We start from the raw sequence: 288,358 nt of genomic DNA on the forward strand, positions 1-288,358 counted from the left end.
CAGCTTGTTTGCACACAAATGAAAAGCCATTAGGAAGCCCAAGTGCCCACACTGTGGATTTTGTTGCAAGTACCAATGTTCCAGGATGGTTCCCATTACTTACCCAGAATTTCAAAATTGAGCAACGAATGTAAGTTACTGAGAAGATTTAAGAAAAAAAAATAAGAAGAACAATGCCAGAGAGGAAAACAGAAAGAAAGACAATATTTTTCAAATATTTTCCCAACTGTCATTTTAATAATGGTCTAACAACAGAGTATGCTAATTTCCCTCCACAGATACCTGTGAATGCAAATGCAAAATAAATAGTAATTAATGTCTTGGTGTGAAAATCAAGCAATTGGTATTAATTTTGCATCAGACCTGAGATTATGCACATTTAAAATCATGATCTGTTTTCAACAGCAACAGTGACAATCATAAAGACAAAATGGTGAGGGGAGGCTCTGGGGTTAATAGAATCCACATAGCCACCCTGGTGTGACCTCTCCCTCCAAAATACACATGAACATTTTCAGAGCTAAGAATCACAATCAACCGAGTCTCAAGTTCTGAGTCTCAACAATAAAATTTCACGAACTACATCCATGGGAGGGAACCGATAAAATCAAGCCATTACTGATGGCACATCTTAACTTTTGAAGCAAAGTGTCAAGGCCGATAGGCACAGTCAAACCCCAATTCACAAGCAGTGACCCCAGATCTATACCGATTAAAAAAATAATAATAATAAACCAGACACCTTGTAGTGCGCTCCAGGAACTTTCCAAAGTCATTTTTGCAGGAAGAGTCTTTCATTTCCGGTGAGAAATTATCATATGACTTCACAGTGGAGGGAAGAGAAAGGGGTCCAAGGTGGGGTATGAGGCAGGCAATGGTATAAAAAAGAGGCCCAGAAGTCACGCTTCGTAGAGGTTGTGAATTTTCAGATATTATTTCTAGAAAAGGAGACAAACTATCTCAGAATGTCCAGAAATGAATTATCTGTTTCATAATCTGCAGAGAACCAGAGGGGGAAAGAAATCTCAGGACAACCCAGCAAAGCACCCTGCAGTCAATGCATTCAGGAAAACAGAAATCCATCAGATCTATGCCATCCTATATGGTAGGCATTGGCTCTCGGTGGCTATTTTAATATCAATTAATTTCACTTAAATAAAATGAAAGACTCAGTTCATAAGCTCATAGACACACTCTCAGTGCTCAGTAGCCATGTGGAGCTAAGTGGCTAGCAAATTAGACAACATAGGTAAGGAATATTTCCATCATTGTAGAAAATTCTGTAGGACAGCTTTGATCTCGAGCCTATGAATGTAAACTCCAAGTGCTGGATGTCTTTCACTTACTTGTCCTTCCCTACTTTCTGCTGTGCCCCAAGGAGGTGAACCTGTATTGGGTGCAGTAAAAGAATTCTTTGTCCTCTGGCTTCTGGTTGACTTCAGCCATCAAGGGGCCTCAGCACAGTACCTTAGGACAAGAGGTAAGGTCAGGGGATTTGTTATTCTGGTTTCCTCTCTACTGGTCACTTAGATGCATGTCTCTATTGAAAGCCACAGGTGAAAGAAAGAAAGAAGAAAGAAAAAAAGAAAAGAAAGAAGAAAGAAAGAAAGAAAGAAAGAAAGAAAGAAAGAAAGAAAGAAAGAGAAAGAAAGAAAGAAAGAAAGAAAGAAAGAAAGAAAGAAAGAAAGAAAGAAAGAAAGAAAAGAAGGCCACAGTCTTGTCAGGTAATCTCCCATAGGGCTCTCCTCTCTGGGCTCCGGTCCCCACCCCCTCCTTCCCTGACACCTTCAGGCCTAAAGCAGGGAAAGGTTCCTCAAAGGTACAAAATTTGGATTATTGCTTCCTCTGCTTTTGCATCCCTGAACTCTTCCCACACCTTTGGAAATAGTCCCTTAATAAATATTTTATCAATAGCCAAAATTAATAGATTATCCATCCTAGCTCTGCTCTACCTTAAATCTGAGAGAATGACTTTATTAACACCTACAGAGGCAATGGGATTTTTAGTCTTCTAGGGTCAAACAATGGATTTAGAAATATCTCTCTTCATTTAACAATGATTAAACAGAGGAGAATAGGATAGGGGTTGGCAAACTTTCTTCTTTAAAAGGCCAGATAGCAATATTTTAGATTTTACAGGACATACATTCTCTGTAATAATTACACAGTACTGTGAAACAAAGCAGTCATAGACAATATATTAATGAGTGACTGTGGGTATGTTCCAATAAAACTTTACTTACAAAAACAGGGAATGGGCTAGTTTGGGCCTGTAGATCATAGGCCTGCAGACCATGGACCATGGTTTGTTTGTCATATTGCTCTGGTGTGTTTCCCTAAAGATACAGAGAAAAGACATGCCTCTAAACTTGTTTACTAAAAAAAATATAGAAGATTTTAGAAAGTATATGTATTTTTTCCCAATAAATTGTAAAAAGGCATGGCTTCTAGAGGGGGGAAAGGAGATGAAAAATGAGACAAAATACAAAAGGAAGACACAGGCTAAGATGAAGCAAAGTCTGGCCAAGATCCGAAAGCAGGCAAAGAAACTATAAATGCACTCTTAGAATCACAGTTTACATTAGAAGTAATGAAGAGCAGAATTTATACTGCAGAAAACTGAGTTTCAGAGAAATAGTAACTTTGCAATATATCTTTTAGAATCTAGAGTTGAAAATAATGAACAAACAGATGGCATATGTGAAAACAGAAAAGTGATCCAATTTGCAACAAGAAAAAAGACACGTTCCTTAAAAAGTCTTCAAAAAAGTAATGACACTGAAACACCAATCAAATCTATAGTAGAACATTCTTGAACTGAAAGAAATGATCTAAGAATGCAAAACAAAATGATATGTGCTGCACTGAGCATAATTGATAAAAAAGAAACACACAACTTGACATCAAGAAAAAAAAAATTATAAGTATCCTCGGCAAAAAAAAAAAAAAAAAAAAAAAAAAAAAAAAACAAAGCAAAATAAGACAACACACGTTGTTTCAAATGAGTTTTTTTTTTTTTTTTTTTTTTTAAAGAGCAACGTCAGGTTGGGCTGGCCTCAGAACTTGCCTTGATTAAAAAGTCAAATTAAAGTGGCTCACAATGTGGAATGGTCAGGTGTATTTACAATGCAACCACATGTTAGAATATTATGCAACTATCAAAAGCAATGTAGAGAAAGTGGTTTTCTTTTTTTTTCTTTTTTTCATTTTTGTAAACTTATTTTTTATTGGTGTTCAATTTGCCAACATATAGAATAACACCCAGTGCTCATCCAGTCAAGTGCCCCCCACAGTGCCCGTCACCCAGTCCCCCCCACCCCCCCGCCCATCTCCCCTTCCAAAGTTGGTCAATTCGTGGATGGAACTGGAGGGTATTATGCTGAGTGAAATAAGTCAATTGGAGAAGGACAAACATTATATGGTTTCATTCATTTGAGCAAGTGTTATTAATGAGATTGGAAAATGTTAGAAATAAAGTCAGACACTAGGGGCGCCTGGGTGGCTCAGTTGGTTAAGCATCTGCCTTTGGCTCGGGTCATAATCTTGGGGTCCTGGATCGAGCCCCACATCGGGCTCCCTGATGAGCCCTGGAAGAACTACCTGGGAGACTGGAGGAACCAACAGAATTTGACAGAAACCCCAGGGCTGGCCAACTCCAATAACTGATGTCTTAGCAATTTGTGGAGATGTGAATTTAACACTGTAACCTCCTTGGACCTCCCTGATAATTCTGTATTCTAAACTCACTTTTGCTCTAAGTAAGCAGAAGCTTAGGAAGAGCACTGCTGTGCCCTGTTCCAGGAAAACAAATCAGGAGTCAACTCCAGAGATCTTACCTAGCTCTGAAATGCCCACCTCTTCCGAAGGAACATTTTATAAAGTCAAATTTCCATGCTGGGCTTGCTGATGGCCTTAAGGCTTTGGGGAGTGTTACAAACATTGACAAGGCAGTCACAAAGAAGGAGGAGGGAGTGTTTGTTCTGGACTTTCAAGTTCCTCATGACATGGAGAGCCTTTGTTCTTCTGTTCATGCATTAATTTATCCTAAACATGTGATACAGCAACAGACACGACATTAGACTCACAGGTTGGAAAGAGGTAGAGGCCGTCTGGCAAGGGTCAGGGGAGCAGTCAAAGAGGAAATGGAGACACATGACCCGGTGTGCAGTTTAGAAAGCCTACTCTGGGAAATAAGCAAGTGGTAAGTGGTTTCTTACACTGAGAAACCATGTATTTAAATAAAAACAAAACACATCCAAAGCAAATGTTATACACATATGTAAACATATAAACACATGCACTGATTGATTATGTATCATATTTATGGTGTGTGGCTGCCTGTGGGGAAGAAAATAGAATTAAATGGAGGACTTCACATTTATCTTTAAAAACGTCTTTCTAGGGGGACCCAGTGGCTCAGTCGGTTAAGCATCTGCATTTGGCTCAAGTCATGATCTCAGGGTCCTGGGATTGAGTCCTGCATCAGGCTCCCTGCTCAGCAAGGAGTCTGCTTCTCCCTCTCCCTCTGCCCCTCCCCACAGCTTGTTTTTTCTCTCTCTCTTTCTCTCGTGCATGCCAGCACGCTCTCTCTCAAATAAATAAATAAAATCTTTAAATAATATCCTTCTGAAAAGAAAAGACTCAAAATAAATATAACACGCAAACAGCACATATTGAGCAATGACATTAATGTGAAATTCAAAAGAAGGGAAACTACAGGGGAGTTGGAGGCGGAGGATGAGCAAAATGGGCTAAGGGAAGTGGGAGATACAGACTTCCAGCTAGGGAATGAACAAGTCACGGGAACAAAAGGCACAACATAAGGGATATAGTCAGGTGATACTGTAAATGCCATGTAGATGTACAGAACAAAGCATAATGTATAAACGTGTTGAATCACTGGGTTGCACACCTGAAACTAATGTAACGTTGTGTGTCAACGATATTAAAAAAAAAAGAAGAAGAAGAATCAGTACAAAAAAAGAAAGACAAACCAACCCATACTGTAGCCTGTGGATAGAAATTCCCTTTTGTGGGGGTGGGAGGAATGGAATGATCAGCAGGAGGCAAATGGACAGGCTGGTAATGTTCTGTTTCTTTTATAGTGCTGGTTACTTGACTGTTCACCTTGTGAAAATTCAACAGCCATACAACTATGGCTTACATGCTTCCATATGTATGCTGTGTTTTAATAAAGGATACATGGATGTTCATGATGGAGATATGTGATAGATGTTAGATGATAGGTAGATGACAGAAGATACATAGATACATAGATAGATGACAGATAAAATATGGCAGAAAGTTAGCATTTGTTGATTTGCAATGGCAAATATATGGGCATCAGCTATGCACTTATTTGTATTATCATTATTATTGTTGTTGTTGTTATTATTATTATTTTAGAGAGAAAGCTCATGTGAGCAGGAAGGGGCAGAGGAAGAGGCAGAGAGAGAGTCTTAAGCAGGTTCCACACTCAGAGGGGAGCCCAACATGGGGCTCAGTCTCACGACCCTGGGATCATGCCATGAGCCAAAATCAACAATTGGATGCCTAACAGACTGAGCCACCCAGGCACCCCTGTATTATTTTCCACATTTTTTCTTAATATGTAAATAATGAAACCTAGAAAAGACTGCTGTAGCTGCAGTATATAGTGGAATAGAGACTGCAGAGTCAGACCTACAAGCCAGGAAGTCACTGCCAGAGCCAAGTCGGAGGAGAGAAGAGAAGAGCAGGTGGGGAGAGCGGGACAGTGAAGAACCAACAGAGCTTGGTGACCACATTCTGTCTTGCTTTGCACTCTGCATGATCAACACCGCTCCTGTCTCAGCTATCCTTGAACAGGAAACAGCCCCTTGTCATCTGCAGGGTGAGGGAAGTTTGGCCCTGAAGTCCCCTTCCCCTCCCTTTAGCCCACTGTTCCCCGATCCAGACACCCCCACCCATGTCATTCCTCTAGAACCATTTTATGGGTTTAAACATTAAACAGGAGATTCCCTGGGAGGGGTGATCCATTATTAAGTGAGACTTAATCAGCATGATTAGTTCATCTGATTAACAAGGTTCACCACCCCTTAGCCCCTCTCCCCTCTCTGAGAGGAGGTCATGCAGGGCTCTGGCAGCAGGTGGCAAAGGCTCAGGGCTTGGCGCTTCGGGCAGGGGGAGGGAAACTGCAGGAAGTGACTCAGAGTCATAGGGGCACTGAGCGCAGAACAGCATTTATTCATGAAACTATGAATGAGCAAAGGAAGGGAAAAGCCAGCCTTTACCAGCAACCCTGCAAACCTCCACCTGGCAGGGTCCTATGGGGCCATGCACATCCCACAGAAATGCCCGTGAGCTGGGGACACCCTAAGCCCATAGGCAGAGGGTTTCTGCTTCCCCTCCTCAGCATGGGCATGAGCCCTGCTCTTCTTACCAGCTTCGTTGCCTCCATCCTGTAGGAAGTAAAATGTGTGATCTGATTGGTGGATGGGAAGAGTCCAATCCTGCACCATATTTCATGGAGCAGGATCACTATTGTCAATCATGGGGGCTCTGAGCATCTCTTCCTCTTGCATTCTCAATAAGAAGGAGCCCACTTCTCTGCAACCTGCCTCTAGAAGACCAAATTGGTCTGTGATCTCTTCACGTTTCCTTCTCAGCTTGTGTCTGGTTGAATAAACTCAACCAGCCCACCCCAGAGCCCTGGGCAAAAGCAAACCCCCTTTAGCCTAATGCTCCCTGTGACAGATTGTACTATCATTCCCAATCAGATCTGTACCCTTTGTATGTGGGGTACTTCCCACTGAAGACACAGTATATTTCCCCACCCACAGAATATATCTGAGGTTGGGCTTGTCCATAGGATTGGCTTTGGCCAATAGAATATGGATGAAAGTGGCAGAGTGCCAGATCTAAGCCTTAGTGTCAGGCAGCAGCTCAGGTTTCCACTCATGTGCCATTGCCATGAGGTGAGCATGCCCCAGTTGGCCCACTGGACCACAGAAAAGGAGAGACATGTGAAGTAGAGCTGGACCCATCCTGTAGCTTAGAATCAAGTTCATCTGATTAACAAGGGCCAACTGACCTGCAGATAGATACATGAGAATAGCTGATTGTTGCTTTAAGATATAGTGTTCAGCAATTTGTCACACAGCAAGAGCTGATAGATCCCATCATCCTTTGTTCTCCAGTTCAGTGGAGAAAACAACTACTCTGGATTATCATCTAATATTTTGCCCAATTTTTCTCTAATTCTTTGTGTTGCGACTCTATCAGCCAGACCCATGAAGGGGAAATTTCAGTAAGCCGTAGAATTAAAGCACTAAGTCTAGAGTAATCACATGTCCCAGTGAGCCTGGACAGTCCTGATTTATACCTGTTATCCCACCAAAAATGCATCCTGATTGGGATGATTGAATCATGCATGATTAAGTTATATGGTCTCCCTCCGTAAACCCAAGAAGACCCATCATGCACTATGGCCTCTCTACAGTAACCCCAGGCACCCGTTTTTGGTCAGGAGATACTACAGAAATTGTTTCTAAAGCCATGCTCTGGGAGGCAGGGAGCCTGGACTGGGATTCTTACGGCACCAGGTGAGGCAAAAAATAATTCTTCTCCTAAATGCAGTCTCTCTATGTAAGGTCTTATAAAAGTGCTATGGGGTATTTTCTAAGAAATAAACTCCTTAATATGACTTCATGGTAGGAGTTCTATTTCCTTTATCCTCTGGAGTCCTGGGAAAGAAAAATATGCCCCCTGGCAGTGTTCCATAAAACTAATGATGTGGGGGATATGTGAATAATTGCCTGAATCACGGGGCTACGTATCTGCAGGAAATCTCTTGGCAATATAAGGAAGGGGCTCAGGACAGGTAATTGGAGTCAAGTGAAATAAGCTCCTGCTGCATCAGCTAGACACTCTCGTGGGTCAAGAGAACTGTGGCAGCCATCCCCATAACTTGAGAAAGTTGGACCTCCAGATAGTCTCTGTTCACAGCATCGGGGATCTACAAAGAGGGGTAGATGAAGAAATGAGTAAGGCAGGGCCAAGACTTTGCAGAGGCAGAAGCGCATGATGAAACAAGGCAGAGAGGGCAGTTTCCTGGCTGGCAGATCAGAAACTGAGAGCAGGACCCAAGCACTCATTCTCAGTGATGGAGAGTCTGGACGTGGCATCTGAAAGGGGTGTAAGGCGTCTTAGCACAGCGACTGACACCTTCCCCAACTAAGGAGCATCATGTTTGCTTCCTCTAGGTCAAGAATCTGTCCCCAGTCGTGGGCACTCTAGAGGCCTCAGGTGCCCATAGATAGGAGAAAGTACCCGAGAAGGAAGTACTTGAAAAGGTAGAGCAACAAATCCTCACCTCGTTGCAGCATATGATTCAGTAGTAACTGATTTCCTCAATCGCGGTACCTGGTGGCCATCTATGGAAAATGACACAAGATAATGTGCGTCATCAATTAGGAAAAAAAAAAAATCTGGCAAGGCTTAATAAATGTTTGACATGCACATAATTAAATTAATATGTTCTACAAATGTTTATTGAGCACGATTTCTGTGCCAGGCACTGCCTTGAAACGCTAGAAGTGTGGCAGAGGTCAAGGAGACGTGGCCTCTGCTCTCCTGGAACCTTAAGTCTCAACCCTAGCCACACGAGAATCTCACCTGGAGAGCTTTAAGAAAGTGCCAGTGCTGAGCCTCGTCCGAGACGAATTACATCAGACACTTCAACTCCGGTTCCAAACCACTTAACTGGTAGGTGGGTAGATAGATAGATGAGTGAATGAATTCTCAGTGCAGGGTTATTCCTTTTGCAGTGCTGATACTGTGTTTCAGAATATCACAGTCCCAAAATTACTAGCATGGAAGGAAATAAAGCCCTTTGATAATACCAGGTGAGGACATCAATGATCCTTAAAGCAAGGAGAAGTTTGGTCTCTGGAAAAGATGATTGGCCCAACTCCTTTCTTGTCCACTCCACCCCAGCGGCCAGGAGAGGACTCATATTCATATCATCAGAGACCATCCAAGAGGATAGTTTAAGTAATTCTTCCAGAGTCGTATGAAGGTGTGGATAAAATACCTTGAAATTTGATCAGGTAGGCACCCAGTTGAATGACCCAGGACACCATTCCACGCCCTTTATTCTCAGACATTTGGTGCAGATGTACATGTGTGTCAGCACAACTTTGTAAATCATGTTTCTTCCTCCTTCTCATCCATCTGCCTTCAAAGCAGACTGAGGAATAGTCTCACTGAGGCCACGAAACTTTCCATTTCCCAAGTCACACATATAGACCCTATGTTAATGTTCTCTCCTGAACTATTTCAAACCATCCAGCCAGTTGGTCAAGCCAGAAATCTCAGAGTCACCAATACTACTGCTTCTCCTTCACCCCCCAGTTGCAGTCAGCTCCTCCTTCTAAATCTCTCAGGAATCCCTCCAGTTCTTCCAGCCCACGGCCTGCCCCACTCTTACCCAAGACCTTATACAGGTCCCCTGACCAATGCGGGAGCCTCCTAGTCGCCTCTCTGATGAAGTCTCCCCTTTACATCCACCCTACACATAGCAACCAGAATGATCTTGCCAAAGCAAAAATTTGCTCCCCTAGAAAGCCATCAATGGCTTCATGCTATCTTTAGAGGGAAATCCAAATTCCTTGGGAGGCTCTATACAACCTGGCCTCTGCTTACTCCCTGGATCCACCTCTCACCTGATTCCCTGACTCTTACTCTGGGTATGGCATCCTCGGTTCCTCCTGGCTCCTTGCTTTCCCTCACTTCCTATTAATGACCATCTCTTCTTTCAGTCCTATCTTCACCCACCTACTATTCCTTTGCTCCACAGGTCTGGGTGAGGCATTTTACTCTGTTCTCCAAGACAGTTTCTCCAAGTCCCCCTAAATGATTGCTTTAAAGCAGTATCGTCTGAGCTCAACCAATTTCCTGTCTTCTCCTTGCCTAAGAGATCAGAAAAGACAGAGCCAGGTCAATCTTGTTTGGGATAGTATTTCCAGCCCCTAGTTTCAATTCCTGCCACAAAGCAGGTGCTTGATAAAGACTTTTGGAATGTTGAATACATACATGTACGAGCCGAAGCCATCTATTCATTCAACATATATTAACTGAGGGCCTGCTGTGTGCCTGGCACAGTTCTCCATGTATGGGATACATCAGTAAACAACAGGTAAACTCTGCCCTGGTGGAGTTTACTTTCCAGAAAAAGGGACATTATATATTCAGCAAACATTGGCTGAGCACAGAATCATAGTACACACACATACACACACACACACACACACACACATAAGTGGGGTAGCCTAGCTGGACAGATATGTGGCAGGTCAGTGCTCAAATATCTCACGTGTTTTTAGTTTCTACCTCAATGATAAACTCTCGTTATTTTGATATTACAGTCTTGGGATCTGCAAGTCTCTTTTTTTCTCCTTAACATTTCACAGAGCTTCAAACCACTTAATACAAGGAGTAACCTGTGGTTTGTGCTTAGTCAAGGCTTTTGGGACACACAAATGAATAAGGATATCTTAGAACTCATTCAACAGCAAATATTGCAAACAGGTGAGATGAGTCTTGTGAGAAGCCATTCAAAGCAAAAAGAGAGAGTAACAATTTTTAGAATGGTCAGAGAAGGGAAGAAAGGTCTGCAAAATTCAGAAAAGCAGGAGCATGGACTGATCTATATGATCCAGTGCAAAAGTAAAAAGCAAAAGCACACAGAAATTGAACAAGTGACAGCCTGTCTCATGTTTTAATATAAGGTTTTTAACCTTGTTGCCTAATTATTATGTCTCAATAGAGGGGGCAAAAGCAAGTGTTTTTCTGCTCTCTATTTGCCTTAAAGCTTGGAGTGTAATAAACTAAGTTTTCTTCTTAATTGGTAGACACTTCTTATTCCTTTTCTTTAAAATAAGTCAGGCAGTCAGATCCCTGGTCAGGTTTTTGCAGCAAGTGTCAGGCCATTTCCAAAGTGAAAAGTCTACGAAAAGTATAACCGCTTCAGACTTTATCCAGACTGCTGGATAAGACTCACTGCCTCTTTTGCAAAACTCCTGGGCTGTGGGTCTGGTCTGCCAAGGCGGGGCTCCCAACATCTTGGAAATGCTGTGCCCGGCCACTACCCACTGCCCTGGCCATGCTCCTGCCCCCACTGAGCTTCGGGAAGTGGCTGCTGCCCTTCCCAGCGAGTCTGGCCAGAGGCAGACGCCGCTGGCAACCTTAACCCCACGTGGGCAGGCCCTCATCAGAGCCTCCCTCCAACCCTAACATTAACTGGCAAGTTTTTGGGAAGGGGAGGTAGACAGAAAAGTGGGGGGCCGTGTTTGCTATACAGAGTTTAAAGGAAACAGGATTCTGAGAAATGGCTCCTGGGACCTGAAAAACTGTAATTGCTGAATATGTTCAGGCATGTAAAACAGAGCCTCTTTCCCCGATCTACAGGGCAGGCCCCTGGGGGGCGGGTGCTGGTGTACACAGGGTCCGGCACTCACTGAAGGATGTGGCGTGGACGGGGGCGAGGGGCGGGTCCCTCTGGGAGGGAGGAGGGCAGAGCATGGGAAAGTCTAAAATCCACCAGTATTCAAGGATGTGACTGAGGCTGGGTCCAGGCTCTGCATGCAAATCTAATGTACATTTCCTGTGCATCCTCATTGTGCCTGTGTGGACGAGACAGTATGCCTCAATTTACCCTATGAAAAAAGTGTGTGATGTGGGCATCTTTATTCCCATTTTATAAATAAGGACGCCAAGGCTCAGAGACTAATTAACCTTCTCAAGGCCACACAGGCAAGTGGCAGGGCTCAGATACACAAGCAGCCTGTTCCAAGTCTCGTGTTATCTTTACTATGCCAAACACCGCTAGCAATGAAGACACCATGAGTAACATCGAAGAGCATAGGCTCTGGAACTAGATGGCCTGGGCATCCAATCCTGCCCTCTTACTAGCTGTGTGGCCTTTGGCAAGTTACTTACTCTCTTCATGCCACAGTTTTCTCATCTGTAAAACAGGGACAATAATTGTATCTTTCTCATTGGGTAATTAGGGCAAGTTAAGGTGCTAGTATTTGTCAAGTACTTAGAAGGCTACATGGTATGTAACAAAGACTGTTTACATGTCTCATATTTATTTTTAAAAAGATAAATGGAGAGAGGGATTGTTTATTTATTATTTATTTATTTATTTATTTATTTATCTGAGTAATCTCTACCCCCAGTGTGGGGCTTGAACTCATGACCCCAAGACCAAGAGTCACTCACTCTACAGATGGAGGCAACCAGGTGCCCCAAGAAAGGAATCCTTTTATTCTCACTACCGTGGAGCTCTTTTTCCAATATCTGAACTCAGAACATGCCTTACCTACTCCTAACATCATGGTGTCTGCAAAGTGCTTTTACTGCGATGACTTCATCTTCTTGTCACAACGGCTGTCCAGAAAGGAAAAGAAGATCATGCCCATGTTATGAAAGACTCTGAAACCCAATCATGTGAGGGCTTTCCAAGGTCGTTTAACAGATGATTAAAGGGAGCAAGGATTCCAGCCCAGTCTTTCCGACCTTGAATCCTATAGTGTGCACACACACCAAATAAAAGCATGAATTCCATGAATGTGTGGATAAAAGCTTGGCATGCATCCACCCGGGACCTCTGGGGGGACTCCTGCAACCATTTCACCCCAACTCCCTGATTGCACATGCTCTGGTAAAATGGCTCAACCCCCCCACACGAAGTCAGTGACCTCTGGTTTCAGCTGCTCCTCTGGACTGAATTGATGGAAGTGTCTCGACACATTCTTGGTCACTTTGTACCGAAGACAATATTGCATTCCCTTTTGTACCGAAGACAATACTGCATTCCGTTTTTGCACACAAAACAAACGGAAGCTTCAACAGTATGAGTGATTTATTCAAAAGTCACATGAGTTCAGTAAGTAGGGAACTGCATCAAGAGAAAGAGCTTCCAGTTAATTTTACGAATATTGTATGTATTGCCCAATATGAATGTTCAACCCCATGGTTCCCTGTTTTTTTGTGCAATCAATGACCCAAATTCTAAGGAAGTTGGAGTAGGGCAAGGGGGGGAGATGGGGAAAAATAATAGAAAATACATGTACTTGGTTTCCTTTGAAGAAGAAGGGAGGAAGCTGGAAGAAGAAGGAGGTTTTGGGGGGCTGGGGAAGTCAAGAGTGCCTAGATCCTTGGGAGGAACCAAAGCCAGAATTTTCAGGGACACGAAAAAGTGGCTGGTAGCAATGCTCGTGAAGACCCAACAGCAACCACCAATCTTGAAGGAATCAGTCCTGGCGTCTTAATGCTGATTATTGGTCCAAAGTAAAATGCCAGTGGCCATGCCTGTACCATTCCTCTGATGGGGAACTGAGGACCAAGGAGATGTCTGAGTTCCAGAGCCCATCCAAGACCTTTAGGTCCCAAGCCAATGGCTATTACACTCATTCAGGGTCCTCCTCCAAGGGGGTGCCTCACCTGCCTGTCTTCCAAATCAGGTCAGGACCCCGATCTGCCACTCGAGGGACTAACGGTAAAAATGCCCACATCTCAAATACGTGGATGCTACAATTTTCTGATTGTAAAATCAATACAGGCTTATTTGAAAAGAACTCGGATCTGCTGGCATATGCATATATCCTGCAATGAATCAAAAAAATTTATTGTCGGTGGTTTCATTTAGGAGGCTTGTGGATGAGAAGGAAGACATTCTTGTTTTTGTACCCTTCCGTGCAGTTTTAAATTGAGAACTAGGTTTATGTGTCACTCTCTGTGCATGTGTGTGTGTGTGTGTGTGTGTGTGTGTGTGTGTGTGTGTACAAAAGATATCAGGGATCTGGGACATTAGTGTTTTTGTTGTCATTGGCTTTTCTATATTGGGGAGGGGGGAGAAGCAAGTTAATAATGATCTATTTTGAATAATTTGAAAACTAACAAAACATTCACACCTACAGCAATCACACCATCCAGATAAGAACATTTATCATTTTAGCGTATGTCCTTCATGCTTTAATAATGAGGACTATTCTACACCTAAATTCTAAATTCTGGGCCTTGTTTCTTCTTATTTTCATTTTATGCCATGAATACGTTTACATATTTAAATATTCTTCAAAAGCATTCTTTCAGTAGTTATAGAAGAGCCTTTGTATAAAATAATTTTTCAAAATCCATAAAAGCTCACATTCACGGAGCACTTCCGAGGGGCTTCTGGCTCACACAGCTTCCACTGGGGGGCTTAGGAGGGTCAGCACACGAAGCATTCAACACCATGACAAAATGTGCTGCCAAAGGAGATCTTGCCAGAGACTCTGTCCTTCCAGACACAGCATGATTTCTTCAGTCACCTTTCTTTTGTAGGATATTGTTCCCAATTTATCACTATTAGATGATCCTATGATGACTATCTCTGCTCATAAATCTTTCTATCTCTGAATATTTCCTTAAGTGAAAATTCTTAACAAAAGTACCATTTGATCCATAAGAATAAAATTTTTAAAGGCTCTTGATACATTTCCCTAAATGATCCACTGATGCCTCTGCAACAGGGTTTAGGAGGGCAAAGTTGAGATCTCATTTTCACTGACTTATAACTTATTTTATTATACTTAAGATGACTTTTCCAATTTGTTAGCCATTTACGCTTCTTATCAGTCAACATATTGTTGCATAAAACCCACCTGCCAGACACAACAATAAATTTCATGTCACTTTAGCATTGGTGTGGAGAGGTCTTTAAAAATCAATGATATTCTCATCTGCAAAACTGAATTGTTATTTTCTAGAATGTAGGTGCACTTCAGGGTTGTGTTGGTGAAGGTCCCAGAAAGACATAGATGGTACACTCAGTGTGGGTCATGGAGGCACGTGTATGAAAGGGGCATGCACAGCGGTGAGGGCAGGGTTTGGCAGCCCTGGAAATGCTGGTGCAACATCCCGGAGCTAGCATCACCATGGAGCCATTACCTGCCCAGCCTACAGGGCAAGGAGCCGTTGCAGGGACCTGGGGAGAATCACAAGGAAGGAGCCATGCAGGAGGGAAGCAGCCCATCCTCAGAGGCCCTGCAGGGAGCAAGCCTGGGAATAAATGATCCCTCTGATTGCCTGGCTAGGCCTCCCACTGGCAATGGGGAACAGTAGCAGAGGGGCAGGAAACCCCGCAAGCTGAGGCCTGGCCTCCTGGAACACCACAGAGGGTGGGAAGGATGGAGCAGGTGTGGAAAATGTGCGCTCTCTTCAGTTTCTGATCTTTCTGTTGCTACTCTGAACCCACCAGAATTAAAGCTCCACAGAGGTGCTTAGTTGGCCTCACTTACCACTCATCCCAAGACCAGGAACAACATTTGGCATATAATAGATGTTTAATAAATGCCTGATGCGTACAGAAGGCATGTATGCATATATGCATGAACGAATGAGTGAATAAACTCCAAATCATCCCTGTTCCTTCTTGAAGCTTCTTTTTTTAAGTTTTTTTTTTAAAGATTTTATTTATTTATTCATGAGAGACAGAGAGAGAGAGGCAGAGACACAGGCAGAGAGAGAAGCAGGCTCCATGCAGGGAGCCCAATGTGGGACTTGATCCCAGGACCCCAGGATCAGGACCTGAGCCAAAGGCAGGTGTCCCCTTCTTGAAGCTTCTATCAGAGAAAGCTCCTTGTAGAAAGCTGCAGATGTCCATAGAGAAGGAAGAGAAAACCCATTACTTGTCCCCTAATGACTGTCTGGTGATATGAGCTTGATGGGCCACTTCCCCACCATCCACCCCCCAGCAATCCTGGGTCTCAGGACAAGAGGAGTTCAGAGCTCTTTCTCCACCTCCTCCTCCACCTCTTCTCCCCTAGGCAGGTCCATCCTGGGGATACATTTTGGCTACTGTCTCCAAGTAGGACATTCGCAGTGACTGGGGAGGGCCTAGTGGTTGCTTCTACCCACTGTTTTGTCTGATAGGGAACCGGCTCCCTTAGAACCACTAGGGGAACTTGTGAACCACACAGATTCCTGGATCTCACTCCCCGAGATTCAGATTCAAGAGGTCAGAATAGGGCCTGACAGTCAGCATTGCTTGCAAAAGACATGAAGGTCATTCAGACAATCAGCTCTGCTTCCAGAGTGACCAACTACCCCAATTTGGGATCCCTGGGTGGCGCAGCGCTTTGGCGCCTGCCTTTGGCCCAGGGCGCGATCCTGGAGACCCGGGATCGAATCCCACATCGGGCTCCCGGTGCATGGAGCCTGCTTCTCCCTCTGCCTATATCTCTGCCTCTCTCTCTCTCTGTGACTATCATAAATAAATAAAAAAAAAAAAATTAAAAAAAAAAAAAAACTACCCCAATTTACATGAGACTTCCAGTGCTAAAACCAGGAAAGTTCCAGGGAAACCGAGCTGAGTGGGTCACCCTACCTGCCCCTGCAGTGGGCCAGCGGACAGCACCTGTGTCGTCTCTTCCTGACGGCTGGAGGCCTGGCCTTACCATGGTAAAGCAGTGGGGTCTGAGAGCCAGCTTCACCTTAGGGGGAAAGGAGGCCCCCTCCAGATGGCACGGGACAGGATCACCTATCCCCACCGACAGAGACCCAAGGCAGCTAGAGTAGAACTCCAGCCTGCACCCCGAGACCGTCTGCCCCAGCATGTGGGAAAGGCCTTGCTGCTGCAAAAGAAGTCTCCGGGGCCCTTGGCAGAGATGACAGAGGTCAGCGAGTTCCCCACCAGCAAGTCACCAGACTTCACTTTTGTCTGCCGGGTGACTTAGGGGTCTGTCCCTGTCTCCTTGACGGATCACAGGCAGTATTGTGTAACTGCTTACATTTACTGGGTCCCAATCTCAGTTGAGACACCGAGCCAGCCATTTCATTGTCATGACATTTCAACAAGGCAGGGACTATGTTTGTCCCCATTTTCCAGAGGAGGAAGCTGAGACACAGAGAGGTCACAACTGGCTCAAGTTCATCCAGCTGTTGGGGGGGTAAGGAGGAGGCTGGAATTCATAAACACAAGTCCTTGGCGTGTAACCATGATTGTGGCCCGTCTAGGGGAAATCACACAGTCCTGGGTCCCCGATCTGATCTGGCCTCAGACTCCTCCTCTATTAAACGAAATTCATTTTTTAAAGCTACTGATGGTGCTAATGCTCTCTAAGCTGTTGCAAAGGTTACTGGCCCCTCCTGCCTTGCCCCAGCCACCTACTACCTCCCACCCCCACCCCTTGATCATGCAACTATAGTTTGTTCAGACTCTGCTCACACATGTGACTGCATCCACATGTGACTTTTACTCGCTGCAGTTAGGACAGGTACCTTAAGATCTACCCTCCTGACAGAGTTCTAAGTCTGACACAGGATTGTTGTCTACAGGTACAGTGTTGTAGGGCACATCTCTAGCATGTACTCATCTTACGGAAATGAAATTCTTTACCCATTGATTAGCAGCCCTCTCTGTTCCAGTCACTGGCAACCACCACTCTCTATCCTTTGCAACTCTAAATCTGACGATTCTGGATGCCTTGTACAAGCAGAATCATGCAGTATTTTACTTTATCTGATTCTGAATCCCAGGTGATTTTATAATAAGAGTTCAGATAAAAAAAGAAAGTTTTTTCAGAGACCTGCCCAAAACAAAAGAAAGGAACAAGTAGATAGAGGATGAAGAGAGTAGAAGTATTTCAAGAACTTCTTTTTTGATGAAAGTTCTAACAATTAGGTACAGATTTGATGTGTGCATCTTAGTAGCCAAGGCAAAGCGATGAGATGCCACAGTTTTATTGTCTGCAGAAAGCAGCACCCTATCAGCCAACCCTGGCATCCCACTGAATGCCTTGGGTGAGCAGGAGGGTGTGACTCCTGCTTGGCCTCGGCACATCCGCTCCAAAGAAACGACCCAGCATTTCACTCCTGCTCTGCGTGATCACTCGGACCACCGTCTCTTCTTTCACTGTCTGTAATCTATCAACCACTCCTAAGAAGGAGGAAAGTGCCTGGCTTCATAGTTTTTGATTCTATAGCAGATGCACTAAATGGGATGGGATAAATGCCCATTTCCCGAGTGGGCTGGACACCCTCTGAGTTCACAGGGAGACTTCTTGGCAAGAGTTAGTTTACAAATGCAGCGTGCCCACTCCAGATTGCAAGAACTCTGAGGAAAATATGCCTTGGGAACACCAGAGAATTGAGAGATAGGGAACACCAGAACCAGGGCATCCTCCCGAAGGCAGGGGCCATCTCCACTTGGAAACAGTAAATTCACTCAAAGTAGAAGGCTCCATGAGAGTGCGCACGAATGCTGTGAAGTATAGACAACAGGAGGCAGCTGCTGCCCAGAAGCTGGGGAGGGGTCAGAGCTAGAAGCTTCTCTGATATGCTGAGAATCGCCTCTAGGAGGTGCCCCAGCACAGTGGGAGGACCTTTGGAGTCCACCGAACTTGGATTCAAATCCACCCTTCCTACCCATTCAAGGCCCTTTGCCTTTCCACAAATGATCTTACGTCTTTCCGCACAGCTTTTCTCCCATCTGCAGAACGAGGTTATTACCATCTTCCCTGTGCGGTACCGGAGTTGAGAATGCAGGTCTGCACTTTACACCAGTGAGAATGGCTAAAATTAATGAGACAGGAAACAACAAATGTTGGCGAGGATATGGAAAAAGGGGAACCTTCTTGCACTGCTGGTGGGAATGCAACACTCTGGAAAACTGTGTGGAGGTTCCTCAAGAAGTTAAAAACAGAGCTACCCTACGACCCAGCAATTGCACTACTAGGTATTTACCCCAAAGACACAGATGAATGTTTCAATGTGTCACACAATGAAATGACAGGACACCTGCACCCCAATGTTCATAGCAACAATGTCCACAATAGCCCAACTGTGGAAGGTGCCACGATGTCCTTCAACAGATGAATGGATAAAGAAGGTGTGGTCTATATATACAATGGGATATTACTCAGGCATCAGAAAGGACAAATACCTACTATTTGCTTCGACGTGGATGGAACTGGGGGTAGTATGCTGAGTGAAATAAGTCAGTCAGAGAAAGACAATTATCATATGGTTTCACTCAGATGTGGAATATAAGAAATAGTGAAAGGGACCATAGGGGAAGGAAGAGAAACTGAGTGGGGAAAAATCAGAGAGGAAGACAAACTATGAGAGACTCCTAACTCTGGGAAACAAACTGAGGGTCACTGGAGGGGAGAGGGTGGAGGGATGGGGTAACTGGGTGACGGGCACTTAGGAGGGCATATGATGGGATGAGCACTGGGTGTTATACTATATGTTGACAAATTGAATTAAAATAAGATAAAATTAAATTAAATTAAATATACTATATGTTGACAAATTGAATTAAAATAAAATAAAATAATAAAATAAAATTAAAATTAAAATTAAAATTAAATAAAATAATAAAATAAAATAAAATAAAATAAAATAATGCAGATCTGGGACCAGGCTGCCTGAGCTGAACTTTGGACTCACTGATGGGATGCTCTTGGGCACGTTCCTTTATGTTCTTGTCTTAATTTTCTCATCTATAAAATGGGGATAAGAATAAAATCTACATTCTATGACTTTGGGATGGACTATATGCAGTAAAACATGGAAAGCCAGTAAGACACTGGCTGGTATACACTAAGTGCATAATACATGTTACTCTTTGTGTGCATAATACATGTTACTTGTGTTTTGGACTCATCGAATGTGTGAATACACACCACGGTACCTATACCCCTTTCTTGTCTTGTCTGAGTCTAAGTCAGACCCTGGGAGGTAGGGTCCCTGCCCTAAATCCCAAAGGGGTCCCTGGAGCAGCGTCATGAGGGACGCCCAGGCCAAGATTTTTCCTTGGACGCGGCAGTGAGAAGAGAGTGCACTGGGAAGGGATTGGCAGCGCCTGCCCCCCAGGGAGTCATAGGAACAGAAATAGGAAGCCCCAGGCTGGTATTTACAGTAAGTCCTCAGCCCCTGACCACATTGTCTTGTCTGTGGTGCATTTATTTTGGGGACAAGCACTGAAGTCATTGCTGCCCGAAAGTGCTCCAGGCAGGCCCGCCTCATCTCCGCTTTCCCAGGAGACCCTGGGGCGAGGGAACCAGACCCACAGGCAGGCTCGGAGGTGCCCCACGTCTGGCAGGCCAACCGCAGGCCAGGCTCGGCCCCGGCTTCGAGAGGTGCTTGCAGCAGGAAGGTCAGAGGAGGAGGTGGTGGGAGGTAGCAACCCCATCCCACCCACTCCTGCCCTTAGTCTCACTTTCTTTTTCCTCCAAGGGCTGCCTCAGCCTGCCTTCCTGGCTATTAGGACTCTTCTCCATTTCTCATAACTCAGCAGGCAAAGCGGAAGTGGATTCTTCAAAGCCTCTCCCTGGCCTTGATGAGCAAATCCACTGTCTGAGACCTGGGCCTGGGCCTAGGCAGGACTCGGGTAGCTGCTCCCAGGGATGAAGGACAGACTGGATTCCAGATACTTTTGATTAGCAGGGGCCACAGAGCCTCTCCGGAGGGCAGCTGAAGGCTCTGCTTGAGACTGGGTTTCCTCTCTAGGAGGCGGCCCTGGCCAGAGCCTTCCCTTTCTGCCCTGGCCCTGGGAGGTGGGAATGGAGATGTGCCTGTCCTACCCCTCACCCTGCAGGCCAACGAATCTCGGGTTCTGGTGCCAGCTCTGCTCTGTTCCCACAATGTGCCTTAGCTCCCTGACTGCATAATGGAGAGGTTGAATAGGATACCAGCTTGTACCTCTCTTTATCTTTGAAGGAAACCTTTCACCAAACCTCGCTTTGTACCACGGGGCTTATCTGAAGGGAAGTAAAAACCTGTAGCTACATCTCCTTGCCTCCATCCTTACTCTCCTAACAAAATCCACACTGAGGAATCCCTTACGCAGGCCCTCCATAGTTGTGCAGGTTACACGCCATACAATCTCAGGAGATGCCATGCACGTTGTAGTCCACAGGGATGGCTCCTCCTGGAGATGTTCAGGGCATAACCAAGCATGGTGGTCCCATCTGCAGGTCATCACAAAGCACAATTTTAAAACCACTGGACTAAGAGCATCTCCTTGCAAGCTTGGAAATCTGCTACTCCTCTATCACGTTAGCATTAAGCTGCCACTTGGCTAATTCTTACTAAGGTATAAGTTCTCAATGGTTTTAAATCCACTGATATTCCTTAGGTGGGGTCCCTGTACACTCACTGAACACAAAACCTTTTCAATACCTACATTTAAAGGGCATTGCTGCAGAATTCTGTGCATCATCTAAGGTGGGAAAAAGATGCTGATGGTCCAGAAGTCTTTGTATCTGACAATTTATTCCAGAACACAAATGTCTTGCCTTATCTATGACTGTGACTTTCTTAGGGCCAGGAATTATGCCTTTGGGGCATTTTTACTTCCCCAGAAGACAATGTCATTTTTACTAAACCAGGGAGAGGAAGAAACAGATTTATCCACCACCTATTTTTGGTCAGAAATAGGGCTAGTGAGTTTGATCCATATCATCTCATTTATTTCCACTACTACCCCTCTAGTTTTTTATCATTATCTTTTCAGAACTAGGAATGTGAGGCTAAGAGTAATCAAGTGCATTGCTCAAAATCACAAAATGATTAGGAAGCAAACCCATGATTCAATCCCATGTCTGATAAGCCCAAAGCCTTGCTCCCCCTCATGTGGAATGTCACCTGTGTGCTGGGCATCAGAATCCCCTGGAGGATGTGTTGAAATGTGTGTTCAACTCAAAATCTAAATTTCTGGAGGGGAATGAAACCCAGTCTTTTTTTTTTTTTTTTTTTTTTTTTAATCCACCCAGAAGATTCTAATGGTTAGCCTGATTTGGAGACTGTTTTGGAAGGTTAATTGGCCTTTGGTAGTAGCAATGATTTCACATAGCCTGCCTTTCATGCCTTTGTTCATACAATCTCCTCTGCCTTGGAGGACAGCTTCTGTCTTCAATCTGCAAAGGCCCAATCCTAATCCAACCTTCTCCAGGAGCCCTTCCTGGACTGCTTATCCAGCATGTGGTCTCTCCTTTGTTTCCTACAATCATCTTCTTGTGTGTCCCTAATGTCCTACCCTCAGCACACCCTGTACAGGAGATCTGCATGCTTCTTCCTCTCCTAGACTTGAAATGCTTCCTGAACAAATCTTGAGTTTTGCATATTTGTCTTCATTCACCCCTGTCCCCACAAAGGATACTAGATGCCTGGACAGAGCCTTAGATATGAATCAAAAAGCTTTTACTGAATTGAGTTGGGTTGGATCCAGTGATCAAGACACTTTATTAAAAAACAGTTTATATGTGGCCAGACTGCAGACCTCCCAAAACCTGTGGCTCTTTAGGGATTTTGGCCTTTTATGTCCCAAATCCCTTGGCCAGAAATTCTCTCTCCTATCTGTTGAATTTCTTTTGCTACTTCAACCATCATCTCTTTTGCAAAATCATGCCCACCCAGGGCAACATTTCTTACACCTGCCTCTGTGAAACTCAGGTAGGACAGGACCTACTACAAGTATTATATATTTTCTAATAGCCACTGGGCTACACAGTTCCTGAGAGTAGAATCAAGTTTTCTTCATTTTGTATCCCTAAGGCCTTAGCATTTGAACAGGTACATATTAGAGGTTCATATGAAGACTGAATGAATGAAGTGAGCCAATGAAGGGACCAGTCTGGGTAATACTGCTTGCTCAACAGATGATCCAACTCCCTAGACTGGGTCTGCACAGACTTTCCTGGGAGTCATTTGGGAGTTCTGGATGGGAACAAATGTCCCTAAAGCCAGCTGCCTGCTTCACAGCCTCCTAGATATGGAGTCACCTTTGGCCTGCTGCCGAACACCTGGTCCCAAACCAGGCTTCCAGTAGACAGTCATCTATCCTCCCATCTTCCCTTCCATTTTCCCCTTCTCGCTCTATGTCCTCCCCCATACAAGGTCCCCCTTAGGGGGCATGTTCTTGACTACTGGAACCATGTCTTGAAGCAGATCCAGAATGCAAGAACAACCCTCACAAAGCCACTCAAACAACAGAACAGGGGCCTGGCATGACCATCCCCGTCCTGACTCCCCACCCAAGTTCCAGAGACATCAGACAGTCATACACACTCGGGTCCCCAGGGTTCCATCAGCATGTCCAGATCCAAGTCACAAGGGTCAACCATTGTCCCTATTTGTGCCCATAATCAGTAACAAATGCAGGAACAAATCTTAACTTGCTTTTCTAGTACTTTTTAAAAGACCTTTAACCACAGAATTTTTATTAGCTCTTTTTTTTTTTTTTCATTTAATAGATGAGAAAATCCCTGCAAATTGAAGCCAGATGCACTTGCATGGCTATCAAAAGCCATGATATATTTATCATGTTCATTTTTATTTATTCAGTCTCCTGAAAGCCCTGATCATGGGGTTCCAGTGTTTCCTTGTTATTTTGAAAGCCAGGAGGCTAGTGGGTAGTGTGAGCAGATTCCCTATCAGGCCCCTAATTAGTCCTATAAGGTCTGGAAGCTTCTTTGTTGGGGGAAGTGGGAAAAGCATGTAGAATGAAGATACCACCTCCATTTCCATGTACTCAATGGAACACGCCATCCTGCACATATAATCAAGCCCTGATATGTATTGTAATTGTGAAACTGGCATGGTTTCATATCTCATTAAAGTAAATAGTGTGATTAGAACAGTATGATGGACACTGTATAACTTCCTCCTCCCGTGTATAAACCGGGCCAGGTTTTTATGGTATCTCAGAGCTTCTCCATGAGCAGGCCATCCCAGCAAGGCCGTGGGCTCCTAGAGTCAGCCACAGATCTCATTCACTGGCATTCATGCAAGTTGGCACCACACCCACCAGCTTGGTGTTTAGGCCCAGAGAGATGGATCTCTTCAGCTCTATCCCAGGCTGAGTGAAAAGAAAAATCAATATTCCTAAGTGGAAAAAGACCCAATAAGTTGCTGAAAAAGTTACTTCCATTTATATCTTTGCTACTAAGTAGGCACTCATCCGGGCAGTCAAATGGCAAAGTCGTCAGCTCAGAGGAGATAGCCAGGCCAGAGCCCACAGCAGCTCTTGGGCCACCTTGCAGCCCCAGAAACTCAATTAAACTCCCCAGGCCTCGCTTCTCTCTTCATAAGTATTTATTTATTTGATTTTCTTAAGTTTACTCTTTGTGGTTAAAAAAAATAAGTCACCACAGGACACACACAGAAGAGAGTAACAATTAATTAAAATACATAAAACAGAGCTGAGATAGCCAATAGCCTTGAACTTGGAAGCAGCCAGGTAAGTCTTTTGAAAGACCTATCCCCTGCAGGAGGGTGCTGAGAACACGGCTGTGAAGAACTCACTCAATGGGAATAGAAGCTTTCGTGTCCAGAGATGTCAGAAAGTGTTAACAGCATGTGCCTGCTGACCACGCACTCGGTGCCAGCTCTATTTCAAAAGTGTGAAAGGTTCTTCCCAGCCTCGGAGTCAATGTCGATGCTGCTGAGAATCTGGAGGGAGATCAAGCTGAGGATCTACACAGCCATGCAGGGCACTACAGTCCCATCGTGAGGGATTCCCCCCTGCTCAGAGCCAAGGCAGGACTCCTGCCTGCGTGTAAAAGGGGCGGAGAGGCTCAAATGGGGTTTCTCCTGAGAATTGACATTGTCTAGGATGGAAGAAGTACAGTGATGAACTCTGTTCTTGGAGGAGTTGCAGAAAAACAAAAAAGAAAAAATAAGACAAAAACAAACTCACACACACACACACACACACACACAAATGTACACCTACTATGTGCCAGAAGCCATTCCAGTTACTCGGACAGCTGTCCCTGGAGAACCAGAACACCCGGATTGGGAGAGACCACGCCCAAATGAGCAGCTCAATCTAACACTAATTCCCACAAAGGCTTTCTACGTGGAAATATTCTTTTTTTTTTTTTTTTTGGAAATATTCTTGCAAGACAGCTTCTACAGAGCCTACTGTATATATCCCATTGCTCTCTGTTTCTACCACTTGACAACCTATCTTGGATATCATTCCATATCATTTGATGAACCGCGTCTGCATTCTGTTCAGTGACTACCATTATTGGCACCCAGAAATGTATCATTTCTTAAATGTAAAAATCTCCCAGATGTGTACGTTGAGGTTCTTTTCATCGAGCTGTTGTTACAAACACGGATTCAATAAATAACTCTGGTCCACATGCCATATAAAAGTGTATCTATAGGTCACATTTCTAGAAGTCGAATTGGTGATCAAAGAGAATGCGCCTACTGAATTCTGATGGATACGCTGCCTTCCTAGGGGCTGTGCCTTCACCAAGCACTCTCAGAGAGTGGAATTATCACCTGGTGTCCCTAAAAGCTGACCCCTAGCTATGGTTCCTTGGCTGTGATGGCCTCTTCTTGTAGAAACCTGTCCCGGCTACCAATTCATGGAGTCATAGAGCTCAACCCCAGATGAAACATAGGCCTCTATTCCTGGCAGCCTTGAACTCATGCTGGATACTTGAACCCAAGATGGCAAAGCCTAAAGAGGGAAACTCTCTGGTCACAGATCTGCCTTCCACATCCCCAGGTCTTTTTTCAGGATCTGCCTCCTCCTTGGGTGATTCTCACCCATGACATTCCTTTCTTTCCCTTCATAAGAATGCAATCCCAGACTCAAACCTAGGTTTGTCTAGACCCTCTAGACAAACACAGCAGAATACACCACCCCAGCATCCGTTCCAGATTTACCCACACGGTGCTTCGTTCTTGGCATTTTTCTCTCTCTAGTCATGGCTGCCTTCTAAAGAAAATGTGTCGTTTTTAATAAAATGTCCCTGTCCTGCTGAGGACATCAATGAGTTTGGATATATAAATATTGACCAAAAGGAGAGTCGGAGCTAGGGATGGCCGAACATTTTTGCACAATACGAGAGGAATCTGGAGGTGCCAAGAGCGACCCATGAAAGAGGATATGAACAGAAAGAAGGAGAAGGGGAAGGAATGAAAAAGCCATCAAGATTCCAGGAGGCTGAGGTGGTGTTGGCTGGGGAATGGGCCTGCTAGCCTTCTCCAGAACTCTTGGGACCCAAGGATATTTTGAAAAAGCATGTTATCTCACGTTCACTCGAAAGCAGCTTGTGATGCTGTAATGTACCCCTACTGCCAGCCATTCCTAAAGGCTTGGAAGGTGACTGGGTTATCAGCTCCTGATCAGCAAGCCCTTTCCCTCATCTCTCCAGCTATGAGCACAGCCCCTGCTCTATCTTCACCCTCAGACCCCATTTCATTTCTCATCAATAGTGTATCTCATCAACTGGCATCGTGTATTTGTGTATTCCTTCACTGTTCATCTCCCCACCAGAATACAAGCCCTGTAATAACCAGGACGTCATCTGCTTCCTTTGCCTCTTTGTCCCTATGGCCTAGAACCCTGCCTAGCTTATACCAGGTATTCAATAAACATTTGTGGAATGGATTGTGTAAATAAAGAATAACCACAATACAGGGAAAAGAAAACACTAAACCATTTGGATGTTGTTTAAAACTCAGCAGACTGAAAATTTAAGTGTCCCAGTGTAGCTGAGAAAACACTCATTTTATAAGGAACAGAGTGAAATTAAAGCCTGAAGGTTTAACTTAAGGGGGGAAAAAAAAAACCTGTGGTCCTGTTATCCTCATGTTTCACAGACTAATAGTATTCACAGACTTAGGTATGTAGAAGGACTTTATGAATTTCACATCTTTCGGCCTCATATGACTTCCTGCCATGAACAGGGAGGGTGTGGGTCCTGTCCAGATAGCCATGAGCATCCATGAGTAATTGTGACCAAGATCCCATTACCAAGCCAAGCCTTGCACTAGAAATTAGGCATACACCACTGAGGTCAGCACTTGGCTCCTCTGTCCTCTGTTCTCTGCCAGCCCAGACAACTTACTCCCCACCAGCGATAATACAAACTGTGCTCTCACTTTTTCTCCAACTACAGAAATGGAGAATATGCTATGGTTCATGGGAGGAAAGAATCTGAGAGTTCCCTGCGTGTCTACCATCAAACAATTATTTATCCACTCACCCTGACCCTTTTACCATTCTCCCTTGTGTATTCAGAACAAACATCTCAGGAAAATAAGACGCCATTCGCCAGATATTGGGGTCATTCACTCCACCCACCCAGAAGGCCAAGAGGCCAAAGGCAGCTTCTACAAGTCAGCTATGGCCAGAGTCATGCTCAGGCAACCAAAGGGGAGAGAATTCAGGGAGGCAGGGTCTCTGGCTCAAATGTTCCAGGGCCACATAAAGAGCAGCAAGGAGCTGGGCAACTATACCATGACACAAGACAGTGTAGAGGAGCTTTCTAAACTATTCAGAGTATCTGTCTACATGGCCTCAACTTACTTGAGAATTATTCTCTCCTAGCCTTCACTGAGACCATGGAGATAAATTGTGTTGGTGGAAAAATTATAGACCCAAATCCCAGTATATAAGTGCTCTTCTTAGAAGGCCAGAAATAAAATCATGTTTGCAATCCTCAATAGTAAGCACCAGGATAACATGCTGGCATTGTTCTTCAGAGTGAATTTGACACATGTCTGTTCAAATAATTAACAATCTCATTTTGATGGTCCCTTTCGGCAGAAATAAACAGGTTGTTATGACAATTTGTGAGTCGACCTACAAGCTATCTTCTGGAAAAATCAAAACTGTGCAAAGAACTTCATCATATTTTAACACCGAAATGAGAGTGGTGCACTTTTCTTTTCCTCTTCTTTCTTTTCACCTAAAATCTCCTGTTCTGTTGCACTCCATGATAGCAATCATAGGACAAGAAAGAAAGGAAAAGACAAACGGGCAGGCAGCTGTCAGAGAGGCAAGTTACAATTTACCGAGGGAAGAAAATGACACTTGACTTTCTGTATGACGTATTGGAAATAAATCAATCAACCATTGATTTAGTTATTTGTCTGAACATCCAACATCTGCTAGTATGGCACAGTATGTATCTTTCCCCATTTTCCTAGTACATTTTTTATAAATACAGTAAAAAGTAATCAAATAGCCAGTTTAAAAAAAAAAACAGTTGATACATAACACCTTTGACTACTTCTCCTCATTTTTGTATTAAACTCTTTATTATTTTCAGCTTTTTGATTGTATATTCTATAACCAGTAAAATCTTCTGAACCCATGACCCTGAGATCAAGATCTGAGCTGAGATCAAGAGTTGGCCGCCCCATCAACTGAGTTACCCATAAACCCCACCAGTAAAATCTTAAATAAAACTTAAATAAACAACTCAATTAACTTATACTTATGTATAAACCACTCGGGTAGAGTATTCTAACAATTCTCAGCAAGTCTTTTTTTAATACACACTTTATTTATTTAAGTAAACTCTATGCCCAGCATGGGGTTTGAACTCAGGACCCCAAGATCAAGAATCACATGCTCTACCACCGGAGCCAGCCAGGCACCCCTTGGCAAGTTTTCTCTGGCCCTTCCCAAGCTTTATCTACCTCTTAGCCTAGAGTCCAGCACTATATGTTTCCTCTCAGCTTTGTTTCATTTTCCTCATTCTTAAAATTCATGTTAACTGGAGTCATGCATTATGTTCCATTTTGTGTCTGTCTTCCTTAGCTCAATATGACATTTTGGAGATCCCTCCATGTCACTGCATCTACCGTTGGTTTATTATTTTGCACTGCGGTGCAGTCATCTATTACATGAACACGCCACAATGTCTTTATCCATTTTCCTACTGATGAGCATTTGGGTTGTTTCCAGTTCCCGACTATGATGGAACAGCTGCCGTGAATGTTCTCACACAAGTCTTTCCATGGACATAGGTACTCATTTCTCTTGAGAATGTCATCACTGGGTCATAGGGGAGGTAGATATTTAACTTTGTTAGAAACTGCCAGAGAGTTTCCCAGGGTGGTTACACCATGATCCTAGATGCTTCGAAAATGGCCAGATTTGTAACTGAATACAACTGACACCCACACGTCCCAGTCCCTTCCCTCCTCTGATGAACAGTTAGCTCTTGAGGATGCAGACACTGAAGGGGGTACCATAAGGGATCACAGGGTTTGGAGTTGGAAAGACCTCAAAACTCACTACCCTCCCTTAGGAGTTTACAGACCTCATATAAGGTACTATTTTTAATTACGTCATCCCAATATCTCTTTGTAAAATAGCTACAAGATATCTACTTACCCTATAGGTTCTTTATGAGGATGGAGTGAGGTGATAGGATGAAACCATCCAGCGCAGGTGTAGACACATGGTAGACACTGGATAAAAGCTAATTCCCCTCTCACTCTCCTCGCATTATTTGACAAGCACTTCCCCCCCTCTCCTTGTAGGTTTTGGGGTCCTTGGAAATTTTCCTCTGTCTCTGTCTGTCTCTCTCCTAAGTCCCAAGGGATGAGGAAGGGGGAGACCTAGAAAGAGCCTGCAGGATAGAAGGCCGGGGGACCGGATGCAGATCAGGATCCATTTTCCCGCAGCAGAAGGGAAAAGCTCTATTTACAGTAGGGACCCAGATGGAACTGATTTGTTCAGAGCCATCTTATTCCTGAGTGTGATATTTGTCCACATCATAAAACCACAGGCTACAATGTGTCTGACATTATACCAAGTGATATAACCCCTCCTAATGATATTATAATAAATCCCAAATGAGGCAGCCATCACTGGGCAGCCTTTTCAAAGTGTTCCTGAAATAGTTTTTACAGAACAAGGGATCTGTGTGCCAAATGCAGACGCTCACATGAGGCCAGAGGAGTCAGCTCAGGCATACACATGAACACAACTCTGCCTTAGTTCTTGGCCGGGAACTTTTTTTTCTTTGTATATTAATCCATTGGCTTTTATGAAAATCAAAATGTTTCTCATTTTTTTTTTATTTTTTCATATGAAGGATGAAATTGAACATTTCTAAGTGCAATAAAATGTCCCCCAGGGTGTTTTTTTCTTTATTATTATCCTTTAAATCAGCAGTTTCTGTGCCTCTTCATTAGGAAAAGCCAATGACCTTTCATCTTGGCTTCACCTCCCTTGGTGCTCAGAGAAAGCTGACCACATTTCCTGCCATCCTGGTGGTGGAAGCTTGTTTTGCTCTGTTTTTCTGCTAACAGGCATAGGTATGTTTCTGAGATACCATGTGATCTGCTTCCACAGCCTGGGGAGCTTGCTGACTCAGGAGCCATTGAATTAGTTCTAGGACAAATGTGCAGCCTGCTCTCAGCCTGCTCTGCCCTTAATGGCAAGAACCACAGGAAATCATGTGTCTCCACGAATGGGGTTGGAGGCACCATCCTGCTGGATTGTGGTCTTGGAATCAGTAGGACCTGGATCAAGAAGAAGTATCTGTTCTGCCTCACTGTCATGACCACCAACACCTCACCAGCACCATCAGCAGCATCACCACTTCCAGGACCAAACATTCGACACACCGTGTCTCTCTCATCCTCATCACTGCCCCACCCACCGGGCCCACAATCACTAGCCTTCAGCCGTCTCCACCGCAGTGGATCCTCTATTGTTTGGGTCTTCCCATCACACCTTTCTCCTCTCCATCTCCATCTATGTGGATCTGTCATTGGTCCAAATTGTGGCCCAAGACTCAAGCATATTTGTTTCACAGCTGTTCTTTTTATCCTGTCAGTGGGATCACAAGGATGGACTTGGTAAAGCCTAAAACTGCTAGAGAACATTTACCACCACTGGGTAAAGAGAGCTTACTGTGAAATGCACACCAGAGCCGCAGATCAGAAGAAAGGGGAGGGAGGGTGCACCTGGGTGGCTCAGTGGTTGAGCATCTGCCTTCAGCTCAGGTCATGATCCTGCGGTCCTGGGATCAAGTTCTACATCAAGCTCCCCGCAAGGAGCCTGCTTCTCCCTCTGCCTATGTCTCTGCCTCTCTATCTCTCTGTGTTTCTCTAATGAATAAATAATCTTGAAGAAGAAAAAGAAGGATGAGGAGGAAGGGGAGGAGGAGGAAGAGGAAAGAGAAAAGGCTCCTGATCGAATTAGATGCCTATATTTTTAATTACTTATGTCAAAATGTTGCCTGTTTCACTTAAACAGGTTAGAATGGGGTTTATTTCACTTGAAAGTGAAAGAATTCTGGCCAAAACAACCATCTTGTCATCTAGTATTTTTATTCATCCCCACCCCAAATACACATAAGATTGGGGTTCCATATTGGAGTTTGGGCTGCTAAGCCAGAGCCTGGGGTTGAAATTCTAAGGGCTGATTATCATCTCCTATTCAAGTTCCCCCAAAGATGGTGGGATAGGATGAAGCCAGATTCCATGAGGAAAAGCAAGCACTTCACACCAAGGAGATGAAACACAAGATTCAAGTCTAGAAGAAGTAGGATAAGACCAGGTTTGCCACAAAGGCAAACAATCTAAGACAACTGCTTCCAACACTGGAAGAGTGCAGTGAGTTGCACTTAGGGGCCAATATTTTTAGTGGCAGTCATAGGGGTCTGACTTAAAAAATACAAGTCAAGACGGAAGGCACCACCCTCACCAGCATCATAATCCACTAAGTATCCAAAGCACCATGTGGCCATCAGGCATTTGGTACTTTCCTTGGGCTTTTAGTTCCAGGAGATACAAAGGAGGCCACTGTTTTTGCAGAAGTATATACTCCAACAATATATACAGAAAGACAAATTCAAAAAAGAAATGTTTATAAGCAATAGCAGGTTATTTTTCCTAAAAAGAATGACTAAGGTAGGAGATACGCGTGAGTCGGACTACAACAGAAACACCAAGGAGGATGTGTGTTCTCCTCGGGGGATCTGAGACACAGAAAAGGTGACATTCTGCTACAATGGGCATCACTTCTACTATCACCAGAATGGGGCTGCCTCCGGAGCAAGGGCAGGAAAGATGACAATTCCTTTCCCACAACTGCTAATGCTTTGCTAATAACATATTTTCTCTTTCTGATTTTCAAAGTAAATCATGTCGATCATTTATGTATGAAACACTTTTGGTTACAAGTAGCAGAAGCCAATGGAAGCCTGCTTAAGCCTAAAGGGGGCTGCAATAGAAAGCCATATGGGGTCATCCAGAACCCAAAGGACAGGCACCAGCCAAGCCTTAGAACAAAGCTGCAACCAGGAAGTCCCAGGCACGACCCCTCCTGCTTCTCTCAGAGTCCTTGCTCTAGTGTCTGCCCATCCCATGCATTCACTTTGAAATATTATTCTAAAATTACAGTTGCATCCTAAAGATGGCTGATTCTATTAAAAGAGGGGCACGGGCAGCCCTGGTGGCTCAGGTTTAGCGCTGCCTTCAACCCAGGGTGTGATCCTGGAGTCTTGGGATCGAGTCCCACGTCAGGCTCCCTGCATGGAGCCTGCTTCTCCCTCTGCTTGGGTCTCTGCTTCTCTCTCTCTCTCTCTCTCTCTCTCTCAGATAAATAAATAAATAAATAAATAAATAAATAAATAAATAAATAAAATATTTTTAAAAAATAAAAGAGGGGCACTGAATAGCTGAATTCTGTTTTCTTCTGGGTGTCCCTAAAGGGAAGCCAGACAGACCAGTGGGTACAAGCCTGGGCTCTGCAGCCTGATAACTGCATAGCTTTAAATCAAGCTTCCCATGTGCACAAATAAAAAGAAATCATGCCCTCTCGAAACAACACCTGCCATGAGGACAATACTCCATGAATGTTAACTATGATGATGATAAAAGGAGTCGATGACCAGTTCTTTTGGCTGAAGATACCCTGATGGGTTGCAGAAGAAGATAAGAGCTAACTTCGAAATTAGGAACCAGGGATTGCACAATCACTCAGAGAGTGAGAAGAATCCCAAGTTTCCAGTGGGGGGAAAAAACTGGAAGAAGAGGAAGAGAGAAAAAGTAAAGTAACATAACATGGTTAAGATAATAGGGCTTAACACACAATAATGTGGAGAACAGGAATGCCTGAAACCAGGGTTCTACACCCAGGGCTCTAGGTCCCAAGTGGTCCACAGACAGAATTCAGGGATCTTTGAACTGAGATGAGGAAAAAGTAACATCTTGATTTTTTTTACCAATCTCTAGTTGACAACTAGCATTTTTTAAAATTATGGACATAAGCAACCCATAACCATAGTATTAGCAGTTTTTGTAGCTTTTTAATCAATAAAAATTACAGATATTTTCAAACTATAGTTATATATATATCTCAAAATATCTTCTACACTTTGCTGTTTTTACATCACACTCAATTCTAGCTAACTAGAATTTCTTTTTTTAAGATTTTATTAATTTATTCATGAGAGAGAGAGAGAGAGGCAGAGACACAGGCAGAAGGAGAAGCAGGCCCCCCACAGGGAGCCCGATGTGGGACTTGATCCCAGAACCCTGGGATCAGGCCCTGAGCCAAAGACAGATGCTCAACCGCTGAGCAACCCAGGCGTCCCACTAGAATTTCTTGCATATTATTTAATGCATTACTAATAAAGAAGCACATGCATCACCACATCACAGATTTGTTTTTTCTTAAATATATGACAAGTTTATTTCAATATCATTCATTTCCTTTGTAATCCTCTATATTTTATTTTTTAAAGATTTTATTTATTTATTTGAGAGAGAGAGAGTAGGAGTAAGAAGGAAAGAGAGAGAGAATCTGAAGCAGACTCTGCACTGAACACAGAGCCCAATGTGGGGCTGGATCCCACAACTGGGAGATCATGACCTGAACTGAAACCAAGAGTCAGACACTTAACTGACTGAGCCTCCCAGGAGCCCCTCCTCTATATTTTATCATATGCATTTAAAAACAATATACTTGGAAGTTCTCATATGACTGCCCATAGGCTCTATGGAACAAACAAAAAAGTCTTTTAAGTACCTCTGTTCTGATATGGGACTTATTTGACTTTTATATTGTATAGGATAACCCATCTCCATGATATGACAGGAAACAGAGATCTTTAGTAAAAGCCTGGTTCGTGCAGCATATTCATATCCCAGGATGTTTGGGAAAGAGCTGGAAGTCAAAATAAAGGAGAAGAGAGTATGGCTCACCTATCAGTCACGATGCCAGGGCAGAGACATAAGAAGAACCAAAAAGACAGGAAAGAGCAACAGAATTACAAAGATCTTGAGATACTAGCAGAGGTTCTAATGAGAATTAAAGTCCTCAAGAAATCCCAGAACTAATGGGGAAGACAGAGACTTTCCACAGGACATGAGATAGTTACAGTTAACTCTCTCTAGTTCAAAAATGGCATGGTACCCCATCTGGTACCTGTGGATCCGGTAATCATTATAATATAAAGGACACCAGAAACAGAATAACCTTCAAGAAATAACCACCATTACTATGCTCATGTATAGTATTTTATGTATATACATGTATAGAGAGAGTTGACTGTATTCACATATGAGGGGGATCCCTAGGTGGCTCAGTGATTTAGTGCCTGCCTTTGGCCTGGGGCGTGATCCTGGAGTCCTGGGATCTAGTCCCACGTCAGGCTCCTTGCGTGGAGCCTGCTTCTCCCTCTGCCTGTGTCTCTGTCTCGCTCTTTCTGTGTGTCTCTCATGCATAAATGAATAAAATCTTTAAAAAATAAAAAGATACACATATGAATATAGTATATGCCATACAGAGTAATACTATATATATAGGAACACGTACATATGTATATGAATACAATCAATTTTCAAAATTAGAATTACAATGAATACATAGGAATCCTGCTTTTTAAGCTTCTCTTCATATCCTCAAACATGCCTTTAATCACTACCTAATGTTCTATCATATAGAGATGATGTCATCAATTCCTTTCATAGTTGACATTTAGATTAGATCTAGATTTTCACTCACAAATAATGCTATACATAAAAATCTTTGCACATAAATTTTGTGTATGTGGAACTCTGATTTTTTCCTTAGGATAAATTCCAACGTATAGGAAAACTAGGTCAAATTCTATTAACATTTTACCACTCATGGCTTGCCTGGGGAGGACATGAAGCTCCACACATTTTCCCCAGACCTCACTCTCTGTATTTATTCATCTGGCTGTTAATTCATATCCTTTATCATATCCTTTAGTAAACTGGTACATTTAAGTAAAATAATAATTTTAAAATATTTTACTATCCATGTAAAACATTATCAAATCATTTTTTATTATTCTTTCAATAAGCACATTAGCAATGTGTAAGAAAGTCCATCTTGGGGGTCCCTGGGTGGCTCAGTCAGTTAAGCATCTGACTTCAGCTCAGGTCATGATCCCAGAGTCCAGGGATAGAGTCCCATGTCTGGCACTCTGCTGGACAGGGAGTCTATTTTTCCCTCTGCCCCTCCCCCACTCATGTGAGCTCTCTTTATCTCTCACTCTCAAATAAATGAATAAAATCTTTTTTAAAAAAATCATCTTGCCATATCCTTATTAGTAAAGGGTGTTATTCTTTTTTCTTTTTATGATTTGTTTTTTTAATTTTTAACTATAATATATGTTTATAGCAGATTATTTACAAAGTTGTCTACAGCAATTCCTCCCATTTCTGCATGCACCCCACTTGCCAACGTGAATTTGCAGCTTCTATCAAAAAGAAGGATATGACAAGGAACAGAGATAAGCTGTGCCATCTGAGGCGGTCCAGATCAACCAATCCCCAGCAGACCCACCGGCTGACGACAGCAGAATGTCTGACGCTGGGCAAGACCAGCAGAAGAAACGCCCATCTGAGTGAGCCCAGGCCAAATTGTTGAACTTTGGAATTGTGAGCAAATAGAATAGTTGTTATTTTAGCCACTAAGTTTTGAGATGATTTGTTACACAGCAATATATAATTGATACAATGTTCGATTTCAACATTACACTTTAAGGGAAGAATAACAAAATGGATCCTTATTCCACCTCCTAACAGACAGGAGACCATTGCTAACAGTTTGATTTATTTTGTTTCTACTTCTTTTTATTTCAGTTTACATGTAGTGTATCAATATCATAATTATAAACAAATCTTGCTTTTAAAGACTGTTACAAAACTTTCAAAGCACACCAGCAAAGCCAAAGAGTTGGAATATAAAAAGCATAGTTACTTACAACTAGTGATGAAGAGATTATTTAATGCTAGAAAATATGTTACAAATATACATATTGGGTCAATTAAAATGCAATCATCTTGATAAATATGAAGAAGTAATTGATTCCCATTCCTTTAAAAAACATATAGAATATAATGAATAGGATTAACCAAGTATAATATAGCATGATGGAAATATCTATCTCAATTTTATAGTTAATGACAATATATAAGCAGCATTGCTATCAAAAATAAAAGAAAAACAAGAATATTTCCTATATTATCACCACTAGGAATCACTCTAGAAATTCTAGTCAGTGGAATAAGGAAGAAAAAAAATGTATGGGAACCTGGGTGGCTCAGTCAAGCGTCTGCCTTCAGCTTAGGTCATGATCCCAGGATTAAGCCCTGCATCGGGCTCCCTGCTCATTGGGGAGTCTACCTCTCCCTCTTCATCTGCCTCTCCCCTCGATGTACTCTCTCACTCTCTCAAAAAAATAAATAAAATCATTTTTTAAAAAAAGAAAGGAAGAAATTGATGTGAAACTATTTAAAAAGAAAAAACAAAAATATGAATATCTGCTCATTATATGACTGCCTACATCAAACTCAAAGATAATCAACTAAAAACATTAATTTAAAAACTAAAAAAATTTAAAATGGGCTTTAATGAAATAAATATATATTTTTCAATATTGCAATAATAACATATTAGAAAATCAAACGAAAATCTACCAGTTCTATAATTGTAAAAATATAGATCTCCCTTAACTATCTTAAAACATAAAATGTCTGGTAACAACTCATCAGTAAATGTGAAGGATAAGTTAACAACCTACAACATTGTCCTCCAGACGTGAAAGAAAATAATATGATAGAAAAACACCATTTTACTACATGGTAATGTCAATTATCTTTCCATTATTTTAGTCACATTAATTACCTTCCTTTATGTCTATTATACATGGGGTGACAACTCCAATCCAAGACTGCAATGGTGGTAGGACCCCACTGGGTCTAAGGGCAGAGCATCAAGCCAAAGAAGATTATTCTCAAGGAACAACTGAGTGGCTCAGTGGTTGAGCATCTGTCTTTGGCTCAGGTCGTGATCCTGGGGTCCTGGGATCGAGTCCCACATCAGGTTCCCCCCAGAGAGCCTTCTCCCTCTGCCTGAGTCTTTGCCTCTCTCTGGTGTCTCTCATGAATAAATAAATAAAATCAAAGAAAGAAAGAAAGAAAGAAAGAAAGAAAGAAAGAAAGAAAGAAAGAAAGGGGGAAGGGAGGGAGATTATTCTCAAGCCTTAAGTTTCCATGTTGCTTTCCCCATTAGGTTTTGAACTGACATGGGACCTGTTAACACTTTCTTCTTTCCTATTTCTCCCTTTGGTAATGGGAATACCTACTCTATGTCTAGGGCACTCCTGTATTTTGGAAGCACAGAACTTGTCTGGCTTCACACATTCACATCTAGAGAGCAATTTGCCTCAAGATGAATCATATCTGGAGTGTAACTCATCTCCGATTAAATGATATTTAGATGAGACTTTGGATTTTTAGACCTTAGAGTTGATGTTGAAATGAATTAAGACTTTGGGGGTTATTGGGATGTATTTTGCACATAAAAACATGATTTTTGAAGGGCCAGGAGTGGAATGCTGTAGACTGAATGTCTGTGTGCCCCAAAATTTCTGTGTTGAAACCTAATCCCCTATGGCATTCTACAGTGAGGCCTTGGAGAGGTGATTAGGTGATTAAGTGAAAGGGATTATTACCCCTTATTGTAAAAGAGACCCCAGACCACCATCTCTGAGCCAGGAGGTGGGCCTTGCCAGACACTTCCCCATCTCTAGAACTGTGGGAAGTAAGTGTCTGTTGTTTATAAGCCACTGAGTCTACAGTATTTTGTATAGCAGCCCGAACAGACTAAACACAGACATACTTCCCTTCCCCTATTGTGGGGATAATGATCCAACTTCTCTTCCGTGTTCAGGACCAGTCACCCTGCCAGCACAGTAATTCCTTCTTCATTGGTTCCCCGGCATGAGGACTCCTAAGAGGCCAGGAGGCAGTCACAAATTCCAATCTAATTGACCCATCACTGTGCCCCTTGCTTCTCCCTTGGGTTCTAAATCTTCTAGACCACGAGAGCTTAGATCATGGGAGCACGATGCAAAACTTTTGCTATTGGATCACTAGGGTAATAGTAAGAGGAGCTTATGCCCCAGCGTGTGAACCCTGGCTATGGAGAAAACCAGCACCTGATATTAGTCACTGATTTAGTGGAGTTTCTGCATCCAGAACCACAAATTGCTGCCAGCCTTCTAGTGCCCTAAAAAGTCTTCAAATGGCTTATTCCAGAATTCTATCAGACTGACTGACTACTTGAGGATGATGGGGAACTCTGCAAAGCCAGAGAATGTAATGTACATGAGCCCATCACTGATCTTCATCTGTGGTGCAATGAGTTTCTTGGGAAGAGGATGCTGTGGAGAAATACTGTCATGGTGAGTAAGCCTTCTGTGAATCCATGGCAGTTTTGGCAAAAGGATAACAGGCAGGGAGGGCAAATCTGTATCCAGAGTCCCATTGATACCCATATCTCTTTTCTAATGAGAACAAAGCACTGTCCTTTTTATGATAGAAATAATTCAGCGCACTGACTCTGCAACCAGGCTGGTCCCCTGGGGAACAGTGCCATATTAGGGGCTCAGAGTGGTTGTTCCTAGTAGCAGGTAGAGTGCTGAGCAGTCATTTTAACCAGATTAGACTTGGTGAATGAGTCCCAGTTGCTGAGCCCATGTGAAACCTCCATCCCTGCCACTGTGGCCATTTGGCTGATGACATACAGGCCTCAGGTAACAGAGGAGGTTCCAAGAGACTCCTAGGTCACATCTCATTATGCTAAGTGGGCACAAGAGCAAAGCAGTTGGTAGGGAATGGAGCTAAGAGAAATCAGGGAGACCCAGGATTTTAGAGAACAGGCTGGAGTGCCCAGAGCCAATGGTTGGGCATTGGGTGAGTCAGAAGAGTCAGGAGAATATTAGCCTCTTTCTCACAGTGTATTCTGGAAGTATCTTGGAAGAGCACAGAACTTATAAGTGATTGGCCATATGCATCAGACACCCCCATCAGCGGGCATTCCCCAGAGGCGAGAACTTGTCCTGTTCCACTTCCTGGTGGCATGATTTGGGAGACCCACAGAGGGAAGGGAATGCATCAGAGCTGATGAGCTCTCCAGGGGCCCACGCCCATCTCTGCCTGCAGCTTCATGGACTATTGATGGTTTCTTCATAATGGACCTCCCAACGGACCAAATCGAAGTGAAGATGCAAGCTCTACACCTCCCTCCCTTCCACCTTAGCCAAGCTTTTAACTCTAAAAGCCTCCGAAAAAAAAGGCCTTTCCTTTGTGTTACATTTTACCCCTCTGCTTCTGACATGGTACCTAATTAGCATGACTTGATGGCAAAAAAACAGGGTGGCACTGAGTGTCAGACCCTCCACTGTCTCTCTCCCATCACTGCCCCCAGCCTTCACTTGCCTTTTTCCTGTCTTCTCTCCATTCCGAGAGATCTCCTAGCAAGGCCTTCTGTGCTGCAGTCTTGGGACTCCGAGCACACATCACATGGGCCCCCTGGAAGCTCACCACCCTCCAACCTCTGATTTCAGGTGGGTGGCAGTCAGTGCTTGGGCACCACTGTGAGTGAAAAACAAGCCCTCCTGAAGGTCAGAAAACTGGACTCACGATTCAGGTTCTGCCCCTTACCAGCAGTGAGACTGTACCTGTACATCCCAGCCTCCCAATCTGTGAAAAGACTGTACCTGTACATCCCAGCCTCCCAATCTGTGAAATGAAGATGAGAACAGCCACTAGAAGACCTTTGTAGGGGGTAAACTTTAAATAATTTGTAGAAGTAGTGAAATTATTTTTAAGGAGGGGCAGATGGCAGTGCACCGAAGTTATAGCAAAGCCAGCAGAGGTGATGGGCTGCACTGGTCGTGGTGAGTGGCTGGCAGCTGGCCTCAGCTGGCCTCTCCAGAGGATCAACCCCAAAGTTCTTAGAGCTTTTAGTTCTACCAACACTCTGAGTAAAACGATGTTTGTCCTTGAGATCGCTCTTTCCCTCTTCAAAGTTACTATTTCCAAAGTATTTTCATTTTTAAAAAGGGGGAAATGTGGTTTATACCCTGAGACCTAAGTTATTCACAAAAAAAGCCTTCATTCTCAAAGGGTGACTAGAACCACCTGCCTCAGAGTGAGCGGCAATATTGTTTAAATGCAGATTCTAGGCCTTGGCATCGACCATTACTTAATTTCTCCGAGCCTCAGCTTCCAGGTCTAAAAAACAGGCTTAATAGCAGCCCTCACTTCAAACCTCGGTTAAAGAGTCTAGATGGAATGAATACATGAACAAATGCAAAGAGGAATGGCTTGGGAGGGGAGGGATAGAATTTGCAGCTGGACAAGATGACCCTAAATGTCCTCCTCAAATCAGGTCTTTGTTGCCCCAGATCCCCAAGGATGTCTAGGGCCTCTGACAGCCCACAGAGTGGTCCCCATCTAGGTCCACGATGCATCTTAGCCAAGTGTACAGGAAGTGGACCCATTGGCCGGGCACTCAGCCAAGGCTGGAGCTGTTAGGAAATGAGAATGCGCGTATTTATTGAGGAAAATAAAAATGTGCATGTGATGCTGCGGAGAGGGGATTTATGAGATTTTATGGAAGTGTCACCAAAAGGCCCACTCAGTCACCGCCAATGTCAGGTCTGCAAACACCTGCGAGCTCAGGCAATAAAGCTCCCTAATAGAGCGGGTGGGTGGGACACGTGGGTTGCGGGGAGTGTGAACCACGGGGGCAGGTGTTTGCACCACGGGGGCAGGTGTTTGCACCTGTGTGGCATGTGTAAGTGTGTGGATGGGGGAAAGTCAATGTGCACACACTAGTGGGTGTGCAGGAAAGCATGCATGAGTGTGAGCCTTGTAAGAGCATGTGGCATGGGTCACCGCAGGGGGACGACTGGGACAGGTGTGCAGAAGCGCACACATTACTCATGTTCTCTTCAAAGGATAGCAGAGTCCTGGCTGTGCCCACAAGAGAGTAAGTCATCACCTACCACTGAGATGAAAGGCCTGAAAGATGTCAAGAAAAGCAGATTCTCAGAGGAAAACATCTCCGGGTTGAGCACTTAAGAATGAGCAGAGTCAAAAAAAAAAAAAAAAAAGAATGAGCAGAGTCTGGCTAGTGGGAGGAAGAAGAGTGATGGCTCATCTCCTCCGGTGGACCCAAACCCCAGAGACGCTGTGGCCTATTTGTTCCAGGTCTCTGAAGCTTCTGAGTTCTGTAAACCAGCCCCATGCCTTGCTGCTCTCCTGCAAGCACTCCCCCATGCTCTCCATTGTCTTCCCAGCCCTCCTGGCAAGCCTAGCAGAGCCTAGACAGGTTCACCCCTTTCTAAGTATCACTTGCTGTGGAAGAAGGTTCAAGGTAGTACAGAGAGGGTGTGATGCTGAAGAGGAGAAGACGAAGGGGAAGGAGAAGGAGGAAGAGGAAAAGGAGAAGAAGAAAGACTTTCAGGACTAGTCCCTCATCCATCTTCATAAAAATGGCCTTAAGATCCCACAGCAAGCATGGCCTTGCAGACCATGCAAGAACAAGGGACTCCCACTTCCTCTCTCTCTCCCTCTCACTCCTCCACAGCAGTGAGGGAATCATAAGTGTCGCAAGATCCCTTTGGTTGCCTGTGGCACGCCATCATCACATGTGTCTTCTGGGCACGTGAGGAAGGTCACTTCCCTGCAAGACAGGGAGGAGCTGCGGGCAAGTGTGGTTTGTGAAAGAAAACCAAGCCCTTGAGTTTCCTGGCCCCGGTGAGCCAGAGTGATTGGCCCAGCTTGGAACCTGAGGTCAGGGGCCAGGAGTCTATGAACACCAACCCTGGGCCACATCTTCAGACGGGCACTTCCATACACCCTACCTCGTAATGCCCATCCAGACTCAGACAGGGGGAATTAGCATAACCTTGACCTGAGCTACAACTTTGAGGATTCAAGAGAGTGATAGTTGCTCAAAGATATAAAGATAGTAAATGGCAGGACTATCTTCCATTCAGAACCAGAGACTCCTTCTTGTTCCCTCAGCATCAACAGCGTCCCTCTCTCGGGGCCATTAAAACATTGCACCTGCCGCATCCTTTCACTTGTGTTCCCTGCTTCCTCCACCGAGGGCAAGTTTCTGCAGCCTAGGGACCAGCTCTGCCCTCCTCATCCCCAGGGAGCAGCACAGAAGCACACGGGGTGCTCATCGAAGGGAGGAGAGAGAAAGAAGGAAAGGTGAGAATGTTCAGTCTAACCAGCATCACCACTTCTGACTTCAGGAGGTGGTCATGACTCTCGGAGGGCCAGGAGGAAAATGTAAGGGCTAACATTTCTGCAACCTGAGCCTCTTAGATTCTCTCCCTCTCTCTCTCTCTCTCTCACACACACACACACACACACACACAGTCTGCCCCCACTTCTGCCCCAGAGCATCTCCCAGTGGGCAAGTAATCTAATGGCAAAGAGATCAGTTTCTGAACTCCCCCCTTAGCCAGAGCAAGCCCCTACCCTGGTAAAATGTCTATGTCACCCTCCCCTGCGGCCTTGGCTAGTGGTTCTGGGAGCTGGACAGGGAAGAGGTCTGTTCATCTTCTTGCCTATCCCCAGAGACCGGCCCCCAGTGCATGACACAGCAGACTCTCAAATGAGGACTCTGTGGCCAAACATTGTGCCATTGAGCTGGCTTGCTCAGTGTCTGTGAAGGGGGTGAGCAGGAACCAGGGCTGGATCTGGCTCCACTCCAGAAGGTCCAGGCTGTAGTCATTAGAATGACCAGAAGAAAATCCAATAGACAGATTGCTATTGACCTCTGATCCTCCCCCAAATCTTTGCCAGCCATCGCTCTGATTTTCAAAACTGGAAACTACCAGTGGAAGATCTTCACTATGAGCAAACATGATAGAAAGTTATAAATTCTGTGAACTACGATACGCTAGACCCGTGCTTCTGAGCGTTCGTGGGCAGGTGAACCACCTGGGGATCTTGTTAACATGCAGGTTCTGATTCAGTAGGTCTGAGGTGAGGCCTGGGATGCTGTGTTTCTTTTTTTTTTTTAAGATGTTTTTATTTATTTGAGAGACAAAGAGAGAGCATGAGCAGGGGAAAGGGCAGAGGGAGAGAGAGAGAGAAAGAATCTCAAGCAGACTCCCCATGGAGCTGGAGGCGGGGCTCGATCTCACAACCCTGAGGTCATGATCTGAGCTGAAATCAAGAGTCAGACGCTTAACTGATTGAGCCAACCAGGCGCCCCTGAGATGCTGCATTTCTACATAACTCCCAGGTGATGCTTCTGGTCCATGGTTCATACCTAGAACAGCGAGGGATCCAAGCTCAAGATGGCTGGTGTTGGATAAATCTAATATTCCTCTCCTCCCTTGCCTCGACAAGGAACCCCAATGTCTGCGAGGGAAGGCCGAAGCTCCCTGTGTTGCAAGACCCTTTCCCAGCCAGGACCCCACTGCACCCCACCTGCCCCAACTCTGTTCCGGACACACCAAACAGCCAGCCCTCTTTCACCTGCCTGTCTTTATACCTGCTGCCCTAAAATGTTCTTTCCTTCTTTGAAGCCTTAAGAACTCCCTCCTACTCATCCTTCCTCCATCCCCAGCACCTGTTTTGCTTTTGCTACTTGCTGCCTGTTTAGACTCAAGCAAGTTACTTCAGGTACTTCAAGCACATTCCTTAACTATAAAATGGGATAGTAATAATGTCCACCTAACAGGGGGCTTTTCTAAATACTAAATAAGATGATGGACATAAAATTCCTAGTATGTCTTGAGACATACCAAGTAATCAAAAAATAAATAAATCACCCAACTTGACTATTATCTCCTCCGCAAAATCTTCCTGAGTGTTTTCACAGAGCTATTTGCTGGTGCTCCCACGATATTTGGTTTCCATTTCTCTGATGGCCCTTATCATCTGGCGTGGCAATGGCTTATTGCCTGGACTATTTTACCTAAGTAGTCATAAGTGGCTGGAGGTCAGGAGTGTGTTTTACCCACCTCTGCTTTTCCAGAATCTAGTACGGAGCTCAGCAAAAGGAGCCAGCATGGCCACAGCCAGTAGCATTCAGGGGGGCTCCGCATCTGAGGGTGCCATATCCAACAAGAGCGGTGTGGTTAACCAGAAGATTCGGGGAAGCAGAAGCTCTGTTTAAATGAGTTTTCCAGATAACTGAAGATTTACATCCAGGAAAAAATTACTCTTCATTTTTAAACAACTTACCAACATTTTCCTAAATGTGTTCCCATACTGAAACAGAACATGGGTCCTAACATCACCTTCCCAAGATGACTTGAGGACACCAACAAGACATTAATCATTGCCCCCCAAGGATAGGGTGACTGCATAGCTGGTAGGTTGAGACAGTTCTGATTTGCACTCACTGCCTGGTAGTGTTATTTAGACCATCCTTCCAGTCTGCTGGTGAGTCCCAGTTTGGGAAAGAAATGACCAGGTGACCCTAACCAGACATAGTCTATGCTGGATCAGAATGATGGCCTGAGGGACCCCTGAGATGAATATGAATATTTGCAGTGAGTTTTTAAATATGACCCCAAAATTCTTTGACACTGGTCTCATTAAGAGATGGGGTCTCCTCCCCCTTCTTTGAATGGAGGCTGGTCTATGACACCCGACCAAAAGCACACAATGGAAGTAGTGTCCAGGGCTTTAAGAATCCTGGAGAATTCCATCTCCTGGTCTTAGGATGCTTCCTCTCGGGACACAGTTACCATGCTGTGAGGAAGCCCAACACATGCCTGCAAAATGCTCCTACAGAGAGACCAGGAGCCAGAACCAACTGGCCAGCCACGTACAAGTCATCTTGGAGGCAAATCCTCAGCCTTGCTTGACCCGCCGCTGCTGACACTGCATGGAGAACAGCCATCCCTTCTCTGCCCTGCTCAGTTGCAGATTTGGGAGCAAAGTAAGTGATTGTTGTTATTTTCAACCACCTGTTGAGGGGAATCTTTATGCAACAATAGATAATCAGAGCATTTGTCCAAAAAAAAGAAATGCCATTGGAGCGTTCAGTGTTTGGAGTCCTGGAATCTATCAGGAATCAGCCCAGCCTCTGCTTTCTCCTTCAAGATCAAACCAACGCTGTCACTTCCAGGAGAACATGTGAGGACGATCACAGGTTCTGAACATAGAATCTCCAGGTCTCTTCCGGTCTCTGCGAAACCTCAAGGAAATCAACTGTCTTGTGTGAGCCTCAGTTTCTTCATCTGTAAAACGGTGATGTAAAAAGACCTGGGCCATCATGTCAAATAATGAATATAAAGCAGAGATTGGCAAACTCCACTCGTGAGGGGCCAGATGATGAATATTTTAGGCTTCGGGGACGATACGGGCAGTCACAACTACTCAATTCTGCTATGACAGCAAGAAAGCAGACACAGGCGTACATAAACAGATTGGCATGGCTGTGTTCCAATAAAGCCTCTTTTGCAGAAACAAGATCTGGCCTGCGGGTCACAGACTTCAGACCCCTGCAATAAAGGATTGGGAAAGTTCCTGGCATCCGTGCTAGCCACCATTAGCATAAGTATTATTCTTGTTGATATAAATGCAACTTTCTTTAGGCAGAAGACTTGGTTGGGGATTTCACCAGCCCTGTAACCACAAGGTTCACCAAAAAGTGTTCACGCTGAGATAATGAGCCAACCTAGCAACAAGATGAGTCACCCCAAGTCAGTGACATGGAGGAGTTTCAGAAGTTGCTCTGCCATCATCCTTCTGAGCAGTTTTGACCAAAGCCAAACTTACCTCCTGAGTCAAGGTAGTTCATCTGTATAATGAGCGTATGCATCGCAGACCTTCCCTCAGGGAAACTGAGGTTTCAAATCCAGAGCTAAGATGTATCCTCATGTGTCCACCACATCCTTCAGCTGAGAGCCCCTGGGCAGGGATTTTGGAGGAGTCCAGCTTCAGGGCAATAAAAGGAAGTGAGTAAGGGAGGAGGAGAAGGAGGGCCCAGGAGGGGCAAGAACAGGGAAGAGGCTGGAGGAAGCATGCCCCCATGACTGCCATCTCTCTCGGGCACCCATTCACTCACTCTTCACGTCTGTGTAGTACTTGCCAATAGGAGCCAGGTCCTGGGCTGAGAGTGGGGTCACTACAAGTGATCAAGACTCTCCAGTCCCTGCCTTATGGAGGGGCCCACCTCCAGCGAGGGGAAGAGGTCATTACGTAAGTCACAGCAGTAATGGTGTTATGTGTTATGAAAGGGGAAGTGGAGGGTGGGGACCACCATTTGGGGGCGGAGGACCTGGCCCACTGGGGGGTCAGGGGAGGTCTCCCCAAGGAAATGACACTGAAGCCACGACCAGGGGACTGAGTGGGGCTGAGTCACCATCCTCTGCTTTCCTCCTCTTTTTGAGTTTGCCTCTACGCTTAGATAAACCCACCTCCTGACAGCCATCCATGCACAAGATCACTCCTCCTCCCTTTTCCTGTGCCAAGTCCTCCCTTGCCTACACTGCCTTTTAAAACATTTCTTTTCCTCACCTAAACCTTTACTGAATCTTCAGTGCTTTCAGGATAAAGACCAAAAGCCTTAATAACATGACTTACTAGGCCTTGTGTGATATGGCTTCTAAAACCTCTCTGGCCTGGCTTCATGGTCTCCCATTGGTAACTCTGCTCTGGCCACCCTGGATTATTTTCTAGGCCTTCCTACCACAGGCCCTTTGCACATGCTCTTTCCTCTACTTAGAATTACTTTTCCCTTGTCTCTTTACTTAGTTAACCCTGACTTGTCCTTCAGCTCTCAGATCACTTATTTCCTCAGGAAAGCCTTGCCTGACCTCCCCCAACTCATTAAAAATCTCTCTTTTAAAGATTTCAAAGTCCCTCTAGTAGCACTTACCACAGATGCAACTTCCATGATCAGTGCGAAGATTTATCCCCGATCAATGTGAAGATTTAACCAATGCCTGCCTGTCTCTTCAAAGACACCATGAGCCCCAGAGACTTATCTGTATTATTTGCAGCTTCACTTCAGCACCAGGACCTGGCACATAGAGGGAGCCTGGCTAAAATATCTATTCCAACGATTAAAATGTTGGATGCAAAGCTCTGGCTCTGGTGCCACAGCATGTCTAAATTCAAATGCTTGAGAGTGGGGGAAGGGGGGGGAAACCCAATCCACAGAGCGCATATGTGTTTTCTAGTTAGAATTCCTAACAGCAGGTGTGGCACGGTGAAGGAAGAAGAATCTACCGTGGACTTAGGAGAGTGACGTTAGACTCCTATCTCTACATGCTCTTTGGGTCTAAGTTCCCCCATCTGTGAAAAGAGTGAAAGAACAGCTCCCCCTCCCCCCGCCCCCAACCTCCTCCTGGACTTGCTGCACACAGTGAGAGCCCTGCAAGGATGCACATCAAGGGTTTGTGATGGCCCAACATCCACTAGGGAATCAAGAGACAGGCATGAGTGTCCCTGGTTCCACTGCTCTGTGCAGGCACAGCTGGGGCAGGAAACATGAGGCCTGGGAGGACCACCAGGAAGATGAGAATCTGAAGCTGCCCGAGCCACCACGAGCCCTGCCGTATTGATCACCAGTCTTGCAGAGGGAACATTTGCCTTTCTTCCCCTTCCAAATAATTAAAGTATAATATTTTATGGCCTGATAAAATTTACTGGGACCCTTGGCACGTAATTATAGTGCTTCTTTAAAGGAGACCCCATAAAAGATGCATGATTAGAAAGTTAAGGATCTGGATAGAATTACAACGATGTGACAAATAATTTACAAGTGATAAACTGTCCGAGGGGAAAAAAATTCCAATAACCCCTGATGAAGACTAACAATTAAAATAATAAATTCCCCAAGAGCAAGGGTAAACCTTTCTTCTTGGTCAAAGGCTTATACTCCAAGAGCCCAGCAAGACGATTATCAAAGTCAAACCCCAGGGCCCCCAGGCCATCTGTCCTTTCTGAGCATATGTATTTATTTTTGTACTTAGGGACTTACTTATTTAATATTTTAGTCATTCACTCATCTACTAGTTTATCTTTTTTTTTTTATTTTTAGTCATTCTTTCATGCCATCACCAATTCTGTTCATCACCCTTTCTTTCACTCTATCAGCCCACACTTCTATTCATGTATTCATTCTTCTACCCATTCATCTGTGTCCATCTACTCATTTATCCACTTATTAGCTATTTATTAACTCATTTATCTACTTATTCATTCATTTTCACTTTCCCTCCATCTACCCATACATCAGACCACGCCATCCACATGCATTGTTCACTTGAGCTACAAAGGCTTTTCACTGTGTTCCAAGGCAACACTGTCCAACAGAGCTATAATGTGAGCCACATAAGTGATTTAAGATTTTCTCAGAGCCACATTAAAAAATGAAAAAGAAACAAATGAAGTTGACTTAAATAATAATTACATTGTGTAATCATCATTTTTATTATAGAATAGCATGCCTTTTAATATACTTCATATAGCTATTTTAATATAAAATGTAAACACTATTTAATGATGTTTTCACTCATTTAATTTAACTCGGTATAGCCAACACATGATCCTCTCAACGTGTAATCGATATAAAAATATTAACCAGTTCTTCGACATTCTTTTTTTCATCCTAAGGTTTCAGAACCCAGCGTGTACTTTGCACATGCAGCTCAGCTCCATCAGACTAGCCACATTTCAAGGGCTCCAACATGTGGTCCGTGGCTACCATCTGGACATCTGCTTCTAGGTCTTTGAAGATGAATCATGGAGCTTTGCCTTTGGAGAGCTCACGCTTAGGTGAGGACGGCATAAAGACTTGTTGACCGTGAGACACAGTGCATGTCCCATGCATTATCTCCCTTAATCTTCACATTAACACTCTAAGATACTCCCATGTCTACTTGGGGAAGCTAAGACTCAGAGAGAAGTGGTAAACAGTTCTGGAATCAAGTAACCAAGCTCCCCAACACCCAAATGAGCAGAAAGAGCAAGGACTGAGCAGGTATGGAAACTTGAAAGTGGGTTGCCCAGCTCTGTCCACAGCCTGTGAGGGCCTAGAATCAGGCACTGAGCTGCCCAGGAGGTAGGGAAAAAGCCACACCGCAGAAAGATCTTTCCAGGCAAAGCAGACATGCAGAACGAAAGGACGAGAATTAACACTCAGGTATGTCCAAGATTGTCCCTGAGTTCTTTCAATATCTCATGGCAGGGACCCAGGGTGTAAAAAAAACATATTTGGGAGAATAAAAAACGTTCACACAGGTCATAGCTAGCCTTTTGCACTGCAAGTCATAGTCTTCGATCCACTCATCATGGAGACCGAGGATTCTGTGGCCAGTTATGTGCACAGTGCCCAAGCCTGGAGAGTGTGATGGTAAAGCTGATGCCAATGATGACAGAGTGACAGAGTTGATGGCCATAAGAGGAACAAGAGCTCACGCTACTGAGGCTTTTCACAATGTTTCAGGTACTTTGCCAGCACTGGTTTCACTGACCCCTTTATGTCAGAGATGAGGAAACTGAGGCATTTTCCCAGAGCCTGCAAAGTGTCATCTGCTGTGTATTCCTCGCCGAGACACCCTCATGAGCATTCAGCTGGACACTGGCCCTGCCAAACAGGACACGGGCTGTGGGATGGCCACTGGGGATGTGGAGTACCCTCAAACGCTGTTTCCACAAAGTTCATGGTCCAGTGGGGAAGAGGAATCTGTAGCAAATAAAGGCCTTTCAGCGTTCCCGGTGCTGTGCTAGACATCCAAACACAGCAAAGTGGAGACAAAGAGGGTGAGTGTCACTCCCCTCTGGGGGTGGGGAGGCGGGCAGGAAGGCTCCACGGAAGGGGTGATGCTCAGGGGTGATGCTCAGGCATCGAGAAGCTTCCTCTGGCGCCCCCACCGAGAAATAATCTCTCTCCCTTCCCCAGATTAGCCCCTTTGTCGGGTCCTCAGAGCACAGGCTGCGCCCCAGGGACAGTTTCCGCTGCCCTCCCCCTCCCTCCCCAGCACAGCCCGCTCATTCTGTAATTCCCCTGCAGGCACCAGGGAAGCTTTACACTTACTCAACGTCATAATGGATCAATGGAAAAATACAATCGCTTGGATTTCTGAGAATGTATATATTTGTTTAAAAACCCCTGTCTTTCTCGGGTGCAGACAAAACACTGCCAGCTTAACACCTCCCGGAGATGCACTGTGGGAAGATTTCAAGGCTTTAGCTGTCAGTAGCAATATCAATCAGGCGGGGCTTCCCAGTGGCCTCTGCTCTGGCACAGGAGACACATGGCACAGGAGCCGAAGGGGGGAGAGAGGGAGCCAAAGTCAAGTGGACATAGAGCGACAGAGGTGGAGAGGACAATTGGGGGAGGCCCTGCAAGACTCAGAGGGGTGGAGGACACAGAGGCAGGGAGACCCAGGCCAGAAGCAGACTAAGTAAGTCAGGAGCCAAAATTAGATGAATGAAGGTCAAATAATCAATGAGATGGGAAGGAGAGACAGACGGGAAGGAAAGGCTAGTGACGGAGCTGGGGGGTGGGGGGAGTCTAGAGCACGCACCCAGCACCCACTTTGTGCCTTTGCTCAGGAAGGTCTCCAGTGGCCACCTCAGGCCACGAAGGTCTGTTCTACTCACTGCTACCTGCTGTTCTCCCCCAGAAAAGAACACCCAGGGGATTTCTTCTATAGAATTTCTCCGCTTTTTCCTATTCACTTGTTTATCATTTACTCCCTGAACCACCACTGTCTTACCATCTCCTCGGAGCCCAGAATAAGGTCTGACAGAGAACAGGTGTCCTTAATAACTGAAGAAGAGATCATGAATAAATGAATGAATGAACCCATGCATGTATGGCAATGACGGAGAATCAGCCTCCAAAACCCCTCTCTGGCTCCTCACGTCAACCGGCTTGAAAGAGCGTGATTCTGTGGCGGGGTCGGGGGCCAACCGGGGGTGCATGCCTGTACTCAGCAGCTGGGCAGAGGCCTGGGTCGCCAGAGATGGAGACAGGTGGAAGCAGGTACAGGGACCTGCATCTGAGGCTGCCGCACATCAGCCGGACCAAAGAGGATCCTGGGAAGGAGGTGGCTGGGGAGCATAGCAGCTTCCCCCCTGCTTTAAGGGTCCCTCTGGAGTTCCCTCCAGACAGAAATGGTTTCATCCATGACTTTGTTTGTTTGTCTAGAGTTGGAAATGGTCCTGTGGGCAAAAGTGCATGACTCCCACTTGTGATTCTCAGGGAGTGAAAGTCCCTAATTTAATGGGACTCCCATCAGCCCCATTAGGACTAACGCAGCCTCCCTCCCCTGCAGGGCTCTTTGCCTCTATGGAAAGTGCTCTCAGGAACCATTTTGCAAGACCAGCCCCTCCTGACCAGTGCCCGAGAGCACTCCAAGGGGGAACCATTCAGTCCACATTGGAGTGCTTTGGCTTCCTGGAAGTCCCTGGTGAAGGCCAGTCAGCTTTTGGGAGCCAGACAAGAGACCATTATGTGTATTTGCATCTTGAGGCCAGCATGGAAGCTGTTTTGGGGGTTGCTGGGGTGACCTGGCTGCAGGAGAGGCAAGAGGAGGCTAGATACAGCTTGGTGGAAAATAATCTGGGTATGAAATCCCAGGGTGAGGCGACTTCTCCAGGCCACTTATAGTGTGACCCAGAAATAGTGACTCAATCAAACAACAGCATGAAAGCAACCCACAACCCCCCATTCAACAACTCTTTCTTTCTGCCTTTGACCTGCCTGCCCTTGCTCACATTTACACAAACTTCACACACTTGCATTCACAGAATAAATTCCAGGTCGCATTCTGCTTTCCTGGTAATTGTGTAATAAACATCTTGCATGTTCCAATGAAACCACTGACATTGTTGACAATTACATTGATGACCACGACTTGACTTACCAGTCCCCTACAAATGATCCTTTGAGGGTTATCCAGGTTTTTGCTGCTATAGACACTGATGTAATAAATATCTCTGCTTATGTCTATTCCTTTCTTCAGGATTATTTTCTCAGGATAAATATCAGGGTGTGACAATGTATTATCACATCGTCCCCAAATTTGTAAGAATTCAGAGGGTCACAAGTAGTGTTTGTGTATGTGGTTTTCAACCCACCCTCATCAGACTTGGGAATTAAATAAATTTTTTCTTTAGGTGATTGATGCAAATTATTGTAATTCCCTCAGACAGAATTAAGAAAGAATATTTTTTTAAAAAATCTTTATTCTTACAAAAAAAAAAAAAAAAAAAAAAAAAAAAAAAAATCTTTATTCTTTATATTATTCCATATGTGAATTTTGGTTTGTAGATTTATTCAGCTCATCTTCTCTCACTCCTTTTCTGCATCTGTAAATTTGGGTGTGAATCACCACCCTCTGAAAAATAAGGAATGATATATTCAGGGAATGACGTTATAAATCATGGGCAGCACTCAGAGCTTGGAATAGGGTCCTCACAATGGCATAGGGGCTGCTGCACAGAAGGACAGCTATATTTTCTCCCAGCCAGTCATCTGCTGACCTCTGACTGGACTAGACTGGGTGGTTACTGATATGAATGCACTCTGTGCCTCGGGCACTGTGCTCAGCACTTTACAGAAATATCTCACTTAATCCCTACGGTGACACTGGGAAGTAAACTTTAGAATCTCCATTTTACAGACGGAACTGAGAAAAGTCAAGTTATTGGCCCAACTTCACCCAGACCAGACCCAACATCACCCAGACCAATCAGGATTCAAGCCCAGATCTATGGGTTGATCATGATGTAACCACTGCACTAGTCTCTGGATGGAAAATATGACCAAAATATTTTTAAAATAGTTAATGAATGTGCTACCTTCTGTATGAGTTATGGTTCTCCAGAGAAACAGAACCAATAGAGATATGCATGTAAGAGGAAATTTATTATAGGAAATGGCTCATGTGATTATGGAGGCTGAAAAATCCCACAACCTGCCATGTACAAGCTGGAGAACCAGCAAAATGGGTGGTGTAACTCAGTTGGAGTCTGAAGGCCTGAGAAGTCCCACTTGGAGTTGGAAAGGCCAAGAACTGGGAGCTCCAATGTCTGGGAGCATTAGATGGACGTCCCAGCTCAAGTGAAGATGAGTTCATCCTCGCTCTGCCTTTTTGTTCTGGTCAGGCCCTCAACAGATTGAATGATGCCTATCCCCACCATCTTCTCTACTCTGTCTACTGATTCAAATGCTCATCTTTCCCAGAGACATCCTCATAGACATATCCAAAAAATGTTTCATTGGTATCCCTGGCATCCCTTAGCCCTGTCAAGATGACACATAAAATTCACCATTACATTATATCTACCCTGAAAGAGCTCATGGCCCTCTGAAAAGGTAAGTAAGGAGAGTCACAAAAGCACATCTAATAAAGACCCATGTGGTTGGAGAGCTGTGGGGGCACAAGAGAACCCCTTGCTATGGAGCTGAGGAAGGCTTCCTGGTAGGGTATTGAGCATGAATAAGAACTTGCCTGGTGGGCAAGGGTCAGACTGCAGAGGAAAAGGAGAGCCAAGAGCTGGACCTCACAGGAAATCTGTGTTTGCAGGTGGAAAGAGCGCTTATGGGTAACTACAGACGGTGCGTTTTTGGAATCAGACAGACTCAGTTTTGAATTCTGCTAGCTGTGTGCTTAGACAGTCATTTCACTCTCTGAGTCTCAGTGTGCCCTTCCTGAGAACAAAGATCATTGTTTCACCACCGTGTTGGAGGGACTGAGCAACACATGAAAGTAACGTGCTCGGTCCAGCATTAGGCCGAGAAGGGCTCAGAAATGGTACGTCAAGTTCTTGTTACCATCTCTGAGGATCTCCCACTTTTGTCTGACTTTCCCTTCCACCAGCAAACCTGAGAGTGTGATGCACAAGGAGTGGCTTCCAAGGCCACAGACCTGTGGACACACACCTTTCTGGAAGGGACGAGAGGGCAGTGAAAGCCAGCTGGTCTTTGACTTCAGCCGCACCTGGTTTCAAATCCTGCTTCTGTCACTTACCAGCTTGGACCTGAGACCTTGGGCAAGCCCCTTACCTCCACTGAGGCCCAGTCTCCCCTTCTGTGTACAAGGGCCAGCAAGCCCTGTCCTGTAAGCTCTCACGTCACATGAGCATAGTGCCCTGCACGTAAATGTGCTATCCGTGTTGAGTGGAAGCCTCCGAAACCTGCCTCCCTGTGATCACCACGCAGGCACTCAGTGCGGTGGTCTGCGGCCCACGTCGGTGGTTGTGTCCATCTACACAGGAGAGCAGCAGCCCCAACGAGGACTTCCCCAAGGGCCCCGGGGCCTGCCACCCTCCAGGGCACCCAGCCTCCCATGGCCTAAAGGCAGAAGCCTCTGCCCCCCGAGCCCATCTCCTCCACATCCTGCCCTAGCTCTTGCGGGAAGGAGCATGACTCATTGAGGGAAGAGTGCTGGCATCATCTCCCCCCACCGCATGGGGCCAGCCAGCAGCTTGTGGTTAAAGGGCCTGCCTGGGTTGCAAAACAAGCCAGTTTGCTGTGTTCGGGCGTCACGTGACTCAGCGGGCTCTGGGGATGGCCTTTTCTTCCCTCGCTCACTGACTCACCGCAGGCTGGCTCGCTGTCACATGGGTTTCTGGGCCTCAGGTCCCCCGAGTGCTCCTAGCTGCTGAGCTCACTTAGAGAAGACCAAATTAGAAGAACTACTTCATTTTTCCTTGTGTTATTGCACCACGAATGCACAAACGTACCTTCTGAAAAATGTAAAGACAATCAAGCATAGAACCCTATAGAGACCAGAAACTGCCCCTCTGCCGCAGCAGATCTGGCCAATATCTTCCCGAGTATCTCTAAGAGCCCTAGCTCATCTTTTTAAATTAATTTTAAGTTACATAGAAATCTATAAATTCAACCTTCTTTTTTTAAATAGTAGACTAGTACTGAGAAGGCAAGAGTTCCCCTTGACAGAGGTCACCTCCAAAACTGACCCGGTCCAGAGGCAACCATTATCACCAGGGAAGTATTTCTCGGAAATCTCTGTTCTTTATATGGTATTATATGTGACATAGAAGTCATAGGAAAGACTAGGGGTGGAAGCCGGGAGGTGCCTTTCTTTTTTTTAAGATTTTATTTATTTTTGGGGCAGAGAGACAGCACGATCAGGGGGAAGGACAGAGGGAGAAGCAGACACTCTGCTGAGCAGGGAGCTTGAGGCAGGACTCGATCCCAGGACCCTGGGATTATGATCTGAGTTGAAGACAGATGCTTAACTGACTGAGCCACCCAAGTGCCCCTGGGGTGCATGTCTATGCTGATTTTTGCAAGGTATGTACCTTTCTACAGTTTGCTTTTTTCATCTGTCACAATGCTTCAGAGATTTGCCATTTGAGCACACAAAGGGTCCACTGATTTCATTTAATGGTTACTGAGTATTTGCCCCACTTATGCACGTGCTATAATTTTTAAGTTGCCAACTGGTGGACTTTTAATTTGGCTCCAGTTTTTTGTGCTGTTCATAAACAATGTTAGCATGACCACCCGCCCACACTCTTCTTTTGCCCTCTTGCAGGTAGTTCTTGAAAGCTGATGCCAGGGGGTAGAATCAGTGCATCCCAGCACACATGCTGCCTTAGTAGATATCACTGCATGGTGATACAGCCTATCCTACCTGTTTTCCAGGTATTCACAGATACCTGTCCATGTGCACATGGCAACTCACTCTGGAACGGTTCATGTTAAATGCTACAAGAGAAAGATTGAGAGAAGAAGAGAAGAATCTCTTCACCCCCAGGACTCAGTGTCCTGTTGAGAGGCAGCATCCGGTAGCATGAGGAAGGCCCACAGAACATCTGCAAGATGGAAATGATCAATCACTGCATCTAAATTCCCATGGAAAGGGGGAAACCAAAGACTGGCCAGAGAAGTTGACTTACCAATTGGCTCCCAGTGCCTTCTTGCCAAGCTTACTCTTCACAGTTAAGAGGAAGCATATCTGGGGCATCTGGGTGGCTCAGTGGTTGAGTGTCTGCCTTCGGCTCAGGTCCTGGGATCTAGTCCTACATGGGGCTCCTCACAGGGAGCCTGCTTCTCCCTCTGCCTATGTCTCTGCCTCTCTCTGTGTGTCTCTCATGAATTAGATAAATAAAATTAAAAAAAAAAAAAAGAGGAAGCATATTCTTCTACATGGAAGCCAGGGGAATCTTTTCCAAATTCAGATATAATCATGCCCCCTCTACTGGAAATATTTCACTGGCTTCCTATGCTCCAACTTTAAGACACCATCCAGCCCTTTGCTCTTTGATCTCCAGAGAGCACCAGGATCTCTCCTTCCTGCTACAGGGCCTTTGCACGTGTCTCTGGCCTTTGACTCTCTGGAATATTTCTTGCTCCTCCCCTTCCACTCTCACACTCACTTTGCTAACTCCTACTCATGTCTGAGATCTGAGCTAAAGCATTCCTTCCTCGGGGAAGCTACTTTGGCCCCCTTGACCATGCCAGAGCCCTCTCAGAATATCTCTTAGTATCTCATACTTCTCCTTCAGAGCACTGCTCACAGACGCAATTTATGATTTTTGTGTAATACTTAAAAAATACCTGACTCACCTACTGACTCTCCAAGGTCAGGGGCTGGCTTTCTTTTTGCTGGATCTCTGGCATTTAGGCTGCAGTAAATGTTCAGTATTATCTGGATGGATGAAGGAGTCACTTTATTCCTCTCCCCTTACCACACGGACTTTCGAGCATATTCTTTAGTCTCTCCCCTGAGTCTTTCCCTTGCAACACCAAGGTTCCCAATAGGAGGTTGCCTCAGATGGTCAGGTTCCTCAGACCATCCTTCTGGTCACAGGAGGCAGAGGCTGGTCTGAAAATTACCTGGGCTTCAGATTTGCCACACCTGATTTCAAACCCCATTTCAACAACTTGGACATGTCACTTTTATTCCCTGGACTCAGTTTCCTCATCTGCAAAATGGGGCAGCCACCCTGCCTTGCAGGATTGTATGGGGACTGAGGACAGGGCCTGGGCCAGGACCTGGAACATTGCAGTAGCTCAGCTTTGGAGGGGAGCCCCCGGAATTCCCCTTCCTCATAATCACCTCACTGTGGTCTGGAGAGGGTTTCACACTTATGTTAACTCAACAGTGACCTTCCCCACGCTTTCAGATCCTTGCCCTGAATCCAACAAGGGGAGCTCCATCATCTGATGGACCAAACACCATCCATCAGCACCAGCTGCAGCACTGAGGGCAGACATGGGATTAGGAATGGTCCCAGGGAACCCCTGCCACCACCATCGCCCATGACTCTCTGAGACCTGGTATATTCGGCTAATGGGGAGCAAGCTGGCTACCTTAGACCCACACAGGCTTTCTCCCTTCGGAGTAACAACCCTGCTTTTCTTTGACAGCACCTGCACGGCTCCCTATACGGCCAAGAGATCTTTCTGGATCCCAGGAATAATTGGTCATGAAAGGAGAATAAGGGGGCATTGGCTGAGCTGCAGCCTCAGGGGTCAGTCAGAGAGGCCAGGAGGGCATCCTGCAGCCCTCGAAGGGTGGGCATCTGAAGACTCAGAACTGGGACTATGGCCAGGAACTCCAGAACATTCCAGAATGTTCCAGAATGGCCCAGAACATCCACTGCCCCTTTTGTTTCTTTCTCACCTCTGGCTGTGGCCCTTGGCCTTAAATCAGCCTCATCCCCAGGTTTCATCACTCATCCAGTGTACCTTAGCGCCAGGTCCCAGCCAGATGCTAGAGGTGCCCTGGTGAGTATGACAGAGGTAGCTCCTCTGGCAGATGAGCCCGAGGCTGCCGCGGCCCTGCTGCCCACCTTGGCCCCTCACCTCAGACAGTGAAGGCTCTGAGAAGGAACACGGTTACAGAAAAGCCTGATGAGCCAGGTCTGCTCTGAACACTTTCCACCTGAGAGTTGCTTTTTCCCAGAACGCCATCCCATGATTTCAAAGGAATCTGGCAAGGCCACCTCCTGCGCGGGCCCCGGCCAAGTCCCCCCCTTCTTTTGGGCCACACTCGCCCTCAGCCCGAGCTGATTCCCGACAGCACGCCCCGTGCATGGGCCCTGCAGCCGCAGTTTCCGTCGCTGGGGTTCCTGGCACCTAGAGGATGCAGCTTGGCAGCGCTCCAGGAAACCGTGCCCTGTGCCACCTTTTTCCACCCAGGGTTGGGCTGCGCAGACGCCTCCTGCTGTCCTGTCCCTGGGACTCGGGAGCTGGGAGAAGCGGTGGGAGAAGCCAGAGCCGCAGGAGGCTGGGACTCTGGTTTGAACAGCAGGGAGGGAGGCCTGGCCTGACCGGAAGGCCCACACCATTCTGCCAGAACTCCAGGTTTTGGCAGGACCCGAATCCTGCTCGCCAAGGGAACTTGCAGAGTGCCAGACCCCCATGTGGAGAAAGACAAACATCAGCCTCGTGTTTCTGATTCACGTATGCTCAGCTCATCAAACTGCTATGTGGGGAAAGCTGCTTACATTTCAACACATCGAAGGACCTCCTTTGGAAATGTGATTTAGCTTTGTCCAGAGATCCCTTGGCCAGGGTGGAAGGATCCAGACCCTGCCTCTCCCACCGCAGGCCTCTCCCACTTCACAAAGAATTATAGCCATGAGATGCACTTAGAGAAACAAACCTCACCTTTCAAACCTCAGGTGGCTGGGTGGCTCAGTCAGTCAAGCATCCGAGTCTTGGTTTTGGCCCGGGTCATGAGTTCCGGGTCATGGGATCAAACCCCACACATATGGCTCTGCTCTGGGCGGGGAGTCTGCTTGATATTCCCTCTGCCCCACCCCTGCCTACAGCACATGTGCATACATGCTCTCTCCTGCTCTCAAAAAAAGAAAAAAAAAAAGAAAGAAAGAAAGAAAGAAAGAAAGAAAGAAAGAAAGAAGGAAGGAAGGAAGGAAGGAAGGAAGGAAGGAAGAAAGAAAGAAAGAAAGAAAGAAAGAAAGAAAGAAAGAAAGAAAGAAAGAAAGAAAGAAAGAAAGAAAGAAAGACCTGGGTTTCCTCATCCACAAACTGGGAGGGGTACTGACCCAGCAGAATTGCCGAGAAGATTAAATACCAAATGCATTATTTCTGTCCCAGGATTTAATAAGTACTAAATAAAAAGGTATATGTTATTAATCCTAGTATTAGGGTTATTATCAGTATCTGCAACATCACCATTCTGTGATTCAGCAGACCCCTGGTATCTTGGACACAGTGCAGAGACTCCCAGGGTTCATCCTTACAGCAGTGACCCCAACAAATCCCCCTTCTCAGAATCCACACCAGTGCAGTCCCTTCCTCCACACTGACTCTGGGATTGGACACAAGACTTGGTCTGGCAATGCCAGGAGGGTCAGGATGACCCAGGCCTTGGAGACAGGCTCAGGCATCCAAGACTTCCAGGCCGGGCCCAAGACCAAAGCAGATGGAGCCCCGTGACGAGCCCAGGTGAGCCCAGCAGAAGGGCCTCCAGCCAGATGAGCTGAGCTGCTGCTCTGAGCCACCGAGTCCTGGGTGGTGTTCTACACAGCAGGAAAGAACGGATAGAATGGGCCCACTTTCCTGTCCACTCGTCTCCTCTTTCACTAGGCACTCTTTCTCGCTTCTTGTTCAACTAGTCTTGGATGGAAGAAATGGAGAGCCCGGAGCCTGGGGCGGGGGGGTTGTGCTTGGCATCTTCATTCCCATCAGCAGCCGCCCGAGGCTGCTCAGACTCCCCCGGAGGCGGGGGAGCGCACCCCTCGCAGCCACCCCTCATCCCATCTTACAGCACAGCAGCCTGCCATTCAGAACCGGAATACAAGGAAGGTCAACGTGATTCCAGACATTCCATTCATCCAGGCTAATGGGAAGGAAGACCAGTGAGAAGAAGTGAATTGCATTTTTTTTTCCAGTGGTCTGTAGTTTTATTGCTCCAGAACTCACACCGTAACTCAAACTAAATACTCGAGTGCTACCAATAACTAGTCCCCCGGGCAGCTCTGATGAGTGGAGTCGCTTGGTTGGCAATTGACATACTAATTGCGCGCATGCAAATAAGGTCCTCCTAACAACCCGCAGCTATCTGTGCAGAGTTGATTCTCTTAAATGCTTCCACATTAACCCAGCAAATATTTACCTGGTGGCCAGGAGCGATGATCCAGGAAAGGAGATCCCACCCCCACCCGTCTCTGCCTCCAGCCCAGGTCTTCCTTCTGGACTCCAGACCTGTGTTAACCACGTGTTTATGGGAATGTGTCCGAATGTATTGAACCGACGCTGAGACAGAGGTGCACGTGCCAATCACAGGTCTGAACGTTGTTCATTTCGTTCCCTCGGGCACCCCGAGATAGGTACTGTTCGTATCCCCACTTTGCAGATGGAAAAACTGAAGGTCAAGGGGGTAAAACGACTCCCCCAAGTTTGTGCTGTGCGGTTCCGGAGTTCCACACCATGGTCTCAAAGATTCCAGCCCCTCTGCCCCGCCCCTCCTCACCTCCCTGTGTTTCTTCCATGGTCTGTGTCCACCCATAGGTTCATCCAAGCCATGCTCAAGCCTTCTCAAAGAGCTCCTGAAGCCTTCTGACACCTAGGCCCTCCTCTGCACCCACTCTGCCACTCCCCCGGTCCTGGGCGACCCCAAGACCCCCTGGCTGGTCTCACTCCCTCCACGCTGTGACAACCGAAGGGTCACCCTGGCTAAGCCTGAGCACAGCAGCTTGTAATTCACAAGGAGGAAGGGGTAGCATTTTCAAAAAAAACACCCATAAAAGTGGCTGGGTAAGAAACTGGAAAAATGGAGAGACACAAAGGAACCTGAGGGAGGAGAACCGGACCCAGAAGTCAGGGGGACACCCACAGAGATCACGTTGCCTGTGAAGGCAAAGCACAAGAAAAAGTCGAAGTTAACCATACTCTCCTTCTTTGCTCCTCCTTGGCAATAATTTCCTCTGAGATTGATCTTACTCTTTAGAAAAGGATCATTTGATGAAAAAAGAAATGGATAAGACCTTGAAGAACCTGTGCCCTCTGGGCTAGAGGACCTCCCAGCTGGATTCTTACATACATGCTGTCCTTTACAAACAACTCCTAAGTCTGTCGAAACTTCTCGAGGTTCCCCAAATGCCCTCTAGCTCTCTCCCACCACAGGGCCTTTGCACATGCAGGTTCCAGAACCTGGAATACTTTTCTTTCTCTAGCAAATTCCTACTCATATTTCAGGTTTCAACTTACACATCAGTTCCTTCTGAAAAAAAAAATCTTGCCTCGGCCCCAGGTCCCAGTTAAGTACATTTAAAATATCTCCTCCTGGTTTACTTCCCCCTCATTAGCTGTCCTTGTGTTCTTACTCTTATTTCTCTTGATGGTGGTGTTCCATTAACTATCGATATAAATGAATGAATGAGCGATGTGTTCGTCGACACCAATTTTGCCTTGCCCAATCTGGGTAAAGGAGGTGCCCAGTGACGTGAGCCCCAGGGCACACCACATCAGAGACAGACGGACTTCTCTGTCTGGGGAATGATTCTCTGATGTCAAGGTTAAATAAAAACTTGTGTCCAAAAGGAGGTCTTTGGCATCATGGACTCAGGTGTGGAGCAAGCTGAGAACACGGGGAAGGGTGAAGAGAGACATGAGGAGGCATGGGGAAAGCAGGAGTTGGGGAAACCAGTTATGGTCAGGACCGGGGCATGGGGAGCTGCCCCCATTTTCAGTAGGTCTCTGAGGCAGGCAGCATTTCGTCCAGATTTCATGTCCCACTGAGTGATGGGGAATAGTGCCAGCTGTGGAGAACCAGCCTTTGGGAACAGGGGTAAGTATGGTAAAAGCAGAAATTAAACAACCACACAAGGACCCAAGGCGACCTGGATATCTTACTTTGGGAACACAACTTGTGATTTTGTGTTGTGACCTGCCTCCAGCCCAGGTCTTCTTCTACCTGTGATTTCCCGCTCCCCAGCCCACCTGTCAGATATGAAGTGGACTGAGCCAGCTGAGGACAGACCAGGGCTGTGTGTCTGGCTTTTGCTTCTCGGGCTCAGACATCAGCTGCTAGTTTGCTGTTTCTCAAACCACCTCAAGGCTTCACCCCTCCCTCACCTCCCCCACTCCGCCCCTTCTTCGGCCTCACAAGTCAGCCCACCCCATGAGCGTTTGAGAGGGGTGGGAAGACAGCCTGGTTTTGCAGGGAATGATTGATAATCCTGCATATCAACTTTGGGGAAGCAGTGTCCCATCCTGCAGCCTCAAAGACATGATAGGGAAAACCTGCCTTCAGGGTGATGTAAAACGGAGAACTTTGGGCAGCTGGAAGCCATGTGGCAGCAGACAGGTGAGGCATTCAGGCCCTCTCGTGCACCTGGGTTCACAGCGATGTTGCTCACAAGAGCTAAAGCAAGGAAGCCACCCGGGTGTCCATCAGCAGAGGGACGGATCAACAGAATGTGGTCTCTCTGTACAACGGAATATTATCCAGCCTTCAATAGGAAGGAAATTCTATGTATACCGTACTCTGGATGGAACCTGGAAGCACTCTGCTAAGGGAAATAACCAGACTCAAAAAGACTAGTACTGTACGATTCCATTCATACGAGATGCTCAGAACAGACCAAGTGGTAGAGACAGAGTAGAAGGGTGGTCGCAGGGCCCGAGGGCAGGGGGTGATGGGGACTTAGTGTTTACTGTGCACAGAGTATGGGTTTGGAAAATGAAAACTCTGGAGAGGAATGGTGGTGTGGCTGCACAACAGTGTGGATATGCTTAATGCCACTGACCTGGATTAATCCATTAAAAATGGATTAAGATGGTGAATTTTATGTTAATGTGTATTTTACAACAAAAGAAAATTTTAAGAAAAGGTATGAAAGTAATTTTTTTCAATAAAAGCGTGCAGGCCAAAAAAAAAAAAAGCGTGCAGGCCTTGGAACCAAGCAGACCTGGTTTGACTCACAGTCTGACCAACTTGGTAGCTTGTGGTCTTCGGAAGCGCCCTGTCTTCTGTATCAGCCAGAGGGCGATCCCAAATCCAGAGACCCAGGCATCTCGAGCACAAACGGGCTTAATTCAGAGAACTGGGGGTTTGCAAGGCGTGCAAAGGAGCTGGAGGAGAGAGCCCGAGTCTGCCCTAGAGTTCCAGTTCACTGTCATATCCATGGTCTGAAGCCAGGAATGCCCTCCTGCCCCAGAAGTGAGGAGTTTCCAGGAAGCCACCAGGGACCACCGCAGGTCCCCTCCATGCAGGTCTGGGGCAGGTGACAGGCACTGACACTTCTACCATCACTGCTTGAGAAGAAAGAATGGCTTCCAGGGCCCTTCTGCCTTCTGGATCTCCCAGGCAAACTCTGCTCACAGGAAGAATTCTGGGGGCGAGGGAATCTGTGGAATGTGGTTGCTGGACTTCTGGTCCCTGAGATCCAGGGGAAAGCACAGGAAATGAAAACAAATGCTGGCCACTCTACTTATCTGCTGTACGTCCTGGACCCTGGCTTTTCTTGTCTCTTTCTGGGGATGTCACCAGCCCTCATCTCGTGGAGTCTTATTTGGATCAGATGAAATGATGCACAGGCTCTGGGCAGAGGTCCCAAATACTCCCACTTGGCCCCCTCCTCAGGGTCCTTCTCCAGGTGGTCCCCGCTACGCAGGACCCCGCTCAGCACTGCCTACATCTAGTCACCTGTCACACCTTAGGTGAGCCGGCATTCCCTCGGGGACTCCTAAATTAAATTTATTAATCTAAAGTCACCTTATCATCATGCTTCATGCAATCTCCTGCTTTTGCCACATGGTACCCAGCACAGTTTTCAACTTACAAAGTGGCCATGTGATTCCGGGTTTAAAATCTGTTTCCCTCGACTGTGAGTTTCCAAGATCAGAGCCATCGGGCCACTGCCTCCTCCCCCTATTCAGGTTGGTCTCGCAGGAGGGGAAGCAGGCTCAGATCTGGGTGACAGACCTGCAAGGACCACTTCTTCCCTCTGCAGCTGGAAACACCGAGGGCCAGAAAGGGGAAGGTGCACGTTCACCACGCACCGGCCTTGCGTGGCCCGGGACATGGTCAGCCCAGGTCAGAGGACTCTGAGAGGCCTGTGGGGGGGTGGGGGGGGTCAGGATGACTGGGGCCAGGGCACAGGGCAGGGAAGGGGCTCCCCGCCCCCCATTCCAACCCTCTCCCTCCAGGTTACAGGGGCCGCACGACAGGTGGTGCTGTGTTCTGGGGTGCTCAGAGCATGGACCCCTCATGCAGGCAAGAGCATTTCTCTGGTTTTGCATCTAAAGGAGGTACGGCCTTCACCAGTCACCCTTTCTCTAACACACATACACACACACACACACACACATACACAGTTTCTGTGTGCCTCAGTTTCCTCATCAGTAAAATGGGGACGATAAACCCACCTGGTGAAGTTAATGAGAGGCGTACCAGCCAAAATCACGGCGCAGAGCACTCCATGGTTGGTAACCGTGCCCAGCGATGCTTTCCCGCCGGGCCCCACCCCAACCAGCCACCCCCGTGTCACTGGCTGTCCTCTCAGGAACCGCTGCTGGGACCCACAGATGGACTCAGGCCCCAGGAAGCAGCTGACCCCCCCCAACCAAGATCCTGGGTATCAGGCGGCCTCTGCCCATGGACAGCAAGAAATGTTCTCAAGGGACACAGCTGCTCTGCATGAGGTGGCCCAGCCTTGGTCCTACAGCCCTCGCTCAGTGAGCCATGACCCAAACTTTCCTCTGGGGAGCCCCCTACCCCCGCCAGAGTCCAAGGAACGTGGACACCACAACCCAGGGCAGGCAGCTCCATGTCCATCTGGGTGGGAGGGTCTCCATTTTATAGCTAAGATCACATCTCAGAGATGGCAAGACACTTGCCCCAAGCGGCTCAGCTCAGTGGCAGAGCTAGAACGTCCGTGTTTTCCCTTCTTCCCAGCAACCCCTTAGGACTTCAGAGTCTCTGTACAACTAAGGTAAAAGGAACAGAGGGAGGGAAGGAATGAGGAGAAAAGGGAGAAGGAGGAGGTACCTGAGGAACTCAGCATCCCCAAACACAGCATTCGTGAAGGGACATACTATGGTTTCCTTCCTGCCTAACTTCCTCCTGTCCCTCCTTCTTCCCGTCCTATTGTTCATCCCGATTCCCCGTGCCTCCCTCTGCCTGTGGATCTCCGTGTCTCTGCTTCTCTCACCTCCAGACAGCCTGTGGGGTGGCTGGCAGTTAGCCTCCAGCCCCTCAACTCCATGTCAAACAAGGAAGAGCCAACTCTGCTCCAGACCATTACCTGGGCCGTGGAGGCCTATCATACCCACTTGGGGAGAAAACCAGACTTTCATCTGTGTCCAGGGCAAAGGAGACCAGAACCCAGTCTGGATCTGGAAAGATCTGGATCTCAGGTACCTCCTTTGCCAGCTTCTAGAAACTGGTGTTGGCCAGACAAGTTGGGATATTGGCAGGTCAGGTGTCACCATTCAGAGCAGAGATTTAGCAAGGTGTGGCAGGAGAGAAAGCAGGAGGTAGATGTTCAGGCCAGATGGTGTCATTAATGTCAATTAGGAAAATGACCCAGCATCACCATCTAGTCATGCCATCACAGGCGTGTCCCCCGGGACACCCACCAGGACGCAGCCATTAAATGCACACCCCCTCTCTTCCTCCCACTCTTCCCTGTCCCCTGGGGGTGAAGGCTGTACCCTGGCTGCAATTTTACTCAGGCAAAGCCCTCTACGCCACTATGCTGTACGACTCCAGAAAGGGATACCTCGTGAGGTGGGGAGCTGCCCATCCTGGGAGATATTCAAGACAGTGATGACTTCCTAGGTCTGGGGTACACAGGATCATCACTGAACTGTCTTCCAAAGGCCAAGAGCCAAGAACCTTTAGGAAGGCCATGAATTTTATGTAATTTTATATGTATAAAAATATATATAAATTTTATATAGTATATATATAAACATGTATATAGTCACAATTCCCATCTTAGAGAAGTGATCACCATGATTCAGATAGATGAAAAGGCTAAGGCATATGGTCTGAGATCTCAGAGTCCTCCCATCATTGTGACTCCAAAAATACCTGGCTTTGTTCTTTCCAACTTTGTTCAAAGGAGAAACGTGGCTGCTTGAGTTTAAAAGCCCAGGCGTAGGAGCCAGACAGACCTGGATTCAGATCTGCCGCCCACCAGCCCTGCATCCTTGAATAAGTCACTTCAACCTCTGAGCCTCAGATTCCAGACAGGGACAAGTGCTCACCACCTTGTTGGCAAAGAATAAATGAGACTGTGACTCTCGGGGTCCCAAGCCAGGTTCCAGGCGCATAGTAAGTGCTCAGTAAATGGCTTGCTGTATGTTTGGTAGCATGGCAAAAACAAAGGTTTGGTCCCAGAGGGGGACCTAAGAGTGATCGTGGTGGGTGCTCATCCCCACAGCTACATGACTCAGATAATAGAGGAAGCTTGCCTTTGGCCTGAGCAGACACCTCAGAGCCTCTGTCCCTGTCCTTCTATGACACAATGTACCTTTGTTGGTCTGAACCCCTAGTGTCCCAGGCCTGCCCTGTGCCAACAGCACTCAAGTCTCCCGGTCTTCTCTAGACTTGACATGGGTCCTTTAACCATTAAGCACTGAACATTGTGTTTTCCACCCTCAGAGATTTCTAAACAGTAATTAGGCAGTGGAACACCCTGCCAGGGTGGCAAGAGTAAATATCATTAGTGTAGGAAGAGGTGTGGGGTAGGTGGAGGTACTTGGAGTCTTGGCGCACAGCAGTGACTGGGCTGGCACCAGGGTGGCCAAAGCCTGGCAGCACAGTTCCATTGCCAAACCCCCAGCTGCCTAGCACTCTCTTGGGGGAAACTAGCTCTGAAGGTGCCAGGACAAGTAATAGAATGGAGAGAACACTAGCTTTTGTGTCAGAAAAAATCAGACTTTAAAATCCATCCCTGCCATTTTAAATTGAGCACAATATCAAATCACTCTATGCTCATTTCCTCATCTGGGAATGATTTTGTTGATCTCATGGAGAAGTGGGAAGGATTTAATGAGATCATGTGAGTGAAGTACCAAGCACAGTGCTTAGAAGAGAATAGGGTACCTGCCGGTACCTGTTGCTCAAATGGAGCCACCATGATGTAGATGGTAAAGTCACAGCATAAGGTGACCATCACGATACCCGATATTTCCCTGTAAACAATATCTCAGGTAGGATGTGTTGGGTTGGGTCGCTACAACAAGCAAGCTCAAAACCTCAGGTAAAACCACAAGGATTTACGTCTCTTCAGTGCCACGTTTCTCGCAGATAGGCAGGGTGGTTTCATTTGTCATAGGAATTTAGGATCCCAGGCTTACAAAGCAGCCACCAATTGCCACCATGCCAAAGGGAAAGAGACAGCTTTGGAGTTTCTTGCCCTGGCAAGGAGATATTTTGACCCAGTAGTAATGCACATCATGCAGTAGTTAGAACCCGTCACACACCCCACTCAATCACAAAGTTGTAGTCTTCTGTGTACAGAGAAGAAAAAAAAAGAATTGGGAACTAGCAAGCATCGTTAATCACCACCTGGGATCCATACCGGGGACTCTCACATCTTTTCTCAATCTGTCCACAAGGACAAATTTGTCTCCAATATTGGAACAAATCACCATGTCTCCACTTGAGCACTAAAGGATAAAATCGACGTGCTCCCAGGCCAATGTTGCATGAAAATATTCAAACCTTTAACTCCTAGAATCACAGCTGGTACTGCAAGACACCGGCCAGTGGAAAGGCACATGGACTTGAAGCTGACACTCAGCTAGCAGATTGACTTCTCCCCACCCAGCTCACTCCGTGCCTAGGCTCACTGAGCAGATCAATGGCCAAAATCATCTGCGTGCTTACATTTTCTATTTCTTCTCTTCCGTTTTTGCTTCAACGCTGAATTGTTTAAGCTAAATGCCTATAAAATAGAAAGTCCTTTCCTGATATGGCTTTGAACCACGAGGGTTCAGTTGGCCCCCACGGCAGGAAGAAGAGATTCCCCGAGATTCTCTTGATCAAGTTCCCAATCTGAGAGCTGTGGGCAGAGGGCTCTAGTGTCTCACCTTCAGAGTCTGGGATATGACTCCTTCCTTTCCCCCTGCCCTTCTCCTCCTACAATTGCAACAGAGGGGAGGGATCCAACTTCCTCCTAAGACCATCATGAACTGTCTATGGACCGACCTCCTGTCAAGGGGAGCCTGTGGCCAGTGACTCTAGCTAAGAGGACAGAAGTTTTCTCTTGAAAACTCAGAGACTGGGATCCCCGGGTGGCGCAGCGGTTTGGCGCCTGCCTTCGGCCCAGGGCGCGATCCTGGAGACCAGGCTCCCGGTGCATGGAGCCTGCTTCTCCCTCTGCCTGTGTCTCTGCCTCTCTCTCTTTCTCTCTCTATGACTATCATAAAAAAAAAAAAAAAGAAAACTCAGAGACTCAACTTTCTACTGCAAACTTTAGAATCCAACTTATCAGGCCCTTGGCAAACTAAGTTCTATGCAGCGTCATCCTGTGGATACCTTCTTTCTGAAAGTTCTTCGGAGCCAGAAGTCAGGGTCTAGCTTGAACTGGGGCAAGTTTCCAGTTGTACGACAGTACAAATCATATTCTACAGTGCTTGTGTCGTGTGTATGTGTGTGGTGTGTGTGTGTTTATTTTCATCTATAAAATGAAAAATGAGCATTATAACAGCTAACTAGACACAGTTTGCTCTCCACTTAAGAAATGATTTGGGGCTACAAATGAAGCCAAATTCAATGGAATCAAATTAACTTCAAGTACCTACAATGTGCCAAGCACACGGCTGGGGGGTTTTACATATGGGTTATCTCATATGTTACCACCTTTTAAGAGAGGCACTTGTTTCCATTTTCTAGATGAGGAACTAAAGCTCTGAGAGGTGAAGTGACTCATCAAGCCAGCAGGGTTTACATTTGTGTTCTGAGCTGCCTGTCTCTGAAGGTCATGTCTCTTCTCCTTCACTGTCTTGGATTCACCCTGGGAAAGAAGTCCTTATGGCCTCCACCTAGATCTCAAGCCAAGCAGGGAGGAGCAGTGGGTTGAGAAAGAGAGCAATACTGCCAGGTTGGTCCTTGGAGACCAGAGTCTGTGTGGGAAGTTGCCAGGAAAGCTGGAAATGTGTGTAAGCCCCACCCAGATGCTTGTTCTGAATCCATGGTCCATTTCTTCAGCAAGAGGCTTCCAAGCCTGGACTTGTACTTAATTACAGGTGCAGTCTCCCTACTGTGCACAGACTGGGTGTCAAGGCACAGGAGACCCACGTGTGTTAAGCCTGATACCTTCTTTCACAATCGCCTTGACAAATGAGTGAATATAGTGAGCATGTGAAGCCATTTCCCCTGCCTGTTCCATTTTAAAATAGGTCTGACACCCATTTCCCCATTTCCATCTCCAATGTCACACTAATTCAAGTCTCATTCCCCAGTGTTTGCAACAGTTTCCCGACTGGCTCTCTCGCCACCAGCATCCCCTCCCATCTACCCAAGCTTCCTCCAAGCCACCAGAGTCATCTTCCGAAAATGCAAACCTGATCCCATCTTATTCGAATTAAAAACAAACAAGCAAAAATCCTTCAACAGATTCCATTACTCTTAGGATCAAGTCCTGATTCCTAGTCCTTGGCCTCAAGACCATTCATAATCCAGCCCCTTTGAACCTTTCCAACTTTATCTCTCTTCTACTTCTTCAGGAGCATCCCCAGCTCTGTTCATCCCTAAATGTACAGTGTTCTTTTATGGTTCTGTGCCTTTCTACGATATAGCTCTTTGCACGGAGGGGGGCCTTTTTCCCAATTCCCACCCTAGTTAAACCCCATTGAACAGCAACAAGAGTAGAAATCATGAAAAGATGAGTATTCAGGATCCTCTCTCCTCCCCACTTCCTTAGGAGGCAGAATCAGGGCAACATGCCTCATTAAGATGTTTACAGAATGCAGAGGCTGAGTTATCCATCTAACGAAGAGCTGGGGTAACATGGAGAAGATGCATTTTTAAAAAAAATATGAGAGAACTGAGAGTCAGGAAAGCTCATGGTATGGATGGTTGAGATTAGGAGACAGAAGAAGTTGGGGGAAGTCTTTGTGTAAAGGATGTTCAACTGGAAAACTGGAAGGATATTCATTAGAGTAACTCTCTCCCATTTAGTACTTCCTCTAGAAACTAAATAAAGACTTAAACTACTCTTAAATACTACACTTACTTTTCTTACTACAACACCAAAACTGGACTGAGCCATGTGGGATGTCAAGATCTTTCAGGTTACAAGTTCTTTAGAGTTTAAATCAAAGCTTTTGAAGCTTGCCCCAACCACCTCCCCGACTCAACAGAATTAGTCATTCTTCTCTATGTAAAACCACAGCACTTTATTATATAAACCCTGTTTTAAGTCTTCACACTGAGATACATTATTTGACTATGTATCCTTTCTGTCAACAGTCCTTGAGGTCCTAAGGAAAAGGGATGACCATATCTTCCCCATCTCTGAATCTCCAGTTCCCAGAACAAGTGCTGGAATAGAGCACAAGGTCATCATTCTAGTTGAATATCCTACTAAATACTGACCTGTCCTAGGAAGCCTTCACCAAACTGACCCCCCACCAAGTCTCACCTTGGCTAGTCTGAGATGGGAGGCTCTGCTAAAGAGTGGTCAGCCTCACTCCTAGGTGCCACCACTTTCAGTTTGGGTTCTGACCACTTCCAGCTGAAGATTGAAAACAGAAGTTAAGGGAAAAAAGAAGAAGGAGGAGGGGGAGGAGAAGAAGAAGAAGAAAGAAGAAAGAAGGAAGAAGAAGAAGAAGAAAGAAGAAGAAGAAGAAGAAGAAGAAGAAGAAGAAGAAGAAGAAGAAGAAGAAGAAGAAGAAGAAAGTGTCTGAACATTAAGAACCACAAAGAGTGTTTGTCCAATTGCTTCTAAAAATGTACCCTTGTGCCTCTTCCTCTCATTGGGTTCAACCAGGCCCAGTACAACTTTGCTCAACTCTCACTCTGCCTGGCAGATCAGATCCCAACAGGACTCCTTTGCCACAGTCATGCATGCAAGCACCTCTGAAGAGTCTGGAAAGAAAATAACCTTGAACACCAAGCACCCTTCTAGTGGTCAGGCTTCATGCCATCGCCTGAGTCTGGGATGATTGTATGCCACAGATCTATTCCTTCTCCCCCACGGGCCTCTGGGATTATCTGAGTGTTAGAAGGACTTCTTTTTTATAAGATTTTATTTATTTATTTATTTATTTATTTATTTATTTATTTATTTATTCAAGAGAGACACACACAAAGAGAGACAGAGACACAGGCAGAGGGAGAAGCAGGCTCCATGCAGGGAGCCCGACGCGGGACTCGATCCCGGGTCTCCAGGATCACACCCTGGGCCGAAGGCAGCGCCAAACCGCTGAGCCACCAGGGCTGCCCAGAAGGACTTCAAATATATGCTCCCTCCCTACTCACTGAGTTCAAGGGCTGGTGTCTGGGATATTCTATGAAGCCCAAGGTGTCAGGGCAGAGAGCCAGAGATCAGGCACCTTCTTTCATCCCTCATTCAACAGAAGACAGACTTCAGGCACTTCTTCAACCTCAGTGGAGGCCAAATAAAAAAGGAAAATTGGAAACATCCAGGGGAGACCCAACTTCATAGGTAACAGTAGGAACTTCCTAGATAAATGCCTTCCCTGGAAGTTTGAATGGATCCAGAGGTTGCGCATCCCTGAAGGAAAGCAACGACAAGGTGACCACCCAAGAAGAGATGGAAATAGCCCTCCCTCACGTCCTGCCTGTGTCCAGCCTTTCCCCAAGTGTGTCTACTTTCCTAGGGTCTCTTCTCCTACCTCATGAGAACCTGGTTATGCCCTTGAGGAGTAGAATAGAGGGGAAGCTCGAGGCTGCCCCTCAGTGTCACTCAGGTTGTCAACCCTCAGGCAGGACTAGATGGGGCCCACGGTTCTCTGTGTCTGTGTGCTGTACAACCATGAGGTCTTGAACCCAAATAACTCTGTCTTCACTCCTGGATGGCCAGGAGACCGTGAGCATCACTTCTCAGCTTCTTTAATAATTTGTATTTCAGTGGCTTGTGCTGGGCATTTCTTGAGAACATGCACGCAAAATACCCAGCGGATAGTAAGCCCTAGGTCATTGTTAGTCGTTAATTATTATTACTATTTAAAACACCAGCATGCCTCATCTGAGAGACAGAACGAAGCCACTCGAGGTTTCCTCGTATTCCTCCCCCAGAACCCTGCACTTCCCCCTGTAGATTTCTCTACATCCACCATTTCTGCTCAGCCTCTGCCTTTCCTCCGGGCCAGGGAATTCTAGGAGTGGATCACAGACCACAATGATCTCGTTTGCCACCACCCCGGGTGCCTAGAATCATATTCAGTGCTCAAAAAATATTTTCAACTTAATTCACTCACATTCCACCCATTCCCACTGCAGCTTCTCTTCTCTGAAGTGTTTGCCCATTTCCACGTTAACCTCAAACCTCAACCACCCTCTGCCTCTCTTTCTACCGATTTGAAATCTGAAGAAGCTAAACTCTTCCAGAGTTGAGTATGTTGAGGCCCCCGCTTACATGTGTCAGCAGATGACCTGCATAAATACACAGAGAACCCTTAGGCCTTTTCTCCCCAGGCCCCCAGGTGGGATGCTGGAAGATGCAGTAGGGCCAGATTCAGGTGGACTGCTCTGAAAGTCTGAAAGTCCTCTTGCTTAGAAGAGAAGAAAGCATGGTGATCAATTCTGCATAACATTGGCAAATGCAAGATGGAGAGAAAAAAAAAAAGAGAGAGGAGCACAGCGACACCCTGATAGCCATGAGAGCTAGGTGTTATTATCCCCATTCTACAGATGAAGAAACTGAGGTTCAGGAAATTGAAGTCCCTTGCCCAGGGCAGTGACAGCTCCCTGGACACTGACTGGGGTGCAGTAGAAAGAAAGCATCTGGATGGGCTAGCAGCTGATCTCACTAACACGCACCCCTACCTCTCAAGCCTGGCCTCCACCCCAGAAGGTACTGGAAGGCATCTATAAAGCCAGAGGGTATGGTGTCATCTGGCTTAGCCTGGTGACATCAGATGCCAGATTGAGCAGCTCAGGAATCCCTCCACCTCCGAATAAACCCTGTTCGTTCTGGAGACATCATTCCTGCAGCTTAGTGATGGCAGGTGAGGGACAAGCAGGAGTCCATCCTACCCTCTGATCCCAGAAGGAAGGATGAGGATTCAGACCCCCTGGTAGTCCTCATCTTGAACACCCCACCTCAGAGGTGATGGGCTCGTTTTACCTGCATCCATGGAGGCGGTGGCAGGAGGAGACCGAGTGTGTCCTAGGAACTCCACATGGGGACCAGAGAGAGGCCAACACTGCTCACAGCTGGATCTCTCTCTGCCTTCGCTGCCCCTCAAGCTCTCTTGAATGTTCCCAGCTACCTCCCCTTGCACATCTCCCTCTGTGCCTTTCCCTATACCCGGTTCTCCCTCTCTTTCATCCCAGGAGAAGCAGTACCTAATTTGAAAATATCTGTATTGTATACTGTTTGGTATATGCTCATAACAAGTATTGACCTCACTGTCACATCTGGACCATAGAGATATTTTATTTGTTCCACATAGTGTTTTAGAAAACTTGAATGTAAAAATCCAGGTCTCTGCCTTCTCATGGATAATAGAAAGCTAGAAGTTCTGAATGTACAAACTTCTCACACAGCACCAGTTGGCTGAAGTTGAAAAACATCTGCCCCTTTGGGTCAGGATATTTTCCCCACAGCTAAAATCGGCTTGCTTTATTCACTTGGCTACCAGACCTGTGTCTATGTTTGTGATTAAGACTCTGTTCTACTTTTAACTCAAAAACCCCCATTATACAGAAAGGAAAAGAAAAACCGAGGCACAAAGAGCTTTATAACTCTTTACAAAGAGCCAAGGTCACTAGTGGGTGGCAGCCCCAGGGCTCCCTGGTAACCGCCCTTCCGCAATTCCCAAGGGAGAAAAGAAAGCCCCCTCAACTCACCTGTCCTCTACCTTCCACACCCTCTAGTGCCAAGCCTAGGGGGCAGGAGGAGCTCCAGAAGGACCCAGGATGACGCAGGTGAAAGACGAACTCAGGTGGGTGGGTACTTGGCCCTCACTACAAACAAGGCCTCCTCCCCTGCCCGTGGCTTGCGGGGGCGGAGCCACCATCAGGGCAGGTGAGGACAGCTCTTAGGGCTACCTTGTCCTTACCTGCCCTCTCAGGGCCAGGTCTCCCAGGCACTGGGGCCCCTGAACCAGTAGCACAAACTCTTCTACCCAAGATTTACTCATAGTCCCACACCATCCCACACCTCAAGAGTGAGTCTCCTATGGTGGAGATGTGTAGGTACACACACAAACATATATGTATATATATACGCACATACACACAAACACCAAGCACATGTATACATACAAAACACACAAACATGCACACACGTGTACATATGCATGTGCATGCACACAACACATGTGTACAGGCATGCACAAACACATATACACACTAACAAAAAAAAACTCTGAGAAGGACAAAAGGTGAACAGTGAGAGGATGGAGGGAAGGAAGGAAGGAAAGAAGGAAGGAAGGAGCTAAAAACCTTTTAAATTGGGGCTGCCCAGGTGGCTCAGTAATATAGCTCCGCCTTCAGCCCAGGGCATGATCCTGGAGTCCCAGGATCGAGTCCCACATCAGGCTCCCTGCATGGAGCCTGCTTCTCTCTCTGCCTGTGTCTCTGCCTTTCTCTCTCTCTCCCTCTCTGTGTCTCTCATGAATAAATAAATAAAATCTTTAAAAAAAAATTTTTTTCAATTACTATAGAGCGAGTCTTTGCTATGTGCCAGGCATTATATTACTTGGTCCTCTCAGCAGCCTTTTGAAGTGGGTATATTTTTATTTCCTCTTTTCAGAGAGGGAAGCAGAAGCTTAGAGCAATTGGATAAGTAGCCCCAGATCTTCCAGCCAAGACAGTTTGCACTGGACCTAAGGTTGGAACTGGTGCTTCTACTAGTGTATTGGTAGTTGCAAAGTCTCCATAAGGTGCCAGACTCCATGCTAAGCCTCAGGAACACAGAAGTGGGGTGTGCTTATGGTACCTACCTCATGGGGTTCCTGTTTGGAGAGGGGGACAAATAATTATGCAAATATCACACCAGTGCAAATATCAAATACCCACAAGATTACAAATCTGATTAAGTGCAATAAAATTAAAGCACAGAGCTTTAACCATGCGTGGTTATAACTGGAGAGGCCCTCACTTAAACATAGGAGTAACAAAGGGCCTCCCTGTGTGAGTGACTAGGCCCCAACCTGGTCTGCCTAGATCTGATTAAACTGCTCCTCATCACCTTCCTGGGATGAAGCGCCTATAAACTCAAACCAGGTGGATGATTTCAGTTTTAGAGACAATTCTCCAAAAGGCTTGGGAATCCACCTGCTGGAATCATGCTGTACTGAAAGCCTACTTGCGTGGGCCCGTTCTGGAGCCCCTCACACCAGAGGGATCAGGCCAGCCGGGACACCTCAACTTCAGCGTTCCCCCAGGGGCATGGGCTGTACAGGACTGGTGTTCAACAGCGACACCATGTGGCAGGACAGAAATGAAATTCACGCGTCTGGTCCAAATGTCTAGTTCTCTCACCTGACAGCTGGAAACCGAGTGCGACTCCTTCCCACTGAACAAGACCCCAATTGGTCCTTGGAAATTAGGCAATTCACGCTAAAAATGTAAGGACTGATGGGAAAAAGAAAGGAGCAGTGATCCTATTGTCCCTCAAGTGTTCATGTGGCCCCTACTGGCTTCCAATGAGTTTCCAGAATGTTCTCTGGGGCTTCCCAAAGGCAGTTTGCAGCCTTCTTTACCTTCTAGAGGTGGAGCATCCACATATAGCTAACCTGTTCCCCAGAAGGGCTGCTTACAAAAGTCCTCACCAGTATCATGGAAACGAAATAGGTTCGGATGAGATAAATGTGACCTGGAACCCCAGATCCACTACTTGGTAGGTGATAACCATAGTCTCAGGCTCTACCAGAACCAGTCATCTCAAAAATACTGTCTTCCTCATAGACTGTGGAAGGTGTACTAGTTTCCTACGGCCGTCCATAACAAATAACCATGAACTGGGTGGCTGAAAACAACAGAAATTTATTCTTTCACAGTTCTGGAGACCAAGAGTCCCAAATCAAGCTGTTGGGAGGGCCATGCCCCCTGTTACAGCTCAAGGGAGGGGTCCTTCCTGGCCTTTTTCCAGCTTCTGGTGGCTGCTGTCATTGCTTGGCGATCTTTAGCTTGGAGCTGCATCAGGGGATAAACAAGATGACATATGTAGAGAGCAAGGCATGTCACACACACTCGATTAACTTTATTTACATCTGGATCTGAGTTGACTGTGCCCAGTGTTGGAGTCTTTTGTTTCATTCAGCAGCCAGTCAACAGTAATTTTATCAAATTAAAAATATGGTCACATCCCTCTCCTGCTTATAGTCCTCTGTGGCTCCCCAGTGCCCTTGAGAAAAAGTCTATCTTTAGAATACCCTATAAGCCCTCATTACCTGGCCCACGCCTACTCTTCCACTTACCTCTGTTCCTTCCATGCCAAACCAGCCCTCAGTCCACGAAAACTCCACACATATTCACACTTTCAAATCATGCCCTATTTTTTTTCTATCTCTAATACTCCACCCACTCCCTTCTTCACTAAAGAAGGCTTTTTTTTCTCATTGTTCAGGACTCATCTTGCATCCTGTGTTCAGTGAGTCTGTCCCAGAGGCCCCTGGACAGAGTTAGAGCCTCCCACTTCTAACAAAGCTCCCCATATGACATTATTATGGTCTGCCCATATTTCATTGTCATTCCCACTGCCTCTGTGTTCTCAGCCAGACCATGAACTCCTTGAGGACAGGGACTGGGTTTTATTCACTCTTATCCCTACGTCCGGCCCAACGAGCCATGAACCCTAATCATCCACTTGCTGAAATGAGCCTTCAATCTGAACAGCTTCTGAGGACTCTCAGATCCTGCAGGAGTTGGCGGGGGGGTGGGTACCAAGGAACCACGAAATTCCCTTTGGTGTCTGTGACATCACTTAGAACAGTGAAGAGAACCAAATCTGAATGACTCAGGATACCTGGTCCTCCCTTCTATACGCTCTGAACCTCTTAATCTGACAAAGCCTCTAGATTCTCATTTGTCAAAGTAACACATGCTGTTAGGCATGTTTAGAAATGTCGTCTGTTTTAACCCTCATGATGACACAGGTACACAGGCACTTAATCTCCATCATACAGAGTAAACTGAGATCCAGAGAAGTTAAGTAACTTATACACTTTACCATAGCTAGTGAGCAGCGGTGCTGGGATTCAGACCCAGGTTCACAAACCCAGAGACTTTTCTTATTCATTCATTGCTTCATTCCAAAAAAAAAAAAATCTTTACTGAGCACCTGCACACCCCTAGATGCTGGGGCTACAAGCAGTGACCAAAATGAGCAAACATCTCCACATTCATGACACTTATATTTCTCCTCTGTCATGCTGCCTCTCTAAAACTGGTGACACCAGTGCAAGGGGCAACAGGACTGCAGGGAGCCCAGCCAGGCCCAGGACTCACACACTAGCTTCAGAACAAGGATGGCAAGACTCACTAGCCAAGGCCAGCCCATAGGCAGAGCTGGAACAGAGCTCAGAGGACCATGTCCTGCTTGCGGGAAGGGCAGGGTGAAGTTTAGCACCAGGGCTGGACTGAGCGAGCACGGAGACGGAGAGATGATCTGGAAATGGCAGGTCACAAATCTGTCCTCCTGCCACCTGGAGCCCCCTCCCCGCCCCATCCTTAGCCAAGCACAGAAGCAATTGCTCAAGTTTACGACGTGCTGCGTGCAGGTTGCAGACCTACCATCATCTGTAATGGGTTGTTGTTTTTATTTTCCATTTATAGGGGAGCCTGAGTTACTACCTGTGGTCACCGTGGCCATTAAACTGCTCCAAGGGCTAAGATTTACATATCGGCCACGTGACCTGCAACAAGCTTATGGGGGGGGGGGAGGACTTTTACAGTCTAATTAGAGCTGGTGATTGATACACAGGGCTGGCGGAGAGCAGCCTCATCAACCCCAAAAAGTCTCAAAGCCCTGACCCATGATGCATTCCTAGGTGGTAAGCACGGTGGATCCCCACCCCGCTGTGCTGGAATGAAGCCCACAGGTAAGGAAAGGGATTCAGAACAAGTGGGCACCCTCTGCCCCCCTGGAGGGGCCCGCAAGGGCTGGGGAAAGGGTGGGGAGGAAGCAGGATGGGAGGGCCTTCCCTCCTAGCCACCACTGTGTCCAATTAATACAGTAATTAAGTCTATTACCTGCACAAAGGTTGCTGACAACCATTTAATAACATGCCACGGCCTCCACAGCTTTCATCCCAAGATCTCAAAACACGTTATGAATAATTAAATGCTATTATTTAGCGATTTGTGTCATCAACGAAATTTACAACCATCCTTTTTTGTTGTTGTTGTTCTTTCACTGCACACGGCTCAGCACCATGACCTCAAATAAGGAAACTGAGGCACGGACAGAGGCCAAGTGAGCTGGCCTAGGCCATGCGAGATCTCCCCATGGTTCTTAGTGTCTATGGAGCACCTTCCAGCCGGACCCTGCTCCCAGGCACAATGACGTATTTCCTGCTGGAGTCATCTTCACTCCCACTGGGGCAAATGGAGGGGTCCCACAGAATAGACCAGGCACCTTCTGTCCTGGCTCCTACCTTGACCCCTCTTACCATTCAGACCTTCCATGTTGAACAAAGTCAAGAAGTGTGCCCCCTTTTCATAGGGTTCACTAGAGGGACAGGGTTTGATCCTTAAAAGTAAGCACGAGTTTCCACCGAGCATCCGTGTAGATGCTGCCTGCTAGAAGCTCTCATCTTCTATATCGTGTGCCTGACATGCACATGTGCCCAGGACCTTCCATCTAAAGAAATGTTTCATCATTATATAATGGCAGAGCCATAGACCTCAAGTCAGGACCCACTCAGGCCAAGAGCTGTGGGAAGCTGAGAACATAAGCCTAAACCACGGCAGCACCCGTGCCCTGCATGATCCCAAGCACTGGCCACAGTTTAGTCATCAGGGTTCCCATGGTGGGCTTCACAGGGACCTCAGAGAGAATACTGGTACTGTGGATCAGCATTTTGATTATTCATCTATCTCTTCCATCAGCTAGAGCTCCTCATCTCAGGTTCTTTCCTACAGTGTCTTAATACTCTGAACAATGAATGCTATGTGTTAAATATGATTATCCCCATTTTACAGATGTAGAAACAGCCTCCCAATTTACTCAAAGCCACATATAGTCAATGCCTTCATCATGATGAGATGCCATTTCTTCAGCCCCATGTTTCATGTTCATCTCACAATCCTCCAGTTAATCCGCCGGCCAGTCCATCTGACTAATGGTCAGAGCAGCCATGTGACTAATTCAAACTCCCAAACTCACTTCTGCACCTGTTGCTGTGAAAAATGGCGGCCACCTCCAAGGTACAGAGCAAAAAGGATCATTGGCGAAAACTCATCTCAGACATCCCAACTAGAACATGTGAAGGTGAAAGAGAATTCTCATTATCATAACTGCCAGCACAAACAAAATTAACTAGATCGTGCCAGATTTCTTCATTGCCTTGAAGACATTTAGCTGTATCTGCACATAAGTGAAATTATAGCACCTCTTAGCCAATCATCTTGTCTATAAAGATGAGGCAACTGTGTCTTGTCTGTGATCTGTGCCCCATTTTCATTCAGCACATGTTTATTGGGTCTTAGGGATGTGCCGAGCCCTGCCCTGGATGGCAGGATGACATGCATGAGTGAGATAGTCCCCACCCATGGGATGTTCCCAGTCCAGAGAAGCCATGGCATGTAGCTCCCTGGAGGAGGACACCGGGAAAGGTGGAGAGAGGCAGGGAAAGCATGCAAGTCCAGGGCAGACCAGTTGCGATTGCAATGAGGATGACGCTAACCACCAACTCTAAGGCCACCAGGCCGAAGAGAAAGGACAGCAAGGGTTTAGCTTTGTCTTTCTCTCCTCGGGGCCTGGAGTGGCCACCATTAAAATCTGCCTATGATAACAGCAGGGTGAGAGACTACCTGGGATACTAGACTTCATATGCCTGCCATTCCAGCCTCACACCTCTGCTCTCTGCTGGAGTGAGTACATCAGGCTCTTCTGTTTATCCCCACAATGATGCTCTCTCTCTCGGTTGGAGAGGGCCCCATTCCACTAAGGGGACACATTTTTGGGTGCCCCATCAAACCAGAGAGCTTTCCTCACTTAGGGCGAAGTCCAATAGCCCTATCTGGGGTCTTGGGCACCAGTCATTCCAAGGCTAGATTGCCTGTTAGCCAGCGGAGCCATGGAGACAGTTACCTAGCTCCTTCAAGCAGGAAAAGCACCCACTGCCCTGCCTTTGTTAATCAGCTAGACACTTCAGTTTGCATTGTCCTATTGGCCATCATCGTTCTGCTGCAGTGTTAATTGAGACGATTAGAATTCAGCATGTAATTTTACTGCAGGGATGCACTGGTACAGGGAGAAAAGCAGAGTAATTGAGGACTGTCATCCCTACTAGCTGTGAGCTGGGACTTGAGAGAGGCAGTAAGTCCCCAGATAAGTAACTCGTTTGACAATAATTATGGGTGTCAATAATGGGTCAGATCCTGTGCTGGGGCTTCAGAAGCAGATGAGGCCGGCACTCTCCCTCTCCTTAAGGAGCTCACATCAAGTGGGAGGAGCACACAGCCAATCTTGCAGATCATCACAGTGAAGAGCACAAAAAATAGAGTGAGTCAGGAACTACAGAAGCACTAAAGAGAGCTGTACATTATACCCATGGAATCTAAAAGTTTTAGAGAGGAGGTGAAGCCTGAGATGGGCTTTGAAGAACAAGCCAAAGCTCATCAAAATCCATGAGAAGAGAACCTTGAAGGACCCAGCATCAGGTAGTGCTGCCACTCACAGGCTATGCAGTCAGACTTTGTGAGATTATAGATTAGGCCAGTTCTACTTTTGTGATGGAGACAGATTGCTCTAATCTCTCCATTTCTCAGTTTCCCTGTCAGAAAAATGCCATTATTCTGATTATTAAATTAGACAGTCTAAGGCAAAGCACTTGACACAGTGCCTGAGAACAGGTGTGCAAGAACTGTTAGCAATTATCCAGTATGGCACTGGCACAAAAACAGACACATCGATCAATGGAACAGAATAGAAAAGCGGGAAATGGACCCACAATTCTATGGTCAACTAAGCTTCAACAAAGCAGGAAAGAATATCCAATGGGGAAAAAAACAGTATCTTCAATAAATGCTGTTGGGAAATCTGGACAACAGCATGTGGAAGAATGAAATTAGACCACTTTCTTATACTATACACAAAGAGAAATTCAAAAACAGGGCACCTGTGTCGCTCTGTCAGCTAAGCATACAACTCATGATTTCAGCACAGATCATGACTTCATAGGTCGTGGGATTGAACCCCATGTCGGACTCCATGCTTGGTGGGGAGTCTGCCTCTCCCTCTGCCCCTGTCCCCACTCACTCGCAATCTCTCCCTCTCAAATAAATAAAATAAATTGAAAATAGATGAAAGGCAGGAAATCATCAAAATCCTGGAGGAGAACACAGGCAGAAATCTCTTTCACCTCAGCCATAGAAACTTCTTACTAGACACGTCATTAGAGGTAAAGGAAACAAAAGCAAAAATGAACCATTGGGACTTCATCAAGATAAAAAGATTCTGCACAGTGAAGGAAACAATCAACAAAATTAGAAGGCAACCCAAGAAATGGGAGAAGATATTTGCAAATGACATACCTGATAAAGGGTTAGTATCCAAAATCTATAAAGAACTTATCAAAAAAAAAAAAAAGAACTTATCAAACTCAGCACCCAAAAAAAAAAAAAAATCCAGTTAAGAAATGGGCAGAAGACACGAATAGACATTTTTCCATAGCAGGCATCCAGATGGCCGACAGACACATGAAAAGGTATTCAACATCACTCATCATCAGGGAAATGCAAATCAAAACCACGATGAGATACCACCTCATGCCTGTCAGAATGGCTAAAATGAACAAGACAGGAAACAACAGATGTTGGCAAGGATGCAGAGAAAGGGGAGCTCTTACACTGTTGGTGGGAATGTAAACTGGTGCAGCCACTCTGGAAAACAGTGTGGAAGTTCCTCAAAAAGTTAAAAATAGAGCTACCCTATGACCTAGCAATTGCACTACTAGGTATTTACCCAGAGGAGACAAATTTACAGTTTTGAAGGGGCACATGCACCATAATGTTTATAGCAACATTGTATACATATATATTACATATATATATGGATATACATATAGTGGAATATTACTCAGCCACCAAAAAGGATGAAATCTTGCCATTTTAAAGATGTAGATGGAGCTACAGTGTATTACACTAAGCAAAATAAATCAGAGAAATACAAATACCATATGATTTTACTCGTGTGAAATTTAAGAAACAAAACATGGGAAGGGGGAAAAGAAGGGAAGCAAGCAAACCATAAGAGACTCTTAACTATAGAGAACAAACTAAAGGATGGTAGAGGTAGGTGGTGGAGGGATAGGCTAGATGGACAATGGGGATTAAAGAGGGCACTTTTGATGATGAGCAGTAGGTGTTATATGTAAGTTATGAATCACTGAATTCTACTCCCGAAACCGATATTACACTATATGTTAACGAACTAGAATCTAAATAAAAATTTGAACAAGAAAAATGTCAGCCATTATCATGTGCAGAAGGAAAGGTGTGAAAGAGATGAGCAAGTCAGTAGGGCTTAGGGCTTTGGTACAAAAGGAAGGGTAGGAAGTGCCCAGTTTAAGGTGTTGATATTTATCCCAAAGTCAATGGTAAAAATCAAGTCGTTTCTGACCTGGACTGTGCCTCCTTGGATTAGACCAGAGACCATAGGCCTGGATGCAGGGACACCAGACATCAGCCATTGACCTTGGGGCTTGTAAAGGAAGATGGAGAGAAGGGGAGGGATCTGAAGATATTAGGAGGTGGCACCAACTGGCTTTGCTGACTGTGATGATCAGTTCTATGTGTTAACTCACCCAGGCTACACTCCCTGCTTGCTTAATCATACCCTGATCTAGGAGTTTCTGCAAAGGTATTTTGCTGATGTGATTAAAGTCCATAATCAGTTGACGTTAAGTATGGGCGATTACCCTGTATAATTTGGGTGGGCCTCATTCAACCAGGTGAAAGGTCTGAAGAACAGACCCAAGATGTCCCTGAAGAAGAAATCGGGCCTATGGACAGCAGTTCCAGCCCATGCCCGAGTTCCAGCCTGCCGAGCCAGCCCCACCATCACTTTAGCCAGTTCCTCACAATAAATCTTAATACCTATCTCGTATCGGTTCTGTTTCTCTGGTTGAACCCTGGCTGAGACAGCAACTGATTAAAAGAAGGGGTAAAAGAAACCACATCAGTCCTACAGATTTCTTCTCAAAGCCTAGGACCTACAGTTCCTGCCTCATCCTGTGCCAAAGTCCATAAAAGCCTCCCTTTTATGCGGCTGCCTTTTCTGGACAAGGCAACATTCCTGCCTCGGTTGGCAACTCTATAGAGCAGATCACAGAAGTTTGGCCTTATCAACTCTGACATATGGACCACGCTCTGGGGTTGGGTTTTTTTGTTTTGTTTTGTTCTTCATATATATAGTTTTATATGGTTTCTTTTATGTTAGGCTGACTCTTTGATCTCCCCAGGAAAAACTCTTCCCCCTTGGAGTTCCTTTTAATGTACAAAAATCACTGACCACAGCTGTGGGCGGGGAAAGGTTCTGCAGAGACACAGGCTCAGCTAGGTGATCAAGTGCAGACCCAGATAACCGGGAACAACGGTGTGCTTCTCTGTGGTCCGGCAATATGTGTTGGGAGCTCTCTGTAGGCTCCCCAACCCCTGTGTTTGAGAATGTGTGACAGGAGAATAGGCAGGGGAGTAGAGTCACTGCTCCCTGTGCCAGGCTTGGCTCAGGTACCCATTGCTTCAACCCCATAAACGGCCTGGTCAGTACACACCCTGCTCTATAAGCCTCAGAGAGGGGCTTAGGTTGGGTCCCCTGGAAGCAGATCCTGAGACAAAGGATCCTTGCATTCCATCATAATTTCAAACATAAAGGAAAGTTTCCACAGTGGTCTAAGAAGCTCCTCTCTGTCTTCCCCCCGGACTTGCCAATGTTGGAGACATCCTGCACCTTTATCACTACATATTTCGGTGTTTACATCCTAAGCACTAGGACATTCTTTCATATAATCATGATACGATGATCAAAAACACAAAATTTAATGTCATTCCAATGCTGTTACTTGAATAGCCCATGCTCAGATTTTGTCAATTGTCCCAGTACTTGTCTTTTCTAAGCTATTTATTCCTTCCGGTTCAAGATTCCATCTAGGAGTATGCATTGCATTTAACCATCCTGTCTCTTCGTCTCTTTTAAGTGGCAACATCTTCTAAATCTTTCTTTTTCTCTTTCTTGGCCTTGACATTTTCCAAAAGCATTGGCCAGGCGTTTTGTAGAATGTCTATCAATTTCGGTTTGTCCAAGACCAAGATGGTTGAAGAAAGCACTCCCAGGTAGTGAGGAATGGCACCGAGAAGCCCCGAGGTCAGCACGGGTGCACATTGAAGCAAAGACCCCTGCGGGCTGAGGCTGGCTCCGTCCCCAGGGAGTCTCTGTAAACAGTGTCACACTTCAGAGTTGTCCTAATTGGGGGACAACCTGCAGAACACATACCCCCCGCAGCCAGCGATCACATTAAACTCCAGCTTTCCGTGCACGCAGGCGAAGGCAGTTTCTGCAGCCAGAGGGCACACATGCCGGCTATTGGCTGCTGTGTACAAAAACACTAAAGGGATATGGGGGAAGACAGTTGGCACACTGACAGTGTCACTGTTAAAGAGTTTGACTTATCCAGAGTCACAGAGCTGATAAGGAACGGAGCTAGAATTTCAGCAAGATCTGTGCCATCGACCCAGACTCCATCACCATTCCAGAGAAGTAAAGTCAACCAGAAAACAATGTGTCAGGCAGCATTACTTACCTGGAGAAATGAGATATTAAAAATAATTTAAGGGGCACCTGGGTGGCTCAGTCAGTGAGTCAGTCTGTCTTCAGCCCATGTTGTGATCCTGAGGTCCCAGGTGGAGCCCCACATCGGGCTCCTGGCTCCATGGGGAGTCTGCTTCTCTCTCTTTCTCTCTCTCTCTCTCTCTCTCTCTCTCACTTGCTTGCTCACTCTCAAATAATAAATAAATAAACAAACAAATCAATAACCTTTAATAATAATTTAAAGCGAGTCACATTGTCTCTCCATTGTGGATCATATGCTGTTGGTTTTTGTTTTCTTACCTCTGTCTACCATTAAGATGCTGTACAGTTTATAATCACGTGACAACCAATAAGAGAAATGACCAAGATGTACCATGTTCACATGCCCACAGGGTGCACAAATGGCTGGGAAGCCCAGCACCTGAGAGCTTGGGCTCTGGTGCTGGACTAGGTTCAAGTCCTGGCTGTGGCGGTCACAAACTCAGTCACCTCTCAGGATATCTGCTCAGTGCCCTATGGGGATAATAACAGTACCAACCCAGGAGGTTAGTTGAGAATTAGGTGAGACACGGTTTATAAAATTCTTAGCATAGTGCCTGACACATGGTGAGTCCTCCATAAATGTTAGCCGTTTTTATGAACATCCTTGACTGCCCCGCGGGCTGCGGAGGGTCTGCCCTGCTCTCATCCGATTCACCTTGGCTCCCACCCCCTCACAAGCGCCTTCCAACAGGGACCAGCCTGACACACAGTGGCTGCCCATGAGGCTTCCATAGAGGATTGGCAAGAACAACCATGGGTCATCTGAGACAAAATTGGGGTCGGCGGATAGGACCCACAAGAAGAAGCTCTAAGGACATGGAGATGCGTGCTCGTCCTACCTGAGATGCGACCTCTTGCTCTGTCCTCATTCTCTCAATGAAGACGTGCAAGGTGTGTGAAAAAGCACAGACTTTGTGCCGATCCTGCTTTCACATGTTCCCCCCCTCATCTCTGCCTCTCGGTGGCTCCTCATTGTCTAAGGACTAAAGGAGAAATTTCATTAAAGCTCTTCCTGTGCTGGCCCTCACCTTACTTCCCAATGCCCTCTGTTGTCACCTACCTACGTTCAGCACCACCATTACCCCATGGACTGGTCCCCCGAATCACCTGCCTTTTCCCAAGCAGGCCAGGCAGCCTCCCCAACTCTGTACCCTGCACAGTTTCCCCTTCCCGTCAGAAACTTCCCCACTGTGGTCAGCAGACTCTAAGATGACCTCGCCTTCTGATCTTTGTCCTTTGTAACTCTTGGATTTAAGTATGGACTAGACCTCGTAACTTGCCTCTCCTGGAAAATGTGAGGGGATGTCACTTCTGAGATTAGGTTACCAAACGCCTCTCTATCTTGTTCACCCTTTCTTGCTTTCTTGTTCTGGTGGAAGCCAGCTTCCATGCTGTGGAGGAGGAACTGAGGGAAACCTCTGGACAACAGCCAGTGAGGAACAGCCCCCAGTCCAACAGTCCGTGAGGGATTGAATCCTGCCAACACCTCCATGAGTGAACTTGGAGGGACATCCTCCTGCCAGCTGAGCCCTTGGATGAAACCTTAGAACCATCCAAGACCCTGATTCCACCTCAATCGTGAGAGACCCTAAACGAGAGGACTCAGGTAATCTATGCCCTGACTCCTGACCCACAGAAACTGTGAGATAATGAACGTATGGGTTTTAAGGCTCTAAGTTTGGGTTAACTTGGTACATAACAATAGATAACTAATACATATACTTTCAACCTGCCAAAGTTATATTCACTCTGGAATTATGTCCAGGGTGGCCTTCTGTGGTTTCCTGTTTTTGACCTTGGCTAGGCTAAGCAGCCCTCCTGAGCGGCACCACAGTTTCTGTCACCACAGCCTCAAACACATTACACTATAATTTTCTGGCAATTTTTCAGCACTTCCCTCTGGAATATGAGTCCTTTGGAGTCATGATCTGCATCTCATTCAACTCTGTCGCCCCTAAAACAAGTCTGATGCCTGACTCACTAGTAATGATAATACCTAATTTTTATTGAGCACTTACTGTATGCCAAAATCATTTTGCTTTCCTAAACGTAATCTCGCTGAAGCTTCCTACCAAGCATCATTAAGTCCATTATACTGATAAAAAAACAAAACAAAACAAAACAAAACTGAAGTCCAGAGAGGTTGCCCAAAGAGCTAATACATGGCAGAGCTAGAACTCGAACCCAGGCAGTGTGGCTCTAGAGTTCTCGCTCTGTGTAGTAGATGCTTCTTGACTGACTGTCCAACTAAAGACCTGCTATGTGGCCATAGGATTGACAACAGACCCAATATGACCGGCCATTCATGTATCTGCCACACAGAGGAGTGAGAGCCCCACAAAGTTACAGAGATCCGTAAGGAATAGCAAAGTCAAGACTGAGAACAGCTGGGTTTGGATTTCCTGGAAAGCCTGGGCCAGAGTCCAAGACAGAATCCAGGGAGCAAAGTTGAGTGGTTGTTAGGTCAACAAGCCCATGGTGAGCTGCCCAAGGGTCAGTGTCCATGAGCCAGACGAGGACACAGCAGAGGCTGGGGGTGGGAGAGAGCCGTCTGGAAGACCCAGATCTCTGAAAGCTCATGAGCCCTTACCCATCCAATCCATTTCACTGATATTTATTGAGTTCCTACTATGGGCCAGGTACCGTCTCAGGTGGGGACACAGCAATAAATTCAACAGACAAAAATCCTTGTCCCTGTGGAGTTTACGTTCTAGTAGGTATGGAAAGATAGGCAAACAATTAAAACAAATGCATATATTATAAAGTAAAAGGGTTTGAGTGCTGTGAAAAGTAAAGCAAGAAAAGTGGAAGATGGGGCAGGAGGGGAGATGTGTCAGCATTCAGCAGAAGGACTGTCTCACGTGGAAAATGTAAAGAGCCTGGACAATAAATGTTAAAGTTGTGATTCCTTCTGTGAAAAGGTGGCGGGTGGTCCTCATTTGTTCTTCACGAGTACTAACCAGCAGAAGATAGATTTCCAAGTCATGAAAGAAAAAAAAAAAGACTTCCAAGTCATGCGGGGAAGTCTGGTGGGATACAGGCAGCCATAAAAATCTGAAGAGATCTTCTCTGAGGGTACAAAGACCAGGGAGCAAGTGGACAGAACGTTTTGAGTTCTGCTTCACCCAGTCAGTTGGTTGGACACAAGCCAACAGCTGGGTCTTTGTGTGATGACAAGTCCAGCTCTCATCCCATCAGGCAGTGGGTGTGCTGGTCGGAGGAGCAGAGGTAGAAGCAAAGACATAAAAATGGACATACTGAGGCAAGGACTATCCAGGGCTCCCGGTGGTCTTGTTGAATGCCCACCAGCAGCCCAAGTGACTTCAGCTCCCCAGGGAGGTTCGGTGATGACCTCGGGCTACTGCTGCTCGGGTCAGGACAGGTATGTGAGCCTAGGGCTGAGCCTGAAGCCAGCATTGCCATCCCACTCCTGAACTCTAAAGGCATTCTGTGACAAGCACCATCCAGGGCTTTCAGCCTGAGACTTTGTATGGTGGCTGCGTTGCAAGCCTCACCCCATCCCTCTCCAGCCCCGATCTCTTCAACCATCAATGGGTCAAGCCCACTGAACCCCACCTTGTACTCCCAGGCATGGACCAGAGGCACCCACATGATGCCAGGTTTGTCTCAGAAGTACGTGGTTGCTTTTCCCTCTGCTGTCCATTTCTTGTCACCAGCAGTGTCCTGGGCTGACTTCTAAATGAGCGCTTCCAAAGCGCAAGGCACCGTGACCCCACAGTCCTCAGAGCACCTCTACAAAGGACCTACACTATCCATTTTACAGATCCAAGACAGCAGGCAAACCAGTAAAGGAGGCTCGCACCTGGATTCCCACCCAGGTCCAAGCGATTCCGACCCATGCTCCTCCACGAGATGGTGCAGCCTGCAGCCCACGCTCCTCCTCTGTCACCTTGGCTCAATCACACCTGCCTCATACGTTTGCCATGAGGTTTCGGCTGAGACTCTCTAGAGCCCTCAGCACAGGCCTTGGAACACCAAGTGAAAGCTCGCTGGTGGTAGCACAGAAGTGGCATCATCCCCTCCACTTTCCTGAAAAATTCTGCTCATTGCTTTGAGAAATTGCAGGAAGGACACGAGGAAACTTGCAATCCCCAACTCCTGCTCCCCGAGAGGGAAACTGCTCCCCAGCTTCTGAGCCCTCGTAGCTTCAACCAGGCAGGTGCTCACTGGTGAGAATCAGGGCAGCACACAGCCTGGAGCATTTGTTCAAGAATTAAAAGTCGGCCCGTATGGCCCTGCTATTAAACTCTCTGTGGGTGAGCCGGGTTAACGGTGAGGCCTCGTGTGATAAGCCATTAATCTCCACGTGTAATGCAAGAGCTGTACAACTTACTTCAGCCCTAATCTCCCATGAGTTACAGCCTCTTCTGTGATTCATAAAACAAATCAATCACACCTCCCAGGCTCTCATCTATTTATTACTGCTTTTTAAATGCTCAGAGAGAGAGAACCTGGAGGGTGTTATTCATCCTTTCCCCAGCTCAACCAACCTCTGTGTGCTGCAGAGAAACAGACTCTATACCCCTCCTCGGGTCACAGGCCAAAGTCGGTTGAATTCGGAGGCTTACAAGGAGCTGGTGATTCGGCATCCTTAGCATCTGGAAGGAGCCTTCCTATTGCTTCCCATAGGGGTTGGGAGCACAATCTGACTGGGTGGCAGGCCTGGTCACCCCCAACTTAAGTCTGGAAGGCTTGTCACGGTGGTAGATTTAAAGCACAACCACAAATTCGTTGACATTCCCCCACCAAGAGACAGAGCCTGTGTTCCCTCTCCTTGAATGTGGGTGAGCTTGTGACTCTTCCAATCTATAGGGTACGACAGACATAACACCAAATGACTTCCAAGGCTTGCCACATAAGACCGTGCAGTTTCCATCTTATTCTCTGGAACATCGCGCTGCTGTGTCAGGAAACATGCCACAGTAGATATGTGTGGTCCCTGCTGAGTCCAGCATCCAGATATCTGTGCCAAAGCCCCAGATGCATGAGTGAACCCAATTGTGAAATCGGCCACCCCTGCCCCTGCCATTCTAGTCACCTCTAGCCCTTCGAGCCTTCCCAAATGAGATCTCAGAGATCAGGATGCGGAGTCAAGCCATCCTCACTGCATCCTCTCTGAATTCCCAATCCAGAGTCCCTGGGTACAACGAAACGGCTGTTCTCTCTAGCACTAAGTTTGGGGCGGCTTTTATGCAGCCAGAAGAACTGTCATGGGGAGCATCGCGGTAGCTGACCAGAAAGGAAGCGCTCCCTGCATGCCCGCTCTCTGCACATAGTCACTTTGCAGATTGGACTATTTCCATCAGTCTTTACCAAAACCTGACCCGGTGGAGGCTATGGTCCCCCCTTTGCAGAAGAGGAAACAATGACTCTAAAGGGCAAGTCCATGCAGCAAAGCCATTATCTCCCCCGAAAACCCATCCCAACCCCTATGCCATCCCTCTGCCCACATGGACTGGCAACCAGCTTCACCTGAGATCCCTGAGCACTTCAGCTCGTTTGCCTGACATTTCCAGGACTTTAGCAATTTCTACCTAAATAATCTGTTAACATCGGCCCACTGGTGCTGGATGTGGTGGAACCATGAGGGCTGTAGCTTCTTGACCACAAGTTCAGGAGCTCGACGAGGGTGGACACTCCACAACAGCTCTCAAACTTAGGGCCCAGAGGCTAGGCTGGCAGTGGGAAGGGCTGGGATGGCAAGGCTCCCTCTGCCAGCCCCGCCCACTGGAGATCATGCACGAGGGGTCCCCAGGGCAGGCAGGACCTCACCCTTGGCTCCTTGAGCCCTGGCGATCACAGTGCCCCGGAACGTGGACTTCATTTCCCTACTCTTCTCACTGGGAAGTTGCTCAAACACAAGTCTTTGCAAAACTAAGGTCCAGCATCTTGGCCCTACAGTGTACCATCCCCACAAGCAGGGGCTCTGGGTAAAGCACAGGTTGGCCACTCAATGTCCATTCAAAGTGGAAGGGGACACAGCAAGGCGTGAGTGTGGGAAACTGAGGGAGAGATGGTGCTAACTCCAGCCATCAGGTGAATCCCTCGGCCCAGTGTAGACGGCTGCTCCAGATCCCACAGTCCATCCACCACCCTCCCACCCAAGGACCCTTCAAAACCAATGAACCAGGCTGCCTCCACAGCCCTTCCCCTGATTAAAACCCTCTAATTGTGTTCTCCCACACTGAGGGAGGAAATTCAAACTCCTTCCCTTAGTCCAGCCGAGACTCAAGGTTGAGCGTGGTCAGAACCACCTGCATCAGTCCTAGAGTTTCCAATTCAGTGGATCTATGCTGTGGCTCACGAACTCACTTTCCTTTCAAGTTCCCAAGCAGCACCCTTGCTGCCCATCAGAACCCGTCTACAGGATCCAGTATATTTTGTCTTAGGCTCACTACTTCCAGATATAACTTGCTTGCCGTGCCCAAGCCACAGAGACACACACCCGCTCCATGGAGATCTATAAACCCACCAGATGATTTTTCTTTTTCTTTTACCTTCAAAGCCTTCCCGCTCAGAGTGTTCCTCTACCTGGTGCACTCTCCCCAGTCCTGGACCTCTCCTCACCTTCCAGGGTTCTGGTGAGTACCGCCTCCTGCTCCTCGCTCCCCACCTGCCTCGGGATGCTCTCACCTTGGCGCCTCCTGTCACAGCTTCCTACCCATCTGCCTCTCAACACCATCCAACATGCAGGGGAAACGTATGGCTCTGCTGATTTGTTGGACTCTCTCTGTGCCCATGTGTAAGAGTTTTCTGTCTCTGCCTTTAAACCATGGGCTCCTTCCAACCAGGTTCTGTCTGAATCACTACCGTAACCCAGCACACAGCTCAGTGTCTGTCTCATAGCAGGTGCTCAGAAGTGTGTGTTGAAGGGGTGCATTGCCTTATGTCATTCTTATGACAACTCTATTAGAAAGGGAGTCTTAAGCCCATTTGACAGACGAGGAAACACAGAGGGGCAAAGACGTGTAGTCATGTCCAAGGTCAAATGGCCAGGCATCAAACTGAAGTCTGTGGACTCCAAAAGTCTTAGCCAGCACTCTGCACACATCCTGGTGGGAGAATAAAGGGACAGAGCTGGGGGCAGCAGGTGGAAGGAATGGTCTGAATGCAAAGTGCTGGAGAACAAGAATGGACAAGCAGCACGAGGCTGGCTGAGGAGGCAGGGAGGAAGGTCAGCTGGCACAGCCTCCCCAGGGAGTTCAGCAAGCCTGTCCTCTCAGAGCACTGTGTGTGGGAGGGGCGGGGGGTGCAATCCTGACTTTAGGCATGAGGCATTTCCACCCCCACCCCCCATCGGACTCTCCTCCCCTGGCCTCTCATTGGTCTGGCAGTAGGTGGAGCAGACCATGGACACTGGGAAGGGGCAAGGTTCGGGGCAAAGGCCCAAGCAGGGCATGAGGTGGGGAGGAGCAGAGCTGACACAGGCTGGGAATGGGGACATGGAGAACATCATCATGGTCTAAACTGGTTCCAGAAACAGAGCTCCATAGTCAAAGGTCTTAAACTCTGTGGCATGGACTCACAGCCAGCTGTGCGATGACCGCCCTGGGCTCGCTCCAGAGGGCTGTGTTCCCAGGCCACACCCCCCTTAGGGACTGCAGCCTGGCCTACTGCCCAGGGCCCTGTGCTGGCTGGGGGAGGTCTCCTAGAGAGCCTGGAAGGAGGTAACCTCCCACCTGGGACCCCTGTTGGGCAGGGCTAGGGAGGGGAGGAGGTGTGATTCCAGCCGCTGGCTCCCCAGTCTGAGTGCCAGGGCATATCTATTAGGAATGGCAGAAATGGAGCACAGGCCATGAGCTTTAGGGAAAAGGAGCTCCCTAGCCAGGGGGCTGGTGGGAGGTAGAGGTGGTAGATGGATGCACAGATAATCCCCACGGCCCCCTGAGAAGATAGACACCCCCAGAAGGCAATGCATCTCTCAGAAGCAGCACAGAGGCCCCTTTCTCCCTCTATAGATCAATTCAGAAACCAGGCCAGCTAACAAGGGCCAAGGAGTTCTGACCTAAAGGCAAAGAGGAGATATGAACAGATGCCACTCATCCCCTCTGTGTGTGTGTGGTGTGTGTGTGTGTATACGCGCGTGCGCATGCGCACATGTGTGCATGCATACAAGTGTGCCTATGTGTGAGTGCGTATTCACAAAACAGGAAGAGAAGGGGAAGTGGACAGTGGAGGGTGGGACAAAGAATTGTGCCCAGTTATGATCTGAGCAGATTCCAACAGTGGCCAACAAGGAGCAAAGCCAGCCCAAATCTACCACGAATCAATCCACCGATGTTTATTGAATATAACCAACAGCCAAGCATTGTCTGGGGCACTCGGGACACAGAAGGAAATGGCACAGGCCTGAGGCCTGGGCTTCGAGAAGCTCACGGTGCAGTGGGAAGCACAGGTGACAGGTGCATATCGATGCAACAGTGGAATGGTGAGTGGGGGGGGGATTACGCCAAAGGACTTCTCCAGTCTGGGGCATCAGGAAGGCCCCCCTGAGGAAGCACAATTTGAGGGGACAGCAAGAGAGGGGGAACGTAACCAGGAAAGTGACAGGGGTGCAGGACAAGGGGCCTAAGCCTTTGTGATGAAGAGCAGAGAGCAAGAAAGAACAGGAGGTGGCTTTAGATGAAGCCAAGACAAATTAGAAAGGATCGCAAAGAAATAAAAGTAGTAATTATTACTCTACAGCACACACTCAAACTAGTTTAACAAAATGTTGCCTTAATTATATCTACCTTAATGAACAGATAAAAACAGTTTGTAATTAGTTCTGTAATTGGTTATGTGAAAAGAGATGCTTCTTTGAGTTCCAAAGCACGTTGTCTTGTAGACGATTTATGAGAAGATGCTGCCTCCAGTACTGAAGCACGTTGTCCAAAAGAGCTGTCCCACTCTGGGGTCCTGGAGGCATCTTTTCTGCGTGGGCTCCGCAAAGGTCGGCTTCACCCTAGTCATTCCTAGAGTGGGAACAAAAGAGTTAAGAAGAGCTTTGACTGTCGATGTGAGTGACTCCATGTGTAATAGGGAGACACAGAATGGGGCTCAGCTCTCACTTCTGTGCCTCATGAGGACTCCGTATTTTTTTTTTTACCAGAAGTGGAAATCCTTACTCTTGAGGGCAAAGAATGCTTCTGGGAGCCTCTGTACCCCTATGATTATATTTAAAAGGGTGTATGCACATACTGGACTGTCCATTTTCCTGAGGGAAGGAAACATAAGTTTCAAAAGCCAAAGAAACACTGCCTTTAAGAAGGAGATCTTTGGGGCACCTGGGTGGCTGGTTGAGCATCAGCCTTTGGCTCAGGTCATGATCCCGGGGTCCTGGGATTGAGTTCCCACTTCGGACTCCCCACAGGGAGTCTGCATCTCCCTCTGCCTATGTCTATGCCTCTCTCTGTGTGTCACTCATGAATGAATGAATGAATGAATGAATAAATAAATAAATAAATAAATAAATAAATAAATAAATAAATCTAGTAGTAGAAGAAGAAACAGGAGGAGGAGGAGGAGGAGGAGGAGATTGACATTTGCAAAACAATTCTTAGGAAGCACTGGGACATGTTGGACCCTTGGACACTGAGATGGAAACCAGACACAGAACTCAGTCCACAACCTGCCCCTCCAGGTTGGAAGGAAAGGTGGGAAGGGAAGGCACCCTCTCCCAGCAGGAGGCTCCTGCTCCTGTTTGCTCCATTAAGACTCAGACTCGCCAAGCCTGCAGGCTGACTACATGCCTTCTCCAAGAGTAAGAAAGAGCCCCTCCCCAGCCACACCCGCAGACATTCCTCCTTGTGGTCTGGCTACCCTACCAAGATGAACTCTAACAACACCACTCTTGCCCCAGTGGACCTACAGTCCTGGGATAGGATTCCGAGACAGTGTCAGTATTGCAACAGGGCAACCAATGACTCTGAAATCCACAGATCTATCTTTATCTTCAAGGACCCCAAATACCCCCTCAAAATGGATGTACTAAGACCTTAGAAGCCCTGTCTGAACAGAGGTCCTTTCCCTGCCATAAAAGTGCCTAGTTCTGCACTGTCCAGAGCTAGCCACAAGTGTCTTTGAAATGTGGCTGGACAAAATTGAGATGTGCTGAATTTTTTTAAAATGTAAATTATCTCATTAATAATTTTATATTGATCACAAGCTAAAATGATATTTTTGGGTAATAGGGTTAAATAGAATGTATTACTAAAATCAATCTCATCTGTTTCTTTCTTTATAAGATTTTATTTATTTATTCATGAGAAACGCAGAGAGAGAGGCAGAGACGTAGGCAGAGGGAGAAGCAGGATCCCAGTGGGAAGCCTAATGCAGGACTCAATCCCAAGACTCTAGGATCACAACCTGAGCCAAAGGCAGGTGCTCAACCACTGAGCTACACAGGTGCCCCCTTTTTTTTAAATATAGTTTCTAGAAAATCTTAAATCACCTGTGTAGCTCACATTAGATTTCCAGTGTATACAGGTCTGGCTTATTATGCTCTGTACGAACATATGCATCTCCCAAAAACCAGGCCAGCTCTATGTAGCCACATCACAGCCTCGTAGACTAGACTGTCTCGGGGCCCCCACACTGGGTTTTGACACGGGATCGGATAGGGCTCATACCAGTCCCTATGAACTGGTCAGATTCACAGGCCTGAACTGGCTGCTGCCTGTCCCCAGCTCCAGCCCAACCCTGAACCCCAAGGAATTTTGCAGTCTTGTGCCAAGCTGAAGAAGAGGTGGCCAGCGTGCTGTGATGTGCATCTAGTGTGTTATAGCTGATCACATAGAGCAAGGGTCACTCGGGAATGTGATCAGTTTCTGGGTGTGCCCAGGAATGAGGGATTTCCTGGGCAGTGGGACTTACAGTCTTAATAATAGGACAGTTCCAGGCAAACCACAGTGAGCCGGTCACCTGGACCCAGCCTGTGAGACTGAATGCTAAGGTGCCCCAGAGCAGGCTGACCTTCCCGCCCAGCAGCCAAGCCCTGAGATGTGTAAGTATGACAGGGCACCTGGGTAGCTCAGTCCATTAAGCATCTGACTTTGGCTCAGGTCACGATCTCGGGGTCCTGGAAGTGAACCCCACTTGGGCTCTGTGCTCTCTGGGGAGTCTGTTTGTCCCTTTTTCTCTCCCTCTGTTTATGCTCTCTCTATCTCTATCTCTCCCTCTCAAATAAATAAATAAAATCCTTAAAAAAAAAAAAAAAAAAAAAAAAAAGGATGAGCAGGGCCAGCATAAAATCCCAACTGCTACAGGCCTCACCTACCCAGGCCTCCTCTGAACAAGGTGAAAACCCAAATTCTGTAGCCACATCCACTGTGGAGGAGAAACGCAGGCAGCCATTGGCTATGCTTGGGGATCAGACTCCTCCTGCTAGTCCTCCTCCCAGCGCTGGAGCTGTCCTCTATGATTGATCAGCAGACTTCCCAGCACTCCCTGCGGGCAGGGCGAGGGGGGTGGGTTCCGTCTGGCTCCCCACCTGTGCCACAGACGGGTCTGCGAGGTGAGGCACGGCCCCTCCTCTCCTCCTGTGGGTCGTCAGCCACAGGCTGTGCCTCCACAGGGCATATGGTGGGCGCATCGGGTCGGCTGAGGCCAAGGAGGGGGCCTTCTTGTCTCAAGTTCTATTACTGGCCTCATGATCATCGATCTCTCATAGTCTCCTTTCAACACATACCAGTGTCCTCCACACTAAGTCATTCAGGGAGGGGTGGGGAGGGGACAGAAACTCACGTGCTTCTCTGCTTCCCTGTGGAGTTGGAGCCCAGTAAGGCTGATATGATATCCAGGTGAGGAGAACAAGCAGGATTTCATTCATCCAGTCAAATATTCACTGCGCACCTCTCACGTGCCAGGCTTTGGAGCCGTGCCGGAAAACCCCTGCACCCATGATACTTAGTCTAGCAGGGGAAACAGATGATAAAGGACTCATTACCCAAAAATGTCAGATGTGATGAGAGTTATGGAAGGAGAAGACTTGAGCATAATGAGAACATGTATCCAAGATCTAATCCAATCTGGGCAATCATAGAGGACTTCCCTGTGGAGATGACTTATGTGTCAAGACCCAAAAATGGAGCAAAGGGTTCATTTATACTTACCTTGAGGGTAGAGCAGATAGTGAGGTCTGGAGTGAGGTCCGGGTAGGCCCCATTACAAACCCCACAGGGTATGACTTACCTCTTGGCTCACACACTAAGGCCTCAGAGCAGGGTCTAGGCTGTCCCTAGTCAGGATTGCTTCTAGGACCTGGAATGGGAGTCTTTGCAGAAGGAGCCAGGGGCCCAGGCATGGATGAGTAGGAAGTAACCTAGCAAAGAGCACAGAACTTAGGTTAAGACTTTGGGTTCTAGGGTCCAACCCACCTGAATTTGAAGTTCAGAGTCACCACTCACTATTTTTATGTCATGTCTCTGAGTCTGTTTCCTCATCTGTAAAATGGAGGTAAAATGGTGCCTTCTTCATAAAGTTGAGAGAATTTTAAAAGACAATATGTGGGAAGAGCTTAGTGTGGTGGACACAGTAAGTATTAGATAAAAAGTGAGATTTCCTGCTTCCAATTATGAGCGTTGCAGTGAAAGAAAAAAGATACAACGTGCTGTGGGAACTGACTGCCTCCTATCATTTATCTTACAGTAACAATTATTTAAAAGAAACTCAAACTGGCAACATGCCACATCGTGTCTCCAGGAAGAAATATTGGAACTGAGCCTGGAAGGGTGGATATTTGACTTGCAAGATCAAGGCAAGGTTTGCAGGCAGAGGGGGATGAAGAAAGGCTCAGAGACCAGAATGGGTGGGGCTCGGGCAAGAGCAGGCCCAGAGGAGCTCGGGAGGGGAGAAGGCAGGCTCAGAAGCATTGCTTCCTCCTACAAGCGATGGCCTGGCTCTTGAAGATTTTGGAGCAGGTTAATGATTTTGGTGGGGTTTGTATAGACAGAATGGCAGTTGCCTGAGAAGGAACACCACCAGGCAAAGGAGCAAGGAGAAGGCTGATATAAGCATCTAGAGCAAGAGTCAGCAAATCTTCTATAAAGGGCCACTCCAGATACCCCCATCACCAGCATGCTCAGTGCTATTTCTTGGCCCCATGCTTTGGCATACGCTAGCCCCTCTGCCTAGAATTCCAACCAACTTACCCTCCAAAATTAACCAAGTCATTCATTCACTCAACTCATACTTATTAAGCACTTACTCTGTGTCAAGCTCATAATCCTTGTTCTCATGAAATTGATGGTCTAGTGCAAGAGTCAGCAGAATTTTTCTGTAAAGGGCTGGAGAGTAAATATTTCAAGCTTTGAGGGTCAAAATGTCTCTGTCTCAAATAATGGACTCGGCTATTATAAAGCAAAGTTGCCCCTAGACACTATGTAAATGAATGAACCTGGTTATGTTTCAATAAAACTTTATTTATATAAACAGGCACCAGGCCAGATTTGGCCTGAGGGCTGATCCGCCCCAACAGAAACATAATGTGAGCCACAAACATGAGCCATTACATATTTAAATTACACATGGAATTTAAAATTTTCTAGTAGGTGCATTTTAAAAAGGAGATGGGTGAAATTAATTTTACTATATTTTACTTAATCCCATATATATCCAAAATATTACCATTTCAAACCTGCAATTAATGTAAAAAAAACATTAAGGAGAATTTTTCCTATTATTTTTTATGCTACATCTTTGAAATCTGGCATGCATTTTATACTTACAATGCCTCTCAATTTAGACTCACCACATTTCAACTGCTAATCGCTACAAGTGGCTCTGGCCACCATACCTAGTGGAAGGGGGCTCCTGCCTAGGTGGTGACAGGCGAGAGGACAGGAAACTATCTGACATCAACAGAAGGCTTGAATTAATTATGATTTGAATCCAGCTCGGCCACTTGCTTGCTGGCTAATTTCAGACATGGTTCCTCACCAATCTGGGTCTTTTTTAGGCCCAAAGTATCAAGTAGGTGGTTGTCTTCAAACCTCTAGGTTCCTGTCAACTCTACTATGTAGAGATTCTAGGATTCAGAGTTTGCCAGAAGCGATCGTCCACTTGGAGGTTCTTTGCTAAAAAGCATCTTCCATAATACAATGAGCTTGAGAAGATCAGGGTGAGGTTCTTCGTGGCTACTGCCACCACTCATCTCTCCTGGAACTTTGGGGGATGCTTGTCAGCTCTTGAGGAGTTGGGGGGATATAAGGTGGGGGAGGAATACGAGAACCACCCTCCCCAGCTTCTTGGGGGTGGTGTGCCTCCTGCACACACGTGGACACACATGCACAAGCACACGCACAGGATCCTCGCTGCCCCCTTCCCCCAGAGTGACAGCTGTGATCTCCAGCCCATCAGGGAGCAGAACGTGGGAACAGAAATAGACTCCACCTGAGTCAGAGGATGAGTCAGAATGTTCTGGAGAGCTTCAGAAGGGAGCAGCAGGAGGAGCTGATGGTGGGGAAGAGAGCCAGGCCCCCAGGGGAGAGGGAGGAGAATGGGCTGGTTTCCCAGGCATCAAGCCAAGTAAGAACGTCCTAGAAGGAGTGGGGTCCACTGCCACAGGCAACTCATGTCCTGATAAAGGGCCTGTACTGGGGGGTGCAGAGTGGAGGGGAGTTAGAAGGACACGGCTTTTGCAGGGCCAAGAAGGGAGTGATTTAGAAGGGGGTGTGTGGAGGCTACTCTGAGCACACAGGACACCCACAACACCAGCACCTAGCTGCTCTTAATTTCAGACCCTCTCACCACAATAGAAGCACATCTTGAGGCCTACCCTGCTAAGTGGGCTGCTAAACTACTCTGAACTAGGGAAACTGAGGAAGAGGCAAGACTAGGTATCCTAGTTGACCCAGGCTGGGCCGATAGGGTGGGGCTGCAGCCTCTGGCCGAGGACCTGAGAAACCCACAAGACAGAGGTCCGTGTGGTCCAGCCTAATTCAGGCATATCCTCAACGCTGGGGACCAGCCATGCTGCCACATGGGGACTCAGACGGCTCGCCGAAGAGTCTGATCTAGGTTGCAGCCTAGCAGAACCATGTGGGAGGATGGGGACCAGCAAGTGATGGGCCAGCCTAGCATGACCCGCATCGGGAGCCTGACGCCAGGCCACCATGGAGCGGAGGGGATCGGGTGCAGACACAGCGAGGCTTCTGGGGTGTCCTCACACCATGGTGCCAGGGTTGATTTACCAGCTGGCTGACATGCTCAGGCCTCAGCACAGGGACTGTCCCTGACCAGGACTGGTTCTGGGGCCAGGGAGAGGGGACCATGAAGGAGTGCAGGGCCCCAGGCACAGGGAGAGGGAGCTGAGGGGGAGGGGTGCCTCCAGCCCATCCCAATCCACCCATTCTATGCTCACTGTGTTCACATCACCACACTGATCTTAGTGTGGGGGTCCCCCAAAAGCAGAGCTTGAGACAGGGACTTGGGTGCAGGTAATCGATCTGGGAGTTGATCCCAGGAAGCATGAGTGAAAGAGCAGGAAGTGGGAGACAGAGAAAGGGCCCAGCTTCCCAAAGGGGACATTACTGAGGCCATTATAGTAGGCATAGGGGCTTGCGTGCACAGGGCCTCTGAGCAGAGTGCAGAAGGCCTCCTAGAAGTCCCCATCTGGAAAGCAGGAGGCTTTATCCACCACTCTCCATCTCCTGTGGTTGAAGGAGATGAAGGGGCCCAGCAGGAGAATTCATTTCCTGCTACCTTTCCCCCACCCCACCCCGGTAGTTCTGGAGAAAGCCCTGGGGCAGAAGGAGGACAGACTCGAGGTGTCCTGCAGGTGGGGAGGAGGCAGTACTGTCCTGGAATCAGAGGGGACACGGAGGCAGCCTGGCCTCCTATGGCTTCCCACTGCACTTCAAATAAGATGCAAACTCCCTGGCACTGTAAGGTCTGGCCCCAGCCCACTCTTCCAGCGTCCTCTGCCCTCACTCACCGTGCCTGAGATGTCTACACTTCTCAACAGCCCTACTGGTCTCCTCTTTATGCCCAGAAACAGCCACACCTCAAGACTTCGCCCTTATTCTTCCCTCCATGTGAAACCCCATATGGTCGGTTATATGGTCGACCCCTTCTGGTCCTTCAGGTCCCTCGGCAAAAACACCCCCTCCTTAGAGACACCGGCCCCGACCTCCCAGCCTGAGGTCCGTTCTTCTGCTCCTCTCTCGTGGATCCCAGTGGGGGTGGTGTCAGGAAGAGAGGCACAGTGACACATAGGTAGAGGGTGTTTCCACTCTATGGAGACAACGGGAGCAGATAGTTTCAAGAGCAGAGCTAAGAGTAAAATACTTAAGAAGTGATGCATTTTATTTTTTTAATGTAACTTATTTCATTATAAATTTTCACACCTTCATTTTTTGTAATGCCTGTGTTTAACCACCAGCTCATCAAACTCCTGAATCTTTAACGGTGGTCTCTCATGAGCTGAGAAGAGTCAGCTCCAAAACCACTAGATATCACCCCATTCTTTCCCTCCATGTACATTTTAGGGTGTGTGATTATTTTTTTTCTCCTTGCTTTATTCTATTTATGCTGGCCCTCTAATATGTGGGCCCTGTGAGGGTGGAAATCATGACTGATTTATTTTCAGATGTGTCCTCAGAGCCCAGCACAATGCCCAGCCTACGAGAGAAATTCAGGAAATATTTGTGGAAAGAAAGTCTTGAGTGCATGCATGAATAGGTAGGCGAAGTCGATGGATGTCACAGGTTTAGGATTTCTGCTGTGGACAGAAGAGGGACCACGCACCTCAAGAGACCCACACTGAATCCCACAGGGCTTGCTGAGATGCTTCTGAGAGGGCGTGAGGAACAGAACAGTCTCAGAGGTTCCAGGCAGGATAGCCAGGCTGCAGGGAAGAAGAGATGACTCTGAAATCACTGCTTGAGGGCTCCTGGGGTCTCCCAGGGATGGACTCCCCTGAGGTCTTCCAGGGATGGGCTCCCCTGAGGTCTTCCAGGGATGGGCTCCCCTGAGGTCTCCCAGGGATGGGCTCCCCTGGGGTCTCCCAAGGATGGGCTCCCCTGGTGCTCCACTCCCTCTCCATAGCTCCCCTGGCCCATGAGTGAACACAGCTCAGACACATCGGAGCTACCAGAGTTCATCATAGCCCTCCCGGTGGCAGTTTGCAGAGGAGAACTGCACAGGCCTGGTCTGCTCTGATAATTCTGGGATCCCAGCCCTTCATGCCTCCTGTGTCAGCTGTACCCTCCGCATGGGGTGGGCAAAGACCCCAGGAGGAACAGCAAAGTCAGAGAGCCTGAGCCCATTGGCCGTCTGGCATGTGGCCCACCTTCTGCCAATGCCATCCCCGGGCCCCGCCTGGGACTGCTGCTCAAACACCCAGAAGATGCCTGGCTTCACCTATCTGTCTGCAGTTCCTGGCATGGCACCAGGCACAGGGGAGACAGTGGCAAAGGATACTTGTAGCATGAATGAGCCAATGAGTAAGGTGGCTTCCCAGCAGAGCAAATGTGAATCAGAGGCATTTCCCACTCGGGCCAATCCCCTGCCCGGTGCTGGGAAAGAGCACAGAGATGCCAGGCCCGCTCTACCCATAACTGCAATCCAGGAAAGAGCCCAAGAACCCAGCCCTAGAGTCAGCCAGCCTGGGGTCACACCCCAGCCCTTCCACTCCCTAGCCGGGGCCTTCATTTCCTCGTCTGCAGAATGGGACTGCAGTATTACAGGCGGCCGGGGGGATTCAATCAATGCAGCGATACGAGTAAGGGTCTTGCAAATTTCCTGGAACAGTGAAAGAACTCTTTGTGCCAGAAAGTGTCCTAAGCACCTTGTAATATTAATGCATTTAATATTGTGCTTGTGTGCTATAGTGCCTCTGACTGTGTTTTTTCTTTTTGTTTGATTTGTTGGTTTGGGTCGAGTTGGGTTTTTGCTGTTACTATTATGGCTACAGAATAAGTTTCTTTTTTTTTTTTCCTTTTACATATATATTTTTTTTATTGGAGTTTGATTTGCCAACATATAGTATAACACCCAGTGCTCATCCCTTCAGGTGCCCCCTTCAGTGCCCATCACCCAGTCACCCCATCAAAATAATTTTCTTCTCCCTGAGCCTCAATGTTCTCACCTACAAAATGGAGTAGTGGATTAAGTGGCCTCTGATACAGTGTTTGCACAGCAGTAGAGTTCTGACTTCCCACCTCTTGATCCTAAGCAGCTGCTGAGACCTTTTTAAGTCCCCGTGAGCAGAAAGGACTCCCATTGCAGGGGCCTGAGCCAGGAGCCCAGCCCCTGTTGTCAGGAGAATACGAGCGTGGCAGGTGCTGGGGACCCACACAGCCATTCTCATCCCCACCTCGGCTTTGTGCTGCCAGCTCTGCTCTCACCTTCCCATCTTAGAGAGTCTCAGGAGATCAGAGTTGAAAAGCCAACGCTGCCAATGCCGTCCATTCTTAAGTCGGTAAGCATTTGTTGAGTACCAACTGTGTGCCAAGGGCCGTGCAGCGCTTTGGGAACAAGGCAGGGAACAACACAGGAAGATTGCTTGCTGCCTTTTATCTCTGGGGTTAGTCTACTGCAGGAAACAGGAAATAAACAGGCCAAGAAATAAAAAACAAGTGGATTTCAGAAAGAAGAATCATTTATACTCATATATAATGAGTATAAATCAGGTTAATAAGACAGAGTGGCTGGAGGGTAGTCAGGGTGGGCCCTCCGGTGAAGGCGACTTAGGAACCCAGACAGGGGACACATGGGTGGCTCAGTGGTTGAGCATCTGCCTTTGGCTTCTAGCGTGATCCTAGAGTCCCAGGATAGAGTCCCACATCGGGCTCCCTGCATGGAGCCTGCTTCTCCCTCTGCCTATGTCTCTGCCTCTCTCTCTGGGTCTCTCATAAATAAATAAAATCTTAAAAAAAAAAAAAAAGAGCCCAGACAGGAATAGTGACAGGAGCCAACCACAGGGTGAGCTGGGGAGGGGCTGGGGGCATGACCTGTTAAAGGAACAGGTCTGGGTGGCTAGCGTTCAGGAAGCATGGTGGCACCCGGCCACAGAGCTCAGCGACGGAGCAGGGCAGATCAGCAAGTCAGCCTGAGCAGCTTGGATTTGCTTCTAGGTATATTTGCCTGCATGCAGGACCTGCTACATAATTTGTAGGGCCAAGAGCAAAATGGAAACGAATGGCCCTTTTTCAAACAGTATTAAGAATTTCAAGATGCCAACAGGAGAGCATTAAGCCATGCACAGGGCCCTCCTAAGCATGGGGCCCTGCCCATGGAGCCAACCCTGTTGGAACAAAATTGTCGGCTTTAACAAAGCCTTCTTTAATTTGACAAGTATGTATCGAGGGCTTAAAATAAGCCAGGCCCTGTGCCAGGCTCTGAAAATAACAAAAAAGTGAATGATCACACTGAGAAAGCCCCTCTGACCTTCATTTTTCCATTAGATTTTCTCCACCTCATACCAGGCCAGAGGACGGACCCACCCGCACGTATCTGATGGTGGTCAGCCCCACAGAGGTTGAGGCCATCCACTGGATGGATCTGACTTGATTCCCCTGTAATAATGGGAGCAGTTACTGCGTGTCCACCATATGCCTAGCACATGCAGAAATCCCACCACCACAACCCACCAACAGGGACCCAGAAAGGGAGATGAAAGCTCAAGATCAGAGAAAAGGATGAGTTTTTCCCAGTTCATGCTGTTACTAGCATGGGGATGTGGGATGGGGCTGGGACTAAGACCCAGAAGATCTTGGGAAATCCAGAGGCCCCCACCTCTGAGCATATAAAATCCTTACTCCCATGTCCTGTATAATTGTTCAAAGTAAAGACTGAGGTACTAGCTTCCGGTCTGTTGAGGGAGTACCACATGCTAAGCCCTACAGAAAGCTCTCCACATAGATCTTCTCATTATTTTTCTATAAATACCAGCTTTGCAAATAGAGTCCAATTTCTCCACTACTGGTGGAGAGACTGAGATTCAGAAAGGTTGAGGGGCTTGTTCAGGGCCTCCTGGCCAGTGTGTGGTGAAGCTGGGGTCCAAGTTGAGCTGCGTGCCCCAGGGCTAAGCCCCTGGCACTGTCCTGCTCCCTCCATCTCGGCTAGGGTCCTGCACCACTTTTGCTGCTGTGCAACCCCCAGCCAGGGGGTCCTTTTCTTACTTTCCAAGGTCAGAACTCAGAAGTCCAAGGAGCCCAGACTCAGAGAGAAGGTCTAGGGTTTGACCTGGTGTCAACATCAGGGCTGAAGATTGCTTCATGCCCAGCCCAAGAGGAACAGGAAAGTCTGACTTCTCCCCTTAACCATGGGAAAGAGCTCCTTTTCTAAAAAAAGCAAGGTCGGAACTATGAGTGTGACATGTCAGGCCCTTTCTGCTGCAGATTTTCCCTCTGTCTTGGCCTTCTGGGGCAGTGGAGAGGGCTATCTTGAAAGAGGAAGACTTGCTCACTCTTGGTTTTCTGGCCAAGGATCTGAGGGACTTCCCTAAAGAAAGCTCCCTGCAGAAAGGTTCTGGGGCCACTTGTGGCCTGAGAAGACTCCATCCCTGCTCTGCAGAGCAACTTCAGCTGGGACCCTCGAGTCAGGATTGGCAGCCACACTTTGGCCCAGAAGAAAGCTCTGGAGAGCGGGACCTGGGCCTCCTGAGCCCCCAAACAGAAAGCCAGGTAGCCTATGGAAATGGCTGCACAGGTGCTGGTGGCCCGTGTCAGTTCCAGCTCTGCTCTGGGGTGATGGGGCTCCACTGTCTGGCAGAAACTACATCTGGGAGAGCCCAGAAGGAGTCCCACACCACCCCTCAATAGCTCTGGGACCCGGGCACATCCACTAATCCCTTTGGAACTCCTAATCCCTATTTTCCTGGATTAAATGATAGAATCCATATTAAGAAAGAGATAAGAATAAAAGGAAATATATTTCCTGGTCTCAGGGAAGTTGCAGAAGCAGAACAGTAACTGAGCGAAATAGTGAGAGTTCATGGGCTCAGGTGTACAATACAGACAGCATCCTGGATTTCGGAACCTGGGGTCAAAGTTTCAAAAAGAAAAAAAATCACATGTCCTTTGATACCACCATTCCTCATTCCCGCCTTCTTTCCATTCATTTGTCTTACATCTCTATCATAAGTCTACGTGAGTCCTTGGACCTGAAAGAATGTCTGCCTGTCCCTGGAACTATAAAGCCTCCAAAATTCTTAGGTCCCAATCTTTCTTTGAAACCTTGTAAGGGCTCCTCCTTGGAAAGCAAGCAAAGGAGAAATCTCAAGACATTCGATTTTCATATTCTTGATAAGGGGTTGGTTACTTCTCCCTTGATTTTTTTGTAGTGCAAAAATAAGTTATGATTAGAATTGAAATATCTTGTGTCCAGAACTCTGAAGGCTTTTTCTTTTTTTCTTGGAATGTGAATCTGTCCATTTTGCATACTCAGTAAATTGCTCCAAAAGTATCATGAAAAGCTATCACTTATTAAGCATTTAGAGCCCCGTGTTAAAAAATAATTCATGCAATTCTTACAAAAATCTTTATCATAAAGCAATTACTGAGGGTCATGGCTAAGAACATTGGGTGTGAAGTTAGGCTGAGTTTCCACCCGGACTTAGAGCTTTCTAGCCGAGTGACCTTGGACGTGTTACCTAAGCATTCTGAACCTTGGTTTCTCATCTGAGACATGGGGAAAACAAGGGTACCTACCTCGTCGTGGCTGGAAAGGGTATAATAAAATAATAAAAAACACACTGTCTGGCACATCCCAGGGACTCTACAAAGGCTGATTTTTAGTATAAAGCTCCCTTTCCTTTTAAGGAAATTGGGGCTTCAAGAAGCTAAGTAGCTTGCCCCGAGTCATACCAGTAGAAATGACAGAGTGGGGATTCTAACCCAATTCTTCTAAACCTAAAGTCTACCCCATAACTATCAGAGTTTAGTGCCTTGCGCCCAGCATCTGCCTGGCATGGAGAAAGCTGAGAATCAAGAGAACCTCCTCTCTTTTTTTTTTTCCTTTTAATAAAATAATTTTTATTGGTGTTCGATTTACCAACATACAGAATAACACCCAGTGCTCATCCCGTCAAGTGTCCCCCTCAGTGCCCGTCACCCACTCACCCCCACCCCCGCCCTCCTCCTCTTCCACCACCCCCAGTTCGTTTCCCAGAGTTAGGAGTCTTTATGTTCTGTCTCCCTTTCTGATATTTCCTACCCATTTCTTCTCCCTTCCCCTCTCTTATCAACCATCTTGCACAGGGAGCAGAAGCAAAGCTAAAGGGTGGCGTCACGTACCTTCCACACACAGGCTTTGGGATCAGTAATCCTCAGCCTCTCTGCACCAAGCAGGCTTCATCTTCTAGAAGCCACACCAGTCTGCGGGCTGACCCACACGTGCCTGTCTGCATCATGGCCTTTTGTCACTGACATCACATTCTTTAGATTTACTCCTGCTTAGGAAACGGGCCTCCTCCTTCTAATCTACTGAAAAATCATACATGCTGTATAAAATATAAACATTATGGACATACGACTATAATGCTGAAAAGGCACCTTCAGGATCCAGCTCAACACTGCTTCAGGCAGCGACATCAGGCAAAACAGAGTTGTGAAACTAAGTCTACTTGCCATCCCTGGCAGCCACAAACAAGAACTCAGATACGTTAGTCATTATAGTCTGTATTCTGCTGTGCACATGCTGCAGAAGTGGAGGGAGAAATGAATAAGCCACACAGGCTGAGGATGTCAGGACTTCTTGAAGGAGTCGACATGGGCACTGGGTTTTGATGGATAAGTAGGAGTTGACATGTGAAAAAAAAAAAAAGAGGGCCGTGTGAACAGAGACAGAGGGATCTGAAGGGTGTGGTTGGAGATGGTTAAGGAACATCCCATCACTGACAGTCTTACCTCCTCATTCACTCCTGCATATTGAAGAACCCAGGGAAGATGCCAGAGCCTGTGTTGGCTACTGCAAAAGTCAAGGTGAACCTCATCCAGAAGTTTCCCGTGTGACGTGGGAACGGATCATTGTGAAACAGCATGAGAGGTGTAAGCAGGGTGTCTCTAGTGGCTAGGGCTCCAGGAGTAGGGATTAAATCTGCATTGCAAATGGAAACAGAGGATAGATTCTGAACTCCATTTGGGGCGGATAGGATATGCAGGCTTCTATGACCAATTACACCCCAGGGATGAGGGACAGGGAGAAATCTGGGAGAGGTAGGAATGGCAGGAAGGAAATGCGCCTGGGAAGTTAAAAGCTAGCTGAGCTTTAGGATCGGCTTTCTGAATCCGTGAGCGTAGGAAGCCTCGGACTTAGAAACTCTTTGTGGGCAAGAATGAAGATCGTGGCACCCTGAAGGCCCTGCACCCCGCAGCTGCTGCGCCTGACTCCACTCTGGGTAGACACGCGGAGCTCAGCGGGAGCTCGATGTTGTAATGCGTCCTGCCCCATCCTCCCCTGCAGATCCTTCCGGAGCAAACTCGCCCTCATCCACACCCCACCTGAGCACTGGGACCAGAAGCTTCTGTGCAACGCGGAACGACACAAAACTGTTCCTCTTTTCAAAAACCAAAACGCTCCCAAGATTGAACGTGTGGATGCTTGTGCGGCTCAATCTCGGCAAACATCTGCTACCTTTGTGTGGCGAGCGCAGTCTCTTTAGAACAGTGCCTTTGATTTCAGGGAAAGACAAATCAGGCTGCACGTTTTTGTTCTGAATGCGTCTCATCACGGGAGGAAATTTTCGGCAGCTTGGAATTCTGAATGTATGAAAAATGGATTTTCTTTTTAAACAAAGAGTTCACGATAAAGAATCAACACAGTTCCTGAAAGAGACGAAACCAGTCCTCTATTCCTGTCCCTTTCGCCCTTGCCTGCCTCATCTTTTTTCTGGATTCTCCGAGGTCTCTCTCATCTGCATAGCCACTGTCACATCAGAGCTGGCAGCAGTTCTGGCCTCAGAGGGTAGGGTCAGGGCTGGTGGTGGCCCGAGTTGCCTCCCTCCGTGGAGTGAGCTACAAAATATGCCGTGAGCTCTTCTGTCCTGGTGTCAGATCTGCACCGATATGTTTGAAAATGATCCAGATGGAGAGGTGCCGGCAGTGCCCGAGTGTGTCCGGGGTGCAGGTCCTCACTTCCACAGCCCCATCATAAGGGGCTGGTGTCACTGCCCCCAGACATAGCAGGTGTGCAAGAGCAGGCTCAGGTATGAGCATCAGGCTGCTTTGGGGTCAGCTCCTCTCCTGGCTGCCTTCCAGCTGGGCGGTCCAAGGGTCATTTCAGACTTGCTGGACCTCAGGTTCACTGTCTATCAAACCGGCAAGAACAAAGCTCCCCCAGCCTGCCCCGCCCCACCCACGTCAGAAGCCAGTGGGTGAACATGTACACAGCCGACTTGCAAGCCACAAAGCACTGTAGGGTGACCCACTGTCCCAGTTTACTTGAGGTTAAAGGGTTTCCCAGGATGTGGGACTATCGGTCCCCAAACCAGGAAAGTTCTGGACACACCGGGACTGTTTGTCTTCAAATATGGCACAGCCCCATTGTGACAGGGATGAGGACTAAGGTCATCAAGGGGGCAAAATGAATTTTCTGGAAAAATGTACACTGATTCCTTAAACAAAATATTCTAAGAACGTTAGGAGAGGGTGAATCAAGGGGCTTTCTTAGTCTCATTTCGCCCTCCTGAACACCCGCAGAGCACAGTGAAGCTTATATAATAATAGCCACACACCGTCCCCTGTGGGTTTCAGCTTTACATCTATTTCATAACTACCTGTACCCCTTTACTGTGCTCTCTGTCCAGCCGGCCCCCCAAAAGCTTAGTGGCTTAAAACTATAGTCATCTACTCCGCTCATGATTCTGTGGCTCAGGGGGCAGCTGCCCTCAGTCTAGCCCCCTCGGGGACCTCAGCTAGAGGCTCGTCAGCCGGAGCCCAGCTGCCCTAGGACAGTTGCAGTGGGATGGCTCATTTCAGCTTCACAGAGCGTCTCATCATCCAGCAGGCTAGCCTGGTTCACACGATGGCCGGACAGGGTTCTGAAAGAGCATCACAGCCCCCCCACCCCGCCCCAGCCTCTGGAGGCCTAGCCTCAGACCTGGCATGCCAGCCACCCCACACACCACTCTGCGGCGCTAAAGCAAGTCACAGGCCAATCCAGATTCAAAGGGAGGGGAAATGAGACTCCAGCTTTTGATGGCAGGAGCTGCAAAGATACATTTCGAAGGGGTAACAGGAGGGAGTAGAAAACAACCTACAGCAACATCTTTCTGATTTATTTTATAAAACCTAGAAATGAGGGGCTTCCTAACTGTAATAATCCAGGGTCACATTGCTGCCATCCTCTCAGCCATTCAAGCCAGAAACCTTGGAATCCTCCCAGCCTGTGTCTCCTACTCCCTCTGTGTCCAACCACCACCAAGCCCTGCACCAACACCTCTAAGCATCCCTCTAGGTGCCGCCTCCCCTCCACACCCATACCCACACCTGAACCCACAGGTTGCTCCTCACTCCCTGGGATTATGGTAGCAGATTCCTAATCCTGCTCCCTGCTCCCTGCCTTACCCTCTCTAGTGCTTTCTCACTGCGACCAGGGAGGCCTTTCTAGAGTGGGCCTTTAGGTGTGTCAGTCCTCTAGGCTCTGCTCTAGAGCCTTCTTTTCTCCCTAGTGTTGCCAAATCCCATCGGGCAAACCCTTTCCACCCTCCTCTCCCTACATCTCCCTCCTGCTAAATCACTGCTCCAAGTACCAAAACTATGGTCTGGGCACTGTAAATTATCTGGCTTTTCCTAAACAAATCATGTCTTTTCATGCTTTTGAAAATATAGCTTAATCCTCCATGGGGTATTTCCAGAAACCTAGACGTTTGTTACCAGATCTAGACTGCGAACCTACCTCCACACCCAGAGGAGCAGCACTGTTTCCATCTCTGTTACTGGGTCTTCCTGGTGATAACACAAAGCATTGGTTCATTGTATTGGTCAGCATTCTCCAGAGAAACAGAGCCAATAGGACATGTGCATGGGTGTGTAGATGTAAATGCATATAGAAATCTCTTCGTGTGTACACATGTATATGTGTGTATGTATATACATATATATTTGTATATCTGTTCCTTCTGCCTACAAATGTGTGCATGTCTGTGTGTATATATGTATATATGTAAAGAAAATATAGAGTCAATTCCTTATAATAAATCTCTGTAGTGTGTGTATACACACACACACACACAAAGAGGTTTATTATAAGGAATTGACTCAAGTGGTTATGGAGTCGGCAAGTTCCAAGATTTGCACGGTCAGTAAGGAAATTGGAGATCCAGAAAAGCCAATAGTTTAGTTCCAGCCTGAGTCCAAAGGCCTGAGAACCTGGAAGGCTGAGGATATAATTTCCATTTAAAAGCTAGGGGTCTCAAGACCCCGGAAAAACCAGTGCTTCTATTTGGGTCCAAAGGCAGGGAAAAGGCTGATGTTCCAGGTCAAAGGCAGTCAGGCAAGAATTCTCTCTTCCTCTGCCTTTTTGGTCTATTCAACTGCTTGATTGAGGTCTTCAACTGATTAGATGAGGCCCACACACATGGGGGCTGGCCATCAACTTTTCTCAGCCTACCAATTTAAATGTTAATCTCATTCAAAAAAAAAAAATTCTTCAACATGGATGGAACTGGAGGGTATTATGCTGAGTGAAGTAAGTCAGTCGGAGAAGGACAAACATTATATGTTCTCATTCATTTGGGGAATATAAATAATAGTGAAAGGGAATATAAGGGAAGGGAGAAGAAATGTGTGGGAAATATCAGAAAGGGAGACAGAACGTAAAGACTGCTAACTCTGGGAAACGAACTAGGGGTGGTAGAAGGGGAGGAGGGCGGGGGGTGGGAGTGAATGGGTGACGGGCACTGGGGGTTATTCTGTATGTTAGTAAATTGAACACCAATAAAAAATAAAATAAAATAAAAATAAAATAAAATAAATAAAAATAAAATAAAATAAAAAATTCGCAGAAATACCCAAAAGAAAGTTTGACACCAAAGATCTGGGCTTCTCATGGCCTGCTCAAGTTGACACATAAAATTAACCATCACAGTGATCAGTGATTTAGTTGGTGGGGAAAAAAATAATGATGCTAAACTATAAGAGAATATAAGAGAAATGAGACTTACAGATTGCTTAATGGGAAGAAATACTCATTCACCCTTCTTTGTTTTGGAAAATACCCATAGTGGTAGCTATGGTGAGCAATAGATGACAGAATTATTGCGTCCCTCTGGACATGGGGCATTTGTCATTCACATAAGCACGCAGAAGAAAGGCTTCAGAGCCAATGACCACCACCATCATCTCGGTCCAGGCCTCAGCACTTCTCCCATGGACAATGCAACATCCTCCTCACTGGACTCCTTACTGCTACCCTTGGCCTTCCAACAACACATTTTCTACACAGCAGTCAGAGTGATCGTTTTAGAGGACAAATCAGGACAGATCATTCCCTGTTTTAAAGCCTTTCTCGCCTTACCAATGCTCTTAGAACAAAATCCACCATAGCCCACATGGTCCAGGCCCTGTGGTCTCCATCATCTCATCTCCTATCACTCTCCCCGTTGTTTACTGAACTGGCACCCTGGACTCTTTTTTATTCCTCAAGTATGTATCCTCAGAACCTACACATGGGTGCTCCCACAGCTGTTCCCCTCTTACCACCCAGCCCTTTGCATGACTGGCTGGCTCATTCATCAGGCTCCCCTCCAATGTCAGTCTTCAGAGATGCCTTCCCCAAAGTCATTGGAAATTATCTTGTTTGCATATTCGTTTCTTTGATTGTTGCCTGTCTCCCAACTGGTGTGCAATCTTCATGAGAACTGAGACTCCATCTGTCTTATGCTGTGTCCAGAATCTAAAACAGCATACCCAATCCAAGTTGGCTAAATAAATCAGTAAATAGTTGAATGACGTTATTAAAAACAATGAGAAAAAGATGTAAATTTCTTTGGCGGGATAAAGATAGATGCCACCTCCTACTCAGGAGAACCCTTCCCACCAGCTCCGTGCAGGTGAGACAAAGCGCTCCCAGACCCAGGCTGTGAGACCTCTCCGGGACATGTAGTCTCGGGGCTCACCTGGGAGACCTGTCACGGGGACATTTCATCTCATCTCCTTAATGGTGGTAATAATAGAACCAGGTTTATATCTTCTTGGGGGAACCACATTTTCTCACTTAGAAACCTTAATATGAAAAAAAACAAACTCGAATGGCTTAACTGTATCCTGATCAAAACTGAGCAGCAACAGAGAAATAAAGCCGAGTCTTAAAGAGTTCCAGGAGCAGCTCTCTGGAGAGTTGGATAATGAGAGGGACACACACATACATCTAAGTGCCTACTAGTATCTACACTCGGATGTCCCCTAAGCCCTGAAGCTCAGTGGGTCCCAGGCCATCTTCTTCATCTGCCTCCCTCCACCCCTCATTCTCACCCTTTATTAGCATCCTTGTGTCCCAAAGTGGGACTGCCATCCTGCCAGTTGCCAGACCAGATACCTGGAAGGCTCCATTGACAACTCCCTTTGCCTGGGTCCCTGCATCCTCCTGATGCTACTTCTGAAGCCCACATTCTGTTCCCTCTCTCCACCATCCTTTTGTATCCAAGCACTGGCAGCCATCCCCTGGACAACCAGTTTCGTCTCTTCCCTGGTCCCTGGACTCCCCATGCACTCGGGCACTCTCCATTTTCCCCCACAGCAACCAGAGCAATCTTTTAAAGAAGAAACCAAACTGTATCCTGGATTCTAAATCCCCTTCTACAGCTTCCCAATTCTCTTAGACTTGAAGCCAAATCCTAACCTTGGCCATCAGGGTCCCACACAATCAGGCACTGCCTGCCTCTCCAGCCTGGCACACACCCTACACACCTTCAATTTCCATACTCTCACTCTAAGGTCTCTGTTTATTACCAGCCCTTGACAGAGACTTTGCACAAGCTGTTCCCTTTGTCTGGAACTTTCTACCCACCACCTCCTATCCATTCTTCAGATCTCTGCTCAGTTTTACTTCCTAAGGGAACTCTTCCTTGATTACCCAATCTAGGTCAAGGACTCACAGAACTATTTTTTTTCCTCCAGAACAATTATATCTATGTGTAGTTTCAGACTCATTATGTCCACAGAGTGACTACATGACTATCACCTCTATCTCCCATCAAACTGTAAGCTCTGAAGGGCAGGCACATCTCTTTTTGTCCTGTATTATACCCCCAGTGCTTAGTATGGGCCCAGCACAGAGTAGAAGCTCAAACCATTGGATTAACAATTAATGTAGAGTTGGGCTGTAGAGTTGGGCTCACCCTCGATCAACTGGCCAAGATCCCGTGTTGAGTAATTCTCATGGGATACAGGAGAACTGGATGAGCTAGGAGTGAAAAGTGAAGGAAGAAAACTGACAGTCGTTGAAAGATTCAGAGCCCTATGCTGAAATCAGCCATTGTTTCCTTGTCACTTGCAAGGATCCATCATGATTTGTGCATCTCTGCACCAAGGAAGCGTATAACTGACTCCCAACCCCTTCTAGATGGATGGCACATTGACTCTCTCTCTTTGGAAATATTGGGTTGTGTAGAAATTGGTGGAGAGAGATGAGCAGCAAGGAGAGGGAAAATAGGCCATAGTTACGATGCCAGAGAAGAGACCAGCTAACATCTAAAGGATATCCCCAGCCACTCATGTTTCTCAGCATTTCTAAGAAAGAACACACACACACACACACACACACACACACACACACACACACTGTAAGAAAGAAGCAAACCCAACTTCAGATCACTAGGTCCAGTGGCCTTGAATTACCCAGGTGTCCTCAGTTTTCACCATGTACCAGTGCTCTGCTAGGTACTCACAGCCCAGAACGATCCCCTGGGCCCAGAGGCTGTCCTCATGGGCCTGCAGTGTGGCAGGGGCTGAGACTGTGAACAGGCGCTCACTCTATGCTGCAACGAAAGCTAAGAGGGAAGAGCAGGCGCCTAGGCCACGTGGACAGGGGACACCTGCCCCAGCCTTGGAGGCCAGCAGAGACTTGCTGGAGGAACTGAGAGCAAAGCTGCACCACAGTAACCCTGCCAAGCCTTGACTTTCTCAGACATAAATGGGGACAATGGGTCCCACCTCCCAGGGTGGGGGGAGTCATAAATTTAAAACAGCAACAGAGCACCTGGGTAGCTCAGTCAGTTAAGCATCTGCCTTTGGCTCAGGTCATGATCCCAGGGTCCTGAGATTGAGCTTCACATCGGGCTTCTTGCTCAGCCTGCTTCTTCCTCTCCCTCTCTGCCCGCTGCTCCCCCTGATTGTTCTCTCTCTCTCTCTCTCTCTCTCTTTTCCTCTCTCTCTCTCTCTTTTCCTCTCTCTCTGTCAAATAGATAAATTAAAAAAAAATTTAAAACAGCAACATTGCTGGCTAACATTTAGTGAGGCCTTCTTCTGTGGCAGCTGCCAGGCTGAGCACATCTAGTGTATTAGCTCGCTAAATCCTCATCGCAACTCTAGAAAATAGGTACAAGTATTATCCCATTTTACTGACAAAGAAACTGAGATTTAGGGAGTCTCTGGCCACCCAGGTCTACATGGCACCATTGCAGGTCACTCTGCTACCTCGTTAATGTGACCATGAAAAGCACTCAACCCAACATAAAGCATTGATGAATTTCAGTTCCCTTTCCCCCTTGTCCCCTCCTCCTTTTTCCTCCATAGAGGATAAAACAACAACAAGAAGAAGAAAGATCCCAGAGTTATGTGCCTTTAGCGGATCTCTCTGGATTCCATAACACCAGTTTATCGGTATAAATATGGTCTTTGAAAGGGCCTAGAAAGGGAAAACCAGAATATTAAGAATTATTTCCACCTCAAGAACAATAAACTAAATTCCTGGTCCATCTGCGACCTCAATCCTCACCCAGGGGATGTCCTGGGGAGGAAGGCTCCTCCAGGCTCTGCAGCCCTTGGGTCTGGGAGGTCACTGAGATTAAAGCCTATTTGCCAAACATTCCAATGATGCAGTCCAAAAATTAGTCAAGCCCCTAAGGTGCTAGGAGTCAGACTACCCCAGTCTCCTGTGGCTTGTGTTCTAGGAGATACAGCTCCAGCTGCTGTTCTGTTGACCCTTCTGGAAGACTTGGCGCTATCCCATCCACCAAAGCATCACCCCAGAGGCCTGGCCCTGCCTTCCCCTCTGTGATCTATGCCCAGCCCTCTCACTTTATTCCAAGGTTTGACCTCATAGAAGAAGTCTCAACTGGCCCACTTGATTTGTCCGTTCACTCATTATCGGGGGCCTACTGTATACCAGGCCTGTGTCCATGCACATGTCAGCTCCCACTGTGCTGATATTCTGAGTACGTTGCAGATAACATCAGAGGAGGAGACCTGACCTCTGGCGTGTTGCCACATCTCTCATTTGGCTGTGAGCATGTGCCGCCAGCTGTCAGAGTCTCCTCCCAGCACTTGATTCCAGAGCTAGAGAGGTCAGAGCCATGGGACTTGATGCTGAAGTTACTAGGATGATGTCCTGCCTTTTCTAACTCAGCTCAGCTGAGAGTAACCAAGATCAGCCCCTCAGGTCAATCCAAGGACCCCCCAGGAGCCTGTGCCCCCAGAAGATAGGCTGAGCTTTTGTGTTCTCTTGCAGTGGCAACAAGTCTGGGCCTTGGGGGGCCCTGGAGATCTCAGAAACCTCTGAGAATCAGCTCCCAATCCATGTTCCTCATCCTGACCTACAAGCTCAGTTGGCCAATTCCCAAAGAAGTAGTGAAGCACACGGGTTTGGAGTCAGCCAAACCTGGGATCATAGCCTAGCTCTGTCACTCTCCAGTTTGGTGAACTTGAGTAAATTGCTTCATGTTTTTACTCTTCAGCTCCCCCAACTATAAACAGGGGAGTGGTAATAATAGTAGCAGCTGCTTCATAGGGCTGGTTTGATGACTAAATGAGATAATGCATGTAGAGCGTTTAACCCAAAGTTTCTCAACTTCAGCACTAGTGACACTTCAGGGTAGAACATCACTTGCTTTATGGGGTACCCTGTGCATTGTAGGATGTTTAGCCCAACCTACATCCAACTAGATGCCAGGAGCACACCTTCCCCTCCTTTGTGACAACTAAAAGTATCTCTAGACATTGCCGCAAATCCCCTGACATCATTTCTGCTTGGGATGGGTTAACCCAGTGTCTGGAAAATAACTGCTGAGTTAACTCAGTGCCTGGAAAATATGCCTAATTAATGTTCACCATTATTATTACTGGGTGCTGGAACTCAGTCTGCTTGGATGGTCTCCATACCCTGTGCAGATCTTGCCAGCACCACCTCTGAGAGTTATTCCTGATTTCAGTTTCCTGCGTACTAGCAGGCCCCGGAATCAAGATACCTGGAATTGTGGGTACTGTCAACAGCTGACAAAGCCTGGAAATATGTCTGTAATGACATACAGAAAAAATAAGACCTGCCCCCACCAACCCTCCAGAATATCATAAACGTAAGAGGATTGCAGAGGGTAGAATCGAGGGGGGAGTTTCCTGAGGCAATTTGAAGCTAGAAAGACAGTAGAAATCACTGTTGAGATTGCTCAAGAGCACTAGGAAGGTGGCACTATTTCACCAATGCAATAAGACATGAAAAGAAATAGAGGTGATGATGTGCTATCAAGGTGGGGCTCAGAACACCTTGACAGTAATAAACCCCATAATTGAAATATAATGCTTCTATGCATATAATGACACCTAGCCCATGACCTGGCATGTTACAGGCCTGCAGTAAAGGTGATCTAAAGCTGTCATCCAGTTTGACTTACTTATGGTCAGGGAGAAGTTTCAATCAGATGATTGGTTCAGTGTCCTAGAATGTCAGAGCTGGGAGGGGTCATTGAGACAACCTGACCTAGCTCCTTAATTTTACAGCTGAAAACATCTACATGGAGAGAGAAAAGTGGGTTGTAGAGTCACAGATTGGGAAAAGAGCAAAAATGGGAAATGGAACTAGGTTTTCTAGACTCTACAGGTGAGAGTCACATCTATGCTGACTTGTTCTGAGCCTTGCACTCAGGTTATCTAGCCATCAGACTCAGCAGTTGGAAGAAACATGAGCAGGTGCATCTGGACACATAGTCCTAGACCACTCCCTACCCTCTGGCCTCGGCATGCCCCAAACTATCATGCTGCCCTCTCTTGACTCTGTGTTTCTGTTCTCGCTTCCATGGCTTCCATGTTTATGCCTCTCTTCTCCCTATCTCCCTCCCAAAAAAAGTCTTGCCAAGCCTTATTATACTATGTTTCCCATCAGAATAACCTGACTCCTCATTATTCAGTTTAGTGTACCTCCCTGATAATAACTAGTTTTTATTGAACACTCACTATATGTATGAGCTTTTTTTGCAATACCGGTCTGTACAACAAGGATTACTATTATCTCCATTTTACATATAAAGAAACTGAGGCTCCATCAATTTAGTGTGGGAAAGGAGGTAGAAGTAAAAGACTAATAGATTAAAGCTCCAGCTGTGGAGTGTCCTAGAATGAGTGTCCTAGAGTGACAGGTGGAGGTGGATGAATTCCTGGAAAGAGTGAACTGGTTTATTCTGAAGGCCAGAGGGAAGTGGTAGCTGGTGAATGTGTTTCTCCTTCATGTCTGGTAAATACAGATTCATTGAGGAGTAGGGTGGTAGTGGCGCAGGACTCCTGGTCAGTGGGACTCACAGGCTGGCTCTCTCTGCCACCTCCAACCCATCCAGAAGCCCACATCCTACAGAAGCCAGGCCCATTGCCAGGCCAACAAGAGCTCTTGTCTGTCCTCACCAGGTCCTCAAACCACAGGTGGAGTAGGGATCACAGGGCTCCACCTGTCTTGATGCTGGACCTCCAGATCCTGACCCACTTCTGACTAATACATCTGTAGAGTCAACCAAGTCTATGACCCACTTACCACAAGGCTCCTCCCCAGACAACCTTTCTTGTGAACCTTCTCTGTGCCCTGGAGTTCCCGCAGCCTGCAGGCACCAGCACTGCCTGTTCTGGACAGCTCCACCCAGCCCAGCCCTCACCTGGGTGTTGTCGGGTACTCCACCCTCTTTTCCCTTCTCAGCCTCCTTCTCCTGGCTCTGTCTGCCCTGGCCCAGAAATGCCTCTCTCACACACTTTTTCAGCAGCTGCTCCCCTGACTCAATTTCTCCCCCACTGATCTACTTGTCCCTCAGAAATGCAGATTGGTTCCTATTAGGTTGGTGCTTAAACACTTACTATGGATTCCACAAAATCCAAGCCCCATAGGTTGTGTGTCCCAAAGGAAGAACTATCTGTTTAGAATTTCCTCTGCCCCATTAGTCTAAAGAAGATGGGGTTGCTTAAGCTAAGCACTAAGACCTCCCAATATTTGATCCTATGCACAACAACCCTCAGATCTTGGAATTTTACATTTTAAAGGAACTTCAATCAACTCCTCATCACCATAAACTCAATCTTTTCTTGACAAGGTGCTCACAACATCATGAGGTAGTCCCTTCTCTCATGTAAAGGACTTTCTAATCATAGGGTTCCTGGAATCTTACACTTGTAATACACCCAGAAGGTGGTGACCTTCTGCTGCAAGTACCTCTCTGCAACAAACCTACAGATAGCCTGATTAATTCCCTTGAACTGCCCACACTTTGATATAATTGCTTTTGAACCCAAATGCAGTATTTTGCTTCTTTCCCAAGTAGATATCTTCTATCATACAAATATGTTTGAATTCTGAATTGTACCATCAATATGATACTCTAGTTAGCTCTTCCCAATTGTTTGATGCACTTGCCTGTTAGTACAGGCTTTAGAGTCAGATTCTCCAAGATAAAATGCCATCTCTGCCACTTACACACAATGAAACTTTGGCTGAGTGACTTAATTTCTTTGCAATTCAGTTTCCCCATCTGCAAAGGTGATATCTATCTCTTATAATTATTATGAGGATTAACTAATATGTATACACTGCTAAGCATGGCATCCAGTCTATATTAACATTAAATAAATGTTATCTTTTATTATTATACTTAGTACATTTATCTATGATGTTGACGATGGCTTTCAAACCTTTTTCATATAATTCTAATATCTAATATAGATAAAAGCAATATTGTTCTAGTGGCTGTATTGATGGGGTGTCCCAGAATCCCTTTGCCTCTGCCTTTCCATTCTCAACTTCCCTTCTTGGTAGCCTCTAAGATACCCCATTGGAACTCTTTCCAGCCTCGTTTGAAAATTATTGATCCATGTCATTAATAAAATCTCCCACTAGAAAAGGTTAATTGCAGAGACACAGTGAACATATACTAGTTTCCTATTGCTGCTATTACAAATTCAGTGACTTAAGCAATGCAAATTTGTTATCTTATGATTCTACAGGTCAGATGTTCAAAACAGGTCTCACCAGGCTAAAACCAAGGGGTAAACAGTGCTACTTTCTTTTTGGAGGCTCCTAAAGGAGAATTTTCTTTGCTTTATCCACCTACTAAAGGCCATCCACATTCCTTGGCTCATGGCCCCCTTTCTCCATTCTCAAATCCAGCAATATAGCATCTCTGGCCCTGCTTCCTTCATTATCTTCCCTTCTTTGACTCTTCTGCTTCCTTCTTCCACTTTTAAGGACCCATGTGATTACATTGGTCCCACCCAGGTAATCCAGGTTAAGCTCCTTATTTTAAGGACAGTTGCTCAGCAGTCTTAATTTCATCTACAATCTTAATTCCTCTTTGCAATGTAACCTAAAATATTTGCAGTTTCCAGGGATTAGGATGTGGACATCTTTGAAGGACCATTATTTTGCCTGCTGTAGCTTGTCACCAGAGATCTCCTTGGAGACTCACCTGGATAAATTACTCTGGCAATTACCTCACCGCAAGGGAGCCTGGGAAATTGAGCACATGGCATTTTCAGTTTTACTGAGGAAATCAGCTTCCACAACTCCCCAAGATCCATAAAGGTGAGAATTCCCCCAGATGAGTCCAAATGGTGGCAGGATGAAAAATAATAACATATCCACAGCACTAATATCTAGGAAACATTCCCCCCCCCAAAAAAAACAAATGATATGTTAAAATTGCTAGCTCTTAGTGAACCTTAGACTGTTCCATACTGATTTCCACTTCCTCTTCTAAGCGCACATAACCCATACACCATTTAAATAATCATTTCTAGTTTATCACCAGAAACTGGACTTAAGCCTATAATTTCTAGAACCCAGGTTTTGAAAATCAAGACAAGACGTGCCCATCTCCAGTCTCCTGGCGTCTCTCCCACCATGGTTCTCCAAATAAGACTCACGGGGATCCCACAAAGATTTCTGCAAGTCCTTTCAAGACCCTGGGCTATAATTCATGTGGGATGGAGACTTGAATTAATTAAGAGCAGTGAGGTGTGCCTTCTGCCTTTCCCCTATCTTCAATTTCAATCTTTCCAGATTAAAAGCTTTTGCCTTGATGAATTGAGCAGCTCTCAATTCTCTCCGATAACTGTCAACATTGTACCATCACACCATGCTATGGGCTCTCCTTCCTTCTCTACCAACTGTCTCCAAACAAGAAAAACCCTCATTTCTATTCTCATTGGCTTTTCCAAGGCTTTAGCTTCACTCTAGGTCAGGCTTTTGGACACAGTTTTTACAAACACGGGTACTTTCTCCCAGGTGCTTGGCTGTGTGCCCTTTCTCTTAGTATTTATATTTTTAAAACCCAAACCTATTGGAGGTGATGCTAAGGAGTCACACTGCTTTCTAGTTCACCCATATCAGGATTCTACAATGGAAGGAACAAGGATGCTGTGCTTCACAGAGACTTGAACTTGAACATCACCTGCATCTCTCATTAGCAGTGTGAGCTTTATCTCTCAACTAGGATAATAATAGCTACTCAATCTCCTAGAGCTACACAGGGTGGGTATCATTGCAACAGCCCCTCATGGGTTTGCATTTTTTTTTATTTATCTTAGGTATTTTCCCTTCAGTGAACATCGAGTTTTGCCTATTTGTCTGAACTCTTGCTACCACATCACTTGAAAACAGATGGACAGGGTGCCTGGGTAGCACAGTGGTTGAGCATTTGCCTTCGGCTCAGGGTGTGAGCCCAGGATCCTGGGATCAAGTCCCACATCAAGCTCTCTGCAGGGAAGCCTGCTTCTCCCTCTGCTTTTGTCTCTGCCTCTCTCTGTATGTCTCTCATGAATAAATAAATAAAATCTTAAAAAAACAGATGGACAGATAGATATCCAACAAATTTAAAGAGTTCTTTGAAGTGGTACAACATAAAATATCATCTATATGGCATGCATAATGTTCCTTTTGGGGAACTAGGGGCATTTCAAGATATTTATAAAGTCTTCTTCCAGAGGGAGGCCTGGGTGGCTCAGTGGTTGAGCATCTGTCTTTGGTTCAGGGCGTGATCCCGGGATCCTGGGATCAAGTCCCCTATCGGGCTCCCCATGGGGAACCTGCTTCTCCTTTTGCCTATGTCTCTGCCTCTCTGAGTCTCCCAGGAGTAAATAAAACTTTTTTTTTAAAAAAGTCTTCCTCCATAGCAGAGCCATCCCTAAAGTGTATGTGGCCCTGGGCAAATTGTTGTGGATCCCTGACAATAATTAATTTAAGATATATTATAAAATTCACGGACCCTTATGAGACTGTGATTTATCAATGAAGACTTAGAATAATGGATAAAGAAGAGGTTAACAATGCATTTGCTTATTGTCCAATAGAGCACTTGAACATGAAGATTTTTCTTAAGGTCCAGGCTCTATCTCTTCCTATTCATGACCAGAAACCATCTCTGTGTTTTTTTATTGTCAAATGCACCATTTCTGGCTGGTTTTGTGTCTCCTACACTGATAAAAAAAAAAGTGTTAATGTTATATTTCCTCTCAATGACATGGCATTTCAGAACCTGCTTATTTGGAGACAATACAGATCCCTGTGCCTGTGTAGTTCCCTAGCAGTATCTTCAAGGCCAGTTACATCATTACTCACAATGCTGCCTCATCAATCATGCCACCTATGAATACCAGCTTCCAATGACTCAAAGGTTATTACTAAATTTCATTGATGAAGACCACAAATGCAAATCTTACCAAGAATGTGCAGGGAAATGTGAATGATGATTCATTCCAGCTATGTCAAATTTATCACTTGGAATTTTACAAACTGCACGTGGAAAAAGACATCTTCCAATCATATCTGGAACTCTTTCAGCTATGATCACTGTATTCCTAGAAGATGACCACTTTTAGTGTTGACCACATAATTGCCTTCCACTCACAGGTACCAGTGGTGAGCACTGATGAGGGTCCCGGGAAAAAGCAAGAAGAATGGTTTTATTCACACAAGAAATGTCTGTCCCTTGTCCACATGACTTACAGCCAATTCAGAAGAGCACATCACACATCCATCATATCTGAGAGAGGCCACTGGTCATCTTTGAGCCATCACAAAAGTGCACAAATTAGGTAGACTTGGCCACCTCTGGAAACTGTTCCAGGGATGGGGTAAGCACGCTAGGTGACAGCAGCACTGCACATAGGAGGGGGGAGAGTAATAATGTATGAGGCTTGAGAGGTCAACAGGAATCAAAGATCAGGAGGGTCAAATACAAAATAACTGAGAAGATGAGCAAACCAAGTAGCAGGACCAACATGTGGAAAGGCATAGAGCTTAAAAAAAAAAAAGAAGGTACATCAGGGATCCATCAGATGGTCTCTTATTGCTGACTTCATATGTTGGGTTAGGAAATTTAAACTTCATTCTACAAGCCATGAAGACCTTACATGGTATCTTAAGCAGAAAGACGTGGCCAGATTTGGGTTTTAGGGCAAGTCAACCTGGAAGAAGAGGAGATCAGGTGAGTAAACAAATAGGAGCAGCCTCCAGTACAATATGAAGTAAGTCAGAACTGAACTTGGGTAAGGAGTCATTGGTAGGAGAGAACAGATTCTAGCTAAGCAAGGGCCAAGCACGCGAGATGTGACAACGGATGGATGTAGGAGTGTGTTGGCAAGGAGCCTGGAATGACTCCTAGGTTCCAGCCATGGTGACTGGGTGCGAGAATGGTGTCATTCCTGAAATGGGGAATTGAGGATGAGGAGCAAGTCAGGCAGGAAAGAGGATCAATTCAGGCTGGGACTTGTCAAGTTAAAGTTGCTGTAAGATATAGAAGAGGAGGCCTCCAGAAACCAGGAAATGTATTCCACATTCAGGAGTGAAGTCTGTCCTGGAGAGGGTCTTGGTTGAGTTGGAGCCTCGAGAGGCTTCTAGAACAAGATGGAAACTCCGAATCTGGGAAACACTGACACTGAAGAAATTATTATGAAGTAAAAGTCAAGAGTTAAAATGAAGGACACTCAGGGATAAGAGCCCATCACCCACGTACTGGAAGCCACACTGAGTTCCTTGGTCAAGTTTTCATAATCAACTATCCATGTATACCCCTGTTCCCTCTTCTCTTTTCCAATCATGAGTAAAAACACAAATTGCATTCTCCTCATATTTACACAATTTTAGTACAAAATTTCTTCAGAGTCTAACCTGTGTGCCTTCTTGAGTCAACACATCTGAACACAGCCAATGGGTTTGGAAAGGTTGACCTCAACAATATGGTAGTAGATGCCACCGGGCTGGTCATGAAAGCTTATCAGTTAGTTATCAGCCCTTCAGGGTAACTTGAGCTTTAGACCTCCTAGACAAATAACAGTAAAAGATTCTTGGATTTACTTTAATTTTCCCCATTTTCAGATGGAGAAACTGAGGCCAACATCTTGGAAGGATTTTGCCCAAAGTCAGTAGTAAATTCAGTTGACCACATCAGTGTGACTCTTTCTGAGATTGATTAAAATGTCTTAATGGGCAGATCATGCCAAAGTTTCACTGCCAATGCAACCAGGTGCCACTGGCCTAGTTCAGAAACCAATGAGTCTGCACTTCCTCCAGCTCATTCAGAAGCTGCTGGGATGAGACACAATCCTGGCAAGACAAGATTTCTCCACCTGGAAGGGTGGAGAAAAGGTACAAGTTATCACTTTCCATGAGGCTCCATAGACTGTGGTTGCAACCTATCCTTCCCCACCTAAGGCCATGAGGGTCTGCCTGTGTCCCAGCAGGGTCTTTAGTGTCACTTAATGATCATAAGAGGGGTATTCAAGGAGGACTCCAAACCTGTTTTACAAAAGTGAACTTCCTTGAAACTAGCTTATGTAGGGTACTCTTCCCGGAAACAGCAAATGCCTGGGTAGGCATTTTCATAGCTCCCTCTCTGACATCTCTGCCTCTGATCTTACTCTACTTCAGGCCCTCCCCTACAAAGCTGCCAGAGGTATCTTTCTGAAGCATCCTTTTGATAATGTCACTGCTTGGAAACTTCTAGGACTCTCTCCCACTGTGGCCAAGTATTCAAGACCCTTGCCCCAGTCTGACCTTCAGCTTTTCTAGCCATCACTTCTTCCAGGTTCCTTGGAGGTCTGCCACTTTGGGTATCTTCTAGTTCCCTAAACGCACTAGGTATTGTTATGCCCCAGTGCCTCTGCACAAGCTCCCTGGAATTCTATTTGCCTTGGTAGCCATTAAAACAACTTCTATCTATTCTTATCAATTTTAGTATTTTGGGGGTGCCAGGGTGGCTCAGTCCATTAGGCATCTACCCTTGGCTCAGGTCGTGATCCCGGGGTCCTGGGATCGACCCCTCCATTGGGCTCCCTACTCAGTCCAGAGTTTGCTTCTCCTTTTCCCTCTGCCCATCTCCCCTGCTAATGCTCTCTTCCTTGCTAGCTTTCTCTCTCAAGTAAATAAATAAAATCTTCATTTAAAAAAATGTACATATTTTGTATCTAGACTTTAAATTCCTCCAAAGATGTAACTGATAGTTTACCTCACTATACCCAGCATATAGTTCAGGATATAGAAGGAATGCCTATGAGCCAATAAGAGCACTTGCCATTGTCAGGAGGAAGAGGAAGGCTGAGAGTATCTATAAATAATGTTAAGACCAGCTTTCACGAGTGTGGGAGAGGAAGACAGTTAAAAAAGTTATCGTGAGGTGCCATGGTGGCCATGTTTCCACCCAGTGGGGAAATCCATTTTCAGCTCAAACTTTATTACAGAAGTTACTTTTCCTACCAGAGAGGTATCAGGCTAGAACCTTCAGTAATTCCTCATGACAACTCTAATCACAGATGGACCACAGGAAGCTTGGAAGCCCAGATTATGGATTATAGGTGTAGTTCTGTGCACAGTGAGCAAGGAGAAAGCAGTGATTCACTGAAAAACAAGCCAGGGCAGGCATCCTCTAGTGCATATTAAAGGAAACAAAGCTCCTTAGGAATATTTAGAAGTATCATTGATGGGCCATAAAGTAAACTTCAGGTAAAAAACAGAAGCAGAAGCTGGGAATTTTCTGCAAACAAGCAGTAATGTGAGGCCAGACATGTGTGAGAAAAAAGAACAGCATATCTTTAGAAGAAAATCAGATGTGTCTCCAAGAAGAACTAGATGTTTCTTGGCTGCTATGAGCTGGAAATCTTCCCCAGGTACCTAGTGAGGGTGAAGTGAGAGCTTGCACAGACCCGAGTGTATCATGCATAGTTTTTTCTGTCCTCTGGTTACCAAGTTGTATAGGTTTCTCCTTCTACAATATGGGCTCAATGTTCTCTACTAGCATTTTTGTGTCTTCATTAAGTCCTAAATTACAGAGTCCTTCCAGTTACTACTTAAGGGCAAATGAGTTGGGTGCCTCCAACCTGACACATGAAAGCAAGATTTGGATGCCTGCACAGGACATTCATTCATTTAACAAGTATCTGTTGGTCGACTACCTTGTGGCAGGTGCTGGGGGTACAGCCATAAACAAGCAATCTTTCGCTCTTGGAATTGACAGCTGGGTGGTAGGAAGGTGCTGGCAAGCAGCTAGGACTTACAATCCAGTGCACTTTGTATTACAATGGAGAAGCAGAAAGGGCTACAGACGCATGGAGAAGGGGCATTTGACCGAGACCAATAGGATCAGGGAAGACTTCCTGGAGGAATGATCTTGAGACATCCCATTAGACAATAGGGGAGGAAAGTGGGAAATGGATGTATTGCCCAGGCAGAATGGAGTGAAGAACTAAGTGTGCAAAGAGTTGGAATCAAGGGAGGGGAACGTGAGAAAAACAGGGCAGGTCCAAGTAAGGAGCCTTTTTGCTTTAGCTTGTCTACACCCATTGCCAAGGAAGAGAGTGGACAATAGGGGGCAGAGCCTAGGCTTGGCCTCTGCCTGACACCCCATTTCTACTTTAGTCATAGGCTTAGAGAGTCAACTTCACCAAGCCTGCTGGGTCAAGGTGGCCCTTGATGTCCCAAGCCCAGCAACTCAGAGCTCTCCCAGATTTCATCATGCAAGGAAGAGTGAGATAAACATCCCAGCCATGACCTTCTTATCCCTGTCCTTTGGCGTCCCTACTCCTAGCTCAGTGGTAGCTAGTAAGAGGGCTGCCATCTTGGACAGCATTGGATCCTGGGGTGGGGGTTAGGGGTGGAAGACCCAAATCTCTGCCCAATTCAGTCAGGGGAGCTGTTTGTCACTACATGACCCAAATAAGAGACAACCGGCTGCATCTTAGTCACATATGTAGGCCACGTGGACGTCGTATGGGTCTGCACAAGTGCTCAAGAGAGCCTTCTGGGAGGGATTATTGTTATTATTTCTCCCAGCAGCCAAGAGTTATCTCCTTAGATACATGGAACATGGAGACTCAGGATTGGGAGGACAAAGCCGCTTTAACCACATTTTATAGTTTGCAAACATTTTGACGCTCACCAAGCACTGACTGGTTTCTGCTAAGTGTGTTACTATCTACACAAAGCTGGACCCCCATAACAACCCTACAGCAGAGACACCATATTGCCATTTTTCAGATGAGAAAACCGAGGCCCAGGATGGTATAAGAAGTTTGTCAAAATCTACCTCCTACATGACAGAAAATCTGAACCCTGGCCTCCTGCTTCTCTCACTCCCCTCCCTTATTAGCTCATGCCATCATCTCTGGAGGCCTGGCAAGCTTGGCAATATCAAGACTCAGACTGAAAAGAGTGAGGCCCACCTGGGCGGCAGAAGGTACCAGAAACCTGTGTTTCAGTCTGATAGGTTTGGACCAGTCAGCACATTTTCTGAGGCAGCTCTCCCTCTCTGAGCACCACCTCCCATCACCTTGTTCTGACCTTTTAATGAAAAATAAACAACCCCCCACCTCCACCCTGTTCACTAGTCCAGATCAGGCAATTATTCAGTGTTGAGGGGAGTGTATCTGAGACACCAAGTCTGCAGTGAGAAGTGATGGCAGTGAGGAAAGCCAGCTGGGCCCCTGGGCTTTCCCAGAACCCCCAGGCCCCTCTGCTACTGTTCTTGCCTGCCCAGAGTTGCCCTGTGCTGTCCAGGTACAGCAAACCCATTTTCCCACCCATCAGCCCCAAATTATGGATCCAACTTTCCAACCAAATTCTTAGGCAAGGCCACATGGCACAGTGGTTAAGGCCACGAGCTCTGGTGTGACACTGACCCTCACGACACCCTCACTCTGTGAGCATGGACAAGTGGCTCTGTCTCTTGAAGCCTCAGTGTCATCGCCTATAAAATGGGGATGAGAGCAACCAGCTCACAGGATTAAATGAGATAAACCATATCAAGAGCCAGGCTCTTTTGAGCCAGGCTCAAAAGACATTAGTCGTTGGACTGTGTTGTTACTTTATAATGAAGTAGAATGAAGAAAAATGCACCCATCATAAGCACATAGCTCGTGGGTTTTCACAGGCTGAAAGCAACTGTCTAACCAGCACCCAAATCAAGAAACAGAACATGCCCAGCATCCCAGAAGCCCCCACTCTCATGCCACTCCATACCTTTCCAGTTGCTATTGCCTCTCAAGAGTAACCCCTAACCCTCCTTCTGGCAACACGGCTTGGTTTTGCCTGCACTGAAGATGGTCCTGTCAGTTTTATTACACTACGTAATGTGAGCAGCAATCAGAACAAGTCCTCTAGATATATTGTCTTATTTCTCCACAACAGCCCTCTCATATGTGTACTCACATCATCCCCATGGTACAGATGAAGAAATGAAGAACATACATCAGAATCCACAAAAATGCAAGTGGAACTGAGCTTAGCAAGATCACGGCGTGCGTAGCAAAATGCAGAACCCAACAGCAGTTCACACTAGCATCAGTCACCGGGGGCTTGAAGTTCAAAGTGCCATCACAAAATACTTAGGGAAAAAAAAATACTTAGGGATGAATTCTAAAGCCATGAAACACTTAGGGACAAATTCAACAAAATAGGTACAAGAACTATGCAGTCAAGATTGCAACGCTTTGCCGCAAGAAAATTTAAAAAGACCTAAATCGGGGGAAGATACATCATGTTCACAGATTAGAAGACTCATGGGTGTTAAAATGTATATTTGCCCCTAACTGATCTCTAATTTCAATGCCATCTCAATCAAAATCCCAGTAGTTGTTTTGTGGGGGGTTTTTAATAGAGAAATTGAAAGCTGATTCTAAAATGTATGTGAAAGTGGGAAAAGCCAAAACAATTTTGCAAAAGAACACTTTGGAGGACTTATATAATATGATTTCAAAACTCACCGTACAGCTAATGTGATCCAGTGTGGTCTCAAAGTAGAGATAAACAGACATACACATCAAAGAAACACAATGGAGAGTCTAGACATAAACCCACATAAATACACAGTCAGTTGATTTTTGACAAATATGCTAAGGTGATTCAATGAGAAAAGCAAAGTCTTTTTCACAAATGGTGCTGGGATAACTGGATGCGTATATATAAGAAGAATACGTACATACATACATACATACAAAAGAGAGAACTAGAATTTTGGCCTTTGCCCCACACTGTGCATAAAGTTAACTTAAAAACTGATCACAGACCTAACTGGAAAAGCTAAAACTGGAAAAGTTCTATAAGAAACAGAAGGAAATCTTTGCAACATTGATCCCAATGGCAATATTTCTTACATAGGACCTAAAAAAAAACAAAAAAAACAAACAAAAAAAAAAACATGACCCATTTTTTAAAAAGATCAATTGAATTGCATCAGAATTAAAAATGTCCTCTTTTTGAAAGTCACCATTAAGATACATAAACAAAAACAAGATACATATTGGAAAAAATATTCATAATACACGTCTGAAAAAGAACTTGGGTCAAAAATATTGAAAGAGCTCTTACCACTTGATAATAAAGAAAGAACCCAAACTTTTCAAATTGGCAAAATCCTTCACAAAAGAAGATATACAAGTCACCAATGTGCACATGAAAGGATCTTTAGTTATTAGAAAGCTAAAAGCGAAATGAGATAACACGCATGTCTAAAATGAGAATGTCTAAGATTTGAAAGACTGACGTCACAAAGTGTTGACAAGGAGGTGGGGCGGGTGTGACTCTCATACTGTGGGTGAGATTACAAAATAGTGCAGTCACTTTGGAAAACAGTCTGCCTGTGTCTTAGCGAGTTAAACACGCATTTAACCATGCAACCCAGCAATCTCACTTTTAGGTATTTGCCCAGGAGAAATGAACATGATGTCCATACAAAGACTTGTGCATGAATAACCAGATCAACTTTATTCCTAGATAACCAAAAACTGGAAAGGCCTCAAATGCCCAACTGACAAACAGATACATGATTTGTGGGGTAGCCCATTACAACTGTATCACACTCAGAAATAAAAAAGAACACAATTTGGGCACGTGGCCACAGCCTGCATAACCTCAAAAACACCTGGCTGAGTAAAATGATCCAGAACCTAAAACAATAAATACTGTATGATTTTATTTAGAAGTTCCAGGAAGGATAAATTTAATCCAAAGGGATAGAAAGCAGATCTGTGGTTGCCTGGAGCCAAAAGTGGGAGACCAGGGTGACTGCGAAGAGATTCAAGGAGCCTGTTGAGGGTGATGGAAATGTTCTATACACTGGTAGTGGTGGTGGTGGTCGGTGGGTATATTGATTTGTCAAAAGTCAGTGGACTCTTAAAATGAGTGCATCTTAGAATGTGATAATTATACCTTAATTACTAACAAAATGATTTTTGTTACAAGCAAAGAATGGAAGCTGTTGGTTTCATTACTATTATTTGCTATGTCCTAAAAACTGTGCTAAGCCTTTCATGAGTAACATTCCATTTAATCCTTTTAACAGCACACTGATGAATGCACACTAACATTATTCCCCTTTCATAGAGAAGAAAGCAGAAGCTCATGGGAGGACGTGGAATAATGTGGCCAAAGTTTCGCTAATAAATAATCCAAGATTGGAACTCAGGCTCTGCCAGTGAGTCTATTGCCTCCAAAGCACAGAGGAAACCCACCCTGCACACTTAAGTAGTTCTCACTCAATACATGGTTATAACTGATACTGCTCTGGGGCACACACATAAGCTAAGTCATGGGGAACGTGAGTATCACAGGAACGCACATGCCAAGTCTGGGACCCCCCAGGGAACAAAGAAAACTCCAAACCCCACCCAGGGTGGGGCTCAGGTTCAGAATGCACTTCTCAAGCTGGGCAGGGCTGGGCAGGGCTGGGCAGGGCGGGTTGAGATGGGCCAGGCAGCTTGGGGGTGACCGGTGTGGCTGCTCAACTCCAGTCAGCGTGAGACAGGTCACTCCTGGCAGGATGGAAAGCATGCCCATGGCTCCCTCTGACCTCAGATTCTCCCCTCGTTAACACACCAGGAAAGCTTATCTTTGGAAATGACCCCGCTTCTCTGAGTCTGCGGTTGTGGAGGGTGACATCACACCCTCTAATCATAACTTCAGTCCCAAAACAATTGTTCACCGTCTTCTATTTAAGAGTGGTGACCCATGCTCACTGGGTGATGAGCTCTCCCTCCTGACTTACTCTCCCATGGCTCACAATCTTCTCGGCTTTTGTCAGGTGCTTTCGGAAGTGGAGCAGGGAGTGCTGGACCCTAATGAAGGAATTAAGAGAACTTTAAAAAAAGAGAGAAAGAGAACAAGAAGACCCCTTTCTTCAAAGCCTTAGAAGCTTCATGAAGGGCCCTTCTCAATGGATTGCCATTTATAAGTGTCATACATAGAATTGCTGAACCCAGAGGTGGAACTTAGTGGTGAGCTTTCTGGCCCTAGTGGAGGAGATATTGGGAAAGCCCTCAGCAAATTGCCCTGAGTCAACCACAGGTGTGCCCTGCACGCATCCTTGGGCAACAGGATCTTCCCTGTCTTCTGCTGTGACTCTAAGTTATGTTGGGTTCATGAGACTAGTTGCCATGCTATCCTCCAGACATTGTCAAGAAACTGTCACCCAATGGCTGTCCTGGCTTTCAGAGGATGAGGCTGAAGAACTGTACAGTGTGTGAGGGACCACAGTGGGTGGCCAAGGTGCTGGGACAATGAGTGCCACAGAGGACACTGACCAGGACACTGACCAGATGGACACTGACCAGATGATGCCAGAACTACACCTTAGGGTGAAGATTGAGCAGGATGGGATGGGTGAGAGGGGATGAGGTGGGCCCAGGGCAGCGACAGTGAAAATGGAGGGGACAAGAGACATCGCTATACCTCAAAGTTGTCATTTCCACCACCTTTTTAACAGACTTCTGCAATTTGGGGGAAATAGACAAAATGAGTTCCTGTCTCCAAGGCAGAAGTCAGAACTCAAATAATTTCCAGACTCCCCTACCCCTGTGCCACAAGCACATGACCAGCCTTCATCGCTCAAACGCTCCAGATGGGAAGTGGTCTGTGTGAGGATTGGCCCTGTTGGGAGCTCACTTGCAGTTTTGCTGGAGTAGGAAACAACAAAAGCATTCAGCTTCCGGGGCAGCGCAGTGCCAAGTCAAAATGCCAACCCAGAGGCAACACGGGTGTGGGTAATGGCAGTGGCTTACAGTGAAATCGGGTTTCTGGGGTCTAGTACTCAATGGCAGCTTCAGCAGTGGCCATGGCAGCTCCCCCCCATAAGCCAGATTCAGAGTGATTTTAGATATTCTTAGAAGCTTGGCCTCCAGCCAACTTCTCCATCTCACCCATCAATTCTGGGCGCTACTCAATATATTTTCCTCCTAGGTATAGATGCTGTCATTTGCAACTGAGAAGCAGAGATGACACAATTCTTAGACATCTGAGGATAATATTAAGAGGATTTAGTGACCTAGTGGCCCAACAACTAAAACTGTGACTGACACATAGCAGATACGTGAAATCCTTATCTAGTGGAAGAGAGTGGGAAGAGGAGGAAGAGGGTGTGTATGTGAGACAAGAGAGGAAAGAGTGAGGATGCCCACAGATTTCTGACTTGGATAGCTTCATGGACATGGACGACAGAAGATAGAGCAAGTTTAAGAGAAAATTATTAAGTCAAGTTTGGGGATGTTGGGCAAGAGTTTTTTCCACCACAGATCTTTAGCAGATAGTTGGATATTGAGATGCAGAGGTCAAGAGGAAGCTCAGGGTGGCAGATGATGACCTGGGGGTAAGCAGGACAGAATTGGTAAGTGAGCTTCGAAGGCGGAAGAAACCCCTGGTGAAAAAGAGGAAATGGCCAAGGATAGAATTCTGAAAAGTATCAGCATTTACACATGACCTGAGAAAGACTTGCTCACAGCAGACACTAAGAAAAACTGTCAGAGGTTCGAAGAGAACCAAGACTTGCTCTAGAGAGCTAAGCCTCCGGGCCAAGATAGGATGAGAGGCTGGATTTGCGAAGACCTGGACAAAACCAAGGTATTTTTCTGCTTCTGCCTTCACGGTGCTGGGACCAAAACTCTCAGCTTCCCAGCCTCCTTGCTGTTAATGGAATAGAAGGTAGACCAGGTGTCCAGCTGCCGTGCAGGAGCACCCACTGCAGGCCAGGAGCTATGCAAGGCCAGAAGGCCAGTCTGTGCTGCTTCTTTGTCTCTTTTATCCTTTCAATTGCACTGTACACATCTACTGAGAAAACAGAGATTCAAAGAAGTGAGGTTACCTGCCCAAATTCCCACTGGGAAGGCTCTCAGAATGCTTATCCAAGACATTCTGACACTGGCATAGGATGGAGGCAGGAAGCTTCAAAAAGAGTAGCCACTTTGCATTATGAGACACTGAGGCACAGAGGTGCTACTTGCCTGACGTCACATGGCTAAGGACTGGATGTCATCCCTGGCTAGCCGCCTTCAGGCTCCGATGACGGTGATGATGCACACAATGGCAATGATGATGACAGTAATAATCATGAACCACAGTAGTCGCTGCTAGGATGACAAGGCACTTGTTACGTGCCAACACTAGTGTTTCTGGCACTACCTCACTTCATCTTTATGGCAACCCAACGAGGTGTGGGTTCTCGTAAACCACCCTCTGACCGTGGGTATAAAGGGGCTCGAATTGCACCACGAGCTGTAAAAAATCCTTCCACTGGGGTTGGGGCTGCAGGGGAGCATGCAGGACAGGACAGAGGGACAGGGAGCCCAACAGGGCAGATCCTGGCTCTTCAGACCTGCAAGCAGCCCCGGGGAACAGACAGCCTAGCCCAGCAAGGGAGGCATTCCGCCCAGAAAAACCACAGAAGCGTCTGGGTCGCTGCTGGCTCCTGCCCTCGGTGAGCCTGTTACAGCTTGTGCAGGTCTCTGGGATGAGGCGAGCAAGGACTGGCCCTCCTGTCCCCGGGTGCTGGCCAGGAAGCTGCCCTGTGCCGTCGGGGCTCATGTCTCCAAGCCTGTGCAGACCTAGGACCTTGAAATGAGTGGGGCGTGGGTCTATAGATTGGGGCGGTGGGTAGAACAGAATCTCCAAATAGTAGACCTTTTGGAGGATCTCAGCGCCACCATAGGGGCTCTGTCCTTAGGCTTTTCTTCATCTTTCTTCTGGAACTAGGGCCTGCTGGGCAGTGTATCGCCTTTCCCCTTAAGTCATGTTTGAAACAATATTTCAGTAATATTCCTAGCAAGGTACTAGATTTCATGAGATCTCAGGGCCTACTAAAGCACCTGCTACCTAGTAAAACTCAACATTCATTGAGCATTCACTCTGTGCTAGGCAAAGAGCCATGAACCTTACATTCATTATCTCTAATGGTCACTACAACCCTGTGAAACAGGTTCTCATAGAAAGGTGAAGTGACTCTCTCAAGGTCACATAGTTAAAATGTGGCAGAATGAGGATTTGACTTGAGCCCGTGCTCACAACTGTCCTGCTATGTTGCCTAGTTAGGCAAGTGGGAGAAAGTGTGTGTGTGAGTGTGTGTGTGTGTGTGTGTGTGTGTGTGTGTGTAGAAAGGCAGCCTAATTTGGTGGACACTTCTGAGATCTCAGGCTTGAGGCTTAACACTGTCCTATGAAGGCTGCATGAACTTCATGAAGGAACTTTGTATTTCTGAGCCTCCTCATTATTTTTTCCAAACATCCAGTATGAAAAGAGGACAAGTATGCCCCTCAACAAACAAAAATGCAGTAAAAATACAATGCATGCGTGAGTGTACCCAGAGACCCATATGTGCACATGTGCCTAGGGGTGTGGCATCTCCCCGGGCGGGTGTGTGAGTGCCCACATATGCACATGCATTTGCAGTAAGCACACTTAGTCAGAACTCATGTGTGTCCCGTCTCTGCCCCTAGTCACACACTGAAGGTCCAGGAAGGACCTAGAAGGATCTAGAGCTCACTCATACCCACCTGCCCTCTGTATTTACAAATCTTTCTACAAAGACAACTGTTACCTCCCACATGTTAAAGTCTGGGTTATGGCATGAGTCGAAGCTAAACTCTGCTCCCAAACTAAACCCCCTTGCCTCCTCTTGGGCCAGAACTGACCGCTGGGAGGTTTCCCTTAGGCTGAGTGAATGAGCCAGATATGACCCCCTAAGGAAAAGGGAACCTCAGACAATGTGGAGGGGGCGGGGGGAAAGGATACTTGCTTCAGGCCTCCTTTTGCTCCCTCAGTAGCCTAAGTAAATGCATCCTCCACAAAAGCAGGGACCAGGGCTTGTTCACATAGAGTGCATGCTCCATAACTATATGTTAAAGATGTCAACAACCGTTGAAAAAGCCCCACTTTATACATGAGAAAACAGAGGTTCAGAAAAGTTAAGTAACTTATGCAAGATCACACAGTATCAAAGCAGAAAAGACAACATTCTAACCCAATTTATCCTATACCAAGGCCTGTCCTTATTCCACTGTGCCCAAGAAGGTAGGAATCTGAGGCAATCTGGTGAGGTCAAATGTAAGACAGGTGGGCCTTTCCAGCCTGCCATGACATAGAGCCTCAGCCAGGGAGAATGGGCAAGAAGGCAACTGTCCCAGCCTGAGACTCTGGCCAGGGAGGCACTGATTTAGAGACCAGCTTAGCGGTCCTCTGAGGCGCGTGGGCTGCATGCTGTTTCCTTATCCATTAGCTGGTCTAGCTTGCCACATCTCTCAAGCTTGGCGGAGACTGAAGAATGTTCCAGGCAGGGAGATCAGTACATATAAAGTATGGCCAGAGTGTGGGGTGGGGGATGGGGTGTGATGGGGGAACAGGGTCAGAGATGAGGCTGGAGAGAAGGTCAAGGGCCAGATCTCAAAGGGTCTGGTGAAGCTACCTGTTTAGTTTCCCAAATTGGATGGCTTAAAACAATAGAAATTTTCACCCTCACAGTTCCAGAGGGCAGAAATCCAAAATCAGCTTCCCTGGTCAATACTGAAGTGTCAGCAGGGCTGTGCTCCCTCCAGGGACTCTAGAGGAGAATTTGCTTCCAGTCTCTTCCAGGTCTGGTGGCTACTGGCATCTCTTGATTTCAGCCACATGGCCACAACCTCTGCCTTGCTTCTCTACCGTCTGTGTCCGCCCCTCCTCTGTGTGTGGTACGATCCCTTTCTCTGCCTCTTATAAGGATACATGTGATGGTATTTACAGCCCATCAAGATAATCCAAGATAATCTCCCATCTCAAAATCTTTAATTTAATACCATTTTGCAAAGACTTTTTAAAAAATGGTAACATTTACAGGTTTCAGGGATTAGGACTGGATATCTTTGTGGCCATTTAAGTAAGTTTACACCTTGTCTTGATAGTAATGAGGGTCATCGGAAGGTTTCACATGGCAGAATGCCATGTTGAGATTTCTTTTCTAAAATGAATGTGGATTTCTCTCCTATGTCTGTAGGAAGTCCAACTCCCAGACCTAGATTTCTGAAAAGTCTCATAGATTTACAGTCTTTAGTCACTTCTTGCTCCCTATAGCTCTGGATTCACTTTTTCATGTATGATCCCCTACACTCCAACTCAAATGTAGAATTAAATCTTTCTTCCTCGATCTTTACCGCCCACTCCTCCCCAAAAAAAGAAACTCACTCATCTAAAACACTGGTGTATGCTTATGACTTCACTGAAGGCTTGCAGTGCCAGAGGGAGTTTACCTCGTATGATGCAAACAATTTTAAAATAAAAATTAAATACCTTGTTCTTCTATGGACTTGAGCCACTCCAGCCACCAGGCATCTCTCACTGGCTACCCTCTTCTCAGACTGCAACCTCCTGCCACGTTCCAGCCCTGCTTCTCTCCACTCTCCCTTACCACCTCCCTTTTCCCTGCTATACCCCACCCCAAATTCCTGTTACTGCCAAGGCTGAGCAGTTAGGATATGTCTGACTCTGTCCAAGTGAACTACTATTTTTCTAACGAGGCTGACTCCCTTCCCAAGAGGGTCTCTAAAACCAGCAGTTAAAATAAGAATTTTTCATTCCACTGCATGTGTATGTGGAAGCATGTTATAGGTAAATACATTTAGAGGGATATTGTATATGTAAATGGACACACACGCTTACATGCCCCAAAGGTCACAGCTCAGTTCCAACTTGAAAGAAACATGTTTTAATATCATCACCACAACCTACCGACCCGTCTGGTTTGAGCTGTGGTTGGCAGCACGTAATTAGCATTCACCAGGATGGCCAGGCCCAGTGCTCCATCATGGATCCCAACAGACGTCTTCACAGCAAGAGGCTCAGCTTTGGTGTAATTACCTATGCCCTGCACATCGGTTGCCCTGGTGTGATGTCAGTCCCTCCACATTGTTTATTTTAATTAAAACAGAAATTGCAGGTCTCAGGTGCCTGTAATTACAACCTACGAACTAAATTGACTGAGGCCCCTAATTAACCTGAAACACGTCTACCTGACTGGAGGTGTAAGTTAGTACTTGACTGGTGCAAGGCACTGCATCAGCACAGAAAAGAAAACTGGAGAAGAGCTGGTAGAGATGAGGCTAGGGCATCTCTCATCCAAAAACAGCCATATGGCAGCCTGTAGCCTCTAAACCACATAAAGGATTCAGTTGCATTCCCAAATGTGCCTACCAGCATGGGACACATTCAATAAAAGTGCACAGACAACTAATCAGCTAATAGGATACACCGTATCAATAGAATAAAAAGCAAAAACTGAAAGATTATCCCAATAGATGCAGAAGAAAACACTTGACAAAATCCAGTGCCCTTTCATGATAAAAACACTCAACAAACTAGGAGTAGAAGGGAATTTCCTCAATTTGATAAAGGACATCTATGAATAACACACAGCTAAGATCATACTCAATACTGAATGCTTTCTCCCTAAGATTAAAAACAAGGGAATGATTTCCACCTTCTCCACTTCTATTCAACATTGTCCTGGATGTTTCAGCCAGGGCAATAAGGGAAAAAAAGATAAATAAAGACTTCCAGATTGGAAAGAAAAAGTAAAACTATCTCTATTATAAATGGTATCCTCTTATATAGAGAAAATCCTGAGCACTAAAAAGTGATTTATTAGAACTAATAAATGAGTTCAGCAAAGTTGCAGGATACAAGATCAACATGCAAAAATCAATTATACTTCTATATACTTGCGATGAATTATCCAAAATAAAATTTAAAAAACAATTCTATTTACAACAACACCAAAACAAGTAAAATACATAGGAATAAATTTAACAAAAAACATGCAAAATGTGTACTCTGAACATTACCAAAAGAAATGAAAGAAGATCTGTAAAATTGGAAAAGTATTCCACGTTCATGGATTGGAAGACCTAATACTGTTAAGATGGCGATATTCCTCAAGTTGATCAATAGATTCAAAGCAATCTCTATCAGAATCTCAGCTGGCTTCACTGTAGAAATAGATAAACTCATTTTAAAATTCATTTTAATTGCATGGTCCTCAGAATAGCCAAAACAAGTCTTGAAAAAGAACAAAACAAAGCTGGAGGACTCACAACTTCCCTATTTCAAAACTTACTGGAAAGCAATAGTAATCAAGGTATAAGAAATTGGCAAAGGATAGACATATAGACCAATGGGATAAAATTGAGAGTCCAGAAATAAACCCATGTATCTATGGCCAATTGATTTTTGGCTGGGGTGCAAGACCATCCAGTGGGGAAAGGAGAATCTTCCTAACAAAAGCTGATGAGGCAACTGCATAGCTATGCAAGAGAGCAAAGGCGGACTTTTACCTCATATCATGTACAAAAACTAACACAAAATAAATCAAAGGATTAAATACAAAGGGCCAAAACTACAAAAATCATAGGAAACAAACATATTGGTCAATCTTCACAACTTTGGATTTGAGAATGGTATCTTAGAAATGATGCCAAAAGCGCAGACAGGAAAAAAGATACATACATTGAACTTCACCAAACTTAGAAACTTTTGTGCTTCAAAAGACACTACCATGAGAGTAGAAAGAAGACAGAGTGGTAAAATATTTGCAAATCATGCATCTGATAAGGTACTTGTACTAGAAAGTAAAAGAACACTTATAACCCAATAACAAAAAGACAAATAACCCAATTAAAAAATGGGCAAAGAATCTGCATAGGCCTTTCTCCAAGGAAGATATACAAATGGCCAATAAGCACATGAAAAGATGCTTAACATCATTAGTCATCAGGAAAATGCAAATCAAAACCACAATGAGAAACCACTTCACACCTGCTGGGATAGCCTGGATATCAACAAAAGTTAAGAAACAACAAAATGTCAGGGTTGGAGTGGTGGAGAAATCAGAACTCTCATGCACTGCTCATGGAAATGTCAAATGGTGCTATCACTTTGGAAAACAGCCTGAAAATTCCTCCAAATATTAAACATGGAATAACCCTATGACTCAGCATTTCCACCCCTAGATATATAACCAAGAGAAATAGACACATTACATATGTCCATGCCAAAAGCTTTAGACAAATTTTATAGCATAATTATTCATAATAGTCAAATGGTAGAAACACCCCAAATATCATCGACTAATGATAGATCAACAAGCAGAATATCCACTCAATATACTATTATTCAGCCATTTAGAAAAAGAATAAAATACAGACACATGCTACAACATGGATGGACTTTGAAAACATTACAGTAAGTGAAAGAAGCCAGTGGCAAAAGAGCATCATATGTTGGGTCATTCCACTTATATGCAATGGCTAGAATAGGCAAATATTAGAGAGAGGAAGTAGATCAGTGGTTCCTTAGTGCTAGGGGCGGTAGGGGGACAGAGAAGTGACAGCTAAATGGTGCAGGGTTCCTTGTTGAGGTGACGGAAATGTTCTAAAATTGACTGTGATGATGGCTGCATATACCTGTGAATTTGCTAAAAAATAAAATTGCATTTTATGGTATGTGAATTAGATCTCAATAAAGCTGTTTTTATAGGTATACCGAATACCTACTATGTGCCAGGCGTGATACCAAGTGCTGAAAGAAAAGCCATTTCAAACTATCATTTTTAATTTCTCATTTTTTAAATTCATTAATTTTTAGAAAATTAGGAAAAACCATAGGAAGAGAATAGAAATCATCCATAATCATACCATCCAATGATAGCCACTTATTTCAATTTTCATGCATTTTCTCTGCCTTTTGCACACAGAGATCCTTTAATGCATTAGGTACCATTTCAAACATGTTAAAGGTACTTTTTTTTAAGCAGAACATTATTATGTTTCAATAGAACACTTCTGTACAACCAAAAAGGAAAACGTCACAGTAAAATATTGGTGAGAAAACATGGTATTTCATTTGCAATGCATGACAAATGGTTAACATCCTTAGTCATAAATGGTCTCTTAGAAACTAGTCATTTGATGGACTCTTACATGCTTTTCAACCAATTTAAGAAATAAAGAGTATTAATAAAATAAAACATCATCAACGTGGATAAACACACTGAGGAAATAATCAAAGATTTATCAAAGCCATATGAGAATGCTCACCACGCCATCACCCTTAACTGCAAAGCAGAGGAGACACAAACTTAACAAAACTACCTCAGAAAAGTTTTTTTCAAAAAAAAAAAAAAAGAAAGAAAAGTTTTTTTCTAACTTTCTAAGTGTAAAACAAAATCTTATCTTTCATTTTTTAAGATTTATTTATTTTAGAGAGCGTTCACACACAAGCAGGAGAGTCAGAGAGAGAAAATCCCGAGCAGACTCAGCATGGAGCCCAACCCAGCATGGAGCCCAACCCTTGATCTCTTGACCCTTGAGATCTTAACCTGAACTGAAACTCCAAGTCAAATTCTCAAAGGACTGTGCCACGCAGGCTGCCCTATTCTTTTTACAATGTATTTATTTAATTTAGAGAGAGAGTATCCTTCATTTTTAATGTAAATTCTTTAGTAACAATAAGAGATTTTTGCAAGTTCATTATCTTCTTTTTAGAGAATGAAGACTGTATTTTTTAGAGCACTTTTAGGTTCACAGAAACCTTGAGCAGAATATTGTTTTTATGTTTCAGCAAATTACATATGCAAGTCTTACAGCCATTTTTCTTTAGGTTTTTCTTTTTTTCACATTGATTTGAAAGATCTCTATGTCTGTTAAGGATAGTAAGCCTTTCTGCTATATTTACTGCAAGTATTTTTTCCAATTTGACATTTTTCTTTTACTGTTGCTTATAATTTTTTGAAGACATAGAAATTCTCTATTTAAGTGGCCAAATACATTGTTCTTATACTCTGGATTTTTTCCTTTGCTCTTGGGCTTAGAAGATCTTTTGCTACATTATTGTCATTCCAATGCAGGCAATCTTAACTGCTCTTAATACTATGTTAAGTAAAATCTGTGCATAGCATAACTATCCAAAGGGAAAACAACCTGCATTTTTAAAATTTAGCTCTGTAAACTTAAAATTTAGCTCTGTAACTTAATTTGGGAGATGATGTGAGCTAAAGTTCTAAACTGATTTCACTTCAACATTTTTTGAAAAATACATCTCTTTCAAATAATTCACACCACTTTTTGTATATTCTATCAAGTTCATAGGTAGTCTATCATGTAATTCCAGATGATCCCTTCCTTTTCATGTCATTGTATTTTAATTGTGGTATAATACCATATTGTTTTCACTAATATATATATGTAATATATAGAACATTTTAGTAAGATTTTTATTTTTGTTTTCTTGTAATTACATCTTAATGTAAGTTAGAATCAACTTTGAAAATCAAAATTCCAAACTATGTTAAATGTATGAATCAACACTCTTTTCAGCGAGGTCTAAGATTGTCTTTCCATACATTCCTTCTTTTTCATATCTCTTGAAGTTTGCGATTTGGATTTTAATTTTTTCCTAATATTTTACAATGAAAAGTTTCAGTTATAAAAAAGTTGAGAGGGCAGCCTGGGTGGCTCAGCGGTTTAGTGCCTGCCGCCTTCCGCCCAGGGCATGATCCTGGAGTCCCTGGATTGAGTCCCATGCTGGGCTCCCGGCATGGAGTCTGCTTCTCCCTCTGCCTGTGTCTCTGCTTCTCTCTCTCTCTCTCTCTTTCTGTCTCTCATGAATAAATAAATAAAAATATTTTTAAGAAATAAATAAATAAATGAAATAAAAATTAAAAAGTTGAGAGAATTTTATAGCGAGTACTTCTAGAGACTCTATCATCAACACTTTACTTGCTTTATCATGTATCTGTCTATCTATCCATCCAACCATCTTGATTTTTTTGATGCACTTCAAGTTAAACTACATACATCAGTTGGCATCCCCCTCAATATTTCACAGTGCAAATAATTAACTAGAGTTTAATGTTTGTTTACAGGTCTTTTTCTTTGGTGTGAAATTTACATACAGTGAAAGCCACAAATCTGACTTAGGTACATTCCCAACTTCTGACAAATGCATATTCCTGTGTACCCAAACCTCTATCAAGATAGAACATCCCATCATCCCAGAAAATTCTCTCATGCTCCTTTCTTGTCAATGCCCATCCCCTATTCTCAGAGTCAATCATTATTCTGAGTTTTTCCCCACCATAAATTAGTTTTGCCTTTTTTAGAGCAAATGAAAATGAAAAAAATGATTTCATGCAAATGAAATCATACAGTGTAGACTTGTGTGTATGGTTTCTTTCACATGACAAGACATTTTGAGACTCACCCACATCATTGCACGCATCAGTGATGGTTCCTTTTAATTGCCACATAGTATTCCATTAAATGAAAATACCATAATTTGTTTACCCATTCTCCTATTGATGGACACCTGGGCTATTTTCAATTTTTGACTATTTTTTTAAAGATGTTATTTATTGATTCATGAGAGACACAGAAAGAGAGGCAGAGACATAGGCAGAGAGAGAAGCAGGCATCTCCCTGCAGGGACCCCCGGATCATGACCTGAGCCAAAGACAGAACTTCAACCACGGAACCACCCAGATACCCCAGTTTTTTACTATTTTTAATGATGTCCTGCCAGAGACATTCTTATACAAACTTTTTTGTAGACATGTATTTTCAGTTTTCTTGGATGATTACATGGGTATGCAATTGTTGAGTCACGTGGTAAATAGATATGTATTTAGATTTTTGAAAAAAAAATGTTAGATTTTCCCACTCCCACCTGCAACGTATGAAAGGCCAGTTGCTCCACCTTCCTGATAACATTTGGGACTGTTTAACAAAACTAAAAGACAACCTACAGAATGGGAGAAGATATTTGCAGATGACATATCAGATAAGGGCTAGTGTCCAAGATCTATAAAGAACTTACCAAACTCAACACCCAAGAAACAAAAAATCCAATCATGAAATGGGCAGAAGACACGAACAGAAATTTCACCAAAGAAGACATACACATGGCCAACAAGCACATGAGAAAATGTTCCGCATCACTTGCCATCAGGGAAATACAAATCAAGACCACAATGAGATACCACCTCACACCAGTGAGAATGGGGAAAATTAACAAGACAGGAAACAACAAATGTTGGAGAGGATGTGGAGAAAGGGGAACCCTCTTGCTCTGTGAGTGGGGATGCAAACTGGTACAACCACTCTGGAAAACTGTGTGGAGGTTCCTCAAAGGGTTAAAAATAGAGCTACCCTAACGACCAGAAATTGCACTACTAGATATTTACCCCAAAGATACAAATGTAGTGAAACACCAGGGCACGTGCACCCTACTGTCCGTAGCAGCAATGTCCACAATAGCCAAACTGTGAAAGGAGCCACGATGTCCTTCAACAGATGAATGCATAAAGAAGATGTGGTCTATATATACAATGGGATATTAGCCATTAGAAACGATGAATAACCACCATTTGCTTCAACGTGGATGGAACTGGAGGGTATTATGTCAATCAGAGTAAGTCAATCAGAGAAGGACAATCATCATATTCCACTCCTATGTAGAATATAAGAAATAGTGAAAGGTATTATAAGGGAAAGGAGGGGAACTGAGTGGGAAAAATTAGAGAGGGAGACAAACCATGAGAGACTCCTAACTCTGGGAAACAAACAAAGGGTTGTGGAAGGGGAGGTGGGTAAAGGGTTGGGGTAACTGAGTGATGGGCACTGAGGAGGGCACTTGACGGATGAGTACTGGGTGTTATAGTATATTTTGGCAAATCAAACTTAAATAAAAACAAATTTACAACAAAAGAAAAACAAACATTTGGGACTATTGGCCTTTTTAATTTTAAACCTTCTAAAGGATGCATAAGGCTGTCATACTGTGGTTTTGATTTGAATCTCCCTAATGTCTAATGAGGTTGAGTACTTTGTATATGTTCACTGGCCATGTATTCATCTTCTTTTGTGAAATACATATCCAATGATATTGCCCATTTTAATTGTTTTTGTTTGTTTTTTACTGAATTACAAAAGTTCTTTCTATATCCTGGATACCAGTTCTTTGTAAAGTATCTGTTTTACTAATGTTTTCTCTCAGCTTGTGGATTACCTACATATTTTCTAAAAGTATCTGCTTATAAGCAGAAATATTCACATTTTGACAAAGCCTAACTTACTGGTTTTTCTTTTCTAAGTCCTATAAGAACACTGCCTCTCTCTAAGTCCTGATGACATTTTCCTATGTTTTCTCCTGAAAGCTTTGTGGTTTTGTATAAAGTAGGAATTGATGTCTTTTTTTTTCCCCCTTATGAATAACTATTCCAATTTCATTAGTTGAAAGGCTGTCAAGAAAGGAAGGAAGGGACTTTCCTTTCTGCACTGAATTGCTTTGGTGACTCTGTCAAAAATTAGTTGGCCAAACCAATACAATACTATTATGCTAACGATACTGGAATTAACATTAAAAACTTAATAAGATTTTTAAGAACTTTTTGGCCAGTTGAGTTCATTTCTGAGCTTCATGTTCTTTTCCATTGATTCATTTGTCAATCTTTATGCTGATACCACACTTCTGATGATCATAGCTTTAAAATGAGTCTTGAAGTCAGAGAGTATAAGTCCTCCAACCTTGCTTTTCTTTATCAAGGCTGCTTTTAAGAAGATGTGGTCTATATATACAATGGAATATTACTGAGCCATTAGAAACAATGAATATCCACCATTTGCTTCAACGTGGATGGAACTGGAGGGTATTATGCTGAGTGAAGTAAGTCAATTGGAGAAGGACAAACATTATATGGTCTCATTCATTCGGGGAATATAAAAAATTGTGAAAGGGAAAAAGGGGAAAGGAGAGAAAATGAGTGGGAAATATCAGTGAGGGTGACTCAATATGAGGGACTCCTAACTCTGGGAAACGAACAAGGAGTAGTGGAAAGGGAGGTGGGCGGGGGGATGGAGTGACTGGGTGACGGGCACTGAGGGGGGCACTTGACGGGATGAGCACTGGGTGTTATGCTATATGTTGGCAAATTGAACTCCAATAAAAATATACAAAACAAAGAAAAATTGTTTTTGATATTCTGGGTGTTTTGCATTTCTAGATAAATATTAGAGTCAGTTTGTCAATTTCTGTGAAAGACCCTCTGGAATTTCTATTGTGATTATGTTGAATCTAGTGGGCAATTTGGGAAGAATTAATATCTAAACAACACTGAGCCTTCCTACCTATAAATACCCATTGATTTTGGTCCACTTTAATTACTCTCAGCAATGTTTCATGCTTTTCAGAGCAGAAGTCTTACACATATTCTGTTATATTTAATTGGCAGTATATTTTTTTGGTTTGTTTTTGATGCACTGGCAAAGGAATCTTTAAAACATCACTTTCCAAATATTTGGTACTAGTATATAAATAATAAAATTGATCTTTGTATATTAACTTTGAATGCTATGAACTTGCTAAGTTCACTTACTAGTTCTAGTAGTTAAAAGGTAGATTTCTTAGGATTCTCCACATAAATAATCATAACATCTGAACACAAATACAATTTTATCTCTTTCTTTCCTATCTTTTTTTTTTTTTTGGCCCTTTTTTCTTTTGGCCAAAAGAAAATGTTAGACAGCATAATGTTAGACAGAAATGGTGAGAAAGGACATCTTCACCTTATTTGCAATCTTAGTGAGAAAGTGTTCAGTATTTTACCAGGAAGTATAACGATTGCTGTAACTTTTTAATAAATAAATTTTATCAGATTGAGAAATTTTTCCTTTATTCTTAGTGTCCTGAGTTTTTATCATGAATAGATGTTCATTTTTATCAAATACTTTTTCTCCTTGATATATGTTTCTTCCTAATTCTGCAAATGTAGTGGATTACACTTTTGGATTTGCCAATGTTAAACCAACTTTGCATTTCTGGGATAAATCCTACTTGGTCATGATATGTTATCCTTCTTGTATATTGCTGGATTTGTGTACTAATATTTTGTTAAGGATTTTTTTAACCTATATTCATGCAGGATTTTAGTAATTCTGTTTCTTTTCTCTCTTTATGTCTTTCTTCCTTTCTCTTTTTGTAATTTATTTAAGATTGTGTATAATGACTTCTTAAATAAATATTATAAAATGAATTGTGAACTGTTTCCTCCTCCTCTAGTTTCCGAGAGAGTTTACATGAGATTAGTGTTATTCCTTCCTTAAATATTAAAAGAATTCACCGATAAAAATATGTAAGCCTGGAATTTTCTTCGAAGGAAGATTGTTTTTTTAACTCCTTTGACTCTGCATTTACATAAAGTATTTGGTATTTGTTTATATGTGTGTTTGGGGAAGGGGCTTATTTTAAGATCTGTTATTCATTCTTGTTCAGCCTTTTATCTAATAGAGTTCTGCTCTACTGGAATCTTCTCCGCCTTCCACTGCCTTATTTTCTGACATTCAAAACCAACAGAATACATTAAAATCTATAGTTTCCAACAGACCCTGCTACCTGGTCTCTCTTTGTCTCAATCCTCATCTATACAACTGCCCCTGGGCTGTCCTCCTCACAATCAGTGTAATATGGCCCCAACTTTCTACCCTATCACTTTATAAAAAACACATTCTCCAAAAAAATATATTGAGGATGGTGAGAAAAGCAATACTCACAGACTTGAGAGATGGCCGTGCAAATTTTTAATTGCTGCAAATGCTATGTCTCTAAGCCAATGCAAAGAGAGGGACAAGGAGAGAGGGTATCCACTTTTATGGTAATGGGGCTGTGCTGTTTCTATATCTTCATTAAAGAGGTTAATTAGAAAGCAAGAGAGACTGTGCCAGGGGCAGCTGTAGCTAGCCAGATGCCATTTTAAACTGGAAGTGTTCCAGCTGATTTCTTCAAGAACCCATAATGCTTTGCTCTACAGACACACTGCTGGCTGGCACACAGTATACCTCCAGCCCACAGTGGGTCATTTGTCCCTTTCTTTGGCTGATGTTCTGCCCCAGTCATTGCCTGACTACATTCACCTGCCCTGACTGTTCCTTTGGGGGAACTGATCAATGTGATCATAATTCCAGCAAAACCCAGATAATCATGTCCCCAGCTACATTCAGAAACAAAGATTCCCTTCAAGAGTCAGAATGGGGAGCACCTGGGTGGTTCAATTGATTAAGTATCTGCCTTCAGCCTAAGTCATGATCCCAGGGTCCTCGTTTTGAGCCCCACATGGGTTCCCTGCTTCGTAGGAAGCCAACTTCTCCCTCTCCTCCTGTCCCTCCCCACTGCTTGAGTGCTTTCACTCTCTCATATAAATAAAGAAAATATTAAAAAAAAAAAAAAGAGTCCAAATGGATTGACAACCATGGCCTCTGGGTTCCAAAGTTTTTCCCAAAGTTTTTCCCTGGTTACTCCAGAGTTTCTGTAAGGTCCTGGAAATACCACCTGAAGGCCACTGGAAAGACCTGAAGATCCTGAAAAGTCCACTGAAGATCCTGCCAAGGCCATCTGAATCCAGTCAGTTCCCTCTGGTTCAGGTGCCTCAGTTACCATCAAATTAAAATTTGTGAGGTGTCTATGAAGGAAAGAGAACCATTTTCCTATAACTGCTACAAATAACATACACGTATCTGTGCACTTACTTGCTGACAAAGTGGCTTCAAAGGGTTATTTCAAAGATCAAAAAAGAGGATACTCCAAGAAGACCCAATCCTGAGGAGCCAGATGGAAGAGATGCACAGGGCAAGGGGTGTAGAAAGAGGCACACAGCTCTCATGCCCTTTCTTAACATGCCATCCTTCCAGCACTCCACATGTTCACCTACCTGGAAGCCCCGTGAATCCTGTCCTTTTGGGTTTTTTGGAGGCTTCATTGCATAGGCATGATTGATTAAATCATTGGCCACTGGTGATTGAGTATGATACTCCAGCCCCTCTCCCTTCCCAGGAGGTCAGGAGGTATAACTGAAAGTTCTAACCCCCAATCACATGGTTGGTTCCTGTGGCAACCAGCCCCCATCTTTAGGGGCTTTCCAAAAGTCACCTCATTAACAGAAACTCAGGTGTGGTTGAAAGGGGTTTGTTATAAATATCAAGACATTTTTATCACTCTTATCGCTTAGGAAATTCTAAGGGTTTTAGGAGCTCTGTGTCAGAAACTGGGATGAAGACCAAATATATATTTCTTATTATAAATCAGTGTCACACTCCCTTACCTCCTTTGCTGCCTCCTCTGGGTGAGTTTAACCCTTTGTGGTTGAAAAAAAAAAAAAGGAGTGCAGGGTTGAATCCAAGCAAAAGTTGGCCATAAATGATCGGACCCCAAGCTAGTTTCCTAAAATCACCAAGGAGATGACTTCCACCTTCTTCAGGTCCGGGGGGCGGGGGTTGTTTGTTTTTTCCTGAATTGGTGCTTTCAAGTAGGAAAAATAAGACAATAATGGGAATTCATGAGTACTCAATTTCCTTGCATAAAACCACACCAACAGGAGAAGCTAGTATGAGCTCTGTGACAGCAAGTTCACTATTATATCTTCAGTGCACAAAAGAAAGAATTACAGAGATGAACCATACACAAGAAACAGACCCAATGGTTCCCTTATTCATCCAAAACTTAAGCCACTCTCTACAAGGTCTCAATTCTTAACCTTGGAGCAAAGTTTCCTAAGTCTCGCTTCTCTTGTGGTCACAACTTGTACTCAAAACTGTACAGTTTCTTACTCTTTACTAAGTCAACAACTCCATTCAGCTTACTGACCAAACCATGATCATCCTATTCACCAAATCATGTTCACCTACATTTTCTATCTCATTAACTCTAATTCTTCCAACTAAATGCAACATTAAAAGGACAAAAAAAAAGGTCGTGCATGTGCTCTACGACTCCGTCTTGGTCACAGCTGATCAGGACAGAAGTCAACATCTGACTCAAACCACCTACTTGAAAGCACCAATTCAGGACAATCATCCAACAGACACACTGTACTTCAGCTGTGGTCGAGGTTTGGAGAATGAAAGCAGGTAGCAATGTACTGTTGCATCTAGATTTCCAAGTGAATTCATAGGGACAGGTGATTAGAGGGGATGAGGGGCAAAACGCTTTCTCACAGGAACATTCTGAATCTGATGCTTACAGTCCAATGCCAGGCAGGAGATGAAAGGCCAAAATGCCCAAATGGTTTAGTCTTTTGAAGAACAGCTAACCCAGCTAGTAGAGTTGCTAACATAAAAGCAAAGACAAAATTTTCAGGAATGACATCCCTAGCTGACTCGCTGGAATTTTAATTGTTTAAAATGGTGTACTATCAGAATAAAATATCAACCAGAACAACCTGGTGGCTCAGTGGTTGAGTATCTGCTTTTGGCTCAGGGCCTGATCCCGGAGTTCCGGGATTGAGTCCCACATCGGGCTTCCTGCATGGAGCCTGCTTCTTCTTCTGCTTATGTCTCTGCCTCTCTCTCTCTGTCTCTCATGAATAAATAAATAAAATATTTTTTAAAAATAATAAAATATCAACCTTTTTAAAAAAATGGTGTGCAGAAAGAAAGGAAGGGATTATCTACTGCACTTGCGATTCCCAATATGGTAGCCACATGTGGCTACTAAGCACATGAAATGTAGCTAACCCGAACTTGTATGTGCTCTAAAGCGTAAAATACACATCAGATTACAAACAGTAGGAAAAAAGGAATGTAAAACATTTTACTAATAATGTCTCATATACATTATATGTTAAAATAGTCATATTTTATATTTATTAGGTTAAATAAAAATATTACTAAAATTAAATTAATCTCCTTTTTTAAACCTTGATAATACAACTACCAGAAATTACATATGTGATTCACAGTATTTTTCTGTTGGACAGTTCTGCTCTAGACAATTAAAATACAGTGTAGTAGGAAAGTCTTAGGCATGTGTATTAGTTTGCAAGGGCTGTTTTGACAAAGTACCACAGTCTAGGTGGCTTGCACAACAAAAATTTACTTTCTCCCACAATTGTAGAGACTAGACATCTAAGATCAAGGTGTCAGCAGGGCTGGCTCCTTCTAAGGCTCGTTTTTTGGCTTGTAGGTAGTTGTCTTCTCCCTACGTCCTTACATGGGCTTCTCTCTGTGTACATCTGTGCCCTAATCTCCTCTTCTTATAAACACACCAGTCATATTGGGTTAGGGTCACTCTAATGACCTCACTTTAACGTAATTACCTCTTTTTGCACCCTGTCTCCAAATACCGTCACATTCTGATGTAGTAGAGTGCTAAGACTTCAACATATGAATTTGAGGATGGGGACACAATTCAGCCTGTAACAGTATGACACTGTCCTGGGCTTGAAACCTGTGTTCAGCATTTACCAGCTATATAACATTCAAAGAATTTTCTCTTTCTTTACTGAATTCCTTACCGTTAACACAAGGATAATTTCACTCATTTCACAAATATTCTTTTACTTTTCCCTATGTCATGAATACTGTGCCAGAAATATGAATACAGCAAAGCTTGAATACAAATTGAGTACACCAGACCCAAGGACTGATGGGGGGGGGGGGGAGCTAAACACAATAACCTGTGATCATCCAGCAGTTGGAGGGCTGTGTGAGTACCAAGGAGGAGTCTAACCACCAGAGCATGAAAGGAAGTTCTCCTAGGGAGGGACATGATATTTAAAGAGAAATCTGGAAGAGGAGAAATTGACTAGGTATGACATAACAGATAGATGGTCCAGTCCAGAGAGTTCAGGGCCAAGACAAAAAGCCTCTGTTTAGGAATTTGGGGCATTATCCCTGGAATAATAAGGAGCCACTGAATATTCTAAGTAGAAGAGTGACGCAGTTCAGCTTATGAGATCTTCCTAGGCAGAGAATGGATTGGAGAAGTAATATGTAAACAAGAGGCCACTGCAAAGAACCAGGTGCCTGGACTGCAGCAGAGGCAGAAGAATGGAGAAAACAGGATACACTCAAGCACATCTTTCTATACTTACTGAGAAACTTCCATTAAAACCCAGGGATTCTGCAGAGAACAGGATAGACGCAATACCCACGTTCACAAGCTCACAATTTAAGGGGTCCACAAACAGCATCCAAATAAGCTCGCAAAAGCCACAAAAGAAATATAAAGCATGGCATGTCCTTTTTAACAGGGCAACCCTACCGGAATTGGGATCAAGTTATGAGTGAGCTGAAAACTGTAAAATGTAGGAGTTAATTTTGCAGAAGCAGGCAAGGAAATAGCATGTACCCTGGGGTTGAAGACACCATGGAGAATCATCAGAATAGAATAGTCAGTGTGGCTAGAAAACAGTATGATATTAAGCAGATAGAATCACTGGGAGCTGGGGGATGATTAGAAGAAGGGAGAGGGAATAACTAAGGATGACAACAGATTTCCAGCTTGGGTGACCAGAAACTTGGCTGTGCCATGTCCTAGGAGAGAAGGCCCAGGAAAAGGAGCAGGATAGCAGGGGAAGGGAACAGGATGGGATGGCTTGGGGCCATGTTGACTGAAGTGTCTCAGTCAATGAGACATTGACTAGAGTCTAGTGACTAGAAGTTTGTAAAAATTAAATCTATGCTTGAAATCTGGCACATGGTATGTGTATTCAGTGAATGATAGCAACAGGTATTGTCTTTTGTATTATGAATTATTAAATATAATAGTTCACATTTGGACAAAAACTCTAGTGGTTGTTTATCTTCCCAATCAGAGTCAAAACGGACACTATTAATGAGTACACTAGGCATCACAATCATACCAGGGCTGTCCCTGGACAAATGGGGATGTCTGGTCACTCTAAGCACAATCCAAGGGCTCTCAGGAAAGGGTGTCCCCAAGCCTGCAGAGAAACAACAAAGGCTGAGCAGCCCCAGGGACATGACTTGCCCACCACCTTCCCTGGGATCCAGCCAGGCTACAGAGAAGGACTCTTGCTTGTCTCCTGGGTCCACCTGCTGGCCCCACCTCCTCCTGCGGTGGTCACTTGGAAGTGGAGTTCCCCTTGCGTACCTAGCAAGGAGAAGATCCAAGTCCAGGTGTGCTGTGAGGGCAGGGAGGTAGGGATATGACCACATCCTGAGTAAGGAGGACAGAGGAAACACTCTGCTCTGTCCAGAGCCACACTGTTCAGCAGAGTAGGGACCCGAGTGACATATAGGTAGACATATCTGCAGCATTTTGTGTGACCTTTTTAACTTTCCCTTTGGGCCAAGTGACAGCTATATAGGGCTTAAATGTGTATATATATATGTGTATGTGTATATGTATATATGTGTGTATGTATATATGTACATATGTGTGTATACATATATATGCCTGTGTGTGTGTATATGTAATTCTTTTTTTTTGTATATGTAATTCTAAGCGCCCTTTGAACCCTGTACCCAGGCACTTTTGTCTAAAAAGAGACACACTATAAGCCCTAATAGACCATAACAAAACCCAAACCTTTAGTACTGTTTAAAATTCAACTTACTATTTCTCCTGATTACCAAAACCTGCCCATTTTGTGTTTTTTTTTTCCTCAAAAATAGGTATGGACAGAAAAATAAAACCAGCTTCAGTCTCAGTGCTCAGAAATAACCATGAAACTTCCAGTTTTCTATGCATATTTTTAAATAAATCAGAATCATACTGAATAATGTTTTTATTGTCCTTTTTTTTTCTTTGCTTATCATTTTATCATGAGTATTTCCTCAAGTTATAAGGTAGCTCTCTCTAACATAAATTTTGAGGACACATTTTCCCATTTTTGTGAATGTACCAATACATATTTAACCAATCGACTCTCAAGACGTAAGTTGTTTCTAATTTCCCACTATTGCATATAATGCGATAATGAATAACTTTAAATATGTCTTTACTTACATCATTTACATCTCTGGTATTGCCTTAGCATAAATTCTGAGAAGTGGAGTTAATTGGTCAAAGGATATGTACCTAGGATTTTTTTCTATCTATCGACAATTCAGGAGGTTTAGACTCCTACTATGAGCATAAAATTTTACTTTTTTTCCACATCCTGTGAGAACTGGATATTACATTGGGATTTGTTTGTATTTGTCTATTTTTTAAAGATTGTGTTTATTTATTTGAAAGAGAGAGAGTGAGAGAGAGAGAGCACAAGAGAGAGGAGGGGCAGAGGGAGAAGCCAGCTCCATCCCAGGACCCGATGTGGGGCTCCATCCCAGGACCCTGGAATCATGACCTGAGCCAAAGGTAGATGCATAACTGACTGACCCACCCAGATACCCCCATATTTGTCAATTTAATGGATGAAAATGATACCTTTTATTTCATTTGGATTCTTTCACTATTTCAATAATTTTAACTAATTTAATTTCAATAATTTAAATTATGCCCCCTCTTCAAAGAAAACAAATAGGAAAGGTAGCATCCTGCTGGTTCTCTGGGATTTTGATTCTTTGTAACCAACCTGGGGCTACAGCTCCACAGTCTTCCTACCGCATCTCAACCGGCTTACACTCACGTTCATATACGTAATCCTTTCAAACTGAGGAGTCTGTGTCAGTTTCCAAGGCTGCCACAACAACTTCCCCCAAGTGTAGTGGCTTACAACAGAGGTTGATTCCCTCCTGGTTCTGGAGGCCAGAAGTCTAGCATCAGGTGTTGGCAGGGCCGTGCTCTCTGCAGAGGCTCCAGCAGAGAATCCTTCCTTGCTTCTTCAGCTTCTGGTGGCTGCTGCCCTCTCTTAGCCTGTGGCAACATCCCTCCAGTCGCTGCTTCGTATTCACATGGCTGTCTTCCTGTGTCTCTGTGTGTCTTCTCCTTTGCTGTCTTACAAGACCTCTGTCATTGGCTTTGTGACCTATCCAAATCCAGGATGATCTCACCCCAAAAATCCTGGCCTTAATTACATCTGAAAAGACCCTATTTCCAGGGGCAGCCCAGGTGGCTCAGTGGTTTAGCGCTGCCTTCAGCCCAGAGCCTGATCCCAGAGCCTGATCCTGGAGACCCGGGATTGAGTCCCGTGTCAGGCTCCTTGCATGGAGCCTGCTTCATCCTCTGCCTGTGTCTCTGCCTCTCTCTCTCTCTCTCTCTCTCTCTCTCTGTGTGTGTGTGTGTGTGTGTCTGTCTGTCTCTCATGAATAAATAAATAAAATCTTAAAAAAAAAAAAAGAACCTATTTCCAAAGAAGGCTATATTCGAGACTCTGGGGATTAGGGCTTGCAACATACTTTGGGGGGACATGCTATTCAACCCACCGCAGTCCCGAGCAGGGCCCTCACTCAAAATGTCCTTTGAGGTTCCCCATAGGATCTGTTTAGAAGAACAGTGAATGCCCTGTCCCTGCCAAACTCAGAGCGAGAAACCAAGGAGAAATGGCTATCATCAAAGAAGAGAATTGTGTCTTGTTTCTGTAACCCCAAACGAAGAGTTACCCTTACTTTTTTTTCATTTTCAACCAATGTTTATTGCTCTGAATTGGGCTACCTGCCAACCTGGGGTGAGCCAGGACTCAAGGGGAGTGCCAACATGAAGCACCTATTACCAGAAACCTCAAATTCCAGATGGCCAGAGAAACAAAACTAAGCTGATTCCAGTATAAGACAATCACATGAGCAGTGAGAAGTCTAAGCCAGTGCTTCCTGGAGAGGAGAAAGGAGTGTTTTCAGTTCTGACCGAGAGAATCCAGAAAGTAGGAGGCATTTAACCTGGGCCACCAGGATCAGGAGGGGAGGCATTCCAGCAGAGGGAAGAGAGTGTTCAGGCATGATCTCAGACATGTATGCAGGATATTTATTGACCAAGACGGCCTCCTGGTATACCCAGACATCTGGTATACCTAGACTTGAGGGAAGCAGCAAAGCCAGACCCACAGTAACCGAATTATGAGGTTTTAGTTAAGAAAAAAATATAAAACTATTAGTAACACAAAATGAGGCACAATGCTGACCTGTACTAGCCCCTAAAGCAAGCCAGATACCAAAGGGTACTGCATGACTTCATTTATGTGAAGCTCCAGAACTGTCCAGATCTATTGTGATGGAAAGCAGATTAATGGTTACCTGGAGCAGCATCATGCAAGGAGGTTGACATAGGGGAAAGAGGGAAAGGTCAGGGGTGATGGAAATGTTCTATATCTTTCTTTTAAAGATTTTATTTATTTATTTGAGAGAGAGAGAGCAAGAGCAGGGAGAGGGGTGGAGGGAGAAGGAAAAGCAGGTTCCCTGCTGAGCAGGGAGCCCAACACAGGGCTTGATCCCAGGACCCTGCAATCATGACCTGAGATGAAGGCAGACACCCAACCTACTGAGCCCCCCAGGTGCCCAGAAATGTTGTATATCCTGATGGCTACCCGGGTACATATATTCATTAAGATTCACAAACTATGCCTTTGGGTATATGTATTTCATTATATATGAATTATACCTCAATGAGGCTTATTTTTAAAATAAATACGTAAGAATTTAGGTACAAAGGGAATATTCTTTTAGAATGAGAAATAACTAATTTCAAGTTTTAAAAGCCGACAAATACCCCAAGCACGGCAATATCCAGAAAAATCGCCATATTGTGCCTTAACTGATGGCTTGATGTATGTCTGTAATGCTTTTCTCCCTACGTACTTTGGCTTCATTCTCTTTGTCTCTGCGCTTGTCAATATCATGATTTTTTAAAATATCAACGATGGATCAAATTTCGTTTTCTTTTATTGGTCATTTAGAAAATGTTCCCCCCCCCCCCAGTTTCATCACCTTTTGTCAATGCCATCTATATTTTTAGGATTATTAGAATGTTTGGCCAAGTCTTTATTACGTTTTCTCGCACTTGGGCTCTGAGACTTGTGAGAATTTCCCACAGACGAGCTTCTGGCTCTGGACATTTCTAGCTGGTTTCTCCTCCATACTTGGGGCACCACAGGACACGTTCATGCCATGACGCAGCCGCTGGCCCCAAACCTTCATGTCACAACATGTCACGTGTCACATGTGAGTCGGCACAATCTGTGGTACGAGTTTTCCCTGGAGGCGATTTCTACACCGCGATGACTAGGGATTACTTAACAATGCATGGAAGCAACTGCAAGTCACATAACTATAAACCCAAACTCTGTGTATCCCCCGCTCAACCGGCTCTCAGAAGAGTCCCTGGAGCCACTCCGACAGTAAGAGGAGACGGAGGGATAGTACGGAAGTTAAAGGAAACAATAGTGGCTTTAACCTATCTCTGTTAAAAATATCTTACTTTTGCAAATTTGGCGGCAACCCATGAGCATGGGTCCCCTAGCAAGAGCCTGAGCTGGAACTTCATAGGTGCGCAGTGAAGCTGCCTCGGGGAAGGGGATGTAGTCTAGATAATTTGGGAAGAGTGGCTGGGACCAGACTGCAGAGGTCTTTGAAAGTCAGATGATGGGACTTCATCTTTAGCTTCCGTGCAGAGGAGAGCTGCAAAGGCTCTTCCTTTTATAAAAAGAACAGCATGACTTTGCTTTAGAGGGATAACTCTGGCAGTGGTGAAAAGCATTGGGCAGGGGTTTGGGGCTTATTTTTAGTTTCTCCTTTGACTTAAGACATTTCTTATGGAATCCCCTACCCTCCAAAAACAAACAAAACAGATTTAACCTGTTTATTCAAGGGCCTTTACATTGAGAAAGGTAAAAGATATTGAAAATCATTTTGCAAAAAGACCCCACCTTGGGGGCACCTAGGTGACTCAGTTGGTTGGGCGTCCACCTCTGGCTCAGGTCATGATCCCAGGGTCTCAGGATCAAGCCCTACGTCAGGCTCCTTGCTCAGTGGAGAATCTGTTTCTCCCTCTTCTCCTACTTATGCTCTCACACTCTCTCTTTCAAATAAATAAATAAAATCATTAAAGAAAAAAAGAAAAGAAAAAAGACTCTGCCTAATTCCAGCACACAAACATAATGAAGTCAAGAGAGTGCTTATGAGTACAGACTATGAAATAAAATTGCCCGTTTCAAAATTTGGCCTCAGCACTTTCTACTTCTGTGATCTTAGGCACATTGCATGAGCCCCAGGACCCTCAGATGCCTCGTCTGTTAAATAAGAGAAATAGTAGAACCCGGATGTAGAGTCGCTGCAAGAATGAAGTGAGCTAATGCACTCTGAGCACACAGCACCATCTCCCACACCCAAGTGTTAGCCGTAGTTACTATTTCTTAACTGGAACCTTCCCCAAGAAGATGTTTTGGGGGATTTCTTCCCACCCTTGAAGGGTCTCTGTCGTGGTCCCTTATCGCCACATCAGTCATCACAATATTCAGAACCAGGCCAGGCATTCCACTTGATGCAGCAAGTTGAATGCACCACAGCCCATTTCCTGAGTGGAGGATACTGGGGGAGCTGTGAGGTGCCAGCGAGGTGAGTCACCACTCAAAACGGACAGAGAGAGAACGAGAAGCCAAGACAAACTGTGTTAGTCAGGACTCGCTGGGTTTCAAAAGACGAAAGCCCAACTCCACAAATTTAAGAACAAAGAGACAATATTGGTTCCCACTACCTAAGAGAAATGAGAAAGCTGGACTGCAGGCACGTCTGCATCCAGGGGCTCGGAAACCATTGTTTCCGGTGAAATTATCTCCCTTGTTTTCTTCTCTGGCTGTCTTGCTGCATAGGCAGATAGAAATGTCTCCCCAAACTGCAGGCTTATATCATGCCTACTTAGCAACCTGAGAGGAGCAAGGCTGTGCCCATGTATCAAAAGTGAGGGAAGAGCTGGTTAGCTGAGTCACATGCCAGAGATCATACGACCCTGTCCCTGGCAAAGCCACCAGACCCCCAAGGAGGCAAGATGGCTGATATTCTCAAGAAGGGAAGGAAAGAATGCAAAACAGAGATGATAGATGCCAGTTCAAGGGTTATCAGGGTGAAAGCCCACCGTCGGATCTTCAATAACCCCCTTATACCACAATTCCCATTGTAAGGCTCATTTCCCATCCCAAGATGCAGGTTTCCAACCGTGGGAGTCTATCACCCACCCAGGCTCCCAGGCAGGCTGCCACCTGCTTTCTACCAGAGGCGACCTGGCTCCAAGGCCTGGGCTGTGGCTATGGGCACCGAGTCAGGCACTGAGTATCCCTGGGCCGGGGAGGTGACTGAGTCAAAGGGCCTCAGGCCTCCGCGCAGGCTGCTCAGCCCTGCTGCTTTCAGCGGGGCGGTATTGAAAAATCCGGAGGCAGTGCAGGGCTGCTGTGAGCATCCACTAATTGGAGATGGTGAAACATTCAGGGGAGATTCAGGTGCCAAATGCCTCTCCCTAGAGGTGCGTTAAAAGTCCTGAGCAACTGCAGTAGCAGGCATCCCTGGGGAAAGTCCCAGCAGAGGTCACAGGGGATGGGCTCTCACTCCCAGAAGGGTGGGGGTGCACCCACACCAGGCTCTGCCTCCACCACTTCCTGCCCATAGGATCTTAAGCAACTCTACCTCTCTGACCTTCTGTCTCCTTTTTTATAAAATAGAAGTTACATATTTTATCTGGAATAGTAAGATAATAACTATAGACACAGTGGACTTTTTTTTTCTTAAGTCCATTTTGGTAAATTATATTTTTCTTTAAAGTCCCTCTCCTCAAAAAGATTTCCAATATTTTAGTATACACTGACTCACATATTCTTTTGTTATTTGGAATGCCTATCTGCTGTATATGAAATCAGGCTCTCTTTCCTTTCTTGCTTTTGAGGAGCGTCTACTTGTGATGTGCTGATCCTCCCCAATGTTATCTGTGTATATTATTAATTTTTGCTCTTATGTTACTTGCTTCTTCTGCTACTAAACCTTTTTGGGGTTTAAACTATTATTTTTTCCTATCTTCTTAAGCTCATTATAAGCATTCAAAGCCATAAATATCACTCCAAGTACTGCTTAGGTACATTCTACAAGTTTTGATACATAGCATTTTCATTACTCTCCAGTTATAAATCTTTTTTTTTTTAATTTTTATTTATTTATGATAGTCACAGAGAGAGAGAGAGAGAGGCAGAGACACAGGCAGAGGGAGAAGCAGGCTCCATGCACCGGGAGCCTGATGTGGGATTCGATCCTGGGTCTCCAGGATCGCGCCCTGGGCCAAAGGCAGGCGCCAAACCGCTGCGCCACCCAGGGATCCCTCCAGTTATAAATCTTAACTATATTACATACTTTATGATTTCTCATTTGAGCCATGCGCTACTTAGAAATGGCTTTCTCAATTTCAAAACTATATGTACTTTTTTTAAAGCTACCTTACTCATATTTACAGAGCAGAATGCCTGGTGTATACTCAGTGATCAAAGATTACTGGAAGACAATATAAAAGAAGGGGAAGGAGGGAAAGAGAAAAGGAGAGGAGGCTGGAGGGAAGGATGGAGAGAGGTAGGTCATAGAGGAATCCTAGTTGGTTTGAGCCAAAATTTAGCAGTTCTGCTGTTGGGGTGAACATCGCGATGCTCAGATGTAAGCAGAGACCGGCGCACACCCCCAGTCCCCAGTCCCCACCTCGAACGTCTCAGAGAAATATCTGGAATATCTGAGTCTTAGACACAGATGTGTGTCTTCTGTGGCTCCTTCTCCTCGTGTGCCAGCCAGGCGCCCACCCCAGCTGGAAGAAGATAGAGCAGCTCGAAATCTGCCCGCAGTCCCTTGGGTGCGCCCTGGGAGGCAGCAGCAGGAGACAGAGTAAAGGAATAGCCTGGAAGACTGGAGCAGAGTCTGGGAAGATGTCAGCAGGTCAGGGAAATGGGCAAGTTCCCTGCTGGCCGTGGAGCTGACTGCCTTCCTTCTGTGTCTCTTTCAAATAGCTTTGCCATCCCTCGAGAAGGTTCAACAGCCATGGAACCAAACACGCTGTCTTCAACCATCGCTCCCTGACAGTGGAATGGCAGTGGCAGCCAGTCATCAGCCAGGCTGGTCACACACAGTGTGCCCCACCCTAGGTCATGCTCTCTCCACGTGACCTTTCTTTGGTGCTCCCAACGACCTGGAACTGGGGGCTGCTTGACCACCTATCTGATCTCAGATCCATTCCCTGCCCTTCCTCTGCTCTGCTGTGCTCTGGGACCTGCCTTCCCCAGCACCCCGTGTCCCCTGGCTTCCTGGTAGTTTGGCCAATGGGAAGCACTAGAGGAAGGGGGGAGGTGGGCACTAAAGTAAGTCCCTCCCTTCTTTCTGCTCCCTGGGGCATCTCTGGCAGTGATTACATCTCCGCCCAGGCACCCCCTCCTTCTGGGTATAAACTACTGTGGTTTTAGCTTCTGCTGATGGTCCTAACTCCAGGGATGTAATACTGATTCCCTCTTCCTTTGTACCTCAGGCCCTAAGGGTGGCAGCAGCTTCCTGCTCTTGCTTACACACTTGGGGTGCCCCTCCACCTCCCCAGTCACCCATGTAACTAATTCCCCGTATTAAATTCCCTCTGTTGGGAAGACCTAAAGCAATTCCCATCTCTCGGCTGGAAACTGACCAATGCAAATCCATTTTACCGACGAAGCCCGAAGTGGGGTTCAGAGAAGTTAAGGAAGAAGATATGAGGATGTCAGTAAAGAAAATAGCAGCACAGAGCTTGGGGCCAGGTGTTGCCTCCTTCAGTGGCTCGCTCTGACATCTGAGCTGTCTCCCCGTTGGTAAACATGATAATGGAGGATGCTGACACCGAGTATGTGGAACTGTTACGAAGATGAAATCAGCTATTATCTCTAAAATTTCAGCTAAGCAGAATGACGGGGCACATGGTCACACAACTAAGTGGCACAAACGGGATCTGGATTTCCTATCCAGTGCTCACTCCCCCGTCCCAAGTAGTTTGAATCAAGTTGTTCCTGGGATGGATTCCCATCCTGACTTTGGCCAAAGTATTTTCCCAGAGCTCCTCCCTCTCCACCATCACCCCCAACATGGAGATGACCTCCCACTTCCCAAGGGATAACCGCAAGTGGCTCTCAAGCTGCTTTGTCCCACCCAGTTCTCCCAGGGGCCAGACCCCAGGCCCCAGCTGCAGAATGTAATACAGCGTCTCTGACCTCTGGCAGCCGGGAGGGCTGGTGGAGACCCCAACACATGGTCTTAGGTCGCCCTGCCCAGGAGCCTCGTTATTAAGTGAGCTCTGCTGGCAGCCCTCCCAGTCTGGAAACAATGATCCTCACTCCCAACCTCGAGGAGCCAGGTCTCCGGTTCCCTTATTGGGACTGGCCTGGCCACTCACCAGTGAGGGAGAGACTGCAGCCTGGGGCCGTGGAGCCTCAAGCACTGCCCTGGCTTCCCTAGGATCAGATGCCTCAGGCCCAGGGACTCTGAGCATGGTGTGTAATGAAAGCTGACCTCCACTTCCTTCCTCTGGGAAAAATCCTTCTCCACCCATCCATGCTGAAGCCTCTGCCATCCACTCACCAGCTTCAGTATTGAATCTCTGGGACCCACCAGAGACTTGGACTCAAGAAAGGTAGATCCTGGAGCATACTCAGCCCTCTATAGCCAGGAGATCCCAGAGGACATCCTGGAGTAGCTGCCCCCTCAAAATAGCCCCATCTGGAGCCTCCCAAATGGTTTGCTCCCATGGGCAGGTCCAGGTTCCAAAAGCAGTTTATGCATTTGATGACTGTTGTGATCATTCATTCATCAAAACTGTCATGAGTTCCAACAGCACATGCCCTGTAACAGAATAAATGCTGCCCTGTGTTCTGCAGGGGGCTACACATGTAGAAAAACGCGGAAGACTCAAACCCAGCCCTTTATGAGCTGGGTAGTTTTCACTGTTTTGTTACTTTTTAATATTATTCTAAAAATCACACCCTCTTACCATAACACAGGCATACGATTAGAAATCTAATAATCTCCCTTATCTTTCAGAGGAATCTCTATGTTAATAACCTGGTATAGTCATACTTCCTTCTTACTATATTTATAAAACATATTCAGGGTTTGAGCTTGGGGAAATGGATTGTTTCATTTTGTTTTCTGCTTCTGTTTTTACAAAAGAAAGAAAATGGGATCCCATTATATAAATGACAAATTGCTTTTCTCAGCCAACAGTTCATACATTGCACTCATATCTGACTCTTTCCAATAGCTGTGTCCTATGCAGTATCACAACATACTCGACCACTGCCCTATTTATAAGTGGGAAATACACTTCCACAGTGTCAGCTACCGACACTTGGGGGTTTGTATGCTATCGCAGTTAGTGTTATTCAAGCTCTCCAAGTATGGTGACCAGACCAACCAGCAGCAGCAGTAGCACCTAGAAAACTGTTAGAAGTGCAAAATTTGGGCTCAAAGAACTCTGGCAGTGGGGGGTAGGGAGGTGTCCCAGCAATTCATGTTTTAACAAGCCCTGCAGGTAATTCTGACGCATGTTCCAGTCGGAGACCCACCACCTGCAAGGACCATGCCCATTTGTTTGTCCTCCACAAACAATTGCAGCAATCCCCAAAGTGTTTTCTCTGAGTGTAAGAAGCCAAGAAGTTTCTAGATATGCAAAGTTAGATGAAGTATTCAAGCAAGTTACCCGACTGCCCAGTAACTGGCTAACTCATTCCTTCACTTTTCCGGGAAGTATTGGACTCATAGAGACATAAAGTAAACATATGCCCCCATCTAATATATTCAGAAAAACAGGACCAGCAAATTTTCCCTGAATGGCCGGCATACCTGATGTGGTTCTTCCTTAGTGCAAAGAGATTGCAGTCAATGAGTTCCGTCTGCAAAAGAGCAACCATCTGAAATGTGTAGACATGGAAGTAATAACAGTGTCCAAAGTCCCACCACTCATCAGCACCTCTGAGGCTTAGATTTTGTGGGCATACTAAACTTACCTGCCAGGCTGTTGGTCCAAACCGTACTCTGTGGCTCCTCGAGTCAAGATTATCCTTCAGCTTAGCATCCAACACATCTCCTTGACAGTCGAGGGAATGAAAAAAGGAGAGGCATTAACAAGTTATCTCGTGAGAATGCCACTTTCCTATGCTGCCTTCATCTCAAGAATGAGAACTGCTATGTTCTGAATGAGGCCCCTAGGAGGCAAGGTTGGGTGGGGATGAGGATGGTGTGAGGGGGACGAGTGAAGCCACTTGAGCGGTCCTCAGTCTCCATTCAGGAGCTATGAGTGAAAGGTGTATAGGTTGGGGCCTATAAATTTGAAAGGTTCAAGCTTTCAACTGCATCAGAATCCCCTGGGGGCACCACAGGAGAGGTTTCAGATTAAGGAAATCCAGGGTGGTACCTGAGAGTTTGCACTGCTAACATGTTCCCAGGAAATGCTGGTGCTGCTGGCCCAGGGTCCACACTTTGAGGACCATTGGGGTACAGCAACACCAGATGTTGCAACAAACTCCAAAATGTCCATGGCTTGTCACAGTGAAAGTTTGTATCACACCAGGTAACTGTTGAAATGAGGTGTTATTGGGGGGTGGCGAGTGCTCCACTCAGTCACATGCTGGAGGCTCTGCCATAGTCATCATACCCAGTCCTATGCCATTAGCGAGGACTTGAGGTCGGCCGTACCTGATGCAAAAGGACCAGGGAAACACAGTCCTTGGGTGGACGGTTACTTCTCCACAGCAAGCCACTTCCTCCCGGGCTATGCAAGGACAGGACAAGCCAGCAGCCACTGCTGCACATAGCTAGTTTTTCCCATCTCCAAGTCCTCGCCTGGCCCCTGGGAAGGGGTTAGCCCAGCCACAGCCCCAGAGCTAAAAATGTCCTGCCAGCAAGGCACACTGTGGCAGTCAGGGGAAAGAGAAGCAGAGTCTACAGAGATAGTGACAGCCTCCCGACTTCCACAGGTGTCTTCCCAGTGACAGGGACATAAGCTTACTAATGTCTCCACCCCCTGGCCTGTCCTCTTGGGGTGCAGTGTGATACAGCAGAACCACAGGCCTGCGGCCAGATGGAAGAGCCATCACTTACGATTGTGTCACGTAGGGTCTCTCTGATCCTGGCATCTATTGAGCACCTACCACCCCCCAGCCCCTGGGAGCAGTCACGTTGCATATGGACGAATGGCTCCCATGCCCTCCCATGCATTAAAAATACTTGGTGAGCTTTAAAAACACGTAAAGCAAAAACCTATTTTAAAATATGACCTTCACCCAAAAGTTCTAAGTCACTTGGCAACAAAGGAAGCCATCTTCGGACCCAAAGCTCACACTAGGTGATTCAGACAAGAACAGATATTGGAGGTCAATATATCACGGCTGGGGCCGGTGCCCTGGCGGGTTTACACAGTGAATCTAAATAAACTGGGACTAAGTTTAACCCCTCCCTGCATAGTTTGGAGTTGGCTTAGGCCCCAGGAGACCTCTTGCATGAGATTTGGAAGTGGAAGGAAAGCAACAGCAGGCAGATGCCGTTGATGCTCAGAAAGTCTGCAGGGGTCCCCTGGGGCTGTTGGGGAGCACTTGTGCTGTTGCTGGTCTGCAGGCTCACCTGGATGACTTAGGGCAGCACCCGGACCACACCTCCTCCAGCCCCTGATCAGCTCTCTTCCCCTAGATCCCCCAGGTCTTGGGCCTGGAGCACGATGAGCTCTGCAGCGCAGGGCATCAGCTTCTGCAGGATGTCACTTGCATCTTTGCAGCTGGGGACCCATAAGTCCTTGTGGGCTCCAGCTCAGATTCCCTTTGCCCTTGCTCTGGACTTCTGTATGCCTTTCCCTCTTGACTGCTTGCCCTGCTGACTTCAAACAGGAGTGCAACCACCTTCCAGAGACAGTTTCCTCCTCTCCAACCATCGCGTGGGACCAAATCCTCACAATCAATTTCTTGCTTCCTATCACTCTTAATGGTTTTGCTCCTCTGCTTGAAACTTGGTAGGTGCTTTTCTTCCCACAGTCTCATTTAATTTCCACAACAGTCCCTAAGGAAGGTCTTGTTGATCCCATTTTAGTGATGAGCAAAATGAGGATCAGAGAGGCTAAGCCATTTGTCCAAGATCCCACAGCCAGGGAGAGGGAAGAGGGGTGGAATTTGAACCCAGGCCTCTCAAACTCCAAAGTGCTCTTCAGCACATGGTATTCTGTGGCCCCAATGAGAGAGTCAACACGGGGTTCCCACCTGTGTCTGTGCAGGATCTCCCCTCCTGCCCCCAGCGCTCTGGGGTCAGGGTCTTCCTTGGCTGGGGTCTGCCACCTGCAGAGAGAGAGCTGCCGCTGTCTTCCCTTCTCCCTCTCCTCTCCAGCTCTGGCCAGAGTTCTGGGTGGGCTAATTATACCCTTTCATCATAAATCAATAGGAGAAGGAAAAAATGCTTTCTTGGAAGCTTCTAAACATAACTTGAAGCCCAAAAGAGCACCTCCTTTGAAACCGTTCTGCTTTCGTGTACAAGACGCACACGGAATAGAGATGGTGTTCCTATGGGGAGCAGGTGCATGGGCCACCCCGCCCATGAGAGAGGCGCAGGAGGGCGGCAGGAGAGGAGGCGGGCGGGGCAGATCGGGGAGAGAGCAGGACAGAGGGGAGAGGGACAAGCAGCAAAGACCGGTAATGAAGGGACAGAGAGGGAGAGAGGGGAGGAAGCAGAGGAGAAAACAGGAGTCAGACACCGTAGAAATAGAAAACAGAATAGAAGGGCACCTGAGTGGCTCAGTCAGTTAAGCATCTGCCTTCGGCTCTGGTCATGATCTCAGGTCCTGGGATCGAGCCGCACATGGGACTCCCTGCTCAGCAGGGGGGTCTGCTTCTCCCTCTCCCTCTGCCTGCTGCTCCCCCCATTCATACTCTCTCGCTCTCTTTCAAATAAGTAAATAAAATCTTTAAAAAAGACAAGAAAACAGAATAGAAGGGGACAATAGGGCCAGAGGAAGTGATAAAGGTGGAGGAAGGAAAGAGAGTACAGCCAAGATGTGAGCAGGAGACCAAGACAGAGAAACAGGGAGACAGAGGGACAGCGGGAGACGTGCCTGTCTGGATCCTACCTAATTAACACTTCCTCGGGGCCCCAAGCTCCCCAGGAAGGCCGGGGCCCCCCAGACAGCGGGCGGGCGCGCCGGACACTGGCTGCGCTGGACGCACCCCCCGAAAGACAGCGAGCGCCTCTGAGTCAGCTCCTTTCTGCCCAGCCCCACCTGCCCCACCTCTGGGGCTAATATTCCAGGGATAATTACAGAAAGCCTGCTCGGCCGGGATTTACGAGCGCAGAGAGAGCTGGCTGCTGGAGGGGCGGGCAGACACGAGGGGGGAGTGGTCACCGCCACCCACCGAGCTGGCTGCCAAGGCTCCTGCCACCTGCTCTGGGCCGCCTTCAAGGAGGCTGAGGCCCCCGGAGGTAAAGGGAGGCCTGTCCAGGCTGGGCCACAAAGCCAACCTGCCTGTCCTCCAGACAACAGTTTTACTCTTCCACCAAGCCCTCCTTCTTTCCACTGAACATTTCCCCCCTCTGCCACCTTTCCCCCACTTTGCCATCTTTCCCCCTCTTTGCCGATCCTTCTTCCCATCTGCCAATACTTTCTCCCACCTGACATCTCCACTGAGCCGCCATCCTCCATTGACCCACCAATCTATCAATGGCTCCATGTTTCTGTCCACTCCTCATCCAACCACCACCTGCTCTACCCAACTGCCAACCTCTCTTCCTTCCACCCATCCCTCCTTCGCAGACCAACTTCTCCACCTCGTCACTAATTCCCTCAGCCTCCCCCATTTCCACCAACCCCTGCATCCTCAATTCAGCCCTCATCTCTGCCAACCCGTTCCCCATCTGATATGCCCTCCACCTGTGCACTGCCCTCCCCTTCGCTTCCAAACTCCTCCAACCACCACCCACACGCCCTCCACCCATTGACCAGTTTCTCCATACATTTGCCAACCGTCCAACTCTCCACCCCACCAGCCCTTCTATCGCTTTCCACATCTTCTCTCCATCCCCCAAAATCTCCAACCCCTCTGTATGTTTCTGACCTATCCTTATCTCTCGCTACACCCACACATCGATTCTTCCATTAATGCACGGCCCTCCTCCATCTACGCATACAATGCCTTGTCCAGTACCTACTCCCATCCACCATCCCAGCCAGCCAGCCAGCAACTCTTCCACTGACATGCTAACCTCTTCCTGCAATGCTTACCCCCTCACCCAGCAAGCCCTTAACACTTCAACTACCTCCCAGCACACCCACTAACTTCACAAAGGCCCCAACCCAGCCCTCGGGGTGGCTCAGTGAAAAGAAAATGGATTTGTAGAGCATGCATGCCTGGAATATAATCTTGGTTGGTACACACTGGCAATGTAGCTCCATCCAGTGCTACCCCCTGCCTAGTCACAGCCTTGGGAGGGTCCTCAAGGTCACTGAAGAAGCTGGACAGAATAGAAAGGGGCGTGGGAGAAAGATCCTCTCACCTCTCTTAAGGATGCTGGTAAAGTTAATTACAGCCATCTTCACACCTTCCCAGCTAACTGGACAGTACAGAGGAAGCCTCACCCCACTGATTTCTGCCCCGGCCTGTCCTGCCTGCCCTGATGGGACACATTCAGGCCACAGGCCCCTCCTCTGCCAGAGCCTGGGGCTCTGAACTGGGTCCAAAGACTCCGAATAGGCAAAGCCATGTTCGGACCAAGGCCTGAGTTTGTAGGTAACCCCAATGCCACAGTGAGCCACTCAGACCTATGTGGTGTCATCCATCCTTTTGAATACGAGCCAGTCTGAAAACAGATGACTTAGGGACTGGTTTCAACCCAGGACAGGTAGACTGCAGGTACCACAGAGGGAGTCCACTACATAGAACCTGGATGAAGGCTAAGGAATCAGCAAGACCCACGTTTGCATTCTTGTTGCACTGCCTAGCTGTGTGACCTTCTGGGATCACTTAACTTCTCTGAGCCACAGTGTCTTCATCTGTAGAATGAGGGTCAGAAAGTTCCTACCTACCGCGTAGGATTGTGATTAAAGATATGCACGCATTGAGGTAGCACCTGACACACAGTACGCCCCCATCAAAGATGGGGTTACCTCCCCCTCACTTGCACTTGGCCCTGGGGCTTCCAGGTACAGAGGGAAAACAGGACACATTTCCACCCCCAGCTGAGGCTGCCTTGGCCACAAAGCTAAAGCTCCCCCTAAGAGCTCCCTGTATCAGCATTTCCACTGAAAAACCTCTGTTTTCAGGGAATTTTAAACGCCTGGAAAATTTTGCTATGGGACCAACCTTATCCAGGGCCAGAAACAAATTTCTTTTGTAAATCCCAGCCCTCCCTTTTGGCATGTGGCAGCTCCTCACCAAAATGCTAGCTGACAGGTCAGTGTGCGAGCCTCTTTGACTTGGGTTTCCAAAGCAGAGTTTAGCAAGTGATCAGTCTAATTGCTTTTGATATCTAGAAAAGCTAATTAAGGTAATAATACTTGGCACTTGTATAATAATAATAAATATAATGACCCTTTCTATGTAAGGAGCGTCTTTCATCCAAGGATCACAAAGCCTTTACAAACATTAATTAATCCTCACAACTCACCTGTGAGGTAGGTGTAATTAGCCCCATTTTATAGCTAGATGAATTGAGGCACAGATAGGGTAAGGGATGTGACCGAGATCACACACTGCATCTACTGCCAAGCCTGGGATGGCTCTGAACATTCCAGAAGCCACACTAAGAGTTCCCAAGCCCTCTGGTTGGAGCCTTCCTCCTGCCTTCGGACTGTGTCGGGGAGCCTCCCTAAGGGACAAAACTTTCCTTGACCAACCACAGAGAAAAGCAGGAGGCCAGCACCATCTCTGGCTGGGTGGCCTCGAGTCGGCCTCTTCCCTCTCTGCGCCTCTATTTCCTTTCCCATAAGCCAAGAGGTTGGGCTCACAGCCCCAGTGTCCAGTCCCACTGCTTGTTATCCCATTTCTGGCTTCACTGGCTAGTTTTTCCGGCCTTGAAGCCAACAACAAAGACCCAGGTTCAGCCAACATCCCGTAATAATGGGGAGCCAGATTTCACAAGTAAAAATACAGATACTGAGTTAGATTTGAATTTCAGAAAAACAAATCATGCGTTAGTATAAGTATGTCCCAATATTGTATGGGACATAACTATACTGTGAGATCCCAATATTGTATGGGACATATTTATACTAATGCATGATTTCTCATTCATCTGATATTCAGATTTAACTGGGCATCCTGTATTTTATCTGGCAAGCCTGCTTATTGTCACTGTGTGCCAGGCACAGGGCGGATGTGCTCATCTTCCTAATGTCATGTAACCCTTAGCCTCGCCCTGGGAGGCAGGCGCAACTATTCCCCAGACTCCCCAGTGTCCAGAAAATAAAGCACAGATCCCTTGAGGGAAACCTTCCGGGCCCTGCTAATGTACCTCCCAAAACCTCTCCAGCTTCATGCTGGACCCCGTGGTCCCCATTACATGTTCATCAAAGCTCAGAGTAATTAGCAAGATCTTGTACCCAGCATCCAACCTTGTCTCTCTTGAGTCTCTAGCCTTTACCTCTGCTGCTCCTTCCACCTGGCATGCCCTTCCTCTCCCTTCTGGAAAATGCCTACACATCCGTAAGACTCTGTTCAATGCCACCATCTCAAGGAACTCTTCCCTCACCAAACACTCCCTCTGCTATATTCATCTCTGGGCTCCCATGGTCCCCAATGTGTGTGTGTGTGTGTGTGTGTGTGTGTGTGTGTGTGTATGTTCTCTGAACTTCAACCACACAAATATGCCCATGACCAGCACACCCTGTGCCATTTCTTGGCCACATGTCTTGGTACATGCTATTCCCTCTGCCTGGAATTCTAACAAGCACCTTCCAAAATAGATCAAGTCATTCATCTATTTAACTAATATTTATTAAGTACTTGCTATGTGTCAACCTTATAATCCCCACCTTCATGAAATTAAGTCTAATACAGAGGTCAGCAAACATTTTCTACAAACATCAAATGGTAAATATTTTAAGCTTTATAGGCCATAGGGTCTATTCAGTTCTGCCATTGTAGCACAGAAGCAGCCACGGAGAGCATATAACCAACTGGATGTGGTGTTGTTCCAATAAAACTTTATTTACAGAAATTGACAGTGGGCCGTATTTGACCCACAGACCATACTTCACCAACTCTGGGCTTAGTATTAGAAAACAGATATCACACAAATACTTAATAACTATGAATAACAAACTTTCTTAGATGCCACGAAGGCGAAGATTCTACTCAAACTCCTCCTCCCCAAGAGGCCTTATCTCAATTCCCACGGCCCTGAGTTTAGAGTGCATATCTGTGGTTATTCAAGGCAGGGACTTCCATGTCCAACCCAGAGGCCTGGGCCCCATCATTGATCCTGCTCCTCACCCTGCCTGAGATCACCTGCTTCCTGGCACCAGATGGGGCTGGACTGCCGGGGGTGCCCATGTAGCTGCCACACCCAAGCCTCTCCCTAGCAGACGAGAAGCTCTGCTTGCCCCTCACCCATAAAGACAACCCTGCGGCCACTCCTTCCAACTGCCCACCTCTGATTAATAACCCAGGCTGAGTGCGACTGGGAATCTTATTTAATAGAGAGTATTAGTGCTCATATATTTGAGTGTCAAGTATCATATTTATTAGCCAAAAAAGACATATATATAAGCACACATATATAAACTCCTGCTTCACGTGTATGCCAAGAGCACTCACATCCAAACTGGACACAAACACAGGTGTATCTAGTGACACACAGACCCTAAATTCTTGACTCAGAGCCGTGCGTGCACATACACATATATGTGTGTGCATGACACACTACACGCATGTGTGCACACACTCTACATGTGTGTGTGCATGTGTACCATACACATGCTTGTGCACATGCACATATGCATACACTATAGCATGCACGTGCGTGCGCGCACACACATATACACATACTATACTCCCATATACTGTGAGATCCAGCCCCACCATGTGTCTTGCAGGAGGAACTGGCCATGAAAATCACAGCTTTGGCATCTCTGGGCTGCCAGTTCTCTTTGGTTCCTGCTGCCAATCTCAGCTCTGAAGAGGGCCACAGGAAGTTCTCCGTTTCCCTGGCTGCCAAATTCCAGCCACCTCTGACCCCCAGAGGGGCGGAAACTCCTCTGGCTTCCTGTGAACCCCCAGTGCACTCTGTACCCACCACTGCTAGCAGGCATGTGGTGCAAGGAGATAAAGGGCGGCTCAGTATCCATGCTGCTGCAGCCAAGGCGCCTTCCTTGGCCTCCCCTGGGTGTCAGGGCCTAGAGCGCCAGGGCCACCAGGGCCTCCAGGGAAGGACCTTGGGCCGAGCCCAAGGTCGAAATGTCCCCCGTTATCTGAAGGACGTTGACAACTTTCCTGCCCTGCTTTTCCCAACACATCCAGCAGCCTTGAGGAACTCACCACCACCCCTCCGCCCCGCCCACCACCATGCCATGCTCTGCACAGCCAACGCCCGCTGCTCCTGGGACTGTTCCTGAGCAACCCACCCCCAGCCTCTGCCACCTTCCTGGTGGGGAGCTGGTGGCACAGACTGCGTTGACTAAGAAATTGGTGAACCAACTCCCAGCTTCTTTGTTGAACTAGTCAGCAGGATTTGGATCCCCTGTGATGTCTTCACACTAAACCATTCATTCATTCATCCATTCATTCATTCAAAACACATATGTTGAAGCTGTGCCCAGTGCTAGGAATTCAATGGTGAATAGACAGGAGTCACTGGTCTCCCCTGCAAGATCAAGAGCTAGGTAGCAAGGGAACCCACTAACATGGTCTGCTGTAGACAGGAAGCCTTCACAGAGGCAGTGACATTGGACTTGAGTCTAAAAGTCCAAAAAGAATATATGTGGAAGAGCAATCTAGGCAAAGCCAACAAGTGCAGAGCATCTGGTGCATAATGGGTGCTCTAGAAACGTCTGTCGGCTGAATGAACACAGGAGGCATTCAGGTAAGGAAGTGACAGTGACTCTTGTCGATAAATCATACTTTCCACTGTTGCCGGGGACCCGTGAGACTCTGCCCAGGATGGATGCACCATCTCCCATGGTTCTGCTGCCCCATGGACTCCCTGTGCCCTGTGCCCATCACACACCTACAAATGGACACATATGCATCACATGGCTGAAGATGCACCTGCACACATGAGTACTCAGCACATTGAGACAGCCACAGGCACACAACTGTGTGGGGTCTGTGCCCACATGTCTAAGGAAGATAATCATAGCAAACACTTCTATCACACGTTCCCATGGCCCAGGCAGCCAGGCACTGGTCTACGTTCTCTGCAGTTACTCAATGAATCCAGCCCCGTAAGGTGAGAAGAGCCATGGTCCTCATGTTTAACTGATAGAGAAAGTAAGGCATGGAGATGTGAGTCATTTGTCCAGTTATACAGTTAGCAAGTGGCAGGGATGGGATTTGAACCAAGCTATCTGATCCCAAGGTCCCTACTCTTGTCATCAAAGCAAAGTATTCCCAACACCTCCTCCACTCCAGCCTCCCTCCACCACTGTCCTTCCACACTCCGCTCATCCATGTTATAATCCAGCCACACTGAACCCATTAGGGTCCCCTACACTCATCTCTTTGGCATGTTCCCCCCCACCCATGATTCTCTATGCTATGTACCTCCCTACAACATCTCTTTTTATTATTTGTTTACCAAACATTTGTTAAGCACAGATCGTGGTCAGGCCTTAGTGCTAAGCATCTTACATGCATTTTTGTTCAGTGCTCACTGCAACCTTATGAAGTTTCTGTTATTAGCCCCATTTTACAGATGGCTAAAGTGAGGCACACAGTGGTTAGGTCATTTGCCCAAGGTCACAGAGTAGCAGAGCTTAAAATAGACCCAACCGATCTTGACTCATAAGCCTCAGCTATTAATCTCATCCTGAACTGCGTCCTGTCCTGCTCAGTTTGGCCTGCTGCATCTGAGAGGTCAGTCTTAGGGAGAGGAGGAAAAGATGGGAAGAAAGAGGAGGAAGAGGACCAACGTGAAAGCAAAGTGCAAGGCTATTGGCCATTACAAATCCTGAGTGTGGGCGAGGTGGGTGGAGCAACCTTGCAAACTTTTTACCCACATTTTTATTGTGAACACATTGGAGATATTTGGAAATATGGAAACATTGAAAGAATCGTGCCATGAACACTCATAAGCCCACCACCTAAAATCAACAATCAGCATTTCACTCTATTTGCATTTTTGCCTTTCTATCCGTCTTGCCAGACATCATTCCACTTAAAAAGGGAAGACACTTGGCAGACAAGCTGAGCAACTCTGGGAAAATCACTGCAAGTAATTTGGGGTTTTTACTGGGACCAAAGAGCCCATGCACACTTGACATGTACACACGCAGGTATGCATATATGCAGGAGCGTATCCTTGTGTACACACATGCATGAGCACGTGGACCCACATGCACACACACAAAGGAACAAGGACACAAAGCATAAGGAAAGCTCTGGGATTTGGAAGAGGGTAGTGGGGCCACCTCAGTTGGTCAGTGAAGCCAGTTCCTTCCCATCCGCCATCCCCACAGGGGACAGCCAGGCCTTCGTGGCCCATCCAGGCCACCGGGAGCCGCCAGGGCTGGGACTGGGGCTGGGGGTAGGGTGTTCCCCTAATTGGCTTGTTCACCCAGCAGAGGAAACAGCCGCTGGCTTCAGCCTCCAGATGACAGGAAACGCCATGGAGGGCTACTTGGGCAGTAATTACTACTTTGAGAAAGGAGGGAAAAAGCTGAGGGGGAAACGTTCCAACTCAAATAATCTGCTCATTGGGGGGATGGGAGGACATTTCAAGGAAAAGACATTTTGAAAAGCCTTCAATCAATCTGACAAGCAATTATCTGCTTAGCTGCTGGTACAAATCCCCCAGTGAGGGCTGGTGCCCCTCCCAGGAAAACAAGAGCCCCCGACTGGCACTCGGCCCCCTCTCCCTACCCCCACCCCCAGCAGCCGAGTGGGTGAGTGGAGACAGATCCTGCCTGGGAAGCCTAGGTCTGGGGGCAGCGAGTGGCTCTAGGGGTGTGTCCACCTATTTCCCTCCACCTTTCACACCCACGTGTAAACACACACACACACACACACACTACCCAGTGTGACGACATGCCCTGCCCGTGTGTTGTGGAATAAGCCTATTTCAAACAATCTCTACTTCCCCAGGCAACCATAAGCATTCTCACATATCATTCATTCATTCATCAAACATTTTTGTCAAAAATAAAATTTCCTAGGACATCAGATGAGAAAACCAGAGACACCCATGGTCCTCAGAATACAGTTGGGGAAAAGAGTCACTGTCACCACTTTGTGGCTTCTGACCCAGTTTGGGGAAGCAGCACGGAGGACAGGAGAGAGCCTGGCTGTGACCGGACAAGAGAGCTGAATCCAGACGGAAGTACGCAGAGCAGAGCTGCCCACTGCCTCCAGTCTAGAGCCCTGGGAAGTCAGGCTGCAGGGTGCAGAGTGGGAGGGGGCCTCCTTTCTCCTCTCCCTGCTCCAGCCCCAGACCTCTTCCTCTGACTGCCCCCTCTCCCAGGCCCTGACCCTCCCTCTTGCTCAGAGAACCCTGGCACTTGTCTCCTGTACTAGCCAGGCAGGACAGAGAGCAGGTGGGTTTGGTCACTGTCCTCCCAGAGAAGGGTCTTGTCCTTGCCCCGTAACCCTGAGCAGAGCCCAAGAATGAACCCTTGGCTGCATAGAGTGGGGATGTGACTGGTTAATCCCCCTTCCCCATGGCCCTTCAGCCTCCTCACTCTGCATCCCTCACCTCTTGTCCTGTCTCTCCAGCAGCATGCTGGGCAGGATGCAAAAGCCCATGTACATGGGGTCTCCATTAACCGCCATCCCTCACCCCCAGCCACCTCTGAGGTTCAGAGACTGTGGCTCACCAGCTGAGGAGACTGAGCTCAGACAGGTGACGTGACCTGCCCAGAGTCACACAGCTATTAGCAGAAGGTGTCAGAAGCTGAATCCGAGTGTTGCTAACCCCAACATCCATGCCCTTAAGTACTTTGAAATATCAACAGCCTGGATGAGATTCACATTTAACAGAAAGTCAATGCTCAATAAATTTTAGCTATTTTCATATTTATTATTGTCCAGCTCAGAACCCAAAGGAGGTCAGACTGGTGAAGCTGAGTGCCCTGGCAGGATACATGTGAAAATGGGGGCCCTGTGCTTTGTTCTTGGACCTCAGATACAGATCGGGAACTAAGCTGCATGTCCAGCCAGTGGGCCTCAAGCAGGGTTTAGAATAGAACAACTAATTCCAGCTCAAATCTCCGAGGGCTAGAGTCCACTGGCCAGGTACTCAGGCCCTGCCAGTGCTGGGCAGAGAGGCTAACTCTGACCCCAGCAGGCCCCGCCTGATATTGCAGGCCCAGGATGGGACCCCTGCTTTTCCCTCCAGTGTGTCTGCTGCCTGGAAAGGGAGGGGGGCCCTCCCCACCCCTGCAGCACCCATCACGCTCATGCTAGCTGCTCCCCACGCTCTGGGACATATATGGGATACGTTATCTCCCAAGGCCATCGCCAGGGGAGGACCACATATGTAGATGGAGCAAAATGATCCTGCTCATCTGGCATGGGAGGGAGGCAGCTATTTGATCTCCTAGGACATTGCATTTTTCCTTTGGTGTTTGGCAAGACGTATCCGATGTATTGGCAGGCACGCTGCTCACTGTGTCCCTGTGAGGACACACCCTTGTGTTTTATGACCAGAATCACTCAGGTGCGGGATCAGCCCCAAGTTAAACCCAACTCCCATCTCCCGTCCGTACTGCACAAAAGCAGAGACTCCCTGCTTGCAACAGAGCTGGGGAAGACATCCAACCATCCATCCATCCATCCTTCCGTCCATCCAGTTCATCAGCATTTATTGACACCTACCTGTGCCCAACCCTGTGCTAGACACCAGAGGTGCAGGGGTAAATAAGACACTGTTCCCTCCCTTCAGAATTCAAGGTCCAGACATGGAGACAGGGAAGATGATGCCATTTGGAGGTGTCGCCTACCAGCGTGGAAGCTTCAGGGACACGTGGATTCAGATTCCAGCTCCGTCCCTATGTTAAGTGACCTTAGCAAGTTACTGACCTCAGCAAGCCCCAGCCTCCTCCCAAGAGGAGAGACTACTTGTAAAATGCTGAGCGCTGTCTTGGCACATTGAGACGCTGCTGGCTTATTTGTTATTGCCTTCTGTGAAATGCCCATACCGACACTCAGCCCTGCTGCCTTTACAATGTTTCTACCAATCGGGATAATATGTGGGGAGAAGGTCTCATAAATGGCAGAGTGCTGGTCATTCACTCTTGCACAAATGTCCGTTGAGTGCCTGTGACGTGTCCTGGCAGGTGCTGGGGATGGGTGAAGGAGGCCCAGACCTGGACGTAGTTTCCGGCAGCCCTTAGGAAGGAAGGCCAACCTGCGACCAGGCGATCCTAGGTCTGGTGTGACAAGAACAGCAATAAAAGTTTCCACAAAGGAGGACAAAGGAGGGAGTCATTAGCTACCTGGGAGGTCAAGCAGGCTTCCTGGAGGAAGGGGAGCTAGCATTGGTACTGCAAGGATGAACAGGCATGAGTGTGAGCAAGGCACTTATTCCCTAGTTAGAGAGTGAGCAAGTCTGGGGCCACACAAGCGGGGTGGACGCATCGAGTGCACAGGCCCTCTGAGGACAGCAATCTGAGAAGCCTTTGTTTGAACCAAGAGGAGGATAAGCTGTCCAAAAGGGGAGCCCACTAAAGGACAAGGAGGACTTGAGCTGGGGAGGGCCAGACCCAGCTGGGAAGTGAAGGGGGCAGGCCATGTTGCCTGGGTTCCTGAATGTCCCTCAGTCCACAGTAAATCCGGGTCTGGCTGTTCAAGTCTCTCTGTCGGGCCCAGCCGGGATGCTCAGTTCTGTGCTGGGTTACAGGACTCGGTCTGGGATGGCCAATCTAAGCACCATAGGACCCTGCCTCACGTCCTCCCCCTTCGTGTCTGCTCCTGCACCCCATGCAAACTCCTCTCCCAGTGAGGTCCTGCCAAATCAGCCCTTTTCTGTAGAAAGCAAACCCCACCCACCTGCTCCAAATCCCACCCCCCTCCCTAGCCCCGCAAGCATCCTATCACCCCCCCCACTTACTGTCACCAGGACCTAGTTCGAGTCACAGGGGAAGCCCCTGGCTGACATCCACCCCAGGAAGCCACATTAGCAACTTCATTAATCAGGGTCAGGTTTGCGCTTCTATTGTCTGCTGTAACCATTTGTTTATTTCAACCTTGGCGACAGCCCCAGTTTATTACAACTCTTAGTGCCAGACACGGAAGACAATATACTCGCCTTTCACGGGCAAGTAGGAATGATAGTCTTGCATTTTGTAGCAAGAGACTCATCTTACTCGAACACACCAAAAATATCAGATAATGTTTAAAAGGGAATGCAAATCCATCAATACATATAATACATACATGCATATCTTTCACCCACAAAGAAACAGGAATTAAAATAAAAAAGGAATCACAGTCTATCCTATGGCAAACAAAATTATAAACAGTAATACCTAATGCTGGTGAGGTTGCCCTGAAATTGCTAAACAGGCAAACTTCGCTGGAGGCAAAGTAAATTAGAACAGGCTTTATGGAAAGTAAATTGGAAAATATGTATCACAAACCACAAAAATGTTCCTACCCTGAGACCCACTGATTCCACTTCTGGGAATTTATCCTAAGGAAATGAGACCAATAAAGAGAAACACTCTGTGGAAAAAAGAAACCTGTTCATTAAAGCGTTATTTAGAAGAGGGAAAAATTGAAAGTAAAATTGAACACCAATTTCATGAAATAATAGGGATCCATTAATAGGATAATCCGTAAGGCTGGAGCGGCAGGCAAAGGTGCTTTTAGACTGTGAGTGAGAAAGCCACATTCAACGTCTCCAGTTTATTATCAACACCAGCAGTACATGCTCTGGGTTAACATAAAAGTCACTGCACTTGCAATGCTGGGCTGGTAGCCTGATGGGAAGGATTTTTTTTTCCCCTCGTTCTCTAAATTTTCAGTTGGGTCGTATATTGGTTTTATAGTTTCTTTTAACCGGAGCTAACAAATAATCACGCTTCACAAAAGAACCACAAACAGGGCTTAATTAGACGGCATGGCTTTCACAAGACCCTCTGCCTGTCTGGGCCCCACTTCCGTCTTCCTTAAGATCATCTGCCCCATAAATATCATGTGGGAAATAGGCAGACCTGGGAAGGCTTTTAAAATCTTTGAATCAAGAGTTGTGAGGAAGAATGGATTTGTGGAAAACACTGGTGAGAGATCGTTGAATACTTAATACCCATCCAGAACCACCCTGCTGGGCGGATGGTATTATCCCCATTTTACAGCGGGGACAACTGAGGCTCGGATGCCGTGGAGACCTAACCAAGAACAACACGGGTGGTAAGGAGTAGAGCTGGGACTGACTCACACCCAGACCCCTCTGTTCCATTGTCTCTGTTTTTTATTGCCTTGTTCCTCCATCCATGTTGATGACTTTTCTCAAAAGAAACTGATTCTTTAAAAGAAGTTGGAAGTTGCAGCCTGAAGGGAACTCAAGGCGGCCCATTCAGCGGCCAAGGGAGGACTTGGAAGTAGGACACAGGGGTTGGCTGATTTTGCTTGAAAGAGGACCGGCACAGCCAGTGGCTGCAAAACCCACTGGGTCCAAGCATTCCAGAGGAAGGCAACCACGTTCCCAAGAATGTACATCGGCAACCACAGAGATAGGCCTCAGAGAAGAAAGAAGGGCTGGGGGGGGCCCCAATTGGCTCCCAATGATGTCATGCCCCCACCCAGAATGCCTGTAAAAACGGCCTGCCCTGGAGTAACTTTACGGGGGCCTCAGTGTCTGCACCCTCTCTCCTGGGCAGCCAGGCCGGCGTGACGGCTCCTGTTGGCTGGCACCCCACCCGCCCCCCTCACGTCCCCAGCCTCCCTGCCCCGGGCCTCTTGCAGCCTGTAATTACCCACAGTACTGGCTTTATGGGCTCCTGGAGATGGGGGACCAGGCGGCAAGAGGAAGTTCCTTGAAAGGGACCCAGGAATCGTTTCAATGCCCCCCCACACACACACATACACACACCCGAGGGGGGTGCTAGGGGAGCAGTCCAGGCGGCCCCCCTGATGCCAGGCCTCCACACACCCTCCCCAGCTCCCAGGCCCTCTCTAACTGGCCCCGGCTGCACACACACACCCCCTGCCAACCAGCACTCAGCGGGTCCCCAGGGACAACATACAGATTGCTCCCTGTGGCCTCCAAGTCTCTGTGTGGTCTGGGATCCGCCTCACCTCTCTCAGCTCCCCGGCCACCCCCCTTTCCTGTCACACCACCCACTGGCCCCGAACCTCCCCAGATGCCAGTGCCTCTGCCTGAAACACTTAACCCTCCCTTCTCTGCTCACCCTCCTTAGCTGGCTCCCTCCCACTCACCCTTGATGCCTCAGTTTACATTTCTCTTCCTTCGGGGCTCTTTTTTGGACCTCAGTCCCAGCCCAGCCAGGTGAGCTGCCCCTCTTCTGGGCTCACAGAGTCCCCCAGGTCTGTCCCATGACCTAATCGGGGAGGTGGGAGGTGAGACTGGGAATGAAGGCAGCCGCTGGGAAAGGGGAACTCACCCCTACAGGGAGCGGAGGGTTCCAGTGGGGCAGTCCTGGCTGAGCTGCCTCCCCTGGGGGAGGGAGCCGGGTGTCCACCAGGTGACCTCCAGCCAGTCCCATTTTTCCTTGTTTGGGGCCCTCCCCCATCCCAGACCCTCCACCCACCCTGCCCTGCGCTTGCCTCTTCCCTGCTGCCCTGTTGGGGCTCAGCACAGAACCTGGCATGCAGGCACATTGGGCGGGTCAGAACCGCGTCCTGCTGAGGGTCCCGCAGCCCAGCGGTGCTTCAGGGGTCCTATCGATAGAACAACTTGCCTTATTATCAGCATTGGCCAGAGATTCCAAGGGGCAGTCCTGCCCCTGTTGGGTCCTTAGGCAAGGACAATAGTGAGCAGAGCTAGGGGCCTGGGTTCAAATCCCAGCTCTGCCAACGACTACATGGCCTTGGGCCAGTTGCATAACCAACCCCTCTGTGCTTCACTTTCCTCAACCGTAATAATCCCCGAAGATCTGCATAACGATTAGCATTGAGACAAGGTTCAAATGAAATAATGCATGTAAGATGCTTGGTCATCGTGAAAATAATTCCTGCCTCCTTAGCTTGTGAGGGGCTGCCTGGATCCAAACAGTGATTCCTACTGAGCAACCAAGAGAACCTGGATCCTGAACCCTGGAGGCCCCCTGCTGTGAGCACCTGCTCAATGCTAAGCAAGGCTAGAGGCCTCACGCACACCCAACCCTCAGCAGCACTGCCAGCTTCACGCAGTTTGAACACCCCCAGTGACAGGACACTCACTACTCCACAGGCTAACTGTGCTGCTTGTCAGACAGCTCTAAATGGCTAATATCTGGTCAAGTTCTGCCTCTCAGTGAGCATGGAGCTCTTTGGCCCACAAGAGTACCCTGGAGACTTGAGGGAGTAATCTGCCTCATAGGCCTCTGTGTCCCATAGCGAGGAGAGTGCCCACCCCCATGGCTCTGAAGTCTTTCCCCCTCCCTCCCCTGGATGGATCCCAGTGGAATTCAGTGAGAATCACCCCTGGTGGCGGGGGATGGAGGGGGGAGCTTCTAATGTGCACAGAACACCATGTATCTCTGCCATGCTCAGGACACTTTGTTTCCATCCACATAGTCAGGAGTTTTATTCATATTTTGGCAGCTCTGATGCCATGTGGCCCTGGACAAACCACCATGTGGCTTCTGTGAGTCTCAGTGTCTGTCTATAAAGTGCAGTAATACAGAGACATGTCTCATAAAGCTGTTGGTTACATGCTTCATGAACAACCCTGAGCACAGTACTGGAGGGGTGGTAGGTAGCATGAGAAGCCAGCTGAGAGCCCTAACTGTGCCTTATTCACAGGAGTTCTTATCAAACGGGCTTTTTCCTCTCTGGTCATTCTCAAAGACTTCAGGAGGCTCTTAGATGTAACTGAATCGGTGAGCAATATGTGAACTAAGACAGGACCAAAGGAGACCTCCGCCAAGACCCAGGGCCCACCGAGCACCATGCTGTGGGAGTACCCACATACACACCCCACCCCTCCTTCTCCCCCGTCCCTGGGTATGGATGTCCCAAGGCCTGACAGCTCTGTTGTGTTCATCTCTGTATCTCCAGATCCTTGCAGAGCGATTGGCCCAAGAACATACATTGAATTCACTTCTACTCGTGGATGAGGGGAAGCTTGTACGGTATTATTCTCACTGTCATTTACGTACAAAAGCATCCATGAAACCAAAGAGCAGTTGCTGTTGACCGCAGACCATACACTAGAGCCTCCTCCATCAGCTCACTAAATTCTCACTGCAGCACCAGCCTGAGGAAGTGACAGTACTTACTTCTGGCTTTCAGCTGGGAAAATGGAAACTCAGGAAAGTTAAGTGACAACAGCAGGATTTGAACTCAGGCCTGTGCAGGTTCAAGCCCCTTTCTTCCTCTGCCTGACAGATTTCAAAGTGTTTCTCTGATGCAAAGTTGCGTGGGAGACATACGTGGTCATCTACCTCACCATCTGCTCATGGGCCCAACCCCCAAGTCTGCCATGGTATTGTGGTTTTCAAACATGGCCATAATTTCTCTGACACTACTCTCAATGAAATGTAGAGTCTGTGCTACCTCCCCTTGAAACAGGGACCTGTGACCACTTTGATCAATAGAATATTGCTGAAGTGACATCATCTGATTTCCTAGGCTGTGTCATATGCCATACAACTCCCACTTTATTTAAATATTCTTATAGTCCTAAGCCACCCTTAAGAAATCAGAATCTCCTGCTCCATTTTGGAGCAGGAGTTCTCACTCCCTGCCAACATGTCAGACTCTACTTCTTTGGGGTGAGAGGCACCATAACCTGAGAGGTCCCCAAGAGTGTGAGAAGTCCTGGAAGGACATGAGGAAGACAGCATGTTGGTCAGATTGGAACTCAAGACAAAATGAGTTTGGGGGTGACTCCAGAAATGACTAAGGCTGGTACACAGCAGGTGCATAAGAAATATGTATAGAACCTAAACCTGAAATGTCCACATATTCTTCTCCACCCAACCCAAGAATTTGGTAGAAAAATTTGGTAGAACAAAGCTTGGAGTCTTGTTCCTCCTGCCAACCAGCCAGACCCTGGTACAGATTGAAAAACTGAGGCCTAGAGACAAGAAGGGATATGTACCAGATCTGGCTTATACTTGAGGTTGAGGCAAGAACCCATGCGTCCAGGCACTCCGTCTGCCCCTCCACCCCCGCAGAATGGGGCAGGAGTCCTGAGTGACCAGCTGGCCACATCCAGACCTGAAGCCAAACGCTGTTCACATGCACTGCTATTTGCTCAAGGGGGCGGGTGCATGGCCCTCTGGCCACATGTCAGGCATTGGTGTGTGAATGGCCACACAGGCGCAGGAGTGGGGGTGGGATGGGCTGTCCCCAGGGATTCTGAGAAATTGGGTGAAAGTGTACCGTATCTTGGGCCGCAGCTGCCTCGGGTCAGAGATTGGGCACACCCTGCCCCAGGGCATCGCTGCCCTGAGATCTGGATTCCAGATCTGGGAATCCTGGACTTCTGGCACTCTTTCTTGTCCCTAGCACCAGCCCACTCAGAGGTGGAAGATGGTCCTGAGGCTTGGAAAAGCCTGTGTGGTCAGGTCAGGCCAGGTCTGACTGCGTGTATGCACGGGCGTGTGTCAGTGTGTGTCAGAGAGAGCCCCAGAGACAGGCATAAAGAGCAACACAATCATCCTCAGTTTATTGTCACCTCTTCTGTGCCCAGGGGAAGAGAGAGTGAATGGGAACCTCCCCTACCCCAAGAAGGAGCTCAGAGTCCAGTGAGGGAGCTGGGGCCTGGGCAAAATCTACAAGCACCTGCCAGGCAGCAACAGCCAAGCTGTGACTTCTAATTGAATCTGCACAACAACCTGCTGAGGAAGGGGATAGTACCCATGTCATAGCTGAGGACAGGCTAATGGACGTGCCTACAGAAAGTTCTACAAGAAGCAGGCGCCAGACTCACTTTGCTCACCATTTAATTCCCAGTGATTGGCACACGAGAGGCAGATGCCCAGTAAATCTTTGTTGAGTGAGCGAGTGAGTGGGTGAATGAAGGGTCAAAGCCAAGCCTAGAATGCAGATCTGCCTCCTGCAGAGACCCAGGAGCTCCTTGACATGTCCACATGCAAACTGCTCTAAGAGAAGGTGTTGCAAAGCAGCATGGGAGCACAGCTCCCAAGGGGTCAGGGATGACGACACCGAAAATAAGAACATTTGACTAATGTTCTGAAGTGTAGATAGGAGTTTTCTAGGCTGACCACGCATTCCCCAAATATTTAATAAGCACCTGTTGCATGCCTGGCACCCTTCTGGGAGTTTGGGATCCATCAATAAAGGATATAAGATTTCTGCCCTCCTGGGACTTACATCCAAGAGGAGCAGAGAGAGCGGGAACCATAGGCAGAAGGAACCACACAGGTGGAAGTGGGAGGCATATCTTGGGGGTGCAGAATATGGGGTTCACTGGGTGGGGAGGTTGAAGGGAGCCCTGAAAAGACAAGGCTCAAGCAATGAGCAGGGGTCCAGAAGGTTCTGGGGGCTTGAGAGCAGAAGGGAATGAGGGAAGGGTTTTTTCAACTCATTGACCTAGTGTCTTTGTGCCAATGGTTATTTTTTTTTCTTAGTTTATCTGTTTTTCCCCTAATTTAAGCCACAGATCCCAACCGTGGAAAACCCAGGGCTCCAGAAATTTTTAGTGTCATCCAAGAGAAAAGGAAATTATTTTTGCTCACTATTCAGCTTTTCATATTTTATATTGATTTCGATATTGAAAAATATTTATTTCCACATCTAAAGCTGGAATCTTTATGTCAGGTACCCAAACTCCAGCTTGGGTGGGTAGTTGCTTATAAAATATGTGACATGTTTTAATTTCTTTAAATCAATCAATCAATCATTCATGATGTCTTTGGCAGCAATAAGATAGAAAACAGGCTTTTATTTTATTAGGAAGCTGAGCTTGTCAACATTTCAAATGGGAGGTTGCCTGACCTCCGTTTCTGCAGATTGTTGGAGAAAAGTGAACACAGACAACTCCAGGGCTGAATTTGAATGTGGCTCTGTGGAGAGGGTTGGGCAGAGGGTCTTGGGTCCAAGTGGGACCCAGGGGGCACAAGGGGTGGGGGGGAGGGGAGAGCAGGAGGGGGGAGAGGGCGGGACTAAGCTTGGGGCAGCTCCTCTGCAGTGAGCAGAAATCCAGGAGAAGATAGCTGACCTCCACTGGGTCCAGATCTGGGCTGCCTGCCCAGACCAGGAAGACCATTCCAAGGATCCAGTAGCAAACAGGGAGTTGAGAGAGATGGAAGGAAAAGAGACTTAGGCAGGAACCATAAGGGTCTCTGTAATCCAAGAATGGGGAGTGGGATGATGGGAGTACAGATGTGAATGGGGTAGGGACCAGGGCCTGCAGAGGCTGAGGAACATGCAGCAGCCAAATAATTAGGGACCAGGCCAGAACCTAATCCATAGCAGGTACTCAGTAAAAATCTATTAAAAGAATGGTTTTGAAGGGTACCTGGGTGGCTCAGCAGTTGAGAGACTGCCTTTGGCTCAGGTCATGATCCAAGGGTGTTGGGATCGAGTCCCACATCAGGCTCCCCGTCGGAAGCTTGCTTCTCCCTCCGCCTATGTCTCTGCCTCTCTCTGTGTCTCTCATGACTAAATAAATAAAATATTTAAAAATAAAAAAACAAAGAATGGTTTTGAATACCAGGCTAATGGCTTTTTTTTTTATAGCTTTGATAAGTTGGATGCTTTTATGTGCTCAGAGGTAACCTAGCTAAAGGCCCCTCATCCATTCATTATGTCACTTTACAAAAGAGGAAACTGAGGCCCAGTGAAGCTAAGTGGCTTAGCTGGGGTCCCAAAGCTGGCAAGTGCTAGAATCAGGGCTGAAATCCAGTGCAGTGTGAATCCAGAGAACCTAACTCTTTGTCCCCTAGTACTTTGTCCTATAGGAGGAGGAAGTGCCAAGACGAGGCTACATCATGACTTTCATGTGACCTAAGAACTTTTGCTTTAATGGACTCCCACTTCCATAACAATATATTAGAACTGTGTTGGTATGAAGAAAAATGTAATCCAGGCTGAATTATATTCATCTTTTTTTCATCTGAATTTAAAGAAATTCAGGCTCCCTGCATGGAGCCTGCTTCTCCCTCTGCCTGTGTCTCTGCCTCTCTTTCTCTCTGTCTCTCATGAATAAACAAATAATTTTTAAAATCTTAAAAAAAAATAGTCCCCTGAATTTAAAGAAATAAAAATATATCCACGGGACTCCCAAAAGCATCACGGGGGCCCCAGGCACACACTAGCTGCTGTGCCTGAGGGATGGGGCATAAATCCTGGGCAAAGATGCTTCAGGCATGTGATCTCTATGCCTAAGAAAGCAGTTGGTCCCCTTGCAAACTAAGCAAAGACACTTCCTAGGGTGTAGACCTGGAAGCCAAGCAGAAGGTCAGGAGAATAGTCTCACAGCAAGTGCCAGAGCCTGCAGGACATCTTCCAGACCTTGAGACATTCTCACCTCCAGGTGGACTGTCAAGAGGGAAAAGCTCAATCATGGAGGGGACTTGGACCAGGCGGATTTTGTGCACAAAGAGAAACAACAGGAAAATCCAGGCTGCCCCAGGCCCCAGCCCCGCCCTTCCCCCAGCACGGCAGGTGGAGAGATGCTGAGCTGCCCTCTGCCCTCCGCCCTCGCCCTCGACTGGCTTCCTGGATCTGTCTCCCTGGGAGGAGCTGGGGCCCCATGGTGACCTTTGGCATCTCTGATCTGTCTTCCCTCCCCAGCCCCACCCCCATCCCTCTGGAGCTCCTGGGCAGGAACAGTCCACACCCTGAGGAGGGGGTTCCAGGGCCTGCCCCGCCCACTCTCACCACCACCCCCAGCCTCCTTCGGCCTCTACATGTCTCTTCTGGAAACTGAAACCATCCGTCCTGGGGCTTCCTGACAATCCCCCAGCCCAGCCCCAGTCCTCAGCTTTCTGAAAAAAATGTGAATAATTTTCTATTTAATTTGTGCCAGGCTCTGTGCTAAACACTATATTTATTCAATGCCCTGAACAACTCCACAAAGTAGGTGGTATCACTGCCACATGATGGAGTCCAACGGGTCTGGGGACTTGCTCAGGGTCACACAGCAGTAAGTGGCCTGGTCAGGGTTCAAACCTGCCAAGCTGGCTCTGGAGCCCTGAGTTCTCCAAGCACCAGGCCCCGGCTACTGTCCCAGTTAGATTCCTCTATGTCTCCTTATTCCCCAGTCCCGAGCCTGACTCTCATGGCTGTCTGACCCTGGCTGTCCGCATCCTGTAAGGGCTCCCACTGCTGCCCCCTGCCTCGCCATGACATCGGGCTCTCTCCCACCGTTCAGAGCCATCGTTCAGAGCCATCAGTGATCTTTCTAACCCCCCTCCCTGTCATTTCTCAACCTGGAGCAGATAGAGGAGGTTCTCTAGCAATTGAACACAGCATTGTGACAGACTGGCCTGATTCTGACCGCCACCTTGGCCCTTGGGTCCCATCGTGTGACCTTGGACAAGGTGACCCTGCGTCACCTTACCTTTTCTGAGCATTGATGTCCTTAACAGTAAACTTGGAGCCACAAGGCCTACCTCATACCCTTGTCATGAGAATTCACTGAGAAAGAAGACATAGAGTGACAGGCAGAGTGGGAATTCAGGGGATGTTCACCACTACCTACCCCCATCTGTGTACCCTGCAAACCTCAGCGCAAACATCACCTCTTCTGTGATGCCTTCTGGGAGTCCCTGGTCTGTGAGCTCTGGGAGGATCTGAGTCTTCTCTGGACCCCAGCCTAAAACACAGGGCTGGTGGTGTTGTGGTGCTTGTTGGAAGGAGGAAATTGTTGGAAAGAGGGAAGAAAGAAGGAAGGAAGAAAGGAAGGAAGGAAGGAAGGAAGGAAGGAAGGAAGGAAGGAAGGAAGGAAGGAAGGAAGGGAGGGAGGGAGGGGGAAGGGAGGGAGGAGACAGAAGGAAATGCGTCAGAAGAAGGTGGTAGGGGGTTGGTAATGGGACTGGACTTGGAGAAACAGTGAAAAAATAACTTGGGCTTTAATGATTTTGTTAATTAGGCCCAAAATGACTGGAGGCAAGAAGAAAGGCGACTGCATTTAACCTAATTACCCAGTACCCAGTGCTGTGTAACAACCCCATCATTGTTCAGGGTCCCCATGCGTGGACCCCATGCCGCTCTGGCCCCCTCTCCCAAGGCCCACCAGACTCAGAGCTCCAGACATTGCTCACTGGGTTGAGTGGGGAGCCCCAGGACGCAGAGCAGGCCTCAAACCCCCACCAGGTGGGCTCCCTGGGATTCGGGGCTTCTCAAAGTGGTTTGCCTCCCTCATTATATAGCAGGCCCTGTGCTGAGCCAGGGAAGCAGATTTCGTCCTTCTCCTGGGATTGGAGTTGGGAGAGGATGGGAAGTGGGGAAATCAGGCCAGGTCAGGAGTGAGCCCGGCCCTCCTCCTCCTTCTCCTTGTCCCTACCCTCCTCATTCCCAGCCCCCTTCTTGTCATCAGTGCTCCCCTCCCACACTCCTCCTCTCCAGCCCGCTGCTCCCCATCCCTCCTTCCTGTCCACCCTCCCCTCCCCCTTCCAGCTCTCCATCCCTTCCCAGGGAGTCCTGGTAATAACAGCCTCCAAACCAGCCCGACAGGTTCCAGGGGACCAGCCCTGCCCCAGAGGCAGGTAAGGAGGTGGAGGGGTGACCCCCCAGCTGCTGGCTGCCTGAAAACACTAATTAACTCTTCAGTCCACTGGCTTGTTCAGCCAGCCCGTTCTGTGGCCTGGGGTGGGGGTGGGAGGTAGAGAGGAAGATGGACACCATGGAAGCAGGGTCTGTGTTTCCAGACCCCACCGTCCAGGAACACCAACCACGGATGCAGCTTCTGAGAGCTCTCTCCTGGGACTCAACAGGTCTGCAGAAGTCTGCCAAGCCAGACACATTGACTCACATTTAATTACACATTGAACCAATCATCTGGTTGAAATGAGTGAAGTTTCATAAAGGAGATGCAAAATCCGGGGGGGGGGGCAGAATTAGCAAGTTTTTTTCTTATCAATAACATTGTTTGAAGCTTGGACCTGAAAACAATCCACGAAAATCCCTTTGAGAGGGAATTTCCAGACTCTGTTTTCTCTGCCTCATGCTCCCTGGCCAGTGATAGGAGAGGGGGAAGGAAGGAGACTGGCCTTAGAAGTGTGAAGTGAGTGTGTGATTCTGAGTGTGAATGCAAGGGGATATGTGTGTGTGTGTGTGTATATAAATGTAAGCCAGATAGCTTGGGTTCAAATCCCAGCTCCATCCCTTCTTAGCTGTGTGACCCTGGGCAAGTTATTGAACCTCTCTGTGACTTGGCTTCCCCACCTGTAAAATGGACACATGAAGCATAACCTACCTGCCTCCTAGACCTGTCATGAAAACGGAAGGAATTCATAAATGTAAAGCACTTAGCAAAGTACACATGGTGGGTGTGATTTAAGTGTTTGCTGTATCAGTATTGGTAGTATTAGTAGTAATAGTATGATCATTACTATGATGATTACTTACAGCCACGCCTGGACCCATCAGCACTTAACTCGAGTAGTACTGACTGTGTATGTGTGTGGGGGTGGGGGGGCGGGTGGGAGTGTGTGTGTATGTGTGCATATGATATGACCAAAGAAGGACTCTGGATGAATAAATGGATCTTCCTGGATGAATGGTGAGTGAATATTACAGTTTTAATCACAGCTCTGTAGATCGGAAGTTTGACACTAAAGCAAGGTGCCTGCAGAAAGCTCTAGGAGAGAATCTACCTCCTTTGCTTTTCCAGTTTGTAGAGGCTGCCTGCACTCCCTGGTTCACACCCCCTTCCTCCTCTTCCCAAGCCTGCTTCCCTCCTCAAATCTCCCTCTGCTCAGGGCCAAGAAAGGTTCTTCACCTTTAAGAAGCGCTGTGATGACTTTTGCCCCACCCAGGTAATGCAAGGCAATCTCCCCATCTCAAGGTCATTAACCCTAATCATATCTGCAAAGTCCTTTCTTCCATAGTAAGATAACATATTCACAGGTTCCGGGGATTTGGACACAGACCTGGTAGGGATCATTCTGCCCCCAATAAACAGGAGAAGGCTCTGTGTTGCAACTGAATCACACCAGTAAGTGTCTGTCTTCTGTCTTCCGCTTGGCTCCTAGAGCCCTGGGTACTATAAGAGGCTGGAGGTAGGCAGGCTGGCAATGGGCAAGTTGCTGCTCTCATGTTCAAGAGCCTCCCAGCTAAGGTTCTCAGATCCCACATCTGGCCAGGTTTGGGCAACTCCTCTCAGATCTGAAAGGACAGCAAGGTATGGATGAGGCTCTGCCCCTGCCCTGCTGTGTGTCCATCAGGGCAACACTTCCTGTCTGAACCTCAAATTTTCTCATCTGTAAAGCGTTCTGAGGACTGTGCACTATGGCACATGAAGCTCTCAGGACAGTGTTAGGCATACAGCAAAGGCTCAGTTGGCATCTTATATCCTAGGGACAAGAAGGTTGGGCTCATACTTACAAAAGCAGTTGGAGAACTGAGCCCCATGCTCTTTCCCACGGGCCCACGGCCTCCCGCCAAGTCAGAAGGCCAAAGTCACACACCCACAGACCCCCCGGCTTCTGGGAGCCTGACCACGGTGAGATGCCCCAAGCACCACTTTTCTTTGAAGTTTGCTGTTTAACACATTCTGTTCCAGAGACCTTCCATGGCTGTCTTTTGATAAAGAACAATGTTTCAAGCTGCAGCTCTTTGGAACACCATGCAACTGTTAAAAAGGGTGAGGTCAGACTTTGTACAGACAAGATGTCCAAAACATACTGTTAAGCAAAAGAAAAAAAGGAGTTTCATAACACTGGGTATAGGTTGGACCCATTTTTGTTTTTTAAAAAAGCATCTTGCCAAGTTTCAGAAAGCAAATGCTTTCAAGTCACAAGGGCAGAAGTGGGCAGATATGAGACTCCGGCGGGGGTGGGGGTAGTTAGACCAGGTCACGTGGCACAGGGGGACCTCCACGTAAAACATTCAAGTCCCAGTTCTCAAAGTGGACAGTCAGTTTTTGGCCCCTGGAATATGTGAAAGGGGTGTGTGTATGTGTCTGTGTGTGTATCTCTGTGTGTCTGTGTGTATCTGCATGTATATCTGTGTGTGTCTCTGCGTGTGTATGTCTGTGTCTGTGTGTCTTTGTGTGTGTCTGTGTCTCAGGGGGAGAAGTACGTTTGGTAGTCAGAGCGAAGGACACCAGGTCCTCTGTCCCTTTATTTTTTCTGTTTACATTTTGCCTTTTCTCAATCTTTTAAAACAAGCTTATACAGATATCCCAAAAGTCTTAGTACAGTTTTAAGCTTAAAAACCAATATTTCTCTAATCATAAAAAATAAAGACACAGAAGTAAATATATAATCAAATATTTGTAGAGAGATGGTACACCAGGAAAATCCGTGATTCTAACACTGCTGGGTATACCTGGTAGTGACTGACACCAGCCAAGGCTGGTCAGGAATCTGTGCTGACCTCAGGTGTGGGCAGGCCGCGGAGAAGGTCAGCAGCGTCTGGAGCCAAGACACAAATGTTGCCCAAGGCCTGTACACTCAAACAAGCACACACTCACACACACACTCATGCAGGGTTCTGCAAGCAACACCCCCCCCCCAACCTTGTGATGCATCCTTTTCGTTCTCCGCGGGCACTGGTCTAAGAGATGACAGATCTGGCATCCGTGGCTGACTCTGCCTCTTGCCAACTGAGTAGCAGCCTTGGGCATGCCATTTTTACTCTCTGAACTTTGATTTCTCCATCTGCCAAATGAGGGTAAAAGATCATGCATGAAAAAAATATCCCGTGCAGTACCTGATATGTGGTAGATACCCAATAAATAGGGTTTCTAAAGAAGAGAAATCCTAGCCTCTCCCCAGGCCCTGGCGTCCAGCCAGTAAGAGTACGTCACCAGAAATGGGCTGGCTGCCTGGAGAGAGCAGAGTCCATTGGCCTTATCAGGCCGGGCTGCCCTGGCCCCACACAGAGCTGGCCTCTGTCCTCTGACCACCTGCATCTGTCTGGTTCCAGGACCTGTGGCCACATGATCCCATGACCCTAAAACTGAGAGTCTCCACTGCCTGCCTGCGAGGAAAGCAAGACATTCCCACTTTGAAGATGGGAGCTCAGAGAGGCTATGTAACTTCTACTCGTGCATCTGCTTTCACCGATTCATTCACTGGATGTTTCAGTGAGATGCTAAGACGGACCAGGCACTGTCCAGGCCCAGGAGGAAGCAGCAGTCAACTATACCTTCAATGCCCTTGCTGTCACAGAATCGAGACCAGCTTCATGGGCACGTGACCTGTGTGGTCACACGGGACCCTGCAGCTAGAACATTGCACACAGGCAATGTTCACTTTGTTGCTCTGTTGCCACCCGAAGCTTCTCAGCTATCATTAAACAACAAATGTCTCGTGTTGTAGTAGAAGAAACTAAGTCTCAGGCAGGCTAAGCAACCACCTAGGGTCACCATGAAGTTGGCAGCAGAATCGAGTCTCTGATGCCTAAAGCAGGATCCTGCCTGCACTCACCCCCTCCCTGACCGAAATCTCTCCGGGCACATGACAGTCCACCAGAGAAATTTCCCTCCAGCCCCAGAACCAGCAATGCCTATATTTCTCCTGAGCAGAGGGTCTGTTTGTGTTTCCTTGAGGAGCACTATAGGTCTCAAAGGTGATCTTTTTTCCCTCTTCCCACTGGCCACCAGGAAGCCCGGAGTCACTTCAGGGGCCCATCCCACATGACTTTATATCCTATGGGATCCATAATGTCACTTCTGTTCACTCTCACCCTTCTACCCTGCTTTTACTCTCTGCCTCCTTTTGTTTTTACGGATTTGTCATACGGTTTGGCTCACCCTATTATACCCAGCCCCAATAAGCCATCTGAAACCTTTTCAGCATTCTCTGCATGTCTGCTTCACCTCCTGCTCTCAGAAGAGAGCCTGTCTCTGGCTCCTCACGCACAAGACCCAGGCGATGCTGCCCGAGCTCCCCGTCTTCTCGCTCAAGCTCCACCACACTCTGATCAGCAGCCCAGTAACCAAATTCTAATTTCCCAGGAAGTAAATGCTTGTTGGCCCCGCTCGGGTCAGGTGTCCACTCCCGGCTCAAGCAGCCGTGTCCACGGGCTGGCCGGTGCAGAGGAGCTCTGGATGGGGGTGCCTGGCCCAGCGGCAACGTGACACCAGGCTAAGGCTCAAATTCCTCATCAACGCCTTCAAGCCCCTCAACACCTTTGTGTAGCCTCCTCTTTCCAGTCGTAGCCACCATCCTGTGCCTCAGTCTGAAGCCAAATAAGACATCTTGCTAATCCATTTGCTATTCTGGAAACTTCCTTCACTGTTATCTTCGAGATTTCACCCAGGCTAATTACCCCCTGCCCCCAAGGCCCCTTCCTCCAGCTCTGTCTGCCCTGGTGCATGACCAACCTAAATGCTGCCTCCTCCCTCTCCTAAGCTTGCTCAGACTGCCCCACCAGGTCTTGCCCTCCTCCAGCTCCCAATCGATGTCATCTGGCTCCTTCTTACCCTGCACCACAAGTTCCCATAAGGCGCTGATAGCCTTCTCAGGATGCTAGACCACCAGAAGGCAGAGACCTTGAAGCAAGGAGGCAAAGCCTTGGGGGCAGGCCAGCCTCAGTTCAAATCCTAGTTCAGCCACTTAGCAGGAGGCCCTGGGCATACCCCTTCAGTCTCTTTCTGAGCTGCCACAGGGCAGCGCAGCCTCCAGTCACTCTAGGCATGGCGGGAGTGCATGGGAGTGAGGTCGGGGATGCAGAAATGTGGAGCACACAGCACTTACTGAGTGTTTGTTGAATGAATGAACGATTTGCACCTGAAGATGAGCATGTTTTCATTAATTTACACACATGTTCGACTCTCAGCCACTGGGTGGTGGCCCGTATTCCTGTTCATGGGGGCATCGGGAAGGGCAGGGTGAGGGGCCCTGACTTCTGACTCTCTAACCTGTTTCCAGTAGGTAGAGAGAGGCAGCAAGCTCACACACACACACACACACACACACACACACACAGCATGAGCAGTGACTCTACAGAAGAGACAGGCCCTGCTCATCCTCTTCCTCTCCAACAAGGAAATCAGAAGGCCCAGCTGGGGAGCAAGTCTGAGCCCCTTTAACTTCTTCAAGCCTCTGTCCATCTCCTGTCCCCCTGGGACCCTCCAAGGCCTGGAGGGTGCTGGAGAGGCAGGTAGATCCAGGCTGTATTTGCTGACAGCCTGACCTGTGTGGGTTGCTGCACTTACCAGTTAACATGCATTTCCTCATTCCCTCCTCATTGCTCTTTATTGCCCTTGCCAGATCAATATAATTGCACCCATGCTGCAAACGAGGGAAGTGGGGCTCAGAACGATCACCTGATCCCCAGTTAGTTGCCCCTTCACCCAGATGGCAGTGTCAGAGCTTCAGACCAGAAATGTCAGCCTGCAGAAGTTGGGCCTTGCCCATGTGACAGGGTGAGGACCCTCCCCAGCCCCAGTGAGAATCCCCTGCCTGGGTCAGAGGTAGAAGGCTGGCCCTAGTCCCCCTGAGGCTGAGATAGGAGAACCTTTACAAGAAGGCAAAAGTGAAGAGCAATCAGCTGTTCAGAGCCCAGGAAGCTGGGCCAGCCAGGCTCTTGCATCCATCCTGGCCGGGAAGGAGCCAATCGTCATCTCAGGAGGCAAACTGTGGGGTGGAGGGCCAGTTGCTCACCTACCACCCAGCATGCCTTGAAAGGAACAGGCCATAGGTGACAGTGCTTTGTGAACAGAAGGGCCAAGGGGTGGGAGGGGGAAGCAGCAGTGGGGCAGCACTCGAATTCAGGGCCATGTGCTACCCTGGATGATGCCTGGAGACTTTATCAAGCCTTTCTCAAAGGTTTGACATAGAGTGACTTAGAAGTCTCCTGATTAGCAAATTCACCTCTGGAGGAGCAAGTGGGTATCAACAAGGGCCCATAAGGCAATGATTACAACAGAGAAGATGATAATGATGATGATGGTGGTGGTGGTGGTGGTCGTAGTGGTCATGAGCTAACACACACAGCACTACCTATCTACCAGGCACGGTTCTAAGCGCTCTATGACACACCCTGTGAGGCATGTACACGTATCATCATCCCATTTTACAGATGAAGAAACCAAGACAGGGAGCAGTTAAGTAACTTGTCCCAAATTACACAGCTAGAGCGTGCTGGATCTGGCATTCTGGTTTCAGAGTCTGCACACCTACCTACAATGGTACTAATTAGATTTAAAGTACAATGAAAAAAAGCCATCACTATTTATCAAGCACCTACTATGCATCAGGAAACTGAGCCAGGCACCCCACAGGCACAAGAGAGATTTAACTCTGACATGATTATAGTTCCGTTCCGCTGATATAAAATCTGAAACCTTGAGGTAGAAGAAGCAAGCTCTCCAGTACTGCAGGGCCGAGGAGTGCAGAGGGGCAGCTGGCACACCGAGGAGGCCTGACTCCGGGTCCTCCATCTGCCCCACAGAGGCACACTGTGCTCCTGTGACTGTACACACATGTGCACCAGGACACACTCACTCCACACAGGCTTGTGGAAACACAAATTCTAAAAGCCCAACTGTGTTGTCACCAAGTTAGGGACCCAAGCTCTTGGCCTAAGGACTCAAGATGTTCTCTCCAAAAAGTGGTTCCCTAGGTGGGCAGCAAGTTTGCATTGCGACCATGCCAGAAAATGCTGGCAAGTCCTTGTCAGTCAAAGCTCCCTGGGTTCTGAGCATCTGGAAAGAGCCGGTGGGGGTGAGAATATTCGCACTCAGGGCTGAAACTCCAGCTTCTTTCCCACAGTATGTTCACAGCTGTAAATCCCACTTCCCAGGAGCTCCGGCTGGGGTTTGCACACCGCCTTCCAGGGCCTTCCCTGCCAATCAATTTCATGTGAATTCAGCCAGAGATCCTGGCCAGAGGAACTGGTTAGACCTGCCTGACAGTCTCCCAGCTGCAATGCGGGAGTCTGGGCTTGCGGCTAAGTCTATCCTTCCAAGTCGCTTCTGGGAGCATTTCCTGAAGTCCCACCTCCTTTGCAGCCCTCTCTTGAGCTTACATCTTCCTGGGGTGACAGAGACCAGCCATGCCCACCATAATCACAGCAGCCAGCACTCACTGCACTGCACCAGCCATCAGGCATCACTGACAGGCTGCATCCCCACACATCCCTCCTGCAGCCAGAAGAAGAGGGCAACAGACTCCCCACTTAGCAGAGAGGCGAGGTGAATGTCCTAAGTGACCACAGTCAGGAAGAGGAGGGGCTGGGTCTACACCCAGGTCCACCTGGCTCTGCCACCTGAACTTCTTCTAGGCCCCCACTCCAGCTCCAGTGAGGATTTCAGAAAGAAGACAGTGTCTTCCTTTTGGCATCCATGGCCTAGAAATGATTGAGAAAGAGATGAGGTGGAGAGGAGGGGACTATGGGTGGCAGAGAACTACATGGGGCAACTGCTCAGGCCAAGGTGTGGAGGCTGGAGATCCCAAGGTAGGTTCTAGAGTTGGTGTGGCCAGAGCACAGGACATGAAGAATGGAGGGGCAAGGGCTTATGGTACAAGACCCTGGAGGCCAGGTCAAAGAATTTGGAATGGGCCCTGGATGTGATGAGTAGCCATAGATGGTTTCTGAGCAGGACTAGTGGCCAGTATCTCAGAAAAATTAATTTGAAAGCAACTCTCTCCTCATCCCCCCACCAAAAAAATTATAAGTATGTATGGTGACAGATGTTCACTAGACTTACTATAGTGATCATTTTGTAATATATACAAATACTGAATCATTATATTGTACACCTGAAACTAATATAAAGTTATGTGTTAATTTTACTTCAATAAAAAGATTAAAAAAAAAAAAAAGGAATATCCCCAGTGGAGCACAGGTGGCTCAAAAGGATGGTGCAGGGTGGTCTGGAGGAGTGGGGGGTGCTGTCCTCTCAGAGTCAAGTTTCCACTGAATAAAATTCTAGAAACATTTTTCAGCCAGTTACAAATTCTACTTCACCCATCATCCAGCCCCCAGGCCCAAGAGTATTAGAGTCAAAAGCACAGACTCTGCATTAGACAGCCCGCATTTGAATCCCAGCACTGCCACTTACTAGCTGTGCAACCTTGGACAAGTTGTTCAACCTCTCTGTGATAATTCCAGTTTCCTCATCCAGCAAATGGGGATAGCGCTATCCCCCCTGGCTCACAGAGTAAGTGTAAGGGTTCCATGAATTAATAGTTGAGAAACGCTTAACTGCTAGGCATATGGAAAGGTCGCATAAGGAGCTGAGAGGCCAGAGCCCCTGGTCTACCTCTCAAAGATGGAAGCAGGAGGAGTCTGATGTAGTATGTTCCCAGTGATCCCATTCTGGGTCCCACTACTCACCAAGTGCGTTTACTACCAACGAACCATCACTTTAAAAATACGCCCTGGCAGCATGCCAAGAACCAACTTCAGGCTCCCAGGTCTGTAATCCACAGAATGCATCTACCACACAGCAACAATTTTAACCAGGTTCAAACTAATGCTTCTCCTCTTTGCAAGCAGGACTTCTGGACTCTCTTGGTTTTCTGGTATACTCTTCTTCCTCAGGCAAACAGAGTAAGGAAGGAGGGCCACCGGAGAGAATATGATGCAGCCGACCTTTTTTTTTGGAAATCTCCAGCAAAAGGAAAGTCTTTTAGATCTATGAAGTCCGTAATCCCACTGAGCTGTGACTTTCCTACTATATAAAAGTATAAAACCCAGGGAGAGGTCACTCTCTGCTAACTCTAAAGGAGACAGAATCGGACAGGCAGGAAAATATGGGTTCCATTTGAGGTTTTCATCTGAGGGCCAGGACAGACTCTTCCCAGGGGCCTCTGTGCTTTGCTTCTGCCCTCTGACCTTCCCTAAATCGCCTCAGGATCTGGCTCAGCATCTTGGCCTGCCGAAGCCACGGTTTAGGTGGAACTGAAATTTGGAACACTGCTCTCTTCCGGAGCAAAGACAAACTAGTGGGCTGTTGATTTTGCCAATAAGACAGTGACGAGACCAGAGGTAAGTTTTTGGAGGAGGACCCTGGCAGTCTGAGAGGGGCCAGTCTGGGGTGGGGCCTGGAAGGCAAGTTTATGAGACTCTGGGAACTGACCCAGAACGAAGTGGGGACATTCCAAACGAAGGTGCGGTGGTGGAAAAAGCCAGAAGCATGCATCACAGAAGGGATATGAAAGCAGATCTGGCCCCAAGAAATCGGCTTATTTCTCAAGAACTAGAACACGGACTTGGAGGAGCTCACTTGCCAGTGGTATCAGCTGCCACCTGAACACACACTCTCTCCCAGCTTCGCTTGGAAACAGGAGCCCTCTGACTCTATTTACCTAGCTGTCAAATGGCCCTGATGCCTCATCCCTTCCAGCGTGAGGTAAAGAACCAAAAGTCATGAAGAAGGCAAAGGAGTGGGGTGGGGTCGGGGGCTGTTCACAGATGTGTTTCCATTTCCCAGCCCCGATTATGCACAAGAAATGTCCTCGGGAACCGCGTCAACCTCTCTTCATCTGCGTGCCACTTTTAGAAAGCCTCTTCCTGCATCAATGAAACACAAAGCAGGAGCTTGGGGAAGGTTGATTTTGACTTGAGGACACTGAATACAATCTTTTCTGGATGTTTACCAAGTGTGTTTACCAAGCAGCCTGCTCTCCAAACCCTAGCAATTGCTTAAAACAAGAAAGCTGTTGATTTGTGGAGTGTTTTCTTTTTAAAAAAAATCGTCACAAATGTTAGATTTAGAGACATTATTTCTTTTTAAAAATAACTTGTCAAGGGGACAAAGTATTTAGGAGGCTTTCTTCTCAGCACAGAAAGCAACAGAGAAGAGGAGCTTTTTTTTTCTGCCTGAGATTAGAGTGTGGGGGGGGTTGTGGATAAATTGAGGAAGGGAGGGTGGTCAGAAACAGGAGGCAAGCTGGTTCCTTCCCTGCCCCCTGAATCACAACCAGACTCATCTCTGATCCACTCACCCCTGGCTTTTTCTCTTCAAAGACCCACAAAGAATCTAAGGAGAAACAATGATACTGCCCCCCCCTCCGACCTTCCTCTCTACCATCCCACCCCAGGGCTTCCCAACCTGCCTCTCACGTCAGACTAGATATCTGGATGTGTCCCAAAGTGTACCACTGAGGGATACAAGATTTTGGGGGATGATATGCAAACAATCTTTTTTTTTTAAATTAGCGGTTTGTATTTTAAGGAATATCAAAAAACTGATAGATATAGATGATAGATAGATAATAGATAGATCATAGATAGACAGAGATAGATAAGATATGATAGACAAATAGCCAGGACCTTCAAGCCATGCTTCGGCAGAAATTACCCCTTTCCTCTTTAAATACATTTTACTCAACACATAGTCATTCAACCAATTACTGGATTATTGGGGTCTTACCAAGTGCCAGGTACCACTCATGTAGGAACATTAGTGAACAAAACAGCCATCAGACACGGACCTCACAGAACTCATGCACTGGCAGGAAAAAGCAGGAAGTAAGCAATAGATGAATAAATAATCCAGTGCTCCAAGGTGATTAGCACTATGAAGGGGTGGGGCAGGAGGAGAGAAGACTAGGAACAGCAGAGCAGAATAAGGCTGATCAGAAGGGTCCAGGGGGCAGCCCTGGTGGCTCAGTGGTTTAGTGCCTGCTTTGGCCCAGGGCGTGATCCTGGAGTCCCCGGATCGAGTCCCGCGTCGGGCTCCCTGCATGGAGCCTGCTCCTCTCTCTGCCTCTCTCTCTGTGTCTCTCAAGAATAAATAAATAAAATCCTTAAAAAGGGGGGGGGGTGCCCAGGGAGGGAACAGGATGCTACATCAGGTAGGCTGGTCAGGTGAGATAGATTTGAGCAAGGAGGTAAAGGGGGTGAGGGAGGTTGCCGCGGCTTTATCTGGGGGAAGATGACTCTGGTAGAGGGAAGAGCTCAAGCACACATCCTATGCAAAGAGAATAATCAGCTTATTCCAGAAAGAAATTTAGACCCAGAATGTTCTTCTCCTACCCATTTGACTTGAGTAATGCCTATTCAGGCTTCATATCTTAGTACAAATATCACCTCCTCCAGGAAGCCCTCCCCGACCACTCTTTCCCCAGTCTCTGTCCGCTTCATTGTAGTATAGATGCTCTCAGAGGTCCAGCTTGCTTTCTCCTTTTGAAACTGTACACCGATTCATTTAAGAGCTAACTTTCGCTAGCTCTCCTGCTAGACTGTAAAGTCCATGAGGATTTGTTCACTGGGATGATTTTGGGTTTTGCTCACCGTTATATTGCCAACATCTAGCACAATGCCTGGCACATGGAAGAAACAACAAATATTTGTTCGGTGATTGAATGAATAGTCTTGGGTGGCAGGACTGGAAGCAGAGTTTTCACCGAACATAGGATCACAGTAGCTGTGGCGAAGTGGGACCGTAGGCCCCTGGGACCCAAAGTTTAGGTGAGTCAGAGCAGCGACAGAAGCTGGAGGCCCGGCCGTGGCAAACCTGGATCGGCCGGGGAGCCCCACCTCGCTCTTGCTCCCACATGCTGTCTGGATAACTTCTGGCTTCACGGGAGGAAGCAAGTCTCAGATAATGACAAAGCTTTTGCTCCCCCTTCAACTCTGCACCTGCAGAAGCAGCCGCATTGAAATGCTTCCTTTTGAAGCTCGCAGAAGAATCCTGGGAGTGGGGACCAACCTAAGCACGTTTGCTGGGATGTCTGAGTAGGCGCGGAGAGGGCCATGTGCACCAGCACGTATGTGATCACCCTCATAGAGCAAGTCCGATCGCACAGCCGGGATCTGACAGGTAACACGCAGCAGCTGCGTGATTTACAGGGACTGGTGGGGCGAGCTCTCCTCTCTCACTTTGAGATCCTGAGTGCTTCATATAAATATTTATGGGAGCCTGGGCCTCCATTAACCCCGCCGGTGCCACATTTCACTCGTTACACGGTTCTTGTGTGTGAATGAATGTGAGGGCCAGTGTTCAACACACAATGCACGTACGTCTGTGCATGTGAGCATACAAAGATGGGCATGGACCCATGTGCATTTTGTGAGAGTTCATACATACATAATCATTGTGGTTCAGTGTAAGTGTAAATCCACACAGGTATATGCATAAGTGTGCACATTTTGCACATGCTGTGTGAGACGGCATATATATATAGCAGATAAGTACATGTGGGTTTAAGTGTGTGTACCTTCATGCCTGCCTCCGTGCACATAAACATGAGTTGCATGCGTGTTTATGCATGTGTCTGTATCTATGTGCTGGTCCAACGTTTCCACACCACACCAGAAACAGCTATGGTTAAACTAAGGATAATTCCATCAAAACTGCCTCACCTAGAGGCTGCTGCTTCTGGAGACACTTGCTCTGCTGATTATGATCCATTTACTGAAAAGTTCAACTGAGAACAGATGAAAGGTGAGGGGTCTGTTAATTAATTATGAAAAGCACCAGTATCCCAAGCTAGCAACACCCAAGTGGGCCTCCCCCACCCCACACATACACACACACACACACACACACACACACACACACACCAGGACCACCCTAAGCTGCTGGCTTCTCTGTGAGAGATTGAAACAGGAGACAGAGTTTCCCTCCAACCCCCTTGTCACATTTGTCCTGCTGGATCTCCAAGTGCCCACTGCCCATCTCTGTGTCTGGGCAGGAAGTCTCATGGATGGAGAACAGTAATCACACCCCCAAGAAATGACTACCCCATGCAAGGGGAATTAGAAAGGAATTTTCCCCAAGTTCCCCGTCCCCCCAGGTGTTTCAGATAAGAGATTGTGAACTTGGTGGAGTTTGGTGCCAAAAAAAACAAATTTTGATATCAGATAGGACGGCACTCAAATTTTAGATCCTCCACGGGGTGACCCTGGAGGTGCCTACTCTGGGCCTACCTATCCATCTCGGATCTACATGGACAATAATAATCCACATATCAGAGTTCAGTGAAACATCATGACAGGACTAACCTCATGATTTGACCACACCTCTTGTGCTCTGTGACCTGGTTGCCCCTGGTCAGTGGAAAGGGACATATGTACCAGGCTCCAGCTCCCAGGACATAAAAGAGGGAAGATGTAAGCCCTGTGTTGAGAAGTGAAGTCCTTTGCTGCCCACTCAGGGAAAGCAGAGCTGAGTCCCCAGATCCATCCTGGCCCAGGGGCACCACCTTGGTGGGAAACAGGTGCAGGTAACCCTGGCAGGGTCAAGGCAGTGAAAGCGACATCAGGAGAAACAAGGGGACCTGAAAAGTGAGCTCCTGATTCCCGATGGAGGTCACAGGCCAGGCCCCATGCCTGCCTTGCTCTCTCCAGCTCTGAAAGGAGCAAAGAGCACCCTCCAGCTTTCCCCTCCCTCACCCCCACCACCATCTATTTACTGGAAGGAGTGCAAACCCTAGTAAAATGCAGAGCTCAATTCTACAAGAGAAAGCGTGGCAACATAAATTTTGAATTTGTGCACTTCTGCCCCCTTCTCACACTGAAACTGACTTCTCAGAAAGTACCAGGCCTCCTCCTATTGCCTCAGCTGGCCTCAGTGGCTGTCCACCCGCCCCCCCCCACCTCCACCCCCCCCCAGCCTAAGGACAGGATCCTCCTTTTGATACAAATAAAAGAGAATGTGTAACAAGCAGCTGTTATTTAATAGGAAAACAACTTCACATGCAAAGAATGCAGAAGGGCAGCTAACACGGAGTTGTGCTTCGGAACAAACCCCTATCAATAATTTAGGTGGTTTTCCAAATTGGAGCGGCAACTTATCTCCAGCATTTAATTTCTTGGAAGTGAGAACAGCAAACTCTGATTCTCTTATCTAAACGCATCTTTTAGGATAATACGTGCAGCACAATGGAGAAGGGCATTAAGATAGTAGGAGGATCCATGGAAAAGGCATGTAGAACATGGTGCAGGTGTGCAAGGCCCAGAGAATGTGTGCTCCCCAGCTGAAAGGACTGCTCTCTGTGGCCTGGACGCCTGCTCCCTGGAGCAGAAGGGAGGAAATTCCAGCAGCAGCAGCAGCACCAACAGCAGCAGCAGAGGCAGCAGCCTTCTCTAACAGGAAGCTAGACCTCCACACCAGCGCCAGCCTGGGAAGCCTTATGGTGGCTTCTTCCGCCGACCAGGTCCAGCGTGGACCAAGGACTCTCCCTTTGCTGCGAGCTAGCATGTCTCCGGAGGGTACTGTGCTGGGCCCAAGCTTGGGAGCAGCTCTCCTAACGGGACTTTTTTTTAGAAGGGCTGCTGATGGAAAAGACTCTGTCTGCAAAAAGCACCCTTTGAGGACTTTTATTTTGGTGGGGGGAGGTGGGGCAGAGTAAACCTCTAATCCTCCCTTCCTTACATAACAAATCCAAACACTACTATCTCTGGGAGAAGAGGCCAGGCCACCAGACAGCCGCTGTATGGGGAAGGGTTACGCAAGAAGCCAGTTCTGGGTTTTCCTTTCTGAAAACAGAGGGGCTCTGAAGCGGGATTTGCATCTCTAAGCGTGCAAGGGACCCAGTGGAATCTCTAAACCCAGCTGTTTCCCCCGGGGGCCCACAGAGAAAGAACTGGAGGAGTAGGGGTGGGTGGGTGGGGGAGTGGGGGTTGGCCTGGCCTGACAGAAACTGTAGCTTTAGTGGGGTGTGGGGGGGAGCCAAAGGACCTTGCTGCTGTGCTCCTGTGTGCAGCTCCACTCTGAGCCTCGGAGGACAGGCGCAGCTGGAGTGTGGGTGGGAGGGAGGTAGGCACCCCCGACGGGAGGGGGGTTTCCACCTGCCACAAAAATGCCCAGAGACCCTGGGTCGCAGGAAGCCGGGCGGTGACCAAATGAGAGGTCTGGGTCGAGGGCCGGCGGCTTCCCCGGCTCCTGCACCCCCGGACAGCCGGGCGGCCCTCTCGCCAGCGGGACCCAGCTCTGACCACGTCAGTCCCCACCAGCCCCGCTGCCGCGGTCGGGGGGAGAGGGGAGGGAAGGCTGGGGGGTCCGTCGCAGCCCACAGGGCGGGAGCCCAGGGCAGCCGGCCGAGCCCCGGGGCTCCAGAGCCCAGGCCCAGGCCCGCGCCGCTCCCCGCACTTACCGGACACCTCGGAGCCCGCAGCCGGAGCTCCGGTGGCCAGGCTGCGCCTGGAGGAAGGGAAGAAGGGAAGAAGGGACAAGGAGCCAAGACGTGGGGACAAAGTTTTCCGAAGTGAAGAGTTTACCAGGGAAGGGCTGCGGGGAAGGGGAAGGCCAGAGTGAGGACGCGGGAGACCGCGGAGCCGGGCGGACGCCGCCACCCCTGCGGCGCGGGTCGGGACCGGGGCTCCCGGGTCGGCGCGCCCAGCGCCATCCCCGACCCCTCGCCATCCCCTGGCGGCGGCCCATCCCCAGCCTCCCGCACAACCGAGCCAAGCGGGGGTCGCAAGGCCCGAGGGCGGCGTTGGGCAGGGTGGGGGGCGCTCCTCCAGCCGGGACCGGCCTGGAGCGAACCACCGTCCCAGGGCCCGCGTGTGCCCCGCGTGCGTCGCCGTGTGTGTGTGTGTGTGTGTGTGTGTGTGTGTGTGAGAGAGAGAGAGAGAGAGAGAGAGAGAGAGAGAGAGAGAGAGAGAGAGCCGGCGTGGGTCCCCCAGTGCGGGCGCAGGCCTGTTCCCTGGGGATGCGCACTGGCGTGGGTCCCCCGGTGCGGGCGCAGGCCTGTTCCCTGGGGATGCGCACTGGCGTGGGAGGCTCCCGGCGCTGGAGGATCTTGCCCCCGGGTCGCGGAGGATCGCCAGGGGCCCGCGGGCCGCGGGGGGCCGCAAAGGAGCCCGCGGGCTGCGCGGCGCCGCGGGGCGGGCAGGGGCGGGCCGGACGGCCTCGGGACCCCGTGCGCTCCTCCTGAGCTCGCGGGCGCCGGCTCTGCCGGTCGCGGCGGGTCGGGACGGCGGGCGGCGGGCTGAGACGCGGCCAGGGCTTGCCCGCCCCGAGCCTCTGGAGGTCCCGGCCTCCTCCCGTGCGCTGTCGGCTCTGCCCTGCGTGCGTCCCGGGCCGACTGGCGCTCAAATAATGGGTTGGTGCCTGGATTGAGAGCGCCTGCAAGGGCACCCCGTGTGGGTGCTGGATGGGGTGTCTGTGCGTCTGGGTGTCTGTGTGTCAGTGTGTCACTGGGACTACGTGGTGTGGTGGTCAGCTTCTCAGAGATGCAATGGGTCACTCTGAAACGGCCTGACCCACGGTGTCATTCTAGATGCTGGCCTCACTGGCTTGGTGTCTGTGTTTCTGTGCTCTGGAGAAGGGAAACCAATGCCTTGGAGTTTACAACCAGAGGCTGTTTCTAGCAGAGAGGCCAGGAGACTCTAGAAGTGGGAGATGCCAGTCCTCTCGGGATTATTCCAAAGGGAGTCAAACCTCCACCACAAGGAATCAAGGCGATCTTGGTCTCCAGATCCACGCAGCAGGGGCTTCTTCTGGTGCTCAGCCTGGCCGAGCCTTCTTTCGCCCCACAGGGGATACACTTGTACATGTGGGCATGTTCTTATCAAGTTTGTACGTGTGCACTTGTACACACAACTACCCAACTAATCGTACCCCCTTGCTCCCTTGCACTCGGGTAGAGCTACTTCACAGCCAAATTCAGCCACCATCCTCCTCCCCGATCACAGCCAAAGACTTCTGTGCCCGGCACATCTTTGGGTTAGTGAAATGAACTGGGCCTTGGAATTTAATTCAAGCCAGAACCTGACTTCTACTAAACAACACCAAAGCACTGTTAAATGTAAATCACTGCTGCTAGTATTTGCATCCTTACTTTTAGGCCTTTTCCCTGGTCTGTCTCTACCAGACCCCAACCACCACCCCCAGGATTCCAGCGATCCTGGGCCAAAAGCTATTCCCTGCTAGTTTCAGCCTTCCCTTCTTTCTCTCGGTTCTTTCTAACTCTAGTTCCCGGCTGGGGGCTCTGCAGCCGGGTTTTTTACATCTCCCCATTCAGGTCCCGAAGTTCCATGTTAGGAACTCTGGGCCAGAGAACCCCAGGGCTGGAAGACTGAGTCCCTGGGACTGCAGATACTCCGTCTGAGGTGAAGAGATGCCCCTTGAACCCATCCATTGCCAAAGGAGCAGAGAAGCCTTCTGGATCCGGGAGGGATGTGAGGGACGGTGGGAATCCCACTCCAACTCTCAGGAATGTCTGAAGCCAACTCTAAATTATAGGCAGGATATGGAGAAGGCTGAGAGGGGTTTGGCGTAACCTAGGCAGGACACCTTGACTCTAAGAATCTGGAAAAGGAAAGGAAAGGTATTGGGCCCAGCTCCCAGTCTGCAGTCAGAGTCACTGTATCAAAATGATGCCCCAAGCCCCTTCTTGCCCCCAGTCTGGAGGGTCACTGAAATCCCTGTCCAGCCATGCAGTGCTCTTCTGTGGGTCTGAGGGTTCCAGATCTGAGTGGCCTGAGAGGCATGTGTGCCCAGGGCACACCACCCCCAAAAAACAGGTCCATGAGGAAGGGCTTCCTGTCTGAAGGGCCTTCTGCCCCAAGACCTGTGCTGGATTCCACTTGCTTCTGCAAGCCCTGGGTGATGGGGCATAGGCCTCTACTCAGGGCAGACAGGCATCCTTGCTCTGGGCAGCAAGATGAACTGGGCAAGAGAAAGTCGAGAGCCTTCCAGCCCAGGTGGAGTGGCCAGAGTGATAGGACCAACTGTCTTTTTTGATGGCCAAAAAAGACCCTGCTTCCCTATCAAGGGGCTCCTGGCTGCTTGGGATCAGCCAATCTCTACCTCAGAGCCGGCAGGCTAGCAGGCTGGTCCTCATCCCCAAGTCTGAAAGCCCCAAAAAAGTGTGCCCCCCCCCTCAGCTCACAAACCAGCTCCTGAATGGGAGTCTCTACCTAGAGTGAGAATCAGAAACACATTTGAGGCTCATGTACGTACACACTCACAAGCAAGGGAGAGATTTGCCCAGACTTGGTCTGTTTCTCCATTGGCCAGGGAGGGTGAGAGTGTCCCCAAATTGATGCAACTCTTAAAAAAGCAAGAGAAGAAAGTCAAAGTCAGGCGAACGCAGAATCCTCTAAATAAACACCATTTCCATGGTTTTAATAAGCAAAATAGGAAACCATTTTAATAACCAAAAAACAGAAACCAGTCTGAATAAAACTACAATAGACTAGGTTTTAATATTTTCATATCATAAGCAGGGTTTGAAATTGATCCCTTATTTTACATGAAATAAAAACAAATTTCTGTTGCAGCAAATTTGATTTCAACACAGTTGAATCCGTAAAAACCGAAGCTCGTTTCTGATGCAGGACGAATATCCACAATATTTAAAACTGCAAGCACCATGCGGTTCATACAATCTTGTTATTACTGTTAATTTATCAACTAATACAAACTCAAAAAATGCATCCGGCCAGCAGCGCCAGCAATTTCAAATGGAAACTAAAAAATACGCTTTCATTTTGGTATTTTTGTCAGTGCAACTTAAATCCTTTTACTGACCTGCAGGAAAAAAAAAAAGTAATAAAGAAAAACACCCAGATTTTCCCTATAACTACTATACAACTGAAGGGGGGTAGGAGGGAAACACCACCAATATAACTCACCTGCTATCTCAAAAAGCAGGGAAAGAAACACACATAACGTGTTGGTCTAAAGGACGCGCTTGAAAGTTGCAAAATTCCTTGCCAAATGTTTGGGTTTCCGGTACTTTCTGAGTGTGGCGGTTGGTTCAACACAAGTTTAGGTCACCACTGGGCAGTGTCAGGGCTGGCCAAGCCCGCTCACCCGAAGAGCACTGCAGCCACAGCAATTAGCATGAGCCTGGAGGCTTCTGAAGGGATCCTGGGGGCGATTTGGATGGCATTAAAAAGGCAAATAAGATCTGTTTTCCTTTCGTTTCTTGTTAGGGGTGTCCATTTTAGCGAAAAGATGAGGTGGGAGTGAAGATATTCCTGGCTGGCTCTGGGGTGCGGGAAGTCCGCAGCTGCCCTGCCCTGGTACCCAGGAGCTGGGACCCCAGAGTCCTCTTTCTTTCGACACCACCAAAATGGAAAAACTCAAGTGGAAGGGACAGGGGGACCGAATGGAGACAGGAAAGGGGAGAACACATGCAACTTCCAAGGGTGCCCCAAGACAAAGTTGTTTTCTGATGCAAAATGCCCAGAACTTTTTTTTTTTTTTACTTACAAAATATAATGCCATAATAATAATAAACCCAAACGAAGACACTCTGCTTGCTGCCATGTTCTCTAAGCGGTTTGGCGGGGCGGGTATTTACAAGCCGACAGCCGGGACTGAAACCCGGCAAAGCAGCCGCCGGAGTTTCTGAACTGCGATCCCTTCTCACTCAAAGAAACAAGGGGGTTATGATCCATGATCAACAACATGCTAAAGTTAAACAAGAAAATGGTACAAAATAGAAATTATTACCATACATGTCCAGCATGCAGGATTAATATTTTTAATGCAGATTTTCGTATTTTTTTTTCTATATAATCGAGCAGGCAATAAAACTGATGAGAATTGCGCGCAGAACGTCCTAACTGAGGCCCGCGCGCGTCTCGGGGCTGAGAGCCAGTGTTCTCCGGACCCTGGACGGACAGGTCCGTCTGTCCTTCCTTCCTTCCTTCGCTCAGCCTCGCCTCGCGCCTGCCGGGACGCCAGGGTCCCTCTCCTCTCCTCTCCTCTCCTCGCTGCTCTCCTCCTGGTCAGGGCTGCGCTCCGGGGCCGCGCGCGGCAGCGGCCTCGGCTTAGCGCGCAAAGTTCGGGAAGCCAGGAGTCTCCCGACGGCCTTGGCGACTCCTCGGGACTATGCCTCGCCGCCCTCCAGCCTGGAGAAAAGTTGCTCCGGGACTTCCCACCCCCTCGTCTGGCTCTGGCCCTGCTCGAGTCTAGGAGGCGGCGCTGGCGCGCCCCGCTCTCGCCTTGGCCAAGGTCCCCTGCCTGCCCGCGCGCCCGCCCGTCGCCCGCGGCCCGCGCGCCCTTCCTCCCTCCCTCTCCCTCAAGTCACACAGGTCAAGGCCGGGGCCGAGGCGGGGACAGGATCCGGGGGAGTCCGGGGCTGGGGACGCGGGACCGCGGGACGGGGAGTCCGGGCCGGGGCAAGGGCGGGGGGGCCGGGACCCGCGACGACTCACAGAAAGAACTCGGGAGAGGAGGGGCTGTCGCTGGTGGAGCCCGCCTCCCTGAAGCCGGAGTTGGCGAGTTTCTCGCACTTGACCTTGTAGGCGTCTCTTTCGCGGGCCAGCCGGGACACCTCCTGCTTAAGCTGCTCCACCTGCTGAATGAGCTGCGTCTTCTCGTTCTCCAGGTGGTGTTTCTGCTGGACGCGTTTATACCTGCACGACTGGGCGTAACCCCGGTTCTTCAGGGTCCGCCGCTTCTGCTTCAGGCGGATCACCTCGTCCTTGGTGAAGCCCCGCAGGTGGCGGTTCAGCTCGCGCACGGACATGGACACGAGCTGGTCGTCGGAGAAGCGGTCCTCCACGCTGCCGCCGCCGCCGGCCGCCGTCGCCGCCGCGGCCGCGTGCGGCCCGGGCCCCGGGTGGCTGGTGGGCAGCTGCTGCGCGGGGCTGGCGGCGCTGGACGGCGGCGGCGACGCTTGGTGGTGGTGGTGATGGTGCGGGTGCGCGTGCGGGCCCAGCTCGTCGTGGGGCACGCCGGCGCCCGGGTAGGCGTGGTGCGGGTGCGGGTGGTGGTGGTGGTGGTGGTGGTGCGCGCCGCGGAAGCCGTCGAAGCTCTGCAGCGGCTGCGGCACCGGGTGCGACCCGATGAGCGCCTCCACCGCGTCCTCGGGCGTCAGGTTGAGCGCCTCGGGGTTCATCTGCTGGTAGTTGCTCGCCATCCAGTACAGGTCCTCCAGGTGAGTCTTCTGTTCGGTGGGGCTGAAGCTGGGCGACGAGGGCACCGAGCTGCACGGCGTGCTGAGCGGGGTGGACGACACCGAGCCGGCGGGCTGCAGGCGCGTGCAGGGCCGGCCCGGCCGCTCCGCGCGCCCCAGCGGCTCCTTCTTCACGTCGAACTTGAGCAGGTCGAAGTCGTTGACGTACTCCATGGCCAGCGGGCTGGTGGGCAGCTCGGGCCCCATGCTCAGCTCCGCGGCCATCGCGGACGCGAGGCGCAGCCGCCGCTGCCGCCCGGGAAACTTTGCGGCCGGCCGGGGCGCGCCGAGCCGAGAGCGGGGGCGGAGAGCGGCGAGCCCGGGAGGCGGGGAGGCGGGGAGCCGAGGAGCCGAGGGCGCAGCGGGCCGGGGCCGCCGGCCAAGCCTTTGTCTGGGGACGCGGCGGCGCGCCGGAGAGTCCCGAGGCTGCCTGCGCCGCCCCGGAGCTCGGGCCGGGGCCGGGGCCGCGCCGGGGCCGCGCCGGGGCCGGGCCGGGCCGGGCCGGGCCGCGCCGGGAGGGGCGGAGAAGCGAGCGGGGCGCGCGGCGGGGCGGAGGGGAGGCGCCGGCCGAGCGCCCGCCGCTCGCTCTCTGGCTCCCCTGCTCTCTCGGGCTCCCTCGGTCGCAGCCGCTCGCAGCCCGGCGGTGCAGCTGTGCTCGATCCGGCGCCGCCGCCGCCTTTTATCGCCTTCCTGATGTCACCGGGGCGCGGGGGCCCGGGCGGCCCAGCGCGCCGGCCAATGGCTGCTCGGCCCCCGCGGCCGGCGGCGCAGGGCGGGGCGCGCCTGACAGCTCCTCCGCCCCCCGCGTCAGCTGACTGGCGGCCCGAGCGGCGGAGAGCGGCGGAGGCCTGGCGAGGGCTGGAGCCCGGTGGGACGGCGCGCCCCGGCCCAGCCCCCCGCCCCCTGCGGGGCCCGGCCCCCACCGTCTCGCCTGCGGGGCGCGCCCCCCGCCCCCCCCCCCGCCCGCGGGCCGGGCCGCCCCTTTCACCCCTTCGCGCGCTCCCCTGGCTCTTTGCCCTTCGCTCCCCCACCCCCAGCCCGTGTCACCCCCAGGAGGCCCGCGAGGAGCGCCGCGACCCCCCCCCCGAGCCCTTTGTTCCCCGCGGCCCCCGCCCGGTGGGGCACGTCCCGTGGGCGCGCGGCTGCTGCGGGCCGCGGGGGTGCGGGCCGTGCCTGGCTGCGCTTCTGCGGGGCTGCGCGTATTTGCGTCTTGGGGGTGGGTTTGCGGCTCCAAGAGTTGTGTTCAGACCCAAGCCTCAGCCCCGGGGGACCCTCCTCGGGCCCAGCAGGGGCCGCTCCCCGCCCGGCGGGTGCGGCGGCCGCGGCCGAGCCGGAGACAGGACTCCCGGGGCCCCGCCGCTCCCCGCGCCCGCCCCACCCACAGAAGCAGGAGGAGGACGGGGGCGGCGGAGGAATCGGCCGGAGGGCTCTGAATTCCTCTCCGCAGCCGGACGCGCGGAGCCCGAGCTCCCGAGGCCTGGGGCTGAGGCCGGTGCAGGACGGTGCTCCGGGCGGCTCGCGGCTGCTGGGGAACCGACCCTGTTTTTGTTTGAACGTTTTGTAACGATTTAGCAGATCGCGGCGTCAGCCCGACGCGAGTCTCAAACAGACATAAAGTGCGACCCCAAGTGGCCACTGTGCGCAAAGGCGCGCGGCGCGGCCCGGCCCGCCCCGCCGCCCGCAGGCTGGGACGACGCCTCGCGCCCAGCTGGGTCTTCCCAACTGGTCCGATCCAGGCCGGCCCAGAACTGAGGCTGTGTGAGCACCGCGGCCCAGGACTGGTTCCCCTAGAGCCACGCGCGGGTCCCCGGGTCCCGTCCCGGGACCCCGCCGCGAGTTCGGCGCTGATCGCCGCGCGTGAAACTAGCGCGCGCCCCAGCTCGGGGCAAGGGGGCAGAGGGGATGCGGGAGGGACCCTGGGATGCCCTTGGGCAGCCCCCTGCGCGGGATGGTCAGGGGCCGGGTTACGCCAGTGGCTGAAAGCGGAACGGCCACAGCGGAGGGGCCCAGGGCTGTCCGATGAGAAACCTCCCCGGAGCGCAGACGGGGAGCCCACGGCGCACGAGGCATCCGGGCGGGGCTTGGGCGCTGCGTACCCCTCCTGACTCGGGCTCAGCATGGCCCGGGGGGGGGGGAGTCTCTTCCCGAGACCCCCCCAGCCCGGGCGCAGGAACCGGATAAATCGCAAATTCGCTGTACCCGGAGACCCGACCCGCCTCCCGCGTCGCCTTCTGCTCTGCAGCTTTGGGCGCGTGCAGCGAAAGGCAGAAGCGCGCCCTGGGTGAGTGTGTCCCGGCCGCTGCCCGTGCAGAGCCAGCACGACTGACACCGCGCGTAGGGGTCAGGTGGGCCACACCCGTGCGGAGACAGGCAGATTTATTATTAATTATTATTATTATTTTATTATTATTATTATTATTATTATTATTATTTTTAGTGTGAGAAGGTAAAATAATTTGCCTCCAGTTAATCTGAAAACTCTATTCTTTTGCGCCCTCGGTGCAGCTGGGGTGGGGTGTGGTCTCAAGTCGCCTGTTTTTAGTAAAGTGAATATATTTGAACTAAAACGTGAACTGAAAGGTTTGGATCAGCAAACCTGTAACGCTGGAAGAGCCCGTCCTCAACCCTTCGCAGGAGCGTGCTCTCGGCAGAAACCACTCGGCGGTCTCCCGGCAGAGCCTGGGCCCTGCAGCCGCCCCACCTCTGCCCCAAGCCGGGCAGCGGGGACCAGCCCCCTCCCTGCCCGGGTCGTGTTAGCACACGGTGAGAGCACACCCGCACCGCGGCTCAGCGGGGGAACGTCTGGAGGCCGTCCGGGTCTGTGCAGACTGGGGCTCCGGGCTGAGGCGGTCAGGGCCGGACAGCGCGCTAGGCGCTCTGGGTGCCGCTGACCCCCAGCCGGCGCGCCCTCCTTCCGGGCCGGGAAGGAGCCTGGTGGCTCCGAGAGCACACCTGAGGCTGTGGACCCCTGCGTCTGCACCGAGGCTGCCTGTCGGGCCAGTGTCCCCCCTCCCACTCCCAGCCCCGGGGCTGCTTGACCTTCGCTGTCCAGGACAGGAACCGAATCTCGCAGTGTGGCCTCTCTCAAGGCCCGAGGGGTTCCCTCCGCCCCGGCCCTGAGGTTCCAAACATCCCCCTCTCCTGGGGCGTCCGGCGGCCGTCTCAGGGCTTCTGGAACTCGGGCTTTGTCTGGGCAGATGCGCTCCTCCTTTGTCCCTGTACCTCCGTCTCCGTTGCGGTCTGTCCCATCCCCTGGGCTCGGACTGCGCTATCTGCGTCTATCCCTAGGTCCACCTTCCCCCCAAACCTGGTTTCTTGCCACGCTCCCAGCCCAGCCAGTGCCTCCTCTCCAACCCCACCCCACCCCCCAACCACCTCCAAAAAAATGTTGGAACTGGGTGAGTAAACAAGGCTCGCAGGTTGCTCCTGAACAGAGGCCGCTGCAGGGCAGCCCACCTCACTTCTCGGCCTAGCCTCCCCCACACCCGCAACTCTCCGCCGGGGGGTCTCGGCGGGCCCCAAACCCTCTGGCCTCTCTCGCTCCCCCACAGCCACCACCGGCTGCCACCTCTCTGCGCCTGGGGCTCTGGGGATCAGTGCGCCGGGGTCGGTCAGTGGGGGCAGTTCCTGGAGGCTGCGCTCCTGGCCTAAAAGACTAGCTGGGGGGGGGGGGGGTGGGAGGGGGGGAAGAATAGGAAATGGATGATGGAAGAAGTGGAGAGTCCAGGAGAAGCAGAGGGAGGCACCGAGGCCCAAGACACAGGAGTGGGGCGTGGAGCCCCCAAGGCTCTTTTGAACTGGAGCCGAGGACTGTTGTTGGCGGCCAGAGCCCTCTACTGAACAGTTTGGCGTCTCTTGCCCCCAAAACTCCCATCTGAAGTTTTCACCCATGCTCGACCTTCTTTCCCTACGCACACCAAGTTGGGCCAGAGGCGATGCGTCCTGGGCGCACCACTTTGGGATTCTCCAGCTGTATCTGATTGAGCGAGAAGGCTCTGCGCTGCCCGCGCCACCGCGGAACCCCGGGGCCCTCGGGGTGGGGTGCACCGAGAAGTTCTTCTCAAGGGAGCACTACCCTCCGCCAGCCGCCCGCTTGGAGGTTCGCTGCGCTGCTCCTGCGGGCTGCTGTTCGGCAACCCGCTAACCCGAGAGTGGCCCCGCGGCGCGCTCTCCGTGCGCCTCCAGCCCGGCGCGCCGCTCCCCGCCGCCCGCAGCCCCGCAGCCGCGCTCAGCCTCTAGATGCACGGTACTCCCGTCGTTTCCTAAGGGTTGCGGTGCTTGGCACAGGAGCCGGCGTCTGTGTGCGTGCATGAGTGCGGTGGGAGGTGTGCAGGAGCAGTGTGTGTGTGTGTGTGTGTGTGTGTAAGCAGGGCACAAGCACTGCTTGGAATCACAGAGCCGGAAGCTCCTGGCCTAAGTGCAGGGTGGGTTGCAGGATTGTACTCTCCCGGGTCTCCAAAAAGGCCAGTGGTCCCAACCGCCCCAGAATGAGTTCGACCAGAGAGGAGCTAGCCTTCTGCTTCCGAGTCACCCAGAAGTCCATCACCTGTCTCCTCCAAAATGCCCAGAGGTCTCTGCCACCTTCTTCAAGGCTCAGCCAGAAGGATTCTGTTGCTCCCACTCCCTCTGAGCTTCCTAAGACCTAAGAAGAGGCAGGAGCCTTTTCTTCCTCCTCTTCCTTTTTCCCAAAGGCAGCTGTCACTTCCACTGTCCCCTGCCCCACACAATGCCCATCAGATTCCAACCCAGTGCTTCCAGAAAGGTATGCTTGGGCTTCTGGTTCCTGGTGGCCTTGAGCACCCAAAGGACTCCGTGGTCTCAGGAGGGAGCCAGAGTGACCCTACTTTGCAGAGCCCTTCCCCCCACTCCCTCTCCTGGGAACCAGAGACACCCCCAACCACCCCCACCCACACAAACACGCTTAGGAGTGAGAATTTATTATTAAAACTGTTTCATTTGCTTCTTTTTATTTTGTTTTAACATAAATACTAGAAGTTTTTAAATTACATTACGTGGCTTACACTTTATTCCTATTGGACAGCGCTGTGTTAGACACCCTACTGGGCAATATTGCCTCCAATAGAGATGGGGTATTGGTTTGTGATATTCACTCCCATTTGGATGGGGACTTGCAAAGCTTTTTTCCTTCAATTCTCACAACTCCATAAGGTAGCAACTATTATTATCCTTATTTTGCAGAGATGTGTAGGCAAGCAGGTAAGTACAGACACATAGCGGTTTTATCAACCTGTTTGGTCCTCACCGCTGCACTTTCAGGTGGGGAGGGTTATCTATACCTACACAGAGGAAGCTCTGAGAGGCAAAGTGAATTCTTTGGCTACACAGCAGCAATGAGCTGGGGCTTCTGGCCCCGAGTCCAGGATTCTGAATACTATGAAGTATGTGATCTCTGTCGGGACTAGGTGGCGTCCTGGGGCCCAGGTGTCAGCATAGTTCCCCATCTGCTGTCTGGGTCAGGGTTTCCAACTCTTCACAGCCTCAGTGGTTCCATTCAGGTCACAGCAGAGCCTCTGCTCCCTGCCAAGTCTCTGCAGACAGCTCAGTGAGAAGGGCAGGGTAGTCAAGCATCTTTGAGCCCTTTTTCTTTCCCTGTCCTCTTTCCTGACTCTGTGGCACTGGGTCAGGATGGGAGAGAAATCAAGGTGGGATGCAAGCCAAAGGAGAGAAATTTTGCAGCGCCCTCTTACCTTGTCCTTTACCCTTGGCCTTGACCTGACCTCTACATTTGGCCTTGGTCCTTCGTCCTGCCTCTCTCTGGTCTGAGTTTGACCTTCAGCCTTTTTGCCCTTCAGCTCCTATTTGTCCATCTCTTATCAGGAGAGAAAAAGAAGGAGAGAGAGGGGAGAGAGAGAGAGAGAGAGAGAGAGAGAGAGAGAGAGAGAGAGAGAGATGGCCTGATACTGATGAGAAGTTCACTACCACTCAGAGCCGGTGAGGGATGACCAGCAAGGCTCCCTTTCCCACTACCACCTGCCCATGACCTCAGAGCCAGCATTGGAGACTCTGAAACCTCATCATTTCCTCAAGGCCAAGGCCTTCACCTCCCACAGACCAACCATCACCTATCTGTCCATCGCTCCATCTCAAGATCTTGGGTCCTCCCTCTCTTGCTTTAGCTTTCACTTAGATGACTACACAGGGACTTTCTTCTTGTCCACAGAGTCATGAAGCCAGCTTTCATGTTCTATAAATCTGACCATTCTACCTTCATCCATTCTACCTTCCCCCAGTTTACTTACAAATTCTTTCAATACTTGGACAAAGAACTAAACTCCTTAGCATGGCTTTCATCCCCAGAATTCCCTGCTCTGCCAGCATCTCTTACCTCATCTCTCACTGTATTCCCCTCAAAGTGCTCCAAGCACACTGCCTACTGTAAGTTTTTCCACAGCCCAAGTAATGTTCTTCCACAGGACCTTTGCACTGGCCATTCCCCCTGCCTAATATGAGTTAGTCTTCTTGCTCTGAAGGACTTAGAAGATGTAGTCTATGGCTCTTCCCAGGCCTCAGAGGGACCTACCTGGGAATAGACATGGGGAGAAGAGTCCAGGAGCCAGGGCAAGGTCCCAGTCACTTGAAGGAAATCTCACACACTGAAGTCATATGGCATGGCTCTTCCCTCAATCCCTTCCCTCCCAGGCTAGATTACGCAGACCTCAACTTTGGGAGAGGACTTGACAGATAATACAGGTCAAGAAAAGGCTTTGGCCAGTTAGTCCAAATGCTTTCTACTTGAGAAAATGTGTTAAACAGATTCCTGGGCACAGTCTGACTTTATAGGTCTAGAGGAGAGCCCAGGAATTTGCATTTTAATAAGTTCCTTAGGTAATTTGGATGTTTGGGGTCCCAGAAATGACCTTTGAGAAACTAGATGGAATTTGACCATGAGCTTCTGGAGGGAGACACTGCGATAGAGTTGTCTGTGTGTCCCCAGCAGCCGGTGCCATGCCCATCCCAGGAGGAACTCAGTGACAGTTGTGGAAGAATGAATGAATGAATGAATGAATGAAGTTAACAATTAGACACACACCAGTGCTTCCTTGCAGTATGCTGTCTCAGAACCCCCAGGCCTTTCCTGCATGCCCTCCAGTCCTCTCTTCTCCCCTAGTTAACAATCATTCATTCCTGAACCAATCCTATTCCTTCCTCTGCAGACCAGGGACCAACTCAGAGCACATCTGGATGACCTGAGTGACCCCATCCTACTGGCCTCCCTTCTTTTCTCCTCCTCTGTCTTAATGTTCTTCAGGGCTGCAGGGGTCTAGCTCCCCACCACATGCTCATCACAGCTTGGGGAACAAGCTTCTGGGCACAGGGGTGTGGGTAGCACTGTCACACTGGGGGGAACCTGCTGCCAGGGGCTGATGGAGAGAATAAGGCTGTTTGGCTGTACCTGAGCCCAGGCTCATCTCAGCTGGGAGCTCCTGTGGTCACTCAATCTCTTTCTTACCTTTCCTCTTTTGAAAATGAATTATACAAGATATACAAGCCTACTTTCTCATTGTAAAAAATGCAACAATGTAGTTTTAACATCTCTGTCTAGAGCTACAGCTTGCTTTTTATTTTTACTCAGCAACTTCTGCGTCAATACACAGAGAGCTTCTTCCTTTTAACTAATGCATGGCAATTCGTCCAGTGGATGCTCTGTAGTGTTGCTGGGTTTTTTTTTTTATCCAGTCTTGTATTTATGGACATTTAAGCTATTTCTGGTACTTCACTCTTGCAAACAATCCCACAACAAATAGTTCCTTTTTGCATGTGTGCAAGTATTTCTTCAGAAGAGATAGCAAGAAATAAAATTGCTGGGTTGAAAGATGAACACAATTTGTAATGTTCATGCTGGTAAATTAGCCTCTGTGAAGGTTGTACCTATTTAATTTCCCATCAGAAATATGTGAAGGCAAACTTTTTCCTCACAGCCACACCAACAATGGATTTTATCAAGATCTTTCATTTTTGTGTCAGCTCTATTTGTGTCTATTCTGTGACCGGTACTAGGAGGTGAGGACACAGGGATGGGCATGGCTTCTTTCTTCCCCTCCAGGAAACTGCAGACCTTCCCATTGCAGCTGGAGAGGTGGTATGATGGAGATGCATCCATAATGCCAGTAGATCCCCAGCAAATGAGCCCTTTGTTCTATGGGGAGTGGGAAGAGGAGTTGGCTGACCAGGGTTGCAAAGCAGAGGTAACACTTGACTAAAGCATCGAAGGCTGAGCGGAAATTGTCCAAGAAGTGCAGGAAGACCTGCTGGTAGGTCCAACTCAAAGGCACAGAGCAGGAGCGCTGTCACAGGCACTTGGGGAGCTATTTCCAGGAGGCTAGAGATAGAGCTTCATGGTTCTGCAGGAGCCCCTGCTTAAAGGGTCTTGAATGCCTTGCCAAAGAGACCCCTATCTTAAGGGCTAGAAGATCATCTCCACATGGGGCAAGCATCTTTCCTGGGTCACTGTTGGTCACATAGTAGGTGCTCAATATATATCTGTAGAAATGAAAAGGAGCATCCCGAAGGTATTTAAGTAACATCTTAACTCTCTTTCATTTCCCACGGAGACACGGTGTGCTCTTTGCCAGGGACTGTGAGCCTGGCTGCATTCTGTACGCTGGAGACACGGCATGAACAAGCCAGGCTCAGGAATCCATTTCTGGGCCTCAGCCCCCCATTCCGGCCTGGTGCCAGGTCCCTTTCACCTCTGCCTGTTAGAGATTGCTTTTGGTTTCTGTGTTGACAACCCCTGTTTCTGTGTTTGGAGCGGCTGTTCAGTGCCATTTCCTGATTTAATATCAGAGCCAGCACAGAGCAAGGATGCACAGTTAGCAATTTTTGCTCCAAGTATTTTTCAAGTTCCTTTTTGATGTAAGGGTTGGGTTTGCAGCTTCCCTGATCTTGCCTAGCAGGGAGGGAGAGATGGGGGGAAAGCTGGGAGCCAGAGGAGAGAGGGAAGGGGAGAGGGCCCAGAAAAGATTCATCCACTAGAGCAGAACTGAGGGACTCCCAAGCTCCTTTCTAGAAAGGGGATGGCAAAGGGCTCAGCACAGATAGAGGGGCAGGCTCTAAGGTCTGCTGGCAGGTGCAGTCTCTACGGAGCAAGGCTGCTATTTCTCTTCTGGGTGGGTGTAAAGATTTATACATGTGTCTATGTCTCTTCACACAAAGAACTGAAAAGCTTAAATAAGCTAACGATGCAATTCAAAATACCAGAAAATGAAAACAAAATTTTGTTCAAAGAAAAATTGAAGATACAAGTCCCAGGCACTCAGATATTTTGACTGAGCATCTGCCATGCATGAGGGCTTCTGCAGCCCTAAGATCTGGGAACAGATTGAAGAGCTCATCTTCTTCTGGTGGGAACAGACTTTTTCACTGCACTATAGTCAACACAATAATGGAAGAGGGCATGCGGGGTGTCCACGCCCCCTACACACATGTGTGTGTGCACACACACACTTGAAGACAAGACATGAGGAGAGTCTGGAGTCTTCAAAGGCCCTGACTCCCCACCCACAGGTACCTAGCTCCACTGCCACCCACCTCTGAGACTCTTCCTCTGATCCTCTGCATCATTTTGGGTCTACTGAGAAGCCAACACCAAAATGACATTTGGCATGCAAATGGGGGAGACACCTGTGAAGGATAAATGTGATGGGAGCAGAAGGAGGCAGGAGAGCCCTCAGGCCTGACATCTGTGGGAGGGAGGAGATAGGGAAGAAGGGAACTTGGGAGGGAGGCAACTCAGACCGCAGTGCTTGCTCAGAGAGTGTCAGCCAGGCTCACAGGGTGGTCCTGGGCCAAAGTCACCCGTTGGGAGCCCCACATCTTGTAGGAACGGGCCAGCACGAGCATTGCCCTCCTGCCCTGTGCTCAGTCACTGGCTGAGAACCCTTGGAAGGAAAGGCAGCCTCAGCCTGAGCATGCTGGGGGAGTCCGGCATTTGCACTCCCCAGAGCAACTTCCCTTGAAAGAGACCTAAGCAGGGCATTTCCTGACCACCCCTTCCACTGAGTCATGGCAGACTTCCTGGGTAGTGAAGCTATAGCAGCAACCATCTTAGTGTTTTCTACGTGTGAAGGCCCACACTGCATAGGGTTAGTATCATCTCACTTCATCCCCCACCATGACCTCACAAGATAGGAACTACTGTTATTTTCGCCCCCAGTTTACAGACAAGGATGCTAAGGCCCGACTAAACTAAATCACTTGCTAGAAGCCACACCCAACAAATGACAGAAAGAGGATCCAAAGCCTGTTTGGCTCTAGGCTGCTCTGTCCAGGAGGAGGCTCGGGTCAGTGGGAGGCTCATTCCTCTCTTTGTATCTGTCTCTCCTCCTGCCAATTGCTGTGATGTGTTAACAACACAGCCTCCAAGAAGACCCCTCAGGTCTCATGAGGGCCAATGGCAACCCATTCGAAGTTGGCCTTAGGACACCAACAGCCTGCTAGCCAGCTCCAAACAAAAGGCCCAGAATGCTCACCTGAAGTAGGCAGTCTCCAGCAGCCATGTAACTGCTTTTTCTCAATCATCACCCCTTCCAGAGTCCTACCTGCGTCATGTGTCCACAGCACCTTATGCTGACCTCCATCAGGGCTTTTCAAACTGTACCCAAAATGTCCATTAAATCTGTTTTCACTACACACTGGGGCCCCTCCAGGACCAAAATCAGGTCTGAGTCATGTTGGGGTCCCTGGCACCCAGCACATAGGGCCCTGGAACTGGAGGGGCAGCAATTCATGGAAGAGATGACCTGACAAATGAAGACTGGTCCAGAAGGCACAATTAGAGGTCATGGGCCCCTTGTGACAAGCATAGTTTGGCCTCCAGAAGAGCAGTCTGCATTCCCAGCCTGGCCGCAAGGGGCCTCATCAACCCCCAGGCAGGATAAACACTGGCCCTTGCTTCTCTGGAGGTAGATTCATGCCTCCCACCCCTGCCCCAGAATCTCTGCAGGGGGCCCAGGCCCAGGCTGTCCAAGGCCTTGGCATCTGCTCGGCCGCAAGTGGCCCAGTGGGTAGCCCCAGCCAAGGAGGAGAGTTATTTTTATTTATTTCTTCTTAATCATGAACTTAATTTAGCTGCTAATCAGGTTACCATGGTGACTCGCACTGGATTTATAGCAGTTTCCTAAAGCGCCTTTTTCGCACTCTTTGGGTAAATGAATAAAATTTGGGTGATGAGCAAAGCGCAGAAGTATTGGGTGTCCTAGAAAAAGGTCAGATGCTTCCGTTTTGTATCTGCCTTTCAACCCTGCCTGATGTGCTCACGATAGAGCCATGACTCTGGGCTGACTCCAGTTTCTTCTCTTCTGCTCTCCCTTTGAAACCTTCAATGGATCCCTATTGCCAACCAGGTAAGGTCTGAGGTTCTTGCATTGCTTTTAAGGCCTGCTCCTCTAACCTCGCCTCCCTAATGCTCTTCCCTGGACTGCTCCCTGCATGTTTATGCCTCTGCCTGTGCTGTGCCGGGGGGGGGGGGGCAGAAAAGCAGGGGTGGTCTCAGAGGTGGCCGAAAGGGTTGATTTCTCCCCTCTGCCTTAGGAGTGAAGGAAGCCTGGCTTGTCCTGGGACCACACTGTGCCCCAATGCGGTATTGGAGGACATCTTTTGGGCATTGTTACTGGGCCCCCTCCCACTCTGGCAAGGGTGGAGAATAATGTGCTAGCCAGCCCAGGATTGCAGAGCAGAGGAGCAGCCGGGAGAAGAAATATGGAGTCAGTATTTTGACAATTTTCTGTATTTTGCAGCCTGGAAGGCTCATTTACTGTTCCATCCCAGGGGTAGGGAGGCACACCGTTTGTTTCCCCTCACCCCGTGGGCTCAGAGGCACTCCTGCCTTGGGCCAACCAGAAGCCCCCCTGTGGCTCCCAGAAGGGAAAGCGTCTCCAGGCTGGAGGCCACGATGTCCAGGTTTCCCCTGAGGACCTTGAGGCTGGCTGCCAATCAGTCCCAGGATCAGCCACAGTCCATTAGCGAGTGCCCACGGCTCAAGGCGCCAACAGAGCCACTAGACGTCGGCGCCAGATCCTGCGCAGGGAATCCAAAGCCATCTTTAATTATTGTCTTGGCCTTTGTAACCAGACAAACTGGACCTACAGACTGTGGGCTGGCTCAGTTGGCTCAGAAGGCGCCCCCAGTCACCTGCCCTGCTGCTGCTCTGAGTTCACCAGACCCCCTTCAGGTCTGAATGTAGGTACGAGCCCAACAGGAGACCACTCTGGGAATCTCCAGGGCTGCGGGGGAACAGCCAGCCCAGGCTGTAGCACGGCTGTAGGTAAGGCTCTGGGAGTTCGCCCAGTGACCACCCCTCTCTGGGCCTCACTTCCCTTACGGGGAAGACGGGGCTGTAGTCATGGCAGATGTGCTGGCATCACTTCTGGCTCTTCCAAATTTGGAATCAGAAGAACTGGGTTCCAATCCCGGCTCAGCAAGATTTGCTTTTGCTTCAGGACTGAGGCCCAGGGAGAGGCCAGGTCAGTTCTAGAATGCCCTTGGGAAGGCGAGGTTAGCAGGCCTAGACTTGTACAGTAATGACCCAGAGGAGAATGTTTGTGATGTGCCAGGAAAGCCCTAAACAGCCAGAGTGCCTTTGGCAGGCGTGTTTGTCCACTGTTACCCCCAGAGGAGTTTCTGTCTGAATGACTGAGGGCATATGGGAGTGGGGAGTAGAGGGAGAGCCCTCTCTACGTGGGCATGAGACGACCTGGAGAGCCGGACGCAACAGCCCAAGGCTCATGAGATCCTAACTCAGTGACAGGCTTACTACATGATCTTGGGCAAGTCACTTAACCTTTCTGGGCTTCAGCAGAGGTCAAATCCTACCAAAATGGAGGTGGGACCTTATGTCTCCAGACCTCTCATCTGCATGTGAGTTTGTCAAGCTGGTTCTGGTGCACCTCAGAGCAGTGAGAGAACAGAATTATGACTTTGTCAAGTTCAAAGGGCAAACACCTTTTGGCCACTGGGGCTACCTTAGTCCACCCCTCCACGTGCACCGTAGCATAGGAACCGACAGATGCCCAGTCCCTGCAATGACTGGACAAGTATCTGGCACAGAGGAAAGCAGGGAACCTCCCGCCGACTTGGTGGGTGTTACACAGCATTGCGTCGACGAGCGTGGGCTCTGGAGCCCAGCTGCCTGGGTTCACCTCCCAGCTCTGCTGCTTCCTAGCCGTGTGACCTCTGGCAGGTTACCCAACCACTGTGTCTCCTCCCCACACTATGTATAATGGGGTTAATGGCTCGTACACCTCACGGAACCACTGGGAGCGTTAAGCGAGCTAGCACGCAGGAAGTACTCAGTGCCGTGTGTTCACAGCGGGGTACCAAACATTCCCCCCACGTATTAGCGATCCGAGACGCTGCTGTTTGCCCAAACTCACAATCAAGGAAACCGAGAGGCAGGGAAATGAAACCTCTTATCTGGGACTGAGACTCTAAATCAGGGCATTCGCCACCAGACCCTGACGGCTCCCACATCTGCTCGATACCATCAATGTTCTCAACTGACGTGTTCTACCAAACAGGCTCATGTGGCAGTGGAAACAGAGACAGGAGCAGGAGTTCATTAGGAAGGCAGAGCGAGCCACCGATCAATCCTAACATCTTTAAAGAAGAACAGGTCATTAGGACACAAGGCAATGGGTGTGCAGAGCGCCACCCCCGACGGCTTCTAGCCAAAATCGAATGTGACTGCCGGCTCCCAGGAAACACAGGGGACAGAGGAGCATGGTCGATGACACCATAAGGAGGCCCTCATCAGGAACAAGGGATAGTCTGCAGGATGAACCTCCCAGGTTCACCAAGAAACTAATGGTATTTTTAAAAAGAAAGAAAAGATGACTTTTAAAATGTGGGGAGAAGCGGGGGGACAGTTGCAGATTTTTTAAAAACTGAAGAGATGTATCTACCAACTGCAACGTTGATGACCTAACTGAATAGCCTAGATGTTAAGAAGACATTTTTGAGACAGCTGGGGATGTTTGAACATCAACCAAAGAGCAGATATTAAAGGAACTGGGTTTTTAAAATTATCTTTTAGATGTGATAATAGTATTGTGGTCATGTTTTAAAAAAATTTCAAGTCATTACTTATCAGTAATGCCCCCCTAAAATATTTATGTATGAAGTGAGATAGTGTCTGGGATGTGTTTTAAACACTCCAGTGAGGGCAGAGGTGGCATAAGGAGTGCACAAGCCTTTATTAATTTTTTTTAAGATTTTATTTATTTATTCATAGAGATGCAGAGAGAGAGAGAGAGAGAGGCAGAGACACAGGCAGAGGGAGAAGCAGGCTCCATGCAGGGAGCCCGGTGTGGGCCTCGATCCCAGGTCTCCAGGATCATGCCCTGGGCTGCAGGCGGCGCTAAACCGCTGAGCCACCAGGGCTGCCCGCACAAGCCTTTATTATCATTCTCTCTACTTTTGGGTATGTTTGGAAATTTTTGTAATACATAGTTTAAAAGGAGAAGAAGGGCAGAAGATGGATCACTATATTGGAAAAGCTACAAGTACAGGTTTCGGAAATGTTTTTTTTTAAGATTTTATTTATTTATTCATGAGAGACGTGGAGAGAGAGGCAGAGACATAGGCAGAGGGAGAAGCAGGATCCCTGCAGGGAGCCCAATACAGGACTCGATCCCAGGACCCCGGGATCATGCCCTGAGCCAAAGAGAGACAATGAACCACTGAGTCACCCAGGTATCCCGGAAACATTGGTTTTGAGTGAGGTTTGGTCCCCCCTGGAGATGAGAGGGCCAGGGGAGACTCCCTTGCTCCTTGTCCATCAAAGAAGGAAAAACAGATCTTTGCACACAAACCTAGAAATCATTCATTCATTCACCCACTCATCCATTCATTTGTTCACTCATTTACTCTCCAGTCCATCCATCTATCCATTCATCCATCCATTTGTTGAGAGGCTCCAATGTGCCAGACCCTGAGAAAGGTTCACCAGAACAAAGGTGATCATCATCTTTGTCTTGGAGGTGCTGACAGTCAACTTGTTAAAATGCCATCACGCACGTAGATCATCACAGACCGTGAGACGTCTGAATGAAGTGCATTGCATGCCAACCAGCAGTTTAACATGGGGGGACGTGGTTTGGTCTGGTGTGAGGGATGGTCAGGGAAGCACTGTGGGTGACATTTCTCCTGAGACTTGAACAGTGAGGCGATGACCATGTGAAGAGCCCAGGGAGGAGCTCAGAGGACAGCAAGGGCAGATGTCCCAGGGTGGGAGGGATTTTCAGGAATGTTAAGTCCAGGAGGGTTGGCAGAAGCAGAGAGGGAGTAAGGAGGTGGGTATGAGACAAGGACCCGTAGGCTGGGGAAAGTCTGAGGGCATCAATAGCTCTGCTTGGACCAAGAGAAACCTCTCCCCCATAAATAACATGCCACATAGAGATCCAGGCCTTGGGTCAGCGGACAAATGCTCCTGCAAGTTACCACGACCAGCGCTGGGAAAGCGAGTGTTGGAGTAGTCTAGTGAAAATGCTCTGCTCACTTAAAGAATGTTAATCTGGGAACAGGGTGGAGGGGAAGGGGGGGACCCCGCCCCGGGGCAGAGACAAGGCCACTACAAAGGGAACCTGGAGAATGCTGAGTAAGGAAGACTCCCAATTAGAGATGTAAAAACCAAAAGCAGCCCTGTGCCCTGCTCAGCCCCTCCCTCCACCAGCCAGCCTAGTCAGGGGAAGGAAGTCCCAGCCAACCGTGGGGACAGTTGTCCAGTGATTTATGGCCCCAAGACAAAGCCTCCCAGGAAAGACCCTGTGAAGTGCACACGTGTTGTTGGAACAATTAGAGCCCATCCATCTGTTGGAGTCAGCGTGATATCCGGAAAATGGGCCCTGGGGCAGGGCTGGCCAGGACTGAGCACTGGCATCCACACAGGACTTTCCATGTGGTCAATGGACACAGAAGCCTGGGAGCTGAGAGGGACATGTCCCACTTTTCAGATCACTCGGGAAGGTGACTTGCTCAAGGTCACTGGGCAGGAGATTCAAACTTAGGTCCCTTTGAGGTCCTGAGTTCCGAGCCAACACTCTTTTATTGTATCTTCCTGCCTCCTTGGACGTTTCTGCAGCTGCCTGGGGTGGCTGGTCCTTTGGGCTCTGCAAGGCTTTTCCTCCAGTCTTCCAACATTGGGCTGCTGGTACCCAGGCAGGAGGACTTAGCTCCCAGTCCCCAAATCACCTTAAAACACCAAGCTGGGACATCTGGAGCCATCAGCAGCCTTCTCTCCCGTGGAAGCAGGGCCTCATTTCCTCCTCTGAAACTATGATTCTATTGGGACTTTGGAGGAGTCACGGGCCACAGGCCCCTACCTCTAAACCATCGGCGGTGTTCTGGGCCCTCGTGAGAGGTGCAGGCGAAGCAGTTCCCCGGAGGCCACAGAATCATCCCATGAGCAGATGCCGTACCTCTACCTCACGAGCACTATGCCTGATTCAGCTCCCTGAACCCGGCCCAGGCCCTGGCCCAGAAGAGGTTCATGGCAAACCGTTTGCTGAATAAAGGAACCCACCTCTGGCACCAGAGGTGTTACAACAAATCCAACTGAAAAAGGAAAAAGAAAAAGGAAAGATGACTTATTAACATGATGAAGAGATGGGGAAATGCTTCTGATAGAATGTTCATTGTAAAAAGCAAAATATAGAACCACAGAACAAAAAAAAAAAACTGGCATAACTCCAGTCTGATTCTAATCGTGTCAAATAGCATGCATACATTTGTGCACAGTAAAAAAAAAAAAATCCTGAATGAAATAACAGTCCTAGTGCTGGGCAATTGGTTTATGCACGGTTTTATTTGCTTCTCTAATTTTTTTCCCCAAGATGTATTACAGGAGCATGTGCCATTTTCCAAATAATAAGGAAAAGCTGTAACTGATTTTTTTTTTTTTTTTAGTAACATAGTTTTAAATAATAAAGTTTAGGGCACCGTCTGTCTCTCTGAACCCAGAGCCAGCTCCTGGGAGCCAGACAAGGCTCGGATGTCGTGTAAGCTGGAGGAGACTTGCCCAGGGCCTGCGGGACCCACACCACGCATGGCACCAGGAGGTGCCTGTTCCCTGTCCAGGGTCTTAGGAGGGAGAGTGTGGATGCCAGGCCTCACAGCCGTCTGCCAAATCCTCACCACAACCAAGTACATTTCCACAACTCCTTGCCCCATAAACAAGTCAGTAAATCAAAGCACATCTCGTACGCAAGGTGGGCCCTTTCTGGTAAAACACAAAAAAACTTAATCTTTGGTCCAGAAGCAGTAGATTGCGGCGGCAAGTCAGCAGCCAAAACCATTAATCTTTGCCGCGTTCCCCAACTGGCCCGAGTAGTAAAGAAGATAATACCCCAGCAGAATCAGTGACCCACTACAAATTGGTCCTGAAAGGTCCACCAGCATAAATAGACTTTTGCTGATCCAACACTTGTTAGGAACCCCAACAAAGAGACTATTGGCTCATCTGATGAGCCGCTCGCAATGGGCCCTTGCAATGGCTGGTGATGGATGACCACCCTCCCTTGGAGGGGAAGATGCAGCTCCTGGTATGGGGCCCTTTCTCATCTTAAATTTGTCCTCAATAAATCACAGGTGCAGAGGAGCCGGCATCAGTTTCATTACACCTGCATGCTCTAGTATCAATCACGCCACCATGGCGGCCTGTCTGGGCGCAGTTCATTTCAAGTGGCTTTTTCTGTCCTGATTCTGTTTCCACCACAATCCGAGGGGCTAGGGGCCCTGCGGGTGGGAGGAAGGAGGCACGGTGCCTCCTCTCTGGAGGCCTGTGCTCCCTCGGCCTCAGCACCTAGTCCCTCCTCCTTCTCCATTAACCATTTCCCAGACAGAAGCCATCCAAGCGCTGTAGCCAGCAGTGGTGCAGAGACTTCGAGTCAGAAAGACTGGTTTTCAGATGATGGCTCTGATAGTTGCAGGCTTGGAACACGTGGCCTCACTTCTGGAAAATGGGGCTTCTAGCAAGGACCTGCCAAACACAGTAATGGGTATAAAGAGCCCAGCACAGCGGTGGGTACAGTGTGGAGCCCGGACTGATCTTGGTCCCAGGCTTTTCCCTGGCCTGGATGCTGGCTAAAGATCTGCACTGCAGGGTGGCTGGTCTCGCCTTCCTTTCGGTACCCAGGCCCATGAGAAAGTAGACCCTGCTGGTCCTCTTCCTGTGTCCACCTGCCTGGACCATTCCCGGTGCCAGCAAAGGTGTGTCAATTACAGCCCAGAATTTATGACGAGGCTGCCACAGCTCGTTTTTTGTCTTGTTCCTTTCATTGTAGGCAGTTAAAATACACTTAAAACTGAGGACACCAGAGAGCTCACAGACCTCTTCTTAATGCAATAATCAAATACTTTGATGTCATTAAATGCATGTATCAGGCTCATCATAAAAGCCGTGAACTTCTTTTTTAAAAGAATCATAAATGAGAATAGATGGTTTCTTTTTAGGCAGGCCCTAAGCCGGTCTGCCTACAGCCACCAGACACAGGACCGGGGACGGACACACCCCTCCAGGACTGCCCCTGGCCTCCCCCCACACACACCCCAGCTGCCTCTGCTGTGGGGTGGAGCCCTTGAGGCCTAGAAGCAGCCTTGTAAATCTTTAACTAAATGAGCAAATCTCTGAGCAGAAGAGGCGAGTGCAAAGGACCCCTCTCCTGAGCTGGTCAAGAATGTCAGACAGAACAAGCTTTTCAAAAAGACACTTCCATTCACTGTAAACCTACAAGAGAGCTGGAGTGACAGGGCCATTTATTTGCAGAGGAGTTGGAGAGGGGGTGGAGAGGAGGGAGAGAGAGAAGTAGGAGGAGGAGGAGGAGGAGAAAAGTAGAGAGAGGACGGGGAGGCAGGGAGAGAAGGCTGGGAGCAGGTAGGGCGGGCGAGAGACGGGAAGAGAAATGCAGCAGACTTTCCCCCAGCACAAGGCAGTTAGTTCATCAGCACTGCTCGCTGCTCAGGCCCGAGCCTCGCATACACGCGGCACACGTCAGAGGGGAGGAACTCCGTGACAGTGATGGCAGCAGCGACACGGAGCACATACCACATGTCCCGCGTTGCGTCTTGAGTCCTTTCCAGGCACCCCCTCATTCAATCCTCCCAACAACCCTGGAAGATAGCTACCACGTCTCATCGATTCTAACATATACACTTCCTTTCTCCACTTTAACATCTCTGAAATGGAGATGCTTTTTACAATCACTGTCAGCTGGGAAGCAGCCTTGATGTCATTGTCACGTCTGGGAACACACATCAGAACTTGCAGAATGAGGGGAGCATTTGAGGGATGAGCACTGGGTGTTATGCTATATGTTGGCAAATTGAACTCCAATAAAAAAAAAAAAAAGAACTTGCAGAATGTGCATCTGCGTCTCCAAGTCCGAGGAAAATAGAGGAGAGGTTTTAAAAGAAACCCCACTCCTAATGCTTGCGATGTTGCAGAAGAGAAGGGTGAGGAAAACGTGGACATCGCCAATTCTGAGCCCATCTCTGAGCACGAAGAGGTTTTAGGAATACCTTAAGCGAGTTGTTTCCCTTGTATTTTCCTTCTTAGGTTTGTACAAAGGCCTTGTGATAAAGATCTATGTCTAAATAAAATACTCTCCATAAGTATAAAGTTAAAAGTCTCAGGGATAAGAAAGCATGAGATCATGGCTTAACTGGCGATGATTTTGTGTTTCTTAGTGTGACATAAAACAATGGTGCAACATATAATCGTTGGCTTTTTGGACTAAGAGACGGAGTACTGTCCCATTTTTTTTTTTTAGTACTGTCCCATCTTACAGATGAGCAAACTGGGGTTTGGACATCTTTCTTACTTGCTTGAAGCCACACAGAGTCAAAGCCCCAGGTCTTTCTGATTCCAGAGCCATATTCTCAGCCATTATTGCCAGTCTTCTGCATCTCTGCAGCCAAATCAACATAGGTTCAAATTCCAGCTTTGCCATCTACTGGCTATGTGACCCCGGAGAGTGACTTCTAGTCTCCGAGCCTTAAGCAGAGAGGTGCCAATGAAACCTGCTTCTCAAAATTGTAGGGGAGAAAATCCTTGTGGGTGGAGGTGCGGCACTGTGCCTGGCCCAAAGGAAGTGCCCAGGTTGTGGGGGTGAAGTGAGCGTCTGCATAGAGGTCCTTGGTGCACTTAAGAGCATCCCCTTTGCCTCTGCAGCAGCTGCCTAGACACCTGGACAGCATCAGGAGCTCAGCTCTAGCACTGGACACTTTTAGTGCCTATTACTTCAAGTTTCATCTCAGGACAAGCCAATCTATGCACACTTCTCAGCGCCTACTGGGTACTTGGCGTTTCCTTCCTACTAACAAAACAACAGCCACATCATTACTGCATTCCTATTATTATTACTATTCATGTTTATTAAGTGCTCATACTGTGCGGGCACTGTTCAAGGGCCTTTACACATATTCTGTGCTCCCAATAACCCCAGGAGCGGGTATGTCACAGGTGATGAGCAGGCTCAGATTGCTGAAGAACACGGGTTGCTTTTAGGTATCCCGGACCCATGCAGGGAGAAAATACCCAGAATCCTGGGTTAATGTGGTGCTCTGGGGACCAGTGATTCATTCCCATCAGGCAGGGAATTTAAATTATGAAATTGACTTTTTAAAGTCATAAAGGATGCCTTTCACTCCCATTTAGAAGCTGAACATGTTTACTACGGAAAATCTTGAAAATACTTTAAAACATAAAGCTATGGGGACAGCTGGGTGGTTCAGTGGTTGAGCATCTGCCTTTGGCTCAGGTCATGATCCCAGGGTCCTGGGATCAAGTCCTGCATCAGGTTCCCCGCAGGGAGCCTGCTTCTCCCTCTGCCTTTGTCTCTGCCACTCTCTGTGTGTCTCTCATGAATAAATAAATAAAATCTTAAAAAAAAGAAAAAAAAACTGTGACTATGACCACATAGAATCCCATTACTCAGAGAACATTCCCCGGGTCACATTTTACATTTCCTTCCATTCTGATTTCTCTCCATATTTTACATGATAGACATTTTTCATGCAATTTTATAACCTGCTTTACCCTCACCCCTCCCCTCCAGAATAGGTATTTCTCCACGGTATCACAAACCTTTGACAACATCATTTTAATTATTTTTAATATTTCATTGAATAGGCAACCATAATCCACTTAACCACTCCCCTAATGAGGAGTATTAATCTATTTTCCTGTGCTTTAATGCAGATGTGTGCCTAAAGGTTCATTTATATTTTTATTTCCTTGGGATAAATTATTTATCAGGGCGTTACTGGGTCAAGTGACTTGTACATTCTTAAAACTCTTGATAGAGATTGTCCAATTGCAATTCTTATTTAAGAGTGTCTGTTGCAATCCAACCTCGCCAGCATTGAATATTAATATTTTTAAAACTCTTCTGTTAATTTGATAAATGAAAATTTTCACTGTTATTTTAAGTTAACATATTTGTGTTTACTAGTAAACATGAACTTGTTTTTCAACTTCGTCACCTGATCGTATCTATGAATCTGTGGGATCACAGCAGAGCAATTTAGCATACAGCAAGTATGATCTAGCAAAGAAGTGCTAGATCCTGAATCCTGGCTCTCTGCTTGCAATCTGTATGATTGGGAGCTACTATTTAACTTTTTGAAGCTTTTTTCTTTTCATCTTTCAATAGGGAGGAGAATAATAACACATACTTCATCAGGTCTCTTTGTAAAGAATGGGTGAGGGATCCCATGTAAATTATAGCTGGTATGTAGTAAGTGTTCAATAAATACTAGCTACTTGAACTTCTTTGGTAAATTCTTTTTCACACACTTTCCTCCTCTCTCTCCTGGACTTTTGATATCTCTCTTATCAATTCGAAAGAGCTCTCTCTCTCTCTTTTTTTTTTTTTTTTTTGGAAGAACATTAGCCCTTCGTCACATTTCTGTTGAATATTTTTGAATTGGCTTTTAAAGGTATATTCCTTCTGCTTTGATGGTCTTCATCAAATTATTTTAGTGCCATACACATCTAGTGAAGCTGCCTACATGTCTAGGAGCTATTTCTATTAAGAAAAGGTTTAGAGAAGGAAAGGGGGGTGATTTCCAACGACGTGCCTCAGAAGACATGGCTTCGGTCCACAATGCTGCATTTGTAATAGACGCAATAGGAATTGATGGGGTTTATCATACCCAGAAAGGCAGCCTGAGCTCCAGGACGCGCAGAGGATGCTGTCACAGCTCGGACACATTGATACCTGAACGCTGCACCTGGCACATCATGCCGGGGAAGGAAATGATGGAGCTTTCCGGAGCCCAGTCTTTCCCATTCTCAGTCCTGGAGCTGTCCTTGTGTTTACAAGGATATTTTAGCAAACGCACAGACACAACCGCTCCAGGATCTCCGATGCACATCTCCACCTCCGTGCACTCGGTATTTTTCTGTCAACGAGGGTTTGGAGGAGTGAGAAAGCCCCTTTTTTCATTTTTTATGTCTATTAAAAATAAACATGCTGAGAAGCTGCCTTTTAGTCTCTTTATCAAGCTCCAAACGACGTGTAGCCCTTGTCAACTCGGTGTTGACGAAAGCAACCAGCACGATTTATAAGACGTCAGGAACAAACTTAGTTAAGGGCAGCTTTCCCCTCCATTGATCAAAACGGGTTTTCGGGGAATGATGGGCAACCGGTCCCTCAATGGGGCTACGGCCAACGGGCAGGCAGGATGCTGTCCCCAGCCCACCGGCCTGGGCCCAGCTCACGGGACTCCTGGCAAGCTCTTGTGCCAGGAAAGCTGGGAAGCCACCTCTTTATGGGTCAGCACAAACGAGATCCATTTCATGCTGAGTCAATTTAATCAATACACTTCTTGCTTTGGAAACTCAGGGCATTTAGAGAGAGCAAAGCCATGATACAGTAAAGCAGCTTTAAAGTCTAATGAGCTTCTCTGTGCTAATTAGTGACTTTGCTAACTGGAAGCTTTCTTTGTTAGAAAACACACCCTTGCCTTGGAGTGACACAAAATGCCAGCTTTACTCCCAAATGTACCTCCCTCCTGCTTTTATCAAGCCAGAAAGGGAAGCACTTGGTTCCTCTCACCCTGTTAGAATTCGTAGGCCTTTTCTTTCTTTCTTTCTCTCTTTCTCTCTCTCTCTCTTTCTTTCTTTCTTCCTTTCTTCCCTTCTTCCTTTTTTCCTTTCTTTTTAATTTAAGCAGCCACCATTGCATTTTGCTTTGTAGAAACAAGAAAGTGCAAGGGCTCAATTTCTCCTAAATCCCACCTGCCACCCTCCCGGCAGGAACCGGTCAGGGAGCTCTGGAGGGTAAACACAGTACCCAGCCCTGGCGCTTCTGGAAGAGACACAACAGTATGCCCCTCCCGCCCCCTCAGATTCGCAGTGAGATCTGGTAATTTGCAAATTGAGCAGCCAACATTATTTTCTGAGGAGCAAGCAGGGTCTCCACTCCTCGCTAGGAGAATGTGACCCAATCATTTGTCACAGCAATGCTCCGATTCTAGAGCACTTGAGAATTCTTATCCATAAAGCTGATTACTAACACAGGAATGGTTGAGGGGGGAAAAACCCTTTTAATCTGGGAAGGAGGGGAGGACGAAGGCAAGAGGGAAAAGACACAGAGCCCGCTGGTGTGGTGGCAGCTCCAAGCAGAGCTTATTGTGAATCAGAATTACAGTTTGGATGTACGAGTGCAAATTCCCCCCCTCTTGCTTGTCTGCCCCGTTTTTGTCCCCGGCTGGGTCTCTGTGTCACTCTGCCCATCTTCGGTCTTCTGTCCTTCCTAAGTACTTGATGCAGATCCGATGCCTGGAAATAATTGCATTCAGACCCTTAAGTCCCACTTACAAGTCTTTAGGACTGATCGAGATAAACTCCATCAGGCTTCTGTTTCCACCCAGAGTGCCCCCATCATTTATTAGACGAATTAAAGTATCAATTTCTGTTTAAACATTAACAGGGTGATGCCAAATATTAGTCAGTTCCTAATAATTTTGAGGGATTAAAAAGATAATAAAAGTAATAGTCCATTACATTACCTACTTCAGCAAGATTGTAATGAACGTAATAAATTCTGGATCAGGGTTATAACAACTTCCATCTATTTAAAATGAATTTGTAGGGTTACTTTCATTAACTATGTATATGGGGAAAATGATCTGACATATTACTTTAAAAGAGCTGTAAAACCGATTAGGAGAAAATATGCTTTCCAGACAGGGATGCCGGCCACTGGGGGCCAAGTGCATCCTTGGGAAGAGGGGATCCAGCTGCCGAGACAGCCCAATTCCGTGCTTCTCATCCTGCCCGCTCGCTGCTCTGAAGAAATGATGACAGGATCGACGCCAGGATGAGGGTGAAGGACCCTCCTCTCCCCTCTTTCTGTTCGTTTTTCCCTCTCCCCAGGTATATTCCCGCTAATGAACCAGGGCCCGCTCTGGGAAGTTCTGCAAGGAAATAAAGCACAGGCCTGCCGCCCAGCCTGGCCTCTGGGCCCCCAGGGGGAAGCTGCCGTATTAAAGGGGCCCATGCCCTCATCGCTGGAGGAGACAAGGGAGCGAGCACTTGGCTGCACCACAGAAATTACTGCTGTACCTCGAATGCCCGCTTCATTTATCAATTTCATAGCAGAAAAACCCATATGACTGCCTTGTTCACTCGTACGCTAAATCTCGACACAGAAAGCTCCCCACCGCCAGTCAAGTGTGCTACGTGTGGGCCTGGGCAAAGTAACTTGAAATACCACTAATGATTTATACTTAATTGAACCTCTAAGTGATTAAAGTGGTGGTAATGAATGAATAACACCCTCCTCGTTCTCTCACCCGCTGGGCCCAGCGTCTCCAGGCGGAGTGGGCCTCGCAGGGGATCAGCCCGGACAGCCGGCCCGAGCCTTTCCCTCCGCTTCCCCCAAGCTGCTCGTCTGGGTCCTGGCTCAATTGCTCTCGCTTGCAGTAAATGACTCCATAAGCACCGTATCAGACCATTGATCCTTTTTATTAGATTACCCAATTGTAAGGTTAATGCATTTGCATTTGGCAAACGGAGTGGGTCAGCCTGAATCCCACGCAGGGATCGGTGTTTAAATGGACACACAGGAGAGCGGCTCTATCAACATATTGATTTGTTGGGAGCAGTAACCAGATGCCGATGCCCTCCTCCCCCACCCCCCAGCCCCCAAGAGAAAGTGCTAGGAGAATACACTTCCAGGGCTGTGTCTTCCTTCTAGAAGCCCCTCTGACAGCCAGGAGGCCAACGTTAGTGCCCACCCCACCCCCCACCCACCAGTACTTACTTGTGTTGCTGGAAGGAAGAAGGGTCCTGCAAAGTCATCAGAGACAAAGGTGGGCCCCTCACCCTAGACCGGGAACCTAGCTGATTCCTCTAAATGTGGGAGAGCCAGGAGGACAAGGACACAGCTTCAGAAGCCAAAAATTCTGCTCTTTTTGAACATCATAGAGTCAGACCAGGGAGGCCATTTCTACCTAGGTTTCTTTACCCCGGGGAAAGAAATCACCCCAGAAAACCATATTCCTTTATAGATGGATAAAGCGAGGCCCAGAGATGGAAGGAAACTTACCGGAGGCCCCCCGGTGAGTTCATGGAAGGAGTCCCCAGTCTTCTGCCTTCTAGATCGGCCTCTGGTAAGAAGGCAGGACTCCTTCCTATAAGAGGTGGATTTGAAGCCATGACACTACAGAAATAGTCATTTTATACAAACGTCCTAGGACACGAGCCATATTTCACATCCAGCTGCGTGAACTAGGTCTTTGTCTGAGTTGTCCTGCGGAGTGAGATTCGCTGTAAGTACTGCTTACAGGATGGATCTGTGCAGCACCCTGCCGCCGCCAAGGATGAGGAAGCCGGCGGTTCAGTTTCCTCTCCCCATTCCCAAGAGAGTCGGGAGGCGGGGGAGGAGCTCATCCTGTGAAGTCAGAAATCAAGAGTTCAAGTCTCCCTTCAATCCCTTGGGGATCACATCATCTTTCTGAGCTCATCCTCCTCATCTGTAATAATCCCTGCCAGACTGTATTAAGACTCAACAGGATAATATGTGCAAAATGAACCAGCATGGATGTGGCCCTCATCCATGTAGGGCATCTTCTCCTGGTTTCCAGGACAGGGGTGAGCCCCTGGACCTTACAGGCAGTAACGATGAATGACAGGGAGCTGGGGGCAGCACCCACCGGTGAAGGGAGTTGCTTACCCACCCAGCTGTCTCCTGCTTTCTATGAGAGGCCCAGGCCCCTGCCCACGGCCAAAGTGTCCAAGGGACTTAGGAGGCCGTGAAGCTGAAGGTAAGGCCATGCTTAAAACAACAATCTTATTCATTCACATTTTTAGACTCCTCTATCTATCAAGTGCTTTTTACATGTGTTTAACCTCATCTAATGCCCCCAACAGCCCTGTAAGGTTCAAATGGTTATGCCCAGTTTACAGAAGCAGAAACTGAGGCTTGTAGAAGACAAGTGACTGTCCAAAGTGACAAGCCCGGGAAAGGCCAGTCCTGGGGCTGAAGCCCAAGCATATCAGACCCTGGGATCTGGGTTCTCCTTCCCTTTCTCCCCTGCTATTCCATTGATCAACAGCCCTAGGGGCAGGCAAGGGACAGGAAAACATTTGTCCTGAGAGAAAACAGAGCTTCAGATGTGAAGGTGAAAAAAAAAAAAAACACTGAGTGAGCAACAGTTGGCCTTGATGAGTTATTGAGAAAGTGCTGAGATGGCGAGGTGAGGTGGTTCAGGCCCCCAGGGGCCCACGGGAAGCATGCTATCTGATAGGGAGTGAGATGCGGGTAGATGCCACCTGGAGATAGTCAGTGCTGATATATCTGGGAAAGCGGACAAAGGGAGGCCCGGCTGAACTAGGCTGTCCATCCAAAAAGTTCTCAGTGTTACAGCTTGGTACCCAATAAGCTTGGGCCTGAGCATGCCCAATTCCCAACTGCCATTGGCCTGTTCTAGGGAGGACACTCAGAATAGCAGGGTAGGGGAGCTGCATGGCCTGGACAAGGTGTCGTGTATAGACAGGAACAGACTTTCTCCGGGTGGGCCTGTGCTCGTGTGCAAGGGTGTGTGTGCAGGCACGTGACACTGTGTCTGAACGTGATACGTGGGACGCTGTTTCCGTGTGTAGCTGTGTCTCCAGGAGAGGATGAGGCTGGTGGGCATGCGTGTTAGTGCCTGTGGCTGGTCATCCTGGCTATCTGCACGTCTGTGGACACATGAAGGTGTTAGACGTCCATGAGAGGTCTCGTGGCCACAGCCCAGCCAAGGCGAGGGATGGTAGGGGAACAGCCAGCCCTGTCAATAGCAAGGTGACCATTCAGAGAAGTGTGTGCTTCAGAATCAGGGAGGGAGGGTCTGCTCTGTCTTGAAGAGTCAGTGAGGACTGCCTGGGGAAGGGGGGTGGTTTGTTGATTGCAACCTTTTTCCTGAGTCTTTGACGGAATGGACATGAGCCAGAATTTGTGGAAACTTCTATTCCCAACTAGGGTCATATTTGGTCTGTTGTTCCCAGAGCAGACTGAAATGGGAACACTGCCCAGGCCACACAGCATGATGAGCAGAGGCTGTTAACCGGCCTTCTCTTGAGCAGTGTAAACACGGGCTTTCCACCTGGCCCCGTGTGCACGTGAGGAGACAGGAGTAAGCAGGATAGACCCCCGGTCCCCTGAACTACTGGACTTGGGGCTTCTAAGTACTTCCTAGCAGGTGTTCTGTGGCCTGGGCTGACCTGGCTTCTCATGTGCAACACGGAAAGACAGACGCCTGCCCAGAGCTGGACACTGGCCTGGATGCCAGGTGCCTAAATCCCCCTTCTAGCGCCCTCCTCTCATGTCCATGCATCCTTCTGGCAACTCAGGTCTCAGTTTCCCCCTCTATCCAATGGGGATGATTATCCCTCCCATACCTGCGTTATATATGTGGGGGCTGGAGTCCTGACCCGAGTAGCTGTACAACCTCGAGCAAATCACTGAGGCCTCTGAGGCTTGGGTTGCTCATCTGTGAAACAGAGCTAATAATAGCAAACGAGACAATGTGGAGGGAAGCACTTTAAAAATTTTTTCTAAATTCTGTTTGAGAGAAGTCACCTGTGACATGGAAAAGCTCAGCTTGATTCTCAGCTTTTGGCCCCGTCTGCCTTGTCGGCTGGGCATTTCTCAGACAATCCAGGCCCCCAGGGAATACCTGCAGGGGATGAAGAGACCCAAAGAGGGGGCTTCAGGACCCCAAGGACAGGAAGGCCCAGGGACAGAGTCCGCTGGCCAGAAGGCACTGGCCCGTGGCTCCCTGGAGCCACACAGCAATGATTCAGGAAAAGGCTGACAAGGATATTAGCAGTGTGGGTTTTTTTTTTTTTTAATCCTGAGCCCAGAGAAAATGCACGGTCAGGAATAAAGGCACCCAAGAGAGCAAGGAGAAAGAGAAATAACCAGAATTAGCCAGCGGGCAGGCAGCGTGAGCTCAGCCCCACAGAGGGCCAGAAGCCCCTGCAGGACCCCTAGCTGGGGAGGCATCCAGGGAACAGGCGGGCCTGGCCAGACACATGAGGGGTGCTCCAGCTAGGACCCGGGCCACTGGAGCCCAGCAAGCGGGCACAATGGAAGACAAAGAAGCCGTCGCCAGGTGAGTCCAGCCACCCCTGGGGCTGCCACATAACCCCTGAGACCTCACCAGCCCCAAGATAGCAGAAGGGGTCCCAGCAAAGGGCTTGAGTCCTCTGCTCCCCACTGTTCACGGGGCTCTGGGTGTCAGCAGTGGGGTTGGGGGCCGGCCAAGAGGCTGCTCGGAGACTGCAGGACGGCTGCAGGAGCCTCTGCAGACAAGAAGCCTCCATGCGCCTCCCTCAAGGCTGAAAGGAGACAAGATGACAGAGACCACAGCCCAGGAAAGTCACAGGGGTGCTTCCCCTGACAGGTGGAATGGGTGTGTCAAGGCATTCCAGAAGGGGGGTCCCAGTGCCTACTTTAAGAGCAGAAAGGAATGGACTTTGATGAGCTGGGGCAGAGAAATCCACTTACGTGGGCAACGGAACTGACATCTTTCCTAATTGAAACCTGCTTTTCACAAATCATGTTAGACTATCAGATTGCTTAAGAAAAAAAAATTCTTTCCCAAGAGAGAAAGAGGGGGGAAGAGAGAGAGAGAGAGAGAGAGAGAGAGAGAGAGAGAGAGGAGTCGGGGGAGAGCAGAATTAACGCATCAGTCCCTGATTCCACTCCAGATTCCAAATTAATGGAGTATAAATTAATGACAAACGTGTGTGATATCCTGGAAGTCAGATGCTTCTCCACACGCCCTCGCTCTGTCCTCAGGCAAAATGCGTCCCTTCCTGGAGCTGCTTTTCTGTGAACATGATCCAGGGAAAGGAGATTGTATATCCCCAAGCCACCCGTGCCGTGGCGGGAACCCACTCAGCCCGGCCTTTATTCTACGAAGGGTGTTAAATTAAAGCTTTTGACAATGCCTGTGCAAATAGAGCCATCATACAGAATTAAATTTTATGTATGTTAAAAGCAACATTTGCTGACTGCACCATTTACGACACCAAAATTTTGGTAAAACACCATTTTGGCCTCTTCTAACCCCCCCATATGTTCATGTTGAGGTGCACCTCGACGAACAGATGCACCGGGGCCTGTGTCACCCTCTGATCTCCGAACCCCCTCCCCAGTTCCTATGATGTAGGTTCCCCTCGCTCGCAATGCGAGGTAAATTGGAATCTTATAATTCAGATGAAGTATACAAGGAGAAGAGGGTGTGTTTCCCTGGAGCCTTGCTGACTGTCCAAACCTCTCTGTGCAAAGCTCTTAAATTACACTTGCTCACGCGGAGAGCCGGGCCGACGTTCCCGAGAACCATCTCGAGCTCCGGATGGAGCTGTCTCCCATCAGAGCTGCACCGTCTCACAGTCCGTAACTGGCTCTCCCACTCCTCTCTGGGGCTCTAGGTCAACGCTGGGATCACCTGGACCCTCACCTTCTCAGCCCAGTCTCCATGGGTCCCCTAGGTGAACAACAAACCCAAACAACAGCCCCCCAAATTTAATTTATTTCTACCTAAACAAGTTCTTTTATCATAAAGCAATAAATTTGTCTTGGTGCTAGCAATTTGTTGCGGGTGACATAACATTGCAAATTGATTAATCGCTACTGTACGCGGCAAAATGAGAAAAGCAAGGAATTATTATGAATAGCGTCCGTCTTTTACGGGAGGGATTCATTATTCAAAAGTGCTCACTGGTGCTTACATGTGCCCTGGGTGCAGATTACATCCATTTGCAGACTTCCCACATCATGCTTACACAAATCAACAAACGTGCATTTATTAAGACATAGAATGAAGGCTATTTAAAAGTGAAAAATGGCCTTTTGCGTTACTTTTCTTCAAGGAAGGCAAATCTGCGTGGGATGTTCCTGGGAAGTGGCACCATAGTCATCACGTGAGCGTCTCCGGGTTCTGTGCGTGCTGGCTCATGCAGGCGCTAACCAGAGCTGCTGGCTCTGCCGTTGGCAGCCCCACAGCCAGAAATCTCCTGCCAGCGGTTCTGGAAGGCTCCCTCTGGCTCAGGAGACTTCACGATGGTCTGTCACTGCCTGCTGGGCGAATACTGGCAGATAGGAGTCTCAGTTCTCTGGAAAGGAGCCTCCTTAGTGACCCCTCCTACGGTGGGAAAGGAAACAAATATTCATTGAGTACCTACTCTGGACCAGGCACGATGCTGATTGCTTTATCTGCAGTGAAGGAGGCAAGCCTCTGAATTTCATCGGGTGGTTGCAAAGACCAACTGGAATAATATGTGTGCACTGCCAGTGCTCAACACAGGTTAGCTGTAATTGCTACTCATTTTCAAGATATTATTACCACCATTTTCAGTTGGGGAAACTGAGGTTTAGAAAGATTGCAAGACTTGTCAAATAAAAAAAAAAAAAGACTTGTCAAATCACCCAAAGGGGCGCACCTGGGTGGCTCAGTAGGTGAAGAGGCTGCCTTGAGGTCAGGTCGTGATCCCCGGGTCCTGGGATCCAGCCTCACATTGGGCTCCCTCCTTCACGGGGAGCCTGTTCCTCCCTCCTGCTTATGCTCTCTCTTGCTATTTCTCTCTCTCTTTCAAATAAATTTTAAAATCTTTAAAAAGAATTACACAGTAAGTGAGCAGAAATGAGCTTCAGTTTTGAATGTAGCTCCAGAAACGCATGCTCTTTTTCACTAAACCACCCCTACAGCTCTCCTCGACAGTCCAAATAGGGTGTAGGTGTCTTCTACTCTAGCCGAGGATGCCACACATCACCACTTGCAGCCCCCTCCCCCCGCCCCACTCTTGGCCTTCAGGTATCCCATGGGACTTTGAGACAATCTGGAGACACCGTGACCTTCCCCATCTCTTCCTCTAACTGTTCCCCCACAGCCATAGATCCCTGTCTGCTCCTAACAGGTCCCCTCCTTCTCCTTCCACTTGTCCCCTCATCAAGGACTCACGCAGAAGGAAGCCCAAGGCTTGCCCCCATGAAGGCCAACAAGCAGTATTGATTATTTCTGCTGAACCCATGCTTTGTTTAAAAATAGACCAAGATCCAACTTTCATATTCTAATTAGATTTCAAAAAGCCTTTTATAAAATGAGAACACCTTCATTATTTCTCTGCTGCTCATAATGCTACTAACCACCCCCAGCCAAGCTCGAGGCCCTGCTATCACCCATCAAATGAGAATAGTTAGTTACTCCTCCTCTCCTAGGAGACCTGTGTGGATCCACAGACCCATCTCCAGGTGCCCATAAGCCAGGGATGGTCAGCTGATAAGCCTGAGCCTGTGGCTCGAGCTGAGAGCTGGCTAGCTCTCTGAGCACATCTCACAAGACACTGTTTCTTTTTTTCTTTTTTTTTTTTTAATTTTTATTTATTTATGATAGTCACACACACAGAGAGAGAGAGAGAGAGAGAGAGAGAGGCAGAGACACAGGCAGAGGGAGAAGCAGGCTCCATGCACCGGGAGCCCGACGTGGGATTCGATCCCGGGTCTCCAGGATCGCGCCCTGGGCCAAAGGCAGGCGCCAAACCGCTGCGCCACCCAGGGATCCCAAGACACTGTTTCTGAAAGGCTATCCTCAAACGACAATTCCAGGACTTGCAAAATATGCAAATTTTGGCCCTCCCCCAGACCTGCCACAGAATCAGCTGGAAGTACGTCCCCTGAATGTTTGATAAGATCTCTGTGTGATATTTGTGTGCATGAACCCAAATTTGTGCATTGTTGTCCTAAATGGTTCCCATACTCCCTACCCAACTTTTGAAGCCATCAGATTGAACCATTGATCACCGCAAATTCTGGTTGACTCACTTGACATCCCTCACTTTAAAAGGAGAGAGGCACAACCTGAGAAGGTGTTCACTATCTTGAGGTCCACTATCTTCAACTGCTCCCATCTTAGATCTCTTGGGGCATCTCTGGGTGTCCAGTAGGACCACTGGCTCCGGTGGAGCTAGGGGATGGGTCACTTGCTGGATACACTGCAAAGCTTCTCGGTCGGGGGCCAAGGAGGGACCAGACTTCCCCACAGGGTGGAAGTGAGATGGGCATCTCTATGCGATCCTGGCCTCTGCTTACAATGGTCAGAGCCCTCAAGTCATCAACGCCCTCTGTCCCTAGCTCTTGCAACCAGTCTGTCATTGTTTTTGTGTACCCTTCAATATGGCTCTCGAAATTTAGCATGCATCTGAATCACCAGGAGGGCTTGCTAGGACAGGACTGCTGGGCCTTCTGACTCAGTAGGTCTGGGGTGGGGCCTGAGAATTTGCATTTTTATCGAGTTCCCAGGTAATCCTGCTGATCCAGAAAGCAGATTCTGACACTAGACTCCAGATTCCATGTAACTCCCCTTCCCCAGAATACATAGGAGGTGCACAATTTCTGTTTGAGGAATGAAATAAGTGATTGAGTAAATTATATGAGTTGCCTTCTTGAGGCCTCTCGCTGGGGCACCTCATTCCACAATGCTCTGTGGTTACCCAATATCTGTGAGGCATCTGTAAGAGTGCCCAGAAGGAGGACATGTCCTGGGACCAGGCTGAGGGCTCCCACACATACGCTGCAAGACAGGGTTTGGGCTGCTCACACCCACAGGAACAGGCTGGGCTCACCTAGGAGGCTGGCAAGCCATGGAGGAAGAGAAGCAGCCCATTCTGTCCTTGATGAGAGTAATGGCGTCTTCCCACTTGGAAAAGCCAACCCATCACTTCCTAGCTGGGCATCCTCCTCTGTGAAGTCGGGCTTTGATCCTTAGGTCTAGGGTAACTGTGAGGGTGTACTGGGATTGCACAGAAAAAGGCCCAGCAGTGTCCGATGGTTTTGGAGAGCTTGGAGGATGTCTCTTCCCCTCGTTCACTCGCCTCAATCCCAACCTCTGTGAAATGAGTCCCAGAGATGTTTCGGGGAGTAATGAATTCCCTCATTTCAGCTAAACCACCCGTGATCCTGGTTTTGTGGAGACGTCCGATGGAACATGATAAATTATTGTTTTAAGCAGGAGCTTCATTCAAATATCCATTTCCCTGTCAAGTTAATTTTGTTTCAATGTATTTTCTAGTGGGTTCTGACTGGGAGCATAGAGAGTACATAAACAGAAGAACATTATGTCTTTGGCCTGTTCCCTGAGTGATGGGGAGCTACAGCACAGGGGCAGGAAGGTCCAGAATTGTGATGGACCTGAACCCCCGCTCCCCAGTCATGTGGGGTTGGTGACAGCTCTCGGGATTTATTCTAGGCTGCTCACACTTGTCTGCAGGGCACGGCGGCACCAGTCAAAAGGCTGGGTTTCTCCAGCCAGGGGCAGAGTTCCTGGGAATAGCCAAGAAAGTAGCCTTGCATCCAATTTCTAGTTGTGCCTGGGGCTGAGGCCTTCATCACATTATCTCACTTCCCCCTGAACCCCTAAAGACTTCAGAGTGCGTTTCCTAAGAACAAGGACAGCCTCCGACACAACCGCAGGACACTGGCCAAGATCAGGAAATTAACACAGATGCAGTATCTTCTGCAGCTCGTGGGCCATGCTCAGATGTGCCAGTTCTCCCACTCATGCTCTTGAGACTCCTTCCCTTTCTTACCTGGTGGTCCGGTCCAGGATGACACACTGCCTTTACTTGTCAACGTCTCTTCAGACTCCTTCCGTTTAGGACAGTTCCCCCGTTCACCTCTCATGATTGTCTTTCATGACCTTGACATTTTGTGAAGAGTTGGGACCAGTTACTTGGCAGAAGCTCCTTTAGTTTGTTGCCTTGATTAGATTTAGGTTGTGACTTTTGGGCTGAAAGAACGGAAGTGACGTGCCGTTCTCTGAGTGACGTATCTGCCCCATTGTTGGTGACGTTGACCTCGGTCACTTGGTGAATGTGATGACCCCAGGTTTCTCCACTGTTGAAAGATATTATTTTCCCTTCGTCTTCTGTAAGTAATTTGTAGAGAGTTATAGAAACATCCTAGCACTCACTCGTTTTACTCTCTGTTGATGATTCTTGCCTGAATTAATGACTACTGTGATGATGGCAAAACGGTGATCTTTCTAAATCCACCATGTAGTCTCTTCATTTCCCAGGGACATCCCACAGTAAGAATACCATAAGCAGAGCTTTCCCTTCTCTCCAGCTAGTTACGTGAATATATAATACATGACTGTATTTATTCCTAACTGTATGGACTCAGAGATTGTTCTTGTATTCAATGTGTCCTAATCCAAGGTTGTCCTTATTTGATGCTTGAATCATGCAACCTCATTTAATCCTATGACAACTAGGTCATATTATCAGAGACCTGCAGATTCTCCCCTTAGGTCTTTACCTACACCTGCAGGACTCTGCTTCCTGAGGCCCCAGGCTTGGTCCTTGCAGTACCCTGTCACAGGGTGTCCTGGTTGGGAGTCAGGAGTCCACACGCAGCTTCACCAAACTCTTGTCTTCAGACGTCCCTTCCAAGTCCCATGGGAATGCATCTACGGGGTGGAAGGACGCTTGACTTCCCCAGTACTTTCTTTCTCTGTCTGAGGCAGCTCAGTCTGTAGGCAAAGAGATCTGTTGTCTAATCTGTAAAATGGATCAGCATTTCAGGATGTCTGTTGACATGATGCCCCCAGGAACTCTTGGCACCGGCCACTTTTTAAATCAGTGAGTCTGACTGCACAATCTTGGATACTCATGAATTAATCATTCAACAAATATTTGCTAAGCACCTACCAAGTGCTAGGCTCTGGGCTAGCCTGCAGTTAGAGCAGTGAGCAAGTTAGACATGTTTCCTGTTTCCTGGAACTCATATTTCAGTGGAGTAGATAGCATCAAATCATCCCCCAAATAAAAGTCTGATGGTACAGGGATGAGGCCTATAGAGGGAGCAAATGTCTCTAACAGGGGAATCTGACCTTGCTGGGGACATAGCAGGAAGCAGAGACTCAGATTGCTTAAGTAGCTTACAGAGGGTTGCACAGGGGTGGAATCCAGATTCAAATCTGGATCTCCTGACTCCCTGGCCCATGTTGGTGAAGCTGTTCTGCCACAGTGGTTTCCTAAGGGTCTCTGGGGATTCTGAGCCAAGGGCCTGTGTTCTGCTGTCCAACTTGGCACATTTTGTTTCCACCGTGACACTGCAGAGCCCAGTTAAGTGACAGCAAGGAAGAAAGGATTCTGATAGACCCAAACATCTTCTAAATCAGTTCTGGGGAGTTTTGTTATTGTTGTTTGTTTGTGTGTGTGTGTGCTTTTTTTAAAGACTAAAACCAGGAAAACTGAACAAACCCAGGTATTAAAATAAGGGAGGGTAGACTTGTGCCTATGCCATCAGAGATCTATAATTGTGTCCCAGGCCAGGAGCTAAACAGAGAGGAAGGCTGAAAGTCACCCGGATGGGTCAGATAGGCCCATGGCCAGAGCCCATGCTCTCTGCCACGTACCGGGCTACCTTCCTGGGAATGTCCATCTGTCTGTTTGTCTGAGAAGGTGCAGGCAAGTCCTCAGCACTCTGAGCAGCCAGGCAAAGCCTCAGAGGGAAAAAGGGTGCCCACACCTGCCCCCACTGCTCACGGCATCAGGAGGAGTCAAGGTGGGGCAGTTCAAGCTCATGCCCACACAATGCTACATGCCTGCATGGACACCCCAGCCTCCAGGTCACCTTTGGCTGGCCTTGACCAGTCCTGGCTTGATACTTGATCTCCGTGGAAGCTGACACCTCAGCATGAGAAGGATCAGGACAGACACAGCTGCCGCCACCAGAGCCCTGGCCGACTTCAGGGAGAGACTCTGAGGACACGGGCTCATGAGCTGCCCCCAGTCCCTTTGCCTGCTCCACAGCCAGAGAGAGATATGCCTACATCCTCTAATAGAAGAACAATGGCAAGAAAGGAAAATTTTTGACTTAACTGACTTGGCTAAGCTTACACAGCTGGAAAACTGTGCTTAAGATCCAAGTCATGCATCTTCCAAGCTTAAACATTTAACCTTTTCTTCAATAAACCACCTCCCTATACTTGGGCATAACATATACACGTCCAGTGCCTGGCACAGAGTAGGTTCCCCACAGTACTGATTTCATGCCCAAGTACACGTGTGTGTATGCTGCATTTGAATGTGAGTGGAAAGTGTCCGTGAGTGCACACGCGGGATGGCATATAATGCAGACGTCTTGAATCTGGAGGTTACTGCAGAAGATTCGGTAAGATTAGGAATGAGGATTCATGTTTACTTCTTGCATCTCAGCTCTTGCTTCAGCTGGCACTTTTCCTCTAGGGACAGAGTTGCATAAACACTGTTGAAATCAGCGCAGCCCAGGTGGCTCAGTGGTTTAGCGCCGCCTTCAGCCCAAGGCCTGATCCTGGAGACCCGGGATTGAGTCCCACGTCGGGCTCCCTGTGTGGAGCCTCTCCTTCTGCCTATGTCTCTCTCTCTCTCTCTCTCATGAATAAATAAATAAAATAAAATAAAATAAATGAAGTCAGTTTAGGACAGGGAGGTGATAGCCAAAAACCAACCTTCGGCCTGGCATGGTTGGTCATTCTCTTAGTGCATACAACTTGATGGAACTAAAAGACCAGACGCTTTGGAGCTAGGAAGGCCTCCTTCATCTCCTGACCCCACTACCTCCTTGGGTTAAGTGACCCTGGGTAAGTCACTCTCCTGAGCTGCTAAGTCACAACTCAGTCCCCTGAGCTACTAATTCCTGGAAATGGAGAAGGTAAGACTTACCTCACAGGATTATTAAAAAGTTTCAGTATAAGAAGAGTTCCCTGCACGGTGTCTGACACATAGTCGGTGTTCAGCATATGTTAGGTCCCTTCTTTTCCTCTGCAGATAGCATCACAGCAGCATTCATAGAAGCCTTCTTAGGGGAGAGAAGGATGATGGCTCTTAACCGCCAGATGAAACTTGGAATCTCAAGGGAGCTCAAAAAACTCAAGTCCGGGCGCTACACTGAGAGGTTCTGATTCAACTGACCTGGGACATGGCCTGGGAATTAGAGCCCTTAAAGCTGCCCAGGTGATCCTAATGGGAACCAAGGTTGAGAACCTCTTAACCTAGGTTCTCCCTGCCATTCATTGGGTTCTACATGGGGGCAAGGCTTGGACAGACTGCCTCACTGCCACTCTGCCTGGTGTCTGCTTTGTCAGCTTTGTAAGCCAAGGCACAGAAGAGGAGGGGGAAACTCATCCTATCTGAGGCTAAAATCCTCTCCCTTGAATTGTAATTTGGATTTCCAAATAAAACCTCAAGACTCGGCCCAACGAGTTTTTATTTGTAACTCTATTGATGAGAAGGTGTTTTGAGATATAAACATAATGTCTTCTACTGACATGCAAAAAAAAAAAAAAAAAAGACCAGTAGACCACGTCAAATTTACTATCTGCTATGCTCCAGATACTTTGCCTCCTATATTCTCTCAAGAGTCATTGCTCACAACATCCTCTGAGCATACTGGGACCAGTAGGGTTAGTTATATAAAATATAGGGATATTTTATATAACTCCTAGGCCTAAACTCCTGGTCCTTTATACCTAGGCCTCTCTACAGATTTCTGAGTCATTTTGGAATTTGCATGTAAAATAAAAGCTCCCTACATAATTGAAATTATGGCCAATTGACCGTGAAATGGAAGTATCCGTGACCAATGAGGTGTTGGGTTGGGGGAGGCTGTTGTGCTCAGAAATGGGGCCTCCAGAGCCCCAGGGCTGGTTCTCTGGCTCTGCAAGAAAAATCCTCCTGGAATCCTTGTTGCTCCCATCCAGTCCAGCAGCCTCACCTGGGTCCCTCTCTCTGGTAAGAAGCAGTTTCGTGTTGCTCCAAAGGAAGACATTCTGTTATGATCTTTTCTTTCTTGGTTGAGAATCCTTCTAGGGGAAGACCCATGAAGAAGTATGTCCTCTCTCAAGTCATGGCTTGTCAAGCCAAGGAACTTCTGAGCCAGAAGTGGGATGCCTCAAGGGAGGGAGTGGGAGATGATACTAGAAAAGTAGACACAGCTCAGCTATAGATGAAAATTTTGAAATTTGGGAGACAGTGGGGAGCCATCAAATGTACTGATAGAGAAGTCATATATATAAGCTGTATTTTATAATGATTGCTCTGTAAAGAGGATTCGATGGGGAACAAATAGAAGCAGGAAATCCAGCCAGTCAGCTTCAACAACAGCCAGCAAATGCAACATGTTGGCATGGACATGATGATGATGAAGGGGAAAGGGTGGGGGGTAACTTAGGACATGAGCAACTGGGACACAGAAAAGGAAAAAGAACAAGAGTCATGTACTACTCTCCCAATAGCGTGAGGAAGCACTGTTTGTTACCCACCTCTTGTCGAAAGCAAACCTGAGTCTCAAAGAGGTCATATGTCTTGCTAATAAATTGTAAAGCCAGAAATTAAAAGCAGCTCCATCTGCATTCTAAAAATGTTAATGAATAGATAAGTAAAATATTGAAACAACAACAAAGAAAGGGACAATACTTTACTCTGGTCATATCATACTTGCTGTATTGCATGCAATTCTAGAACCCACGCTCTAAAGAGGGACTTTGGCTAATGGAATATATACAGAGAAGGGTGATGGGGCTGGTCCAGGAGTTGAAAATTATGTTCTATAAAATGAAAGGTCTGGTGGTGTATAGACTAGGAAAAAGCAGAACTAGATGGCAAGTGACCCTGCAATCAAATGTCTTGTGCCCTCCTAGAGCCCAGGGAGTGAGGTGGAGCAAACCTCTGCATAGCTCAGCAAGGGCCAGAGTGGGCATGTTACAGACCCGTCTTTATCTTGAAGGCAGTGGGAAGCCATTGACAGTGTTAAGCAATCAGTAACACGTCTTTAGTTTTAAAAGATCACTCTGGAGGTGGATCCAAGAATACTTTCTTCCATAAAACTGTATGTTTCCTTCATATGTATTCCAGTATGTATCTTGGTGAGTTTATTCCTCAAGATTTTCCATTACTATTTCTATTTTCTGTGACCATTGCTACTGGGATAAAAGCTTTATTTCATTATATTTTCTAAGTAGTTGTTATTGGAAATTTGGATAGATTTTCGTGTGCACATTTATTCTGTATCCAGCCACTTTAGGAACTCTTCTCATTACTCCCCATAGAGATTCTAATCAATTCTTTTCAGTTTTCTAGGATGTTAAATACATCTTCTGCAAGTAATGACATTTTTTTCTTTCAGTAGTTATCATTTATAATTTTAAAAATTACATTGTCTCATTGCACTTATGAGATTAAATTAAATGTTCTCAATGCATTTACTAGAACTTCTAGAACAGTGATTCTCAACTGGGGATGATTTTGCCCCCCCGGGGGACATTTAGCAATGTCTGGAGATATATTTGTTTATCACAACTTGGGAGATGTTCCTGGCCTCTACTGGCTGGAGGGGCATTCTTATTCTTGATTTCAGTGAAAATTGTTTTTGTGTTTTACCATTATATATGGATTGAATATTAGTTTTGAGACCAAAATTTTGTTGAGTAAGAAGTCTTTAAACCTGTGTTAACTAGATTTTTTTAATCAGAAATGGATATTGAGTTTTATTAAATTCTTTTATAGTCTTCATAAAAATGATAATATTGTTTTTTTTTTTTAATATGACCTGTCCTTACATTATAATTTACTTTTTGGCTCCACTGACATTACTTTAGAAAATCAGTGGCCATTGTTAAATAAGTAAATCCCTGTTGCTTCTTCCCTTGTAGCACTCTTTAAGGAATTGCCTATGTGAGTAGTAGCTTGGTTACAAATCAATGCCAGTAATTTGGAGTGTCTGCCCTATGGCTTTCAATGGGGACTCATATATGAAGCCATCGTTTGCTTCCTCTGATTTGTAATGGCTAAATATGGAAATATTGTTCTCAGCTCTTCTGGAGGATGACTCCCAACCTCCCTGAAATCATATCAGAATTCTACATACCATGAAGTGAATTTTTCGTATTCCACAGAGACGGTCAATAAGTATTAGGACATATAATCTCAACTATCCTATCCACATGTGGGGAGAGTTCACTCAGGCATTTTCACATGACATACTAGCAGATAGAAACTTAATTTTTTTAATAGAGATCTACTAATATTAAGCTATCCTTGGAGTACTAAAATAATTCTTATGTGTTCATGGTGCTCTATTCCTTTAATATTAGACTTGGAGTTTTTTGGTATCCACATTCAAAGGTAAGATTGATATTGTGTTTTCTGTCTTTTTATGGTTTTGGTATGAAATTTTGCTAATCTTGCTTTTCTTTTTATGCTCTGAAACAATTATTAGTGAGATGAAAAATTAGACTGTGAATTAGAAAAGATATATCTGTGCTTGGTTTTTGGTTTATTTTTCTTTAAAAACTATCTTTGTGATGTTAAATACCATTTTTCACTCTAATGTTCTGGATCCATAATCTGACCTTTTTATTAGCAACAAAAGAGATCTTGACATCTACAGAACTTCACTTGCATTTAATTGTCAATTTTACTGTGTGTCTATGTTCTAAATTGTTAGTTTCTGTTTTTGTCCCTAAAGATCACTTTTCATGTATTTTCCGTAAATGTACATATTCCCCTGATTTCTTGAAAAAATGCTTCTCTGATTTTTGTGTTCTTAATAGTGAATTCACTTGACAAAATGTATTTGAGTACAGTTTTGACCGTATTCCTTAAGGTTCCTAAATAATGTTCTCTTCCTTTCATCTAAATATTGCATGACTGGTAGTTTAGGTTCTCTTCAACTTGAAGGTTTTGTTTTCCTTTCCACTAATTAAGTATTTTCCCTCTAACCTTTCCTTTTCTTAATGTTTCCTACTTTTATTATATTGTGTTCAGAGAATATGACTTGCATAATTTTTATTTTAGGGAAATTATTGATGTTTTTCTTCTTTGTTAATATATGATCAATGTGTCCTACTATGTAAGAGTTCCTGAAAAGAAGCTTTTTCCTAGAACACAGTCTCCTCTTTGGGTGCATCACAGAGAGGAATATAGCATTACCTAATAGGGTGCAAAAAAAAAAGGTATTAGAACCCGTATTTAATATTTATTTTTTATCTTGTCCCTTTTAACCTCTATTTTTATATATGTTTCATATGTCATATTAGCATCGAAGAAGATTAATATTAATAATATGCGCATATTGAAAGTATATGCTTGAAAGGTTTTACACATAGAGGTATGTAGCAAGAAGTGTAGCAACTATTAGTCTAAAAAGCATGGAGTTCCATATTTTAGTACAATGGTATGTCTACATAATTTTAAAATATACTTATGTTGAAACTGTAAACTCAAAAATGTTTTGCATAAAGGAATTCGCATTCAAAACACTTGGAGGCACTTGCATTATCAACAACAATAATTTTATAAAGATTGAAAGGCTTTGTTTTATCAGAATTCTAAGGAAGGTAAGGGAAGCTATTTGGATTCATAGGGGCTGGTATTCTGGAAAGAACTCACTGAAATAGGGGGACCAGATCTATCCCTAAGGGTCATATCATATATGGAGAATATGGGCTTATGGAAAGGAAACAACTTATAGGGGATAGCCAGGGTACTGAACAATGAGCTATGTGATCCCTCCATGTGACATGCCCAAAATCTTTTATAGGGATGCTAACTCCAAAAATATTTGGCTTAACTGGATTTTTCATAGAAACCTGTGTAAAGATCACACAGACTCAAAAAAGAAAACCAAGAGAAACAGGAAGAGGTGAGGATAGTTGCTTTTAGGGAACATATGACAGCCCTAAGACATGGAAGTGGGAACTGCAAAAAAAATTTATCTAAATCTCCAAGGGTCAAGAAGCCCTTGATGTTATAGATACAGGCAAAAAATATATATTTTTCAACTCATCAATATCCTCACTTATATTTTATCTACATGATCTGTCAAAGACAGAGAGAGGTGTATTAAATGCCTCTGCCACTATTATGTTATCACTTTTCTTTGTATTGCTAACAGTGTTCATTTTATGAATTTTAATACTATGTTATTTGGCACAACAAGATTCATGACTACCATTTTTCTTATTATGTATTGCTTTCTTATTAAACTAGAATTATTTTAGTATTGTGCTTTTTATGTTAAATCCTCTCTTCTCTTTCTGCGTCATTCTGACTTAGGTTTAAATTTTTTACAAATTTTGTACTTAATTTCTGTTGTTTACTTACTTGCTTTAATCCACTCTAAAACTGATTAGTTCATTTTGATTAAAGCGTATTCTATTTAAAGACCTAGAATTTTAGGTCTTCTGCATTGCTTTTTTATGCTTTCTGTTCATTGAACCTTTTAGCCATTAGTTGTGTTTTCCATCATCATGATGGAAAACATTTTCTAAATTTAAACAATTTAGAAATTGTTTAACAATTTCTAAACAATTGTTTAAACAATTAGAAATTTAAACAATTTCTAAATTTAAAAAAATTCAAAATATAAAAAAGCACTAGTAATTATATACAAAAATATTCCCATAAATTGTTTTCTGTGCTTATTTACCCCCCTCTGGTTATGTGAAGAGTATAATATGCCCTTGTATTTCTCTAAGCAATTGTCTTTTCTTTGTAAAAATTGAACTTAAACCTGTAGTCTGTTCATCATGCAATGAATTAAGTCATTGTTGTTGACTCCTCCTCTACACAAGGAGTAAAGAAGCATTTTAAAATTTACCAATTCCTTCCTAACTCACTTTCATGTTTTCATTAGTATAATCTAGAAATTTTAAACCCAGATGATTAATGTACAACTTCATGTTTGTTTATATTATGTTCATTTTCTCCAAGAATTGTTTTTAGATAATGGCATTGCTAAGTAATCGTATTTATGGTTATTAAAATAACATAGTGAGCTTAGTTCTGTCTAACTGGTTTTAATATTCAGTACCCTAACTTTATATCTTGATTTACTCAACTTTGGGTAAAGTCTCCAACTTTGGTTCATTTCATTCATGTGGAGTATGCCTTCAAAGATTTCATTTGCTTCGTTTTTGTATTTTAGGGTGAGCTCATCAATGGTACATTTTGCACATCCATCTTTCCGTTGTCTTCACAAATAAACAACTTGGTTGAGAATAGTGTGTTTTCATATCATAACCTTTTCCTCTCAAAATTCCATAGATGTTGACCCATTGTCCTGTAGTCTTCAGAGTTGTGGCAAAGTCTGAAAGCAATCTGACACTTGTCCTTTATAGAAAACCTGTTTGTTTTTTTCCTGTCTGCCTATAGGATTCATTCATTTACTAGTTCACATATTCACCAAGTATCTGTTGGGTGCCTACTCTATGTGAAGCAATGATCTCGACAGCAGTGAATGAAGTAGATGGAGATCTCTGTTTTCATGGAGCTGGCATTCTAGTGAGGGAGACAGATGAACAACAAAGTGAATAAACCACATAGTGTTTTTGATGGTGACAAATGCTGGAGCACGGATAAAGCTGAGGAAGGGCATAGGGAGTTGGACAAACGGACATTCAGCAGGGTCATAGGGAGCCCTAGAGTAGGGTGATGTCTGAATAAAAGTCTGAAGTTAGTAAGGGAGCTAGATGTGTGGCTCTGACAAAAAGCATTCCAGACAGAGGAACGGTTTATGGAGAGACCTTAAACTGAGAGCATGCCTGGTATTTCCAAGGAATAACATGGTGGACAGTGTGGCTGGAAGAGAATGAGCAAAAGGGAACATGGAAGCTGTTGCGATTAGTGTTTTAATGGAAAGTCAGATCATACAGGGTCTAGTTAACCTGATTATATATAGATCAATGTTTGCCAAGCTGGGATTTCAAGGAAAATCCCCCTTTGCTCTTCAAGAGGGAAATAGGGTAAACAAAGTTTGCCAAATTAACTTGTCTATGAATTCCACTAATACACTTAGGTTTTTCTTGAGGTTGAGAAAGGTTTCCTCTACTTCGCCTTCAATTGTCATTTCCTTTGTTGTTCTTACCTCTTTTAAAATTTTTGATATTTAAATTTTTTAAACTATTTTAAAGTATTTCATATATGTGAAAGAATATACCCAAAGGTCTCTTCTTTAGGAAAGGCAACAATCTCTATAATGGAGCACCATTTTCTATCTTCTATATACTTAATCCCTATGCTTTTTTTTCTCTTATATTTTGCTGGTTTTCAAGTTTATGCAAGATTTCTGATTACAAGTCTCAAAATGTCTGCTTTGCCTCCTATTGGTTCAAATGCACAATAAAATAAATTTAAAAACATTTCTCTTGTGACCATATTAGTTTTTTATACTAAGCTTTTAATTGTAAAATTAATGGCTAATATTTATTAAAGGCATGCTTCTATCCCAGATATTTTCCTAAGATCTCTATATGCTTCATTTTATTTAATATGCAAATCAACTCCTTGAAGCAGGTGCTTTTATCTGCATTGAACAGACAATGACACTGAGGCACATAGAGATTATGTGATTATTGATTCTATTTTCCGCATTTGCCAATTCTGCCTCTGTGCTGCATCTAATGTTGATGTTAATTTTGTTCCTTTATGTTTAGTTTTGTTGGGTTTTATTGTTTTATTTCAATTCTATCTCTTCTCAACTTTGCTCTCTTCATATCCTACACTGGTGTATCATCAACTAATTTTTCATATCTTGTATCATAAACTGCATGAATTTTGCTGAAAAGACAAATTTAGATGTGTTGTAAAGTGTTCTTCAGTTTACTATAATCAGTCTTTTTCAAAAGTAAGTTCTTTCTCTGCATCATGAATACTATGTTCTCTACTTTATAGTGAAGATTTTCTCAGAGTTCTCAAGGCCTCTTTTTCCCCCTATTTATTCACCTTTGATAAGGAAGGAATGAAGGAAGAAAAGAAAAGTCTATCCAGGGAAAAGATTTTTCTGGTAAATAAAATGAGATTCTCTGAGTCCTCACTGTCCACCTGGCTGCTGTTTGAATCCTTGGACCCAAAACATATGCCAGAAAGCTGGCTCAAATGACATCTTCTAATCATCTCTCCAACTTTCCAGTGTTTCTGTCTCATATTTACTGTGAATCTGATGGCTCATGGATAGTGAAGCTATCTTATGAACCAGCCAGCTGGCTATGTTACTATGAGAAGGTCACATATTCCTAAAGAATCTGTGCAAGGTGTAAACTCAATCTCCAACCCTTGAACTCCCATGTTTGTCCCTAGATCGACCCCTCCCCAAAGCCAACATCACATCCCAGATGTCCATCATCTCCCCTGATGCACTTCTACCCTAGTGGCATGACACCACTGGTAGCTAACCTGGGGGGAGAGTGTGGCTGGGGTTGGGGGAGGGAATTGAGGACTCTGACCTCTTGAGAACACAAATCCTACAGAATGAGGATGGGGAGGTTGAGGCTGTTACCTGCCCTTACCCCATTTGGCCCCACTTTCATAAGTATTTCAATGGAAAGGGGGGGAAGATTAAAAAAAAAAGGTTCGACCAACATAGAAACAGGGAAGCAAGCTCACATGGGGAACGAGCAGCTCTCTGCCCCAGCCACCCTCAGACTCCTGGCCTTACCTTACCCCCACACCTCTTATCCCTTCATGGAGGGGAGCTGGAGTTAGCAGCAAAATGTGATGGTTGAGAGTGTGAACCAGGTGCCTGGGTTCAAATCCCAGTCCTACAACTTACTAAATGAATGACATTGGATAGTTACTGAAACAAAACAAAACTTTTCATGCTTCAATTTCCCTACCTGTAAAATGGAGGTAATGCTAGAACTCCTCTCTTTCATTGTGTTCTTGTGAGGACTAAGTGATGTGAAAAACTCTTATAATAGCACTTGGCACATAACAAAATGCTATGTATGTGTCTGACTGACCGACTGATTGATTCGAAGTGGGCAGCAATCATTACCTCTGAGCCCCTTCTGGGTACACATGATCCATCTTTATGAGCTACATACCTGATTCCTTTCCTCAGACTGGAGTTCTCCTTTGCCTTGCCCTGACCCCTGGTCAAACTCCATCCCTGAGGTTTGAGCCAACTCCTTATCTCCAGGGTCCCTGGGATCCTTTATGAATAGGCTTTCATGAAAATAACAACCAAGTGCCAAGGGCTTACTGTGTACAAGCCTTCAGTGCCTCACCTGCATAAATCAGTTAATCCTCACAATAGTCCAATGAGATCACTGCTACTATCATCCCCACCATACAGACAAAGCAACAAAGACCCAAAGATTTTGCTGCCGTTCAGCAGAGGAGCTGGGATTCCAACTTGAAGAGCCTGAAGGGCAGAACCACCTCTCTGTTTGAAGAGAAGAGAGATTCTGGAAGTTCAGAGATACGCCACTCTTTTTTTTTTTTTTTTTTTTAAGATTTTATTTATTTATTCATGAGGGACACAAAGAGAGAGAGAGGCAGAGACACAGACAGAGGGAGAAGCAGGCTCCCCACAAGGACCCTGATGTGGGACTTGATCGGTGACTCCAGGATCACACCGCTGAGCCACCCAGGTGTCCCAGAGACAGGCCACTCCTTTATTAAGAAAGTTCCAAAGCAACTTAAAGGGCCCCCAACCCAGCACAGATCTGGTGCACTGTGAGTAGTGCTCAATGTGTGTAGAGAGAACGCCTTGCCCTAGATCAGCATTCTCAACTGGGGGCCACTTTGGCCATGTCTGGAGACATTGTTGGTCATGTCACTACAATGGGTGGGGGGATGCTACTGGCTGGCATCTAGGAGTTCAGGGGTAGGGATGCTCCTAAACACCCAACAGTGCAAAAAGACAGCCCCACGGGATCCCTGGGTGGCACAGCGGTTTGGCGCCTGTCTTTGGCCCAGGGCACGATCCTGGAGACCTGGGATCGAATCCCACATCGGGCTCCCGATGCATGGAGCCTGCTTCTCCCTCTGCCTGTGTCTCTGCCTCTCTCTCTCTCTCTCTCTCTCTGTGTGTGTGATTATCATAAAATAAATAAAAATTAAAAAAAAAAGACAGCCCCACAACAAAGAATTATCCAGCCTCATGTCAGTAGTGCCGAGACTAAGAAACACAAAGCTTTAGAATCAGCTAGATCTCTTCCCCTGCCCCTTTTACCTCTGACAAAATAAAGGAAACTAGAACCCCTTGATACCATAATCCCCCAGAAGGGCAGGATTGCCTCTGTGCCCCTCATCCTGGGTTCAGTTCATCTCCTGGTTCCGTATCTTTGGAACAATCCCAGAACTACACTTCCAGACAAGAAATCTCAAATTTTGGGGAGAGAAGGGGAGAATCTTGGCCTTTAGGAAAAAAATGAGTCACCAGATTAAAAGAAAAAAAAAAAAAACTTGGCTGGTAAGCCCCTCAGAGCTGACAGAGGATAAAGCCTAGAATATTTCAGATTTCAGAGGCTGCCAGAGAGAAGTGACTCTCTGCTCCTCGCATTCAAGAGCTTTTGTTTTGCATTTAAATGACAAGATTGCTGCCGGGGAGAAGCCCTTGGCTGGGCTCGTCCTCTGCCAGGAGGGAAGTTGGCGCCCCTCTGAAGTGGCTGCGTTAATGTCATGTCATTACACCGTATTGCTGCACAGGTTAATATAATTGGGTGACTATGTGTGAGCAATGATCCGTGCCGTGTTACAGCTCTGAAACAAATGACATTTAACCAGCCGGTCTGTAAGGCTCCTTGTTATCTACATGGTGAGCAATTGGAACAGAGAAGCAGACCTCTCCTCGAGCAACTGATGAATTAGTTGTTGGGTTTCCTCGACAGCCTGGATTTATAAGAGCACAATTCTAACATAATTTATTAGATCTATAAACAGACAGATCCGATGTTTTTACTGAGATTACATCTTGTCACCCTCAGATATTGTGTCACTGACAGCCCTGTTATAATTTAATTTTATTATTCTGATAAGGTGTTGTTTCCAGGGGCTTTTTTAATTTATTTATTTATTTTTTCCCCTCTGAAAAGACATTTTCATTTTTAGCTAGAAAGGGAGCAGAAACTTCCTTGCTGGCTGTATCTGGTGGCCACCCAAACAGCTTTTCCAGCCATGACTATGAGCATCTTAAGGGCAGGAATGAAGTTTTAGCAGGAACTGATGTATCGCCCCTGGCCTGGGGGCCTGCAAGTACCTGCAGACGGCAATGGGCCTGTGGCAGGGGGGGTGCTTCCATTCACAGAAACATCAGGTAGTGATTGACCTTCCCTGGAGTCCTCACCTTTGCAGGCTCCCAGCCCCTGTCCAGGCCTCCCCATCAACCCAGGACATAGACAGGTTCATCTCAGGTACAGTCATGACTCACCTGAGATTGAAGGTGGGTTTAGGGGCCAGGGATGGGGAGGGGGGGGACTGGTTATCTGGCCAAGGGATCTTGCTCAGAACTATGCCCAAGGTCCCCATCTGACCATGCAAAACGAAACGGGTGCATGGCCACTCTCAAAGGCCCTACTAGGAAACCAGTCACAGCTCTGAGTGCCCAAGGCCTTCCAGGAAAGAGACAGTGGCTGTCCCAAGAACCGCAGGGGGAAAAGAATCTGAGAATTGTGTCCAACCCAAACAGCATAAGAGGGTTAGGAATGTCCCTCTTAGAGGCAATCAGATAAGGGTTTCTGTCTCTCCGGGTGGCCGTGACCTTGGGCATTCCACTCCTCTATGAGCCACTGCCCCAGCTGAAACATAGGGGGAATGATCCGTGCCTCATATGTTCTGGGGAAAACAAAAAGGGCAACGTTTTATTTTTTTTTTTTTTTTTTTTTTTTTTTTAAAGATTTTATTTATTTATTCATGATAGTCACAGAGAGAGAGAGAGGCAGAGACACAGGCAGAGGGAGAAGCAGGCTCCATGCACCGGGAGCCTGACGTGGGACTCAATCCCGGGTCTCCAGGATCGCGCCCTGGGCCAAAGGCAGGCGCCAAACCGCTGCGCCACCCAGGGATCCCAGGGCAACGTTTTAGAAGTTAAATGGCTATGTCTAAATTAAGGGTACGTTTATTAGCAATAACATCTCTAAGCTCCATTTTTTTCATCGGGAGGGATATATACTTTTGTATTGTTATTATTTTATGATAATAATAATTGGCACGCAGCTTTAAATTTTACCGGGTGCTTACATGTGACATAAAGTAACGTGAGCTCATTTTTATCCTGAGTAGCGCCAGGTCCATGACTTGGCACTTCTAATGAAATCAGGGCTCCCTCTGCCCTGAAAGCCTGAAAGCCGGCTCATTCAGGGTTCTGATGGAGCGGAGCATGGCTCTGAGGACAATCAGAATAAAAGTTGGTCACCTGCTCCCCGTTCTCCAGAGCGCAGCTACAGCTTGCTCATTGAACAGATGATTTGGGTCAATTCACAGGAAGCCTGGGGTGGGGGTGCTCTGGGGCTCTGGGCGTTTGCTTTCAGGGCCGGCTTCCGTCCCCAAGGCCAGAGGCAATTCTTGGAGTCATTGGTAAGCCCTCCAGGCCTCATGGGGAGAAAGAAAATTAATATCAGAAGTGGCAGCGTCTGAGTGGCAGCTTCATAACAGGCTTGAACCCCGGCCTCTCAGCTACAGCCGGGAATGGCTCAGTCAAGCACGTCATTGACTCCCAGGGTCCAGGAACCTGAGATGTGCATGTGGGCCTTGAGGTCATCCAGTCCAGCCCCCTCATTTTACAGATGAGAAGGCTGTATCCCAGGGAGGGCAAGGGGGTCGCCTGAGGTCGGACAAAGGGTCGGGGGACAAAAACTAGGGCTGGAACCAGGTCTCCTGGATCAAGCCTCTTTCCAACATGGGGTGTCCTATCAGGCCCACTCTAGCATCTGATGCTTTTCCGAGGTCCCGTAATGCACAAGGCCCATCCCAACTCCTGGCACTCAGTGGGCGGCCTGCGCACGTTGGTCAGGCACCTGCTGCATAGCGGCAGCGTCTCAGGCAGGAGGGAGGTACACACCCATTCACCCTTCATCTACCCTAGGCATCAACTTCTTGCTTCGCCCTACGGGGAGTTCCAGCCCAATCTCCCTCTCCCACTTGCCCCCTACTCCTACTCAAGATTCAGTGCCAGGAAGTGCTGATTTTCTGGATTGCTTCACGATTCTCATTAAAATTTTCCTGCCAGACAGTTCTGCCTCCTGCCAGCCTCACCTGCCCCTCACAATGCCTGGAGGAAGTCAAAGGCAAAGCTTTCAAAATACAGTTTCAGCTCCAACATCTCATCCACAGAGAAGCCTTCCCTCACTCCAGCCACCTCCCCCGGAGACCAGATCAGTTCGCAGTTTCCTTGCAGAGTAGCTCTGTTTGTAAGGAGACATCATGGTGCCGTTTCTTGATGAGCTTCTGCCTCCCCCACCAGAGGGAGCTCTGGGGGGCCAGGGTGATGGGGGCTTCTGTTGCTGTGATGTTGCCAGCCCTTAGCACACAGGGCAGGTGCTCAATAAATACCTGCTCAGTGAGGGAGGAAGAAAGACGATGCCCAGGCCTACCCATCCCTAGGAGAGGCCACCATGGTAGAGGGGGAATTTGGCTGCCCTTGAGGAGTCCAAAAAGATTGTGCCTCTGTACAAAAGAACCTGCCTTCAGGGTTGGCTTGGCTGAGACACACACAGAGCAAAGAGGTAGTGCCCTGTCCCCTTGGTCCCCCAACCCTAAGGATGGATGTTTCCAATTGCCCCAAGCTGAAAGAGTGCCCCATGTGACATTAGGGGCAGGGATCACCCAGGATGGAGGTGGCTACAGCAAGATGCCCCCTCCTGCCTACTTCCCAAGATTGCTCCAACTTGCAATGGAACCTGCTTGGAACCTGGCAGCCTGTCGTCATAGAAAAGGTACAAGGAAAAAAGGTTCAGCAGCCTGGTCCTGTGGGTCAGCCAAGGACAAGGCCAATCACCATCAAGAACAGAGAGAGAGGCTGTGGGGGCCCTAAAAAGAGCTTGTCTTTGGATCCAGAGGGAGAAACCCCAAGCGCTGGGGCCTAGCTCAGAGGCTGTGTCTAGATACTGGTGGCATCAGATCAGCAGAAACTGTTTAGAGGAACCAAAGCGGCCCCTGCAGCCACTGTTCAGAAACAGCTGACCTGGGTCCCCGAGGATCCAATCTGACCCACAGTCTGGTCAAGAGAGGAAGGGATAGCTCATGCCTCCAGGACCTGGCAGTCCTCAGCAATGAGGGTTACTGGGGAAATTTTGCTGGGGACACAGTACAACGTCATTGAGAATGATCCTACCAAATCTGCCCTCCAGGACACTGTCCAAAAGAAAAGAATGCAAGCCCCATTGTCAGGTTTAATTTTGAAGTAGCCATACCTTTTACAAGATGAAAAATAATATATCCTATTTAACCCACATATATCCAAAATACTATCATTTTAACATGTAAGCAATATAAAAATATTTTTAAATATTTTACACTCTTTTTTTTGAAAATGCAATGAATATTTTACACTTACAGTATATGCCATTTTGGACTAGCCACATTTTAAGTGGTCAGTAGCCACCTCTAGCTAGTGGCTACCATGTATGGGACAGCATAGCTCTAGAAGGTCAGGCCAGCCTTTAGCTTAACAGTCCTATCTGGAAAGTGGACATATCTCAAGGTTATCAAGTGTCTGAATTCAGGCACCAAAGGTGAAATGCACCCCTACAAAACAGGTGCAGAAATAAGGGATCGAAGAGAATGCCAGATAAAGCTTACTCAGATCCACAACTCCCTGAGCCAACAAAGCCAGGCTTTTGCAGGGCTCCAGTGGAACTTTTCTGGCTTGGGCACTCTGGAGCTGCTGCCTCCGTGGCTGCCCTCCGGAAATGCTCTGCTTTCAGCCTGGGAAATGGAGCTGTTTGAAACTGATCCAGGTTTTCAGCCGCCTGGTCCTCGCGCCCCATCTGCCAAGCACCAGGAACGAGGCGGATGCTGGAAACACATCTGTCAACCTGCCCTGATGGTTTCTGGCACTTCCCCCAGCCTTTCAGAGACTCTGCACCCTACCTTGGAAGAAGCTGCTCCCACCAGGGTGAACAGTTCCTGGCCCCCCACTGGAGGGGATCCTGGGGCCCCTCTAGAGGTAGTTGCCCCAGAGGACAGTCCACTGCTCTAGGGTACTGACTGGTCAGTCTGCTTTGCTGCTTTGCCGATGCCCACTCGTCTGACAAGCTCCCCCTCTGAGATGGCAAGTGGGGGTGCAGACCCTAGATCCCTACAGACACAGTGGACAACTCTCAGAGAGGCCGCATGGGTGCCAGTCCTGCAAATCCCAACATGGAGCAGGGCAGGTGCCCGAGTGGCCAGCAGCCACACCTGCTCTACATCCATTTACTCTACTAAAATAAAAATCGCTTTGAGGACAAGATAAGAATATGTCGATAAAGATCCTGACAAGCAGTATTCATCAGTTTCTGGGTGGAACAAGACAGAGAGCTAATAGGGAAAATAGAAAACCCATGAGCCATGGTGAGGTCAGGGCTCCGTTGCAGGCTGGAGTCTGTCGCCCCCTCTCCTGGCCAGTTCGAGTCCCTAGTGAGTTTGACATGATGTACGCTGCAAGGCAATGTTGGTCAGACTGTTTGTGCATGTCTAGGTGTATTTTATATGTCAAAAATCTCATGCACTAGACAGTCTAAGAGTGTCTGATTCTCCTCCAACTGTGCCAACCCCAGTTCAGGGCCAGACTGGCATCGGTGCTCAGTTAATATGCTTAATAAATAGCAGAAGGGAAGGATGGAGGGAAGGAAAAATCAAGAAAATTTGGTCAGGGGCAAGGATGTGGGGGACAGCCTCCTCCTCCCAGGGGCACCTGAGTGGCTTGGCGCACTGGGTCGGGCATCCTGGCTAGAAGGCAAAGTCGCTAACTCCCCATTTTCCTTCTTGAACCATCACGAAGTCTACACGTCAGCTAAACTCAGTACCATATGTGGGAACACTCATTCCGATATCCATGTTTTCCTTATAAAAGCATGTTGGTTTATGTGTGGGCAGAAGAACTCATTGTAAACTGTTAAATATGATGTAAATGCTAATTTCTCTGCATCGCCCCGTAAAGGAACGCCCTGTGAAGTGCATCTTGTGGAAAGCCATAAAAGAAAATGGTCAAAATAAATTAGGGAGAAATGCGGGTGATAGCATACGGGGTATGTTTTGCCAACACGCAGCCGTGAGTCCCCTCTCCACACTCTGGCCCCAGTAAGAGAAGATTTGCATAACTGCAGTGACAGATGCCACCACTTCCCAGCGGCCACCCGGCCTTGACAACTTTTGGGAAACAGTCTGCCAGGATTTGCTTCAAACCAAAACATTTTTTTTTTTTAAATCACCAAGCATTTCTTCCTTTTGCAATTCTTAACACAATCATGTTTTTTAGTGCTTCGGATCTCAGTCCTGCAAAGAAGCACACACAAAATGGTGGAGGTGTGCTTTAGAATCTAGCCGAGGTTCTGGGTTGCCCACCCAGGCTTGGAGTCCACAACCACCTTCTCTACAAAAACTGCAAATGCATTTTGGCCCCCTTCAAAGGGAGAACACGGTATCCTGCATGGCAGGTGTCTAGTGAGCACGAGCCTCTCCTGGCACTTCATTAACCGAACCCAGCTCTGGATTTCAACCACAACCCAGATTCCGTCACACACACAAAAATTAGAATCCCGGGGTCACACAGCTATTTGTGGAATGGATATTAGTACATTCTTCGCAAATGCATGATGTATGAACTGTATATATTTCTTTGATAAATTGTTTTTAAATATTTCCTCCTTTTTATTAATTGAAGAGGAGCCTCATGTATCAATGCCATTTCTTCCTGTTTTTCACATAAATTATTTTCTTGCAATGTTCGTTTGTATTATTATTGCCGATATTAAGGCAAAGACTTTTTTGCCTTGTAAACAAGATTTTGCTTACAGCTAAATGAAAAGAAGTGAAGTTAATCACATTGAAATAATAGGTTTAAAAAGGTAATTCAGTGGTATTGGAATGAAGTTTAATCTTCAGCAATAGAAGCCGTGCTGAGAGAAACGGCAGAAAAGCCTGTTCTGTAATTAAATGGTATTTATCATTGGCAGGTCAGCCCTGCTGGGTGAGAGGCTCCAGGTCTCCGCAGGGAAGGGAAAGGCAACCAGGGCAGACACAAAGGGCCCAGAACAGAGCGAGGGACTCAAGAGTGGGATGGGAAGAGGCAGGTGCAGGTGGCACTTCATGGGAGCAGGCTTGCCCACCCAGCTCATGTGTACTTCAGCTCCCAGCTGTGAGCCTGACAAATTCCAAGAGCATCCCCCAGAAGGGACCCACCCCACAACCTCCCTGGTCAGCAGTAATCACGTGAGCTTGGAACTTAGACAGACCCGGAATCCAATCACTCTCTTCATCTACAAAATGAGGAAAATGGTACACTAATCTCCTGGAGCCGTCACAGCCAGTAACCCGGGATGTGATGTGCCATGTCCCATGCACGGCCCTGAAATAATCAGTACTATTAGCATGCTGGGCTTCCAGAGCTCAGGCAAAGCTAGCACAGGTTGAGAATCTCCAGCCTGACAAGAGAAGTCGGAGCTTCTCAAACAGATGGTTCTCAGGCAGCCTTCTGCCAATGTGGGCAAACCCATCAGCAAAGCATCAACCCTGGTGTAAGCTGAGAGCATCAGCCTGCAGCAAAGGAGGCTGAGGGGTGATTTCCAGCTGGTTCTTGGGGCACCTGGTTGGCTCAGTCAGAAGAGCATGGGACTTTTGATCTCGGGGTCATGAGTTCAAGTCCCACAGTGAGTGTAGAGATTCCTAAAATAAATAAATAACACTTAAAAAGAAAAAAAGAGACACGGTTCTCAAACAACTCTAGGCAAACATGGTCATATCCAGGACCAAGGCGAGTCACTAGGTTGGATCTCATCCCGGATCTCTCTTTTCAGAGCTGATTTCCTCCTGAGGCGAGAGGGTCAGAGCCCACAGAAGGTTTGGTGAGTCTAAGGCCATGCCGCCTCTAACTTTGACCTGGGTTCAGATCCTGAATCTACCACATGCAAGGGTGTGATAGTGGACCAAGGAGTATCCAAACATGGGAGAGAGTCAGTGGCTGGCAGTGGTGAGGGTGAAGCTAAATCATTCAGGGAGAGTCCTTAATCTTCCAAAGGCCAGTCCTACAGCTTGTTCCTAGTCTGTGGCTCTTTCTTTGGGGCCTCTTGACTCAAACCCCAGTTCATCCATGAGATTCTCACACCACTACCCTGCAGAGAGACAAAAAGATCCAGCAGAGGATGACTAGCTTGAGGAGGGACCTTCCAGTTTTCAACTCTGAAGTGTCTGTCAGTCAGGACATTCGCTGGCAGGAAATTTGAGCATTCCCAAAGCCCCGTTCAATGATCCCACCTCAGCCAGGCCTGTGCAGCTTTCACAGGACCCTGGGGCTCATGTGCCATTACAAGATGCCATAAAATCAGCCTAGCCCTCCATTGGCCCACGGGTCCTCCTGGAAAACATACCAGGACATTCTTGAACATCAGGGCAGCTGCACCTGGCACTGCTCCAGCCTTCATCTCCAAGAAGCTCGAATTCGGGCCCTTTATTACCATTCCCATTTTTATTAGTGTTCCGGAGCAAAGTGTCTGCGGCTGAAGTTATTGAATTTTCACTAAAATCTAAATACATGCACGACCTTTCTATACTTTCATGTTCAAAAAGGTACAGACTTCCAACTGCCGTCTCCTGCCTCCGCCCGTGTCCTTCCTCATTACAGGCTGTGGTCCAAAACCAATACAGATTAAATAAATACCCCACTGAGAACTGCACTTGGGAGAATTGTCTCATTACGGTACAGATGTGGGCTATCTCCAAACAGCACCAACATCTTGTATTTTATTTTATATTGAAAAAAAAAGAAAGAAATTAAAATCCGAACAGTATCCAGGAAGGAAGTGTTTGCACGGGTGAATGTTTGATTTCATTTTTCTCCCAGCACGCCCTCTTCTTTTATCCCATAATGGTTCTTCTCAGCTAATCTGTCTTGAAAACCCACAGGTAGAGATGTTTATTGATACAAGCCCTACGTGCAACTCGGTTTACAGAGACCATGGAAAGTGCATATAGTAAATTTCACTTGATGTCTACTTATTAATGCAATTCCACTCTGAACATTTCAACAGAAAGAGGTTTTGGCAGATGGGGGATAAGTCTTACGTTATAGATATATATGGAAGAAAACATTTGGTTTCCATTCTGAATGACTGATACAGCCTGTCCCAATGATTGCATTTTTCAGGGCAAATCACCAAATTCAACATCAACTACTTTGCCTTTTAGCAGAGTTTAAGGGGGAAAAGAAGTTGTTTTTGTTTCAATCACTGACATTTCGTAAAAACGTTTCAGCTTTCCATTTCATACAAACACAACAAATTACTTTTATAATTTCACAAAAGCAACTTTGACCATGGTTCGCACAGAAACATCCTGTACCCTGAAACCACAAATCCAGCTTCCCAGCCGCTGGTAAACTCGAATCCCTAACGTAATGCCCACAGATGTTTGTTCCCTGAGACCCACCCAGGATCCAGTGTCCGTGGACAGAAAAGCAGGGCAGGGCAACTTACATTTCCTTTATGCAGATGGTGGAGAAATATAGCAGGGGAGACATGCACTCTACAAGGCCTTTATGGCCCATCTGTGGAACTGGAATATGAAATCAATGGCGAAGTCCAGACTGGGGCGCAGAATTATTCCAGGCGATCGTTCTTTCCTTCCTCCCATCCCTGGCCCCTCCTCTGCTAAAGACTTAACATCACCTTGCTCATTTAGAGCATAATTGAGACTCCACTTTTATTTCATCATCCTTCCCCTTTCATTGATCATTGCTAATTTTCTGGCGCAGTGCCATCCAGGGAATGGGTTTACCTAACCCCCCGCAGAGGTTGGACTGGAGTCACCCGGATAACACGGGGGCTGTGCTTTCACAAACCGACAGCCGGTATGAGGAGCTGAGCAAGGACTCAAGGGTGTCTTCAACCCTCAACCCTTCTACCTGTCTGCCAGACCACCCGGATATAAGAAAATATCCTCCCCATCCCCAGGGTCCAATTGGCACCTCCGATTGGGACCTAAGCATCCTCCCCCATGCAGCCCAGTTGAAGGAACCCATCCCTTCCCCCACACGTGCAGAGACAGTGGGTGGCCACAGGCAGCTGTACCTCCAAGTAGCCAGATGTGAAAACAGCACATCTGTCTGCAGTTTCTCTGTTCAAACCAAGTCACTGCTTCTTCACTCATGCCTGAGAACATGTGCCAAGGGGAGATTTAGAACCACGAAGTCTCATCTCCCCTTCCAGATGCACCAGGCTCAGCCTGCCCCCAAATCTTGCCCCCAAATCTTGTAAGATGCATGGGGCGAAGCCTTGAACTTAGGGAAGTATAAACCTGCAAAGAGGGAAAGGCAGCCTGACAGAAAGGATCAGAGGGAAACAGTTCCCAGCACAGTATCCCAACATGACATTCTTCATCCCAGGAGGGGAAGGGGGAGAAAATCACAACTGTGAGAAATGCGATTGAGATATATAATTTTTTATATGAAACTAGCATCAGAGATTGGGACCTGCAAGTGACACTTCTATTTGTTCTGTAGCAGGGTAGAAATGGCAACATTTCCATCAAGATAGGAAACAGGTAGTGATGTGGCAGGGAGAGACCTATCAGTGGGACGTCCAAGCTATCCTCCCGCCCCCACCCACCAGTGTTTCATGGTACACCCGTGAGGATGGAAACCTGTGAGAGTTGAACCACCCCAATCCCGCAAGGCGCTTGAAGATTTGGAAGCAGTGGTGTGCTGGAGTCGACTTGTACCTCACAGAGCCAGACGTCAAATTTTCAGGAAATGTGCAAGTTGGTTATATCGTGTTGGTGACTTGAAAGTGGCCATGATAGGAATATTTGCCGAGGACAACCCAAGCAGGTTGTTCAGCCTGAACTAAAACCTTTGGTGGGAGGACTCTTCCTCTGAGATCAGTCAGCATAATGGCTGGATTAGCTCTGTCTAGTTCCCTTTCAAAGTCCCCAAACTACTTAAGCCCCAGACTTTCTAACTGGCATCAGCAAGTATCTAGCTTTCCCAGAAGTGCCCAAGGAGAGGCAGGGAAGGTGACAAGGGGAAAAGCAGACCTTTCAGATCCATACCCCTGATTCAACAAATCTTCTTGGCTTCAGCTCTTAAGGTGGGTCTCCACCTCAGGTGTCCCTTTGTCAGAGTTCCGTCGCTCTAAGAGCTTAGCTTTCTGCAGAGACTGCTTCTGTGGATGCCTTTCTGCCTGTTGCTTTCTTCAGAGAGCAGTCACTTATGCAAAGTCACATAGTGAGTCCAAGGCTCTGGGAGAAGGACCCTGGGTCCTGTACCCACTTCCTGTGGACTCGTGGTATGACTTTAGATCAACCCAGTTCTCCTCTGTGGTGATGGGGGTGGACTTGGTGGCCTAAGGCTCTGCTAACTGACACTCTGCCATTCATGAGTCCCTGGTCTAAATGAACTCTTGAAGGAGTGTGGAGAATATAAGAAATTGAAACAGATGGGCAAATGCCATCGAATTCTATGATAGAAAACATGAAACCATGACCAGTGATCCTGGACTCCTGCTCAATCTGAAGCTCTGCTTATTTTCTGAATGATCCATGAGCCCTTGGGGGAAAGTACCAGGAGTCCACCTGAGTGCTGCAGAAACAGCTCAGCCAGACCAGGATTTGGGGCATCTGAATTCAAAACCCAGCGCCACCACCTACATGCTGAATGACAACGGGACACTTACCTAATCTTTCTGACCTTCTGTTTCCTCATCTGTAAAATGGGTCATAATAACCCACACTCTCTAAGACTTCTGTAAGATTAAATGAGATAAGCCACTTAAAGCATTTAGCATCATGCCAGCTCCGACTCAGCACTTAATAAATAGTAGCTATTAATACTATTATTCCCTCAGACGGTGGGGCTGAATTGGAATTTGCAGTTCCAGCTTTGACAAGAGTTGAGTGCATACCTGGGGCTCAGGCGGGCCTGAGTCAGTCAGACTGCTTTGCTGAGTACACTGGGGTTATGAGGCTCACTTCTGGGTAGACCAGCTAGGGGGTGATTTATACAAGTCAATTTAGATTGCAGTTATATCTTTTTAGTTTGGAGTGAAAGGGGCAAAGACGTACACTAGAGAGGCCATGATGGGTTATTCAGCTCTGGGACCGGTACCAGTGTCTGGGATATTGCACACAGGACATGGGAATTGCATCCTGGCAGGCCGGACCAAGAATAGTGAGGTGCCTTCCCACGATTCATGGGCTGCTTGTGTCAGCAGAAAAGGAGGAGCAGGAAAGAAGTTGGCAAACTCCATCATGTGGAGAGTGAGACTTATGCCTAAACACACAAAGGACTCCCCAACAAAACTCAGAGGGCTTTCCAGAGGCCCATCTCGGTGGGGCCAGAGCAAGGAAAACATGAGTGAAGTTTGTTAATGTGGTCTCAGGTTTGACTTCCACCTGGAGTGATCTAGATACATTTGGGTCCTGCACCTTGCATCTGGAGTGAAGCGGGCAACCCTTTAGCAGATACTTTCAAGCTGTCCTTGGAGGCAAGTGGGAGAATGTGAGTGGGTGGAGCTTAGCTTAGCTTTCTGCAGAGACTGCTTCTGTGGATATCCTCCAAGGTGGATCCGTGACCGACTGTACCTAAAAGGAGACCCTCACCTGGTTGCACAATTAGAATCACCTGCAGAACTTTTAGACCTGCACTGATGCCTGCCTCTACCCTTGATGACTTGTATTTAACAAATCTGAGAGGAGACAAGAGCCTAAACTAGGATGACTATCATCTAAGTGATTCTCCTCAGCAGCCAGGGCTGAAGAGCAGTAGCCTAAGAGGAAGTCTCCAGCAGAGGCCACAAGCCTCTCTCTTTGATTCTTTCTTGGTCAGTGTTAAGTCAGTGGCTTTGATGAGGCGCTCAAGGTTTGTGACTCATACATTAGAGGCCCTGGAGTCTGAAGAGATCGTCGATGGGCCGGCCAATGGTCTCCAGATCCAACTGGAGCTCACCACCCTGCTTTGCAGAGTAGCATGTTCGCCATCACTGGATCCGTTCAAGGAGAGTAGATAAGCAGTCCTTATATGGTCCCTGCCTACGAGGCACGAATCACATCTTATCCTCACCCTAACACATGCACACACATGTGTGAATAAGGTTTGAGAAGCTAAACAGCTGCCTGAAGTCACCTAAATAGGTAGCACCCCAAAAGGCCAGCTGTCCAAGAAGTGCTGGCTTTTACCCGGGACCCTCTGACTCTTAGATCATCTCACCCGACTCCACAGCTCCATCGCTGCCTGTCCTGGGTCACGGGATGCTCCAGAGAGGTCAGGGGGAAAATGGGTCACCGGACATTGAAAGATGCCACCAGCCATGAATGCCTGTCAGCAACTCTGCCACTGAGGCTGTGGCTGCCCCAGTAATGCACCCTCTCCGGGGCCTGACTCCTGCCAAGGCACGCCTACTTCCTGAGGCCTTCTCTCAGGAAGGAAATCCCAGTCATCATAAAAGGAAAATAAGGAAATAAAATCTTAATAGGATTTCATAGATGATATAAAATCTCTACAACTCTGGGTGACAGACACTAAAAAAAGATCATTTAGAGAAAAAAAGCTTTCTAAGACTTCCTGTGGAATTGGTTGTCTCAAGAAGCTTGGATGGTGGTCGTATATAATGTCATCAGTTCTAGTTCCCAATGGGAGGCCGTGCCAGCAGGGCCTGGGCTGGATGGGGTGAGGGATTCAGGAAGAGTAACTCGGAAGCTCACACCCAGGAAGCACGCAGAGTTAGCGGATAACCCCAAAACACAGTCTTGTCTGGACAGGAGGCCTGACCACCTCCTCCACATCCTTCAGGCCTTGGCTCACCTGCTTCCCCTTGTGGACACCTTCCTTGAACCCCAACACACTTAGGCAGGCCATCCACATCCTCTCCAGGACTCTAGGGGAATGCTTCCCTGGCACAGCAGCAGTGCTCAGATGTGTCCGTGGGACACCAGCACCAGCGTCAACAATGGGCACTCCTTGACCTGCCATTTCAGAATCTCCAAGGGTGGAGACTGGACACCTGCATCTTTAACAAGCTCCACAGGTGTAGGTAGCATTCCATCTGGTGACAAGACCTAGTGGCAAGAAGGACCCCATCATGTGAGGATCTGGGAGCAGCGTGACCCAGACAGACAGATGATAAATGCAAATGTCCTGAGTTAGAAAAAGAGTTTGGAGGTTTTGAGGAACAGCCACAGAGGCAGCATGGCTAGAAAAAAATGGATGTAGGAAAAAGTGGCAGAGGTCGACAGTGGAGATATACCCAGGGCCAGAGCCTGAGGGGGTTGAAGTTCAGATTTTATTCTAAGTTTAATGGAAAGCCACTAAAAGCCTTTGTTGAAGATGAATTATTGGTACTAATACTTTTTTTTAAGATTTTATTTATTTATTCATGAGAGACACACAGAGAGAGGCAGAGACATAAGCAGAGGGAGAAGCAGGCTCCCTGTCGGGGACCCCGATGTGGAACTTGACCTGGGACTCTGGGATCAAGACCTGAGCCAAAGACAGACATTAAGCCACCCAGGCATCCCTGGTCCTAATTCTTTATTCCATTGTAACAAATTATATATCTATACCTTCCTTGTGGCCTCATGGTGGATGGAGTACACTTCCTTTCTCCTTGACCTTGGCCTTAGCTCCATGACTTGCTTTGAGCAATCAGAGGGTGTTGGATGTGTTGGGAATGAAGCTTGAAATGTTCTTGTCAGGCAAACTTGCCCTCCAGCATCCCTGTTTGTCACCAGGAGAAGAACATGCCCTGAGACCCAAGAGAATGACAAACATACAGAGTAGCCCTGGGCCCAACCTACAGCCTGCCGTCAAACCCAGCCTACGTCAGCCAAGTCTCAGCCAACTCTCAGACACATGAGAAAGAAAAAATGTTTATTACTGCCTAGCATGGAGTTTTAGGGTGATCTAACTTATAACCCAGAATTACTGTGAAAATGACTTTCAAGTAAAGGTTTTCTGTCGGAAAGTATTTGATTTGGCTTCTGTTTCGTAAAGATCACTCTGGTAGCTATAAAGAGATTAGATGGTGAAAGACAGACATGGAAACAGAATTAGACCCTGTGGTGTCCTGGGTAAGATTCTGTGATGGTAGCAGTAGAGACAGAGAGAATGAAATGGGTTCTCGATGGAGCATCAGAACAGACAGAGCTTGGTAATGAATAAATTCGGGGACATGAGATCAAGACCGCATCATACAATTCCAGGAGGAACCACATATATGACCCAGTGCAACGTGGTACCACTGAATATAATGAGGGATATAGAGAAATCACAGAGAAATATCTTTCAGGTTTCTTGGCTTATGTGACTGAGTCTATGGTGGTGCCATTTACCAAGATAAGGATGAGCTACGAGGAGGAAGGCTGGTGTGGATGGAGGAGGAAGGGCAGGGGACGATTGGCTTTGTTTCTGTCATGCTAAGTTTCAGTGTCCATTAGACACGCAAACAGAGATATAAGTAGGCAGCTGGATATATGGGTTTAGAGCCCAGTGGATCAGTCAGGGCTGGAGTTGCAAATGAATGAACCAACATTTGACCTTAGTATGGCATGCCTGTACTCAAGCTGTTCCCTTCACCACCTCTTCATTGGTCACTGAGCTCCTATTTCTCCTTTAAGGCTTCCATTTCACCTCCGGGCAGTTAGCTGTTCTTACCTCTGTGCTTCCAGAGTGTATAGTAAACATTTCCCATAGTATAAAATAGTTCTCCTCTCCCACTTGAATGCAAACTGGGAATCTTTGTACTCCCAGCACCTAGCTTCATGCTTAGCTCATGGACAATGTTCAGTAATACCAGCTTTCTTCCTTCAAGGCAATGGGACAGGTACTTTTAGAAGCCATAGTCCATCTAAACTTCTCAACAGCACAGCAGGGATGATTATCATTCCATTTTAAAGTTGATGAAACTGAGGCTCCGAGTGGTTAGGGTCTTTCCCAAAGTTTTTGCAAGTGGAAGAACTGGAATCTGTCCAATTTCCCTGCTGGGGCTCTTCCCATGTTGGCTCTGCCCCATTTCTGCCTCCCCATCCCCACCCTCTTCCCTGGCAGGGCTCCCACGCTGCCTGCGCCTCCACACAGGATGTGCTTCCTGAAGTTCCTGGTCCAGATGGCCCGCGGAAGCTGCTCCTCATAAATCACCAGGCCTTGCAGAGCTGTGCTCAGCCACTTTCTCCTCTCAATCTCCCCAGGTCCCGGTGCGTGGGCCCCATCTGCCCAGTCAGCAGAACTGGCTCCTCCAGCCCGGGGAATATGGCTGTGGTCCCCCTCCCCACCGGGGCCAGGAGCCACAAAGGAGATTCCTGAGAGCCGATGAGGGGACTCACAGAGCATCTTTGTTAGGAACTTGGAGTGGACTCAACAGGATGGGCAGGGAACATGGAGAGCACTGCTTGAAGCTTTGCACCTAGGGGACGTGCAGGCACAAAGGACTATCTAATCCACCTGCCAGCAGGGTCCCACCACCACTGGATCCTCAGACCCTTTTGTTCCCCTAAGCAAGAAGACAACATGCCACAGGGTAAATGCATGCTTGGCACTGTAGAGTCCCCCCCACCCCCCGCCCCAAATTTCTAAATACGGATCAACAGCTTCAGTGACGACCCAATGAAGAACCAACTCACTTTGGACAAGTCATTCTCCTTCCATGAACTTTAATTTTCTTATTTTTAAATTGCAGGTAATAATACCTGCCTCCTAACCCTGCTAAGCTATCAATAGATAATATATTGCCAAAAGGCATGTGGTGAGTCCTCAGAACATGGTCAGAATATAAAAGTGAGGCACGTCGAGGTATTGTGCCATTCAGAACTAGACCAGAAGTGGAGACAACATGGATCTTGCCTGATAGGTTTTCAGAAAGCCTCCTCCTTCCTTTCCATTCCACTGCCACCATCCCATCCATGTCACTGGAGCACAGATTGACCAGATGCATCCCTCTGCTGCCTAAAACCCTTCAGTGGTCCTGCAGTCACCTCTGGCAAAGTTCTCTTCATTTTTTGGTCTGTAGCTTTAAAGTCCATGATTTGGGGCAGCATATTTGGTGGTGGGACCTGGGGGGCAAGTTAGCTAGCTGCCCACCATGCTGCATGCTCCCATTCCGCAGCATGGAGTTGCTGGACCACTGCCATTCAGTCAGGACTACATTTCCCAGCTCCTCTTAGACCAAATGGAACCAAAGGGATAAAGTAATGTGCACCTCCCTTCCAAGCAGAGGTGTTCAAGAAGCAGGTGGCCCTTCTCTTTTCCTATCTGCTGGCTGCAAGAAAAGACTAAGACACAAAGAGATTGTGGAACCACAGAATAGAAGGTGCTTCGATCTCTGAATGACTCTGTGGAACAAGGCCCCAGTACTGCCAGTCAAGAATTCATGTTTTGGACTTCACTCGAGGGAAAATTGTTTTAAGCCAATAATATTGTAGAATTTATCCCTTATAGCAACTAGCATTACCCTAACTAATAAAAGGGGGTTAAAAGACTCAAAATACCATGAAACAAATCAATAATAATGACAGTGTGATCATGGCTACAATGTAACGGTACCTCACGGAATCTATAAAGCCACATACCACTATCTGACTATTCAGCAAGAGACCTTTCAGTATCATACGTCATTAACATACGTGAGTGTGAATAGATCTGGTGCTCTGACCATGCTCTCCTACATACTCATGAGGAAACATTCTTGACTTTTCCTACTAGATAGACCCCATTCGTATCTTTTCACGTGACCCATCCACCCACTGGTAGCACTAGCCCTTGACTTTCCATCGGAACATCCATCCTACCCTGATCTTCAGTCTAGGGGCTCTAAGTCTGGCCAAAGTTCTACATACAGTGGTGGCAGTGATTGGCCTAGGAGGAGGCACATGATCTACATGAGTTGAATCATCCATCTAGTAAGTATCAAGACTGTGTCTGGATATGCTGGAACAAACACCCAAGTACTTTCTTCTGCTAGATTCAACCCTAGAAAGAAGTTGGCAATCACAAGAGGAGAGCCTAAGGGAGGGTGTTGCCAATATGGCAGAAGACAGAACAAAAGACACCAGATGGACCTTGATTACATCAGACCGTGATCTTTTTATTTATGTAAATCAGTAAATTCTCTTTTATCCTAACTCCAACTTGGAATGGATTTTATGATTAACTGGGACTCAGACGAGCCACCATTTGGAGCCCACCTCTGAAAGATTGGAAGCTACCAGGAGGGAGACCCTCTGGCCCATAGGATGGGATTCAGATGCAGGAATCCTACACAGTACTCCCCCATTTCCCCTGCACTCTTCCCAGTCTCCACAACAACTATGTCAAATTCCCAGAAAGCAGAGGTCCTCTTCATATGCTCTCATCTCTGCCATGCTTGTTCCCACTACCTTCACCCACCATCTTTGCCAACTGCTCTTTTCAGCCTTCCCGACCTCTCACCTCCTCTGCTGACCCTTCTCAGAGCCACAACTTGTTTCTAATTAATTAAATTCCTCTCTCACTGTGTCTTGGTCTCTTGGTCTCTTTGTCTCTTGGTCTCTCTGTCTCTCTCTCTCTCTGTCTCTCTCTCTCTCTCTCGTTGTTGTTGTTGTTCAAATCTATGCTAGTTCTCTACCAAAATAATCTGGCCTTTAAAAAAAAAAATAACCAAAATGGCATTGGCCCAGTTTCAGCATAATGTCTCATTGAAACCACTTCAGGAAGGATGACACCACCACAGATTTCCTGGGAAGAGAAGATTTAAATCCATCTCAGAAGACCAGAGGAGTGAAGAAAATGGGCATCACAACTCATTCCCAAGGTCTGGGCTGAGAAACACTCAGGAGAGGCCAAATGCTTAAAAAAAATAATAGTAATAACCACAGAGAGGAAGCCTTTACTTCAGGAGGAAGATTGACTCAGGCCCTCTACCCACATCTCTTCCTGTTCTCTGCCTCACACCTGACACTCCAGCTACACTGCCTCTTTGCTGTTCCACAAGCAACTAAGCACGCTCCCACCTAAAGACTTGTAGTGGTTGCTTATTGCCGTATAACAAATTAATCCAATTTGTAGCTGCTTGCAACACTACATTCTTTTTTCTTTTGCTCTCACAGAGCTTCTGCGAGTCAGGAGTCTGGGAGTGGCTTAGCTAGGTGGTTCTGCCTCAGAGTCCATCATGAGACTGTAGTCAGGGTGTCAGTGGGGCCACAGTCATCTAAAGACCAAAGGATTGGGATTCCTGGGTGGCTCAGCGGTTGAGCATCTGCCTTTGGCTCAGGGTGTGATCCCGATCTGGGATCTCCTATGAGGAGCCTGCTTCTCCCTCTGCCTGTGTCTCTGCCTCCCTCTCCATGTGTCTCTCATGAATAAATAAATAAAATCTTAAAAAAAAAAAAAAAAGACCAGAGGATCTGCTTCCAAGGTGCCTGACTGACAGCCTGGCAAGTTAGTGCTGGCTGGTGGCAGGAGGTCTTAATTCCCTCTGCACATGGACTCCGCTACAGGGTTACATGAGGGTCTTGGCAATACGGCGGCTGGCTTCCTGCGGGAAGAGCGACCCAAGAAAGAGCAAGGCCAAACTATCATTTCTCTTATAACCCAGCCATGGATGTGGATGTCCCATGGCCTCAATATCTTATTACACAGCTCAACCCTATACAGTGTCGGGAGGCCGGGGGTAGGGGACGACACAAGGGTCTGAACACCAGGGTCATTGAGGGATCCCTTGAGGGCTGGATACCACTGAGACTTCGCACTTACTTTCCCCGACTGGTATGTTCTCCATTCTCTCCCCACATACCCTCACGGCCCATGGCTGGCCCTTTTTCTTCCATCAAATCTTGGCTTAAATATCATTGTTTCAAAAAGACCAGGCTTTTAAAAAGCACAACCTTTCCTCCTGCCTCAGAGAATTCCCCAATTTCCTTATTTCCTTCCTGATAACTTATTCATATATATATATATATATATATATATATATATACTCAAAAAACAAAAAAAAGTGTGTATATTATGCGTATGTGTGCATATGTATGCATATGTGTGTATATATATATATACACACACACACGCATACATATACACACACACATTTTTTTGTTTTTTGAGTATTAATTTGAGATGTACAAAAAGCACAGACAGTAGAGAGAGTTCCCATATACACTTAAGCCAGTTTCCCCTAAAGTCCTATTGTTTGTTCTGGTTGGTTTTTCAGTTTAGGGTTTTTTTCTCTCTCCCCCCATTTGAATGTAATCCCCACAAGAGCAGGGGCTTTTGTCCACTGGGCTCACTGATGTCTCTCCAGCGCCCGAAGCATTGCCTCACTCACAGTAAACGCTCAGTAAATATTTGTTGGATGCCTGAAAGGAGCCTGTTCTAGCCACTCAAAGAAAAGCCAGGGCTGGACTTTTGACCTTGGTTCTTAAGAGAACCACAGAGGGTGTTTAGCATGGCAGATCCACAGGACTCCGATGACTTAAATTCGGCTGGGAAAGGCTGGGGGGTGAGAAAAGCAAAACCTCACTTATGATAAAACAATCAAATAAAAACAGTGACCCTCATGTATTCATTCATTTCCCCTTCATTTTTGTCAGCTCTCTTTGGCACGGCTTGCTCTATTGTTGATAAAGTGAATTACTTTTTTCTTTTTGAGATTTTATTTATTTATTCATGAGAGACACACAGAGAGAGGCAGAGACACAGGCCGAGGGAGAAGCAGGCTCCCCGCGGGGAGCCCGATGTGGGACTCGATCCCAGGACCCCGGGATCATGACCTGAGCCAAAGGCAGATGCTCAACCATTGAGCCTCCCAGGCGTCCCAAAGTGAATTACGTTTTATTTGTGTCCGTAACTTAGCTGCATTTGTCCCCAGCTCTAATGCAGTATTTCCCTGGGAGAGGCTTAATTAGACTAAGCAGGACTCCCCAGGGGTGGGAACGGCCTCTGAAAAGTCTACCAGAATCGCCTGCCCTGAGGGGCCCCACTCCAGCAGAATCATCCCGGCTTCATGCAGGCCCGTCCCTGGTAGGGCTTCCCATCTGGAAGCCTCCTCCTCTGTCTCTAGATGCACTTGAGTAATTATCCCGACAAAAGCAGCACAGGATGCACCTATGCTAGTAAGCCCTGGTGAATTCTCCCTCAGAGATTGATGCCCAGGCCCTGAGAGCCCCATCCCCAGTCCCTCAACAGCTCCAGAGCCACCTGTGCTGGGGCAACGGGATGGGGCTTGGGCAGTGAGTGTGTATCAACCACCTGTGCTGGGGATGCCTACGGATCTGTCACTTTGCTGCCACTTCGATGCCACTGACTGTCATCACAGTCACATACAAGGTGAGGTGGTGGTTTCAAGTGAGGTTTTCAGAGTTTGGAAGTAGTGGTTCCTACCTTAGGAACTGTTGCGAAAAGCAAGTAGGTGATGCCTAGGGCTAGCGTTCCATCTGGCTACTTAGGAAACACTCTGTCGTGTTGGTGTAAAACAAGGACAGTTTACAGATAGGAAAGATAGACCCCAGCAAGGTGAAGGAACACAGGTGAGGTCACAGGGCTGGGATAGTGGGATTTGGGTCCAGGTCGGCCTGGCACTGAGCTCTTGAGATGTCCACTATCCTAGTGTCCCTGGAAGAATGGTACCTGGACATCTGCCTCGGAGTCTCCTGTGGCTCAGTGGCTGAGCATCTGCCTTTGGCTCAGGTCCTGATCCCAGGTCCTGGGATCAAGTCCCACATCAGGCTCCCCGGGGGGGGGGGGGGGGGGCTGCTTCTCCCTCTGCCTATGTCTCTGCCTCTCTCTGTGGGTCTCTGCCTCTCTCTGTGGGTCTCTCATGAATAAATAAATAAAATCTTTTTTTTAAAAAAAAAAAAAAAAAGGAAGCAGAATTCCAGACTATCCCAGATGTCCAGAACCGGAACCTCTTTGGGCTGAGCCCCAGGGGTCTGTATCTTATACCAGCTCCCGTCATGACCCCAACTGCCTGAGGCCAGCCTGCCTTTCTTGTGCCCAACAGAAACTGAGCATTCGTGCTTTTGCCCCTAGTTAGTTCAAATGCAAGTCATGAGCGGCACTCTCTAGAATTTTTCGGTGAGGCCTGGCAAAAGCAGTTAGAAATTAGACATTTCTAATGTCTGTGCCTCCCCGTGAAACAATAGGCCTGCATGATGGGGAAAACACTTTGTCGAGGTGCTTTGGAATGCAAAAGAGATTTCTTTGACGAGTCTGTCAACAGGATGACAGGCAGAGAGGAGCGTGGGGCATATGTCCATCAGACAGGCAAGCCCCGGATTGTATCTGCAGAGTATCTGGGGGGTCTTTACGGGGACTCCTCACCTGACCCACATGGACTCTGGAGGACAGCATGATGTCCACTTGACAGGCTGAGACTTCAAGGCTTAAAGAGATGAGATCTCCTGTTAAGTGTCACACAGTAGAGGTGGTATGGTGGGGGTTCAGATCCAGATCTTAAAAGGCACTTTGCCTCCACAGGCGGCTGCCAGGAATGCACCTGGGGACGAAGGGAGATGCTGTTCTGTGACCCCCCAACATACCCACCCCACAGACCCGAAAGCTGCACTTCCATCCCAAAGGCAGCTAGTCGTTTGATCTCTGGACTCCAGGCATGAACACAGGCATGTTTGGGGATCACATAGACTCTGACATGGGTTGGAGCTGAGGCTTCTTGCCACACAGTCGTGATGGGCTGGCTGAAATTCACTCCTGGCCCTTAAAACCTTGACCCTTTACAGAGAGATCTCTAGTGTAATAGATTTCTATGGCTGCTCTAACAAATTACCACTTAATTTGTGATTTAAAGTGATGCAAATTTATCATCTTACAGTTCTGTAGTCAGAATTCCAAAGCGGGTCCCACTGGGCTAAACTCAAGGTGCCAGCAGGGCTCTGCTCCTTTTTGGAGGCTCCAGGGAAGAATCCATTTGCTGGCCTTTCCCTGCTTGTCGAGGCCATGGGCATGCCATGGTTCACCATCTCCTGCCATCTTCAAAGCCAGAGTGGCAGGTTGAGTCCTCCCGTGGAATCGCTCCCACCCTGACTTTTCATCTGCCTTCCTCTTTCATCTTTCAAGGACACTCAGGAATTCACTGGGCCCACTCAGATAATTCAGGATGAACTCCCAATTTCAAGGTCACTTGATTGGCAACTTTAATTCCAGCTGCAACCTTCCTTCCCCTTTGCCATGTGACCTAACATTCACAGGTCCTAAAGATCAGAATGTGGACATCGTAGGGGGGCGGGCAGCAAGCATCTTTCTCTACCCACAAACCCCCATTCACCTCCCATGATACTGGGCAGGGGAGGGGGAGGCAGGGAATAGCATTCCGGAATAGTCCATCCACAGGTCACAACTCTATCTTTGGAGCCCCTAGAAGAATCCTCTGTCACCCCATGCTTGGCCCTGTGCTCTTGTCCCCAAGGCTCATCATTAAGGCGCAGCAGCTGGTTCCTGATCCCCCTCGCTGAACAGACTTGCGGGCATCCTGATTTGTCCCACTCAGCACTTCACCATGCAAGGTCTTTGTGTATTTCTTTTAATTTTTTTTAAGATTTTATTTATTCATGAGAGACAGAGAGAGAAAGAGGCAGAGACACAGGCAGAGGGAGAAGCAGGCTCCATGCAGGGAGCCCGACGTAGAACTCGATCCCGGGTCTCCAGGATCAGGCCCTGGCCCGAAGGCGGCGCTAAAGCATTGAGCCACCCGGGCTGCCCTGTGTATTTTTTTAAAACTAGATTATCATGCTGCCATTCTCGTCTTTGGTGTTCATGCAAGTTAGCAGTACAGATTCAGAAAAGAGTTCTTGATCTCTGCTACTCCAAGGATTTTTAAATCTTGTTTCTCCATAAAAATGAGACGGTGCTATCAACTTTACTTCCTAGTTGTTTATTTTCCACTGAATCTGGGAGGGACTTGCTCACCTGTCTGAAGACATGATCTGACTCACTCACAACAGCTGCACGGGCTTCTGGGGATGGATGATTCATTCAACCAGATCCTTGCTGATGGACACACAGATTGTTCCAGATGATTTACACTTGCAGGGTCTTGAGGAGACAGACGAGAGTTCCCACACCCCAGTCCAGGTCCTTGGGGTCTATGTGGGCCAGCCTAGCGCAACCGCCCCCCCCCCGCCGCCTGTTACTCTTCATTTGGAGAGTATGGGGCATAAAATCTAAGGGAAGCAGAGGTTGTCTCCAGGAGCAGAGAGACCAGCAGGGTGGGTGTTGCTAAGACGTCAAGAACGATGACGATCGCCTGATGCCCATAGGATTTAGGGACCTAGAGTCACTTCTGAGACCATGATGTGACTTCAGGGGGTGAGTCCAGCCTCCTGGGGCAGAGGCAGCAACATGAAAACCTAACAGCCATCCAAATGGCTACTTTTCTGGCATCTACACATGTCCCGACATGTCAGGCCCATTCCCATTTCCCCAAAAGAGCCCTGCAAGTAGGTTTGGTTATTCCCATTTTAAAGATAAGGAAACTGATCTCACTTGGAGTCATGTGGCTGAGAAGTCATAGAGCCAGAGTTCAAACCTAGTTGCTTGGGATCCAAAGCTGGGCCACCTGCCTAGACCGGAGGAGTGGCCAAGCCAGCCATCTGTGGGCTAAATGACTACCTTCCTGCTTGTGAATTGACTGACTGTCACCCATCAGGGTCCTCCATGCCACCTCTGGTTTCTGTATTGGTTCTGCTGCTGTTTCTCTTTTATTAATGAAAAAAATAATATAGGCTCATGGTTAAACAATTCAAACTTTTAGAGAAAAGTAGAAGTCTTCATGTCTACTATCTAGAGATAACTTATGTGATCAGTTTTGGGGGGTCATGATGTACCCTTTCTATTTGCATGTGTGTGTGTGTGTGTGTACATTGTAACTGCTGTCCATCCCCTTTCACAACTTCTCTACACATCTGATGCTTTCAGGAACATGGTTGTATGTTATTGTCATATGTATCCTGGGACCTGGACATGCTATTACCATCTCCACTTCACAAATGAAGACATTGAGGGTCGGAGTGGCTAACCCACTTAGCTAGTAAGGGGCAGGACTCAGGAATCGAACCCAGGCCAGCTGACTTCAGAGGCCACATGTTTCCACAGCACCCTCCTACCTACAAAGAGAGGTGACCAGGAAAAACTGCTCTCTGTCCTCAAAACAAAAGGCCCAGGAGGTCCAAGGTTGGGAAGACAAAGTCATCTTCCTCGAGCAGATCTGAAGCCCCTCCTGCCAGGTGGTGTGTCCTCGGCATTTTAGGGCTTTCACGGTGACAGCCCCAAGAAGAGCCATCCTGATCAACAGTCACCCCCAAGGCCTCCCTCTGGACCCGAAACATGACTGGAAGGGTGGTGACAGGGGTAGTGAGAGTAGAGGGAAATATGTGTCAGCTCCTGCAGACACAAGCAAGAATCAGCAGAGCTTCCTTAGAAATGGGGCAGGGGGCTAAGAATGAGACCAGTGCAGGTCTTCCCCTTTCACCTATTTCTTCTTTCCAAGATCCCTAGAAAATGCTCATGGCAGCTATCTGGGTCACAGGACTGAAATAAACATTATTTGAATAATCTCGGGCTGACAGCCTTGGAGGATGGACAGGAAAATTATCCCTTAGAAAAGTAAACCTGAGCTTGTCACTGGATGCACCTAGAGGGTGTGTTAGTCACCTCCAGGCCTCTAGGGAGTGCGCATTTGCACCCAGGCCCTTGGCTGGTTGCCTGGAAGGAGGAAACAGCAAGATGCACCCAAAGGAGTGGGATCATAGGCTGACGTGCCAATGGCTTCCCTACTGCCACCAAAAAGAGGCAGGACTCGAATCCAAGTCTTGCCAAACTCACTCCTCCCATCTCTCCTTCAAAGAGCATGTGGAATTGGGTGGCACATCTCTGAGAGAGCTGGCCGGCTCCCTCGGGGTCTCCATGGCAACCAGAGACTCCTACCCCAGGAGCAGGATGGTTTCCCTGAGCCAACCACACTCTCTGGCCAACCCGTTGCTTAGCTGGCATCAAAGGTGAGATGACTTTCCAGATAACAGCCACAGCAATGGTAGCCAATGGGCATGAGGTAACGTTGGTGCCAGGGAAAGGACGGACTCCGAACCATTCGGATGGGAGCCCCTGCCCTGCCACTTGCCAGCAGAAAGCCCTTATCCTGTCTGTTGTTACTCCCTGAGCACTTGCCATCTGCCGGGCCCTGGGCTTAGGACCTTCTTTGCAGTATCTCATTTTACCCCCATGAATTTTTATTATTATTATTTATTTATTCATGAGATATACAGAGAGAGAAAGAGAGAGAGAGAGAGGCAGAGACACAGGCAGAGGGAGAAGCAGGCTCCATGCAGGGAGCCCAACGTGGGACTCCCCATTTTGCACAGGAGGAAATGGAGGCTCAGCGAGATGAAGCAATAAGCCTAAGGACACCCAGCCAGTGAGGAGCAGATTTACACTTAGGTCTTTCTAAAGTCTCCCCAGCTCAGGCTAAATATAACCACAGGACCATATCGCTGTTACAGAGATGAGCCCACACCATGCCGCAGAAACCCACTTCTAGAAACCCAACCCACAGGAGACCCAGGCCTCCTCCTGTGTCCACCTGGGCGGATGACCACATGTCTCTGAGCCTCAGCTTCCTCATCTGTAGAATAGGTAAAGAGTTGTGGCTGCCATAGAGGTCAGATAAGCCAAACCCAAATGGGATGCTCACAGTCGTAAGGGACCCCCCTCCCAAACCTGTCCATCCTGGCCAGTGAGCCTCTGCCCCCGCCTGCCTCTCTCCTGTCTGCTGCGCTGACGGGGCCGGAGGTGGTGCTGGCTGGCTGGAGCAGGCCCGGGCATTCTCCCTCTTGCTGAGCACTGCGGATCGCACCAAGCATTTCCTCTCCTTTTGTGTGTGTTTTTCATGACCTGCTGCCAACAGCTCTTTGCTGGGCGGCTGCCACCATTTACCCAGCACAAGAAAACTGCCTTTCTTCCCCCATTTAGGGTCTGGTTTTAATTTCTACAGTATTCTCTTTAATAACAATGCCTAATTAAAACATCTGTTAAAAAGTCTGTAACATTAACTTTACAGGGAGAATTTAATAGAATTATATTGGAATTGCAGGCATTTAACGGGCTTCCTAATTAGGCTTTTCTTTTTTAGAAAAAAAAAAAGAAAGAAAAGGAAGAAGAAGAAAGAAACACTCCACAAATTAAAATCCAGCCTCTTTTTTATGATAATGGAGGCTGATGGTCCAGTGGCTGGAGAGGCTGGGCAGAAGCTGGAACAGAGAGAGGAGCCAAGGAAACTCAGGGTAATGAAATCTCTGGGGATGGGGAAAGAGAATGGATGGGGGCCCCACGCTCACTGCAGCTCTCTCATTTATAATCTCAATTATATCCTGACACCAACTGTGGAAAGTATCATTGGCCCCACTCTACTGATGAAGAAACTGAGGCACATAGGAAGTACGTGCCCAAAATCACGCACACGCACACACACACACACACACACACACACACACAGACCAGAATGAGGCAGAGCCTTCCAAGCATGCACTTTTCCACTGCTCCACAGAGCCTCCCAGCTTTGCACTAGAAGGGTTTGCTAGAGCTCTCCATGGGGCTCATCTCTGATCCAGCCACTTCTCAGTGATGGCCATCAGGCTGCCTCTCATGGGCACCCGTGCACTGTCCCAGAGCCCTTTCTGCAAAGCTCCTGCCTGAGACTCCCTGGCTGTCACCCTGCACCCCTTCAAAGCCATGTTGGGGGCTGGGCTAGGGTAAGAGCACAGCCCAGTGCCATCAGGAGCATCCCCCAAGACAGGAGTCAAGGGACACATGTCCAAAGTCAGTATTCTGGTCAAAGAAAAATGTCTAGTCCCCGGGCCAGCAGCATAATATCATCCGGGTCCCGTTTGAAATGCAGATGCTTAGCCACTGCCACCCCACCCCGACCCTAGACCCCCTGAATGAGAACCTCTGAGGATGGAGCCCTGCAATCTCTAGATACATTTTCCAAGTGACTCCAGTGGGATTATGGGATTACCATCTCTGAGCGATAGGCAAGACTGAATCCAGTGATTTTGCTGGAAAGAGCCCAGTGTTTCTTCTCAGCTGCCACTCCGCTGTCCTCAGATGCCCAGAGGGCAGCATGGGAAGGGGAGAACAACCTAGACCACTCAAGAGGCCCCTCAGTTTAAATAGAAATTCCCAAATTCAAGGAAAGGGAGTTGCCTCCAGCAATGGTTTTCAGATTTTAGCACATCCCTGTCTGTTTTCAATCTGGCATCCCACTGACCCTGGGGCAGACTTAAGATAATTCAGACCCAGTCCAGACCCTAACATTCGAGTAGGGACAACAGTCAGACAAATAGACAACTCCTATCAGCAGGTTAGTGAGGCGCTCACAGACAGTCTTGGGGCCTGTGTCCACACGTGTGAATGGTTTACCTTTGTCCTGACGGACAGGCAGTGGGGTACAATGCATACAGCGGGACTGGGGAGTCCAACAGAGCAGAGACTGAAGTCTGACTCAACCACATTGGCCACATGATCTTGGGTAAATGGTGTTTCCCTGTGAAGCCTCAGTGTCCTGTAAATGTCTGAGGCACACAGTTGGTGTCAGGTTGATCCAACTCTAAGTCAACAAAGAAATCGAACCTCTGAAGGCTGAGATGGTTCACCATCCTTCCTCCTCACAGTAGGGCCTGGGCACGTGCTGGAGAGGTGGGCAACCAGATATGGCACATGGTGATGTGGCCTCTCCCCGCTCAAAACAACGTGAGGGGCGCCTGGGTGGCTCGGTAGTTGAGCATCTGCCTGCAGCTCAGGTCATGATCCCAGGGTCGGGGCATCGGGTCCCAAATCAGGCTCCTCATAGGGAGCCTGCTTCTCCCTCTGCCTATGTGTCTGCCTCTCTCTGTGCATCTCTCATGAATAAATAAATAAAATCTTTTAAAAAAAAAAAAACAAACAAACAGAACCTGAGCTCTGTGGTTGAGGTGTGGAAACAGGGCCTCGGATGAGGAGTGGCTCTGGACCACTCAGCCCTGACTCTGACCCAAGTCTCACCATCCATAGGGGTTCTACTCGGTTTCCTCCTCCCGCTGGCAAGCAGGCACCCAGGCCCTGTGGCCCACCCTTCTTTGTCACTCCAGAACTAGGAGGGACCAGACCCTTCCTTCAGCCCCCAACATACTTAGGAATCCTTATGAGGTTTTCCTAAACAACCAAGAGAGGACACCACAGAGGAATAAGAAAACAGGAGGAGGAGCTCTGGAGCACTATTTCACCACTTACTAGCTGTGTGACCTTGTGCAATTAATCAACCTCTCTGAGTTTCAGTTTCTTCATCCATTGAATGGGAAGGATAATAACACGTCCAGCTCTGGAATGGCTGTGAGGATTAAAGAAGTGAATATTTGTAATGCACTTAGAATAGCGGCCAGCGTGCTATAAACGCTACAGAGTGTTTGTTCAATAAATAATAAATGAAGGCATGAATGCAGTCCAGCTCTGGGCTCTGAAATATCACCAATTACAGGTTCCCAGCCCTACCTCCACCCAGACCCTGACAGCCGGCTGTCCCTCGCAGGAGGCAGCCCCCATCACCTCGGGTCCCTCCCTCATGTGGGCCCGGGCAAGGTCCCAGTGGGAGGGAAATGGGTCCCCCCCCCCCGGGGCCCCTTGGCTGTGGCTGCTGGGGGAGGGCTGGGATTCACAGTTCAGCGCGTGAGCAGATTCAATTGGACAATCTCCTGTGTGATGGTTGCCTCTGTTCAATTACTACTAAAATTCATCAAATGGAACCAAGAGGTTTTAACGCTGGTAATTGTGGTGCAAAACGCTCCGTAATTGGTCTCTCACTTGAAAGTGGGGAGAAGCCCGTTAAAATGAGGCTGCCTCGCCCCTGAACAGTTGGAGGGTGATGGCTCAGACGTGCTCCGAAGAAGCCAGTTGGTCTGCCCCCACCCTGCCTGAGCCCCCCACCCACTGGGCTCCCCGGGGCGGGGGGCTCAGACCCCTCTCCCTGCCCGTGCTGGGTGCAGTGACAGTGATGGGTGGGTACAACCCACGCTCCTACAGATCCGCCTCCACCCCGAGCGTCCTGGGAACTGCAGGCCTGCCTACAGACAGTGGCAAGACTGGCAGGCCCCTATGTGGGGGGCCTTTCTACTCCTTTAGGTGGGGGTGGTTTCACACCTCCAGCCCTCTGATCTCACCTGACCCTTCTCCCTGGATTCTGTTCCCTACTTCCTCCGTATTCACTTCTCATCACACCCATGCTGTGGAGCCTTCCTTGCCTTCCTGGAGAGAGAGAGAGAGAGAGAGAGAGCACTCTCTGCCTTCTCTTACAGCCCAGACACGACCACTCGTCCCCCCACTGGTAATAGCAATGGTTACTCTGGAAGAAGAGAGACTTTTATTTCAAAAGCTGGCAGCGGAATTCCTCTGTGGTGGTCTGTCTGCCAGCAGTTCCTCCCAGGCCTATACCCCATTCCCCACATCAAGAAGGGGAGTCCACTCCCCCGATCCGGGAACCTGGGAGGGTCTTGGGACTTATCTTTGGTGGACGTGACAATACCCTAAGTCCAGGTTAGAAAATCCGTTGCCAAGCCTCACCTATACAGGTCCTCTCAGCACTTATACTGGCTCCATGAATCCTCACAATAGCCCCATTTCACGGGTGGGCAAACAAAGGCTCAGAGAAGTTA

At 47.4% G+C, this 288,358-nt stretch overlaps 1 protein-coding gene and 3 long non-coding RNA genes across 12 annotated transcripts; all 4 read right to left on the bottom strand.

The window, feature by feature from the left end:
• Positions 1-249: 249 nt before the first annotated feature.
• LOC140617886 (uncharacterized) lies at positions 250-46,234 on the bottom strand. 2 transcript variants are annotated; one of them, XR_012018036.1, is made up of 3 exons: positions 44,127-46,234; positions 8,354-8,414; positions 250-938 (listed from the first exon to the last, which is right to left on the bottom strand). It is a non-coding gene; the product is annotated as an uncharacterized lncRNA (long non-coding RNA). The 2 variants fall into 2 exon arrangements; XR_012018037.1 differs by lacking the exon at positions 250-938 and adding an exon at positions 1,003-1,467.
• A 6,121-nt stretch (positions 46,235-52,355) lies between these two features.
• Positions 52,356-57,673, bottom strand: LOC140618456 (uncharacterized). Its single transcript, XR_012018585.1, has 4 exons — positions 57,482-57,673; positions 56,675-56,756; positions 54,679-54,825; positions 52,356-52,472 (listed from the first exon to the last, which is right to left on the bottom strand). It is a non-coding gene; the product is annotated as an uncharacterized lncRNA (long non-coding RNA).
• A 35,853-nt stretch (positions 57,674-93,526) lies between these two features.
• LOC140618457 (uncharacterized) lies at positions 93,527-204,542 on the bottom strand. 8 transcript variants are annotated; one of them, XR_012018589.1, is made up of 7 exons: positions 154,730-155,075; positions 103,596-103,783; positions 101,995-102,094; positions 98,456-101,481; positions 97,441-97,570; positions 96,994-97,160; positions 93,527-94,223 (listed from the first exon to the last, which is right to left on the bottom strand). It is a non-coding gene; the product is annotated as an uncharacterized lncRNA (long non-coding RNA). The 8 variants fall into 8 exon arrangements; XR_012018588.1 differs by having other exon boundaries at positions 103,337-103,783; XR_012018591.1 differs by lacking the exons at positions 98,456-101,481; positions 101,995-102,094; positions 103,596-103,783; positions 154,730-155,075 and adding exons at positions 163,899-163,948; positions 164,063-164,142; positions 204,478-204,542.
• A 2,910-nt stretch (positions 204,543-207,452) lies between these two features.
• Positions 207,453-210,689, bottom strand: MAFB (MAF bZIP transcription factor B). The gene has a single exon (XM_072801021.1). It carries the CDS (start codon positions 210,463-210,465, stop codon positions 209,494-209,496), a length of 972 nt encoding a protein of 323 aa, XP_072657122.1. The 5' UTR covers positions 210,466-210,689; the 3' UTR covers positions 207,453-209,493.
• Positions 210,690-288,358: the final 77,669 nt, after the last annotated feature.

Source organism: Canis lupus, chromosome 26 (genome assembly GCF_048164855.1).
Source record: "Canis lupus baileyi chromosome 26, mCanLup2.hap1, whole genome shotgun sequence".
In the NCBI taxonomy this organism is placed as follows: domain Eukaryota; kingdom Metazoa; phylum Chordata; class Mammalia; order Carnivora; family Canidae; genus Canis; species Canis lupus.

Bases quoted from the DNA above. Each gene is read 5' to 3' on its own strand.
- MAFB (XM_072801021.1), bottom strand. From the start codon at position 210,465: ATGGCCGCGGAGCTGAGCATGGGGCCCGAGCTGCCCACCAGCCCGCTG.